General features: G+C 32.2%; 3 protein-coding genes across 3 annotated transcripts; 1 reads left to right on the top strand and 2 right to left on the bottom strand.

Annotated features, from left to right (window-relative positions):
• Positions 1 to 35,226: 35,226 nt before the first annotated feature.
• On the bottom strand, positions 35,227 to 110,829 carry LOC133323724 (D-3-phosphoglycerate dehydrogenase-like). Its single transcript, XM_061532645.1, has 6 exons — positions 110,816 to 110,829; positions 46,858 to 46,946; positions 46,671 to 46,721; positions 41,628 to 41,783; positions 41,497 to 41,500; positions 35,227 to 35,609 (listed from the first exon to the last, which is right to left on the bottom strand). Exons 2-6 carry the CDS (start codon positions 46,939 to 46,941, stop codon positions 35,254 to 35,256), a joined length of 651 nt encoding a protein of 216 aa, XP_061388629.1. The 5' UTR covers positions 46,942 to 46,946; positions 110,816 to 110,829; the 3' UTR covers positions 35,227 to 35,253.
• On the top strand, positions 57,096 to 94,927 carry LOC133323723 (centromere-associated protein E). The gene is made up of 11 exons (XM_061532644.1): positions 57,096 to 57,242; positions 60,400 to 60,522; positions 60,594 to 60,708; positions 60,985 to 61,219; positions 61,283 to 61,611; positions 61,681 to 62,292; positions 62,535 to 62,750; positions 85,953 to 91,830; positions 93,798 to 94,116; positions 94,189 to 94,736; positions 94,805 to 94,927. The coding sequence occupies exons 1-11, from the start codon at positions 57,104 to 57,106 to the stop codon at positions 94,925 to 94,927; spliced, it is 8,637 nt and encodes a 2,878-aa protein (XP_061388628.1). The 5' UTR covers positions 57,096 to 57,103.
• On the bottom strand, positions 104,521 to 184,241 carry LOC133323722 (protein abrupt). Its single transcript, XM_061532643.1, has 6 exons — positions 183,668 to 184,241; positions 182,771 to 183,299; positions 182,358 to 182,627; positions 180,005 to 180,221; positions 105,060 to 105,767; positions 104,521 to 104,987 (listed from the first exon to the last, which is right to left on the bottom strand). Exons 1-6 carry the CDS (start codon positions 184,201 to 184,203, stop codon positions 104,524 to 104,526), a joined length of 2,724 nt encoding a protein of 907 aa, XP_061388627.1. The 5' UTR covers positions 184,204 to 184,241; the 3' UTR covers positions 104,521 to 104,523.
• Between the last annotated feature and the right edge of the window lie 71,259 nt (positions 184,242 to 255,500).

The following is a 255,500-nucleotide window of genomic DNA, read 5'->3' as shown; positions in this document are numbered from 1 at the left end:
AAAATGGGCAGCATCTTTACAAGGGGGTTCTACCGAAAAATAAACCTAGAAGATGAAACAGACCAAAAAGGAATTTTTATCGATAACTATAAGGTATTTTCATAACTTACTTATATAACTTAGCTGGCTTATGACAGAACATTTGTTGCAATATCGGTTTTGTGGCCTTGTGGTGGTCTTGTTTCTAAACTGCTTACTTAGATCATAGTAGCATCTGGTGGTCATCACAATCCTTCTCCGAATCTCAAAACTGATGTCATTCGCTCAACACGGCCTAGCCATCGTAGTCGCTGCAGCTCAATACGACTATGTCGATGTCCGCGAATTAATTGGTTCATTCGACGACGATATTCACCACCGTCGAAGCAAATCAGCTCATAGATCTTCCAGAAGATGTTTCCTTTCAAACACCCCAAGAGCTGCCTCATCTGCTGGCGCAAGTACCCATGCTTCAGATTCATATAACAGCACGGGTAGTATCAGCGTCTTGTAAATTGTGAGTTTGGTCTCACGGGAGGTGGCCTTGTTTCTAAACTGCTTACTTAGATCATAGTAGCATATGTTGGCCAACATTATTCTCCTCCGGATTTCAAAGCTGATGTTCTTAGTTTTGTTTATGGCGGTACCGAGGTATAAAAAATCTTTTACTACCTCGATGCTGTAGTTCCCAAGTTCCACAGTTGGTCCGAGTCTACTGGACGTCTTGCACGTTGATAACATCAGCTTGGTCCTCTTACCGTTTACTGCCAGACCTACTTTGGCAGACACCTTCTCAATTCTTTCTAAGGTGGTTGTTACCGCTGGCAATCTTCGGCCCATTATGTCGATGTCAACTAGTAGCATGTGTTGTTTGGTGTACAGAGTGGCATTTCTTTCAGGTTGTTAGAAAGGTCACACGACAAACTGTCACCCTGTCTGAATCCTCGTTCGGTATTAAAAGGCTCCGCGAGGTCCTTTCCAACTTTAACTGACATTGTGCCATTTTAAGTTATCCTGCATACTATTGCAGTAATGCCTAACGCAAACACATATGAACGGATAAGCCTGTCGAATGTGGCTTTATAGTCGACGAATAGGTGAAATATGTTGATGTGTTTTTCGTGGGGCTTTTCCAGGCGCTGGTAAGCCGCATTAATAAGATCCCATAACATTATTGGACATTGACTTCAGTCGTTGACACAGCACACTGGATAGCACTTTATATGCGATGGGAAGGAGACTTATTCCTCTATAGTTGGCACATATCGTCTTGTCTCCTTTTTTGTGCCCGGGACACAGGATGCAGAGGTTCCAATCATTGGGCATGCCAAATTGTACTAATCAGCTGGTGCATGCTCCTTACCAGCATCTGACCACCATTTTTATAGCCTTCACCACTCTGTGGTACAAGGTATTATGTCTTTGTGCATATGTTTGTAACAGGCAAAAAAAAAACAAGATAGACACATGGTTCCTTTTTAGAATATGCATAGAATCACTTTCTGAGTCGATTTATGCATGTCCGTCCGTCTGTCTGTCGAAGTTAAATTGTAAACCAAGTACAGGTCGCATTTATAACCCTAATTGGATGCAATTTGGCACAAGCCACATATTTGGCTCAAGGACGAACCTTATTGAAATTGGGAAAAATCGGTTCAGATTTAGATATAGCTCCCATATACATTTTCGTCCGATTTAATGTAAACGGTCCCTATATATCTTTCGATTTGCACGAAATTTGTTACAGCGTAATAAATTAAGCCTAGAATGATGTGTGCAAAGTTTCGTGAAAATCGGTTCAGATGTGGATATAGCTCCCATATATATTTTCATCCGATTTAAGGTAAATGGAGTACCAAAGTCCCTATATATCTTTCGATTTGTACAAAATTTGGCACAGCGTAATGAATAGGTCTAGAATAATGTGTGTTAAGTTTCGTGGAAATCGGTTCAATTTTGGATATAATTCCCATATATATTTTCGTCCGATGTAAGGTAAATGGTGTACCAAAGTCTCTATATATACTTCGATTTGCACGAAATTTGGCATAGCGTACTGAATTAAGTCTAGAACGATGTGTGTTAAATTTTGTGAAAATCGGTGAAAATAGCTCCCATATATATGTTCGTCCGATTTTATGTATATGATGCACCAATGTCTCTATATATACTTCGATTTGCACGAAATTTGGCGCCGAGTACTGAATTAAGTCTAGAGAGATGAGTGTTAATTTTCGTGAAAATCGATTCAGATTTAGATATAGCTCCCAAATATAGATTATATTTTTAACAACGCGGCGTAGCGAAATCGTTTTCCATAAATTTTCCCCATGATACGCTGGCGGCTCTAAATCTGCTCGAATGAAATTAAAGTTAGGGTAGGTTGGAGAAAGAGGTAACATAGACATGCAATTATTAGGATACATATGTACAATATACCCAAAGTGGTGAAGGGTATCATATAGTCGGCCCAGTCCGACTTTACTACTTTCCATACTGTTTGAATAGTTCGGCTTGTAACCCATCGGTATTGATATTCTGACCTCATCTTGACTAGGGGATAAACACTCTGTACCGTAATCTATTAATGGTTCTGGAGTATCCTGTCCACCGCTACTATTCGATACCAGAAGTTTTTCAAAATGCTCCTTCCAGATCCTCAGCACGCTCTCCGTATCTCTCACCAGGTTTCCTTCTTCATATTTGCAGGAGGATGTGCCTACACCAAAGCCTTCGGTTTGGTGTTTTACTCGTTGTCAGATTGACATAAAATTTTGCACAACGTACAAAATTTTGGCATAAAATGACGTAATTGCGTTTTGTAGAAGTACAGACATAGCCGATATATTTTTTTCGACCGACTTATGAATTGATCAAAGTCGGTTCACATTTAGATACAGATAGCGTTTTTTAGTTCATCCAATTTCTTGCTAATAATCCTCCAAAATGCGACATCTGTAAGGATGCACCTCTTAATATACCCATAGTGGTGAAGAGTATCGAGTATACGATACTCTTCACCCGTCCGACTTTACAACTTTCCTTACTGGTTCTTGTTATTTCTCCTTTTTCTGAAAATACGTTTCTCCTTTCTCTCCTATTCTCCCGATAATTCCTTCTGGCACTACGTGTTGCTACTGTCTGCAGGGTTGCCCTATACGCTGCGTTTTTCACATCAGTAGCATTACGACACTCCTGATCGTACAATGGGTTTTTTGATGGTGGTTTTTGGTACCCATGTGTTGATTTTGCTGCAGTTTGTAGGGAGTGGGCAATTCTTTGTCATTGTGCTTCCATATTATATTCTATATTATTACAACATAGTAGTGTAGGATAAACAAATATAGAAAACATTAGGTGTGAACAAAATCTGCCCAAGACCTACATTTCTTATGCCCACTTTTAGCTAAAAAAGCACAGTTTCGGCAACACTGGAAGCAAGCAGAGTTTGTAAATATTTGTACCACACACTGACATTGACCTATGAATGCACCTCCACCCAATTGACTGCCTGCATTCTCTTTGTAATTTCATCAACCACATGCCGGGTTTGTTTATATTATCAATAAACGCAATCAATAGGTGGAAATGTGTGTCAGGATATGGAGCCGCACAAAAAGTTTTCGCATTGGAATTTGATCATACCATCAAAAATTCGAAGCAATGTGCAAAACCAAAGTTTAAAGTTTTAAAATTAAAATAATTGCAGTCGATGCCTGAATCTCTCTCTCTCTCCATAATGTGAGCATGTTTATAACAATTTCGATATTCCATTGCAATATTTTTTTTTTCCTTGATTTTTTCAATGCAAATACCAATATTTTAATGGACAAAGAGCTGCAAAGTAAATTTTTAACGAACATAATGAAGTTATATTACGCTGAATATAAAGTAGAAGTTTGCTTCGGAACCAATTGCCAACAACTTTCTTCGAAAAAAGTTATGATTTTTAGTGGAATAAATATTGGTACCCAATAAGAACCCAATGTACCAAATTTCAGAGTACCCTTATATTGAAGCTATGCCTAAACGTGATCCAATATATCCCATCTTCGAACTCGAGCTGCCTGCCGACAAAATACGACTCTATGCAAAATTTTGGCTATCTATCTTAATTCGTTTAGATGCTAAAGTAATTACAACAGACTGACGGACAGACGGACATGCTTATATCGTCATAGAATTTTACGCTGATCAAGAATATATATACTTTATAGGATCGGAAATGATTATTTCGATGTTCTACAAACGGAAAAACGAAATTAATATTGCCTCCATACTATGATGGAAGGTATATATAGTGTAAAAATATATGTGGGCTTCGTAAGAAGAACCAAAGGTCTAGATCATCAAACAGCATTCTATCCATAACCGCAGGCCCCCACAAATTGCACATCCGAGAATAAATTTTAAAAGCACATACATACATAATTCTGTCAAAACAAGTGTTCAATATGAATATTTCAAATTGCAAAACTTATCGGAAATATTGACGACAAGCACAGTTCGTAAATATTGTAAATGAGAACTTCAGATGTACACAGACATGCCCACACAACCACATTGTCCTATTAATGCACCCAATGCACCCAATTGCCTGTCTGCATTCCCTACGTAATTGGATCGGCCACACTCTGCGTTTGTTTTGTTTATATTCTCAATGAATGGCACCAATAACTGGAGATGCGTGTCAGGATATGTAGCCGCACAACATGTTTTCGCATTGGAATTTTCCATACCATTGAAAATATTCAAAGCGAAATGCAACAAAAAATTTGTAAGTCCGGAAAATAGAAAGAAATGTAGTCAATGCCTGAGTTTGTGATGCTATCTATGTTTGAATATGAATGTCCAAATTATTTTTATATCCTTTACCACACTGGTACAGGACATTATGTCTTTGTGCATATGTTTGTAACAGGCAAAAGGAAACGAGATAGACACATGGCTCCTTTTGAGAATATTCATATAGAATAACTTTCTGGGTCGATTTCTGAATATCCGTCCGTCGTCTGTTGATGTTAAATAAAGTACAGGTAGAATTTATAATCCGAATTGGATAGAATTTGGCAAAGGCCACTTATATGTCCCAAGGACGAACCGTATTGAAATTGGAAAAAATCGATTCAGATTCATATTTTTTTCGATTAGCTCCCATATATATATATATATATATATATATATTTCCGATTTAATGTAAATGGTGTACCAATGTCCCTATACATCTTTCGATTTGCCCGATATTTGGAATAGCGTACTAAATTAAGTCTGGAATGATAGTGTTAAGTTTCGTGAAAATCGGTTCAGATTTAATTATAGCTCACATATATATGTTTGTCCGATTTGATGTGAATGGTGTACCAAGGTCCATATATCATTCGATTTGCACGAAATATGTATGTTCGTCCGATTTAATGTAAATGGTGAACCAAAGTCGCTATACATCTTTCGACTTGCACGGAATTTGAATTGAGGGTCATTCATGGAGAGTAGAATAGATGGAAATTCGAACTATAAGTATCCGAAAAGTTCCAAAATGTCGTAAATTTGGTACAATTTCGTAGCTTGTAAATTGATAGAGCTAAAAACTTGGAATTTGGAAAGCGAATTGAGCGGTAGGGTCAATATAAGAAGTTGGTTTTGAAAAGTACTAAATTTGGTACATTTTGAATTTGGAGAAACGTCATCCGTTTCTCCAAATTTGAAATTTACATGGAGTGTAGAATAGATGTAGCAAAGGGCTTCTCCGATATTAGAACTATAAACATCCGAAAAGAACTAAAATATACTTGGAATTTGGAATGCGAATTAAGGTTGAGCGGTAAGTTCGATATAAGAAGGTGGTATTGAAAGCGTGTACTCATGTATACGAAAAATACTAAACAGTACTAAATTTGGTACAGTTTGAATATGGAGAAACGAAAATTTGATTTTTTTTCCGCTTCACTCCTCTTCTAATTAGCCCACTTTTTATTTAGTATGGGAGGTATAGGACCAAATATAATGCGTAGATAACGTCAAAAAATCAAAAAAAAAAAAAAATAAAACGAATTCAGCTTCAACAAGTTGATATTTTGTGTAGTTCCGCTTAGACACTGCCGCATTCTCCTGCCCGCATTCTCCGTGTAATTGGATCAAGCACATGCTGGGTTTGTTTATATACGCAATGAATGTCGCAATAACTGGAAATGTATGTCAGCAAATGCTAACACACGATGTTGCTAACGGCTGCTAACATGCCGGTCAACTTTGACCATTTCTCCGATTTTATCGACATTTTCAACGACCATTTTCAACATCCTGTAACTTACAATTTAACGTAACTACACGTTAATGTCCGTGAAGTTTTGTTAAAATCGCTTCAGATTTCGATATAGCTCCCTTATATATTTTTGACCGATTTTATGTGAATGGAGCATCATACTGCCAATATAATGATACCGGCCGATTTTCGGCATTTTTAATATTTAGCGTAAAGGAAGGTGTTGTGATACAAATCGAAAATATTAGATTGGGGAAAAAGAAATCCATTATTTTTCGGCAGATAGCTGTACTGATATATTTCTCGTAAAGTATCTATCAAGCAATTTAAAATTTATGCTCGTTGAAAGAATGACATTTCGCAGTAGAAAAATTATTTTGCTGTTTTTTGTTTGGTGCATTCGGTTGTGAGTTATAGGGTGTTAAAAATGGAAGTGAACAAAGAGAACATTTGGTACATTTTACAGTTTTTGTTCGACAAAGGGGAAAATGCAAGACAAGCGGCCAAAATTATGAATGGTGTTTATGGTTGCGATACTGTAACAGCCAATTTTGGTTTCATAGATTCTGTTCAGGAATTTTTGATGTTAAAAATGCATCTCGCACTGGTAGGCCGGTCTTCGAAAATATCAAAGTTGATCGGCATGTTAGCAGGAGCTAACATTACCAGAGCTCCGAAATGCTCGCTCGAATTCGAGTAAAGAGTGAAACTCGCTCGAATTCGAGCGGGAGTACTCTTGCGATTAGAAAAAGTAAATAGAGTATACTCTATTTTTCTCTGCCACTCAAATAAGAGCGCAAGTGCTTCGCTCGTTTTCGAGTGGAAGTGAAATACGCTCGAAATCGAGCAGATTACACTCTTGCCGAGTACTCTTTTATTTTTATTTATGTTTTTGTTGTGATACCGTTGTTTTACTTGATGTTGTTTGTGTGCATTGTTAGTTTGTTTTGTGATGTTTGGTTTGCTGTACTGCTGGGAAAGCATGCATCAACAAGCTCGTTCTCTGCGTTCACTTTATGTAAGTCTGAAATAGTGACAGCAAGACGAACCAGCCTCCACATTGAAACCCTCGACAATATTTTGATACTAAAATTAAATAATGAACCACTTATGCATTCATGGGTTTTCTTTCAAACCAGCGCTTTTAATATTTTTGGAGAATACTTTTCCATATTTTTAATGAATACCATTTTAAAAATTTGTATGGAGGTGTTTATGCTTTTAAAAAAATATTGAATTAATTAAATCACACGGTTGAATTCATTTTATAAATTGAAATAAAAAACATATAAAAATCTTATATGGTATAAGATTTTTATTTGTATTTCACATTTTCATTAAACAAAATAATCGATCTCCCCACAGCACACAAAAGATCAACATCAAAAAATGTTTGCTACTACACACACACACACAAATAACCAAACAACCAAATTTATTTGTCCACTCGATTTCACTCTTAGAGTGAACTCATACTCTATTTCGAACATTTTGACTCACACTCTTTTTCTTCATCAAGGAGTACTCGCGAGCACTCCCAAACAAAATAAAAGAGTGGAGAGTATACTCCCTAAAAAACTCGTACTCTTTACTTACTCCCACTAGGGAGTATTTTTCACTCGCGAGTAAAATCGAGCAAATCGGAGCTCTGAACATTACTCTTTACCCCAGAAGTCTGCACAGTGAAACATAAAATATGGGAAACTTCATTGAAAACAATTTCAATACTAATCTTCAATAATCTATAACAAATCTAAGAATTTAATATTAATATTTTGAACAGTAATTTTTTAGTTTTTTTTACTATATGTCTTTAAAAAAATATAGTTTTCTGGGGTTCACTTATTTGTAATATGCCCTATATAAATATCTCACCCATTTTTGTTTACATCGGAAGTTTTATCCACACGTCCCACTGTCACTATAGTAGAGTTCCACGTGGGGTTGGAACTTTAATTTTAAGTATCTGTCAGTATCCAAAGATCGGCCATTCCGAACTCAACGCTTTTTTTCACCTCTTCGATTTTATTATTTCCTGTCAAAAACATTTTTCTCTGTCGTGCACTACTATTTCACTTGCCACTAAAATTACCGTAAACTAATTCACACCAATTATAATAGATCTGATATCCGGGAAATTTTATTTTCGAACTGGTCAAGGAATAAACGAACGATGGGACACAAAACAATCACTTACTTGAAAAACTGTTTCCACAATACATGTACACTTCCACGCTGCAGTTAATTGTAATTGTCAAGGGACAGGCTATTTTTATTCCGCTTCTTTGGGCTCAATTAAATTCTTTTGCTCCAACTAATTGCTCTTTTAAGTAAAAAAATTGAATTGTCTTGGTAACTGTATGAGTCCTGTACGAATACGGAAATTGAAATTAACAGTTATGTTGCGAGAGTATTATACGTTTTTATACCCTTCACCACACTGTGGTATTATGTCTTTTTTCATATGTTTGTAACAGGCAAAAGGAAACGAGATAGACATATGGCTCCTTTTGAGAATATGCATAGAATCACTTTTAAAAAGTACAGGTCGCATTTGTAATCCGATTTGGATGAAATTTGGCACAGTTTACTTATTTGGCCCAAGGACAAACCCTATTGAAATTGGGAAAAATCGGTTCAGATTTAGATATAGCTTCCATATATATTTACGTCCGATTTTAGGTAAATAGTGCACCAAAGTCCCTATATATCCTTCGATTTGCACGAAATTTGGCATAGCGTACTGAACTAAGTCTAGAAAGATGTGTGTAAAATTTCGTGAAAATCGGTTCTGATTTAGATATAGCTCCCATATATAGTTTCGGCCGATTTTAGGTAAATAGTGCACCAAAGTCCCTATATATCCATCGATTTGCACGAAATTTGGCACAGCGTACTGAAATAAGCGTAGAACGATGTGTGTTAAGTTTCGTGAAAATCGGTTCAGTTTTAGATATAGCTCCCATACATATTTTCGTCCGATTTTAGGTAAATAGTACACCAAAGTCCCTATATATATAGATTTCGATATTTTGCTTTAAATTTATTTACATAATTTTGTCCCATTGTAAGAAGCAACTCTATATCTGACCAAAATTTAGTATAGGTTGCAGATTGACATGCTTAATTTCATAGTAATGATTCTTCAAAAATGCGACGTTTGTTAGGATTCCATCTGTTGGATATACCCAAAGTGGTGAAGGATATCATATTGTCGGCCCCGTCCGACTTTACTACTTTCCTTACTGGTTATTCGTAAAATCTGTCCATATTTAGCTGTTGAAGTCGACCAAAAGCATTTCTATGTGGTTTCTGGTCCCTCTAGAGGTCACAAAATATTACATGATGGAAACGCTAAATAATAAGAATATTGAGCGGGTCAAATGTGTGAAAATTTATAAAATTTGCATTGCCGTATAAATGTATTCCAGAATAACAGAATCCGATTGTTAGAGCTATACATAAATATTTTCAGGTCTACATATTCTACTGTTGCATAACGCTAATAGCAATGCAATTTTACACAAAGTTCCTGTGAAGTGGAACATCTATAGTTTTTGGTGGTTATCGGATGATATTTAGAGGATGAAATGAAACGAAAGAATTATCTTTATTTTAGGGATTTTAGTGGCTCCACAGATTTCACATTTTTCAATAAATAGAAGAAAGGAAGTCAATAAGAAAGCATGGCTGTTTTGATAATGATCTATCACCATTTATCTAATTGCAAGGCAAATTAAGGAACCTTCCATTGCATTTATATATCAACCAAACTGGTTTTTCCGTTTGTAAATCATCGAAATAATCGATTTCCGAACCTGTAAAGTATATATAGACTTGATCAGCGTAAAATTATGTCTGTCTGTTGTAATCACTCTAGCATCTAAACGAATTGAGATAGATCTCCAAAATTTTATATAAATTCTGTCTGCAGGCATGCGTCTAACCTCCCACGACCAAAAAACATATATATCTGTACCAATTATAATGGTCTAAAACCATTTGAAGTAAATTATTTAATCCCTGATAATCTCCTACATTTAAATAATTCAATTTATAGTTTTCCATTGATCCTATTAAAATACAACAACAAACGTTATAAACATTTTTCATATTCAAATTAAATATCGTTAGCTAAAATGCAAAAAGGCGTAACTAACAAAAAATTTAAAATTGACTTTTTGAATGAATATTGTAAACTACATGTTTTGACAAAGTTTTACACGTCTGTAACAAAAAACAAAAAGACGTACCTACAAGTGGGTTTATTTGATAAATGCAAAAAGACGTAACTAACAAAAAATTCACGTTTTTACTTAATTGTTATGACTGCCATTAATCTAAATAACTAAATAACTAAATTTGTTAAAAAATTATAGTCTGTTATTCGTCATATCAATATTATGTCTTTGTGCATATGTTTGTAACAGGCAAAAGGAAACGAGATAGACATATGGTTTTTTTGAGAATATGCATAGAATTACTTTTTAAGTCGAACTATGCATGTCCGCCCGTCCGTCCGTCTGTCCATGTTAAATAGAAAACAAGGTACAGGTCGCATTTATGAACTGAATTGGATGAAATTTGGCACACGCCACTTATCTGGCCCAAGGACAAACCCTATTGAAATTGGGAAAAATCGGTTCAGATTTAGATATAGCTCCCATATATATTTTCGTCCGATTTAGTGTAAATGGTGCACCAAAGCCCCTAAATATCTTTCGATTTGCACGATATTTGGTATAGCCTACTGAATAAGGTCTAGGATGATGTGTGCTAAGTTTCGTGAAAATCGGTTCAGATTTAGAGAGAGCTCCCATATATAGTTTCGCCCGATTTTAAGTAAATGGTGTACCAAAGTCGCTATATATCTTTCGATTTGCACGACATTTGGCACAGCGCACTGAATAAAGTATAGAATGATGTGTTTTAAGTTTCGTGAAAATCGGTTCAGATTTAGATATAGCTCCCATATATAGTTTCACCCGATTTTAGGTAAATGGTGTACCAAAGTCCCTATATATCTTTTGATTTGCACAATATTTGGTATAGCGTACTGAATAAAGTCTGGAATGATGTGTGTTATGTTTCGTGAAAATCGGTTCCGATTTATATATAGCTCCCTTATATATTTTCTTCCAATTTAATTTAAATGGTGCCCCAAAGTCCCTATATATTTTTCGATTTGCACGAAATTTGGCACAGCATAGTGAATTGGGTCTAGAATGATGTGTGTTAAGCTTGCTGAAAATCGGTCTAGAATTACATATAGCTCCCATATATATGTTCGTCCGATTTGAAAATCGGTTTAGATATAGCTCCTATATATATATTCGTCCGATTTTAGGTAAATGGTGCACCAGAGTCCCTATAATGGTGTACTAATGTAATGGTGTACTAAAGTTATTTAATGTAAATGGTGTACTAAAGTCCCTATATATATTTCGATTTGTACGAAATTTGGCATAGCGTACTTAATAAGAATTAGAATGATGTGAGTTAATTTTCTTAAATATCGGTTTAGATTTAGATCTCCCATATATATTTTAGCTCCCTTTTTTTCCTCCCATTTAATGTAAATGGTGCACCAATATATATCATTCGATTTGCACGAAATTTGACATAGCGTAATGAATTAGGTTTAGAATGGTGTGTGTTAAGATTCCTGAAAATCGGTCCAGATTTAGATATAGCTCCCATATACATTATCGTCCGATTTAATGTCCAAAGTCCACATATACGAAAGATATATGAACTTAGTATAACCTATAAGTTAGATATAAATGCTGCACCGAATTCCCCAGGTGGGTCCGTTTAGCACAAAATTATGAGATATTATGAGATAACGTGTGGCAAGTTTTGTTGAAATCGGTTCAGATTTAGATTTAAGTAAAATGTGCACCAAAGACCCAAAGTTATATAGTTTATATAACCTAGCATGTGGAAAGTGTTATTGAAATCGGTTAAAATTTGGATAGAGCTACAATACATATTTTCTCCCGATTTTAACTAAATGATGTACCAAAATGTGGCCAAGTTTCGATGAAATCGGCTTAGATTTCTTATAGCTTTTATAAATATTTTCGTCTGATTTGAAGTAAATGGTGCACCAAACTCTTCATGTTTATCAGATATGTATCCAAATAATCAAGGGTGTCCAATTGATATATGCTTTAAATTTATTGACATACTTTTGTCCCATTGTAAGAAGCAAGAAGCTTTTGTTAGTTACGCTTTTTTGCATTTTAGCTGACGATATATTCCAATAAAATAACATAGACTTAAAATTAATTAAAAGTAATTGATAGCACTTTCATTAGTATTGGATATAAATTGCACTCTTTGCTATTACATAGGTTTAAAGTAGCGAAAATGAAATATTGAAAACAACATGATATCATATATTTAACAATTATTCTGGTAAATAAATGTCATTATTATTGATTGAGATATTAATTACTGGATTTTTTGTATACAAAACCCGCTGAAATATTCTAGGAAAAAATTTTATTTTATACCATAAGTGCGAATTGTTGATATTACTTACTTTACTTAGCTGGCTTGTTACAGAACGGTTGTTCCATAATCCGAGCTTAAAAAAGATTTCTTTCCATCTAATTAGTGGCGTTCCCCTTCTACGGGAACCATCAGTAGGCTCGTATTTATATGCCTTTTCAGCTGGGGCATCATCCCCCAACATGGCCTAGCCACCGTAGTCGCTGCAGCTCAATACGACTAACTATCTCGATGTCCGCGTATAAATTGTAGAGCTCTTGGTTCATTGCTAAGACCATAGTAGCATCGGTTGGCCATCACAATCCTTCTCCGAATTTCAAAACTGATGTCATTCGTTTTATTTATGGCGGTACCAAGGTATAAAAAGTCTTTAACAACCTTGAAGCTGTATTTCTCAAGTTCCACAGTTGGTCCGAGTCTACTGAACGTCTTGCGCGTTGATACCATCAGCTTGGTCTTCTCGCCGTTTACTGTCAGACCCACTTTGGCAGACTTCTTTTCAATTTATTCAAAGGTGGCTGTTACCGCTCGCAATGTTCGACCCATTATATCGATGTCATCGGCATAGGCGAGTAACATGTGTTGTTTGGTGTACAGAGTGTCATTTCTGTTCACCTTTGCGTCTCGTATGACCTTTTCCAGTAGGATGTTAAAAAGATCACACGACAAACTGTCACCTTGTCTGAATCCTCGTTCGGATTTGAAGGGCTCCGATAGGTCCTTTCCTACTTTAACTGCTGATCTTGCGCCACTTGAAGTTATCCTGCATAGCCGTATAAATTTTGCAGGAACGCCGAACGCAGACATGGCTTTAAACACCTCTGAACGGATAGGACTGTCGAATTCGGTTTTATAGTCGACAAATAGGTGGTATGTGTCGATGTGTTTTTCGTGGGTCTTTTCCAGGATTTGGCGCAGAGTGAAAATCCGGTCAATAGTGGATTTGCTAGGTCTGAAGCCGCATTGGTATGGTCCAATGATGTCATTGACCATTGGCTTTAATCGTTCACACAGCACACTATATGCGATGGGAAGGAGACTTATTCCTCTATAGTTGGCACATATCGTCTTGTCTCCTTTTTGTGCACGGGACACAGGATGCTGAGGTTCCAATCATTGGGCATGCATTCATCTAGCCAAATTGTACTAATCAGGTGGTGCATGCTCCTGACCAGCATCTGGCCACCATCGGCTCCTGCTGCTTTGTTGTTCTTGAGCCGATTAATTGCTTTTATGACCTCATCTTGGCTAGGTGGTATACACTCTATACCATAATCTCTTATTGGTTCTGGGGTATCTTCTTCAACGCCACTATTTGATAACAGAAGCTTTTCAAAATCCTCCTTCCAGATCCTCAACTCGCTGTCTGTATCTGCCACCAGGTTTCCTTCTTCATCTCTACAGGAGGATGTACCTGCACCAAAGCCTTCGGTTTGGTGTTTTACTCGTTGGTAAAATTTCCGGACTTCATTTTGACTCCTGTACATCTCGATTTGCTCACGCTCACGTTTTCTTGTTCTTTCTTCTTTTTTTCTGAAAACACGTTTCTCCTCTCTCCTTTTCTCCCGATAATTCTCCATCACGTTACGTGTTGCTACTGTCTGCAGGGTTGCCCTATACGCTGCGTTTTTCACATCAGTAGCATTACGATACTCCTGATCCATTGTACGATCATGGTTTTTATACCCTTCACCACACTGTGGTACAGGGTATTATGTCTTTGTGCATATGTTTGTAACAGGCAAAAATAATCGAGATAGACCCATGGTTCCTTTTGAGAATATGCATATAATCACTTTCTGAGTCGATTTATGCATGTCCGTCCGTCCGTCCATGTATTTTTGTTAACAAAGTACAGGTCGCATTTATGATCCGATCTGGATGAAATTTGGCACAGGTCACTTAATTGGCCCAAGGACGAACCCTATTGAAATTGGAGAAAATCGGTCCACGTTTAGGCATAGCTCCCATATAAGGGTACCCCCCAATTTTCGGTATTTTGGGGTTCTTGAGCGCGTTTTTCAACCGAATTTGGTACATTAAATGTCCCCACAAAAAATTATTAATATAGGTCCATTTTTTCGGGTAGCCCTTATATAAAGGTACCCCCAGTTTTCGGTATTTTGGGGTTCTTGGGCTCGTTTTATAACTGAATTCTCTGAAATTTTGTACATTCGGTTCTTATTGTGTACCAAATTATTCCACTAAAAAATATAAATATAGTTCCAGTTTTTCTGGTAGTCCCCATATAACGGTACTCCCAAATTTTTGGTATTTTGGGGGTTCTAATCGTATTTTTCGACCGAATTGACTTTAATTTAGTACATCGAGTTATTATTAGGTAGCAAATATCTCCACTTAAAATAATAAATATAGGTCCACTTTTTCGGGTAGCCCCCATATAAGGGTACCCCCCAATTTTCGGTATTTTGGGGTTCTTGAACGCGTTTTTCAACCAAATTCTTTGTAATTTGGTTTTTTTGTAGTCGTATATGGTAACAAACCTCCCTCCTAAAAATTACTAATATTCGCCTCCTTTTAGGGGTGGTCCCCTTATAACCACCTTTTTATACCCTTCACCGCACTGTGGTACAGGGTATTGTGTCGTTGTACATATGTATGTAACAGGCAAAAATAATCGAGATAGACCCATGGTTCCTTTTGTGAATATGCATAGAATCACTTTCTGAGTCGATATATGCATTTCCGTCCGTCCGTCCATGTATTTTTGTTAACAAAGTACAGATCGCATTTATGATCCGATTTGTATGAAATTTGGCATAGTTTCGTCCGATTTCATGTAAATAGTGCATCAAACTCCCAATAGTGGTCCGACTAAAGCAATATTTTGCACAGAGTACTGAATTAGGTCCCGACTGATGTATGAGAAATTTTGTTGGAATCGGTTCAGATTTATATCTAAATATGCTATATATAGTTTCGTCCGATTTTATGTAAATGGAGCAACATACTGCCAATATTTATCCGATTGAGACAAAATTTTGCACCGCGTACTAAATTAGGTCATTGATGAATGCGAAGTTTTGTTGAAATCGGTTCAGATTTAGATATAGCTCCCATATATAGTTTCGTCCGATTTAAGGTAAATTTTGCACCAAACTCCCAATATTGGTCCGATTGAAGCAAAATTTTGCACAGAGTTCTGAATTAGGTCCCGACTGATGTATGCGAAATGTCTATATCTACAGGATATTGTAGATATTAACATGTCTTGCATGTACCCATAGTGGTGGAGGGTATCATATAGTCGGCCCCGTCCGACTTTTGAACTTTCCTTACTGGTTGGTGTTGCTTTTGCTGCAGTTTGTAGGGAGTCGGCAATTTTTTGCCATTGTGCTTATATAATTTTATGGGGACATGAAGTGCTTTCTTCAATCAGATAAGTAAGTTGAGCGGAGTAGGCCTCAGGTACCTGTTGTGTTTGCAGCTTTTCGACGTCGAGTTTAGTTCGCACCTTTGCTGCTACATTAAGACGGGTGCGTACGTTGACTGTCACAAGGTAATGGTCCCAATAGATATTCGCTCCTCGGATCGATAGGACGTCTAAAACAATGGATGAATGCCTTCCGTTTATCACAACATGATCAATTTGATTTCTCGTTGCTTGATCAGGAGAGATCCAGGTGGCCTTGTGTATATCGAGATGCTTGAATCTGGTGCTGCTAACTACCATATTATTTACTGCCGCGAAGTCAATCAACCTCAAATGAGACTGATGAAGAAGAACTTCGCTTTTATACGGATTATAGCAATTCGCTCATCTACTGGAGTGAATCTGAAGACGAGGCATTTTATTCTCCTGTTAACCATAAATCCGCAGCCAAATTCATGTGTCGTTTCATGGCAGCTATAATACAGGGCGTAATCGTCTGATTTACTTACGCCTGTCCCTTTCCATCGCATTTCTTGTAAGGCAATAATATCGGCTTTGTACTTCTTGATATTAGCTCACTATTTCATCGGGTGATGAGAACAGCTCCCCAGGTGGCACCGCTGGGAGGTCAGTGCCCACAATTGAGATGAAAGAGGGACCAAGATAAGCCTAGACTTCGCCATGTTAAAACCAATCAGAGCTGTTACTTGGTATCTATCATCCTCTACGCCATATTAGTTGGGATTATAACAAAATCCAAAAGGTCTATCTTACCATAACCCTCATATCACACAATAACCACATGGCCGGAAGATATTTGTATAGAACACCAGGACATTTTTTAACCAATAAGGAAAGTAGTAAAGTCGGACAGGACCGACTATATACCACTATACCTTTCACCACTATGGGTATATGAAACAGATCCAGTCTAAAAGACGTCGCATTTTTTGAAGGACCATTAATATGAAATTAAATGAACTAAAATATGTGATCTTTATCTAAATGTGAACCGAATGGTGCACAATTTACATTAAATCGGACAAAAATATATATATGGGAGGTTTATCTAAATCTGAACCGATTTTCACGAAACTTCACATACATCATTCAAGACAATGCCTTACGCTATGCCAAATTTCGTGCAAATCGAAAGAGCCTGACCAAAATATCGACAATTTGGGGGTACCCTTTATATGGGAGCTATGCCTAAACGTAGACCGATATAGCCCATCTTCGAACTTGGCTATTCAGCAAAAAAAGACAACTCTATGCAAAAATGTCTCAATTCTTTTAGATGCTAGAATGATTACAACAGACAAACGGATATGGCTAAATCGGCATTGAATTTTAAGCTGATCAAGAATATATTACATATGCTTTATATGGTCGGAAATCTTTACATCGATGAGTTAGAACCGGAAAAAAACTTTATATACCCTACATACTATGGTGGAGGGTATAAAAAGAGCTTCTTATAAAACTGGAGGGTAGGTAGGAAGGTTTTCGTATTGAAGATTAGTGGTATTCAATATTAGTAGGTATTAATATGGAAGTAGTTCTGGATGATTTTTTTTATTAAAGACCCTTGGGTATTCATACAGCGGGCTCGAAACATTTTTTATTTAAATGGCAAATTTATATTCTAAATAGTAAACAGAAGCATTGAAGCAAGCATAGTGTGTAAATATTTGTATTCCTCTGCAGTTGCTCAAAATCACGTCCACACACTGCGATATTGACCTATATATGTATGAAACGCCACCCAATTGTCTGCTTCCATTCCTTATGTAATTGGATCGACCACATGCTGTGTTTGTTTTCATTCACAATGAATGCCGCCAATAACTGGAAATGCGTGTCAGGATATGCAGTTGCAAGAAAAGCTTTTGCATTAGAATTTCACATACCGCATCCGAAATTCACAGCAATATGCAAGACAAAATTTTAAAGCTCGGGAATGGTGTAGTCCCCACGATGATGATCACTTTGAACAAATTTAAATATTCAAAATAGCATATTTTGTAGAGTATTTTATGTTTATTTAAAATTATAAGAAGAGCCCTAGGTATCAACCAGTAAGGAAAGTAGTAAAGTCGGACTGGGCCGACCCTTCACCACTTTGGGTACATTGTACATATGTATTCTTACAATTGCATATCAATGTGCACCCGAAAGGACATACTCATGCCTTTCTGCAACCTATGCTAATTTCAATTTCATTCGTGCAAATCTAGAGTCGTCTGCGTACCATGGGACAAATTTATGGAAAACGGTACGTCGCACTGTTAAAAATTTAATCTCAATTAGAGACCCGTTCGAAATACATATGGAAGCTATGGCTGCAAATGCACCAATTTCAACAAAACGCAATAACGTCTCAATTTGATACGTCGTGGAAAATTTCGCGTTAATCTGTCAAACATTAGGAGTTTGCTGCACCATTTATATATATATATATATATATATATATATATGGGAGCTATATCGAAATCTGAACCGATTTTCCCGAAACGTAACACACAACATTCAAGACGCAATTCAGTACGTTATGCCAAATTTCGTGCAAATCGAAGGATTTATAGGGACGATGGTACACCATTTACATTAAATCGGACGAAAATACATATGGTATATCTAAATCTGAACCGAATTTTACGAATTTTAACACTCATCGTTTCCTTACTCAATTCAGCACGCTATGTCAAATTTCGTTCAAATCCAAGGATATAAAGATACTTTGGTACACCATTTACATAAAATCGGAAGAAAATATATGTGGGAGCTATATCTAAATCTGAACCGATTTTCATGAAATTTGACATATATCGTTCTATACTTAATTCAGTACGCTATGCCAAATTTCGTGCATCGAAGATATATAGGGACTTTAGTGCACCATTTACACAAAATCGGACCAAAATATAAATGGGAGCTCCCTCTGACTCTGAACCGATTTTTCCCAATTTCAATAGGGTTCGTCCTTGGGCCAAATGATTGAGCTGTGCCAAATTTCATCCCAATCGGATCATAAATGCTACCTGCACTTTGTTTACAATTTAACATGGACGGACACACAGACGGACGGACATGCATAAATCGACTCAGAAAGTGATTCTATGCATATTCTCAAAAGGAACCCTGTGTCTATCTCGTTTATTATGGAAGACTGCGTATTATGTTTATGGTAGACCAGATGTCCTTCTTATAGAAGACCAGAAGCGATTCTCATAAAATATCAATTGGACTTCTTACAAAAGACTGGAAGTGTTTTCGATAGAACACCAAAGGATTTTTTTTAATAAAACTGGAAGGGTTCCTAATAGAAGACAGGGGGGTCCAAAGTACATATGATAGCTATATCTGACTCTGAACCAATTTGAAACTCGTAACTATATGATACGGGTGAAGTAGGGGATGATAGATGCCGAACAACGGTTCTGATTGGCTTTAAGATGGCAAATCCCAGGCTACCCTTTTTCATCTCAATTGTGGACACGGACTTCCCGCGGTGTCACCTGGGATAGCTATTTTCATCGAGTTCAACCATGAGAACTTCAAAAAATTGATTGAGGCGTCAGGTTAGTTGCCCACACTCGGAAAACCCCTCTTACTATGAAAAATCAACGAAAAAGACCGAAAGACCGAAAAAGTAAGGAAAGCAGTAAAGTCGGACGGGGCCGACTATATGATACCCTTCACCACTTTGGGTATATTCTACATATGTATGCTTACAATTGCATGTCAATGTTCCCTCGAAGGAACACACTAATTTTCTTTCTGCAACCTATGGTAAATTTAATTTCATTCAGGCAGATTTAGAGTCGTCTACGTACCATGGGACAAATTTATGGAAAACGATTTATAGCAAAAGTGATACACTCTGTTCGGTACGCCGCACTGTTAAAAATTTAATTTCAATCAGACACCCATTCGAAATACATATGTAAGCTATGGCTGCATCTGCACCAATTTCAAAAAAGTCGTTCAAATCTCAATTTGATACGTTGTGCAAAATTTCGTGTTAATCGGACAAACATTAGGAGTTTGGTGCATCACTTATCTAAACTAGGACGAATACATATGTATATGTGGGAGCTATATCGAAATCTGAACCGATTTCACCGAAACTTACCACACATCATTCTAGACTCAATTCAGTACGCTATCGGAACCAAATTTGCAAATTTTGTGCAAATAGAAAAATATATAAGGACTTTGGTAAACCATTTACCTTAAATCGGACGAAAATATATATGGGAGCTATATCCAAATCTGAACTGATTTTCTGGAAACTTGACTCACATCATTCATTACGCTATTCCAAATTTTTTGTAAATCGAAAGATATATAGGGACCATTTACATTAAATCGGACGAAAATATAAATAGGAGCTCTATCTAAATCTGAACCGATTTTTCCCACTTTCAATATGGTTCGTCCTTGGGCCAAATAAGTAACCTATGCCAAATTTCATTCAATTCGGATTATAAATGCGACCTGTACTTTGCTTACAATTTAACATGGACAGACAGACGGACGGACATGCATAAATCGACTTAGAAAGTGAGTCTATGCATATTCTCAAAAGGAACCATGTGTCTATCTCGTTTACTTTTGCCTCTTCCAAACATATACACAAAGACATAATACCCTGTACCACAGAGTGGTAAAGGGTGTAAAAACCAAACCCCCAATGTTGACGACCCCGGCAAACGTATAAAGGACCATGATCTGCACTTGGAATGTGCGGATTTACAAAAGAAGTACAAACCAATATTATTGCCTTACAGGAAATGCGATGGAAAGGAACAGGCGTGAGAAAATTAGACGATTACACACTGTATTATAGCTGCAACGAAACGAAACATGAATTTGGTTGTTCATTTATGGTTAACAGGAGAATAAAAGGCCTCGTCTTCAGATTCACTCCCGTAGATGAGCGAATTGCTTTAATGCGCATAAAAGCGATGTTCTTCTACATCAGTCTTATTTACGACCATGATCCGACGGAAGACAAAGATGAGCAGACCAATATTATATTTTACGAGCGTCTTGCAACAGCATATGACCGCTGTCCTGGTCATGTCACTAAAATTGTGCTAGGAGATTTTAATGCAAACATCGGAAAGGAAAGTATTTTTGGCCAAACCGTCGGAAAATTCAGCATTCATGAAGATATATCAGACAACTGCATGATGTTGATTGACTTCGCGGCAGAAAAAAACATGGTAGTTAGCAGCTTCAGATTCAAGCATCTCGATATACACATGGCCACCTGGATTTATCCTGATCAAAAAAATCAAGTCGATCATGTTGTGATAGACGGAAGGCATTCATTCTGTGTTTTAGACGTTCAATCGATACGAAAAGCGAATATCGATTAACTTGTGGCAGCCAAGTTTCGCACCCGTCTTAATGTAGCAGAAAAGGTGCTATCTAATGTAACACGGACTACCTACTCCGCTCATCTTACCCGACTCCTTGACGAAAGCACTCCTTATTCTGAATCGTCATATCTCGACTAGCTGAGTAGATCCAGACATGTGTGTCCGTCCGTCCGTCTGTCCATTAAAATTTGTAAACACGATACAGGCCACAGTTATGGACCAATCTTCACGAAATTTTGCATGTAGGATGGGTTCGGCCCACTGGAGACCCCTATTGTTTTTGGTAAAGATCGGTTAATATTTAGGGGATGAAATGGACCAAATACCAAATTTTTGTTGGTTTTTCTGGTCGCTCCAGAGGCCGCAATTATGGCCCAAACACCGCAAATTTGCATGGAGAAGGGGATTATGCCAGAGAATAAGCATGCATGTTTTGATAAAGATCGGTCAATATTTAGCGGGTTAAATAGACCCTGACTTTTGTGTGAAAAATGACAAAATTTGTATTCTCTAGCTTATATATTGATTCCTGAAGGACATAGAGCCGAGAAGTTGATAGTTTATTCAAAATGAGTGGTTGACCTTTAAATTGATGTCAATTTTATTGTCGTAGGTACTCGGATGCGGGATTACACTTAAATATGTGCGGATGCTTACATATTCAGATATTATTTAGTAACCCATTACCCCACTAGAGTGCGGAAATATAGCGCTGATCGCTTTGAATTGTTCCATGAGGTTCTAGTTATGGTCAAGGACAATGCCTATAATTTTCGGTGATGATCAGATAATAATATTGGAATGAAGTGGACCGAAAACTAAATGTCTTTGTGTTTTTTAAGTCGATCTACAGGCCACAATTGAAAGCACATAACCCACGGTAAAGAGAATCTAGTCTGTCTAGAGGGTGCAAATATCTCGAAATATTGCCCAAGTTCTGAATATAGAACCATAGAAAGTTAGATTTTCGTCGAAGTTGTGTAGGGTATCATATGGTCGGCCCAGTCCGACTATACTGCTCCGCTCATTGGTTCTAGACTTAATTCATTTCGTGCAAATCGAAAGATATATAGTGATTTGAACCGATTTTCAGCAAACTTAACACACATCATTCTAGATCATTTACATTAAATCAGACGAAAATATATATGGGAGCTTTATCTAAATTTGAACCGATTTTCAGGAAACTTAGCACACATCATTCTAGACTGAATTCATTACTCCTGCAAATCGAATTTTTCCCAATTTCAATAGGGTTCGTCCTTAGGCCAAATAACTGACCTATGCCAAATTTTATCCAATTCGGATCATACGGGCGACCTGTACCTTATTTACAATTTAACATGGACAGACAGATGGACGGACATGCCTAAATCGACTTAGAAAGTAATTCTATGCATATTCTCTTGGGGTGTTTGAGAGAAAATTTCTCCGAAATATCTATGGGCCGTTCTGCGTTGACAGTGAATATCGGCGTCAAATGAACCATGAGCTGTACCATATATTCTCGGACTTCGACATAGTTAGACATATCGAGCTGCAGCGATTACGTTGGCTAGGCCATGTTGGAGAATGAAAGAGGATGTCGCAGCTAAAAAGACATATAAAAGTGATGGTTCACGCAGAAGGGGAATGCCAAGAATTCGACGAAACGACTAAGTAGAAGACAACATCTCGGAACATGGTCTTTCCAATCGAATGAGATTTGCACAAGACGGTCGCGCCTGGAAATATTTTTAAGCTCGGCTTATGGAACAAATGTTTTGTCACAAGCCAGTTAAGCAAGTACCACGGTGTGGTGAATTTTCTGAACTTTAACATATGTCTATCAAGACTTACTTTGATACCCTATGCAATATTTCATATCAATTGGACAAACCTTTGGGAATTTAAATAAATCGGGCGAAAATGTATATAGGAGCTATATCTATATCTGTTCCGATTTCATAACACACGTTATTCTAGACTCAATTTGATAGATTATCCACCGTTTAGATGAAATCGGATGCAAATTTATATGGGAGCTACCTAAATCTGAACGAAATATATTTGGAAGCTATATCAAAATTTCCAATTGCAATTGTTCGTCATTGGGCCAAATAAGTGAACCGTGCCAAATTTCTTTCAATGCGGATCATACATGCGACCTGTATCTTGTTCACACAAATACATGGGTAGACAGAAAAGGATAAATCGACTCAGAAAGTGATTCTATCCATATTCTCAAATAACTGAGCTGTTCAACTATCTCAAATAATACAGACAGGCGGATGGGCATACAGAAACCTGCTCAGAAGGAAAGTGATTCTATATAAATTCTCTGAGCTTACTTTGGGTCTATCTTGTTTGCTTAAACATATGCACTATAACATAATGTCCTGTGTCGTATGAATACATACAATACATAACACACATACATAATTCTGCGAAGCCAATAATTCAATATGAAAATTTCAACTTTCAAAGCCTATAAGAAACATTAAAGCAAAAGCATAGTGCGCAAATATTTATAAATATCTTCAGTTACTAAATAATATACGAATACGGTTATACATAGTCACGCCAACATACCGACATTGACCTACGAATGCACCGCCACCCAATTGTATTCTTCCATTCCCCATGTAATTGAATCAAACACATGCTGCGTTTGTTTTGTTTATATTCACAGTGACTGCCACCAATAACTGGCGATGCGTGTCAGGATATGTAGCCGCACAACATGTTTTCGCATTGGAATTTCTCATACCACATTGAAAATTCGATGGGAAATGTAAAACAAAATTTGTAAAGTTGGAAAATGGAAATAGTTGCAATCGATGTCTGAGTTTGTTATTTATGTACGACAGTGCATGTTTGCAACATTGTTATGCTTGCATTGAAATTCTTTATGGAAATGCGAATAGCATTTTAATGGACGAGGTCCTGTAGAGTAAATTCGCTTTAAACAGTCAAAATGAATTTACAATACCCGGTATATCAAGTATAAGTCGTTTCAGAACCAATTTGCCAACAATTTTCTACGAATACATTATTGGAATACACCACCCCATGGTACAGTGCACTGCGTCGCGAGTTCAACAGGGGCCAACCTAAAAACCAAGTGACAAAAAATTGAATAGTTTGGACCAAAATTTGGTATATCTCCTATAATCTGCATCCGTCGTTCTTCTTTTGCAGACATAACACATTCGATCCTTAATTTCTAACCATTTCATGAATATGTCATCATTTCTTAAGAAGGAGGTCACTAAAAATCTAAATAATTTTTAGGGAATTTTTTGGGACAATCGTATGTAAATCGACTTCAAACAACTATCAATAGGTCATCAATAGGTCTGTACATCTAGAAAACGCAACTAAGTAATTCTATGCTCAATTTTGTACGTTGTGCAAAATATGATGTCAATCTGACTAACATGAGGAGTCTAATGTCCAATTTTCTTAAAATCGGGCGAAAATATATATGGAAGTTATACCGTAATATGAACCGATTTCAACGAAACTTGTCACAGGTTAGGTAATACAAATTTCAGTACGTTTTGTTCCTATCAGCCATATATTGGATCCTTGGTGCGTTAATTACTTAAAATCAATCTATTATATAACGGAGATATATCTAAATATCAACCAATTTTCACGAAACTTGGCACACATCAGTCTGGACGAAATTCTGTACGTGCAAATCGAAGGATATATAAGGACTTTGGTGCACCATTTATATGAAATCGGACGAAACTATATATGGGAGCTATATCTAAATCTGGATCGATTTTCTCGAAACTTGGCACACATCAGTCTGGACTAAATTCAGTACGCTATGCCAAATTTTGGACTTTGGTGCGCCATTTACATAAAATCGGACGAAACTATATATGGGAGCTATATCTAAATCTGGACCGATTTTCACGAAACTTGGCACACATCAGTCTGGACTAAATTAAGTAGGCTATGCCAAATTTCGTGCAAATCGAAGGATATATAGGGACTTTGGTGCACCATTTACCTGAAATCGAACGAAACTATATATGGGAGCTATATCTAAATCTGGATCGTTTTTTTCGAAACTTGGCAGACATCACTCTAGGCTCAATTCAGTGCGTTATGCCAAAATTCGTGCAAATCGAAGGATATATATGGACTTTGTTGCGCCATTTACATAAAATCGGACGAAAATATATATGGGAACTATATCTAAATCTGAACCTATTTTCTCGAAACTTGGCACACATAATTCTAGACTTTATTCAGTATGCTGTGCCAAATTTCGTGTAAATCGGAACGAATGATATTTAGGGACGTTGGTGCACCATTTACCTTAAATCGGACGAAACTATATATGGGAGCTATATATAAATCTGAACCGATTTTCCCCAATTTCAATAGGGGTCGTCCTTGGGCCAAAAGAAAGAGCTGTGCCAAATTTCATCCAATTCGATTAATAAATGCGGCCTGTACATTGTTTACAATTTGACATGGACAGACGGACGGACAGACGGACATGCGTAAATCGACTTAGAAAGTGATTCTATGTACCACAGTGTGGTGAAGGGTATAAGAACAGTAAGGAAAGTTCAAAAGTCGGACGGGCCGACTATATAATACCCTTCACCACATTGGGTACATACAAGAGATGTTAAATTTGAACCTAATTCAGCACGCTGTGCAAAATGTTTGTGCCAATGGGGCTAAATTTGTGCCAATCGGGCTAAATTTACATAAAAGCGGACGAAACTATATGGGAGCTATATAAAAATCTGAATCGATTCCAACAAAACTTGGCACACATCAATCCTAACATAACTCAGTACTCTGTGTAAAATTTTGTCTCAATCGGACCAATATTGGCAGTATGGTAGTCCATTTACATAAAATCGGACGAAACTATACATAGGAGCTATATCTAAATCTGCACCGATTTCAACAAAACTTCGCGGACTTCGGCCTGTACAAAATTCAGTACGCTGTGCAAAATGTTGTCTCAATCGCACAAATATCGGGAGTTTGATGCACCATTTACATAAAATATGACGAAACTATATATGGCAGCTATATCTAAATCTGAACCGATTTTTTCCAATTTCAATAGGTTTCCTAAGTAAGTGATATGTGCAAAATTTCGTCCAAATCCTATCATAAATGCGACCTGTACTTTGTTCACAAAAATACGTGGACGGACATTCATAAATCGACTCAGAAAGTGATTTTATGCATATTCTAAAAAGTCTATCTCGATTCCTTTTGTTACAAAATATGCGCAAAGACATAACATCATGTACCACAGTGTAGTGAGGGGTATAAAAACAACACACACTCACTAATTCCATGGCTGCTGGTTCTATGTACCGCATTGACTCCCCGATGGACTCCGACCAGAGGCTGCCACCTCAACAAACTCATGTTTGTATGCGTCATTTTTGGAATTTCTGCTCCGAACATTACAGGTGTGTGCCGGGATAGAAAGATACACCGGGCCTTGGCTCGCTAGTGTTTGCCGGAACCGCATCCACCATAGATCCATCACGGTGATACGCAATGAATGTAAAGAATGGGTGCATTTCCGGAGCCAGCAATACTGCTAAAGAAGTTACGCCGTTCCATGCTGCTCTAGCACATCTCCCAGCGCATATCAGGAGTCGTAGTCCGATTCGTCATCCCAACCGTTGTTGTAGGAATACTAACACCCGCAGTCTCCTCAACAACAAAACTCGCAGCACTTAACACCGCATATTGCTCTTCCGCGCATCGTTCTTGCAGTTCAGCTGCAACAAGTTCCGCAAAATTGGGTAGTTTATGAGTCGAAGTAGAATAAGAAGGAGAAAACCTTTGACTACAGCGTTGCGTACCAGAGCAGAAGGCACGTACCAGAAGCGGAGGTGGGGGACTCGCATTCGTATTACACCATTCTGTCCAGTACATACCTATGTCGCTAGAGCTAGGTCTAGTGATCCATGCATTAAATGTATTATGGTAGCAGTTTAGTTGTGGAACGGCCGAGGTAGAGTTTTTATACCGTTGATGAATAGCTGTACACCGCTTTATTTACCGGATATAAGTACGTTTTAGAAGGTAATAACCGCCTGGTACTACGGAATTTCAATCCACACCATGAGTTGTGGTATTCCGTCCTAGGATGCCCCTACAAAGATAATAAGAAATTAACACAGTTCGCCAGACATCACCATTGCGGCACCGGGTCTGATAAATGTCGTAACCTATCAAACCGTAATTTCACTCAGCTCAGACCACCTTCCTATCGTCTCCGTCAAAAGACCACCCGACTTCATAACCTCTGAACGCTGTTCTTTCCTGAACAATGGTAAAGCTGATTTTCCTGGTTTCAAAGAGTTTACCAATCACCTCTTCAGAGCACTGTCCTTTCCTTCAGATTCTCGGATAGCTGAGAGAAATTTCCGTAAAATTATCACTACTACTGCCGCTTACTTCATACCTGTTGGTCGAATATAGGAGTTCAGAATTCAACATCAGCCCTCATCATGTCGTTAACCATTCACATAGTTCCTGAAGCCAAGGACGCCAGCAGGGGTAAGTCGTACAGACCGATTTCACTCCTGTCGTCAGTAGCAAAGGCACTTGAAGCGTTACTCCTCCCCTCATTGAGAAACAGTTTTTCAGTTACCCAACCTCAACATGGATTCCGTAAGATGCACAGCACAACAACGCCATTTCCATACATTTTAGCAGAGGACTTAACCAGAACAGGCCATGCAACTGAACAGTTATGGTGTACTACAGTTATGGTGACCTATCGAAGATCTTCGATACCGTCAACCATGCCAATCTGCTCTAGGACTTAATAATGACAAATTTCCGAGCATGTATGAATCGTTGGATAAACAACTATATGTGTGGACGCCAGTCGTATGTGGAATGCAGAAACAGGAAGTTTAAACTCCGTAGAGTGAAAAAGGGAGTTCCCCAAGGAGGGGTCATATCTCCCGAACTGTTTAACATCTACATTTCTGATATTTCACAACCACTGGATAGCATTGAGATCGTAATGTATGCGGATGATTATACGATTATGGCGTCGGGTCCAATAATTAATGACATTTGTGAGGGGTAAACTTCTACATAGCTCATCTAGTAAATTTCTTCTATCTGAGAAATTTGAAAATATTCGCCACGAAATCAGCAGCCACATTGTTCACCACATGGACGGCTGAAACGAAGCTGTCGCTAAAGATAATGGTCGATAAACCACTGATTCCGAATACTAACTTCCCCAAGGTACTAGGTGTAACGTTCGACAGCCTTTTCATATCACTGAGAAGTACGAAAAAGTCGCTAGCCGGCAGCACTTGGGTCGCTGAAATCTTTATGGCCTCTAATAAAGCAATAGGCCGGTCATATGGCGCCAGTGTGTATTGCGATACACAATGGAAAATTATCCAGACCTGCAGGAATGCTGTCCTGAGAACTGCAACAGGGTATCTTCTCATTACTTCAGTGGGCCATCTTCATGAGGAGACGAAGATCTTACCCGTCCATCTACATAACTATATGTTGTCGATGCAGTACTTACTTAGGTGTTATGGTACGGAACATCCCATAATCTTGTAGACAGATCTCCCCTGTCCAGGCCCTTCAGAAGTGATCTTCATGATCTAGAGAGAGAGAGAGAGAGAGGTTCAAAGATATTAACATGAACCTTGATATGCCTATCAATCAGGTCTGCATGGTATTCACACAGGCGCAGTCGCTTAGGCAGTAGACCAATACCGTGTGAATACCATAATTAGACACACAACCGATTTAAGTCCCAAGATTTTTGAATTTAAAGATAGAGGAACCAGTATGGAGATTTGTCCTAAAATCTCAAAACCCGTGGCCGTTATTGACAACGCATCGTAGGAAGGAATATGTGTATAAAATCTTCAAAATACTGCAATTTATGGGGCAAAGTTATATGAGGCTATTACCAACGTACACAGGATTTATTTTCGGGGTAAGAACCGCTAGTTCAATAAGAAATGTTCAATGCAAAAATACATGAAAATACCAAATTACTGGGAATTCGGTTGAAAAATGCGCTCAAAATACCGAACATTGGGGTTATCGTTATATGGAGGCGACCAAAAAAAGTGGAGCGATATTTTTAAAATTTTTAGTAGAGAGGTTTAGTACCCAATAAGAACTCATTGTACCAAATTTCAGCGAATTTGGCTGAAAACCGAGCTGAAGAACCCTAAAATACCGAATGATGGGGGGGGGGATACTCTTATATGGAGGCTACCGGAAAAATGGGCATATTTGTATTAGAGATTTGCTACAAGAAACCCCATGTAACTAATTTCGGCGAAATCGGTTGAAAAGCGTAAAAAACCCAACAGTTAAGAGTACCCTTATATGGGGGGCTACCGGAAAAAATGGACCTATATTTATAATTTTTGGTGGAGAGATTTGCTACGCAATAAGAACTCAATGTACTAAATCACAGCTAATTCGGTTGAAAAATGTGGTAAAAACCTTCACAAAAACAGAAAACGGTTGAAAAACGCGTTTAAGAACCCCAAAATTCCGAAAGTTAGGGGGTACCGGAAAAATTGAACTATATTTATAATTTTTAGAGGAGGAATTTTGTACGCAATAAAAAAACAATGTACCAAATTTCAGCAAACTCGGTCGAACAATTCAATAATAACCCCCAAAATTCTGAATATATATAATGGGAGGTCCCATTTTATGAGGGCTACCGGAAAAAAATTCACCTATATTTATAATTTGTTGTGGGAATATTTGGTATCCAATAAGAACTAAATGTACCAAATTTCAGCGAATTTGGTTGAAAAACACACTCAAGACCCCAAAATACCGAAAATACCTCCCTTTATATGGGAGGTATGCCTAAACGTGGAACGATATAGCCCATCTTCGAACTTGATCTGCATCCAGACAAAAGACAACTCTATGCAACATTGTGGCGATCTATCACAATTCGTTTGGACATTAGAGTGATTGCAACAGGCAGACGGACCCTGATCAAGAATATATACTTTATAGGGTCGAAAATGGTTAATTCGATGAGTCACAAGCGGAAAAACAAAACCAGTAAGGAAAGTAGTAAAGTCGGACGGGGCCGACTATATGATACCCTTCACCACTTTGGGTATATTCAACAGATGAATTCTAACAGATCTCCGTCAGTAAAAAAGGACCAGTAAAATGAAATTGGATCCATAAACATGTCATTCTGCAACCCATACTAAATTTTTCATATGGTCAGATAAAGAGTTGCTATAGATATAGTATATATATATATATATATAACATACATCATTCTAGACCTAATTCATTACGCTGTGCCAAATTTCGTGCAAATTGAAAGATATATATAGGGTATTTGGTGGACCATTTACATTAAATCGGACGAATATATATATGGGAGGTATATCTAAATCTGAACCGATTTTCAGGAAACTTATCACACATCATTCTCGACCTAATTCATTATGCTATGCCGAATTTCGTGCAAATCGAAAGATATATAGGGACTTTGGTGCACCATTTACCTTAAATCGGACGAAACTATATATGGGAGCTATATCTAAATCTGAACCGATTTTCTCGAAAATTGGCACACATTATTCGGGAACTAATTCAGTACGCTATGCCAAATTTCGTGCAAATCGTAACATATATAGGGACTTTGGTGCCCCATTTACCTAAAATCGGACGAAAATATATATGGGAGCTATATCTAAATCTGGACCGATTTTCAGGAAACTTAACACACATCTTTCTAGACCTAATTCAGTACGCTGTGCAAAATTTCGTGCAAATTGAAAGATGTATAGGGACTTTGGTGCACCAATTACCTTAAATCGGACGAAACTATATATGGGAGCTATATCTAAATCTGAACCGATTTTTCCCAATTTCAATAGGGTTCGTCCCTGGGCCAAATAAGTGAGCTGTGCCAAATTTCATCCAAATTGGATAATAAATGCGACCTGTACTTTGTTTACAATTTAACATGGACAGACGGACAGACGGACGGACGGACATGCATAAATCGACTTAAAAAGTGATTCTATGCATATTCTCAAAAGGAACCATGTGTCTATCTCGTTTCCTATTGCCTGTTACAAACATATGCACACAGACATAATACCCTGTACCACAGAGTGGTGAAGGGTATAATTAATGTATCTTCCATACTATGGTGTTCAAGCCGAATATTCGGTCGGTTTAAGTGATTGTGTATTTGCTTGATATAATGTAGCATACTTTAGGGCTGATTATTAAGTGGGTGAAAATAGTAGAGTTACCATAATGAAGATGGAATTATTCCAAAATCACGAGGTAAAGTGTCTATCAAATTTTGTCACTCTATTTGCAAAATCCCGAAATATTTGTCGGAGTATTAAAATTCTTGATAGAAATAAAATTCAAAGTCGATTTAAATATCTCCGCCTGTCTGTGTGTTGATATAATTGAAATACATTGATTTTTATACCCTTCACCACACTGTGGTACAGGGTATTATGTCTTTGTGCATATGTTTGTAAAAGGCAAAAGGAAACGAGATAGATACATGTTTCCGTTTGTCGGACGGACGTCTGTCCGTCTGTAGATGTTAAATTGTAAACAAAGCACAGGTCGCCTTTATGATCCTATTTGCATGAAATTAGACACAAGTCACTTATTTGGCCCAAGAACGAACCCTATTGAAATTAAAGAAAATCGCTTCAGATTTAGATATAGCTCCCATATATAGTTTTTTCCGATTTTATGTAAATGGTGCACCAAAGTCCTTATATATTTTTCGATTTGCACGAAATTTGCCACAGTGTACTGAATTTACTCTACAATGACGTGTGTCAAGTTTCGAGAAAATCGGGTCAGATTTAGATATAGCTCCCATATATATTTTCGTCCGATTTAAGGTAAACGGGGTACCAAAGGCCCTATATAGCTCTCGATTTGCACGATATTTGACATAGACTACTGAATTAGGTCCAGAATGACGTGTGTTAAGTTTCGTGAAAATCGGCTTCGATTTAGATGTAGCTCCCATATATAGCTTTGTCCGATTTGAGGTAAACGATGCAGATTTAGATATAACTCCCATAAATATTTTCGTCCGATTTCATGTAAATGGTGCACCAAAGTCCCTATATATCTTTCGATTTGCACGAAATTTGGCAATAGGGTGCTGAATTAGGTGCAGAATGATTCGTGAAAATCGGTTCAGATTTACAAATACCTCCTATATATACTTTCGAAAATAGAAAATAAATTATATCGATATATTCGTCCGATTTCATGTAAATGGTGCCCCAAAGTCCCTATATATCTTTCGATTTTTACGAAATTTGGCATAACGTACTGAATTGAGCCTTGAGTGATGTCTGCCAAGTTTTGAGAAAATCGGTTCAGATTTAGATATACCTTCCAAATATAGTTTCGTCCGATTTCATATAAATGGTGCACCAAAGTCCCTATATATCCTTCGATTTGCTTGCAATTTGGCATAACGTACTGAATTGAGCCTAGAATGATATCTGCCAAGTTTCGTGAAAATCGGTCCTGATTTAGATATAGCTCCCATATATAGTTTCGTCCGATTTCATATAAATGGTGCACCAAAGTCCCTTCGATTTGCTTGCAATTTGGCATAAAGTACTGAATTGAGCCTAGAGTGATGTCTGCCAAGTTTCGAGAAAATCGGTCCAGATTTCTATATAGCTCCCATATATAGTTTCGTCCGATTTCATTTAATTGGTGCACCAAAGTCGCTATATAATTTTTGGATTTGCACGAAATTTGGCATAACGTACTGAATTGAGCCTAGAGTGATGTCTGCGTTGTTTCGTGAAAATTAGATTGTTATAGATTGATTTTAAGTAATTGACGCACCAATGAACCAATAGGCTGATAAGAACAAAACGTTCTGAAAGTGACAAGTTTTTTTGAAATCGCTTAATATTTGGATAGAGCTTCCATATATATTTTCGCCCGATTTCAAGTAAATTGGGCATCAAACTCCTCATGTTAGTCAGATTGACATCAAATTTTGCACAACGTACAAAATTGAGCAAGAATTACGTAGTTGCGCTTTCTAGAAGTACAGACATAGCCCAACGGATGACCTATTTATATTTGTTTGAAGTCGATTTACGTACTTTATGGATAGATCTAGGTAGATTCACATTTATATAATTATCACATATTTCATTTCATCCAATTTCATGTTAATAGTCCTGTTTAATATACCCATAGTGGTGAAGGGTATCATATAGTCGGCCCCGTCCGACTTTACTACTTTCCTTACTGGTTTTATATTGTCGCCTATTTCCTGATAACAACTATACATATTTTCAAGAACGTCCGTACTATCCGAAAATTGGCTTCCAAAGCTACCCTTCCAAATATTGATTGTCCGGATCTTGGGGATAAATTTAATTGGAACCTATCCATCTAAATAAAAAAATGAGGTGGTTGGCCGGATCTTGACAAACAGCTTCACCATCGACAGATTCTAATGCAAGATATACAATTGAATGTCTTATACAATCAAAATTATTTCTACATATTGCTTTCTAAACCTGAAGAAATAGAAGTGAGTGACAAAAATTCGCTGCAATTTAAGATTTTCGCCTACGCAACAAATCTCTTTTTTTCAAAAATTTTGTCGGTGGTTAGCCTTGTGCTCAATTCTTGTCAATCCCAAATTCATGGTATAGCCCATGAATAAAATATATGTATATCCTGTTCTAAGTGTTTGAAATGATCCGCGACAGGCCTTTAAATTTGTTTTTGGAATTGATGTTAGTCGGTTAACTTATAGATAAAGATCGCATATTTAAGTCCGTTCAATTTCAAGTCAATGTTCCTTCGAAAAGGCGACGTCGGTTAGGAAATATATGTAGAATATACCCAAAGTGGTGAAGGGTATCATATAGTCGGCCCAGTCCGACTATACTACTTTCCTTACTGGTTTCTTCTAGGAAGTTTATGATTGCAAATGGAATATATCGATATTCGGTATTATGGGAATTTAGGGCACCTTTATCAACCGGCTTTAACGCGTAGACTTCTAAATGTGGATATTTTTTAATAATTTCCAAACCACTATCAAATTTTGATGAGGTTATTTTTTTAAATTATTTATTTTTTTAACATTATACTCCCAACCATTATTAGATCTCAATATGTTGTAATTTTAACACAATGGTTCCATTTTTAAATAAATCAACATTTTCTTCTTTTTTTCGTAAAAAAAAATAGTTTTCAAAAATTATTTTTTTCTCTCCCTTCCATAAAAACACATTTTATTTTAATTGATTTGTTTTTAATAATTTGTATTTTATTGTTTTTCAATTATACAAAATATATATGAATATGTTTGTAAGTTTAATTTCATGAATATCAAAATATGCATATGTATGTACGATGAATGTGTGAATCTATGTAAACAACAAAACTGATAACAAAACAACTGAAATGGAATACAAAATGGGGGAAAAAGAAAATAAATGCAAATTAACTGATGCAATCAATGTCTATTTTGTTTTGCAGGTCATCAATGTCTGTTTACGGACCCCCAACGATGTTCTGGATGATACTGTTGTTACTACTGGAGATAATCATTCGACATCGCCCAGAACACCACTCACCCAGACTGCCCTTTCATCCATCCATCCATTCAAAACAAATAAACAAGTACGTAATGATGATGTCCACGATTACTGATAATTAGCTAATACTTCACGATTGATAACACCCGGATAGCTGGTATAGACTTGTGATTTGCCAGTCAATGCAATAAATTGCTCGGCAACTTCGACAGCCACACGAACCTGAGCCTCAGCTGTACTGGCGCCCAAATGTGGCGTAGCCACTACTTTGGGATGTTGTATCAATTTCTTGGTTACTTCAGATTTAGGTGGTTCTTCGGGGTAAACATCGAAGGCGGCACCGCCACACTGACCCGACTCCAAGGCATCGAGTACAGCTTGTTCATCAACAATACCGCCACGGGCAACATTGACTACTTTGACGCCTTTTTTGCACTTAGCCAAGGATTCGGCAGAGACGAGATCTGTAATGGAAGATAGAGAGAGGAAATGGGAGATAAATTAGAAATGAAATTTACAAAAATATTTAAAAATATATATTTTTCAGAAGACCCATAGGCGTGGATTTTTTAAACGGAGTATTTTTCAGACATGGATTTTTTAATAAAAAATATTTTTTCAGAAGAGAAATATTTTTCAAGGGCCAACTGAGGCGTGGATTTATTAAAGAATATTTTTCAAGGGCCAACTGAGGCGTGGATTTATTAAAGAATATTTTTCAAGGGCCAACTGAGGCGTGGATTTATTAAAGAATATTTTTCAAGGGCCAACTGAGGCGTGGATTTATTAAAGAATATTTTTCAAGGGCCAACTGAGGCGTGGATTTATTAAAGAATATTTTTCAAGGGCCAACTGAGGCGTGGATTTATTAAAGAATATTTTTCAAGGGCCAACTGAGGCGTGGATTTATTAAAGAATATTTTTCAAGGGCCAACTGAGGCGTGGATTTATTAAAGAATATTTTTCAAGGGCCAACTGAGGCGTGGATTTATTAAAGAATATTTTTCAAGGGCCAACTGAGGCGTGGATTTATTAAAGAATATTTTTCAAGGGCCAACTGAGGCGTGGATTTATTAAAGAATATTTTTCAAGGGCCAACTGAGGCGTGGATTTATTAAAGAATATTTTTCAAGGGCCAACTGAGGCGTGGATTTATTAAAGAATATTTTTCAAGGGCCAACTGAGGCGTGGATTTATTAAAGAATATTTTTCAAGGGCCAACTGAGGCGTGGATTTATTAAAGAATATTTTTCAAGGGCCAACTGAGGCGTGGATTTATTAAAGAATATTTTTCAAGGGCCAACTGAGGCGTGGATTTATTAAAGAATATTTTTCAAGGGCCAACTGAGGCGTGGATTTATTAAAGAATATTTTTCAAGGGCCAACTGAGGCGTGGATTTATTAAAGAATATTTTTCAAGGGCCAACTGAGGCGTGGATTTATTAAAGAATATTTTTCAAGGGCCAACTGAGGCGTGGATTTATTAAAGAATATTTTTCAAGGGCCAACTGAGGCGTGGATTTATTAAAGAATATTTTTCAAGGGCCAACTGAGGCGTGGATTTATTAAAGAATATTTTTCAAGGGCCAACTGAGGCGTGGATTTATTAAAGAATATTTTTCAAGGGCCAACTGAGGCGTGGATTTATTAAAGAATATTTTTCAAGGGCCAACTGAGGCGTGGATTTATTAAAGAATATTTTTCAAGGGCCAACTGAGGCGTGGATTTATTAAAGAATATTTTTCAAGGGCCAACTGAGGCGTGGATTTATTAAAGAATATTTTTCAAGGGCCAACTGAGGCGTGGATTTATTAAAGAATATTTTTCAAGGGCCAACTGAGGCGTGGATTTATTAAAGAATATTTTTCAAGGGCCAACTGAGGCGTGGATTTATTAAAGAATATTTTTCAAGGGCCAACTGAGGCGTGGATTTATTAAAGAATATTTTTCAAGGGCCAACTGAGGCGTGGATTTATTAAAGAATATTTTTCAAGGGCCAACTGAGGCGTGGATTTATTAAAGAATATTTTTCAAGGGCCAACTGAGGCGTGGATTTATTAAAGAATATTTTTCAAGGGCCCAAGGGCCAACTGAGGCGTGGATTTATTAAAGAATATTTTTCAAGGGCCAACTTGGATTTATTTAAAAATATTTTTCAAGGGCCAACTGAGGCGTGGATTTATTAAAGAATATTTTTCAAGGGCCAACTGAGGCGTGGATTTATTAAGAAATATTTTTCAACTTATGGTGGTATTAAATTGTTGCAAAAGTGAAATTTTAATTCGAAGAAGATTTATTTTGTGTTTTGCAAAATTTATTCATTTTTTTGACTAGACACACAAACAAATTATGCAAATCAAAGTCTCAGTCTCTGAGCAAAAAGTTTACACATGTCTTATGTTAATTACTCAACTTGGAGCTGAAGCTTTTAGCCAGCTGTCTATTTACTTTTACACTTGCCAGGAGAGTGTTTGAAAACAAAATTTTAATTTTCCTTCCCTCTTTCCTATGGAAAATAGACGTAGGTGAAAACACGTATGTCAAAGGTTAACAACTGCTCGATGCGGGGTCATATTTGAAATGTCAACAAATTAAGAGGAATTTTTTAATAGGTTAGGATGTTTGCTTTTGCTAATGTGATATATCAGTCCACCTTTCGGTACTTGCAAAATTACCACCCATTATTCGGTTTTGAGGACATTATATTCGAATTGGATGTAATTTGATACATTGGGGTTTAAATGGGTAACTAATCTGCTTATGAAGGATTATCAAAGCCATATGTGTGGAGTTTGTAAGAATATTGTTTTGAAGGACTGTTAGCACCAAAAGCGGCACTCATTATTCGAGTGGAGCCAAAAGCGTCGAAGTAAATAGTTTTTTGACGGACAGGCCCATAAACTTGGATCTTAAAGAAAAACCATTAAGGCAAATATTTATTTAAAGGCCTCCTTAAGTCAAAAGCGTCTAATTTTTTTACGAATTCAGAGTCATAATAATAATAAACAGAGAAATAAGCGTGGATTTTCTATGAATATTTTTTTAAAGAACTATCAAAGCCATAAACATGGACTTTTTCAGAAAAATATTTTCAAGAACTTAAAATTGGGTATTATACCCTACACAACTATGTTGTCAGGGTATTATAACTTTGTGCAGCCCCAAAAGTTTGTAAGGCCGCGAAACATTGGTCCTAGACCCACCTTTAAGTATACCGATCGTCATATCTCGACTAGCTGAGTCGATCTAGACATGTGTGTTCGTCCGTCCATCTGTACATTATAATTTGTAAACACGATACAGGCCACCGTTATGGACCAATCTTCACGAAATTTTGCATGTAGGAAGGGTTCTGGCCAATGAAGACCCCTATTGTTTTTGGAAAAGATCGGTTAATATTTAGGGGATGAAATGGATCAAATACTAAATTTTTGTCGGTTTTTCCGATCGCTCCAGAGGCCGCAATAATAGCCCGAACATCGTGAAATTTTGCATGGAAAAGGGGATCGGGCCAAAGAATAAGCATGCCTGTTTTGATAAAGATCGGTCAATGTTTAGCGGGTCAAATGGACCCTGACTTTTGTGTAAAAAATGACAAATTTTGTATTCTATAGCGTATTTATTTACCCCTGAAGGGCATAGACCCGAGAAGTTGATATTATATCCAAGAGGTGTGGTTGACCCTTAAATCAATACCAATTATGTTGTTATATGTGCCCGGATGTGGGAGTTACACCTAAATATTTACAGGTATCTCCGTATTCGTATATTATTTAGTAACCCATTATCACTCTAGAGAGCGGAACTATAGCGCTGATGGCTTTGAAATGTTCCATGAGGTTCCAGTTATGGTCAAGGACAACGCCTATAATTTTCGGTGATGTTCAGATAATAATTTTGGAATGAAGTGGACCGAAAACTTAATTTTTTGTGTGATTTTCGAGTCTATCTATACACAACAAATGAAAGCCGAACATCACACCACAACCCACTGTGAAGGGAATCTGGACAGTAGCTGTATTGAATACTCGTAATATTCGGAAAATATGTCAGTGTGAGGAAGAGGTGCTGTTTACCTCTAATCGGGCTCGGAATAAACATCCGCAGAAAATTTGAGTCGGTTGTTAGTTGTGTAGGGTATCGTATGGTCCCGTACGACTAGAACTAAAGAACTAACAGAGCTTTAAGTTTTGTATGGGTATTATTTTGATCGAATTCGCCGTAATTTAGTACTTTGAGTTCTTATAAATATAGGTAAATTTTTCGGGTAGTCCCCTCCCTCTCCTTTTTCTGTATTTTAGCGCATTCTTTAACAAATAATATTCGCCCGCTAAAAGAGCGCTGTAATTTGGAACCTTCGGTTCTTATTGTGTACCTACGAATTTTTGGTATTTTGATGGTTTTAAGTGCGAATTCGAATTCGCTGTAATTTGGTATTTTTTAGTCGCTTTTGATAATAAATCTCCCTCCTAAAAATTATTTATATTCGCCCCCTTTTAGGGGTAGTCCTCATATAACGCCATTTGCCTAAAATCACTTTCAAAGTTGATTTATGCATGTTCGTCCGTCCGTCTGTTCATTATAAATTAAACACAATGTACAGGTCACATTTATTTATTTGACCCAAGGACGAACCCTATTGAAATTTGGAAAAAATCGGTTCATATTTAGATATATCTCCTATATATATTTTCGTCCGATTTAAAGTAAATGGTGTTCCAAAGTCCCTATATATCTTTCGATTTGCACGAAATTTTGAATGGGGTACTATATTAAGTCTAGAATGATGTGTGTTAAGTTTTGTGAAAATCGGTTCATAATTAGATATAGATCCCATATATATTTTCGTCCGATTTAAGACAAATGGTGCACCAAAGACCCTATATACTCTTCGATTTGCACTAAATTTGCATAGCGTACTGAATTGAGTCTAAATGGTGCACCAAACTTCTAGTGTTTGTCCGATTAAGACGAAATCTTGCACATTGTATCAAATTGAGACGTGAATGGCGTTATTGCGTTTTATTGAAATTGGTGCAGATGTAGCCATAGCTTCCATATGTATTTCGAACGGGTGTCTGATTGAAATTAAATTTTTAACAGTGCGGCATACCGAATAGCTTGTATCAATTTTGCTATAAATCGTTTTCCATAAATTTGTCCCATGGTACACAGACGACTCTAAATCTGTCCGAATGAAATTAAATTTTGCATAGGTTGCAGAAAGGCATGGCATATGTTCCTTCGAGGGAGCATTGACATACAATTGTAAGGATACATATGTGCAATATACCCAAAGTGGTGATGGGTATCATATAGTCGGCCCAGTCCGACTTTACTACTTTCCTTACTGGTTTAGAATAAAGAACTACTGAAGAACTACCGCTGTCATAAGCGTGATTTTTTTAATAACATTTGTAAGAATATTTTTTTCCAAAAAGTGGGCATTTTAAAGAATGAAGAGCTACCAGAATCGTAAGAGTAAATTGTTAGAAGTCAATCGGTCCATAATCTTGGATTTTTTAAAAATATTTTTTTAAGGACTTTAAGAGTTGATTTTTAAATAAAAATTTGTTCATGGACTGTGTGGATTTTCAAATAAAACTTTTCTAAAAAGCTTTCAGAGCCTGGATATTTATCACTTACTTTTGAAGGGGTATCAGAGCCATAAGCGTTAAATTTCAAATAAATAATAATTTTTGAAGAACTCAGAGTCATAATTCAGGATATTTATACGGTACAGAACTATATTGTAAGGGTATTATAGTTTTGTGCCGCGCTGAGAGTTTGAAACACCGCGAAATATTGGTCCTAGACCCACCTTTCAGTATACCGATTGATTAGCTGAGTCAATTGAGCAATGTATGGCGGTTCGTCAGTCCTATTATATTTTGAAAAATAGCGTACAAGCCGCATTTTTGACCAAACGTTACGAATAAAAACCTTTTTTTAATAATGATCGGCTAATACCAAAACTTTATTTTTGTCCGTTTTTCAGATCGTTCTAGAAGTCACAATTATGACCCGAACTACACGAAATTTAACATCGAGAATGGGAACTGCCAATGGATGAGCATGGCTGTTTTTATGATGATCGCTCAATATGGACAAAGACTTTTAACACAACATTTTCGTTCCAAGGAGTAAATATTTACTCCAGAGTTACATAGACCGGATGAATTAATACTAATTAACATTGGGTGTTTTGGGATAGGCCCCAAATAAATGGAACCCCCCTATTATTTGGTACTTTGGGAATATTGAGCAATTTTTTTTTACTTTTTTCTTACAGAATCATAATCAGAGTCCTCGATCATCTTATATTTGATATTTGATATTTCATAAACTTACTGCTCTAATTATGGCCAAAAAAATGGGATCTCTGACCCATAGTGGGTCCGTCCTGCTTTGGTGATTTCCGTCTTTAAGTTTTAATTTTGCAAAAAAAATCATTAAGAAATTAAAAAAAAAATGTATACTTACTTTAAAACAATAACTTTATTTTTGGTTGCCGCTGGCACATCGATATTATCCACACCGGCTCCAGCACGACCAACAACCTTTAAACTTCCCGCCCCAGCTTCTAGAACTTGTTGGGTGATTTTTGTATCCGACCTAACAATAGCAGCATCGTAATTCTGAAAGAAGATCGTCAGGAAATTTGTATATGAATTGGAAACAATAAAAATAAATTACTAAATTCGGCCGGGCGGAAATTTCTGTACCCTATACCATGACATGGGTTAACTACCCCAAAATTTCCGGTTATGATCAGATGATACCTAAAATCGATTGAGAAATATCTACAATTCAGCAGGGCATCTGTATGGTGGCTATATAATTTTATTTATCCTCAACTAAACCGATATGCAAACTTACAGCCACTTCGTTAAAATACCTTAATGGGCGCGGGACTTGTGTATGGAGACTATGTTTACCTACCTCTTTGGTATTGATAATTTTATTCAAAGAAGTTTTTTCCCACGTTTGGAAGTTACATTTAAATTACTACAATGGGGCGGGACCTGTGTATGACGGCTATGTCAAAATTTCGTTTCGAAGTTCCATTAATATATGCACCTAAGATGGTGGAAACCCTTTATATGGCAGTTAGTTTAAAATATGGACCTATATTGATTATATTCATTTAAAACTTTCGGATTGCTAAGATACGGTTAGAAAATATGCCTAGGACTAGCAAAATACAGAAAATGGCACCGTACCGACATGTGGGTGTTATACCAAAACTTAGTCCTATATTGATCATTTTCTAAAAATATATGTTTCTCTCTTTAAGAACCCTTCATGCCAAATTCCAGCCTCCAATCGAAAGGAACCTTCATTCCTAAAAAAAAAATCACGAAAATATTTAAATAGGGATATACCAAAACAAGTATCTTTATAGACAATTTCCTGCAAATATATTTTTCCAACCTCCAAGAACTTTTAATGCAAAATTACAGCCCCCTTCATTTCGTAAATATGGCTACAAATTTAAAAACGTCAAAAAAAGATGTGGGTACTTTAAATAAGCCTATACCAAAACATGACCCACTGTTGAAAATTTTCTGCAAATACATGTTTCACCCTTCAAGAACCCTTAATGTCATATTATAGCGCCTTCGATCTGAAAATGTATCCAATATTTAGTTGATCAGATGGAAAATTTATTATGTTCGGCTTGTCTAGAGCAACTAGATTATCAGCCAAAAGTAAAGTATTCGGTCCGAAATATCATATGATCATCACCGAAAATTATAGGTGTCGTCCTTCACCATAACCGGAACCTCATGCAGCGCAAACATTTCGTTGCGTTATAAGCAACGAAATGTAATTCTATGCATATTCTATGCATATTCTCAAAAGGAATTATGTGTTTATCTCGTTTCCTTTTGCCTGGTACAAACATATGAACACGGACATATGCAATTGACATATGCACAAGGACACAGTTTGGCGATGGGCATAAAAAGGCTAGAAATACAATACAAATACAGTACTCCGATAAAATAGCTAATTATCAATGATTGTGAAAAAAATTTATCACAGAAAATGATTTCGGAGAAATATTCAATGAATAAATCAGTGATTTCTCGAATTATAAGTTGAGTTTATGCAACTATATCAGTAGTGACAGTGCAGCAAGGAGGAATGATGAAGACGTTTAAAGACGTAAATACCCGAGTATTTACCCAAAAAATGGATTTAAACTCATTAACTGTCGAACCACTTGACATAGGGGGCCAACATTTTGCTTACATGTTTTTAATGTCAAAGCAAATATAGAAATCCAAAATGGAGTCCCTGGGTCCAAGTTTTGATATAGCCCCCATATGACCGTATTTCCCGTTTTTAGATATTTTTACATTAGACACATTTTACAACCAAACTGGCTGTAATTTGGCACAGAGTGTTCTCTTAATGTCCATGCAAAAATGTATGTATGTAGGTCCACGTTTACTGGTAGCATCCATACAAAGGTACCCCTATTTTGAGTATATACCAAAAAATTGGGTATAAACTCATTAACTGGCAAACCACTTGACATAGCCGGCCAAAATTTGGCTAAGATGGTTTTTATATCAATACTAATGCGAAATTGGGTCCCTGGGTCCACGTTTTTAAATATAGCCCCCATATAACCGTACCTTCCGATTTTAGGTAATTTTTATCTATTAGCCAATTTTATTGGCTGGAATTTGGCTCAGAGAGTTCTCTATGAGTACCAATTGTTTACGCTTGCCCACATTTTCCGTCCCATATAACGGTCCTGCTTTTGGGTATTTATATATATTTATAAACTCTTTAACAGCCGAACCATTTGACGTGTGTTTTGAAGGTACGGTTATATGGGGGCTATATAAAAACTTGAACCCAGGGACCCCATTTCGCATACCATTACTTGGATTGACAATAAAAACCATCTGAGCCAAATACTCGGGTATTTACCCACGTATTTAAATTATCGTAAAACTATCCATTCTAAATCGATTTGATAACAGAAACCCGGAAATAGGGTGTAAGATGTTGGATTACCGATTCAATAAAGTAAATACCCAAATAAATACCCACAAATGGGTATTTACCCAATTTACCGGGTATTTACTCAATTTACCGGCTATTTACCCACTGCCCATCTCTACGCATCGGAAAAAATACGTTTAAATTAAGTTTTCTCTATGAATTCGTTTACTGGCCGAACTTATATAGGCTTTGATGAAACTATTTTTCGTTTCAAATATATTGTTTGTCTGTTTGTAGAAAGAAAATATTGACATTTGTTGCCTATATTTTTCGGAATTACCACGAATAACAGCAATAATGTTTTCATTTTATTGTTTATAAAGTAAACAAATTAGACAACAGTCAATTGATTTTCGGCAGGATTGTCATATTAAAATGAATAAATTCAGTTTAATTTTGTGCATTAACAACACATAAACATTGGGGTAATGTGCAAATTAATTTGAATTTAGGCTGTTAATATAAATTAAGGCGGATCTGCGCACAAAAGTTATAACGGTTTTAATTTTGAGGTACAGGGTATTATGTCTTTGTACATATGTCTGTAACAGGCAAAAGGAACCGAGATGGACACATGGATCCTTTTGAGAATATGCGCAGACTCATTTTTGAAGTCGATTTATGCATGTCCGTCCATCTGTCCGTCTGTCTGTCCATGTTAAATTGTAAACAAGGTACATGTTGCATTTTTGATTCTAATTGAAATTGGGAAAAATCGGTTTAGATTTAGATATAGCTCTCACATATATTTTCGTCCGATTTAAGGTATATGGTGCACCAAAGTACGTATATATCCTACGATTTGTACGAATTTCGGCATAGCGTACTAAATAAAGTCTAAAACGATGTGTGTTAAATTTCGTGAAAATCGTTTTAGTTTTAGATATAGCTACCATATATATTTTCGATTGATTTTAGGTAAATGGTACACCAAAGTCCCTTCGATTTGCACGAAATTTGCCATAGGGTACTGAATAAGGTCTATAATGATGAGTTGTAAGTTTCGGGAAAATCGGTTCAGATTTCGATTTAGCTCCCATAAATATTTTAGTCCGATTTAATGTAAATGGTGTACCAAAGTCCCTATACACCCTTCGATTTTCACTTTGGATAAGCCTACTGAATAGACCATCGGTTCAATCGTGGATATCGGTTCAAATTTAGATATAGCTCCCATATATATTTTCGTCGGATTTTTGGTAAATGGTGCACCGAAGTCCCTATATATTTTTCGATTTGCACGAAATTTGGCACAGCATAATGAATTAGGCCTAGAATGATGTGTGTTAAGTTTACTTAAAATCGGTCCAAATTTCGATATAGCTCCCATATATATTTTCGTCCGATTTTAGGTAAATGGTGCACCAAAGTCGCTTTATATCCTTCGATTTGCATGAAATTTGGTAAGCGTACTGAATTAAGTCTCGAATAATGTGTGTTAAGTTTCCCAAAAATCGGTTCTTATTTAGATATAGCTCCCATATATATTTTCGTCCGATTTAATGTAAATGGTGTACTAAAGTCCATATCTTTCGATTTGCACGAAATTTGGCACAGCGTACTGAATTAGATCTAGAATGATGTATGTAAATTTTTCTAAAAATCGGCTCAGATTTAGATATGGCTCCCATATTTATTTTCACCCGATTTGTGGTAAATTGTATACCAAATTCCCTATATATCTTTAGATTTGCACGAAATTTGGCACAGCGTACTGAATTAGATCTTGAATGATGTATGTAAATTTTTCTAAAAATCGGCTCAGATTTAGATATGGCTCCCATATATATTTTCACCCGATTTATTGTAAATGGTGTATTAAAGTCCCCATATATCTTTCGATTTGCACGAAATCAGACACAGCGTACTGAATTCGCGAACACATAAAGCTATAATACCCTTAAAAATTTAGTTGAGTAACTGTAATAATAATTTTTTGGTCAATGGGTGGCAAAAAATAGTCCGTATTTAATAGTACCCCATAATTTAACATATTTTGAATATTTCAGATATGTTTTCCAACCGATATGGTTCTAATTTGATGATTAGTATTCACAGTGGCTGGCAAATACTCCTACAAAAATTATAAGTAAAGGTCGAGCCCTTTTTAGCATTTTCGAACCGAAATGACAATATTTGAATATTACAAAGCATTTTGGGACCTGGACTTCTTCACAGAACATTTTCTATAGAAATACATGTTTCTACATAACCCCCTTATAAAGCACACACATTCATTTCGATTTGTTCAAGATCGCAGCCCAATTTTTTAACCAGAGTATCTGATATAGCCCTCATAAAAAAGTCCCGGGATTTTATTACCGATTTTAGGTATTTTTAATTCCCAACCTATAGTAGAGGGTATAAAAAGTTCGACTTGGCCTAATTTAAGTGCGATTTTAACAAAAAAAATATATTAAAAATTTGTGTACATCAAATTTGGTACACCCTAATATACACATATCAAAAAATAATCATCTCAAATTATAACAAATACTTACTTTGACTTCTTTGCACAGTTCATCAACCGGCAATTTCAATTTATAAGCAACCTGGACGAAAAGAACAAAAACAAATAATTAATTCAAAATAAAATTTCAATGAAAACCACAACAATAACAACAAGTAAATATTTTAATAATCATCAAAAAATAAATAAATTGAGACGAATAAAAAAACGAAATTTACATTAATGCCATTCTTTTGCAATAGCTCGACACAGGCACTGTCGACGGCATCGCACACCAACACATTTTTAATATCAACCGGCATTTTTTCTTTCTGTCTTATTTTTTTTTAAATTATTTCAATATATCTTTTGATTATTCTCTTTATTTTTTCGTTCTACTCAGAAGTTCGTGGGCTTTGAGGATTTATTTTTTTATTTTTCTTTTTTTTATTTGAGGACTTGTTGTTCTTGATCTGCACTTGTACAACCAGTCTGGACGGTATGCGAAACTCAACTGATTACAGAATATTGAAAAGAATACTAAACCGGCCGACTTTGTAAGAGACCTGCATTCCATAGCTGACGTTGGGTAGTATCACAGACTGGGGCGGAGGTAAAGGACAGACGTGCAAACAACAAACAACTCGCATTGAAAAATAATAAAAAAAAAACAAAATGAAAACAACAACGATCTCCAGACTGACCACATTGAATGGCTGTTTGTGTCTGGCGGCACAGTGTTTGAGAAAGAGTAGAATAAAAACTGGATAGAATCTTCACGAAATTATTATAAAAAAAGTTTAGGAAAATGTTTTTCTTTTATTAAATCTACACTACCTACCGGCTTGTTATGTACCCCAAAATAATTTCAAAACCCCTTATTATTGCTTCTAAAGCCCCTCAAAAAAATAAGGCATTTAAAAAATAATTTTTAAAAAATATACGCTTGGAGCTCTAATAACTTCTCGGAAATATTTAAAAACCAGTGAGCGGAGCAGTATAGTCGGACGTGGCCGACCATACGATACCCTACACAACTAACACGGAACTCGGATGTTTATTCCGATTCCCTTCACTGTGGATTGTGTTGTGATGTTCGCCTATATTCGACTGGAAAACACACAAAAAAATAAAGTTTTCGGTCCACTTCATCCCAAAATTTTAATCTGATCATTATCGAAAATTATAGGCGTTGTCTTTGACCATAATTGGAACTTCATGGTCAATTTTAAAGGGATCAGCGCTTTATTTCCGCGTTCTAATGTGGTAATGGGTTACTAAATAATATCTGAATACGTAAGCACCTGTAAATATTTAAGTGTAACTCCCACATCCGAGTACGTACGACAATGTAATTGGAGTCATTTTGAAGGTCAAACATTCCGCTTGGATACACTATCAACTTCGCGGGTTTATATGCTTCACGAGTAAATATATACGCCATAGAATACAATTTTTGTAATTTTTCACACAAAAGTCAGGGTCCATTTGACCCGCTAAATAATGACCGATCTTTATCAAAACAGGCCGAACATCTTCTCCATGTAAAATTTCGCGATGTTCGGGCCATAATTGCGGCCACTTTGCCATATTTGGTCCATATCATCCCCTACATGCAAATCCCTTCCTACATGCAAGGTTTCGTGAAGATTGGTCCATAACTGTGGTCTGTGTTTACAAACTATAATGGACAGACGGACTGACGGACGGACGGACACACATGTCTAGATCGACTCAGCTAGTCGAGATAAGACGATCGGTATACTTAATGGTGGGTCTAGGACCAATATTTCGCGGCGTTACAAACTCTTGGGGCTGCACAAAGTTATAATACCCTGACAACATAGTTGTGTAGGGTATAAAAATACATGCTTAGATCTTGATAGTCCCTCGACAATAATTAAAACCCATTAAGGAAAGTAATAAAGTCGGACTGAGAAGACTATATGATACTTCTCAGCACTTTAGGTATATTCTACATAGTCTCCTTTTCGAAAGAACATTGACATGAAAATGAACGGAATATATATAACAACTTTAGTGCGCGATTTCAATTAAATCGGACGAAAATATATATGCGAGCTATATCTAAATCTGAACCGATTTTCTCGAAACTTGACACACGTCATTCTAGACTTAATTCAGTACACTATGCAAAATTTTCCGCAAATCGAAAGATATATAGGGACTTTGGTCCACCATTTGTATCAAATCGGAAATCGTAAACTATATATGGAAGCTATAACTTAATAAACATCGTTCTAGACTTAAAATATTACTCACGTCATTCTGGACCTAATTAAGTATCGAATGCCAAATTTCGTGGAAATCTAAAGATATATAGGGACTTTGGTGCACCATTTACCCTTAAATCGGACGAAAATATATATGGGAGCTATATACAAAGCTAAACCGATTTTCACGAAACTTTGCACACATCATTTTAGGCTTAATTTAGTACGCTGTGCCAAATTTCGTGCCAATAGAAAGATATTTAGGGAATTTGGAGCACCATTTACCTAAAATCGGACCAAAATATATATGGGAGGTATATCAGAATCTAAACCGATTTTCACGAAACTTAACACACATCATTCTAGACCTAATTCATTACGCTGTGCCAAATTTCGTGCAAATCGAAAGATATATTGGGACTTTGGTGCACCATTTACATTTAATACGACGAAAATGCATATGGGAGCTGTATCTAAATCTGAAACGATTTTCAGGAAACTTAACACACATATTTCTAGGCCTAATTCATTGCGCTGTGCCGAATTTCGTGCAAATCGAAGGGTATATAGGGACTTTGGTGCATCATTTACATTTAATAGGACGATAATGCATATGGGAGGTATATCAAAATCTGAACCGATATTCACGAAACTTAATACACATCGTTAAAGACTTAAAATAGTACGCTATGCCAAATTTCGTGCAAATTGAAAGATATATAGGGAGTTTGGTGCACCATTTACCTTAAATCGGACAGGAATATACATGGGAGCTATATCTGAACCGATTTTCACGAAAATTGGCACACATCACTCTGGACCAGTTCAGTACTCTATGTCAAATTTCGTCCAAATCGAAAGATATATAGGGACTTTGGTGAATATACCGGGCGAAAGTATATATGGGAGCTATATCTAAATCTGAACTGATTTTTCCCAATTTCTATAGGGTTTGTCCTTGGGCGAAACGAATGAACTGTGACAAATTTCATCCAATTCGGATCATAAATGCGACCAGTACTTTGTTTACAACTTAACATGGACATGCATAAATCGACTGAAAAAGTGATGCTATGCATATTCTCAAAAGGAACCCTGTGTCTATGTCGTTCCCTTTTGCCTATTTGTATACCCTGGTGAAGGGTGAAGGGACGCTTGGGGATATAATAGTGCATTGAAAATAATATTCAAAAAATTTAACAATGTTAGTCCCGCGAAAAAATCCCCGCTTACGGATCTGATCGTTCCTCGAAAATAAATTTTTAAATATACACCCTTAGGACTCTGATAGTCCCTCGAAAATAATGTTTAATGTTTCGAAAATAATGTTTAAAATATCCAGGCTTAGGGCTCTGATAGTCCCTCAAAAATAATTTTTAAAGAGTTCTAAGCCCTAAGCTTAGAACTCTGATTGTTCCTTGAAAATAATTTTTAAAAAATCCACGCTTAGGGCTCTGATAGTTACTCTAAAAATAAATTCGAAAATACCCACGCTAAATGTTCTGATAGTTCCTCGAACCCTCTTGTAATTTCTCAATGGACCTTCGAAAAATTTTTAATAAATCCACGCTTTAGTCACTCAAAAATATTTTTTTTAAATCCTCGCTTCGGGCCCCCTCAAAAAAATCCTCGCTCTGGATATTTACTCTTAGGTCTCCAAAATAGTTCTTAAATAATCAACGTTTAGGACTCCGATAGTTTCTCGAACATAATTTTCAAAAAATCCAATCTTACAGCTCTGATAGTCCCTTCAAAATAATTTTTAAAAAAATCCACTCTTAGAGTTCTGAAAGTCCTCAAACATATTAAAAAAATCCACTACTAGGTCTCTGATTGCCCCTGAAAAAAAATCAACCTTATGAAGCTGATAGGTCCTCAAAAATAATTTTTAAAAAATCCTCGCTTCGAACTCTGATAATCCCTCAAAAATACATTTTTCATAATTCATTCTTCGATAATCCCTCAAAAATAAAAGTTTAAAAAATCCACACTTCGATGGTCCCTCAAAAATAAATTTTTCAATATCAACGCTTCGATAGTCCCTCAAAAATAATTTTTAAAAATCCACGCTTAGGGTTCTGATATATCCTCGGAAGTAATTTTAAAAATACCCTTGTTTAGGGCTCTGATAGTACTTTAAAAATAATTCTTCAAAAATCCACGCTAAAAACTCTTAAAGCCCTTCAAAAAATCATCATCAAAATTAAAAAATATGGCTCCAGATGACCTCAATTTTTTTTATAAAATCCATTCTTATGAAGCTCATAGGCTCTAAAAAATATTTTCTATAAAACGCACACAATAAAAATCTTTCTAAAAAATATATTTTTTTTTTAATGCATACTCAAGACTCTTTTTGCTCGCAAAAAATACAGGCTTTGTTCCTCAAAAATATTTTTTAAAAAATCGGAGTTATGTTTGTCCTTGAAAAATAATTTTAAAAATCGCCACCTGGGGTTCTGTTCGTCCTGGAAAAATATTTAAAAAAAAAATAGGCTTTGGGCTTAGTTTGTCCCGATGTTTTTAAATCCACGCTTATTGATATGTTGTGCCTTGAATAATATATATTTTTAAAAATTCACATTTGGGACGCTGTTAATCCTTCCAAAAATATATATTTTTAAAATCCCCGCCATCTATTTCCAACCACTGTGCCATGTAAGTAAATAAAATATCAGCATTATTATTTGTTTTCTTCCAAAGGCACAAAAATACTTGTTGCCGTGGACAACAACGTGTAAACGACCATCCATAAATGAGAAATGTCATAAATTAATGTGTTGTTGTTGTGGTGGTGGTCTGACCGATAAGAATTTCTCAAAATGCTGTTCTGTCTCACCTACTATCCAAAATTTTACTCAGACAATTGCACTAGGTTATATGAGAGCTATTATTTTGTTGTTGTATACACTATATTACACCTTTGATAAAACGACTAAGCGGCTTCTTATCGCATCGTGATAGTCTCAGGAGAACAACCAATTTGTATTATATCAGATGATCAACTCAATATAGAGATAATGTGAAAATTTCATTGAAAATTTTGACGGCCCTTATTATTAATCTAATCAACATAATTTGTACGAAAGTTAAACGGTTATAGGCTGTTAACAAATTTTCGATCATAAATTATTAAATTGCTTAACCACGCGTCCAACAGGTGATATGAAATTGTCTTGGTTTCTGAAATCACTTTTATCAGTTTTATTAGATTATTGAAAATAACTTCCAGAATGTAGGTTATTGCCTGTCAAAAAAGGGGATATACAATTTTGTTTTGTATACCCTCATGCATAGAATGGACCGTGTTTAAAAATTTTAAGAAAAGTAGTAAAAAAATATCAGATGAGCTCGAGATTTTTATGTTACCTAAATTTTTAAATATTTTTTTTTTTTTTTAATTAATTTAATTATTTTTTTTTTAAGTTAAATTTTCCGAAATTTAAACAATATTTTGATTTAAAATAAATATATTTCCATGTTTCTTGTCAATTTTGTCCAAGCAGGGCCATCTATATGTGAAATATTTATTTGGAAGTACATTTAAAAATGTAAAGCCGCCTAATGGTTGATGCAGTGTAAAATCGGCCCCAGTTCATTGCTATCATACAGAGGCATCTATAGATTAAACAAATGGATGTGGGATATTTACATTTCATATCAAAGAAATGAACTGGTAGACGTTTTATAGATTCAATAACCAGATGACGATGTTTTCACATCGGTTCTGTTCCAGTTCTCTTTTCATAGTAGAACTAGTAAAAGGGAAAACTGTCAAAATCGCTGTCAGAGCTCAAAAGCATACCAAATGTTCTGGAAGGGAAAACTAGTAAAAATGACAAAATTAAAGGATAATACTTCATAATCAACACAACAGCCAATCAGAAGTAGGCATTCCTGTTTATCATTTTTACTCGGCCAAATTTCTCGAGTAAAAAGTTTACAAAGAGAAAGCCCTTTTGGTTTTGTGCTCTCTTAAATTTGATTCCAGTTTTGTGGGTTCAGGAACGGTTTCCGAGTAAAAACATGTAAAATTAGTAGATTCTTTTGGGTTTTGGAACGGAACTGCTGATATGTTTTCCGAATATTCCCAATATTCAGTACAGCCCTTCTAACCGTGGGTTGTGTTGTAATGTTCGGCTTGTGGCCTATAGATCGAAAAAAGACCACAAATTAAGTTTTCGGTGCACGTAACTTTTTTTGTGATCATCACCTAAAATTATAGGTGTTGTCCTTGACCATAACTGGAGCCTCTGAGAAAATTTTAAAGCGATCAGCGCTATATTTCTGCCCTCTAATATATGAATACGTAAGCACCTATAAATATTTAAGTTTAAATCCGGCTCTATGTCCGTCAGGAGTAAATATATACGCCATAGAATACATTTTTTTTTTTTTTTAAATTTTTACACAAAAGTCAGGGTCCATTTGATCCGCTAAATAATGACCGATCTTTAACAAAACAGACATGCTTATTCTTTGGCCCCATCCTCTTCTCCATGTTAAATTTCTCGATGTTCGGACCATAATTGCGGTCTCTGGAGCGACCAGAAAAAAAATACAAAAATTAAGTATTTGATCCATTTCATCCCCTAAATATTATCCGACCTTTACCAAAAACAATAGGGGTCTTCATTGGCCAGCGCTATATTTCTGCCCTCTAATATATGAATACGTAAGCACCTATAAATATTTAAGTGCAATTAAGTCAGGGTCCATTTGATCCGCTAAATAATGACCGATCTTTATCAAAACAGACATGCTTATTCTTTGGCCCCATCCCCTTCTCCATGTTAAATTTCTCGATGTTCGGACCATAATTGCGGTCTCTGGAGCGCCAAGAAAAAATACAAAAATTAAGTATTTATTTCGTTTTAACATACCTGCACTATACAATTTAAGTATTGTTTGTGAAGGTAAGTCAAAAATACTGTATAATATTATTGAGCACACATCTTCGTACTTCTTTATGGCCACCCTTTGAATCTACCGCACATTGTACATGTTTTTCATCGATTCCGTTAACTTTTGCAAGTCATAATTCTCGAAATGTTGTGCCACTTATCCAATAATGCAGTTTTCAATGCTTTTATATTTTTTGGTTGCTGTAAATCCACATTTTTTCAACTAAACCCACAAATTTTCTATAGGGTTACAGTCGCCAGCCCAAAGGCGTATTCAAAACTATGCCGCAGTTATAAAAAAGCCACAATCACCTATATGTGCCTTCTGCTTACGATCACTATGTTGCAAAAATTACCCAATTATTAATATTGTTTAATTTTTTAAGGCTCTTGAGAAGTATGTGCATTAATTAATAAGGATTTTTAGTGTATAGACCTTTATTGACCACAAGTCCCATCAAAATATATTTATGTCTGTTGATAGCATGCTTATTTATATGCAATTATATAAAGATTTGTCCATGATAAAATGTGTACATAAAAACTTTATAAAAATTAAATTTTTAATTTGTTAAAAAATCTACCAATCGACATGTACACCATTTTATGAAATTTATTTTTCATATTATTTGAAATATACAGATGGGTTACAAATTAGAAAGGATTGTCATTTCTTAAATGAGACTACATTCCATAATTATGCCATAGTTTTTTAATATAGTCTGTCGTATTATTTCGTGACCAACTTTAACACCACACTTTTCTTTGAGCTTCCTCACAAGCGACCTTGGTGAAATTTGAGGGTTTTGCCTCTTCGCTTCAACTCCAATCTTCGTTTTATTTTTTATTTTAACAAAACTTATTACACTTCATTCTAGAGTCAATTCAATAAGCTTTGCCAAATTTCGTCTCAATCCGAAAAAAAACATTGGGAACTATATTTAAATATGAATCGATTGCGACGTTATAAGCTCAATTTAGACAGAAATTTCATCTCAATCGGACGAATACTGGAACTTTGGTCTTTATGGAAGCTATATCTAAATCAATGAGATTGATCCTGGGACCAACATTAAAGAATTTGCTACAATGACACAATTATTCAAGGTAGGATATATTGAAATGAGTAACACAAAAGCAACTCTGCAGGTAGTGGCTTCTTCTGTCAAATATAAAATAAAACCAGTAAGGAAAGTAGAAAAGTCGGACGGGGCCGACTATATAATACCCTTCACCACTTTGGGTATATTCAACAGATGAATCCTAACAGACGCATTTTAAAAGTACCATCAAAATGAAATTGGATCCATAAACATGTCATTCTGCAACCTATACTATTTTTTTCATTTGGTCAGATGTAGAAGCTACATCTAAATCTGAACCGATTTCAACGATTTCAGGAAATTTAACACTCATCATTCTAGACCTAATTCATTACGCTGCGCCAAATTTCGTGCAAACCGAAAGATATTAAGATACTTTGGTATACCATTCATCTTAAATTGGACGAAAATATATATGGGAGCTATATCTAAATCTGAACCGATTTTCACGAAACTTAGCACACATGATTAATTGAATACGATATACTAAATTTCATGCATATCGAAAGATATATAGGGACTTTGGGGGACAATTTACATTAAATCGCACGAAAATATATATGGGAGCTATATCTAAATCTGAACCGATTTTCACCAAACTCAGCACACATCATTCTGCACCTAATACAGAACGCTCTTCCAAATTTCGTGCAAATCGAAAGATATATAGGGACTTTGGGGCACCATTTACATGAAATCGGACGAAACTATATATGGGAGCTAGATCTAAATCTGGACCGATTTTCTCGAAACTTGGCAGACATCACTCTAGGCTTAATTCAATACGTTATGCCAAATTTCGTGCAAATCGAAAGATATATAAAGACATTGTGGCACCATTTACATGAAATCGGACGAAACTGTATATGGGAGCTATATCTAAATCTGGACCGATTTTTACGAAACTTGGCAGACATCATTCTGAACCTAAATGATTAGGCTGTACCAAACTTCGTGCAAATCGAAAGATATATAGGGACCGTTTACATATCTAAATCTGAACCGATTTTTTCCAATTTCAATAGGGTTCGTCCTTGGGCCGAATAAGTGACCTATGCCAAATTTCATCCAATTCGGATCATAAATGCGACCTGTACATTGTTTACAATTTAACATGGACAGACAGACGGACGGACATGCATAAATCGACTTAGAAAGTGATTCTATGCATATTCTCAAAAGGAACCATGTGACTATCTCGTTGCCTTTTGTTTGTTACAAACATATGCACAAAGACATAATACCCTGTACCACAGTGTGGTGAAGGGTATAAATCAGTGGTGGCCATTACAAAATGGAGCATAAGTGTGGGTGAGCGTAACTGAGAAGTCATCATTAAAAACGACTGACGAAAAGAGGAAAAAGAGAATTCGTGTTTAACCATCGACACTCAGTTACGGTAGCGTATATGGCCGAGCATGCCTGGTATAAATACCCCACGGGATGTTTTTTTTCAAGACATTACTGAATACCTAAAATATGTATGAAAGGTTTCAATTTATTCCCAAAATAGTATTTGTTTCATCCATAACAGACTTATTTATTTCAGGCGAAATATATTTAGTATTCAAAAGTCTGCTTTTCCACAGGCAGATTTTTATTTGGCAAATTTTTTGTTTTCTCTTTTGAAATTTTCGCTTTCTTTTCCATTAGCAAAATTTTCTTTGCCAAATTTGCGAATCAAAATACAAAAGAAAGAAAATAAAAGTCAAAAGTGTTTGCATTTTAAAGATTTTTTTAATATTTTATTTATTTTTTATATATTTTATTATATAAATTGCAAAAATTAAAAATTAAATTTCACTTGACCAAATTAAAGCAACAGGTTTGTAAACAAAAGCCGGCTGTGTCATGGTGTTGTCATGGTGCTTTATTATTGGCATCACTTTTACATTGTCATCGATTACACAGTCATTTCGATAACATCGATAACCACATATGTCAAATGTCATTCAGATGCCGCTCATTTTCAAAATAACGTTGATGGTGGCGGAGTTTTTGTTTAGTTTGTCTTGTTTGATCGTGACAGAAGAAGAATTCGCTTATTGAGTGTGTGCGTGAAATATTTACTTCTTTTGTGTTTTTAATGTTTTCTGCGAAAAACATTTGTAAATTTATCAACATTTTCAGTGTTGTCTTGTGAAGAGTGTGCATAATAAATGTGAACGAAACATACGTCAAAGAAGACAGTGTCAAAGGAAAAAAAATTAACCTAAAAAACAACATATTTAAACAAAGCCAGACATGTCTGGAAAAAATTCCATACAAGTGGGCATTAAAGTGCGACCACTGCTAAAAAAGGAAAAGGATCAACAGCCGCTGTGGCGGGTAGTGAATAATTCGATTCAACAAGTGGACTCACAAAGTGATCCATATTATTTTGGTAAGTGAGAAAGAAGAAAAAAAAAACAGGACAAAGGGGAATAAATATAGGGAGGATTCGTTAGGCGGTTGCTGGTTGATCTGTCTGTACATGGAATGAATATTTTATCCCACCTCATGCTTTTGGACTTTCTGTGGTGTCTTTAATACAGTTGTTGTTGCGGTCATGTATTTTAAAAATAACTTCCTGAAGATTTTGATATAAAAAATTCAATTTATTTTGATTTTTTTTCGTGTGTGCAGCATAATATGAACTTTCATGGCACACATAACGGTTCTTGATTCTTAGTCAGACATGTTTGTGCAAGACAACAGCGCCTGCTGCAACAAAAAATGCATTTATCTGCCACTATGACACAGACGCTGCACCAGCAACAACAACATAGCTTCCTAGATGAACTAGGAGTGCTTTTGGTTGTTTTTGTGTGTGTGTGTTTATGTTGACAAAAATAGGAACGACTACAACATCGTCCACTATGTTTTCTCCAAATTTTCAAAATATCTATTTTTAGCAAATTTCTTTTTTGGTGTCTTGTATTTTATTTTAATTAATGGTGATGATTATTATTTGTCTAATCCCACAAATGACCCACACCACCACAGCTGATATGGATTTATTGTTTTTAAGGTCCTCTGCCATGGTATATGTCATTCAGTTTGAAACTCATCGAAATATCCCTTTTGAAACATATAAATTGTATATTTTCTGGATGAAGGTAAAAATCTAATACGATTTACCACCATTGTTCGTCCATTTTTTTGTAATCACGCCAGTCCCGGAATTTTGAGGACTATATCGGAATTAGTTGAAATTTTGGACCAAGTCTAGTTTAGGGCCCCCTCGCGGATTGTTTTAAAATTATTACCACATGTAGTCCTTAGGGCCCTGATTATGACATATTTTTTTCTTGCAGAAATCGGTATTTCCGGAGATATTGGCCTCCCAACATTTCTCATAAATTTTTCAAATCCACTAGGGCAATATGGTTATCATTTTAAAGCATTTGAAGCTCTGATTACATAAATATAATATTAATATCAAATAAGTCCATACTTTTTGAGATTAGGTAAAATGGTATTTTTTCACCAATAGTCGGCACAAGTTTCCAATTGTCGGCATGTCGTATTTTGGGCAATTTTTTCCAGCTCAATCGACATAATTTCGTATTTTGAGTACTCATTTAATAGAAAAATCTTTCGAAAAAAATGATCAATTTTGGTCCAAGTTTTAAGGTAGCCCCTATATAAAGGCAAGTTTGACTTAACTCTAGTTTAGTAAAAACGATCCGATTTTTCTGATTTTTTTCAGAGGTAGGTATTTTTACCTTCATTATCGGAAAATCGATTTTTTTGAATGACGTACCCGGCTACCCGGTTCTACGGATCCGGTTAATATAAAATGTATCATTTTGAAATACCTTTCCATTGAGTGGTGATATGGTGGGTTTATCTCAAACCGTTTTGGAGATACAGTCAAAAACTTGGGTTTATTTCCCGATTTTTTAAGTAAAACTCATTTAATAGAAAATTCTTTCCAAAAAAATGATCAATTTTGGCTGTATCTGTTGTGGATCAAAAGATATGGCCTTAGAACCCTTAGAACAAGGAAATTCTGCCGCGTAACCGGTGTTGTTGTAAATCCTCGGCCAAAGGCCGGCCACCCACAAAACAATTGTATTTAAAAGGATATTCTGTCGCGTAGCCGGTGTAGGTATCTGTCCGTAGGAGGAAGTCTTAAATCCACAGCCGAAGGCCGGCCACACACAAGACTATTCTATTTTGAAGGAGATTCTGTCGCGTAGCCGGTGTAGTTATCTGCCCATTAGAGTAAGTTTTAAATCCCCAGTCGAAGGCCTGCTACACAAAAACTATTCTATTTAAAAACAGTTTCTGTCGCTTAGCCAGTGTAGGTATATGTCCATAGGTGAAAGTCTTAAAATACTGGCCGATTGCTGGCCACAAAAAAAAACATTCTATTTAAAAGGAGATTCTATCATGTAGAACGGATTTTCTTTGTTTTTATAGGGTTCTAACACTCATATCATTTGATCCACAACAGATAATGCCACATATCGCACCATTTTGGAAATGGCCAACTGTAGTCTATCATTTTAGTCCAGATTGGAGACGGACTTCCGGGTCAAATAACCGGGTAATCGGGTACCTCACCCAAGGAAAAAAGAGATTCCCATAATTAGGGTAAAAATACCTACCTCTGGAAAAAATTTCAGAAAAATCTGATCGTTTTCACTAAACAAGAGTTGTTCCAAATATTGTTTTTAGACCCTATTTTACTTTGGACCAAATCCTTTTCAGACAATTTGGAGTCGATTTATAAATGTCCGTCCGGCTGGTGCGCACGATAACTCTCGAAGAGAGTAACTTAAAATTTCTTTCAAACTCAGTTCAAGTTCGAAGATGGGGATATCGGTCCACTCCTGGTACCTTACCCACCAAATGGTCAAAATTGTATACAAATTATTAACCGAATTTTGCGTAATTATACCTTACACAACTATAGTTTTCAGTGCCGTTAAGAGGTTGTATCGTCGCAAAATATTGATTCTAGACCCACCTTTTAGTATACCGATCATCATATTTCGATTAGCTGAGTCGATCTAGCCAAGTGTTTCCGCTTGTCTGTCCATTATAATTTGTAAACACGAAGAAGACCGCTAAACTTTTATGTTTTACTCTTTCCTTGTCACTCTAGAGGCCATAAAAAATTATCACCTGAACATCGCCCAATTTTACACGGAGAAAGCAAGCAGATCTGTGAACATGCACTTCCCTTTTCATGGCAATTAAGAAGGAGACCTGGTCAACTATTTAAATTTACATGATATCTTTGAGAGTAAATTCTATGTAAAATAACACAAAAGAGCGACTCTCTATTTGTTCAAAACATAAACGAGATTCAAAACATAAGGGTCCGGTTCGAAAATGATCTATATCGATACATATTTAGGCATAGCCCCCTCCCGACTTTCGGCATTTTGAATGCTTAGCGTTATTCCAAATACGTCTACCATATGTAAGCCATGTTGTCCCATCTTAAAATATAGGGGCTATAATTGTGCTTCGCAATTTCAAATATATGTCAAATAAAGATCCCGACGTGCACTTGTTTTTTTATTTTTGTTATTTATTTCTTATAGATCACATATTCGATCAAGATGCCACAAATCAACAGATATTCGATAAAATGGCCAAACATATTGTCCATGCGGCAATGAAAGGTTTTAATGGTACCATATTTGCCTATGGCCAAACTTCATCAGGTAAATTTTGTTTATAGAAGCATTTATTTCTGAAATTTAAAAACTAATGTTCAATTTTTATTAAATTACAGGAAAAACCTATACTATGATGGGTGATGATGACAATCCTGGTGTTATGGTTTTGGCTGCCAAGGATATATTCCGTGAACTTGAGCAACTCTCTGTACATAGACAATTTCTTCTCAGGTAATAAGGAGTCAATTTTTACTTTTATACTCTTATTTTATTTGTTTAGGGCGTATCTAATAAATTTTAAAGGAGCGATTGCAAATCGTTTTTAAAAAGCTAATAACAAATGTCCTTCGGAGAATTGATAATAAGATTATATTTGTTTTTTCCCGAGATCTATATTTCGCAAGCCGATGACCATCTACCCATCTGAACTTAATTAAGATTCTCAAATACTTTTAAGGATATATTTACTGATTAATTTATGTGTATTCTTTTGTATTTCTTTTTCAGAGTTGGTTATATCGAAATCTATAATGAGAAAATATTCGATTTACTAAATAAGAAAAATCAGGATTTAAAAATCCATGAAACCGGTAATGGCTTGATCACAGTTAACTGTGAAGAAAGTATTATAACCTCGGAAGAGGACTTGTTATATCATCTGACTCAGGGTAGCAAGGAACGTACTGTTGGCGAGACCAATATGAACGAAAGATCCAGTAGATCTCATGCCATATTTCGTATTGTAAGTTTTTAATTATTTCAATTCAATATAAATATTTATGTTAATAAATATGTTATATTATAGATTATTGAATCACGAAAAGTGGATCGCAGTGAAGATGATGCCGTCATTCAGAGTGTTCTTAATCTTGTCGATTTGGCTGGTTCAGAGCGGGCCGATCAAACGGGTGCTCGTGGTACCCGCCTCAAGGAGGGAGGTCACATCAACAAAAGTCTTTTGTTTTTAAGTAATGTCATTAAACGCTTGTCGGAAAATGAAGATGATAAATTTATTAGCTATCGTGATTCGAAGCTAACGCGTATATTGCAGGATTCATTGGGTGGTAATGCTTTGACAGCAATTATATGTACCATAAAACCAACAGCAATTGAAGAGACTCAATCGACATTGAGGTGAGCAAATTTAATTATTTCGAAATATAAAAGAAAATAAATTTCAAATTTTTATATATTTCCTCAAAGCTTTGCAATGCGTGCCAAAAGTATTAAAAATAAACCTCAAGTTAATGAAACTGTATCAGATGCCACAATGATGAAACGTTTAGAACGTGAAGTTAAATTGTTGCGTATACGTTTGGCCGAAGAACAAAAGAAAAACGAAAGTCAAATTAAAGTACGCCAGTTGGAACAACGGATACGCAATGAAGATTTGAAAATTATCTCGTGTAATTCATTGCATAGAAATCGTGAAAAACGACGTCGTACCTGGTGTCCTTCATCCAATTTAAATACATCGAATATACCATCGGCATTACCGGTACCAACGGCTTTGCCAACACCATCAGCATTACCGGTACCATCATTTCATAATGGTTCGAATAATGGTGGGGCAATGCCTCCATCACGTCTACAACCACCAAAAGCATTTTATTTTACACCATTAATTACGTGTCGACCTACGGAGCCACCTCCCGCCCCAAAACTGTCGACGGAAGAAATGATTACAGAACTGGATGAGGAATTTGCTCCGGCTGAAATGATAAATTTCGATAGGTTATCGCCGTTATTAACGCCCAAAACGAATATGCCACGATCTAGCATGACCCCCAAGGTTACATCAAATTCAAAATTAGCGTAAGTATTGGAAAAAATTAACTAGCCTTACTGTCTTTATTTGCAAAATTTATTGTTTTTTGGCAACTAAAATGTTACGCACACTGCACGCAATTAAAATTCATATTTATTTTTGTTATTCTTTTCAAATCACTACTAATTTAATGTTCATCCAATATTGCTCTTAATCCTAATTTGCTTCTTGTTAAATTACCTAAAAACATACACATCAACCAACCCACACACACACACAAACACATTAGTTTAAAATCAATTGAACAAGATTTGATGGAATTACAAAGCTTTACTAATTTGGAGGATCGATGTGAGGTTCAACATGAAACGGATTTATCATTGAAACAAATGGTCAACTCATTAACGAATCGCATATCATTACTTGAAAGCGAACGAATCGAATATATACAACTGAAAGATGAAATAACAATTACACGAGAACATTTAACCGAATATGAAACGAAGTAAGTAAATGGAACCATAACATCAAATATTTTACATAGTTAGTTGGAATCGTTCGTATTATGCTTTTTGTTGTAAATGTGTTGTGTGTTGTTTTAATTTTTTGTAAATGTTTTTTTTTTTTCCATTACAAAATATTGTTCGCTTCCGATTGCAGTAAGGTTAACCTTCTTCACTGCGTATCGAAATAAATTAATTTTACCAGGTCAATGAATTCTATGCAAAGGAAACTAATGTTTCTTAACAAAGAAAATTAATAATGGGTTCAGTTAATAATTATCACTGACGGACTGAATAAACAGGTACTAAAGAAAAACATCATTAATCATTTATAGAGAAACACACATGGAATATGGAATTCCATTATTATATTGTTTAGCCGGCAGATTTTGTGCATTATGCAATGCTTTATAGTATTCTCCTAACTTCATTTTTCCAAGAAATGTCTTCCAAAATTTTTGAATAATGTAACAATAACGACTTCTTTTTATTCTCAATTTAAACTAATTTTGGGAATTACTACAAAAAACATTAAATTCAAATTCGTTTCGAATATTGACAAAAATATATGTAATCCATTTTGCAGATACCACAAGGTATCCTCACTTGGCTTAGGCCAATTCCCAATGGAAAGTTGAAAGTTCCAAATGGTTTTTTTATGAATTCTTCCCCAATTCTTACGCCAGAATAATTCAGGTATTTTCTGCAAAAATAACGCAAATCATCTCAACGTTAAAGTTAGAATTCTTTGCGAGGGTTGTAGCGATGAAGTTGTATAGGATCGGCAGATCTGACTGTCCACTACGAATATAGAGGTACCATCGTGAAGTAGTTCATTAAAATACCCTTTTTCGAAACTTTGAGGCGTTCTTCGACGAACGAGCCAATGAATTCTGGCACAACGACCCTAGGTGCAATATGTCAAGATCTATCTGGCCGACTCTGTCAACCAAGAGAACTCACTGTTGAACCTGAGCAAATCTGAAATCAGAGTAATGACAGGAGTCATTACTGGTCATTGCAATATCACGCCTTTGCCAGTAAATGGGACTGTGATGTTACTTATTACTGCAGGCTCTGTGGTGAGGAGCAGGATGAGACGGAGACAATTGATCCTACAGACGACGCAGACTAGTGGATGCTCACTTTCCACCGTCACTAAGCTTATTTCAACTATGGAGCCTGCTTTATTCTACAGCATCATTAAAGTGCTTAAGAAAGTGCAACCTTAGCACGTAATATGTTTTCCGTCCAAATTCTATAGCCATCGAAACTATTCCCACCTTCCTCCTAATACTTCTTGTTATTCTCTTATCCTTTGATATAACAACTTCATCCCATTTGAATTTAATACATTTGAAGAGTGCGCCGATAAAGTTGCCTAACGGTGGTTAAACAGACGCAACAATTTGGATATATTTGTCAACTTCGTTAATACCCACACTTGATTGTCTTAAAAACCGCCTGTCTATGGATTTTTGACACAAATTATTCCCAGAACTAAAACTATTCCCAGGAGGTTTAGTAGTGAAAAAGAGTTTCGGTGCATGTTCGGGTAAATTCCTCAAATAACGGTATCATTTCATTTTCGATATTTGGAAGGTTTTTGTGTCGAATTATCCAAGTTATATGGCTGTATTATAGCATTCCATATTCTTGGAGGATGAAAAGCTCCTCGCAAAACTATAGATCCACTATTGGACATAACTACTGTGTAAAGGTATGGGAATTGCCGAACCTACCAACGTATTTTTATACCCTTAGCCATATGGCTAATGAAATATTGGTTTTAGATCTCTTATTTCTTAGGACCAAATCCGATTCAGACAACTTGTAGTCGACTTATGCATGTACGTCCGGCTGGTGCGCACGATAACTATCCAAGGAAGTACACGACTCCTTCTGATACCTCCCATACAAGTGAACGGACAGGCATAAATCGAATCCAAATTGTCTGAAACTGATTTGGCCAATATTATGCGTAAGGAATATTCGATTTCAAACCAAATTTTGCACAACCTATTATATTTACTAAGCCTAGGTCAAGTCCAAAGTTTGGACCCATTGGTCCACGCCTTCCCCACAAAGGGTCACAATCTACACTAATAAAATAGTAAAGTGATTGACTGACTCATTTAACGATTCATCAACGTCCAGACGAAGTGGCGAACCAGTAGAGCTAGAACTCTTAAATTTTAAATGAGGGTCATTGATGGAGTGTAGAATAGATATAGCAAACTATAAGTATTCGAACTATAAGTATGCGAAAATTACTAAAATGTACAAAATTTGGTACAATTTCGTAGCATGTGAATGGATAGAGCTAAAAACTTGAAATTTGGAATCCGAATAAAGATTGAGAGATTTAAGGAAATAGTTTTGAAAGTGTGTACTCATGTGTTCGAAAAGTACTATGTGGAACTTTTTTGATTTAGGATCACTGTGGAGGTGTAGGGTTGGGGTATGTAGGAAGTTTTGGAAATTGTACTAAATTTAGTACGATTTGATTTGTGGGTGCACCGATAAAGTTGGGTGTAGGTTTATGGTAAGAAGGAGGTTTTAGAGATTCGTACTACTAAATTCGATAAAATTTGAATTGTGAGTGAACCGAGAGTTGGAATTCTGAAACTTGGATTTAGGATCAGTGTGGTGGTAGGATTGGGGTATGTAGGATTGGGGTATGTAGAATTTTGAATTGTGGGCATATGCTAGTTTTCAATATTTATAAATCTAATATCAGGCGAATGGAATGTCCGATTTTAATCAAACTTTTCACAACCTAATTCACCAAGGCTAGATCAAGTCCCCAAAAAGGTCAACATTTTAATATTTAAAAATCGGTTTGTCTCTCGGTTTGCAATAACTTAAAATATTCATTTGAGATCCCATAAATTACATCCATTCATTGATCAGAATAAAACTCTATGTCTATCAACATTATTCCAAGTTTCAAGATAGCCCCCATATAACGTTACCCCTCTTACTCGGAATTTTTGAGATTTAGTCACGTATTAATTTTAAAATTTTGGATTCTCATTAAGTTGAAAATATTCCCTCACAAAGTCACGTTTTGGTATCATCTAACGATTTCCCAAATTTTCTATAATTTGAGGATTTTAGACGCGTAACCATATTGACAGTTCTCAGTGATGATGGTGGAGGATATAAAAAGATCGGACCCCTTGAATTAAAAAATGTTTCTCGTTATTTTCTATCATTATTGCCAAAGTCTTTTAGTATGATCCCAATGGATCATAGGTTTCCAAGTGGAGACCACCATTAAATGGGTCTGAACATTTTAAAGGGGGCTAAGTCATAATAAATTACCTTCCAGGGTGTGTTCTTAAAAAAAACGGGAGAGAAAATTTGAACTTTTGCTACGATATTCTAATATAGTGATTATGGGGGATTATAATAACAATTTGTTTAATATTATTTTCCGTAAGATCTGCTTGTGATAGATTGAATTTATCAATTCATCACAATTCTTTATTGACGCACTACGATGTTACCCACCAATCAACTTCCCTTTTAGATTTTTTTCTTTTGTCTTTCCCCGAAAATGTTTTCTCGAATCAATATATATGTCCTATATCTAAACACGTTCTGTCCATTCGTTCATTACAATCACGTGTGGATGATTACTACGAATTCTTGGATTACGACAGTATCTCTCAGGTTGCATTGTTCGAGAAGATACATTCGTTTGATTTTTCAAATATTTTTCGTTCATCTGATGTTGACACTCAGTTGAATACTTTTATGGCAAGTCTGGAATATGTTCACTCGGCATGTCCTCTAAAAAAAGAATTTTAAGCAAAATGATACCGAATGAATATACAGTTCAGAGGTTATTTATCTGACAAAACTGTAGGGCAAGGAATAAAAAAACGGTTATAAAGAATGATAAGAGACAGACACATGCGATATACCTGTCGAATCATCACAATTTTTTATCGACGCACTACGATGTTACCCACCAATCGACTTCCCTGTTAGATTTTTTTCTTTTGTCTTTCCCCGAAAATGTTGTTTCCTCGAATCAATATATACAGTGGTGGTCACAGAATTAAAACATTTACTGTGGTAAAAATTATTTGATCAGCCCTCGATTCGTTTGAAGTATTTTTGGAAATTTTTTAATTCAGAACACTTCGATATACTGCACTTAAGAGATTTTGTGTGAAAATGGAAAATTATTGCATGCAATTTTTCCATAAATAACGGTTTTTATGAAAATACATCGACATTGAAGTGGCCATATAATTAAAACATTGTGTGATTTTTTACTTTACTGCATTTTTTTGAAAATATTTTCAAAAATGCTCTTTAATTTAGTTCAATTATGTAAACTAAGCACTGATAGAATCATTTACAGATAAAAATATCTGAAAAAATCTGTAAAATCTATCAAAATTGCCAAAAATTTGTACAGTACACCTAACATTCAGAAAACACCCTTATTATAGAAAATAAAGGTCCGAATGCACTAGAAATTGCTAGAATTAGTAAAAAACAATAAGTAATTATCGAAATAAATAAATATTTGAAATAAAAACTGAAAAAATGGGAATTAACTTAAAGGAACGATTCAATCTTTATAGCCTTTACTTAAGAGTGTCGGAATATTTTTGCAGTATGTGAGAAAATATCGATTGATATTGGTATTTATTATATCAAATCGATTGTTCGAGTAGTACAGAATATATTTTATCAAAAAATATATCAGTCACAACAGAACGAACAGAGATCAACGCCTATGTTGACGAGTAAAAGCTTCTGCCACACAGCAGCATGTTTGATGGTTAACTCTTGACCCTTAAAATCTATTGAACATGACAATATTTTTCCAAAATAATATTTTTTGAATAGAATAATGTCCATTTAATCTATTTTAGCCTAAAAGAAAGAAAAATTTTACAGTTTGACAAATATTTAAAGTCTTGTGTTGAGCATCAAAAATGCTGCTGTGTGGCAGAAACTTTTACTCGTCAACATAGGCGTTGATCTATGTTCTTTCTGTTGTGACTGATATATTTTTAGATAAAATATATTCTGTACTACTCGAACAATCGATTTGATATAATAAATGCCAATATCAATCGATATTTCCTCACATACTACAAAAATATTCCGGCCTTCTTCAATAAAGGCTATCGAAATTGAATCGTCCCTTTAGGTTAATTCCCAGTTTTTGAGTTTTTATTTCAAAAAATTATTTATTTTGAGAATTATTTATTGTTTTCTACTAATTCTAGCAATTTCTGGTGCATTCGGACCTTTATTTTCTATAAAAAGTTTTATTTTCTGAATGAAAAGTGTACTGTACCAATTTTGGGCAATTTTGATAGATTTTACAGATTTTTTCAAAAATGTTTATCTGTCAATGATTATATCGGTGCTTATTTTACATAATTTAACTAAATTAAAGAGTTGTTTTTAAAAATATTTTCAAATAATGTAGTAAAGTAAAAAATCACACAATGTTTTAATTATATGGCCACTTCAATGTCGATGTGTTTTCATAAAAACCGTTATTTATGGAAAAATTGCATGCAATAATTTTCCATTTTCACACAAAATCTCTTAAGTGCAGTATATCGAAGTGTTCTGAATTAAAAAAATTTCCAAAAATACTTCAAACGAATCGAGGGCTGATCAAATAATTTTTACCACAGTAAATGTTTTAATTCTGTGACCACCACTGTATATGTCCTTCTATATCTAAACACGGATGATGATGGATGATTACTACGAATTCTTGGACAGACACATGCGATATACCTGTCGAAGGATTTAAATTCAAACAGTTCAGATATATGAAAAGCTTAAATATAAGGGTTGACGAATTAAATCAACATTTCATTAATAATCAGTCCGATGCTCCGATGACTGAACCTACATCCCTACATTTTTCGTCAAAGGAATGATAAGAGACAGACACATGCGATATACCTGTCGAAGGATTTAAATTCAAACAGTCCAGATATATGTAAAAGCTTAAATATAGGGGTCGAGAATTAAATCAACATTTCATTAATAATCAGTCCGATGCTCCGATGACTGAGCCTACATCCCTACATTTTTTGTCAATGGATGAGGGAAGATTTGGCTTTCGTATTCTTAATTTACACGAATTAAACATAGCCTTTTGTAATATAAAATCCAACGCACCAGGTATTGATGGTTTTTCAGAACGTAGACCTAATACATTTATCAAAAATTTTCGGGAAAATATTTTTACACACACTTTTTCTGTGCTCTTTTGCATATTAATTCATTTTTAGAATTTTGAAAAATATTTGTTTTTGCAAAATAGTCAGGCTGAATCCCAGTTTCTTGTTTTTATAAAAAACAACTATTTATTAGTGGGGAATGTATGGCATTGCTTGCCGAGGGGTAAGGCAGGGAAGACTATAGTTTCGGATCACGCCACTGATCCTCATCAGTTCCCTTAGTTTTTTGTTGGGATATTCTCCCCAGAAGCTATTGCTTCTATACAAAAAACCTTTCATACCCAAATGTCTCTTGTAACAAAGCGAAGTACTTAGCTGACCAACGACATAAACTGCATGAGAATTTCGCTGGAGCCTCACTTCGAGGTTAACAAGGCATTTGTTGTGTGTTGTCACATCGCGACAAATGCACACAACGACTTTGTTTGAAACATATATATTTGCTTAATTCGTTATACTTGCGCCCAACTGTATAAAAATCTTTACCACACATCTGTGGTGAATTCAGAAACAAAATTCCCACACACCTTTCTTTTGAATCGCACACATGACAGATAACGACAAAAACAGCAGCAGCAGCAAATATATAGATATACGGGTTTTGTCCGCACTTCCCTATTAGTGGCTGTTGTCTCCACTTCCCAACTACACCACACCCCCCACAGTAACAATCATAACAAACCATATTCGAACATATGCACAACGGCGGAAATGGCAAAGAAAAAGAAATGAATATGGGGTAATAAGAGAATCAAGATAAAAACAAAAGTTTTTTTTTCAAAAAACAAACAAAAATGTAAACAAAAAATAAACTGAAGAATGCCACCTTCACAAGAAGTAGGCAGGCAGGCAGCCCCAGCAGAGGCATGATTTTCTTGTTGTCTCTTCTTTAAGGTGAGTGAGAGTTTTGTGAGTTGTTGTTGTTTGCTGGAAGACGATGGGTCACAGCAACAGACACTATGGTTTTAGCAGTATTTTTTCCAGTGGCCAAGACAATAACGAATAGCGAGTTGTCGGGTACGACTGCAGTGTAACAAAAAAATCAACAACACTCTTCAGTATGGCAAAGCACTCACTCTCTGTGTGTGCAGTTGTTGTTGTTATTTTTGATTACCAACAAATGGTTTGCAAGTTCAAATTCTATTCGATTTGTTGTGTTATACCAATCAGTCGGTTGTTTGGTCGGTCGTTCGGCGGTAGTTCACCATTATCGGTTTAATTTAAACAATTTAAAAGCTTTTTACGCGAACGTCTCATACGAATTATTTAATTATTTATTGTGTGTTTCGTAGTACCTATTTTGCAAATATGAAATAGAAATCTATATCGACTGCGTGTGTGTGTATTGTGTTACTACCGTGCTTCAATGATTTTTGATATCTGTAGTGTGTAGCCTACCTCTTCCTTCCGCCCTACCGCCTGCACTCCACTAATACCTTATTTGCGAGTGTGTGTGAAAATTAAATGATACAAGCTATTTAATTTGATACGATGGATAATGAGTGAAGAAATTGATAAAGACGAGGAGGAGGAGGAAATAAAACCCGCAACGAGGAGGGCTGTGTAATAAACAATAACAACATAAGCCGCAACAACGACGAGCGAGCGTAGCCATTTGAATTTGACTTTTTGCACATGGTTGATTTTGATATATTTGTCGTATTCATCGTCCCCAATTGTGATAACTGAAAAAAAACACCTCTCAAAAAACCTTTAATTACGTCAACACATTTGTCGATACGTTCATACATATTTTTTTAACTTTTGGCCAACAACTGTCTTCTTTTGTATTTCAAAAGGCGCCAACTATTAACATACCTCGAAGCAACGGCCAGTTTTTTTTGTGATACAAAAACAATTTGCATGTTTTAAAGGGGAGTAGTTCAGCAACCTAACAAATGAGCGTCGAGCCGTGAGAAGAGACAAAAACAAGGTAATGTCAAACAAAAAGAAAGGTATTTTTTCCAAAAAAGGTTCGGTTGAGACGAACTTTGGATACTCTTCTTATTAAAAAAATAATGTGTGTAAATTAGGAGACCTATTTATTCAATAGCTGTCATACCCTCCACCATAAAGGGAGAGACATACAAAACGATTACAGGAAGGTTCTTTATGTTGGCTTTGTAAAATGTAAATGAAAAAAATATGAAATTTTATAAAAAGCTAATTAAAGAATCTTGCCTAAAATCCGTTGATGTTCTCCCCCTTCATTCTGATTACAATACCTCGAAATATCCTCAAAGGTCCCACATCATGATTGTAATCACTAAACCATCCATAATTCACAATAGAGTTCTGAATATTTAAGACAGTACATTAATATATTTCACACTTTGCACCCATTTTCCCGCACTTCCGAAGTTATGGTGAAATCAACATATAGGGTTCTTAATGGGTAGGAAGCCATTCTCCGTTTTTTTGCATTTCAGACCGGTCGATCTTCAAAAGGTGGTGTCATTGCAATGGGCTCTTAAAAAATCATGGAAATAATTCGTTATTCCATCGAAAAATTATTTTGACTCATTATGCCTATGTCCACCTTGGTGGCAAATAGTCAAAGTTCGGGCCCGAAAAACACAAGAGTTCTTGTTAAGAAGCTGTTCCTTTTAGATTTAACTTTTTCGAAAATTAAATTGGATCAACAGATACTATAAGTGATTTTGCGCTATCGAAAGATGAATAATGATTTTTATAGTCTGAGTGGGATGGTATGGTTCTGGACAATGTTTATTTCCAACAAAATCATTGATTTTTAAAGAGAGGTGTTCATAATTGGTCAATGCGATTTTAAACCGCTTGCGACTACTTTTATTGAGGTCATGTGAAAGACAATGTCGACGCTAAAAGCCTATCGTCGAGTCAGGACATCAATTCGGGCACCTGAAATGAAATTTCATGTTGTCATCATATCTGCGCCCGCTCTCTATATATATGTGCGTCGAATGCTCAAATTAGGATAATTGGACCCGATGAGTAAATTGTGGGCAATTGTTAATTTGCTAGGGAAGAGTCTCGGAGTAAATGACCGAGTGCCTATAATCCCAGGACTGACGAGACGAGAATTGCGCATTCATCAAATATTCAATTCCAAGGTCTTAAGTCACTACCTTCGAAGTGACCTCCCTAACGACCTCTTGTCCAACAGTGTTTACGGTTTGACGTCAGGGTCCCGACTGTATTTGAAGAGACGCCCTCCCCCTTTCTCCTAAAAATAAGAATGTGAATACATGCGATTTTTTTGACTGATGCACTCTCGGAACCCTCAGTCTCGAACTCTACAAGACCAGAACTCAATCACCTCCCACAAATGATAACGACCAACGCTATTCTACCGGACCATTCTTTTGTCTCAAACCCCATTTCTCTTAATAAAGACAACGAAAGCCTGGAGAGGCTTACGGACCTTCTTTTCAACCACATCGAGAATACCAGGTCCTCCGTCTTAATCGGGACAGCATCCCGAATCAACTCAGGGACGACTCACCCTTGACAGACAAGGAGGACACAATTTATACTACTGTGATTAGCACTACAGTGATAACACGATAACTATCCTGGTGACTCCTCCTAAGGTAAGGAGTCACCAGTCCTCTGAGTCCTCTCAGATTATGCGTAGGGACGACGTAAACCCTGGCGAGGAAGGGGATCCAAGTTCCATCTCCACGGCTTGTAGTGAAGTCTAGAGACTCCTTAGACAGCCGTCGAAGTGGATACTGGGACTGATGAACTTAGTAGGTAATTTTCCAGCAGAGGCAGCACAATTTGCAAATGAGAGTCATGGAACTTTTGTCGTATGACCCTAGTGTTGAATAATTGAAATTATAAGTCAATAGATTTATCGGCAAGCATAAGCGAAAAAAGTCGCTAGAACATTTGAAATATTCTAAGATCGGTATAGAAACAAGTAAATTGTGGGCAAAGGTTAATTCACTCCCCAACGAAGAAAAATAATTATCTGACTACTATCGTTTGGTTTGAACAGCTGTCGCTGAGTTGACAATCCTTGGCCGGGCGTTGCCCGGGTCGTTCCGGAGCGTAGATCCTGAGGAGGCAGGTTCTATGAGTTGCGCGAATTAATTAAACCGACAATTTGTAGAGCACCTCTTCAGGGAGAGGAAGTCCCATCGCAATTTACCCTTCAAATTCCGATGCCTGGAAATGGCAAACGACGGTGAATATTACATGTCGATATCACTTTTGTCACCAGTAGCTAACTTTTGAGCATTGCCGCTCCCTAGCACCAGATAATGCAAACCTGTAACTGATCATCATTATGGATTTGGAAACAATAGCTTAGAACGTTATTTCAGTACAAAATACGAGAAAGGGTACTCAACCAGAAATTACTACCCTCCAGTTATATCAAAAACTCTTAAGCATTGCTGCTCCCTAGCATCAGATAACACAACCCTGTAACTGATCAGACGGATGGATTCCGCATTAGGAGCACATAACGTTATTTCAAAATACAAAATACTAGAGATCCCAACCAGAATAGTCCATGTGACAGGAAATGTATGATGATGATCGACTTATAGCATTTGGACTAGTTTCTTTGAGGGTGTCGAAGTCACTACTCTCTTCTTAAGTTTGAAACGTTGGAACGTTTATTATTTGTAAGTACGCCGGTCGTACGTGGAATTCAGAAATAAGTTGTCTGAGACCAGTAAAAAGTATATCGTCCCCAAGTTGGGGTACCAAGAGGAACCAGGATAAGCCTGGGGTTTTGCAATGTTAAAGCCAATCAGAGCCGTTGCTTGGTTCTACGTCACCCATCCCTTAGTTTACTATTGGGAAAAATTATCTGAAACTGTTGTAAAGTTTAAATTGATTGTTGTAGTACAACTACAACAAACCCATTGACAAACTAATTATACCCTCCATTCCATTTGTTGGAGAGCGATATAAAAATACGTTGATACCCTATATCTACTACCTTTTTTTGCTTTCTTTTTTATAAGTCATTGATGTTTCTGCTTCATTAAAACCGTTCAATATAAACTATGCCTGTTTATAAAATATCCGCTTCTCATCGTCACACTACTCTCATCACCATAAAATAATAATAAGCATTGTGCTTTCGTAGCGTAGAGAGTCGACAACGTCGTCGTTGACGAACACGGGTGGCAATAGAAGAAGTATTTTGTGCGGAAAAGAAATATACGGTTCCCATTGTGCAGTGCAGTAGTGCGTTCGTTCGTTATATTGCCGGTTGATTGTTTTTGTTTTTTTTTATTGTTGCTTTTTTGGGGTATGTGTGATTGTTCAAAATATTATAAGTGAATGCTGAAGCTGCTGTGATTTTATGAATATAAAAAAATTTATGTTTATGAATTTTTTCTTTCAACACAAAAGAAATTGTTATTATTTTTCCAATTGTTGTTATGCGTGTAGTCGATGTGGGAATATTTTTTTCAATTTGAAAATATCTATTACAATTAAAACAATATCATCTTTTGCATACTCATCTAACACTACTACTACTCATGTGTAAATTGCTATCTAAACAAGATCGTTAACAAGTGATTGTTTTTCTTCTGTGGAAATATAATTTTTCAATTTGTGTTTTAAATGCTAATGATCATCAATCGCCACATCGGAAACATCCAGCCCACTTTTGTGTATAAAAATTAAATGAAATGTATTGTGTCATTTAGGTCACAAGTTCATGCTGGAGTCAAATAAATGAGGTGTGAATGAAAAATTACAAAAAAAAAAAAAAACATAACAACAAATTTAAAGTGTACGGGGTAGTGTGTCGTCCGTTCTATTTTGAAACAAATGGACTATTTATGAGTGCTTGTTATTTTGTTGTCGTAACAATTATAAGTGGGGGAATTTCTCCAATGTGGGTTTCCTTAAGTGATGCCCGACTGAATGTTTTTCCAATTACAAGAAATAAATCAAGATGGTAAATAAAAAAAAAAAAAAAAAAAATTAGTCAAATTTTTTTGTGGGTTTTCTTTATGTGATGGCTAACTGAAAGTAAAATAAGTTAATAAAAAAGTTAAATATTATAAAACACAATATTAATCGTATCTTATATTTGTTATATTGAATAGTTGAGTATGCCATTGGAGTGCAGATAAACCATTTTTAACACATTAGTTCTTTTTTTGATACTATATGCGGTAGTTGGCAATTAAATGTGTCTATTTTCCTTGCAATGTGATAATAAAAATAACAACAAAACTATGTGCAAAAAATTTAAACAAACAAATATATTGAAAGCTTCAAAAATAAGCAATGAAACAAATTTGATAAGATAGCTGTCTGTATATACCGAGAGACGTCATATGCATGTGTTCGATATCTGTGACATTGGTAGCAATTGCTTTATAAATGGTTTTAAGCTTGAACAAGTAAATATAGAAAACGTTAAACTTTTGATTCCCTTCACAATAGGGAAGGTTAGGTTTAGGTTTCAAGCAATGCGTCGTTATTAAAAATGCTCGTTTGTGGAGGTTTTGTACACTAATCGAGTAAGAAATGTGCTTATAATTCCTAAAATAAAAACCTGTGAGCGGAACAGTATAATCGAACCGACCATATGATACCTTACACGACTACCATTAAACTCTCGTTTCCGCGACAGAGGGTTCTACGATCCGAAACGACCCGAATCTTACTCGGCCAACGTCTGTCACCTCAGCCCGTTGTGTAAAAGCAATGGGGCTGCTACAACAACATTAACCATTAAACTCTAGTTTCTGCAAATCTATATTCCGATCCTTGGAAATATTTCGCGATATTTGCACTCTCTTGACCGATGTTTTGGGACTTTCAGTGGAATTTGACGTAGAATATTTTATTATTTGACATAATATACCTAAAATTCAGTTTCATGTCACTTGGAAATGTCTTTGAAAAAAAAATACAAAAATTGTAGACGCAGGCACGGTTTGGTTTGTTGCTGTATACTAGCAACACCAACAAAGTCGTTGTGTGCATTTGTCGCGATGTGACAACACACACAACAGTGGGAAAGATGTGGTATTGTTTGTAAATGCCTTGTTAACCTCGAAGTGAGGCTCCAGCGAAATTCTCATGCAGTTTATGTCGTTGGTCAGCTAAGTACTTCGCTTCGCAAACAATGCCATACATTCCCCACTAATAAATAGTTGTTTTTTATAAAAACAACAACTGGGATTCAGCCTGACTATTTTGCAAAAACAAAATACAAATGGTATCCCAAATAAACCGCCAACACTACTGAATATGTTGCATAACTATAGACGCACTTTTACAAAATAAAAAAAAAATAAATTTTTTAAAACTTAAATAAAATAAAATAACTTTTATAAATAATGGGTAGGGTCACCCTTATTTTGAATAAGTTCAAAAATTTTATCCATCACACTGTTGATCAAATTTTTTCGCACGTCTTCATCGATTGACCGCCATTCATCGATAATCACTTCTTGGAGGTAAAATACAGTTTGGTATTGGCGGTTTTCTGCATAGACACGATGAGTCAAGATTCCACACGTGTTCTCGATCCGATTCTGATCGGAAATTTTAATATTTTTCTATTTTAACCATACTTGAGTATGGCGACTTTTATGAACTGGTGCGTTGTCCTGCTAAAAAACGAGTCCTTCATTGTTGCTGCTTTCCCACAATGGCAAAAATCTGTCTTTCAAGACTTGAACGTACTATTATATATACAGATTTCTCTTGTACAGTGACTTATGCTGAAAATTTATGGAGAACATTTTTGTGTCTTTACACCATCCTTCTAAAACGACATCTTATGGGAAAATGGGTAAAACTAGTAATAAGTACGATTTTAAACCTTAAATGATTTTTTTTTTTTGAAGATTTGTGACGTTTAGGCTGATTTTTGAGTTTTAGTCTATTCTGAGTCTTTTAGTATACATTATGGCGAACATTTCTGTAGAATATTCTGAGCACCTGTAACCCCGTTTTGAATGAGTTTTCATTAACTTCTGGAAAAGGGGACCGAAAAGACCCCTTCAATGAGTCGGTTGTGAGGGTTAAAGTTGTATACCAAAATATTCCCCTATATTTTATCATTAATAAAATGCTTGTGGGGCGCTCCTCACGGCTCCAGTTTTTAGAATCGAGGCAGCTCTTTGTACTTTGTCTATTCTGCTGGATGTCGACTTATGGCGCAAGCAGTGCCATCTAACAAGAGAACTATAGGAAAGGATGGATCAAGGCTAACGGCCTTGGAGTAAATCCAAATTGGCCCAGCGTGACAGCGTCGATTAGGCTCTTCGCATAAACTCCGAGATTGTTGACGGAAATTTTTCCGTCAAGTTCCATCAGTATATTATTGATTACCAATAGCCATAGCAACGGTGAGAGGAGTACATCTTGTAACTGAGGAGTACCTCTTTGTAACTGTTTTCTTGATTTTCGATTTGAATTTATAATACTGTTTTTTTAGCATTTTATCTATCCAGCAAGTAAGGGTTTCAGGAATGCTAACTTTTTAAGTGAGTGGTTTACAGACTCAAGTATAACTTTATTAAAAGTTCCTTCTATATCTAGAAAGGCGGCCAACGTAAAGTTCGAGTTGTCCATATTCCTCTCAATATAACTTACCACCTCATGCAATGCAGATTCCACAGGCTTGCCTTTTATATATGCGTGCTGCAAATTGCTAAGAGAGGTGGTGTCTACACGACTCCTAATCTCCAGGTCGATAAGTCTTTCGAGAGTCTTGAGGAGAAAGGATGATAGGCTAATGGGTCTGTAGTCCTTTGGTGCAGTGTGGCTTGGTTTACCCGCTTTGGGAATGTAAGTAACCTTTATCTCGTTCCATAGACCCGGAACGCACGAGAGAGTCAAGCACGCCGTATAGATCTCAAGGATCAGATATATACTTGGCGAGGCAAATTGAAGCATCGCCGGTGTGATACCATCTGGTCTTGGTGATTTATATGGTTTGAATGTGTTGACTGTCCAGCGTATCTTATTTCTGCTAACTACCTTGCCAAGGAGATCCAAATCTATAGTCGCAAGAGGTTGAGAGTTATCATATTCAATGTTCACAAGTCCCAGTCTCCGCATCGACAGCCAACTGCCTGAGAAGTCTCGCGACGTCACTACAGGCCATGGAGATGGAGTTCGGATCCTCAACCTCGCCGGGGTTAACACCTCATCTGGGAGGACTCACCTTGCTTCGGAAGAGACACCAGGATAGCTACCGTGTTCGTCACTGTAGTTTCCATGATGTCTTCCTTGTCTGACAAGGATGAGTAGACCTAGAGTTGATGCTCTCCTGACTAAGGCGGAATAAGCCGTTTTCCTCTAATAAATTGAGGGGAATATACGCACAACTAAGCCTGAATAATCCTGTATCAACAATGCTCCGTTATAATACAGTTCATCGCGAACCACATTGGATCCTTATAGTTTATAACAAGCCAGCTTATCGCTGTATAGGTTGTAATCAAGGGTTGTTCTTTATTAACTCCCCCAAGTACTGCCGTCTAGAGACTTGAGAATCTTGTGCATGCTCCAGACCTAATTGCAAATAGATATGACATGAGCGGAATACTACGAAAATGGCGTGTTAAGCTGTCGGCGTTCGAACGTCGTGTTGATGATAAATAAAAATGTTCAGGATTCTCTAGTTCTTTACTCGAAACCTGACGTTTTGCTTCTCCACCAACTGCAGTGCCCTTTCCTACCCCAATGTAGGGTGGTGGGGTATCCCAAACTGACATCACCATCTGATAAACCTCGCAGTTTCCTTGTTTTCACTGTTAGTGCCATTGACACCTTTGTATAGGGTAAACTTCACGATGCCTGTTATCAAAATTGCCAATTTAGTGGTTTTACAAAACTTATTTTCCCAATTCAATATCTGTTGAGCTTGAGTGTGCTTTTGAACTTTTTTTAAGGTAGAGCATTCTAAAGTCGGCTCAGTCGAACTTTATTTGACACTTGCTTACTTCTTTTGTTTACATTTTCAATATCTTTGTCGAACATTTTGTTATTGTTGTTTTAATTGATTTCTAATATTTTATCTTTGATTAATATTCTGCCCTCGTACATTTGTATTTTAAAGCATGACCATATTTGTTGGCCCTATGACTAAAGATAGATGAATATCAACAAAATGTGCATTTTGTGTTGACTTGTCTTCTCTCCCTCCCATCACTTAGAACAAATGCAAACAAAAATATAGACAAAGTTCAATATCTAATTTTAGCAATTTTTTGTGGAGAATATACATTTTTGTGTGTTTTGTTTTTGGTTCTATGTATTCTGTAACATCATTTACAGTGTCTTGGATGGAACTACACGAAGAAAATGCTGCATACACGAATGCCGGCGAAAGAAGAATACCATTTACATGTGTTGGCGGATGGATGATGCGACAGTTCTTTCCCTTTTTCCACCGCTATTTGCATTCAAATTGTGTGCATTTTGTTTGTTGTTGTTGCTGTTTCTTTTCTGGAGACCATGTCACATAAATGTCTTTTTATTTCGCAATTACAACATAAAAAAACTATTTTGTGTGTTTGTGGTTAATATTTACATTAGTGTGGTGCACAAAAAAATTGATGAAAAGGGAATAAGAAAGGGGAGAAGGCGAGAAGGCGAAAGGGCTTGCATTTTGTTATCACGTTCTCGTAAAAGTAGAGTGGGACAAATTGGCAGGAATTTTTTGAGTTAAAATAGTTACAAAGATATCACATCAAGATATTCTAAAGAGGTTTTCAAATAAGGCAACATTTTGAATTACCTGGTATTTCGCTAGCTGTCACTTTTGAAGATTACAAATCGGTCGACCATCAACAATTACGTGTCTTTGCTAATTGGGCCCTTGAAATGGTTAAAAATGATCTAGATTTTCATCGAAAAATCCTCTTGACTGATGAGGCTACGTCAACAAGTATCATTGCAGTATCTGGGCCTCGGATAACCCACATTATTCTGTGGCGCGAACCATATTTTTTTATAATGAGGTTAGGATTGAGGATTGGCACAGGATATTTGTCTTTGTGCATATGTTTGTAACAGACAAAAGGAAACGAGATAGACACATGGTTCCTTTTGAGAATACGCATAGAATCATGTCGATTATGCATGCCTGTCCGTCCGTCTGTCTGTCAATGTGTAATTGTAAACAAAGTGCAGGTCGTTTTTTTGATTCGAATTGGATGAAATTTGGTACAGCTCATTTATTTGGCCCAAGGACGAACCCTATTGAAATTGGGAAAAATCGGTTCAGATTTAGATATAGCTCACATATATATTTTCTTCCGATTTTAGGTAAATGGTGCACCAAAGTGCCTATATATTTTTCGATTTCCACAAAATTTGGCATAGCGTACTGAAGTAAGCCTACAGTGATGTGTGCTAAGTTTCGTGAAAATCGGTTTTGATTTCGATATAGCTCCCATATATATTTTCGTCCAATTTGAGTAAATGGCGCACCAAAGTCCTCCCTATATATGTTTCGATTTGCACGAAATTTGGCACAGCCTACTTAATTAAGTCTAGAATGATGTATGTTAAATTTCGGGAAAATCGGTTCATATTTCCATATAGCTTCCATATATATTTTCGTCCGATTTTATGTAAATGATGCACCAAAGTCCTTATATATCCTTCGATTTGCACGAAATTTGGCATAGCGTACTTAAATAAGTCTAGAATGATGTGTGGTAAGTTTCGAGGAAATCGGTTCAGATTTAGATATAGCTCCCATATATATTTTCGTTCGATTTAATGAAAGTGTTGTACCAAAGTCCCTTTATATATTTTTCGATTTGCACGAAATTTGGCTTGGCGAACTAAATTAAGTCTAGAATGATGTATGTTAAGTTTCGGGAAAATCGGTTCAGATTTCGATATAGCGTGCATCAATTTTGCTATAAATCGTTTTTCATAAATTTGTCCCTTGGTACGCAGACGACTCAAAACTGCTCGAATGAAATTAAATTTTTCGAAGCAACATTGAAGTGCAACTGTAAGGATACATATGTACAATATACCCAAAGTGGTAAAGGGAGGTTATTATATAGTCGGTAGAACTCTACTACTTTCCTTACTGGTTTTATTTTCAAAATTGGAAAACTTGACGAAGCTCAGGGACCGCTACGCCCGTTGACGTAGCCTGGTGGTTTGGTTTTCACCTAAAGGAGAACCTCGAATGTCTACCCAATTCGCGGGCAGAGTTTCGGCCCATGTGGAGATACTTTGCCATCGGGTACCTAACCCATTGATAAAAATAAGTTTTATATGGTGAAGAAATCATGGGAGAAATCATGTGACCTCAGTGGTATGCATAGCGTCATACTTGTCCGTCAAATAAGAATCGTCCCAGAGGTGGTCGGAATACTCTCTTGGTTGAGAGGGAAAACTGATTTTCTCAATTAGATCGAAGAGAAGGTAGGTCTCTCTCTCCAGGTTTACGTTAATATTTTCAAGTGTAGTGGGACAGGGAGGATCAATAGAAAATCTTTAAAATATTTGACAGTGGTTGATGTAATTGAGTGTAGAATTAATTGATTATTGAAGCTCCATTTGTAAGGTTGAGAACTAAGGTAGCCAAGGCAGCCACACCAATCAATTTTGTTGGGTTGTTTAAAAAAAGGGTTAAAATCAAATCGACCATTTTGTAATGTTAGACACTCGGTCATTTTATCCAAGGTCCTCCCCCTCAATACCCGATGACGAACCTTCCCAATGGACTTTATTGAGCTTTCCACAACATTCAGTTTTGTTCAAAGTAGGCGGAACATCAACTCTACCCTAATATACAAAAATTCTTGCACATATATTTTATCCAGCAGATGACAAGTGTGGGCACTAATTAAATTTTGTTCCCCTTCGTTGTTAACATGTCGCTTGTCGCCTGCCTGTCCCTTGGCACCCAATAACCTACTATAAAAATGTGTCTGTCAGACTGATTATTTTTTCAGGCTAATTTTCTTAGCTTATCTTCCACTCTTCTCTCTATGTTTACTCTCCGTTTACATGTCTTTGTTAGTTCTCTGTCTATGTAAATTAGATGTCTTTGTTAATTGTTTTTAAGTTGTTTTATTGTGTAGTTGTTGTTGGTTTTTTATTTCTCGTCATATAAGTGGTGAAAATGAATGAATGCAACAGTTAAAAGTTAAATAGTTTGCATGATTGCTTATCTTTTGATTGCCTGTCTGTTTGGCTCTCAGTCAGCGCATAGGAGGAATACACTGACTATGCAGAGACCATAGGAGGAAGCAGAATCCGAAATAATCACTGCAATTTATCTGATTCATTAGATTACTTTGTAGTTGTTATTGTTTGTTTGTTTATATTTTAATGGTCGCATTTTCTTTTAGTTTTTGTTTTGTTGTTTTATATTTGTATCACTAGAACACCGATGTTTACAGTTGACCGTGGTTACAATGAATTCAAGTAGATTTAGAATTTGATGGCAAAAATACTTTGTAGCCTTAAATCGTTTACGAATGATTAATCAATTTTCGATTATCAGTGGTTAGCAACTATTATATATAAGTTGGTCCACATTTCGGAATAGAGTCCCCATTATAACCTCATTTGGGTATTTTGAAAATGTTGGACAAGTTTTTCTAAGCGATTTGACTGTTTTTATACCCTTCACCATACTGTGATACAGGGTATTATGTCTTTGTGCATATGTTTGTAGCAGTCAAAAGGAAATGAGATAGACACATGGTTCCTTTTGAGAATATACTTTCTGATTCGATTTATGCATGTCCGTCCGTCTCTTGGTGTTAAATTGTAAAAAACGTACAGGTCGCATTTGGATGAAATTTGGTGCAGCTCATTGTTTGGCCCATGGACGAATCCTATTGAAATTGGGGTAAATCGGTTCATATTTAGATATAGCTCCTATATAAATTTTCGTCCGATTTTATGTAAATGGTGTACCAGAGTCTCTATATATCTTTAGATTTGCACGAAATTTTGCACAGTGTATTGAATTAATTCTAGAGTGATGTGTGCTAAGTTTCCTGAAAATCGGATCAGATTTAGATATAGCTCCCATATATATATTTTCGTCCGATTTTATGTAAATGGTGTACCAGAGTCTCTATATATCTTTAGATTTGCACGAAATTTTGCACAGTGTATTGAATTAATTCTAGAGTGATGTGTGCTAAGTTTCCTGAAAATCGGATCAGATTTAGATATAGCTCCCATATATAATTTCGTGCGATTTTATGTAGATAGTGCACCAAAGTCCATATATATTTGCAACAATGTGTGTTAAATTTCGTGAAAATCGGTTCAGATTTACATATAGCTCTCATATATATTTTTGTCCGATTTTATGTAAATGGTGCACCAAAGTCCCTATATATCTTTCGATTTGCATGAAATTTGGCATAGCGTTCTGAATTGAGTGTAGAATGATGTCTGCTAAGCTTCGTTAAAATCGGTTCAGATTTAAATATAGTTCCCATATATATTCCTTCGATTTTATGTAAAGTGTGCACTAAAGACCCAAAGTTTGTACTATTGACACAAATTCTGTTGAAATCAGTTCAGATTTAGATATAACTCCCATTAAAATTCTCCTTGGATTTTAGGTAAATGTTGCACCGGTTGACACGAAACCTATCAAATTGAGACTAGAATGACGTTCTAGATTTTAATACCCTTCACCACACTGTGGTACAGGGTATTATGTCTTTGTGCAAATGTTTGTAACAGGCAAAAATAATCGGGATAGACATATGATTCCTTTTGAGAATATGCATAGAATCACTTTCTGAGTCGATTTATGCATGTCCGTCAGTCTGTCCGTCCGTCCATGTATTTTTGTTAACCTGTACTTTACAGGTCGCATTTATGATACGATTTAGATGAAATTTGGCACAGGTCACTTAATTGGCCCAAGGACGAACCCTATTGAAATTGGGAAAAATCGGTTCAGATTTAGATATAGCTCCCATATATATTTTTGTCTGCTTTAAGGTAAATGGTGCACTAAAGTCCCTATATATCTTTTGATTTGCACGAAATTTGGCATAGCGTACTGAATAAAGTCTTGAATGAGTCTTGAGTCGTGAAAATCGGTTCAGATTTAGATATAGCTCCCATATATATTTTCGTCATATTAAATGTAAATGTTGTACCAAAATCCCATAATATCTTTCGGTTTGCACGAAATTTGGCACAGCGTAATGAATTGCAGAATGACATGTTTATGGATCCAATATCATTTCACAGGTCCTTTAAAAATGCGACGTCTGTTAGGATTCATCTGTTGAATATACCCATAGTGGTGAAGGGTATCATATAGTCGGCTCCGTCCGACTTTACTACTTTCCTTACTGGTTTTAATTGGTAGAATATACCCAAAGTGTCCATACATCTGAAGTCATCGGTGCAGGATCGAGTTAATTGCGGGGCAACGGTTAAGTGAAAAAGGATGATCCAATTTCTGTTTCAGTTAACTCAAATTGGTAGTGGTGCAACTTGAGAGCGACATGGCAAAGATAAGTGTATTGCGTCGTATACAATCTCTCCCGGCCAACAACGTACCGCCACAATTTGCGTTGGGAAAGATGTTGAAGCACAACCCAGACATTGGGGATTTAAAACAGAAGCTGAACTGAAGCAGCACTTCTCAAACTACTGTCATACAGTCTATTGTCTAAAAACACCCCTGTTATTTTCAATGCCTCTTCGTGGTAGAGGAAAATTAAAATGTTTCTTCTATAAAAGCAGCAAGCAGCTTAACCTGCATAATTTCGGGCATGTTAAGAATTGTAGTAGTTCTTATTGGACACAGGGCTATCGTAACCTTCCTTAAAATTATATATCATCAGCACTCCTATGGAAATGAGGTTGCAGAAACTGTTTGGGCCCTCCTATACTGTGCTGGTACAAGGGATATTTGCGGTTTTAGGTCTTCCGCTACTGCTCAACCTTGCTTAAGCTATACAAATCGTTCTGAGTGACCTCGAGCACAAATAAGAATTTCTTCAAATAAAAGGGAATATCAAGTTTATTTGTACGGAAAGAATTCCTACATCGCGTGAAGAGGTAGATCCAGTTACCCCCCTCAACTGAAAATGTCAGGAATCTCTAAGCCATCAGGAATTTCTAGGGGGGTAAAGGAGTAAAGGTGTATCGACTTAGGAGTGTCCGTAAAAGAGCCCCCAGAAAGGCAATAGTTCACCAGTTGTTACATCTACTGCGACTCAGTTTTATACACTACACAACTATATATAGTTTGTAACGCCGCGAAATATTAATCTTAGACCCACCTTTTGTATACCGAACGCCATATCTCCATTATAATTTGTCAACACGATACAGGCCATAGTTATGGACCACGAAATTTTGAATTTAGGGCGAGTTCTGGCCAAAGAAGACCCCTGATCGATCGGTTAATGTTTAAGGGATGAAATGGACCAAAATCTTTATGTTTCTCTATATTTCTAGTTGTAGAGGCAATCATTATTCCAACATTATGAAATTTTACACATAGAAAGGGGTCTTATCATGGAATAAGCATGACTGTTTTAAAAAAGATAGGTCAATATTTAAGGGGTCAAATGGACCCAGACTTTTGAATGAAAAATTACAAAATTTGTATTCTATGGCGTATATATCCTGAAGGACATAGACCTCAGATGTTGATAGTATATCTAAGAGAGGTGATTGGCCTTTAATTTGATACCAAATATTTACTAGGATGTGGGAGTTGTACTTAAATACTTACAGGTGTCTAAGTATTCTGATATTGTTTAGTGGTCGGGGGCGTCCGTCTATACTGCTCTACTCACTGGATGGTTCTTATTTAATTAGAAAATATGTATTTTCATATTCTATTTTGTATTTGTATCTATAAAATCATTTGCAAACATTTGCTTTTTGTATCTTAGACTAACACTTATTTTGCTCTGTTTTTTTTTTTTCATCGAATCAAATTCGATCATGTTTCTAATCATTTTTTCCTTTTTCTCTTTGCCTTTCTTTTATAAAAAAAATATATATTTACAGATGTGATGCCCTTCAAATCCAAATCAGTAAATTAACATCAGCCAATAAGAGTGCCAATGACAAAATAGCCAAATATGAATTGGAATTGGCTGAGCTAAAGAAAACCAATGAAAAATTGGAAATGGAAAATCGTGAAGCTGTAAATATTGAATTTGAGTTTGATCGACACAAGAATAAATCAAAACTACGAGAAAACGAATTACTTGAAGCGCTCAAGGAAAAAGAACGTGAAGTAAATCAGCTGGAGAAGTCACTGAAGACCTTGACCAGTGAAAAATTCACAAATTCCAAAGAGGAACTATTGCAACTGTCGCTAACCGAATCGAATATCGATGAGAATGGTAAAATTTGTGTTAAATGTGAAGATTTGCAACGTCTGTTAGCCGATAACGAAAAAGTTACACAAGAATTTACCAAACTCACTCTAGAATACGAACAGTTGCGCATCAATTATCAGGAAATTGAAAAAGAAAATCAAGAATCAAAATTAAAAATTGAAGAACTTGAAGAGTTACAAAAACGGGAACGTAACGAATGTGAACTATTGCAAAGGGATCTGCAATTGCTGAGAGAGAAATTGCAAGATATACAAAAAGAATACGAGCAGGTGAGCTCGGAAAATTCTGCCAAATCTGAAGAATGTATGGCCTTAAACCATCAAGTCGAATTGGCAAGACAAGAAATGGTGGTGTTGCAGGAGAAATACAATAGCTTGGAATTATCATGGCAAGAACAGCAAAAGACCTTGAAAGATATCGAACAACAATATGCTGAAATTGAAAACAAATATAAAAATTTACAATTGGAATATGAAGAATTGGAGAGGAGTAGTAGTGGTAAGGAACAATCCTCCATCACGGCCTCGGTGACAGATTGTGAACGTTTGCAGAAGGAGAATTTGGAGCTGCAAAGTGAAATTGTGGAATTGAAACACAAGGTACAAGATGTCCAGCAGCAGTTATTGGAGAGGGGAGCACCCGGTGACAAGGAAAGGCAGGAGACGGATGTACAGGAGGAAGTGGTTTCCTCATCGGGCACTGCAAATCTGGTCAAAGAAAACGAGCAACTCAAATCTCAGCTATTGGATTTACAAACACAATTTGATGATTTACAGCGCGAATATGATGATCTATCAAATCAGTTGATGGACAACCTGCAAGAGAGTGATACACTCAAGGAACAAAATCTGAAATTGCAGGAAGAAGTTAAGGCTTTGCAACAAAATTCCTCTGAGGTATCCAAGGCTGAGGCTCAGATTTGTGAATTGAAATCCCAGCTGGAAAAGGTTTTGGGCCATGAACGTAGATCCATGTTGTGTACCCCGTCGCCTGGACGCAACTCCTCCATGCGTAGCTCAGGCGTATGCATCGAAGAAGAATATGGCGAGTTTGAGGGTAGCCCCTGTCCCGAAGATGAGTTACTAAAGAAATTCCAACAACTTTCCGAATCATTGACACAAATTGAATTGGAACAACAAAATGGCCAGAGAAGAATATTCAAGACGCCTAAAACACAAGGAGGAGTGGGTGCACAACTGACGCCAAACTACAAATTATATTTGCGCAATATAAGCGGTGTAAATAGAATTCAAAAGAGTTTCCTGGAAGAAATGGAAAATGTACAGCTGCAGGGTTCATTCAAACAGCATTCATTCCACATTGTGGAATTAAATGAAAAACAAGAAGGAGAACAGGAGAAGAATGAGAAGGAGGAAGAAAATGGGGAGAAGGAGAATGTAAATGGCGGTGAGAATGGCAAGGCAAATAATTGTGATGGTGAAATAGATGGTTGTGAAAATTGCATGGATTTCATAGTTAGACTTAAGGAACAAATATCCCAGTTGCGTTCGTTGAATGAGGAGGAACGTCAAAGCAATAAGGCTCTGTTGGAGAATACCGAACGTACCCTCAGCGAAATGCGCGAACAAATTACCCAGTTGTCTGCTGAACTCTTGGAAAAATCCATATTTGTGGAGAAGTGTGCCTGTAAGACATATCAGCAGCAAATTGAAACACTCGAGAAAGAAAAGGCCGATATGACTGTGGTCTTTGAGGAGCTGCAGGAAAAGGTTAACAATTGTACCTTTGATTCATCGATGCTGATGATGAACTGTACCCTAAATGGAGAGATTGCTAAACCACTAATTCCTCCCCCACCCATCAATGATTTGCGCCGAGAATTGGAGAACTTACAAGCCAAGGAACGAGAAATGGCCGAAACGCTGGACAGCCAAACAAGTATGTTGGAAGATTTAACACAACGTAATTTGGATTTGGAATCCGATATGAAGGCGGCACAAGATCTATTTGACGAGAAGGAGAAACAGTATAAAGAACGCTGTCAACAACTGCAACTGGAAATGATGGAGAAATTGGAAATGTCCGCAAATGAATATCGGGATAATATTAAGAAATACAATGCGGAATGGGAGAATCGGAAGGATGCATATGAGGCTACTATAAAAGAGCAGGAAGAGCAATTGCAAAAATTGCAACAAGAAAATGAAGAGATAAGCCGGCAGGCTCAAGAGCTGCAGGAGCAAATGGAAAAGGTTAAAAATGAATATAATCAATTGCAGAGTGAATATGTGCAATCCAAAGAGGAGGGTCAGGGTGAACAGGCAGAAAACCAAGAGCTCCAACAACTCCGAACGCAATACAATGAATTGCAATCGCAACATGAACAAATTTTATCACAACTCAAGGGGGCGGAGCAGACATGCCATACCGTGCGAGAGGAGTTACAACATCTCACACACAATTTCGAAGAAATACAAGCTCAGCGGTTACAACTGCAAGAGCAGTGTCGCCAACAGGAGCAGGCTTTACGCGAATTCCAAGAGGAACAACAAAACTCCCAGGAAATGGCAAAACTTCAGGAAGAGTACAAACAAATTCAATTACAATTACAACAAGCCTTGGAGGAAATGAAAGAAAAGGAAGACATTTGCGAAAAATCTCAAAAAGAACTCCAAGATGAAAAAGAAAAGCTAATAAAATTGCAAGAAGAAAAAGAGGCCAAGGAAAAAGACTATGAAAATCTGCAAGATCAACGGCAGCAATTGCAAATGGAATACGATAAAGCCTTGGAAACTCTTCAAGCCAATGAGGAGTCCTCCAATACTCTAGGGCAAGAATTGCAGGAAATCAAACAAAACTTTGCCACATTGCAGGCTCAATATTTCGAAATGGAAGAGCAACAAAAAACCTCCGAGGAAATTCGCAAAGATTTAGAGGCTCTCAAAGAAAAAGAAGCCACCCTGCTAAAGGAAAAAGAGGTGCTCGATAAGGAATTACTACAGCTAAGAGAAGATTACAGGGCCCTCAACGAACAACACAACGAAATAGTTAAAGAAAAGATGGAAATCGCCGATGAAAAAGAAGAAATACAACAAAAACTTTCACAATTGCAGGCGGCACTCAGCAGCAATGAGGCACAACAGGAAGTCTTAAAACAAATCTCCGAAGAAAAAGATCAATTGGCTTTGGAGCGGCAACAAATTCTACAAAAGCTTCAACAAGCTGAAATGCAAATTCAAGATCTGTGTAAAGAAGATTCTGCACGCGAAGAGATCATCAAAACATTCCAGGAAAAAATTGCCACATTGGAAGCAGTGCAAAATGAAAAAGAAGATGCCGAAAAGCAAAAAACCGAATTGTCCTGCCAACTTCAATCGCTTAACGAAGAAAAGGAAAATTTGGAAAAAGAACTAGTGGAGCTAAAAGAAACCAAAGAAAGCGGAGAAAAACTCTCTGAAATGCATTTGAATACCTTGAGAGAGGAAAAAATCACATTGGAGGAACAAAAATTCCAACTAGAAGAACAATTAAAGAATCTACAGTCCGTCGCAGAGGAGAAAGCCTCCTTGGAAGAGCGTGTAAGTCAGCTAACGGAGTTAGAAAATAAAAAGGCCACCTTGGAAGAAAACCTTCAAATGTTAATGGAAGAAAAATCTTCAATGGAATCTAATCTATCTGAACTAACTGAAGATAAGCGGTTACTGGCAGAAAAACTTCAAGACCTGTCAGCGTTACAAGAAGAAAAACTTTCCTTGGAGTCACAGCTTAAGGATTTGAAAGAAGAAAAATCCTTAACTGAAGAAAAACTCAAGTCATTGGAAATTATTGTGGAGGAAAAATCTTTGTTGGAAAAGCAAAAGTCTGAGTTAGAAGAAAAGCTGCAAATTTTAGAGTCTGTTATGGAAGAAAAATCTTCATTGGAATCTAAAGTTACAGAACTCTATGAATTGCAAAAACAAAAACTTTTGCTTGAAGAAAATCTGAAAACTCTAGAAACCTCTAGCGAAGCGGAAAAGAAGGCCCTCGAAGAACAAATTCAAGAGATTGAAAAACAATACAAAGAAGAACTCCAAGAAAAGCAAAAGACCATTGATGAGCTTTTGGAAACTAAAAAGGCTCAAGAAGCAGAAAAGCTTGGCCTACAAGAACAACTAAAATCACTCGAAGAACAATTGCAACAACATCAAGCAGAAAAAGAACAACTCCAACAAGACTTACAAGATCTTAATTCCCAAATAACGCAGAAAAATGAAGAACTCAACACCTTCAAAGAGAGAGAAACTGACCACTTAAAGGCCTATGAAGACCTACAAGCACAACTAAATACACTCACAACCACAAGTGCAAGCTTGGAATTGGAGAAGTGTAATTTAGAACAAAATCTCCAAAAATGTAATGACGAATTACAAAAATTGAGAAACGACAGCGGTATTCTCGAAACTCAGTTATCGCAAATAACTGAAGAGAAAAAATCTCTCTCTGAAAAATGTTCTCTACTTTCCGAAGAGATTACAACGCTCAAGAAACAATTACTTTGCCTCAAAGAAAAAGAGAAGGCTGAAGAATTGCTGGAACAAATGATACAAGAAAAAGCGGAGCTAACACAAAATCTACGTTTAACCAATGAAAAATACGAAGCCAAACAACAGGAGTTCCTAAATCTACAACAACAATTTGAAACTAATAATCATCAAATGGAATTGTTGAAAACCTCTCTCATAAACGCCAGTAAAGAAAATGAAACCCTAGAAAGGGAATTACAACAATATCAAGAACTTTCTGCGGAAAAAGCTAAATTAGAAGCCTCATTAATTGATCTCCGAAATGCGAATTCTGAAAAGTTGTGTGCCCTACAGCAAGAAAAAGACACAATGCAAATTACCCTCACCAAATATGAACGTGACATATCCCAATACAAACAACAAGAAAACACATTTACTCAAAAACTTGAAAGACTCTCCCAGGAGCTGCATGAAACACGTTCCAAGGCCAAGTCATATGAAGCTCTCCTGCAAGAACATGAAGAGGTTGAACGTTCTCTTAACCAGATATCACAAAAGAATTCCGAACTTACGAATGAAATTAAAAATTTGAAATCCCTAGCCCAACAGCATGAAGAAACCTCCAACAAACAAACCGAACAAATCCATGAACTTGAAACAAAACTTATGCAAGCTTCACATGTGGAAAAGGAACTTCGTTCTCAACTTAATTCTCTACAACAGCAGTTACAATCTTCACAATCCTCGCTACAGCATGAAACCGTAGAACTTAAAAATTCTTTGGGTGAATTACAATTGAAATATACCTCCCTTCAAACAACCAATGAACAATTACAAATTGTTAACAAACAATTGGAACAACAAGTGTGCGAAGCGAATCTAAAATTGCAAGAAGCTGCAGTGTTGCAAAATCAAATTACCGTCTTGAAAGCAGATTATCTTGAAATGCAACGTAAAATGGAAGCCACCGTTGAGGAAGCTGGTCGCTGTAGTCGCAACTTACGTGATGATCTTCAACATCATAAGGAGTTATTGGAACGTCAATTGGAAAGTTATAACACTCTGAGAACGGAAATGGTAAGTAGAGGAGGATTTGAGAATTTTTATATTTGAATATTTTTGGTACTGTTAGGAAAAGGTTTTTTCTGCGACGATTGTATTGTATCAGAAGATTTACTGGTCTTCCAACAGAATGCCTACTAGCCAGTTGACAAAGATATCTTCTAGTTGTCCCAAGGAAGGGCTTTATAACCTCTGAACGCTTTATTTTTTATGACCATGGGAAGCCAATTGAAAATGCTCAGAGATTTCGCTTCAGATAATTTTCTAATCCCTCAAATGTTCGGGTAGCAGAAAATATTTTTCAAAAATCATTTCTGTGCTTCTGTGACGATACCTTTCTAAAAATATTATTTAAAATTCTTAAAAGTCCTTCTAGAACATATTCTTTAAAAACACACGCCTCGAGGACTTAAGTTCTTTCCAAAAATATTCCTTACGAATCCTCGCCCAGAGGCCGTAAAGTCCTTCTAAAATATTCCTTAAGAATCCTCGCCCAGAGGCCGTAAAGTCCTTCTAAAATATTCCTTAAGAATCCTTGCCCAGAGGCCAAAAAGTCCTTCTGAAAATGTTCATAGAAAATCCTTGCCTAGAGGCCTTAAAGTACTTCTACAAAATATATTTAAAAAATGCACGCCTAGAGGCTTCAAAGTCCTTCTAGAAAATATTCTTTAAAAAACTACGCCTAGAGGCCTGAAATTCCTTCTAGAAAATATTATTTAAAAATTCATGTCTAGAGGCCTAAAAGTTCTTCTAGAAAATATTCTACAAAAACCTACGCCTAGAGGCCTAAAAGTCCTTCTAAAAAATTCTTTAAAATTCCACATCTAGAGGCCTTAAAGTTCTTCTAAAAAATATTCTAGAGGCCTAAAAGTCCACCTAGAAAATATTCTTTAAAAAATCACGTCTAGAGGCCTAAAAGTTTTTCTACAAAATATTCTATAAAAACCCAAGCCCAGATGTCATATTCTTCGATAGCTCCGACTTAATAACCTATAAACGCAGTTCTTTCCATAGCCATGATAAGCCATTAGAAAGAATTCGTACATTTCACTACAGAGAATTGCCTACTTTTTGGGTAGCTGAAATTAATTTTCGGGGTATTAAACAACAGCCGCTCACAATTCGAATACCTAAGTGAGCGCTGATGTCACTTTTAGATTCTCCGAATTGGAGCTCATGCATGATAATCTGGCCCAACGCCACGACTAACATAGATCTGTGGAACTAGGACCAGTACTCAAACAAATATGCAGGATATTCTAACCCAATGCCATAACGAACCAGGAACTCTGATTAACTAGAGGAATTTGAAATGGACTTTCCACGCCTTAGGAACAAATTATTCCTACCATAACCAAGGATCACGAAATCGAGGTTGACCAAGAAACACCTGGCCTCGAACAATTATCATAGAACAAAGACAAAATGTCTTTATGTCGGAAGATATAAAAAAAACGAGAAACTAATCGTTTAATATGGCGATGGTTTGAAGAAACCCTATGGCTCTCAAGGGGAAGAACAGAAAAATGGTATAGGTCCAATACAACGGTATCGCACTATTGAAACAATTCAACCAAATTAGATGTACGTTGGCAATCGGGTTTTTTATAGATAGAAAATCCTTTGTCCAAAAATTTTAATGCCGATCTACTTAATTAATTCAGTAATATGACGATTATTTGTGAAAATCCTAGCTTCGAAGTGGAGTAACAGAAAAATATGTGTAGTTCCAACTGTTTGATTTCTTTGTTTTGTCTTAATTTTTTTTGTAATCAGAACTCTTACTTTGTGGGTAGATGGTCTCGCTGTAAGGTTTTCTATGGTTCTTGTTTTATAGGTCCTCTTAGCAGTACAAGTTATAGACAATTTCTTCACAATGGAGAAAGTTGATCAAACACGGTCGATAAGAGTTCCTTATTTTTCATTAATTTTTAATACTATTGATCCGCCTATTAACTATAAAACATTGGTGCTTTTTACAGACAACAAAAAAACGTGCATTTGAAGAAGAAAAACAGCAGCTAACCACCACCATTGAAACTCTGCAAGCAACAACTGCATCCTTGGAGGGTAAAATACGTGAAATTACCATCAACAATTTGAATATGGATAGACAAAACTTGAATATATCAGGCAATACATCCATGGATTTTGTAAATACTTCGTCAAATTCACCAAGGCCAAGAAAGAGTTTAGATGCATCGGATATTAGTGGAAAACGTAAAAATCGACGTTTGAGCACATTCGATGAACGGCGATGTGGTATTGAACAGGAAAAAGGAACAATGACCGATCCACAGGGTAAGTAGGAGGCTTATTAAATGATTTTTAAAAGTTAAATACAAAATTTAATTATTTTCTGTTTCATTATAGAACCCTGCAAGTGTGAGGAGTTGGATCGTAAACTCAAAGAATGTGAACGTAATTTATTCATTCGCGAAAGTCAAGTCACTGCTTTGAGTATGGAATTGAAAAATCATCCATTAAAGGATGAAAAGGCCGCATTGATGAAACGACTACAAGAGGAACAGGAAAAAATGAAACGCTACAAGCAGAAAATCTATGAACAGACACAAAAGACGGAAAAAGCAATGGCAGCATTGGAAAAGGCCCAGGCTCAGCTTCAACAGCAAGCAGCAGCGGCACAGTCGTCTTCTGCCGAAAAGAAAACAACAGCATCATCAGAAACTGTTGCCACGCCTGTAATTGTAGTGCCCGACACCACAGATGTTGAAACCCAAACCGATGGTGATATCAGCACCTCCTTTAATGCCTTGCAGGGCAAGTATAATGATTTGATAAACATCTGTCGTTATCGCAAGGATCGCATCAAAGAGCTAGAGGAGAGAATATCACAAAAAGAAAATACCGATGGTAATTCAATGAATACCCTGGAAGCGACACAAATGAAAATGTTGAAGGTATGAAATTTTCTCTATAATTGAAATATATACAGCAACTCATTATTTTTTAATCTTTTTAATTTCAGAGTCAATGTGATTCCATGAAAAAGGAATTAAATCTACTTCGAGAAAAATATGAAAATGCAAAAATTGTTCTACATACACGCCGTGAAGAAATCCAGAGACTGCGCTCGCAACTTGGGCAATAATAATAATCAATCGATCTATATATATTTGTATAAGTGGCATTTATTACTGTGTAATTTCAATCCGTTATTGTTTGTGTGTTGGGTCTTCCGTGCTGGTCGGGGATCCGTCCATTGCCGATTATTTAATTTGTATTGAATTATTCTATGTAATTTTGTTAAGGTGTACTTAATTTTAATTGCACTTGGAATATGTTTGTGAATTACTGCAATTTATTAGTCATACAATTATAATTTATTGTTTTGTTTTACTCTTTTTTATGCAAAAAAACAAAAAAAATCTGTCCTCCCCCACAATTCATATTCATTTTGAATGTTGTGTATGATCACTACTTCGCCCAAAACTATTATTTTTTATGTAACATATTTATTCTCTATACATGATTGTTAATTGTATTTACACACTTATTTACGTTCTCTGTAATGAATTCTACGTATTCGATTTAAGTTTATTTATTTCTTCTATACACATTATTTTTAAAATAATAATTTATATATTTTATATGTTTAAAATAATAATAATAAAAAAACAAGCAATTTATGTAAATCTTTTTCAAACAAGTTATGTACATGTTTATTGTTTTATCTTAATATTTTTATATATTGCTTTAGATGATCATTAGGTCTTCTTTCAGAAGGCCATTAGGTATTCTTTTAGAAGACCCATAGATCTTTCTTTCTAATTTTATATGAACATAAGATCTTCCAATAACAGACTAGTTTGTCTTCATATAGAAGACCATTAGGTCTTCATATAAAACCCGATTGCATCTTTATATAGAAAACCAATCGGTCTTCATTTAGACCAATTGATCTTCCTTAAGAAGACTACAAAATGGATTATCGAAATACTATACTGTACTTCACCGCAGTTTCCATGACATTATCCAGAAGAACTTGTTGATCGCGGCGGTGCAGGAAACCAAGTTCAATGAAAGAAAGAAATCCGGGGCAGCATTGCAGCTGCATCCGCCAGATTTTTCCCTGTTGGTCTGATAGCCAGGGTCAGGAAACTCTCGTTGTTGGTAAGCAGATTTTGGAACCGCTGAAAAACCAAACATCCATCATAGATAGAGATGGTATTTACCGGGTAAATACCCAAGGGGTGGGTAAATACCCATTTGCGGGTATTTATTTGGGTATTTACTATATTGACTCGGTAATACAACATCTTACACCCTATTTCCGGGTTTCTGTTATCAAATCGATTTAGAATGGATAGTTTTACAATACCTTAAAGACGTGGGTAAATACCCGAGTTTTTACCCAAAAATTGGGTATAAACTCATTAACTGCCGAACCACTAGACATAGGCGGCTTTGACATTAAAAACATGTATGCAAAATTTTGTATGCTAAATTTTGTATTTACCCAATTTTTTGGTAAATACTCAAAATAGGGGTACCTTTGTATGGGGGCTACCAGTAAACCTGGACCTACATACATAAAATTTTGCATGGACATTTTGTATTCAAAAAGAACACTGTGCCAAATTACAGCCAATTTGGTTGTAAAATGTGTATAATAGACAAAAAATACCTTAAATCGGGAGATATGGTTATATGGGGGCTATATCAAAACTTGGACCCAGGGACCCCATGTTGGATTTCTATATTTGCTTTGACATTAGAAACATGTGTGCAAAATTTTGGGTATTTACCCACGTCTTTAAAGTATCGTAAAACTATCCATTCTAAATCGATTTGATAACAGAAACCCGGAAATAGGGTGTAAGATGTTGTATTACCGAGTCAATATAGTAAATACCCAAATAAATACCCACATATGGGTATTTACCCAATTTACCGGGTATTTACCCTTTGGGTATTTACCCACTGCCCATCTCTAATCATAGACTCAACAATAAACAATCTCAAAACAGATGAAGGTACGAGTCAAGGGAGTTTTTAAAATTTACACGCTAAGATGCGACTGACAGCAAATGCGGTGAAAAAGAGGAAGATAATGGAAAAACAACTCAGTTAATAGATTTCCCAGCTCGCAACTTATCATGTCACCATCCAAGTTAAAGCGAATAAAAGCCAGTGTCGTCGATGTCTTTACAGATGACCATCAGGCGGGGAGCTCTAAATATAGTTGGAAACTTGGCACACTCTTTGTTAGGTGTTTTGGTCTCTGAATATGCCGATCAAATGACTTCAGCCATGGAAAAGACAAATGAGGACAAACATCACGTATTGGCACTGCTGAAAACCAAACATCCATTATAGACTAAAGAATAAACATTATCAAACCCGATGAAGGTACGTGTCAAAGGAGTTTAAAAAATATACGCACTGAGATGCGACTGATAGCAAATACGGTGAAAAAGAGAAAGATAATGGAAAAACAACTCAGTTAATAGCCTTCCTAGTCTCCAACCTTATCATGTTATCATCTAAGTTGAAGCAAACTGAAGAGAGCATCATTGATGCTGCTTACACCCCATCAATTACTGAAGGAGATCCCAACGATCAAGGCACATATGCCACCATTTAGCACTCGACTCACTACCGTCAACAATATTGAAGAAATGCATAGTTGCGTACATACAATGAATGACATTTTCATTTGTCATAAATAAGTTATGCAAACATGATCGGTCGCATTTATGCGAGATAAATTTTTTATTAAATAGATCATAGAAAACTTAAACAATTGGAAGCAATTATCATAACCAATACGATTACGGTGTTAAACAAAACTTTAGACAACACATTTGAAACACATACTTCGGAACTCATCACTTTACACCAGCAGCTAAAATCCATTGATATTGGACGCCTTCACATTATTACTTATTCGGCTCTCTGCGTTGGAATTGGAGTAGCTATTTAAGTCACATGCAGGTTCCGCCAATTTAGTTATTTATTTAGTTAGTTTTATGACAATTAAAATAGTCAGTGCATAATAAAGATTCTTGGTAGATTACTAGAAATTGTAATCCTTTCAAGATTTCGTAATTCATGTGTTGCGTATATCATTTAAAGAGAAACAAAACGAACATTAGGAGAACTTCATAAAAAACACTATCAAGAAATGGAGAAATTTAAAATAAAGGAATTGGAAGAAGTCGCCATAACAACCTGACGGAAAAACTTCGATTATGAGGGATCGAATATAAATTAGCTAAACAAACTTGCAACTGATCGAGTGACTTGATATATATTTCATATGCCCTAATTTTTTCATACTGGAAAAAATATATACCCTCATCCTATGGTTTGGAGAGGTTTGTAAATATTGAAAATTCTGACCGGTTGGTGATCAATGGATCCCATATTCGAGCTTGATTTAGCTTGGTAAATATAATAGGTTGTACAAAGTTTGATTCGAATCGGACAATCCCTTCACATGCTATTAAAAAATATTTGTTTTTGCTAAATTTTGACCACTTTGTGAGGGATATATTAGAAGGAGTGTACTGACATTTCCCATTTTCGAACTTGAACTAAGTTTGGGAGGAATATTACGATATCCAAAGTTTGGTTGAAATCGGTTATACTCCCTTCGAGATTTATTGTGCGCACCAGCCGGCCAGACAGGCAGCCATTTGTAAATCAACTCCAAATTGAAACGAATTTGGCCCATAGAAACATGAGGTATCTTGCACCAATGATGCAGCACCACCGTTTTTATACCCTCCACCATAGTATGGAGGGTATATTAGTTTTGTTTTTCCGTTTGTAACGCATTCATAATCATTTCCGACCCTATAAAGTATATATATTCTTGATCAGCATAAAATTCTAAGACGATTTAAGCATGTCCGTCTGTCTGTTGTAATCACTCTAGCGTCTAAACGAATTGAGATAGAGCCCCAAAATTTGGCCTAGAGTTGTCTTTTGTCTGCAGGCAGGTCAAGTTCGAAGATGGGCTATATCGGTCAACGTTTACGCATAGCTCCCATATAAGGGTTCCCCCCAATTTTCGGTATTTTGAGGTTCTTGAGCGTGTTTTTCAACTGAATTCGCTGAAATTTGGTACTTTGAGTTCCTATTGGGTAGCAAATCTCTCCACTAAAAGTTATAAATATGGGTCCATATTTTCGGATAGCCCCCATATAAGTGTACCCCCTAATTTTGCGGTATTTTGGGGGGTTTGATCGCATTTTTCGACCGAATTCGCTGAAATTCGGTACTTTGAGTTCTTATTGGGTAGCAAATCTCTATACTAAAAATTATAAATATAGGTCAATTTTTTCGGGTGGCCCCCATATAAGGGTACCCCCCAAATGTCGGTATTTTGGGGTTCTTGAGCGCGTTTTTCAACCGATTTCGCTGAAATTTGGTACATTTGGTTCCTATTGGGTGCCAAATATCTCCACCAAAAATTATAAATATAGGTCGAATTTTTCTGGTAGCCCCCATATAAGGGTACCCCCAATTTTCGCTATTTTGAGGTTCTTGAGCACGTTTTTCAACCGAATTTGCTGCTATTTGGTATTTTGTAGTCGTATGTGGTAACAAATCTCCCTACCAAAAATTATTAATATTCGCCCCCTTTTTGGGGTAGTCCCCATATAACCCCCTTTTTTATATTAAAATAGTTATCTGATTTGGTGCAACTGCCGAGGATAGAGAGATAAAAAAATAGAATGTAAGGTTCGGCATTTAGAGCAAGCCCCTGATTCCAGAAGGAGTGGACCGATATTCCCCATCTTCGAATTTGAACTAAGCTTGGAAGAAATAATAAGATGGACAAAGTTCGGATGAAATCTAAATTTTCTGAAACAGATTTGGTCCAAAGAAACATGGGGTCTAGAACCAATATTTCGATGAGGCACATTTTCATCGTGTTGAAGTGTATACACCCTCATTAGCTATAAGGCTGAGGGTATAATTGTCCTTTAAAAATTTCTAAAATTTTTATTATGGTTTACATAATCCGTTTTTAGAAATGTCGGTATAGGTCCACTTTTTGGTATGTTCCCTATATTTTCATTTATAGTACCTGTCAATATAACTATGGTGGAGGGTATCCAAAGTTCGGCCCGGCCGAACTTACCGCTTTTTCACTTGTTTAAGACTCCATTTGCCATCTTAGAGACATTCATGCTATTAAAATGTCCGTTTTTTGAAGTTCATTTTCTTAGAACCATGTTCTGCATCGAATTCCTTTCGGAAAGAGAGAGCCTCTATATCAATAAACGTCTGAATAGCATTCACATTGAAGAAGTTGTCGACGTGTTTAATGAATACAGAGTAAATGCAGTCCACGGAGTTCATTCCCCATCAATCGCAGCTGAATAGCATCAGCTGTCTACATAAACCTTTTCAGGATGGTGCAGTCATTACAATTTATATTGGTTTCGGATTGCTGAAATTGTGCAGAAGGAAATTACATTTATCTCAGTTCATTTATTTGACTCAAGGTTGGGCCCCATTAAAAATGGTAAAACTCAGTTCCATATTAGATATAGCTCCAATATATACTTTCGTCCGATTTTGTACAAATTTTATATTAAAGGCCCCATGTTAGTTCAATTCCCACGAAATTTAATACAGTGTACCGAACTAAGCTTAGAATTAAGTGTAACATGTTCTGCTTAAATTTAGATATACCTTACATATATATTTTCATTTGATTTCCGGTAAACGGAGGACCAATCTTACAAAGTTTGTCCGATTAAGCCTAAATTTTGTCACAACTTACCGTATTGAATCTAGGATGACGTATGTTAAGATCTATTAAAATTTCCAACAAATTTCCAACATTTGTCCGATTGACACCACCATACTTACCATTACCCATGAAATCTCTAACCTCTCGTTCTCCCCTTTCCCTAAAAATTGTACCCACCACTTAAATGAAAATTAAAAAGCCATAATTTTTTTCAGAAAAAATATATTTTAACTAAAATTTTATTTAAAAGTATTTACTTTTTTTACAAAACTTAAAAATTAAAGTGGTTAGAGTAAAATTAAGTATGTATTTATATATGGGAAATAAAAATTAAAAGTCAAAGCAATAAAAAATGAGGTAGAAGAGATTCTAAAAAAATATATTCATAAAAATATGTATTTTTTGCTTGCTGTTGTTCTTAAACATAAAAATAAACTCTTGGAGAGTAAAGTACATAAGGAGGGCAGGATAGGGGGCAAAAGGGCTAAGATAATCAATCATACAACCTAAAATATTATTAATAATAAAAAATTAGAGAACTTTTAAATGTAAAAAAATTATTTTATAAGTAAAGCTTAAAGAAGTGTTGTTTTTCAACTTAAATTAAAAAAAACTTAATTTCAGAATTATATAATAAAAATTAAAATAAGAATAATTATTATTATTAAAAAACAAATTATTTGTTTTGTCATTTTTGTGTGTGTCTTGCTCTTAGTGATATAAAAATAATTAAAAATATATTTTTTTAATTTAAATAAAATTAACAAAATTAAAAAAAATAATTACACAAAAATTAATTAAAAGCATTTTGAGTATATTTGAGGTATATTCCCGAGAATTCTTAAGTTGAAAAATAATTAAGTTTTTAAAATAAATGCATTTTTTTGTTTAATTTATTTACGTTTATTTGTTGTGTCTTTGTATTTTATTGTTGTTTTTGTTAAAATTAAGTACTACAGTTCCAATTTAATTTATTATAGATTTGCATTTTTTGTTTAAGCATGATTGGGTGATGTTGTTAATTTATTTTATTTTTTAGTTATTTTTTATTAAGTGCATTTAATTTCTTATTTTAATTTAATAGCTTAGAATATAATATTATTATAATATTTATGTGTTTTTATTTTTCAAATTGGCAAGATAGTTTATTTTTTTATATCTTATTTAATAATAATTTTTATTTTATAATAAATTATTGCATTTGTTGTTGGGGGTTTTTATATACATGGTTCTTGTGTTATTTATTTCATGTACTGCCATATTTTTTTAATGAGAAGCTGAACATAAAATGTGTTGCCTACTTTTAGGCTCAATATAATTTTTTGTTTTATTCTTCTTAATTTAGAGGTAAAAAATATTCCACTGACTTTTTTGTTTTTAAAAAAATAAAAATGAGGTAGTTTTAAGGTATATATCTTCTTAATATTTTGTTTAATATTTTATGTGTGTGTGTGTTTACTGCGAGTTAAGGAATGTTTTTTTAATTCTATATATTTATTTGTTTTTTCACAATTTCCTGAGTTATTGTTAAGGTCCCTCGTTTGAAGGGGGAGGCTTCAGTTATTTATTTTTTTGTAAGGAAGTATTGTTTGATTGCTTTGAGATTGTTTGATTGAAATGGCACATTTGAATTATGTATGTAGTTGTGTGAATTCCAGAGTTATTTTTTTTTGTACATTATTAAATTAAGTATTTTTTTAATATTTAAATATTAATGTCATGCTTTATATATCCCTGGGAGGTGTTTTATTATATTATTATTTTTTTTCAAGTCAGTGTTTACTTTTGTGGTGGGTTATTCTAATATTCTTAAGTTTGAAATAACAGATCAATAAAAAATAATTTGAAAAAATATTTCAATAATTTTTTTTAAATTCAAACAAAATGGTTAATTTTTTAATTTTCGTTCAAAAAAAGTTTTGAACATTTTTCATTAAAAAATTCAAATCAATCCAAAAATTTACAAAATTTATTTTAACTTTTAATAAGAAAATAAAAAAAAGTTTTTTTTTTCAAAATTAAGGCAAACATGAATAATTTCTTTAAGTGTTGTTTAAAAAAAGAATATTGCAAAAATATTTCAATTTTTAATTTAATCCAAAATAAAATTTACAAAAATATTTTTTTAGTGAAAAAAATTAATTATTTTTTGAAAAGAAAGGCACTTCAAATTAAAACAGGAAGATTTTAGTTAGAAAAAAAATCCAAATTAAAAAATATATAATTATAAAATATTTCAATTAACTATTTAAATAAAATTTTGTTTAAAAAAGAAAGGATATGTTAAAAAAGCATTGTTTTTAAATCAATTAAAAAATTAGTTAAATTTTTTCTTTTTCCAATTTAACCTTAGTTTCTATAAAACATTTAATAAATATATACATTTAATTTTTTATTTTTATATTTATATATAGTAGTTAATATTATTGCTAATTGTTTTTTGTTTGTTCTTGTTGTTGTTGTTTGTTCTAAAAAACTACATAAAAATTTAAATCTAAAAATTGCTTTAGGTATTTTATTTTCTTTCTCTTCATTTTTTTGAAGTTAATTTGTTGTTGTTGTATTTTTTGTAAGTATATGGAAATTAGCTTAATTTTGTGTTTTTTTTTTTTAAATTAATTTCAATTAATTTTTTTGTTTAGAAATGGTAACAAAATTTTGAGAGGGCAATTTTTCGGGCTACATTTTTCAGATTGACAATTTGTAATCAAGGGATTTAAATTGGGTTCATTAATCCGATTTTTTTAGGTTAAAGTTCGGAAAATATTATGTTCTGATAAATAGAATTTCAAAAAATTAAAAAATTTCTTTCGTATTTGGAAAAAAATTAAATTTATAAAAATATATTTAAAAAAATCTTTTTTTTGAAAAACTTTTATTTGTAAAGTAATCAGATTCGTTTTTCAAAAAAAATTCAAAAATATATTGAATTGTTGTAATATTTTTTCAATTTGATTAAGCAATTTAAATATTTTTCCTATTTTTTTTTAATTTTCAAATTAATTTTTTTTATTATATTTAAAAAAAATCTCTTTTCCAAAAGATTCAAAATAATTTCAATATTCTTTCCTATTTTTTCAATATTTTTAGAAACTTTTTTTATATTTTTGGATATTTTTTGTATTTATTTTTTTTAATTTAAATGGTTTAATTTTTTATATAATTAAAAAAAAACAAAACAAAATTTTCCTTTTTTAATATAATTTCAATATTATTTTTTTCCCAAATACAAATAGTTTGCAAATTAAAAAATAAGGAAAAAATATTGAAATTATTTCAAAAAGGTGAATTAAGATTTTTTTTAAACTAAAAAATCAAATTTTGTTTAAATAATTTCAACATTTCTCCTTTATGTTTTAATTTTGAACATAATCAATTTTTTAAATAATTTCAATATTTTTTTGTTATTAAAAAAAATTTCTATATTTTTGAATTATTTTTTTTAAATATTATTTTCGAAAATTTTTTTTTTCCAATTTTTCGGAGTTGTTTTCAGAACCCTTTTTTCAAATTAGCCCATTTCTCAAAATTATTTCAATATTTTCTTTTATTAATTTATTTTTCAAAATTTCTAATTATTTTTTAGATTTAATTATTTTTTTTATATACAAATAACTTTTAACCTTTTAATTTTCTGTAATTTTGTCGTAAATCGTATACGAAACTGTTGGGGTTTTTAAATTGTTTTTTATAAAAATTCTTTCAAAATTAAAAATTCAAAAAAATTGAGGAAAAACTCTGGTATACATTTTTAAGGCTTCTTTGTTGCTCATATTTGTGTGTGTGTGTGTGGATATATCTACTTGAAAAAAATTAAACTAATTTCCTTGGCTTTGTAGAAGAAAACCTCTCTCTTTCTCAAAAGTAAGGGTTCTCTCTCTTACGCTCTCATCTCAAAAAAACAGAGAATAACTCAAAAAATAATTCCTAAAATAGTTTTGTTTTCTCATTTCCTATACACCAACCTAGCGAATTTATGTATTGTGCACTCCCTCATCTTCGGAATAGTTATCCTCATTATCCGAACCCATATTATCATTGTTGTGACTACCCGATTGATTTTGGCCATCTAAACCCAAATCCATGGGCTCGGAGGGATCGCGGCGAATATCATTTTGGCTGGTACTACTGCTGGCAGGTGTATTTTGAGAATTGTGCAGATTTTCATTGCTATTGTGGTGGGGTGACATTATGTCACGACGCATAATGGGTTCAATGGTTAGGCCACCGGCATTGTTGCCGGCCGAAGCTAAGTTGTTGAAAGCATTACCGGCAGCAGCAGCTGCAGCCGCCTGGCCGGCCAATTTACTCAAATCGAATTGAGGTGGCAAGAGGCCGGGTGGTAATTTATCCAAACCATGGCCCATGGCATTTAGTTGGGCCATTTTGGCAGCATGTAAGGCGGCAGCAGCGGCATGTTCCTGGGACATGCCCATACCTATGGGAGAACAAAGAAAAACAATTATTTTCCATTTTCTGAGATTTGAAATTGGGTTTTTCCCGAACTTACCAAATGTATTTTCCGTTATAAATTGCAAATATGTGTCCAAGAGCGATTGTCCCGCTGCTGTACTTGTGGGTATTTGTCCACTTAGATCCTTTTGCTGCTGACCCAAGGCTGCAGCGGCCGCCGCTGCAGCAGCAGCTTCATTACGGATACGTGATATGGTTGTATTGGCATGACCGAAATTACTCAACAACGATTCATGATAACGGCTCAAATCATTATTTCCACCAATGGCATTGGTATTACCTCCATAACCACCACTGGCAGTGGTCAAATCCTCGGGATCATCATCGGAATCTTCGGCTTCATCTTTCATGTTATTCGAGAGGCTAGCATCCAGTTTAGTTTGTCCCGTACCAGCACCACCACCATTTGTGGGTGAGGCACGTGCCCTCAATTCAGCTGGAGAGATTTTCACCCCAGCCTTGGCCAAAAGACGTGATGCCAACTCTGGATCAAAAGCACTGGGCATGGGTAGGACTGGTAGATCTTTTGTGGAAATACCACGATGTTGTCGGGACATGTGAGAATGTAAAGAGTTACGGGATTTGGCCACAGTACCACACAGCACACAACGATAGCCCGGGCAAACTGTGTGTTTATCTTCCAAATGGGTACGCAAGGTATGGGCTGAACGATAGATTTTGCCGCATTTGGGGCAGGGGCGAGGATCGGTGGCACGTACACGCATTTCCAGGGAACGGCGGCTCACTAAAAAATTTCAAAAAAAAAAGAAATATAAATTAGTAACAAAAATCATTTATTTAAAAAATTTTGAGTGGGAAAGAGGTTAGGTTAGGTTTTTGAGTTTGGGTTAGGTTTTTTTTGTTTGAGGGTAAGAAAATAAAAATCACTTTTTGTTTTTTTTTTTGTATTTTTTCAAATATTTTTATTTATTTTTTTGTTCTTGCTTTCTTTATTTTTATTTTTTCATTTATTCTTTACTCTTCTTTGAAAATATATTGTATATATTTGCCTTGTTTATTTTTTTTAGGATTTCTATATTATTTATTCTTCTTCTTCGTTTCTTCTATATTTCGTTTCATGTGTTAGTTAAGTTAGATTTATTTTCTTTGACCTAAAGAGAATTTATAATTATTCGTTTTTTTGCTATTTTATTTTCTTTTTTAAATAATACTCAGTTATTAATTTATAAATTAATTAAATTATTTTTAAATAAATTTTAACTAAAACTAATAGAGTTTTTAAGTTGTTATATTTTTTTAAATAGGAATTATTATTCTCTTACAAACAAAAGATCATAGGTACCTTCCTAAATCGTGGCCTGGGATTTTGTTTTTTATAATTTTTTAGAAACAAAAAATCTTCTTATAAAAATTAGTTTCAAAAAGTTTTTTTCTTTCATTTTTTCGTTATTTTTTTCAAAGACATTTGTTTTTGTTGTTGTTTTTTGATTAATTTAATAGGAACCAGTTTTTACGTATTAAATTTCATTATTTTTTTATTATTCATCATTTATATAAAGTAGTTGTTTTAATGGTTTTGCTTTTAAATAAAAACAAAATATAAGGAAGCAAAATATTGGGTATTTTATAAAAAAAAATCTCACTGGAAATTATAACTAAGAAGTGTAAAAAATAATGTAATATATATAAATATATATTAGTTTCTAAAATAATATATATAATTTTATAAAATAATATTTTTAATGAAAATAATTTTTTAAAAATTTCTTTTAATAATAAATAAATATTATTTTTCCTAATAAAATTTATTCTGATATACAATAATATTTATTTTTCATTTTACTTAATTTTGTTTTTTATTTATATTTATTTAAATATATAATTAAAAAAATATTGTAAAATAGAAAATAATAAAAATAAAATATATAATATATTTTTATTATATGAAAATACTATTTAATTATTTATATATTTTTATATAAATATGAAAAAAATTAAATCTTAATCTAAATAAAATTTATAAAAAAAATTCCATGGAGAAGTAATTTTTTAATATTTAATTTTCTCAACAAAAATTAACGATCTCATAATTAATCATAATAATAATATAAAACCAGTAAGGAAAGTTCAAAAGTCGGACGGGGCCGACTATATGATACCCTTCACCACTTTGGGTACATACAAGAGATGATAATGTGTGTAATATCCGGTCGATAGAACAGACATAGCATCTTTGGATGACCATTGTAATGGAATCGGATGAAATTATATGTGCTACCTACATAGATATTTGAACCAATAAAAACCCATACATAATACCAATAAAAACCCATACATAATAATCTGAAATCTATAAAAAATTGCATGTCAATCGGGAAGACTTAAAATGTTTTCTATGGGAGCTATATTCAAATCTGGACGGATTTCAACAAAAACTCTACAGATGTCAAATTGGACTGAATTCAGTACGCTGTGCTGTCTAGATCGGACCAATATTGGTAGTATGGTGCACGTAAAATCGGATGAAACTATATATGGGAGCTATATCTAAATCTGAACCGAATTCAACAGAACTTGGCATATATCAATCTAGACCAAATTCAATACTCTGTGCTAAATTTTGTCTCAATCGGACAAATATTGACAGTATGGTGATCCATTTACATAAAATCGGACGAAACTATATATGGGAGCTATATCTAAATCTGAACCGATTTCAAAAGAACTTGACACATATCAATCAAGACCAAATTCAATACTCTGTGCTAAATTTTGTCTCAATCGGACCAATATTGACAGTATGGTATACATAAAATCGAACGAAAATATATATGGGAGCTATAACTAAATCTGAACCGATTTCAATAAAACTTCGCATACCTCAATCTGGGCCTACGTCAGAACTCTGTGAAAATTTTTGTTTTAATCGGACCAATATTGGCAGTTTGGTGCACCATTCACATAAAATCGGACGAAACTATATGTGGAAGCTATATAAAAATCTAAACCGAATTCAACGGAACTTAGCACATATCAATCTAGACCAAATTTAATAGCTGTGTCAAATTTCATCCAAATAGGATCATAAATGCCACCTGTATGTATATTCTCAGAAGGAACAGTGCGTCTATCTCGATTCCTTTTGCCTGTTACTAAAAAGACATAATACTCTGTACCACAGTGTGGTGAAGGGTATACATATAATATAAAATATAATATTAAGAAATTATATTAATAAAAATATATTTTTGTATTAAAAAAATTAAAAGAATAAACAAATTTTAATTAGCTTTTTTAGAACAATTTTTATACAAAATTAATTTAAAAATTAATATAAAAAAATAAATATAAATAATAAATAAAAAATAATTAAAGGATATTTTTGTAAAAAAAAGAAATTAAAAAAAAATAAACAAATTTTAATTAGCTTTTTTAGAATAATTTTTTATACAAAATTAATTTAGGAAAGAAACAATATAAAATATTTTTTTGTAAGTTCGTTAATTAAATTTTCCGAAAATATTTTAATATAAATTATAATTTATTTAAGTAATTGTTTTTTTAATAAAAAAAAATATTTTTAAAAATACATTTTATTGAATTCTATTAATTTCCATAACCAAAAAAATATATTAAAAGAATTCACAAAAAATGTTAAATAATTATATATTTTAATAGAAAAAAATTATTAAAACAAAATTATATTACATATAAATTTATTATTCTTAAATTAATTTCCAGTGAGATTCTTTAAATTTATAAATTAAAAAAATAATGATTGCATTTTGCTAAACTTTTCAATTTCTTCCAGTCATGGATGTTTTTTGGAAATTTGAGCTCTTTTTTTATTATTGTTTGTTAGTTTTTTATACTCTTGTTCTTCCCTTTATGTTAAGTTTATTAATTTTTCTCCTCATTTATCGCTTTACTTTAGTATGTGTGTGTGTTTTTAGCATTTTATTTATTATTATTTTTATATATTTTTGTTGCTGGTAATAAATTATTTATTTACTATAATTCAATTTATTTATTAATATTATTGCTAGTTGTTTTTTAACTATACATTTGTTTTATTATTATTAAATATTCGGCTTGTAATTTCAAATTAATTTTTTCTTTTTTTTGTTGTTGTTTTATTTCAGATGTATCAAACAAATATTGTGAAGTTGTGTATTATATATAGTTTTTAATTATTTTAGTTGCTTGTTTTGTTATTGGTTTTCATATTTTTTTGTTTGGCTAAAAATATATTTACGCAGGCACATTCTATGTTTGTTTCAGTATAATTATAATACTTAATTTTTTATTATTAATATATTATTATTTTTTAGTTTTATTTTTTGTATTGTTTGCTATATATATATAATATATCGTTTCTTTTTTGAATAGTTTTGTTTGTTGTATATAGTGTTTGGATTGATTTTGTTTAATTCAAAAAATAAATAAATAAATTACCCTAAATATATATATATATATATATATATATTGTAGTATATATTTTTGGGTAATTTTATTTATTATTTTCCATAACAATATCATTATTTTAGTTGTATTTTTTTATTATATCTACAATCCTTTGTTTTATATTTTTTGGTATTTTTTTTATATATAATTACTATTATTATTTCTGTTTGTTTATATATATATATATATGTAATACTGTTATAATTTCTATGCGTTCTTTGTATAACTTATTTTCTATATATAGGAATTGTAACTTATTTTCATTGTTTACTAAATTACAAAATTATTTTTAGTTTTTTTTTATTTTTAGTTGTGTTGTTGTTTAATAATACATAATGTATATATATTTATATATATATAGGAACGTAGTATAATTTTTGTGTATATGTGGTTATGTATGTAAGTGTGTCTCTGTGTGTGTGTATTTTTGTTTATATAATTCAATTATAGTTTTTATTATTTTGCATATATTTTTTTAGAATTATTTATTTATGTATACAATAATAATAATAGTATTTCTTTTGCCTATTTAATAGGCATGTTTTTTAAATATTTTTTTTTTGGAAATTTTATTTTTTTGAAATATGTTAAATATTATATAATTAGTTTTTGGAAATATATTGTAAAAAAAACTTGAAGTTTTTTTTCTAAATTGCGAATCAGAATGATTTTGGAATCATAGGAACTTATCTTTTTATTTATCTTTGGTGGTAATTGCTGAAATAACATTTTTTTGTTTTTGGAACAATTCTGAATAATATTTCAATTGGAATTTTAGAACTCAGTACTTCTTTTCTTTGGTAATAATTGCTGAAATAACCAATTTTGAAATTGTTTTGGAAAAATAGGTATTAAGTTTTAATTGAATTTCTATTCTCGTTCTAATTAATATATATTTTTTATTTTTAATACCATATTTCAGATTTCTTATCTTTGGTAGTTGCTGAAATAACCCTATTCATTTTTTTCTTTTTTTGAAAAAATATGATTTTTTTTCATTCGAATCTTAGAAGAATGTCGAAATGTTGTTTTTTCTTTTTTGAAAAAAAATATGAATTTTTTTAACTAGAATTTTAGAAGAGTGTAAATATCGAAATGCTTGTTTTTCTTTTTAATTAATTAATTTAATTTTTAATACCAGATTTAAGAATCCTAGGAACTTTTATTTAAAAATAATTATTTTTAATTAGAAAAAAATCCGATTTGTTTTCTTTTTTCTTTTATAGCTATGTGCCTAAATATTAGTCTTATCTATTATTTTAGTCGAATGGTATATATACTATGAAACCTATAATTATTTTTTTTATTTTATAAAATTAAGTCTAAAACTAAAGGAATTTCATGGGTGATTCTATAAATCTTAGGAACATTTTTTCTGTTTTTTAATTAAAAGAAAATTTTGAAACGCTTATTTTATAGCCTCAAGATATGCTATGCTTTAGAAAAACTGTCTAAATTTAGGCATTCATTCATGTTTAGGCATTCAGTCGTGTTGTTTAATTCGTGAATTTGCTTTGAAGAAAATTTTTTTGAAGCAGAGATGCTTTTTTCTCTAATTTGACGATTTTTTCAGGGGCTCCTAAAAGTAGACCTTAACAAATTTATTGCCAATTTTTTTCAGTATGATCTTGACTTATTTCTCTGTTTGAATTTTCAATTTATTAATTTTTTGTTTTTAATTCACTATGCCATTAGCTGCAATTGTCAAAATTTTGTGATGTACTCCTAAAAGTAGGCACTACTTTTTGTTGGAATTTTTAAAATGTATTTTTTATAATAATGAGATCTTGGCTTATTTCACGGTTTGAATTTTCAATTTATTTTTTCTGAAATCATTATGCCATTAGTGGCAAAATTTTGTGATGCACTCCTAAAAGTAGGCACCAATTTTCATTTTTGGAATTTTTAAATCGTATTTTTTAATACTATTTTTTTTTTGTTATAATTAATTTTTGGTTTTTTTAAGCCTTTCTGGGGAATTTGGCCAAATTTAGGCAACATTTTGTTATGAACTCCTAAAAGTAGACACCAGATTATTTTTAAATAAGATTTTGTTTAAAAAATGTTATATCAAATGTTTTGTTATTTCAGCAATTTCAATTGTTAAATTTTTTTCCAAAATCTGAAATTATTTTTTGTTTTGAAAATATTTTCTGGATTTTTTTTTTCTTGGTCGTGATTTAGTAGTTTTTTTTCCATAGAGGGGAAACTATTTCTAGTTTTCTTCATTTTTTTTTCTAATTTATCAGTTTTAGAAAGCATTAACATTTTCTAAAAAAATAAAGTCAGTCAATATTCTAATCATTAGCGTATACATTGGTTGTTGTACTCATAGCTCTATAAACAATATAGGAATAAGTCGTCTTCATCATACGCCAAGTATCAAGTTCTCAATTTAGTTTTTAGTTGTTGTTGTAACATTTAAGGAAGCATTTGTTTTTATATTTGTTGTAGTTGGAATATACCATGTTTGGTTGTTGTTGTTATTAAATTTTTTCGAATGGCTCTCAAAAGCCTTTAGTAGAGTTTAGCCCCTGTTCTTTGAAACTAATCACCCTCACAATTTCATTTAAAATCTGGCCCTCCTGCAAAGGGTCCACCCGATGAACGCATTGCTTTCATTTTCGCCCACTGTAGAGTGTGTTTGATACGCATATGATTACGCACCGAATTGGGATGGGCAAAACGTCGACCACACTCAATGACCGGACATACGGGGCTATCGCGGGGATAATGACGATCTAAATGCTGACGGAAGACACGTTGTTCGAGTGGTGTTTCACACAGAGGGCAAGGTAACATGTAGTTGCTGTTGTTGGCTGCAGCAGCGGCAGCGTTGGCCGAGGCCGCAGTGGCGGTGGCCGCAGCTGCGGCTGCTGCTGCCACAGCAGCAGGATTTTGAAAGAGATCGGGGAAATCTCGTGAACGACTAAAGGCTATGGTACGGGCCATTAGCAGATTGGCTGTCAGCTGTTGCTGATGATGTGCTGACACCGCGGATTGTTGTAATTCATCGAGATATTGTTGCTGCTGCTGTTGTTGTTGTTGCTGGTGATTGTGTTGTTGCTGGTGATCATTTTGATGTTGCTGCTGTTGTTGTTGTTGCTGCTGGTGTAATTGTTGCAATTGATGTTCCTGTTGATCACTAAGCCTTTGCTGTTGTTGATGGTGTTGTTGTTTCTTCAGCAAGGCCTGATACAGGGTCGATTCACTATTTTGCCTTGAGGTTTTCATGGTCAACGAAATGGCCGATGATATCGACGAGGCACCATCATCATCCATAAAATTCTCATCATCACTGTCATGCCATGAACGCATTGAACGGGCAGGTGAAGAATTCGCCGAACGTGTTTTAATATTCGCCGCCAATTTCAGATTGTTGGCATGCGCGGAATTCACTTCGTTGCATGTGGCTGTTGTTGTGGCTTCCGCCGTTTCGCCGCCGGAATATTCACGTAATTTTTGTTCTAAGGCCAAAGGTAAAGGGTTCTCCTCGCTATGCAGCTGCTCATTTTGAGCCTCACCGGATTTGGGCCGCCCACTGCCTCCTTCTTCTTCGCCGTCCTCATCATCGTCTTCTTTGAGTTCTTCTTTAATTTGTGTACTATTTAGAAATTTGCCCAAGTTCTGTTGTACATCTGAGGCTGCTTTTGCGAAACGTTGTTGTTGTTATTAGGTGGGAAGGAGAGGGATGATCAGGGTGAAATTATTTTTTTATTTGAGGTTTCAAATAGAAGAACAAAAAAAGACGAAAGAGAAAAATAGATAATTTTTCCAAAAAAATAAACCCAAAAAATGAAATTGGAAATGAAACCAAAAATGGGAAAGAAAAATAAAAAAATGAAAGAGGAAAATGCAAGCGATGGCCCCTAGGCCACAATATTTTTAAGTTAACTTTTTTTTATTAATATTGGTTTCAAGCATTAATGACCATGATCTTCTCTTTTTGTTTGGGATGATGGTAATCCACAAAAAATGGTTTAAAGCAACTGAGGAAAAGAAAAGATAACTTTTTGAAAAAAATGTGGGGATAAAGGGAATTTTCATTTTTGGGAATTTTTTTGAGGGGTTTCTTTCCAATTGATTTGAGAGCGTGGATAGCAGCGCAACAGCAACAACAGAAGAACTGAATTTTTAAAATTTTTTCCGGGATTTTTTTTCGATACAATATAAAATTTTGAAAATATGTATTTGAAATTTTGATACATATATATTTAAAGCCAATTTATATAATTTTTATAATTATTAATTTTATTTAAATAGGAATGGGGTGTAAGTGAAATGTGGGTGTGTGTGTGTGTGCATTGTTTGTATATATATGTGTGAATGGGTTAGAAGTGTGGCTGTGTGTGGAAGTGTAAGGGTGTGAAGATGTAGGTGTTTTACAAGAATTTTGTTTTTGGAATAGGGTTTTAGAATACAATCATTCAGTTCTAATATTGCTGGAGGACGATATATATTTATAAGGATCAGGAACAATTTCGTTTATGTTTTGTTTGCCAATTATTTCACTAATTTTACAAAAATAATAATTTGAACTTAAAAACAAAATTTACAAAATGATTTTTGTTTACAATATAATTTTGATGTTTACCAATTTTTTTAAACTGATTTTTATTTTTATTTTTGGGGTACAGGGGAGTTTACAGAACATAAAAAGATCAGGGTCAAATAAAAAATAAATAATTGAAAATACATATTTTGTGTGCTATATATTTATATTTACAAAACTTAAAAATTATAACAACAACAAACAAAAAACATTCATTCACATTATTTACAGTATTTGAAAAAATAAATAAATGGTGATTAAATACATCAAAAATGCACTATAAACTAAAATTGTTTTTTATTAAATATTATAAAGAAATTAAAACTTAAAAATAATATTTAAAAAAAACTACATTAAGTATTGAGGAGGAAACCAAGTAAAAAATCTTCTTGAAATCTTAAGGATTTTTTTCAACTTAAATATTTTTTAGTAATATAATTTTTATCATATTTAAATACCCCAAAACTTCAAAATGAAGCGATCATCATAAGGAAGAAAATATTGAAAATCCTTTAGAGAATATTTTTCTAGACAAAATCAATCACCTATCCCCGACCCTTTTGCCAGGAAACCCCTCTACAATTGTATTTGAGATTTTTTAATAAAAATAAAAAATATAATTTTATCGAGGGAATTATTCAGGGTTAAGGTTACGAGATAGGTGGTTAATTACTTTAGCAAAATTATTCACTATAGGGTTCTCTACAAGATCTTCTCAAACACCCAAGCTTTATATAGAATTTTTCTATACGAAAATTTCATTTTATTTAAATAAAAAATTTAAATGATGGCAATATCCCATTGGAAAAGTGAAATACATTTCAGATCCATGTTTTGTATATAAAAAATTAAAAAATGCGATTCATGCCCAAAAAGGAAATAAAGCTCGAACCTAAACAAGTAATTTTCCTAAAGAACACAATTACCCCTCTTGGCCCCTTATCAACGAAAACAGGACTATTGCTTATTGAGTCCCTTTTTGGAAAAAATCAAATAAAATTAATATATATGTATTAATTGTCATTTTTCTAGGTAAAGGGTATGCGGGGGGAGGTTGAGTTCTTTGGGGAAAATGTTTGTTAGAGTGTTCTCAATAAAATATCCTTTAACAAAAAGCTTCTATAAGCTCTTTTCATACTTCAAATATGAGCTTCAAAGTTAATAACTTAGTAAATGTCACTACAAACTTCAGACAGAAATTTTGAGCATTTACTCCCTTTAGACCGATTTTTTACATATAACCCCTCAAGATAGATGTTCACTGTCTGAGAAGGAATTAAAGAGAATACCTTGAAGATTATTTTTTCTGAAGTAACCATCCCTCCGCCTCGACTTCTTCTCTTAGAAAATTAGCCATCTATTTTTTGTGCATATATATATTTTTTTCTAAAAAAATCGAAATTTTTTTTTGTAAAGCAACTTTTAGGAGTACTAGGTCATGGGATCTTCTCAAGTCATTTGGTGAAAATACTTTCCACAAGGTCCTTAATAAAATACCCTTTGACATAAATTCTGGAAACTGAATATTTGGTGTTGTAATTTGCTTTTAATGTTAATAACCTAGGCAAATTTGTAACAATTTAGCTTAAGAAATTGTATATGGTTTCGCAGTTGTATTGCATTTTTGGCCCATAAAACATTAAAAAATGCGATTCATGTCTGAGCATGAAATGAAGGGGAGGTCTTAAGCTTTAATTTCTATTAAGCATTCAAGTTTCCTACTCGACGCCATACCACAGAAAATTATAAAATTATGTTCAGTGTCTGTTTTTTTTAATTTTTAATAATGGCGCATTTTTTTCATAGCTCATTTCTCGGGACAAAGAGTAGAGTAGGGTATTTGCAGTAGCCAGCGAAAATCATGCCTAAAGGGTCCTCTATAATTTCTTCTTTAGGATATTTGTTCAACATTGAACTTTTATATCGAAAAAATGCACTTTAAGAGGCCAAATTGCCTAAACCTAAAACAATTTTTTAAAATTTTCGTAAAAATGCCGATTTTTTTCTGAGCTCATTTATCAGGTCTAGAAGTGAAGAAGGGTATTTAAGGTGGTTGGGGAAAATGTTGTTCACAAGGTCCTTTATAATTGTGTCTTTGATATGGAAACTTTCCATTAAGTATTTCTTGTGGAAATTTATTATCCAACTATTACTACTATTATTACCTATAAGTGTTACATCGAAAGAACACTTTTATCATGCATTTCCATTTTTCATGAATTTAATTACAGAAAAAATTAATGGCTCTTTACAATAATTATCACACTCTATGGATAATTGAATTGATATAACCAAAATAAACGCCACGTGATAATTGGCCTTGTTAATGGAAATAAATGAGTGCCCAATCTGACCTCTATAAAGAACGGCCAACAGAATAAAAAATCGTAGCTGTTTTATTTAACTAGTGTCAACAATAATTACAATACTCGTAAGAAGAAGATTTCCCTTTTTTACATAATATAATATATGATTGAAATTAATTTCATTTGGTTAGTATCGTCCATTTTGTCCAATCGTTGTCCTTCCATTATATACCCGCTCGTATATGTCACATATTAACAGTTTTAAAATATTAAAAGCGATAAAACGTTCAAATTAAATATAATTAAATGCATGTCAATAATTACATTTTAGCCATTACGAAGTAAATAAACATTAAACGCATCATTGTAGTTGTGTTATTGTAAACGAAGTACTTGTCGCATTTATGATCCGGAGGAAATAGAATTTGGCACAGCTTCTGAGCTTTGCCCAACGACGAATCCTATTGAATTGGTTAAAATCGGTTCACTCCCTACAAACTGCAGCAAAAGCAACACTTGAGTACCAAAAACCACCACCAAGAAACCCATTGTACGATCAGGAGTGTCGTAATGATACTGATGTGAAAAACGCAGCGTATAGGGCAACCCTGCAGACAGTAGTGACATGTAACGTGATGGAGAATTATCGGGAGAAAAGGAGAGAGGAGAAACGTGTTTTCAGAAAAAAGAACAAGAAAAACGTGAGCGTGAGCAAATCGAGATGTACAGAAGTCAGAATGAAGTCCGGAAATTTTACCAACGAGTAAATCACCAAACCGAAGGCTTTGGTGCAGGCACATCCTCCTGTAGAGATGAAGAAGGAAACCTGGTGATAGATACAGACAGCGTGTTCCGGATCTGGAAGGAGCATTTTGAAAAGCTTCTGGTATCAAATAGTGGTGGTGAAGAAGATACCCCAGAACAAATAAGAGATGATGGTATAGAATGTATACTACCTAGCCAAGATGAGATCATAAAGAATAATGCAGCAGGAGCCGATGGGTTACCAGCCGAACTATTCAAGACTGGTGGCCAGATGCTGGTCAGGAGCATGTACCAGCTGATTAGTACAATTTGGCTTAAGGGAACCCCACCCATTCTCGATTTTAATTTTTCAAGATTTTCAATGGGCTGGTAAATCAATACCAATGCTTGTTAAGGTTTGTAACTTTGCAAATATATATTTGAAGATTTAAAAGAGAAGAAAAATAATTTACAAAAAATGTTTGTTATTGTTTTGTTGTTGTTTTTTGTAATTAAAAAAAGTCCCTTTTTTATGGCGGGCATGATAACTCCTCACTGGAACATCGGAATCCGAAAATTCCAACGGTGTTAGAAAGTGTACATGTCTGGCTCTCGTATGAACTAAGATTATTGACTTCGCTGTAAAATTTAAAAAATGACGGACCTTTGAAAAAATATTTTTGGAAAATTAAAGTGCTAACCTCTAGGCGAATTTTGTAAAGTTATTCAAGGATTTAGGAAATGTAACTCCCGTATTTTTCTGTTTTAAGTCTCGTATAAATCCCTTTCATGTCTGAGATATTCAGAGAATTATTTTTCTTGAAGTACTCCAATATCCCTCATATCCCCTACACCTACAGATTTCTTTTTGTGATAATATTTTTAATTTATATTTTATGGGCGTTTTTTACTGCTCTTTTTTAAGGGATAAGGAGTTGTCTAGGACCTTTGAGTCCTGTGACAAAAATATTTGCCAAAAGCTCCTCTAAAATTTGTTCTCGAGAGAGAAATCTGAGGAATCTGCATTTTATGTGAACAAGAAAGTTAATTTCCTTTAAGAGCGAATGAGAGAGAGAAAATATTTTTTTCTTCTTTCCCTTTCTTTCAAAGATTTTTTATTAAATTTTTCATAAAAATGTTCTTTGTTTTGTTTTTTGTTTGATGTATATACAAAGAATTGCATGCTGCTTTTTTTAAGCGTATTTATTGCAAATATGTGGGTGTGAGTGTAAACATATTAGAATATCCTTTGTCACTTTTGGAATAAAAAACACTGATGCATAAAATTGTGCATATATGCGTATAACCATGACAACAGAATGCTTAAAATGGGATATTCCCTATATTTGTATATGTGTGTGTGGGTGTGTGTAGAGAAATGATTGACCACACCGATACCAATCCATATTGTAATTTTCGAGAAGACGTAGAAAAAACTATGCAACAATTCAATTGGTTGGTTGGTGCTTTTGTTCTTTGTCTCGGAAACGCAAAGGATAAAAACGAATTTGAACGATGACAACACCACCAACGACAACCATGTGAAATCCAACAACCATATATGCTATGCTGGCAAACAGCTTCCAAATGATTTGTTTTCGTTCGGATAACAAAAAAGAAAGGAAATTTACCATAAAACAAGTGTCCTATAACAGGATATTAACACTCGCAAAATAATATGCAAAAATAAAAAGACCCCGAACGAACGATCGACAGAGGTAGAGGTCCTTGGGGGCAAAGCCTCAGTGAACCAAAAAGGAAAGGCATGCTTGAGTGAATGGTTGTGGATAATGGAACAAAAACCCCACCTCCGTTTAAGAAGTGGAGTATGGTATGCGTATAATCTTGTGTGTGAGACAGTGTGTGTGTGTGTGACACTTGAAAAAGGATATGGGGAATGTATGTATGTGTGTGTGTTTAAATTCATTTTAAGTGCAAATATGTGTAAAAAACTATAAAAGTGTAAATGTGCATAATTAATTAAATATAAAATGCATTCAATCGAATAATACATATATACACTCACACACACACACACACACATTTTTTTTGTTCAATAAAATATAAAAATAAAAAGTGTATACTTTAAAAATTCTTAATACTTAATAGACTCCAAAGACAGGCAATATATAAAAATGTGTTTTTTTCTACCCTCCTCCCTAATACCCCCTCGAAGCTGTCAGGAAAAACCAGAGTTGCTCTACAAAGCATGGGCGTAGCTTACAGGACAAAAATGGGTGTCCACATTTTTTATATTAAGAGATACTTCCAATAAAAATTCGAATTTATGGAAGAGGTTAAAATCATTTTTTTTATTGTGGGTACTTCAGCCCCGCTCCTGTCCTCTCTTATAGAAGAAGAAAAATTGTAAAACAAACAAGAGACCAAGAATAAGATATATGCTTAACCCTTTATACATTATGACAGGTAAGCAGAAAAAATAGAAAGGATTTTTGCAAGGATGGCAAAATATATTTGTCTCCTAACACACAATTTACATAGGTATATAAAAAGACACACACACATATATATTTATATATACACATATATAAGAAAAATAAATCTTGTTCAAATGGCATGATGTAAACAAGAAGAAGAAGAAGACTAAGATGCAGCAGTAGGCAAAGTCCAGCCGACTCATCAAATATTTATAAAAATTGCATTTATATGCGTCCATCAATCAAAGCCAAAGGACATAGATTGTTGCAGAACAACAACAACAATTGTAGTTTGTGTGCCATGATTTTTTTTTATTTTTTGTTATATAAATATATTTTTTTATTTTTCTATTATTATTACATTTTTTTCTTCAATTTAAAATGCATTCAATTTTTTTGAACTAAGACAGAATAGAACAAAAAAAATATCCTCATATATCTATGTTAATTGAAGTGTAAAAATTAAATTAGTTTTTCTAGTTGTTGTTGTTATTTTGAACATTCTCTATTGACTGGTATGGAGACAAAAAAAATCGAATGGGAGTTAAAAACAAATTCTCCTTGGGAATGTTATGCGTTTCATGTGTCAGTCAGTTGGTGTAAAAATTTAGTACAGTTGTTGCCAGGCACTTGTTTGTCAAAATCATAATGAATATTGCACGAACAACAACAACAGCAATAAATATTGAGAAACAAAAAATAAAATATTTATTTTATATTGATTAGATTACAAAAAATGGGTAAATAAATCATTGTTGGCAAAAAAAAAAACCTACTGCCAAAGTAATTTAATTAAAATTCAGTTTTTTTCCTAGAAGATTTCAATTTAGGTATTGAAGTTCGGAGAATGAAATGTAGAGGGCATCTTGGTAATCAAATTTGTGGAAGTAAACATTTTTCCTCAGCGCCCCCTTGCCCTAGAAAATCATTTAACAATATTTTATAATAATTTGTAAAAAATTACACAGTGTAACTTTTGATTTGAATTTGGAAACGGCATTTTGCGGCATAATGTTATGGGCGGGAGGATTGTGCCCTTTGGCAAATATGTCTGCAATGAAGTCCTCTATTTTCCTGCTTTAACATCATAACTCTAAATATAATACTAGTATTACAAAATCGCCATTTATGAAGTAACTTATTTGATTAAGCATGATATTTTTGAATGGGCTATATTTGAGTAAACTCCTTCAGTTCCACATTTTCAATAGCAAACTTCTACAAATTGTTTTAATATGTGAGAATGAAATATAGAGGGCGTGCCCAGGAACATATTTCTAAAGTTAATCATTATTCTCCAACGCCACCTTGCCACCGAAAATCAGTATCTCACATTTGATTTCAATTTGTTCATATTGCATTTTGTCACTGTGGCAATTTTGGAAGATGAGTTTAAAGGGTAAGAGGAAGAGCGGGATGATGGATATGGTCGGGGAAAATATTTATTATAGAATCCTCTATAAGTCAACCTTTAACATTAAATGTCTATAACATAATGTTACCTTTCAAAAATTGCATTTAAAGAAAATACTCATTTCAATTTATTGCAAATTTTTGTGTGGAAATTTAGTTAAGTAACTTACTTTCGGTCCACTTATTCACCATAAGACGTTATTAAAACTCCTTGATATCAGTGAACAAAATAAAATAGACTTCTTGAGAAGTATTTTTGTTGAAGTAACCAACTAACCCGCAAACCTATTTAACCACGAAAATCAAACATCAATTGTTTGCATATATTTTTATAATGGGAATATTATAATGTTGACAATTTTGTAGGCAGATTTTCTGGGGAAAGGAGGGGAATGACATTTTTGTTTACTATGGCTGAAATATTTGTTATTGTATCCTCTGTAATATATCCTTTAACAACAAACTTCTAAAATCAAGTATTATATAAGAAAAACGCATCAGAGTGAAGTTACTCAAATTATTTAGTTGATATTTTTCTGAGGCATTTTTTTGTAAGTAACATTTGTTCGATCATTTTTTCCAATAGAAGACTTGAATGAATATTGTTGATGTCTGAGAGAGAAATAAAGAGAACCCTTTGGTGAGTATTTTTGTTAAAGTACTCAACTCTCTACCATGTCACTTTACCCCAGAAAATCATACATGAATTTTGTGCTAATCTTTTAATAATGAGTATTTTGTAATTATCCTAATTTTGTGGGTAGTTTTTCTAGGGTAAGGAGGAGAGTGTGGTTATCGATTACTGCGAAGGAAGTATTTGTTATTGTGTCCTCTATAAGGTAGTCTTTAATATGAAGCTTCTATTTTATCATCTTCAGTTAGAAGTCATCAAAAGAATAAGTGACGCATAATTTCAGGGGTACGTTATAAAAAAGTTTGGGATATGTAACCCGGTTAATATAAAGTTTTGATATATAATATCTTTCGGAATATCTTTAGTGTTCGAGTATGAATTGAAGAGAAGCCCTTTGTGATTATTTCCCCCCCAGAAAACTATTGTCTCCCATTCCTCCTTGTCAATGAAAAATTGATATATATTAAAGGACATTTTTTATTTGTTTATTTTATTACAAAGGTTATTTTCTAATAATCCTTGGATTTGAAAATCCCCATCAAATTTTTATCTTAATTAAAATCCTGTGACATAAAAATTAAAATCAGAACATAAAAATAAAATCCAAATTTATAACTTTCATTTGGATAAATGAAGAAAAATATATGGAAAATAAAAGTTGACCAATAGTTTTTCCCATTCATCTATCAAGAAAGTGACCCATAATTTTTTTTTTGATTTTTCCAAAAACTAGTTTCCAATTAAGATGCACCAAACGATTGTCAAAAATTAAGAGATTTTGGGAAAAAAAACTGATTTTGACCATTATTTTATGGCCCAATTTTACGATCACTTACAAATGTAAATGAAGGCAAACCATTGGACTTTTAAGCGAATCCAATTAGATTTTTGGCGTTTTATTTCTTCATTTGTTTAGTTGGCAAAATTTTTTTATGTGTGGCAATTAAAAGTGGACATACATAAAGTCACTGATTGATAACTCATCTAAGTGAGTGAGTGACCAAATTTGACCAATTTAATTTGATGAAATCTTTGTGTATCATCATTGATTATCAACAATTTAAATATTGCGTAGAATTAATTGGCATTTGGTATTGTGTGTTGGTGGAGGATCATAAAAATCGTGAGGATATTTTGTTGTTTGATTTTCAGGCATACTGTCTGCCAAAAGTCAACAGAGTTTTTATGACTTTTTTCCCAGTCGTTACATTTCAAGTATAATCAGTTACTTTAGACAAAATCATAACAACTATTTGGGGGTGGGGGGTATTGGTGGTGGTTGGTAATAAAAATTAATAAAAACACTTTATAAAAAGTCAGACAGCCAGTCAGTCTGTAACCAAGCTAACAAACTGCAAAAACCACAAAGTTATGAGATTTTATGACAATTTTCCCCATTCGTGGTGGTGGGGAAAAAATAAAAACTATTAAAATGAATTTGTAATTTTTTTTTGTTCTTTAACACTTGGAAAATTTCAATGGATTTGATATCTGAAAGTATGTATGTTTGAGTATATGCCTGTATGTAATAAAGGAAATAACTACATCATATCTTTGCAATAATATATGCTATTTTTATGACTTCTTTTAAGTAGATGTTCTCAAAATTTTTATAGACTTTTTAAAACTAATGAAAGTTTGTTGTGAAGTAATAACATATATATATATATATATATATATGTAACATAATAAAATTTAAAAATGTTGCAAAAGACAATACCAAAAATTTGCAGCGTGAAATTCAACTAAGTGACATACTTCAGATACACTTTTTCACTATAAAACTTTAATATATCAATATGAAATCTGAGCATGAAATTAAGAGGACACTATAGGGAGAATTTCTCTTGAAGTACCCATTTACCTACCATGTATATTTACCGCTGAAAATCAAGCATAAATTATTTGCGGAAATTTTACAAAGCGCTTTTTTGTAATCTTGATCATTTTGTGCTTAGTTTTCTGAGGTAAGGAGGAGAGGTGGAACCATAGTTTATGTGGCCGAAATATTTGTTATTATATCCTCTATAATATTTCCATTAACATCAAACTTCTATATATAAATTCTATATTAGAAAATCGCATTAGAGTGAAGTTACCAAGGTACATTTCCTTGCAAGTTTTCCTGGGTATTTAAGGAAAGTATCTTATGGCGATGTAGTTTTTTCATAAGAAGATCATTATAAGTATTGTTAATGTCTGAGGGAGAAGTAAAGAGTGCTCTCTAAGGAGTATTTTTGCTAAAGTACTCAACTCTCTCCCATGTTCCTTTACCCACGATAATCATACATAAATTATTTAAAATATTTTTTATGAAGAAAAAAACTTTTAAAAACGATTTTTGATTAATTAAATTATTTTTTTATAGTTAACACTTTTAATTTTACTTTTATTTTGAAATAAATTAAAAAATTAACTAATTTTATGAACACTTTTCCTTAATTGTACCTAATATTGCGCCTTAAGGTATGCTTTATGTATTAGTAATAAATTACATTTCTTTAATTTATCTAAATGCCCATAAAAGAATATTAGGTGTGTTTGTTTTGCCATTACAACAATGATAAATAAAATATAAAATTTTATTACCTAACGGGGTTTTTTTCTGAAATGGAATTCGATTTGCTTCCTGGGAGTGTTACAAATTCTTAGCATAAAGTAATTTGTTTATTATAAAAAAGAAAACTATTCAGACACATATCATTTGGCCATAAAAAATGAATGAAATCAAAGATATTCACATTACAAGGTAATCCATTCGATTCATTGATACTTGGCTAAGAATATTCCATCAAATCGACATAAAAATCGCGTGCATTTTATGCATAAAAATCGTATTGTATTGATATCATACTCGTATGTAAGTATGTATGTGTGTGTTTTGTAAGTGGAAAATTATAGAGCTTTCATTTCGATATCAATTTATTATTATGACTAGTGTCAGGTATATATATATATATATATATATATTCAAATGTTTGAATTTATATACGTTTTTAAATTATTGAAATGTTAAACGCAATTTAACTTCCTTGGGTTTTTTTCCTATAGCGTATACGTGTGTAGGATCAATTTAGGTGTTGTAGTTCAGAGAATGAAATATAGAGGGCATCTTTATCATTAATATTCATTAAGTTAACATACCTCCTCAGCGCCACCTTTCCCTGGAAAATCATTAATCGATATTTCCTCAAAACTCTACAAAAATTGCACATTGCATTGCATTTTTATTTTGGAAACTTATTTTCTGGGGCATGGAGTAGGATGTTACGGTTGAGTACTTTGGCAAAAATGTTACCCAAGAAGTCCTCTATAAGTTCTCCTTTAACATTGCAGCTCTAAATATAATAATAATATTACAAAATCACATTTATGTAAAGTAATCCATTTGATTTTGTATAGAATTTTTGTTATAATATATATACTTTAGTAACCTCCTTCGGGCCAACTTTTTCAATAGAAGACTTATTCGAATTCCATCGATATGTGAGAATGAAATATAGAGGGCGTCTCTATAAACAAATTTTCGGAAGTAATTATCATTCTACAGTGACATCTAGCTATAAAAATTGGGAGCTCAACATTTAAGAATTTCTAAAAACTTTAATTTTATAACAATGAAATTTTTGGGTGATGATTATCTCGGGTAAGGAGAAGTGCGGGGTGATAGGTTTATTTGGCAAAAATATTTGTTATAGGATCCTTTATATTTTCACCTTTAACATTATGCCTCTATATATTATACTAATATTAAAAATTTGCATAGAAATAAAGTGAACTGATTTAATGTTGTGTAATTTTTGTGGAGATTGAGTTAAGTAACTTACTTCCGTTGCACTTTTTCACTATAAGACTTCAAAAAATCCCGTTCGTATCTGAGAATGAAATAAAGTAGACTGCATTAGAAGTATTTTTGTTGAAGTACTCAACTACCCCTAGCGTCCTTACCTCTGAAAATCAAGCATCAATTTCTTGCGTGCTTTTTGATAAAGTGCATATTATAATTTTGACAATTTTGAGTGCAGTTTTTCTGGGGTAAGGAGGAGAGTGAGCCTATTGCTTAATGAGACGGAAATATTTGTTATTGTGTTCTCTATAATATATCCTTTAACAACAACCTTCTACAAATAATTACTATATTAGAAAACCCCTTCAGAGTAAAGTTACTCAAATTATTTGGTTGACATTTTTCTAAGGCATTTTTTGAAAGTAACTTCTGTTCGATAATTTTTTTTAATTGAAAACTTTTAAAATCCTGGTTGGTGTTGGAGAGAAAAATTAAGAGAATTTTTTAAGGAGTATTTTTGCCAAAGTATTCAAGTGTCCTCCATGTCACTGTATCCCTAAAAATTATACATCAATTTTGTGTTAACATTTTTATAATGCGAATTTTGTAATTATGCAAATGTTGTGGGTAGTTTTTTGGGAGGAAGTAGGGGAGTAAGGCAAGGGGTTTCACTGGATAAAATATTTGTTATTGTGTCCTCTACAAAGTATCCTTTAACATAAAGCTTCTATATACTCATATAACATTAGAAATGGTCAATATAATAAGTAATGAGTAATTTCAAGAGCTTTTATTTTCAAGGTGTAGAAAACCTATCTGTATATCTTATATGTTCAGGCATTAAATAAAGAGGAGAGTGTTGTGATTATTGCCGTGCCCCTAAAAGTATGCTTCACATATTTGTATTTATTGTTTTAAATGACTCAATACCATCCCTTGAAAAATAAATATATATTTTTTTCAAATCAATGGTATTAGTTCGATTTTTTGTGTCTGTGTCCATCTAATTAATGCTAATAAATTATTTATTTTTTATGGCCTTTCAAAGGCTTGACCCTCATTCTTCGAAAAAAAAATGAACAATAACCCGTTTGCTAATAACAAATATTATTGAAAATAATGCAACACCTACTGAGTAGGAAAATAAATGGAATTTGATACTGACAAAAGGCTCACACCCACTTTTCAGTTCATTGTTAGATATTGCACCTCGATTTTTATTACCATAAAAGAAGGAGATTAAGAAATTCATTTTTTGGTGTAATAGAGGGTGAACCCTCCTCTCCAGCTCTGTGGTGTTATGAAATTTTTCAATAAAGGCGTAAAAAAATATTCAAAAGAAGAAACCAGATTGCATGTTTCACAACTGTTTACAGTTTCGTTTTTGGCAGCTATTGTTTTTTGTTGAAGGAGTAAAACATTTAGGCCTAAAGGATATCGATGGCATATTCAAACACACACAAAGGATAACAATAATAATAATGATAATCAAAAAAAAAAAAAAAAAAAATAGTAGTCATAATAAGGTGTATATAGATACGATAGGTGATTATTTCTTGCCTGTCTAACAGCCATTGTTTTTGTTGTTGCCGCTGCTTATTTTTCGAAAGGTGTTCGCGTATTAGCATACACCCCTTTTCGTTTTGCAAAAGGTGGCAAGTGGCAAACGCCACTAACATTTAGCTGATAATAACAATAATACAAGAACATTTTTACCTAATTTTTTTGTTTGTAACGGTCGTTATGGTCCTTTTCACATAAATCATATATTGCTGAGAGAGTGTGTGTGTGTGAAAATTGGAACATTAGTCTCATAACTAACTGACCCTTTTCCATGAGGTTGTTTTTTTTTCATTCGTCAAATATACGTGTTTGAAAATACTTAGCCAAAAGGAAAAACGAAGAAAACTGCAGACCATCTAATATAATATCATCAGGATAACAAAAAATTGAAGTATGGCAGAAATTTCAGAATTATTTGTTATTGTTGGTAATTCTTGGTAAGGAAACCACCCTGGGTGAGTGTGTGCTATCGTGTCAAATTTGTTTTAGTGTTCGATTACGATTTACTACTATTGAATGGGTGGGGGAGTACCACAAAGGGGGTTGAATTGTATAGACTTGGAAAAAGGGTTGTTATGCCACGAATAATAATGTTCTGCTGCACTGTTGTTTAAGTAATAGATATATTATAATTTATTGAGAATATATTGGGTATTTTGAGGTGTGTTTCTTCTTCTTCTTCGCTGATTAATTGAAAATTAAGGATATCTAGGTGGGTTCTTCTTCGCAGGAAGAGGGAGAGGATTTTTATGTGAGATTACCATGAAATTTGGTTATAAAAAAAATTAGTTAGGATTATATCATGTCATTTTTTGAGAAGAATTTGAAGAAATTGAATCATAAAAATTCTTAACATTTAAACGAATAATGATAATATAAAAAAATAATGATAAAAACTATGGCATACTTTTGGGGGTTCAAAGGGAAATTAACAAATATCATGGAAAGGGTTGAAAAAATTAATTATGAAATTAATTCATTATAAACATAAATTTTAAAAAATAGTTAGAATCATATCATAGAATTTTTTGAGAAGGATTTGATGAAATTTAATCATAAAAATTTTTAAGATTGAAAAGAAAAATGACAAAATAAAAAATAATGATAAATAATATGGCATATGTTTGAAAAATTGAATTCATCCCATATTGCATACCCCAAGGGGTCAAAAAGAAAAATTCCAAATATTTTGAAAAGACTTGAAAATAAATTAATTTTGAAATTAATGCATTATAAACATACATTTTATAAATGAAATAAAAATCTTAAAAAACTGTAGCATATATTTAGGATGGTCATATAATAATTGGTTTAATTTAGGATTATTTTTAAGTTATACGGTTAGATTGGAAATTTAAAGACAGAAACTTCGATTAAGTCGTCTGATATTATTTTAGAAAAATGTGTTGAAATTTAAGAATAGTGAAATATGTGGCATATTTTTAGGAGTTGGCTAAGAAAAATAGAATACATCCCATATTGCATACACCAAGGGGCATAAAGTATAGGTATATTTTTATTATTTCCGAAATAAGTAATAGTCGCTGCTAACATAATTTATTTGTCTTAAGAAAAATTAAAAAAAAAATTATTGGAATTAAAAATTATCAAAAAACATTTGCCTACTTTTAGGACTCTTTATAAAAAATTGATGATTTCTTATAAGTTCTTTGAGGTTCTTCATAAAAATAATAGTAGATTTATGTTTAAAGAAAAAACTTCAGTAATGTTTATAACGAAATTAATGTAGTATACTTTTAGGGAATTTTTGAATTTTATTGATTTTTTTTTGTTTTTTTTAAATTAATACTTAAAATAGAATAATTAAAGTAATACTAATAGAATTGTATTTAAAACATTATGGGAATTAGTAAATCTCAAACAAATGAAGTATCCATTTAGGGAATTTCTATGGCATACATTTAGGGGCATATTATATTTTTTTATTTATTTTGAAATTAATTCTCAAAGCTTTCCACATTTGATAGCCTTTAAAAAAAAATTGGAATTAATATTTCTGGAAAAAAAGGTTTAATTTTGTGGACTCATGTTGCATACTTTCAGGGGGAAATTAGGTTTTTTTAAAATTTTTTCAAATTAAAAATCAAATGTTGAAATTTGTAATTAAAAAAATGGAGTGTACATTTAAAGACTTTTCGAAAGCATGAGAAGAATATGTTGAAAACAAATATATCACAATTTTATTCCGGTTATATAGAAAATATATTGACGTTGATTTTTTTCAAAATTTTTTTAGTTAAATTTGTTAAGATACCGATTATTTAAAAATTCGAAAAATGTTAGTATATTCGTTATGTTTTTTTCCTTGGAACCGATATTTAAAAAAATGTATTTTCATATTCTATACTTAATAATTTCAATATCATAAAAATCTAAAAATATGTAGAATCACATTTTATTTTTCTATGTGTAAAACTAAAGTTTTGCAGAAATCTTTAAAAAATAAAATATTTAATTTTTATGTTTACTATGAGAAATTAAATTGGAATAAATAAGATATAATTTTTAAAGCATACTTTTAGGGAATTTAAATGTATATCAAATAAAATAATACAATTGAAAATATTTAATTCTATTCGGAACTTTGGCGATATTAACATATGTTATATAACATTATTTCTTCTATATGGTGCATACTTTTAGGTGTTATTAAGATTTTTTATTTTTATCAGAAAATCGATTTCATTTCTTATTAAAAAAATATTATTATCAAAAAATATTAATTCTGTTGGAACCTTTGGCAATATTAAAATTAATGTTGGATAATTTATTTTCGATCTGGTGCATATTTTTAGGATTTGGTAAGAATATTATTTTTAATGCATACTGTTAGGAGTTGTGGAAAATGTTATTATTGTGAGTAGGGGAAATAAATCTCGAAACGATGAAATTTAAATTACTTTTGTATTGTGTGTGCGTATTTGTATTAAGGGTGCAATATTTTCCACGTCCAACAACAACAAAAATAACAAGATAAACTCACGTTTGCAAAAAATGACTAAAACTTTTGGGATTGTTTTTTTAGAATTTTAAAAAAAAAATTGTCACTCTCAGTGATCATTGTAGTGGTGGAAACAGTTGGAGATTTTTTTTGTTCCTTTTTTCCAATCCATAACTTTGTGACATATGCACGTTTGTTTGCTTATTTATCTCTGCTGGCGGGTAAATATGTTTGTAATATATGTTTGAAAGTGTGTGTGAGAATAATCTTAAAAACATTAAACAGGCCGGATAACTGACCCCAAACGAACGAAAGAAAATAACTTTTTTCGTTTTTTAGATTTCCTTTCCACAAAAAAGGGAAAGCAAAAAAAACATGTGCAACTGAAAAAACAGCCAACTCGCCCGTCAGTCAGTAAGAGACACTATTTTCACATGTTTGTTAACCACCACCACCGTTTCGAATAGAACACATTTTGCCAGTAAGCAAAAAAGACAGGAGCAGAACTAAGAAAACGAGAAAACTTTTTGATATTTTCTTTGCATTTGCTTCTTCTGTTTCGGTATGTCAAAGTTAAGAAGGCAGGCATAGAATGACTTTTTTTGGTTACAATTTCTTTTTTTGCTGTTGTTGTTATTGCTATGAAAAACTTTTTTCCAATAAACGTTTTTTTGGTGAATATATGACTAGGGAAATATATATTCTAGGCTAACATCTTTACAGCAAAAAAAAAAAAAAAAATCTTTAATGTGTGCGATTTTTTTTTTGCGAACTTCCGAACGTTTTAAAAAAATCGAAAGCAAATGTTTAACATTAAGTTACATATATACATATGTATATGTGAATGTATTGAGAACCATGTGCCACCATTATTATTTGTACTTTCGTTATTTTATTTTTTTTGGTTACGATTTAGGTGATGTATATCAAACTTAAAAGCAAAAAAAAAGAGCTCGAATAACTCCCCACTTGGACAGGACATTAGCCAGGCGACAGCCAATGACATTTGCCACCTTTTATTTTGCCAAGACACCAGCTGGCCGAAAGCAGAATATTTTTCTTTTTTTTCATTTGAGTAGGCGTCTTTCTGTTATGGAACTTAATATTTGACGCCAGTTTATATATAAAGAAACAGACGCATTAGAAATGAAGACGGAACAAAAAAGGAGAGTGAAAAAAAAGAAAAACCAAAACTGCACAACTGTTTGGCCTAAGGATATGTGTGTGATGATGATACTGGTTATGGCGGTGGAGTAGCTGTGGAAGATGCTGCCTGCTACTACGTGCACTCGCCTAACATGTGTTAAAGATGTGAGGTTAAAAGTGCACCGTCTTTCTTTTTTTTTGCGAAATATTTTTTAAAACGTTTTTGAGCTGCCATTAGATAAGCATATAAGAAGTTTTTCTTTCTTTGGCTGAACGCTCTTCATTTTTATTATCATTTGCAAAAATATAAAATATATATTTCTTGGCTCGTTTAGTTGTTTGTCTAAAGTTTTTCGAGGTTTTTCTTACTCTGACTTCTTGAGATGATATCTCATGTGTTTCTTTATTATTTTGTTGTTGTTTTTCGGATTTTCCTTTTTTCTACTCATATGTCGTGGGTGTATGTTGCTTAGTTTGATTTTTTATTCCGGTGTCCTTTTTGTTGTTGTTGCTACTTTCTTTAAATTGGAAAAGTTCCGCAAAAAAGCACGACATTTGTAATATATTGTCTTCGATTTGAAAAAAAGGCCATCCTGGCCCTTTTAAGGCTTTCAATTCATAAAAGGTTTTTTTTTTTTGGTTTATAGATGTCGTGATTTTGAATATAATTACAGAAGTTTGTTGTTTTTTGGAGGAGGAGGAGGAAATACAAAAAACAAAAAAAATTGGTTATAGATGAATGGATATTGAAGTGCATGTGACTTTTGGTTACAATGGAGGCATTTTGGGCTGGGCATTAAATATTTTTGAAAACAACTTTTAAAAATCCTTTTAATATACTTGAGAAAGTTTGAAGTTTTAAGTGTTTTTTATGAAAAAAAAACAACACATATGGTTGCCTAAAAGTATACCATAATCAATAAAATAAAATGAAGAATAATAAAAAATAGAGAAAGACAACTAATGGTCATATTCCACATTTAATTTATAAATATTGAGGAAGTTTCTCCAAATGTCATCAATTTTCCTCAATATTTATTAATTTGAAGGGAAACACAATTTTACAGCCTTTAATAGGCAACTCATTTTGATATTTTTCTTAAAATCCTCCACTAAATTTTAATTTCGTAAAGCTGTCCAATATTTTTATAATTGGAGGTAAAGCTGAAGTTCAGCCTAAAATCAGGCAATACTTTTTGATAATAAAATATAAGTCTTTTTACTAACTTCTGTCCTCTAGTTTTTTAAAAAAAAATGAATCACAAAATTTGAATTTGGAAACATTTGAGATAAGTTTCTTAAAATCCTCCAGTTTAGAAATAACTTCGCTTAAAATGAGGTAATGATGGAATTCAGCCTAAAATCAGGCAATATATTTTGATAATAAAATATATACTTTTTTACAAACTTCTGTCCTCTAGCCTCTAAAAATACACCACAAAATTTGAATTTGGAAAGGAAAGATTCTCAATAATTTAGTTCAAAAATTTTGAATTTTGATTCCTAAAAAAATTTATTTGCCAAAAAGTGGTCATTATTTTTCCAATAGCCTATATTGAATTTAAATTATTTTCCCATTTTTTTTCTGGAAAAAATTTAAAAAATTTAAACTAAAATTTATTTGCCTAAAAGTAGGCATTACTTTTCAAGTATGCCATGGAAAGGCAATATTTTCTGATTGAATATGTTTATTATAATTAAATTATTTTCCCGTTTTTTCTGCCTTCTGGTTTCTAAAATACAACCGAAAAATTTGAATTTGGAAAATTTCTACAATGACAAATATATTTGCCTGAATGTAGGCACTATTTTTCAAATATCCCAAAAGAGGGCAATATTATTTGATTGAATATATTTTTTTTAATTTAAAATATTCCCCATTTTTCTGTTCAAAATTCTAATTTCTTAATGTTTTTTAGTCAAAAGGAAGCATTTGCTTAAAATTGATCTTTTTATATATATTTACGCCTAAAAGTAGGCAACATTTTTGATACGTTTTTCCTAGAAAAAAATTGTATTTTTTTTTTGAAATACAATTTTATTTCTTAATTATCGAAGAACAATACACACGGAAATTAATTAGCCCAAAACTGGGCATTCTGGGCAATGTTCGCCTAAAAGTAGGCAACACATTTTTAAAATTTTTTTCAGTAAAATATTGTTATTTATTTATTTCAAATATTATTTGTTTTATTTGCTTTTCTTAATATGCACGAAAAAATATGTATTTTGTGAAAATTGAAAATATGGAAATTACTAAGCCTAAAATTAGGTAATAGTTTCTAGCGAATACTGTAAATAAATAATAACTCAACTACTGGTTTATTAATTCCGATTTTGTTATATATATATATATATATATATTTATTAAATATATATGAAACTGTAAAATGAACTTCATATATCTCCCTGCACCAATCGTATAACGAAAGAGAGTTAGAAAGAGTTAGCGAAGATTTATATAAATCCCTCCTTCTAATTAACAATGATATCCTGCTGCCTGTGACCCATAACACTAATTAATAGCGAACCGAACCAAACTTTCAAATACTGCAACACATTTTCAAAACATTTTTAATGAAAATAATGCCGAGGGGCATTACTATAATGCAGTAATGAACCCAGAAGAAGAAAAAAACACATCCTTACAAATATACTCTCTTCTTTATATACCAAGAAAACAAATGAAGATGCCATAGACCCACTTAAGACTTGCTCATATATGGACCTCACTTAAGATGAGTTATAAACTTCATTTCGTATAAAAGTATATATGAATGTGTTTGTAATGATGTTTATCTATATATACACATCAAGTATATATTTCCTTTATTTGAAACTAAAGTATCCGGTATGATATGTATCTTTCACCCCAGCCCACCTTTTGGCAGGACCAGCCAATGTCTTATTTTTTCTTTTATAAACTCTATTTGAAGTTGGCAGTTTTATTGTTTGTTAAAGAAACAAACTAACACACATATACACAATATTAACAACCTTATAAAACAATTGAAATAAACTAACAAAACAACAGGAGAGAGAGAATACGAAAAGAGTGAAAATAAATCTTGAGAGAGAGAGCACATAAATGAGAGCAGAAAAATCCATACATCATCATCAGCATTGCAATGAAATAGTTTTTTGGTGGGGAGGTCTGGCGATGACTTACAATAAAATCTAAAGTTAAAAACGTATAAAATTTATTTGTTTGTCCCAAGCACACACACACACTAGTACACATCCCTAAACACATATCCTGAAAAAACTTGGAGAGAAAAAATTCAAAAACTTATAAGAAAAATTGTAGCCTGGAAGATGTTACGATTTCCCATGGTTAACAGGGTTTCAACTGTCTTCTAGGCGATGCTGTTTTTTCTTACACACACACACACATCTACACTCAAAAACATGATATGAACCCAAAGACCATTAACAACAACAATAGCAACTAACATCAAAGTAATGGAATTGTAGTTAACATGAAACCAGTGTTTGGGCCATGAAACAACTACCATGGTCCACAATGATGATGATGATCATCACAATAATGATGATGTTGTTGGACTCCATGACGAAGATATATGTTTGTTTGTTGTTGTCAGTCTGACTGTCTGTCTGTATGGGTGTTGCTATGATGTTGTAGAAAAATATCAGCAGTAATGCGAAGTAACGGTTAAGGACATTCTTGCATAACTCATAGGAAAACTTACAATATCATTAAATTTATATATACACACACATACAGATGCCATATAGACATTTGTAGAAATTCACACACATACACACACGCAGAGAGAGTATGTCCATATATCATATAAACATAATATTTTGCAAGGACGTAGTAAACACGCAAACACACACATACAATAGAAATAATTCTGCAAGTGTAGTTGAAAGGACGAATGTATGGTTAAGAAAATGCTGCTGCTTCTTCTTCTACTTGGTGTTTTGTTTTCTTTGAGTGTGGTGCCATGTCTTGGCCTTTCCTCTATTTTTTGGTAAAAATAAAATAATAACAAGAAGGCAAAATTGAGAGAGAAAGAGAAAAAGGATAACTTTTTGCAATTGATGTATTATTATAAATACTGGGCATGATATGTGGGTGAGTGCTTGGATGGCTAAGGAAGTTATGGTTTTGTAAGAATCACAGGGGAACAAAAAAAAAAAAAAAGAATTTTTTGGGAATTTAAAAAAAAACTTTATTAAAAAAAACTGAAAGGCAACCTAAAAAAAATAATTTTTTGGGAATTAAAAAAAAACTTTACTAGAAAAACTGAAAGGCAACCTAAAAGTAGGCAACATTTTTTATAACTTTTTTACAATTTTTGTGATCATAAAGCCAACCTAAAAGTAGGCAACAATATTTTTTATTTAATTTTTTTTTTAATTTTTGTGATTATAAATTAAGATCCTGTGGTTTGCCATCTAAATAGGCCAAAATAAATATTTTTTACAATTCAAAAATCCAGTACTCCTAAAGGTATGCAGTGATTTTTTTCATTAAAAGGTTTGACTATTTTCAGTAGGTAATTGAAGAAGTTGTGAAATATTGTATTCAAGTAGGGAAATTTTGCCTTTATTTTGTCTGGTATAATTTTTTTCTTTGTTATCAATGGAAATCACTGTCCAAAATATTCTAAAATACAACAACTATGATATATGTATATACATATATTCAATGGAAATACATATAATAAATTATATAAATATCCATGTGTTTGTTTTTTTTTTCTGTTTGGAAAAAGACCCTCAAATGCACACGTACACCCATACATACATACAGACAAACAAATATTTTCCAATTGCCCAATAGAAATAAAAACGCAGAGGAGAGATAGAAATCCAAAGGCTAGTTGTAGCAATTGTTCACATGTACATATATATGTATCGATGTGTGTGTGTATGTTCACTTTGGGTAAATGTAAGTGATAGCTTTTAATGTTAACCGGCAAACAGAAATAAAGAAAGAAAAAGTTTTTAAAATCCCACATACACACAAACACGCAAAACACACTCATACACACACATACATCCTCAATACCCAGATGCCTGCAAAGAGCATCTTTAGGAAAACCAAAAGTTAAACACCCAAATTGTTACAATTTCCAAGGCACACACACAAACATACATATATACATGACTATGGATGGCATCGAAACTAGACAGACAACTAACCCGCCAGCTAGCCGGCCAGTCAGCCGCTTGGAACGTCATGACACTAGTCATTGAAGTAAAAGAAAAAACATTGCACCAAAGGAACGGCACATGAAATATTTTCTTAAAAGTTTTCACACAACCAAGCAACACGCACGAACACACACACATCCAACTTCTTGTGCAAAAGGCATTGGTGGTAAACATCTTTTTTCCCTCCTTAAACTTACAATGTATGTATGTACGTACATAGATATATTCCCAAAGCATCCAAATATATTTCAAAACACACTCGCATATATAAATATATTTTTGAAAATACAATATCCTTTCGAAGAAGAAGAAGAAACAGAAAAGGAAGGCCCAAGGAAGAACATTTTTTTGAAGAACACACATCCTTACACATGACAATGATGATGATATGATACAACAACTTGTCCGCCTACTTTTACTTCAAACCTTTAGTTTAAGACAATTGGAAAAACGTACAGACACACACACATACGTACACATATACCCCAACAATACAAACCGACCTACAGAAATGTTGATATCCCAACTCTTTGTCTAATGCCCTTCATGACAAAAACAATAACAACAACAGTCGTTGTCCTCATCGTCCATCCTTACACCCAAGAAATAAGGAACATAACTCATCTATCAATTCTCACTTTTCAAACTGTTACAGCAACAACAACACACATAATAATGCAAAAAAAGTACACTTTGTATGTGTGTGTGTGCAGACTACCACAGAATTGCCAGCTATGGCATCTTAGCGCCAAAAACCCTCAAGAGCTCACAAGACAAAACACAGACAGACACACACACACCATTAGAAATTTATACTCACAAACTTGAAGAATTCTCTTTTTTTGTGAACTTTTCCTAGCAAAACGATTTTAGACATGTGGACTGGCATACATACAAACACATATCTTCAAGAAGGAGAAGAAGAAGAGCACAACGTGTGTTTCTGACTGGCATATCGAAAAGTTTTTCCTTTTTTTGTTTTGTTTTTGCAAATGAAAAACCAACCCACCCACTCACTCACTTCATTCGAAAAACCTTCTTCAGTGTCAATTGTAATGGTCATTATGTCTGCCACTTCCGTGTCTTTGTGTATGGATGGCTGGCTGGCCTCACACACACACATTCCCAACCAAGATGTTGTCTGCCAGCCAGCCACCCAACCAATTCGACTCAGTTAAATATTGCCATTACCATCATCATAACCATTACCATCACCATTTTCATTATCATCATGATTATCATTACCATCATGATCATTATTATTATTGTTATTATTCTTGTTGTTGTTGTCAACTGTGATTTGAACACGAGTTCGTAGTAGTAGTGGTGTAATAGTAATCGTAGTAGTAGTTGTAATAGTAGTTGATGAGGAAAACATCTTGAAATTGTCCAACAAAGGGGGCAATAGGTTTGGGAGTGATTAGAGAGAGTTGCCAGATGAGAGAATAATTGATAAAAAATGTTCATTGGGGATGGATTTATTATCCAGAAGGGTTTAAAATTTGGATAAAATTATTATCGAAAGTGAAAAAAAATGATTATCCAGAAATTTCGATAAAATTATTATTTACAAAAGTGGATAAAATAATTTTCCAACAATTTGATTAAAAATATTACTAAAAAACATTGGGATAAAATTGTTATCCAAAAAGTTTGGATAAAATCATTATCCAAAATTTTTGATGAAATTATTATCCAAAAATTTACATAAAATAATTATCTCCAAGAGATGATAAAAATTATCCAAAAATTTGAATAAAATTGCTATCCAAAAAATTTGAATAGAATTATTATCCAAAAATGTTAATAAAATAATTATCCAAAAATTCGGATAAATAATTATCCAAAAATTGGAATAAAATATTTATCCAAACTTTTGGATACCACGAAAGTGGATTAAATAATTATCCACACATGTGGATAAAATTATTATCCAAAAATGTGGATAAAATGATTATCCACAAAAGTGGATAACATTATTATCCACAAAAGTGGGTAAAATTATTATCCACTAAAGTGGATAAAACTTTTATCCAAATAGTTTGGATAAATTTTTTATCCAAATCTTTGGATAAAATTATTATCCACCAAAGTGGATCAAATTATTATCCATACCTTTGGATAAAATTATTCTTTGTATAAAATTTTTATCCAAAACTTTGGAAACAAATATTATTCGAAAATTTGGATAAAAATATTATCCGAAACTTTGGATAAAATTATTATCCAAATCTTTGGATAAAATTATTATCCGAATCTTTGGATGAAATTATTATCCGAATTGTTGGATAAAATGTTTATCCCAAAATTTAGATAAAATTACTATCCACAAATGTGGATAAAATTATTATCCAAAAATTTGGATAAAATTATTATCCAAAAATTTGGATAAAAAAATTATCCAGAAATTAGGATAAAATTGTGATTCAGAATAATTTTACAATATTTATCCATATGTTAATATATAAAAAATCCGGCAATGATATTTTTTTATCCAATGCGGACTTTTTTTGTAATTATTGTTTTTTTAAAATTTCCAAAATCTGACAATACCATTGGCATGGCTTGCTTTTGCAAAAGAGATCCTAAAACTATGCTTTATTTTTGGGTGGGTTATTATTATCGAGTTGGATTCTTATTTCAACGATTTCAAAAAATTTAAATTTAATTTTTAATTTTTTATTATTTGTCTTTTTGATAAATCCCACAATAAATAGTAAAAAAATAAAACAATAAAAAATAATTTTTAATAATGCTGTGGGATATTTTTATTAATTTTAATTTTTTTGAATGAATATTTTTTAGTTTTTTGTTATTTTTTATTTTTATTTTTTTAATTTGTTATTACTATTTCAAAAATATTTAATATTATTTATTTTTTTTGAATGGTATGAATTTTTAATTTTTTTATCCATTTATAATATCTTCAAAATCATTTGAAATAATTTTTTTATCCATTACGGATATTTTTTTTCAATTTTTTTTTATTTTTTTTATATTTTTTTATATTTCCCCCTCCCAATCCCATTTAAAAAATTCCTCCAATCTGGCATCTCCCCCTAACATCACATGGCCTTGCAAGTTGCAAAACAGAAAACAACAACTACAAAACCGGCATCCTAACACTATGCTTTACTTTTGTCTGTATGGTCTAGGAAATTCCTTCCTAACTATTGCCAACATCAGTCATGTCTTCTAACGAACTCATACACAAAAAAGAAAATTGTCTTATGGCATATCTTTTTAAAGAAGAAAGAGTAACTCTCACAAGAAATAATGTAAGAGAATGGAGAATAAGATGAGGATGTGTGAGTGTGTTATGTGAGCGACTCCTAAGAACTTGTGATATATGGCTTTGTTGAAAACCAATAAAACAACAAGAAGAACAGCAACGACAAAAAGATAGAACATTTGGACAAGACGACAACACATTTACACCCCATAAAAAACAAAACTGGGAGACCTGCACACATGTGTTAAGACACCAAAACACATACATATGTGCACATTCATACACATTTATATAAAAATAATTTGTGTTGAGTAGGCCCAGACTAAAGAATAGGGAAGAGGAAGAGAGGGGAATTTGTAATAAAAACTTTTTTACAATACTTGGGTCAGTTTGAAGATGAATGATGAGAGAGAGAGAGAGAGAGCACGGAGAAGAGATCGACTAGTAATTTTAGAAGGGAAGTAAAAGACTTAGGCCCTGTAAAGGTCTTATGGATCGCTTGAAATTTTGTCTCTTTTTTAATATTTTTCTTTAAGAATGAAGGTCTTATGGACGGATTGAAATTTTGCTTCTTTTTTAATATTTTTTTTAAGAATGAAATAATTTTTTTATTATTTTAAATTTTACTCAATACTTGGGTCAGTTTGAAAATATATGAAGAGAGAGAGAGAGAGAGAGCAAAGAGAAGAGATCGACTAATAATTTTTAGGAAGAAAATAAAAGACTTCAGGCCCAGTAGATGTCTTATGGACGGATTGAAATTTTGAATTTTTTTTAAATATTTTTTTAAGAATGAAGGTATTAAGGACGGATTGAATTTTTGCTTTTTTAATATTTTTTTAAATAAAATACACTTTTTTATTATTTTCAATTTTACCCTTTCTCTGACTAGATCGAATGAAGAGAGTGAGAGAGAAGATATCAGTATTTTTTTTTTTTTTTTTTTTTTTTGAGAAAATAAAGGTCTTAGAGCCTAATTTAGATACATTGTTCCGAAATTATTTTTATATTTTCTTTCAAATTTTTTTAATAAAAAAATAATAAGAGTTTATATTTGATTTTTTTTTTAATTTTTCATACTTTTCTTATTTTGTTTGTAATTCGCTTCTGAGATTTTATTTTTTTTTTTTTTTATAAAAAAATATTTTTATAATATTTTTTTAATAATTAAAATAATTTTCATTTTAAAATTTCTTGTTATTGTTTTAATTTTTTCTCTCTCTCTCTCTCTCTCTCTCTCTCTTTGTCTCGCTCATTTTGTGTCTAGTTCTCTCTGAATTTTTTTTTGTTGGAATAAAAATTCCGAATAAAATGTTGTTCTTGTTCTTCCTTTCTTGATGATAGTTTTGTGGAAACATTATCATCATCCTCACCCACTCACCAGACATTGTATTTTGTTTTATTAACATTTAAATATCTTTCTCTCTGTGTGTGTGCGATATGGTATTTTTGCTATAATACATCATTGACAAACATGTTGGCAGACGCACACACACACTCACACAACTATCCTTTCTAAACATCTAACTGAAAATACAATACAAGTTATAAAACAACCAGCCATGGCAATAGAACATTGGCAGCATATTATTTTATGTATGGGCCATAATGTTTTTAACAAATCTCTCAATTTACCATATGACCTCTTTCATACCAGCCACCCACTCACCCACCAGCCCGCTATGGTCGTCCCGGTAATAGGAGCCAACAAAAACAAAACAACTATCATCATAATATCCAGCCATCGAAGTCAGTCGTCATTCACATTTGTGTGGATGGCGGAGGGAGGAAGCCTCTCCTCTACAATTGCAAAAGGACAAAAGCACTCACACACACACACACACATAAGGTATATTTGTGTGTGTGTGTGTGCTGTTTGCCACATAGTATAATATTGTATTGTATAAGTAAATGATAATGGTGATAGTAATGCTTATGCTTATGATGTGTTTGATTGTGTGTTATTGGGCTCAAACCGACAAACACACACACACACATACACTCACATAACTCATATGGAAAGTGGAAGCCAGAGAGTGTGAAAAAGGGGGAAATAAATATATGAATTTATGCACGAATTGTTGCTGTTTGTTGTTGTTGCTGTGTTGTGTGTATGGTGTTATGGGTTTATGCCACATCGCCTCTTTACGAGACGAACAAACGAACGAAGGACCAAACGATTGGGCAGCCGCTGCCTTGTGACATGGTGGAAAAAAGGGACAAAAATGTTTAGAATTTTTTCTGCGTTGCTGTTGTTGTTGTTGTTTGAATTTGACTGTTAGTATGGAAGTTGTTATTATTGCTATATGTGGGTTTTAGTTTCATTTGTATTTTAATGTTTTTTTTGGTTGTTGCTGCCGTTGATGCTGGTTTAGATGCCATCAATTGTTGTTGTTGTTGCTGTTTTTGTTGTAGTTGCTGTTATTGTTTTAGTTGTTTAGCCTGTCTATTTTAACTCGAAAGGGTTGAAAGCACAAATCGAGTTAGTTTGTTTGACCGTATGATGCGAGAGAGGGAGAAATGGGTTAGGAGGGGGTTGCATTTGGAAATCCCCACAGGAAAAATTTATTTAGTTTGGGTTTGTTATATATATTTTTATATACATATATATCTATTTTACTAACGCAATCAACTCAAAAATGAGAACACCACATGAATTAGAAAACCAAGTGGCCAATATTGATTGCAAAGAGGCATGCTACAAATGTATACATTTGGACATATTGAACAAATGGGAAGGGGAAGCGAATAATTTCGGGAAGACAGCGGACATTTTTTGGAATGAAATATTATATAAAAAATTAGGACCTATGGAAAAATTAAAAGAAAATATCCCAAAGATCCGATTACTAGGATCAGAAAATTGAGAAAAAATTGCCGTTAGACAAAATAGTTCCGCCGGGCTTAAAAAATCCTTCTTCTATCGTGGTGACAAATAAATGCGAATAAAAAATTTCGAAACTTCAAGGGAATATTTATTCTAAAAACTAAATAGAAAATATTCGTAATAGAAAATATTCAAACTAGTTACTCCTGGCTTAAAATATCCTTCTATCGTGATAACAAATCAATGCGAATAAAAAAAATTTCGAAACTTCAGGGGAATATTTATTCTAAAAACTAAATAAAAAATATTCAGAATCAGACCAGCTTTTATAAAAAATCGTACCACTTGAAAAAAGCATCCAAATTAATTATTTTATAAACAAAATAGTAAACTATATTCCATAAATTCTTAAATGATTTTCACATTTGCAGAATCGCCCTTCAAAAATCTTTTAATATCGATCTCCCCATTGGAAAGCTTACGTGGAACCATGAAAAATATTTCTTACTCCATTATTGCAGTAGTTCACTTGTGCGTATGACTTATGTCGTTACTCATACTCCACATGAGTAGGTGTCAATTGAAAATTGTACGATTTTTATAAAATCAGATTAAATTAAATTTTAATTAAATTTTTATAAATAATATGTAAAACTATATTCCAGATTCACCCTCAAAAATCTTTAAATATCGATCTCTCCATTAGAAAGCTTACATGAACCAATATATACGATTTTTATTCCATTTTCTACAGTAGTTAAAATCCTTAGATTGTTATCAAATATTGATTTAATTTTTGAGAATTACGAAAAACAACTTCTGTAAAAAATGGTCTATTGAAAATATTTTATTCACCCTCAAAACTGTTTAAATATAGATTTCTCGATTAAATATGGTTTATTACCCCATTCCCAAAGTAGTTCAGTGGTGCGTATGACTTATGACGTTACTTAAACGCCTACGTATTTAATGAAATATCGATTTTAAATTTAGTGAAATATCGTTTTAAATTTTAAAATTAAAACAACAAATTGAAGAAAAATTATCAATTGAAAATTTTAGACTTGAAATACTCAGGAACTATGAATTAAATGTTCCTGACAACCAGACAATAGAAAATCTGCAGAAAACTTATATAGTTCGGATGAAAATATTTACAAAAGTAGAGAATTCTTCAAATGCTAAAGAAAATATTTAAAATCATATTTTCAAAGAATTTTTTACGCCATTCCTAAATTCTCCACTATTGCGTATGACTAATGGCGTAACGTATACTCCCTAGAAGTTGAACATTTTTCTCATTTAAAAAAATATTTTTCTGAATTTTTAACATTTTGTTTAAGGCTTCTCATACAGAAAGGAATTCTTAATTTGGCAGAAAATCCCGGTTATAAATATTTGATTTGAAATCCTCCGGAAAATAAGAAACTAAAGAAAATATTTTTGTACAAAGTTATTATAAAAAAAAGCGAAGCGAAGATGTTGATCACGAAATTGTCAGCCCAAAATTTCCTTGGGAATCAAAATTCTGACCGTAAAAATAAATTATTTCTGGTATTTACTTTAAATAAAAGAAACAAATCAAATTTTGCGTATGACTACTGACATCAATCATACGCTTAGGGGTTCATATATAAAAATTGTAGCTAAGGTCGTTTGTGATAATTTTTTTATTAATATAATTTCTTTTTGCAGTAAAGTTTGATTTTTTCAATTTACTATTTATAGTTCATAATGGCGTATGACTAATGACGTTGCTGATACGCTCTATATTAAGGATTGGGTTCAATGTTGCGTATAACTAACGACGTTAATCATACGACTCCTTTCTTGAAATCTACATAGTTTTTCTTCTATTTTTCGTCCATAATTTATAAATTTTATTTAGAACAATAATTTATTTAATTTTCTATACATATTTTTGAGTGGAACATTTGTTGTTCTAAACTAAACAAAAAAGAGAAAAAAATATATATTTTAGTTTGGCGTAAATTTAACTATGGCTGCTGATGATGATATACAAACTATTTATACATATGCATGTATGTGTGTATGTATGTTACGTACGTATAAAACATGTATGACATATTGAATGTTCGTTTCACACATTCATGGCATACGAAAAAACATAATGAAATGCAATAAAACGGCCAGAACTAGACGATGTCCTGTCTAAATATGTGTGTTGGTGTTTGTGTGTGTGCGTAAGTGTGGGTTTGCATCTTTGTGTACTTATTGTTTAGTTGTATATTTGTTTATATATGTGTGTATGTATAAGTGTGGCTAAACTATATATATTAGAATTGCGTAATTCATTAGTATGGCGGTATGTGGTGGCGGGATGCTGCTGCTGCTGCCGCTGTTGGAATGATGAATGATGTGTGTGTGTGTATTGTGGTTACATTGTTTTTGTTGTTGTTGTGCTTTTACATCGAGTCATGTTATGCCATATCAAAAGCAACAACACCAAGTGAAACGTGAAAAAAAAACTTGTTGTGGAAGGGGTCGGCCAGGGGTCCAACCAAAGTATACGTATACGTCTCACATGTCCCGCCAAATTTGAAATGGCATAAAGGGGATGCTTTGTATCATTTATACAGGATGTTTAAGTTTGATTATAATGTGAACATATACAACAGTTTGTACTTGGTTAGAATCCGGTTTATTTTTTTTTTGCCGGTCGGTTTGTTGTTGTTGGTGTCCTTCCTTGCAATTTCTAAACGCACATTGATAGTTAGCCGAACAAGTTGGTGGGGGACAAGGGTTCACAATGAGACAGAGGGTACCCGTGTAAGTGTGTGTGAGCCCGTGTGTGTTTCACATAAAGGTTGGGGAGGTCACTATTGAATGTCCTAAATCAAGCGATAGCTGGATGGCTGGCTAACTGTTTGGTTGGTTCGTTGGGATGGATGACAAAGCCTCTGTATTGAAGGATTATGGCTTCTAGTTTGCTATTCAAATGAGTGTCTATTTTACATATGTGTGAGTGTATGTGTGTTATTGAGTAAATAGACAATATAGAAATTAAACTATAAAATTATCTATAAATTTGTTTTTGAAAAAGCTAGATGTGGCATTATATACACACTTAGATACACACACATGCACTCCATCAAAGGGAATACATATAAATATATGTAATTTTTAAACACACACACACACTGCCACCATTTGTAATATATATGTAAATGTATAAGTTTTTGTATTAGTTTGAAGCATCATCATCGTAATCATCATCATCATCCGTATTATTATTAGAATAGAAAAATAAATTAATTTCATTTTGAAAAACACAAAAGGATTAGAAATGATTACATACGGCCAGTATGGGTTTTGTGTGTGTGTGTGTGTGCATTGGCATTTTTAGATAATTAGAAAAATGTTTTGTGCGGCCATACAGAAACAAAAAACAAGTTTTATATTATCGCTGTTGTTGTAGTTGTTTTGTTAATTTTGATTAAATTATTGAAAATAACCATCATGTCTGTCTGACCACATTAGGGAGAGAGATATGGTTTGGAAAACATGGTCGTGTGATTAAATTAGAAGGGTTGGGTGTTTCAATAGAAATATTAGTATTAGTTTTTGTAATTTAAATTTAAAAAGGAAATTAATTGGAAAGTTGTGTAATTTTTCACATTCTTTGCAAGAAAGAAAATTTTAAAAAATTTTTTCTTGGAAAATTCAACATTTTTTTTTTTGACGTATAATATTTAGTGTTTTGTGCCAAAAACTTAGGAAATTATTTGCAAGACAAACTATTTTCATACTAAAAAGGATAGCAACGATTTTTTGATATTTCATACATTTTATACAATGCTGTGACATTTTTGACACATAGAAAATTTCGCTTTTACTACTCATGTGGAGATATATACCTTTAAAGCGATCTCAGATTCCTTATAAGGTACTTTAGGGCATAAAAATCGTGATATTTCAACGTTTACGACATTTTTGACATGTTTGTGACATTTTCGACATGTGTTATTTTTAAAAAATTGCATATATACCTACATATGCAATATTTAAAAATCTTATCTTCATTATGAGACACTTTGTGACATAAAAACCTTGATTTTTTTACGTTTTCGACATTTTAGTGACATTTTCGACATGAACAATTTTTAAAAATTTTTCGCTAGAATCCATTACTGTCAGATGGGTTGTATTATTGAAATTTCTTAAATTTTGGAAAAATTTTTGACATTTTATACAAATTTTTGACATTTATGACAATCGAATTTTTTTGGTTGTAAACTTAAAAAATACTGTAAAATGGAATAAAATAGTGATTTTAGTGAATTTTTGAAGTATTTTACATTTTATACAAATTTTTGACATTTATGACAATCGAATTTTTTTGGCTATGTAATATAGTTTTAAAAATTAATTTTCGACATTTTTATACATTTTATACAGGTTTTTGACAATTTCAACAATCGCAATTTGTTTGATTCACAAATTTCCAACGTGAATTATTTTGGCAATGTTTTTTATGTTTTCTACAAATTGTTTACATTTTATACAAACATTGACGTTATTTTTTTGGTTTTAAACCAATGCAATAAAATCGAGTTTTTGAGATTTTTGTAGTATTTTACATTTTCTACAAGTTTTTGACATTTTCGACAATGGTATTATTTTTGGCTGTAAACTTAAAAAATGCTATAAAATGACACAAAATCGAGTTTTAGGGATTTTTGTAGTATTTTACATTTTCTACAATTTTTTTACATTTTCTACAAGTTTTTGACATTTTCGACAATGGTAACTTTTTTGGACTTCAATTTTTTTGTAAACTTCAATAATGCTCTAAAATGTCTTAAAATCGGGATTTTTAGATTTTTTTTACATATTTTACATTTTATACAAATTGACTTTTACACCATTTTGACAGTTGTAAAAAATGTAGAATACCTGTTTTTGCTCATGTATTGGTTACTGAGGTGTCTCATTTATATCTTACAGAACGAAAAACTATTTTTCAAACTTTTCTACAGTTTCGATTATTTTCCCTAGAAGTCCATGATTTTCCCGAAATTTCGTCCTTTGCCCCCAGGATAAAGTTTGTACCTATTTTTTCTTTTTCTTTGAAGTATACATATATTGTCCTGAAAGTTCTTGCACTAATTAATCTTAACAATTAGCATCCTTTTTTCCATTCGGCTGCTACTTAGGCAGCGAACAAAGAAAAGGAAATAGAAGTACAGGACACATACACGCACATAACTCATCCAAGGATCATGTAAACAAGAATATCCGGTGGAATACATTTATCCTTGTAGTTTTGTTTTTAAGCAAAACGTGCTACTCCATGACGATGGCTGACAGACTAACCGAAAAATAAATAATAAACTAACACATACACAATTATTTTGCTTTGTGGGGCGCGACAGGAAACAGGCGAGGTGTGGCTGGGATAAGGAAATGAGAGACGTGAGTATATATTACACATGGACTTTGCCGTATTAGGAAAGGGATAAGAAAGAGTTGAAATCAAAGCTTTGCTGGCAAACTTTCTTTGCATAGAGTTTCTGCTCCCCTGAGGGGAAGGGGTGGGGGAGAGAGGGGTTGGGGGTAATGTAATGGACTAAAATTCTAAATTTTTGAAATGTAGGATGGGGTATATCCCTTTTGAAGATGTTTGATATAATTGTCCTTTCATGCGTTCAAGCGGCACGTTTTTACTTATCCCGTATGTGGACATGTGTGTGTGGCGGGGTGGGTGACGGCTTGCTTACAATTTCAAGCATGTAAAATACAATTGATGGAAAGTCAGAGTGTTTGCAGGACACAATGTCCTGTGGATGGGGCACATGATGAAGGTTATATGCAAAAAGGTCCTTTTTCTCCGTTTATGTTAAGTAAGTGAACGGACAAACACACATACACACACATAGGCACGCTTAATACCCTTGCCCATACACTTACACACAACTGTATGTTTGGTCGTCTGTGTAACAATGGTTAAGTTTTTCGGTTAACATTACTATTTCGGTGTCTATGTGTAAGTACATTTGCGCCCTTTTTCATATATCTGTATGTATGTGTGTATATGGGTACACACATACATATTTATTACTTTATAAGCATAAAACTACAATCCATCTTCTTTCAGTTTCTGGATGGGATGCTTTTTCGCATAGTTTACGAGCAAACGATTATATTTAAACATGTAACAGAGACAAGGACACACCAGCACACAAACACACACACACACCCTCTAGCATACGTACATTACCTACACTTTCATAACATTCAATATCCTCTGGCAGGACATAGACAAGACCTGGGCCCCTCAAGCACAGCACAAACCGAGCGAAGATAAAGTGAAGCAGGCAAGCAAAAAGAAACTTTGCAAAGATATCCTTTACATTGTCTAGCCTGGGCATCATCATCTTCAGCTTCTGTGTGGGGCAGTGGGGGAGAGGATGCCTGCTTTTGGGAGCAAAAGTATTCTCACTTACTCTCCCTCTCTTTCGAAGGAAAACATTTGATATTTCTTTATTTTTTGGATGAAATACAATATATTATGAATGTGTAAGTTACAAAACACCGACACATACACACACATAGAGATGTAAATATGTGTATGTGTGAGAGTTCGAGATGACTAAGTAAGTGTAGAAGTAGTGTATGAATGCATAGCTGTTACTGTGTATGAGTTGTAGTTAAAATAAAGTGAAGTTTTGTTGTGCGGTTTCAAGAAAAACCGGCTGTATTTTAAATGCCAAGACAAAGACGAGAGCCCTGAGATGAGAGCCTGAGGTTGAGACGAGAGCCTCAGACTGAGGCTAAGATAATTGTGAGACGTATTGTTGATATTGAAGTTTTTGGCCTTAGCAGCATGCTTACTCAAATGTAAAACGATGTTTCGTCCGAAAAACGTCTTTTGGGATCTAAGATGTCCTAGCCTGCAAATACTACTGGGTTGGCTGTATGAGTGTGTGTGTGTGTGCGATGAAGGACTTTTGTTTGGTTCTAATGTGGGTCGCAACAACAACACAGTTGTTCTTACTTTTCCCATTTCGTAGTGTAATTGTATGAATTTTAAAATACATACACACAAACATATAGTTTTGAAAAACTATATTATTTGTCTGTATGTGTGCTTCACACAAATGCTATGGTCGTCTAGTCATAATCAGTTTGGAAAGGAGTTTTAGAAGCAGCTAAGAAAATTGTACTTAAAATGGGTGGGCTGGGGAGTTGGAGGGGTAATGCCAACCATGTTTGGTCGTGGATAGTTTTTGTGGATATCGTCATGAGGTTTTTACTGCAAGACTTATAGTGAATTGTTATATTAACCCATTGAGGGAGGAAAGGAATTTAAAAGTTATATATTAAAATAAATAATAAAAATAAAAATTATAAAAATAAAATTAAAAATAAAAGGAAACGATAGGAAAGAAACGGATACGGTAATCATGGGTTTTCTTTTGAGGACATTCATATAATCACCTCTTGAGTCGATTTTGCGTGTCCGTATGTCCATCACCTCGGTTTGACTCTCAATGTGAAATTGTAAATAGAGTGTGGGTCGCATTTATGACCGGAATGAGATGAAATTCGGCACAACTCATTTATTTGTTTTTTAAGGATGAACGCCATTGAAATTGGAGAAAATCGGTTAAGATTCAGATATAGCTCCCATATATATATTTTCACCCGATTTCACAAAAATTGTGCACCAAACTCTACACATTTATGCGATTGACACAAAAATTGGCCCAGTGTACCAAATTGTGTAGAGAATGACTTGTGTAAAGTTTGATTGAAATCGGTTCAAATTTCGATATAGCTCCCATATATATTTCCTTCCGATTTTATATAAATTGTGCATCAAAATCTCAAAGTTAGTTCGATTGACACGTACCGAATTGAGTTTAGAATAAAGTATTTTAATTTTTATTAAAATCGGTTCAGATTTGGATATAGCTCCCATATATATGTTCCACCGATTTTCCAATATTTGTTCGATTGATACGAAATTTTGCACAGCGTACTAAATTGAGCCTAGCAAAAAGTGCATTAAGTTTTGTTGAATTCGGTTCAGATTTCGATATAGCTCCCATATATATTTTCTTCCGATTTTTTATAAATCGAGCATCAAAGACCCAATGTTGGTTCGATTGCCACGAAATTTGGCACAGCGTACTAAAATGAGTCTAGAATGAGGTGTGTTAAGTTTCATAGAAATCGGTTCAGATTTGAATATAGCTCCCATATATATGTTCGTCCGATTTTATGGAAATTATGCACCAAATCCTCAATATTTGTTCGATTGACAGGAAATTTGGCACAGCGTATTAAATTGACCCTAGCAAGAAGTGCATTAAGTTTTGTTGAATTCGGTTCAGATTTCGATATAGCTCCCATATATATTTCCTTCCGATTTTTTTTAAATCGAGCATCAAAGACCCAATGTTGGTTCAATTGCCACGAAATTTGGCACAGCGTATTAAAAGGAGTCTAGAATGAGGTGTGTTAAGTTTCATAGAAATCGGTTCAGATTTGAATATAGCTCCCATATAAATTTTCGTCCGATTTCTTATAAATGGTGCACCGAACTCACAAACTTGGACGGATCGAGACGAAATTTGGAACAGCGTACCGAATTAAGTCTAGAATGAGGTGTATTAAATTTGGTTGAAATCGTTCAGATTTAGATATAGCTCGCATATAGATTTTCGTCCGATTTCTTGTAAATGGCGCCCAATATTTTCTTTACTGTGTTTTTTTTTATTTTTTATATTAAAAAAATTAAAAAAAAATCAAAATGAGCATTATTCACAAATTTTCCTTTAGACCTTTAAAATTTTTCATCCTCAATTTCAAGTCTAAAATTCCCTCCCCCCTCTCCCCGCCACCATCAATCAACTATTCCAACTGTGATTTCTTTCCCTGTATTAGTTAGTGACAAAAAAATCACCCTAACGAATTTCCCAAAATTAATTTTTTTACCATGTGCCAAATTTCACAATCAAACAAAACCGAAAAAAACTCATATGTGAACCCTCTTAGGGTGGACCAACAAGGGGTTAAATTGCTAGAAAACAAAAAAATAAAATCAGCACGGCAAAAAAAAAATCCCGGATATGTGCAAATTCAAAGCGTGACATATTGTCCATTGATCTAACAATAAATTATATTATGTGTCAAGCGGTGTTAGGCAAAGAAAAAAAGCAGCAACAACAACAACAATAGCGAAAAAAAATCAAAGACAAGGTTTTCACATTATTCACACTTGGTGGTGGTTGGTTAGTTGGTAGAGTATGTGTGTGTGTCGGTGTGTCCCCTTAAAGGATTAACAATCAATCCCTGTATTAGTTAAGGCAGGCGGCGGACAAACAACAACAACAACTGATGCCTAAGTGTACACATCTGTGTGTATGTGACATTTGTGAAAAACTACATTACGTGTGTGTGTGTGTTTATTAACAAATATCCCACAGTACGGGTGGTCGGACGGTCTGTATTTTCTGCTCTGTTGTAATAGTTTTTCATAGTTTTTAGTTACATTAGTTAGTTAGTTGGAGAGCGAGAGCCTTCGCAAAACTCGCAACGTGATATTAAACAGAGCCAATGTACTGTGATTTGAATTCGGGGCGAGAAGGGTTGGGGGTGGATGGAAAGGATTTTTTGTTGTTATTTTTCGTGTGGCAGTTTGACTGTTGCCAAAAATACTGATAGTTTTCGATGTTGTTGTTGTTTATTTATTTGGTTAAAAATGTAGTTTGGAGGGAGGCATGCAACACTCATACACACATACAAATATTTGAATTTACAATCACACATATATTTGTATAAAATATATATGTATAAAAATATATATATATACTGATTTAACCAAATTCAACTGCAGCCAAAGGAGATAGCGCGAGCGGTAGCAAGTGAGAGTGACAGCATTGCGGTTGTGGTATTTTTGGGAGTATTATTGTTGTTGCTATTATTGTTGTGTTGTCAATGTTGTTGCTGTTGTTGAGGAAGAAGGGGTTTTTGCACAGAAAACGAATTTTATAACATTTCACATTGCATATTGTTGTTGTTTTTGTTGTTGTTGCTATTATTGTTTTTGCTATTTAACTATTTTTCCTCATTGGTTATAGTTGTGACTGCCTGGTATAATGAATGTTAACAAAATGTGTTTTGTGTGTATGTGTGTGTTTGTAACAGACCATAACAAGAATTTGTTTTTGTTGTTTTTGCTGTTGTTTTTAGAAAAGCCAGCCAGCCATCCAAACAGCCATCATACCACAAGCATATTTTGCAAATTTGGCCAATGTGTTGTTGGATATTTGCACAATGTGCCAAAAACTTTGAATTGTATTGAAATTGTATTTTATTATTATGAAATAGTTTTGTAATGAACAAAAAAAGGAAGAACTACAAGAAGGCAAATGGCTAAACAAAAATAGATTTGAAATGGGAAATTTTTGCAAAGATATTATGGGAGATATTTTGAGATATTTTTAAGCAAAGGCAAAATTTGGTTCGAATGATATGAAAATTGGTACAACTTTGTTATGTGGTCCAAGGATGAAACATATTAAATTTTTTGAAAATCGGTTCAGATTTCGATATAGCTCCCATATATATTTTCGTCGGATTTTATATAAAGGCTGCATCGAAGTTGCAATGTTTGTCCGATTACCATGAAATTTTGCATAGCGTAATAAATTGAGTTAAGAATAATGTGTGGCAAGTTTGGTTGAAATCGGTTCAGATTTCGATATAGGTCCCATATATATTTTCTTCGGATTTTATGTAAATGGTGCACCAAATGCACGAAGTTTGGTCGATTGAAATGAAATTTTGCACAGCGTATTGAATTGAGTCTAGAATAATGTGTGCTAAGTTTGGTTGAAATCGGTTCCAATTTAGATATATCTCTCATATATAGTTTCAGACGATTTCAACTAAATGATGCTCCAAAGAGCCAAAGTTTGACCGATTGCGATGAAATGTTGCATGTAGTATTGAATTGAGTCTAGAATAATGTGTGGTAAGTTTGGTTGAAATCGGTTCAGATTTCGATATAGCTCCCATATATATTTTAGTCCGATTTTACGTTTTTTCGTTTTACGTTGTTCGATTGACACGGAATTTTGCGTAGGCTATTAAATTGAGTCTAGAATGATGAGTATTAAATTTGATTAAAATCGGTTCAGATTTTTTTATATAGCTCCCTTATATATTTCTAGCCGATTTCGAATAAATGGCGCACCAATGACCCTAAGTTTGTTCGATTTACACGAAATTTTGCATGGAGTAATACATTTAGTCAAGAATGATGTGTATTAAATTTTATTGAAATCCGTTCAGATTTAGATATAGCTCCCATATATAATTTCGGCCGATTTACATAAATGAAATAGATCTAGAGTGGTGTGTTAATTTTCATAAAAATCCATATTTAAATATAGTTTTTTTCGATTTACACGAAATTTTGCACAGCATACTTAATTGGGTCTAGAATGAAGTGTATTAAATTTTATCGAAATCGGTTCAGTTTTACATATAGCTCTTATAAGTATTTTCGTCCGATTTTATGTAAATTGGGCACAAAATAACCAAATTCCGGCCTATCACGATGAAATTTATCATTGATGCTATAATTCATTAAAATCGGATCAGTTGAATCTTTAATCTTTAGCTCCCATATATAGATTTTCGTCCGCTTTCATTTGCCAAGGTTTGTCCGTTTTCGTGGAAATTTTGTATTTTAATAAATAATAATTTTTAATATATTTTTTATTTTTAAAACATTTTTTTAATTTTTTTTAAGTTTCAACCCCTCGTGGAATGCCTCATATCCGAATGAATTGTCATTGCAATGCTTTGTTTGTTTGGTTTTAGAAAAAATTCTTCTCTTATTGCCTTTGACCATAACTATGATGATGATAATAGTGTTTTTGTCTCTCCCACACGCTCTCTCAACCTCTCTAAATGATAATGCTCTCTCTCTCTCTCTTTCTCTGAAATGCCTGAATATTAGTCATGTTAAAAAGGAAATTTGTGTGTGTGTGCATGTTGGGGCATTGATGAGCATCCTTGTCCATATTTTGAAATTTTTGACCATTTTTTGCATTATTATTTAAAATAGTTTTTGTTATAAAATAATGATGTTGTTGCAATCAATGATGATAATGATAATTATTATTATGAAATGCCACAGCTATAGCTGCCGTTCTTTTTTTTTCAAAAAACCAATTTTTGTTGATTGCAATAAAACACCGTTAGAGTTTAATAGGTTAGAATATACTTTGAAATATATAAATTATGAGAGGGAAGGGGGTGGGGGAGCTATTGGCATTTTAGCAATCCAATAGTGATGATGATAATGATGACGATGATGCTGATAATTTGTGTGAGTGTGCATGTGTGAGTTAGTGTTCATAACGAACACAACACATACTAAAATATTTAGTTACGCTATAAGCCCTCATGATAAAGCCATTACACATTGGGCCATTTTTCCACTGAAATCAAACACACACATAAATACTTACATATACACTAATATTGTGTAAACGTAGCTTGTGTATGACCGACCGACTGAGGCCATTTAACCGGAAAGGGTTAGATGAAGGATATCTAAAATTTCACATTAACAACATTTGTTTATGTTCAACAAAACAAAACAGCAAAAAAAAAAAGTGACAGAGAGAGAGACACACACCACGGCGAATGAGTTATGTCCTCCATCAGTGATGGAGAGAAAGAGAGATGTTATGCTGTTAAGCAAATAAGATGAATAAAAACCCCCTAACCACAGTCATACATACATCCATACACCATGTTACAAATAGTTAGACTGTGGGTGAGTTATTTGTTGGCTAACAAACTAGAAACTATGTGCGGTTATTTTTCTATTTTAAACACTCAAACATACACACACACCCTATTGTATATGGATGTGTGGCCATAGCCAGTATTTGTGTGGGTTTTTAAAAATGTGATGATGTCCTTTAAAAAGTGGGGGGGGGGGGTAATGTTATAAAGACCATATTATTTGTATTGCCTGCTTATTTTTATAGAAACAAATTTTTAAAAATGAGAGAGAAAAAGGGTGGTCAGGTCGTCGTGGTAACATTGGGTGAGGGGAGAGGGTGTAAAAAATAATACTTATTTTAAAATGTTTTCTAATACTGGCATTGATGCTGCCGGACTTTGTATGACAGAGAACATTGAGGATAACTAACTAAACTAGACACCAACACCTAACATTGATTTTTGTTTGCAGGTTATTTCTATGAATTTGTTGTATGATAATTTTCTTTGTATTTGTAAATTTTTTTGGGGGTTTTGTATTGATGTATTTGTGAGCATAGAGTTAAAGAATAATAATCAAAATTTGTTGATGAAAATAAAATAAATCAATATACATACATATAACTATGGAGCTGGCTCATTGGCAAAATTGCTTTTCATTTGGAAAACTCCATATGATAGAGAATTTTTAAGTGTAAATTTAACACTCACACATTCTTATTATGTTTTTTTGGGATAACAAATTTATTTAGTTGATGTATGTATGTGGTGAGAGGTATCACTTCTTTAGCTCTTGTGTGTGTATATAATTGATTATTAGAGTGCAATAAATTTAACAAAAAACTTAGAAATTCTATTTTAATTGATAGATAAAAAAATTTTAGTTAGAGGCTATTTCGAAATAAATTGAAAAAACTCTTGAAAAATTTTGTTATACAAAAAAGAAAATATTAAAAAAATACGATTGACACTTGAATAAATTGTTATGCAAATTATGTTCGAAACTTAATTATTTGCAGTTGTTGAAATGTGTAAAATTGATAGATTAAATATTAAATATAATATATTTTATATTAAAAAAAATTAATAAAAATATTAAAAATTATTTTTATATATTAAAAAAAATCAAAAAATATATAAAAAAAATTTTATATTAAAATGTGGTTATTTTTTATTTTAAAATTAAAAATATTGATCGTAAAAAATAAAAAAAGACCTCAAGCTCGAAAAAATATATTGTTTTATTATATAAAAATTTTTATATTTTTTAAATTTGAAAAAAAATTAAAATTGATAGATTAGATATTAAAATATAATATATTTAATATTTTTATTAAAATAAATAATAATAAAAATATTAAAAATTTATTTTTAAATATTGGAAAAAGAAACAAAAAATAATTTATATCAAAATAATTTTTTTTATTTTTAAATTAAAAATCAAAAATTTTTTATATATTTGTTTTAAAAATTTAAATTAAAATTATCTAAAAAAAAATATTTTGAAAATTGTAGAACATACGCAATTTGTTTTCAAAAACATCTATTTTTTTAGAAAAAAATATTTTTTAAATTGTTATTTTAATTAAAAAAAAAATAATAAAAAATTTTTAAATTTTATGCATTTTGTATTTTTTTAAGGACCTTTAAAACATCAGTAATTTGAATTTCACATAAATTTTAGAAACAGCGATTATTCCCAAACAAATTTTCAATCGTAATATTATTTTTCAGTTATGCTAATTACCCAAAAATGGCTTCTTTTAATCTCCATTCTCTATCTAACTTCCTTTGACTGGCAGCAGCATTGCTATTCGGTCAATACACTCACCCCCCAAAATGCGCATACATTGTAAAAACAAATGTAATTTCTAATGGCCGAGCAATTGTAGCCGCAACTATTAACAATTTTTGTCAATATCCCCCCAAGAGCATTATTATTTTTTGGTTCGGCAAAATTCATTCAATTATCAATAATAATTTCGTTTTATGCAAAAGCATTGTGCCTCTCTCTCTCCCTCACACACACAATCAACCAAACAGGCTAAGCAAGCAAACTAACTTTGCAACACCAACAACAACAGCAACAACATATTGGTATTAGAACTAACACCAATACAGTCAAATGCAAATGTTGTGTGTACATTTATCATTTTGTTCGTGCAAAGCTATTTCATCTATGTGTGTGTGCGTGTGCGTGTGACCAAAAACAGCATTCATTTATAAAGAGACCTTTTTTGTTTGGTACAATGAAAAATTGGTTCTTTACGCGTTTTCCACAAATTTGTTATTTGTTGTTGTGCATTGCTGAGGAAATATTTGCAATAAATTCAGTTTATTTTATAGGTATGTACGAATAGCGTCAAAGTCCGTCCATCCGTTCGTCTCTGGGTGTTTGTCAGGATGACGCTTATTTTTTTTTTTGCACTCTTTCTAAACAACAAATGTACATATTTAACATACATATATTGATGTGAATACATCGCCGTGTGTATGTACATACATCTAAATTTACGCATAACATAAAGCGTGGTGGGAGAGGGCGAGGAAGGGGTGCTGCTTGAAGAGTGATTATATAATGTATTCCTAAACAATGCCATTTTTATACAATAAATTGTATGGCATCGATGAATGTGTTCATTGGCAAAAGGACCATCATGACATGACCCATCATCATCATCAGCAGCATAATGCAATACACATACACTCACACTTCTACACACCCCCATTCCCTTTTTTTACCTCTAACATTTATACAAAATATTGGCAGGACATACATCATCAATAGACAGACATGTAGATACTTTAGTTGAAGCCAAAGTTTTTTTTATTATTATTTGTCTTCTTCGTTCCGGGATCCCTCGGATGATGATGGTGATACGCACAACATATCACCGTCACCAACGCCACCACCATTATACCAAACTACGCCAAAAAGGGGACAACAACAACAATAATATCTATCGTCAGCGACACCCCTTTTAACCTTAATGTCATTGTTCGAATGTGTGAACAGTTCGATAGACAGATATATGTGGCATTATTCTCATATATGCCTGAGTATGTGTGTGTATGGCCTCTCTGTATGAAAAATGGTTATGCGTGGCGGTGGTGTAGGTGTAGGTGGCGGCATTTGGATAGTGTACAAAACACTAGATAGCTGTCATTGCCTAAATTATATGTGCAAAATGTGCGTGAATAAGTATTGAACTGTACATCTAATAAATAAATGAAGGGCTAACAACATACAAACACACACACACAAACAAACATAAGTACACATACATACACACACTCTTGGGTATTTTGGTGAAAAAAGATTGGGCTTAAAGGGAACATTTGAATTTTTCTTACAAGGGAAAACTGACAGTGGGAAAAATTAAAAAAATACATGGCAAACAAGAAGAATTAATAAAAAAATTAAAAATAAGAACTGTGGAATAATCCAGAAAAAAAATTTGTTATATAAAAAAAATTATTTAAAAAAAAATGTTTATTATATAAAAAATATTTTTTATTTATATAAAAATATATATATATATTTTTTTTTTATATAAAAAATATATATATTTTTATTTATATAAAAAATATTTTTTGCATTTTTTAATAATTTTTTTTTATATAAAAAAATATTATTTTTATTTAAATTAAAAAATATTTTTTATTATTTATTTTTTAATAAATATAAAAAAATATATATAAATAAAAATAAAATATTTTTTTTTTATTTTTAAGACATTACGTATCTTTGCTAAAGAAAAAATTTGTTATTTATATAAAAATATATAGATTTTAGAATCACGTAAACATTTTTTAAATTCTCTTTGAAAATTTACATCACCTATAGTTTTGAAAATTATTATAATTCCAAATTACATTTTTTATTTCTCATTGATAGGTTATCATTCAAAATCTATTTCAATACTGCGTGTGTTCAATGAAATACGGTATTGAGACCATATTGAAGGTGAGTATATTTGTGTGTGTGTGTGTGTTGGTGTAAAGGTGCGTTACATTTCCGCCCAATTATCAATTTTGCACCATTTCGGATCATATAACAACTGAGTCGCGTTTAATTATTATATCAATTATATATGTGTGTGTGTGTATAACAAATCATGTAACCAAATCATGTAGCAGCGATGCAGTGAAAGGGGGAGGGGATGTAAAATTACCTTAAAAAATATTTTTTCTGTTTTGAAAAATTTATAATTTTCAAACACCAAACCTCCCCTCTTTTTATTACTAATTTCGATAGTCATGAAATATCATTTCAAAATATAATAAGTATTACATGTCTATTTGTACATTATTGCTTTTTGTTGCACCATTTGGATAGCTAGATACGACGTTTTGTCAGTATTTTGTAACGCTTGTAATGGTGTTGTTGTTCTTGCTTTTGTTTGTTTGGTATTCATTGAATGGTGGGTGTCCACTAATATATCAATATATTGAAATTTGGTGTTGTTGTTGCTATTATTATTATTATTGTATGCAAAAATAAGGTGTGCCATTTCGTAAAATATTTGATTATTTATTGCGTTTCGGGTGCCTGAGTGTGTGTGAGTGTTTGCTATTGATTTCCTCCAATAGATAATTGAGGAAAAAAATAATAATTGGATACTAGGCGGATACACGCATGTACGGTGTTTTTTTTTTTGTTTTTAGATATCACCAATGGGCGGGGTAGTATTATAAAATGCCATGCAATAAATTCTGTTTGCACTTTTAAGTTTATATAGAAAACCCACACACACATATACTAATACATATGGATGGAAACCAGATCGAATGCGTAGTAGTTGTTTGTTATTAATTAACTAATTATGTTTTAATTGCTTATTGGCAGTATGAGAGAGAGAGAGAAAGGGCGCGGGGGAGGACGGAAATCTAAGAGCAGGTTATAATAGAAGTAGGTGGTGTTATTAGAAAATTACGTAATGTTTACAGGATATTGCAGAAATTTTCATTTGGAAAACATCGAAAAAAGATATTAAATTAAAAAAAATTTAAAAATTTTCATATGAAAAATAGTGAAAAAAATTAAAAAAAAAATTTAAAAAATAATTTTAAAAATTATAAAAAAATTAAGAAAAAAATGAATTTAATTTAATAAAAAAATCTTTTATAAAAAATTAATTTTAAATATTTTTAATTTTTTTTTATATTTTTTATTTATAATAATTTAAAAAATTAAAAAAAAAATGTTTAAAATCATTTTTTAAAAAAGATTATTTTTTTGTAGATTTTTAAAATTTATTATTTCCAAACATATTTCCAAACATATATTTAATTTTTTTTTTAAATGTTTCCTTACTTTTATTATAAAACTATCTAATAAATTATTTCTTAATTTAATTAATTTAATTTAATAAAAAAAATAATCTTTTGTAAAAAATTAATTTTAAATATTTTTTTTTTAATTTTTTGTTTATAATAATTTAATTTAAAATTAAAAAAAATGTTTAAAATCATTTTATAAAAAATATTATTTTTTTGTTATAGTAAAATTAATTTTTTGTTGATTTTTAAAATTTATTATTTCTAAAAAATTTAATTTCATTTTTTTATATGTTTCATTATTTTTAATATAAAACTTTCTAATAAATAATTAATTAATTAATATGTTTTTTTCCATATTTTGTTAATAAATAATAAATTAAAAAAATAATTTAAAAACATTTTTAACAAAGATTTTTTTAATAATGTAAAATTAATTTTTTTTGTAGATTTTTAATTTATGTTAATGTTAATTAACAATTGTGTTGCATACTTTTAACAATTTTTTATAAAAAAATAGTTAACTTTTTAAAAAAATGTTATAACGTAAAATTAATTTTTTTGTAGATTTTTAAAATTTATTTTCTATAAAAATATTAGTTAACTTAAAAAAAAATGTTAATAATTTTTCATAAAAAAATTACTCATTTATTTATTTTCTCTAGACATATATTTTTAATGTTCATAAATAAGTTTTTAATGTCTTTCTTTTGAAAAAGATGATGAACAAATTTTCATTTGGAAAAAAATTAAAAAAATAAATAAAAAATTTTATAAAAAACTTATTAAAATTTTCAAAAAAAATATATAATTTTAATCTAATAAAAAATAATCTATTGCAAACAATTAATTTTAAATAGTTTTTTTTTAATTTTTTATTATAAACAATAATAAAAATCTACATAAAGAATTTTTAAAAAAATATATTTAAATTATTTTTTTAAGATTATTTTGTTATTAAAGCAAAATAATTTCTTATGTAGATTTTTAAAAATTTGTTTTTATTTTTTAAATTAACTTTTTATAAAAAAAAATATTTATATTTTTTATTTTTTTTTATTATTTTTCATACAAAAATTTCAAACAATTAATTTTAAATAGTTTTTTTTTAATTTTTTATTATAAACAATAATAAAAATCTACATAAAGAATTTAAAAAAATACATTTAAATTATTTTTTTTAAAGATTATTTTTTTATTAAAGCAAAATAATCTTTTTTTGTAGAGTTTTAAAATTTTGTTTTTATTTTTTAAATTAACTTTTTTTTAAAAAAATTATATATATTTTTTTAATTTTTTTTTATTATTTTTCATATAAAAATGTCTAATAAATAATTTACTATTTTATTTCTTATCTCTAAAAATATATTTAATTTTCTTAATATGTCCAAATGACTTCCTTTTGAAAACAGTAGATTATAGTTTCTTTTTCTAATTCTCAATCTTAAAAATTCCCTTTTTTACCAAATTTTCATTATTTTTATTAAAAATAAAAAAGAAACAAAACCTAATCCAAATTTCCAATGTATTTATTTAACTATTCTCTGTTTAGTATTTTTTTTTAACTAAAAAACATAAGTCTTTCCCTCTAACTCTCTCTCTCACACACACACTCTTTTAATCACTTTGTTGTAATTGCAAAAAAGGTTTCAAACTTTTTCTATTTCAAATGGAACAGATGTACAATAATAACAACAACAAAAGCAACAGAAAAATGATTTATATATAAAACATATATAAAAAATATATAGAAAATACATTAATATTAAACAAAGAACAATTTCTATGTGTGTATTTATGTGTGCGAGGGTGTGTGTCCACACCATATACAATTTATATAACTAAATACAAATGTCCATTTAAATATTTTTTCATATACATATAAATGGATTTTTTTATAGAAGAGGTAATGGGTTAAATTGTGTTTAGTGGGAAGGGGGGAGATGAAGCATGGAAGGGGTTAAGTAAGTCCTTTTTTTGAGAAATCTAACTGGACGTGTGCTTATACAAATACATTAGAAAGAAAAGTTAAGTTGAATTGTATAACCAACCGGCCTACCAAGCAAACACTTGTGTCCAGAAGGCACTCGGACACACATACATACAAACACACACTCACCCGCAAAGACAGCTGGCGTAAATGTATGTGTATGGACCCAAAAAGTACTTAAGGTGGAAATATAGCAAAAATCCTTAGCAGAACAACAACAGCAACAAACTTTTTCTTTGCATTGTTCGGAAACTACAAGCACATTACCACACACACATACATTCTAATGGAAAAAAGGACCTCTTATTGAACGACAAACAAACAAACAGCATTGAAAAAAAGGGATAAAAATTTTGAAATTATTCACAAGTGTTTGTTAGTATGTGTTTATGTGCAGATGTGTGGGTATTGAACGAATGTCCCTTTTGCCGACTCAACACAAAAAGTTTGTGGCAAAAAGAGGTGGAGGAGAGGGGGTGGGGGGTTTCTGAGGGCAAGAAAATAAAATATAATTTGAATTGTTCATTCATCGTATAGGATTTCATTTTGAAATCCATTTCAAATTGTATAAATTTTATATTTTTGTCATTGTGTAGTAGTAGTAGACGTAATTGTAATAGTAGTGGTTCGGAGGATGTGTGTGTATGTGTATATATTTTTAAAAATATATTATAAAAGTCAAAGTGGAAATGGTATTGAAGGAAAAACTATACACACAGAGGCAATGGAAGTAAAGAAAGTTTTCAGGTCCAGACCAACAAGAACAACAACAAATGACATGCATAAGACACAAAACCAGTTTTTAGTTTTAAGAAAAACGTCCTGGTTTTTCAACAAATACAATTGTGGGAAAGAAAGTATGGGTGGGTGAGTGTATGTGTGTGTGTCCATGTTTCTAGTGGGTGTTTTGTAAGACAGAATATTTTTTTCGTAAAATGGTTTTGTTATTTCAATGGTCGACTGTCTGTATAGGTAAGTTGGCCATAGATATGTAATTGTGTATGGGTGTGAATGTGTGTTTGTTGCGGGCATAAATGTATTTGAAGATGGTTTGGCATAGATTTACATAAATCCATATGCAATGTACATTTATTTATATATGTATATCGAAGGCAGCAACAGCAGCCGAAGCTCTAGAAACCCATCAGTTTTACTTATGGTCGTTTTCTATCTTTTCTTTTTTTTTGTATTTGCAAGACGAAGACGAAAACGATAGATATTGTCATGTATGCATGTGTTTGTATACCTTTTTGAGTACGTGATTAAATATATGTATTTTTTTTATTTTATAAATTCCAGAATAAAATAAAACCAAAAAATAAACTGGGAATTTGAAATGGACTTTAGTTTCCAATACATATGTAAATTTTTACAAACAAAAATTGCCCCCATGTTTATTTTATTTGAAAATGGAAATATGGAAAAATATTTTGAGTTTAGAAAATATTTGCCAAGATGACAAAAAATTTGGAATTTATAAAAAAATATAATGGAAAGGCTTAAGGAGCACCAATATCGAATGGAAAAAATATATTAAAATTTATCATACAGTTTTTAAATTCAATTAAGAAAAATATTTAAAAAAATATCTGTTCAGAAAAAATATTTTAGTTTTAAAATAAAAAAACTATTTTTCAATAAAAAAACCTTATTAAAAAAATATATGTTCAGATAAAAGATATGAAGGCTTGATGAGTACTAATATCATATTACAAAAAAATTGTTTTAAAATGGAAAAAATATTTTTCTGAAAATTTTGTCAAAAATATCGGTTTATAATATAAATAAAATTATAAAATTTATATTTTGAGTCGTATGATTTATGACGTCTATCATACGTCCCAAGGTCCAATTATACAAAGTGTTGAACTATTTTGTATATTATTATACGGCCCACATTTGACATTTGATGGGGATTATTTTTATATATGTGTCCTATTTATTTTTATATATGAGTCCTATTAATTTCATTAAAAATCTACAATTTGTGGAGCCACAAAAAATATTTGTTCTTTATATTTGACCATTACAATGGCGTATGAGTTGTGTCGTACATGATACGCCCTATGGAACAACGATATTTATTTATAAAATGGTCAAATGCGTTTTTGACTTCCATTAATAAGACCATAGACTTGGCATGATGTGCCATTTGATGTGAAGTTCATTTTGTATTTAAAAATATATATATATATATATATAAACATATATATAAATTAAATTAAAAAAAAATATTTTTTTTTTCTAAAAACTGTGCGGAAAATTTATCAGCCCGTTTAATTTTCAGAAAGGCTTATGAATGCTACGTTATCTCTCAATTAAGACCATTAATTGATGTTAATATTTTGATTTTAATGGTATTGATATTGGGGCGTATAAGTTATGTCACACACTATACGCCCTGCGGTACACCAAGAATGATTAATGAGATATTCAGATGACAAAAAATGAGTTTTTATTTCCATAGAACCAAGAGAGAGAGAGAGAATGACTGACATTGATCTGAAAATTAAGAAACGAAATAGATTTCATTCAATTTATCATGAAAATTCATAGGAAATCGAACGAAAAAAATTTACTTTCGGAAAACGGAGTTTTTGCCCACAAAGGGCTACTGTCATTTCATTCAGATAATTGAAATTGGCCTAAGTTTTTGAGGGAATTAAGAAAATACTTAAAGTCGTATGAGTTGTGTCGTATATCATACGCCCCGATAAGGTCGTTCGATTAATGCGATATTCAGATGATAAAAAATGATTTAGTATTTTCTTAGAATCGAGAGAGAAGGAGTGACGGTGATCTGCAAATGAATATACGAAATAGATAGATTTCACACCATTCATCATGAAACATGTTTTATATTTCGCAATGCAGGGTTTCTAGCCTACCAAAAGCTTCTGTCATTTCATCCAGATAATTTCAATTGGCCTTGGTGTTTGAGGGTATTCAGAAAATATTTTAAAGTCGTATGAGTTGTGTCGTGCATCATACCGCCACCATATCATAAATAAATAAATGCAGATTATGCTTGGTCTAAACAAAGTCGTGTAATAATTTGTAGCTGATTTCTTTTAACTAAAACTTAGCAATTCATTTAGGTCCCGGAAAGTAGACATTGTGGGCTATTAGTTGCTGCCTTCTTCAAATTAATTATTTAATTTGTATAATTATTGTATTGGCTTCAAAAAATACACTGAGGTCGTATGAGTTGTGTCGTGCCTCATTCGCCCTGTGGTGCTTTAATTTTTTGAAGATAAGTCAATGAAGAGTAATATGATTTTGAGTTACCTACAGCGGTTGAAAAATATGTGTTATTGAACCAGACGTATTAAAAATGAATATATTTTAATCTGATTGTCATTATATATGCCTCGAAATATTTTTTTAATCAAGTTTTATATGAAAAAATTCAAGATTTAGTTTGATTTAGTTTATTTTAAATGATTTGAAGAGCAGTTATTCTGGTCAACAGAGGGCTCCCTTTTTCCTCAAAATAATTCTTTATTTCGATTTTAAGAAAATAATTGATTGGGCCGTATGAGTTCTGACCCTAATCATACGCCACATGGTATTGCTAAATGTCTTTGTGAGTTAAAGAAAATTAATTTGTAAGACCGTATGAGTTGTGTCGTTACTCATACGCCCCAAATTTATTACAAAATGACTTTGTAGGATGGAATAAATAATATAAATGATTTTGAATTTTTCCAAGTTCATACAAAACACTTATGGGAAATTTGCGTGGCAATTTCTCGAATAAAAAAATTTTGCTTCTTCAAATATGCATATAAACGATTTCTAGGAGGTATTCTGTAGATGGTATTCTATAATTTTTAGAAGTTTTTCTGTCCAAAGAAGACGTTTGGAAAATCTTTTGCAAGTTTTTCACGAAATAAAATTTAACATTTTGTTAGATGATTATTCTGCTACATAACACGATTTGAATAGCAGTTATTCTGGTCATCTTAGGGTTTCCTTTTTCCTCAAAATAATTTCTTATTTCGATGTTAAGAAAATATTTGATTAGGTCGTATGAGTTCTGACGCTACTCATACGCCACTGCACTGCCAAATGGCTTTGTAGGTTAAAGACAATTTATTTGTTAGGCCGTATGTGTCGTTACTCATACGCCCCAAATTCAATACGAAATGACTTTGATTTTTTGTTTTTGAGAACTTTTTCTGTCAATAGAAAAATGTTTCAAAAATGTTCTGCCAGAAGGTGACCTTTGGAAGCTGTGTTTTTTATTTTTTTTTCTGGAAAATTAGTATTTTAAAATTGGTAATTTTTAGCCTTTCTTGAAGATTGCTTGAGTGGAGTTTAAGGACCACCTGCTCCATTATATGACCTCTCTCTTCTTCAACTAAAAATTATCTATGTAAATATATTTCAAAGAAAAATAGATTTAATTCCTTTTCCCTTTCACACGTACACAAATATTGCTCTTATTAACATAGAATATCTTCTGGGCTTCGAATCATGTTTTTTTTCTTTTGCAGAGAAAAGAATCGAAATTTGCACATTTATATAATATATATATGAAAAGAAAATTCTATATATGTGATGTGATGGAAAGGGGGGCGAAGAGTACATGCATGCCTGTGTCTATGCCCGGGCATAACTATTTCATTTTTTGCTGTTGTTGTTGTTGTTCTTGTTGGTTTGTGCTTATCACTTGTATGAACTCTGGTCGCCCTCCTTTTTTCATGCCTGTCCATTTCTGTGCCTTTTTAAATATCCTGGAAAACTATGAGGAGGATATGTGTGTGCGAGTGGAGGCGTTTTTTTTTCTTGGTGCAGGATAAGAAGAACTATACATACATCTTAAAATGTAATACTTCATCCTTTCCACTTTTTTTCCTTTTTATTTTGCATTGATATCCTTTAAGTATATGCGTACATGTCATGTATTGTTGTTGTTGCTGCTGTTGTTGTTCGTGTTTGGTGATGATGAAGGAGGTGATGGAGAATTGTAAAAACAAACCTTTTTATTTCTTCCGTTACTTGACCCTGTCGTCTTACACACACTCGCACTCACAGGCTTTCTTCGTCTTCTTCTTCTTCCTCCATTGATGGCTAACACCCTTGAAAATTAAATGATAAAAGGGAGGAGGTGGGTGGGTGGATGGATGCCCATGGAAGATTGCTGGCATGTGTTTTGTTTTGGGTGGCAGTGTGTGTGTGTGGCTGGCATTTGTAATATCCCTTTTAATGGATGAGTTATTGCCCAACAACATTCGTAAGTAATGTAAGTAGGTGCGTAGTGTTAAAATTTATTTTATTTCTTAGTTTTTTTGCTATCCTTTTTTTCTGTGCTGTCTCTCTTCCACTACCACTTGTCATTGAGGGGGACCGGAGGAAGAAATCGCCTTCTTCGTCATCAATTGTATTTGTCTGGGTGTGCGTGTGTGTGCATGTTTGCATTTCATTTGCTCAATACTTGATAAAAAAGAAGTGTTTTGTATATTTGAAATATGCGTAGTTTTTCTTTTTTTCTTGTATAAATGATATATTTAGCACACAAAGACACACACATACATATATTGATTTACACATATGTGTATTTTATATATTGATAAAAAACTACCGATTTCCTGTGTGGTGGGAGTTTGTAAGATTTAAATTGAAGATTTAAAAAAATGACATAAGAAGAAAAAAAACTGGGCGTTGGTTATTGTTAAATTAGAATTTTATATTCACTTCATTTATATACAAAATGCATGGATTAGACCCATTTTGTTATATTATTTTTTTCATTTCTGTTTTTATAGTTTGGCCAATCACAAAAAAGGGTTGCAAAAATACCAGATTCGACCACCAACAAACATATCACCATATCATAATGTGGGGAATTTTTAATGAAATGCTTTGAATTTGTTTAGGGTTTGGTGTAGGCAAATCTCTAAGGAGTTTTTGTAAATATTTGAGTAATGCCATTGGGGGGTAATACATTTGGGTTTTTTTGCGGCCTAAGGATTAGTAATACAAATTGCAATGATATTTGAATTTTCTAATTCAATAGACACAAATTTTAACAATTGCAGGCTTAAAATCAAATCAAGGAGGAATTGGAAAGGAAATCCAAAAAGGTATTTGTATTGCTTCTTTAGAAAGATTTGGGGAAGATTGAAATTTTATAAATATTTGAAAATAATTTAATTTTTTTATTTTAAAATATAAGATTTAATAATTTTAAAATCATTTTTATTTTAAATCATTTCGATTTTTAATTTAACATTTTTTTGCTCAGATGAAAGTTTTGTGCATCATTTTAAAAATGTGTTTATAATCATTTTATGGTTTTGATCATTTTAAATCATTCCGAGGTCGTATAAGTAATGCCGTACATAATACGTCATATTGCACAAATCACATTTTTTGCTCACATGAGAAGGCGAATGTGTTATGTCGTGCCTCATACGCCTTATAATAATGTGTTCATAATCAGCTGGATCAATGGTTTTGAATTCCTTTTGATATGACAATACGTAGGCACATGACTTGTGATATGCATCATACGCCCCATGGCATAAAAATACTATTTTTTGCGGTAATCACATAAAACAATTTGACTTTGAATAGCTTTGGATGTATGGAGGTGTGGCATAGAACCCGAATCAGATACTTCAATACAATTTTAGGTCAATTGCGTTTGAAGTTTTAACAATTACGGGCTTAATAATCACGAAACTCCCAACGATATATCTTTAGAAAATCAAAGCAGAAAATTGGGTATTCAGTATCCAGGAACTCTAGCACTCTAATGGCTACCTCTATTTTTCTGAGGTAAATTTTTTGTCTTCAATGTTTTTTTGTTTTTTAAAATTTCATAAAATCAAATCAGGAAATTGGGTACTGTGTCGTAATCAGGAATTCGCCTCCAATGGCTATTACAAAAATAATTTTTGTCTTCAATGTTGTTTTGTTCTTTAGAATTTCATAAAATCATTTTTGGATGACTATGGGCTACTTTTTTCCATAATAGTCCTTGTTTTTGGGGGAATTGATGAAAACCATTTTAAGGGCATATGAGTTGTGTCGTGTAACATACGATCCATGGCACAATTTCACCAAGTAATCACGCAATATTTTTTTAAGAAAATAATATGAAATCTGAAAATTTTATATTCCAGTGCGGGAATTCTGAATGACAATCTTTATTTTTCACAGATCTGTTCTTTAATTTTAATTTTTTGCGAGGTTTTAGAAAATTAGTTTCAGGTCGTATAAGTGCTGTCGTGCATCATACGCCTCATGGTATTATAAGAATAATCAGTGAATAACATTGTATACTCGCAATGCACCTCTCTATTTTATTCTTTTGTGGGTTTAGGAAATTAAGGTAAGGTCGTATGAGTTGTGTCGTGCATCATACGGCCTCTGACATAATACAAATAATTGTTTATCTATTTATTATTTCCCATCTGGAATATGGAATTTGTAGTAACAAATTTAAACACAATTTTATTTAGTGTCCCGTAGGGCGTATAAGTATTATTATTTCTTATACCGCAAATGCGTATGATTAATAACAATTTGAAATCCAAATTGTAAAATAAATTTCCCTAAATAATGATGGCCATGCCTTCTTTGTTGTGATATTCAAATAAATTAACCCTGTTTTTTATGTTCTAAAACAAATAAATGATTATTTTTTTTTGGTCAATGGGGTTTCTTAATCAAATCCCGCAATGTGTTACTCCCTTAAATTGCCTTTTATGTTGTGATTTCACATAGGGAGGGTCTATATGAACTCTTTCATTTTTTTGTAGCTCTTCAAAACCGGCCCTCCCTTTTAGGAATTTTGTCATGTTTTGAATAGTGTTGTTGTTGGTCTGAAAAAAAGTTATTTATCTTTGTCTATGTTTGATTTTCGCCTCCTCATTTTTATTGCGGGTGATTGCAAATCAGAAAGGGGAAAGCAATATTAACAGTTAAGTGTTTTCTTGCTGTGCGTAACCGAAAAGTTTTAGTTTTTCTCGCCACGCTGTCAGTGGCCATTTACATAGCTTGGTAAACGATTTTTTCTATTCCAAAATCGTTTAAGACCATGCGTTCGGGCACACACCCATATGATTTCACAATAACATACAAATGATATAAGAAATTGTTTTTTTCTACCTCTTCTTCTTCTTAATGTTCTAAGGAATTAGTAACCACAGAAGGAAAAAACCGAAATGAAGGCGAATCAAATAAGAAGTGAAGGAAGAAAGCATTGAGAAAAAACCTAATGTATGTTTCTTGGGCAAATAAATCTATATAAGAGATAAGTATTACTAGTTGGTGGTGTGCGTAAATGCCTGTCTTGGTGCGTGTCAAAGGATAATGTATATTCATCAAAATGTGAGTGTGTGTTTGTGGAAAACGATCGACCATAGATATTAATGGCTAATAGTTTGTAGAGGAGCCAAAGCCTAAGGAATGCGTGAGCTCACAATTTCCTTTTTATTTTCTTCACATGTGCGATTTTGTTGTTGTCCATTGAAGCAAAAAGTGCGTGTTTTAGCAATTACTTGTGCGTTCAAATTACAATTGGATAGATAAAATGCAATTGAACTTAAATCAGGAAAGGAAAATAATTGAGACAATGGAGAATACAAATTGGAAATTAGAAAAGAGCGTTGGATTGGAGAAATCGAATTTAATTTAAAATGATATTTCTTTATGTGGTATCTGGGGCGCATGATTGATATTTATTTCAAGGAACACCGAGGCGTATGATTTTTATTAATTTGTGGGGAAATACTAGGCGTATGATTGCTATAGGTAATTTATAAGAATGAGAAGTAATTTTAGAATATAAATTAAAAGAAAATAATTGGGAGCAAGAAATCTTACTAAGAATAATATTTTCTTTGTTGCAATTGGTGCGTATGACATGTTTTTAATTTGTGGGAAACACCTTAGCCTACCAATTATATTAAAATTTTGGGGAACATCTATGCGTATGATTGCTCTGCGTCATTCACATGCAATAGAATGTAAATTAAAAAATAATTAAAACAGTGGAGAATAAAATTTGCAAATAAATTTTGAGCACGAAAATATAATTTTAAATATTTTTGTCGCTATGGAATATGGGGCGAATGATTTATTTTAATTTTGAGGCGCACATAGGCGTATGATTTTTATTAATTTGTGGGGAACCCCTAAGCGTATGAATGTTATACGTAATTTATACGCATGAAACATAATTGCAGAACAAAAAATTTTTAAAAGTACCATTTTAAAATTATTTTTAATTGATACTAGACGTACGATTTTTATCATTTTTTTGGGCCCAATCATGGAGAAAATTGAGACTAATGCATTTTTAATAAAACTTGCCACAGTATTTTTTGTTTAAGTATTTTTTTTTTCAACCACTGAAATTGAAATTAACAGTAGAAAAATATGATTGGGACGAGGAAGAATAAAAAAAAATGCCCAAATATTGGGAGCAGGAAATCGAATTTTAAGTAATATTTTCTTTTGGGGTATTGGGAACGTATGATTGATAATAATATGAAAGGAGTACCTAGGCGTATGAATTATATTAATTTGTAGGGGAACGCCTAGGCGTATGATAGCTAAACGTTAATCATGAGTATGGAATGGAATAAAAAATTAAAATAAATATATTTTTATATTATTTTTAATTAACACAAGACCTATGACCTATGAATATTTCAGATTTTTGCCCAAACATTGAGAGCAAGAAATCTAATTTTAAATAAGATTTTCATTTGGGTATTTGGAGCGTAATATGTAGGGAACACATAGGCGTATGAATCATATTAATTTGTGTAGGGAACACCTAGGCGTATGATTGCCAAATGTTAATCATGCACAGGGGATGGAATAAAAAATAAAATAAATAAATTTTTTAAATTATTTTTAATTTATACAAGACCTATGATTTATAGGCCACTTTTTGGGGCTCATTGAAAATATTTCAGAACTTTTTTTTCCATAAAAATTTGACATATGGGTTTTACTGAAAAAGTGTTTTTTCTCAGCCCACTGTGCTAGAAAATATTGCTTAGCACTTATCAATAAGAATGGGTGCGTTTACGCCAACTATTTCCAATTAAGTAGTGTTTGTATGTAGTTTTCCCTGTATTTCTGTATTACAAAAAAACCGTAGCATACATTTTGGCGCACTACAATCCATATATGTAACAATAAATGTGCCATTAACATTCCATTAAATATAAAACGTTTAACAAAAGTTTCTCGATTTTTTTTTTTTGTTCATTATTATTTAGTTAGTTTTATTCTGCCACCCCACGCTCCACCATAATTATTGTGTGTTATGTTTTGCGTTTTCTTGCTCTGTTTACTCAGTGTTTATCCATAAGACATATGTGTGTATGTACGTGTGTTAGCCTAAGTAAATCATGTCAGTACTTCCTTGGACTGGAAGTTTTTTTTTGTTTTTTTTTTCTACCCACAATCATCATGTAATTGTTTTATGTGCATGTGTGTGTCTGTATGCCTGTCAGTCAGTTCGTTCACTACTTTTTTCGCCACTCTGTGTGTGTGTCTTTTAATATATTAAATACAAACACGACACGCACTTACAATTTCATGTTGTTATTTGCGATTATTTTTATTGCTTTCGGTTTGTGTTATTTTCTTCTTCAAATGTTCACTACCAAGCCTTCATCTCTTTCCCCCTTCTCGTCAAGTGATGGCATGGCAGTAGATCTTGATATTACCTATAGGTTTTATCCATAGTTTTGTAGTGTATGTTTTTTTTTTGATATAATGCGCGCGAATCTAATGTTTCCGCCTGTTTCCAGCTTCCTTCGCGATATATATATTCATTCGAAGATTAAGTTTGAAAATGGTGTGAGTGGAATTACAACAAAAGAAATAAGAAGTAAAACGAAGGAATAAACCTTAGAAAAAGTAGTGTACGCAATTTTGTAATTAAACATTACACTTATCAGAAAGGGAAAGGGGGCAGGGAAAAGTATGGTGGCTGGTGGTGTAAGGGAAATTCTCAATAAAATGTTTAATTGAAGGGCTTGTCAAACCTACATGAAGTATATTTTATTAAATAAATAGAAAGAAAGTTATTATCCAGGAAAATAAATTAATGATTTTATTGAACCCTAAAAGTAGGCTTTTATTTTAACATTATCGGAAAGTACGCTTTATTATTTGAAAACGGCAAAAATTTATTTATCGATAATTGAGAGATTAAATTGCTTCAAATAGGCCATTTCATTGAACATCCTTGCAGTATGCTTTTAACATTTATCAAATTTAAAATAAATGAATTAAATGTTTTCTTGAATAATTTTTAGGGGTCCTATGCTTATGCTTTTAAAATTTCTCATATTTCAAAACACCATTTTTTGTGAAAACTTAAATCTATTTAATTTGAAAAATTATTTATAACAATTTTATTTCAGCTTGAATACATTTAGGAACAAATTGTCTAATATTTTCAATAATATGCATCCTAAAAGTATACTTCATTTTTGTTATCGATAATTCAAATTAACAATAACTTGTGCCTAAAAGTAGGCACCAATATATTTTTTGTATGGCATAGCTATAAAGTCTAAGTGACAATCGAAGTCAATGATTTTAAAATTATTTATAAAAATGAGAATGGTATAAATGCCACTAATAAATAAATTTATCAGCCTAAAAGTAGGCACCATTATAATTTCTAGGTTTATCGCTTTCTTTCTGAGACGATTTAGGCATGTCCATCTGTCCGTCCATGTATTTTTGTTAACAAAGTACGGACGGACGTCTGCCTGTCCGTCTGTAGTTGTTAAATTGTAAACAAAGTATAGGTCGCATTTATGATTCGATTTGGATGAAATTTGGCACAAGTCACTTATTTGACCCAAGGACGAACCCTATTGGAATTGAAGACAATCGGGTCAGATTTAGATATAGCTCCCATACATATTTTCGTCCGATTTGAGGAAAATTTTTTTTATCTAATTTGCAGGGTACTGAATTAGGTTGAGAACGATGTGTGCTAAGTTTGGTGAAAATCGGTTCAGATTTAGATATAGCTTTCATATATATTTTCGTCCGATTTAAGGTAAATGGTGTACCAAAGTCCCTATTTACCTTTCGATTTGCACGCAATTTGGCGTAGGATACTGAATTAACAATAACTTGTGCCTAAAAGTAGGCACCAATATATTTTTTGTATGGCATAGCTATAAAGTCTAAGTGACAATCGATACAATGCTCAATGATTTTAAAATTATTTATAAAAATGAGAATGGTATAAATGCCACTAATAAATAAATTTATCAGCCTAAAAGTAGGCACCATTATAATTTCTAGGTTTATCGCTAGGTCAAATATATTATTAATCATGAAATGTGAATTCATTGCTTTAATTGAAGTAAAGAGTATCGAAAAATGTGTTAATATTAAAAAAATGATTTAGGGTACCCTAAAAGTATGCTACAAAATTCCAGATTTTTTTTTAACATTTCTGTTAACATTAACACAATTTTCAAAAGAAATATACTCCAATAAAAACCAGTTTTTTTTAATTAAAAATATAATTTATAACAAGATCTCATAAAAATTCCTAAAAGTAGGCACCAGAATATGTATTATTTTTTTTATATGGCCTAGTTATACAAATTATTTCTTTTGAATATTATTACTTAATATTTGAAGCCAATTGTTTTGTAGATTTGATGGAAATTGTGCAAATATATGAATTAAAAAAAAATACTCCAATAAAAACCTGTTTTTTTAATTAAAAATATAATTTATAACAAGGTCACATAAAAATGCCTAAAAGTAGGCACCAGAATAAGTATTGTTTTTTTATATGGCCTAGTTATACAAATTATATATCCGCATCCTAAAAGTATGCATCAAAAATTCAAATATTTATATTTTTGTGTTAAAAATTAATTTCTTTATTATAAATTTAATTTAAACCCCATAATTATGGAGACTGCATGTCATCTTGTGCAAAAAGAGTTGTAATCATCTGCTCAGCCTAAAAGTATGCACCATTATCTATATTATTTTGTAGTTAATTAAGTCGCAACTAGATAACCCTAATGTGAATAAAAATATTATTTTTTTCTTTTTAACATTGCGTGTTATTATTGTATTGAAAACGTATAAGACGAATATGAGAAAAAATATACGACATAATAACAAAGAAACATTGTTAGTTCCAAGGAAAACACGAACCCTTGGGCAACACATTTCTGGGAAAAATGTAATATGTTCATTATTATTATTAGCAATGGGAGAAATACATTTTTTTTTTTGCAGAATGGAAATGGGAAAGATGAAATCATTAGTATATAGAAAAATATGGGGTTTAATTTAATTATAGATATATGTCTTAAAAATATTAAAAAAATAATTCATAGAGGAAAACACCACAAAAAATTTGTTAAGCCCTGTCTGGGGTTTATATGATTCTGCATTAAGCCTAAGATGGTATAATGCCATATTGCTACAATAAAAGCAAACTATTTGACAGTTGTCATATGTTATCTTCTTTGTTGCTCTATTTCTCTTTTCTTTACATATGCCAAAAAACTAAACTTAAAATTTTTGTATTCCAAGGCATGTGGGTGGACTGTTGTCGCCTATGGGAAATAAAAACCAATAAAGTCATGCAAAAGGTCGGCCTCCATTTCTAATAAAAAAACATCGTAACATGTGAAACGAAAATTGAAAAGTTTCCGAATTTTTCTTCTTCTTCCTTAAAGAAAAAAATCTATTTGTAATAATGAAAACACTGGTGGTCAGTTCATGTTTTCTTTTTTTTATGAAGAAAAGAAAAAAATTACGAAAAACATACACAAGTCCAATATATCAGGGTATTCTGACATGTTTAAGGAGTGTTAATGTATGTCTGTATGTGTGTGTGTGTATGACTGACTGGGCCGCCTTTGTCGTCCACTATGTCTATTGTTAAATAAACTTTACAATTTTAAATGTTGTCTTTATTTAGAAGAAGAAAATGAAGAATCTGTAAAATAAACTTGAGATTCCACCCTCTTCGTGTTGGCTCACAAAAAAAAAAAAAAATATACGAAACTTGACCGGCAGGTCTTTGTTGTGGTTGTCTTCTTCAAATAACAAAAAAAACTAAAACATTTCTAAGACAATCTAACATTTTGGACTTGCGACATATATATAGGGGTTGTCACAATGTAATGACAAATTTAGTAATAAGGTTGGATTTTTTGTTGGTAGGCCAAGTTTTTTTGGCAAAGCCCATATTCTTGTACTTAAGAAAACTGGTATTTATCTTAGTCAACCTCAAACACACACTCACACACACACTTCCACATTCAGAGTTTATATGGAGGTAAGTAGATATAGGAAAAATCAAGTTTTATTTGTTTTTGGTCGTAATAAACCCCCACACTACCCCTTAGATCACGGTATTGTTGCTCAAAATCGTTCATGACAATTTTTCTTATTTATTTACTGTCAATCTGTGTGTATGTTTTTTTGTCTTCTTCTCTTTCTCATTTTGGTGTGTGTCATTGTTGTGGTTTTGCAACCTTTAGTTTTGTAAATGTTTGTATTGTTTGCATTTTTTTATATATCAGGGTCCATCCTTGCTAACGTGTGAGAGTACCATCATGTGTTTGCTTGCCCCCCTCCGCCCTTTTGCAGAATTTATTTTAATTTTTCAAAAAAAAGTCCTCTTCATGACTTATGCTGCCCTTTTTCTCTCAATTTCGTCTTTGACTTTATCTTCGTATTGGTTTTTGTTTTCTTTTGTTTTTTTGTTCATTTCAATCTTAAGATATGTCCAAGGAAAACATATTAAAATTCAAAAGAAAATATTAGTTTCTTGCACAGTCTTTTTTCAGAATGAGTAGTTGTTGTTGTTTGTTTTATTTTGTCATGTGAAATAACAATTGGAAATTGTCGGCCCGAAAATGGCAAACAACAACATATGTGCGCAAATGTGTATTATTAAGGATTTAACAATGCAATGTTTTAGAGGAGGGGGTGTGTAATTTTGGCAAAGGTGGAAGGGAGCGGTAAGGCAAGAAATAATAAAATGTTAATTCTGTGGCCATTCAATGAAGGCAGTACAACTTTATAAACAAAATTTTCAATTTTTTTTTCGAATTTTTGCATTAGAAGATTTTTTGACTCACGATTTTTTGTCATACCCTTCACCACACTGTGAAGTCTTGAATGACGTGCACTAAGTTTCGAGAAAATCGGTTCCGATTTAGATATAGCTCCCATATATATTTTCGACCGATTTAGGGTAAATGGGGCACCAAAGTCGCTATATATCATCCGATTTGCACGAAATTTTGCACAGGATAGTGAAATAGGTCCAGCATGTTGTTTGCTAAGTTTCGTGAAAATCGATTCAAATTTAGATATAGCTCCCATATATAGTTTCGTCCGATTTTATGTAAATGGTGCACCAAAGTCCCTATACATCCTTCGATTTGCACAAAATTTGAATTAGGTCGAGAAGCTGACGTCTGTTTGGATACATTTGTAGAATATACCCAAAGTGGTGAAGGGTATCATATAGTCGGCCCAGTCCGACTTTACTACTTCCCTTATTGGTTTAAATTTTTTTATTTTTTTTAGGTTCTGAATTTTTTTCCAAAAAAAACCTTTTGCTTAAATTTACCTATGATTTTTTTCATCTAAATTGAATAACCTGTCATATGTTAATATATAAAATTTTCTATTGCATAATTTTAGGGGCGCATAATATTTTACTATTTTCTTCCCAATAATCCCAAATGAAGAAAAAAAATCCCCCTGTACAACTGTTGTTTGAATTACAAATGATGCCATTGTTTTTTGTCCAGTTTCATTTTTTTCGTTTCTAATGACCATAAAGGATGTGTAGATGTGTGCCACATACACACATGCTAATGGCCGTTAACAGGACATAAGCATAGATATTGAATGTTTATAGATGATTATAAGAACATATATGCATATATAGCTGCAAGGAATAATGGAATAACAAAAGTACACACATATGTACATACGTACGTATATATGTGTGTTTGAATGTAATAAAAAACAGCATGTCATCATTTGGAATCAACCCCAAGCGAAAAAAAATAAACGATTGAAGGAAGGAAGGAAAAAAAACAACCAACCACCTTAAACACGCATCACAGCTGGACAAAGGAACTTAAACGAATGCCAAACTTCTCGTTTTCTTTCGATTCGTTTTTTGTTTCGGCTATTGTCATAAGATGTTATTACTCATAAAACGTATGGTCACTTTAAATAGATTGTGTATTGAATATTAACAGCCAAATAATCAAAAAAACAAAAACCGAAATCGTCTAAATATCCTTTTGTGTAAGGGAGAGGATGGTAGGAGAGGGGGAAAATCATTCAGAACATAAGGATATAATTTAATGATAAATATATGACCATTTAGAGAATAATAATAATATTCCGAGTGTCATCACTTGGAAATTGCTTTTCAAATACACACAGCAAATGTCTTCAATGACAATGGTGATGGTGAGATGATGGCAAGATGATGATTATTTGGTGTTGTTGGTGTTATGAAAATTACCAAAAAAATATGTGTGTATGTATGTTGGTGTTCAATATATACGGTAATAAACATAAATGTAATTTCTTTCTAGCTTGTTTTCAAGTAGTTTTCAATGACACATGAATGTCCTGGAAATTGGGATATTTTTTATTTCTTATTAGATTATTTTTTTGTTGTGGAGTTCGAATTGGAATTGTTGATTTGACTCACGTCCCAGCAATATTTGCTTGGTGTTAATGGTATAGTTAAAAATAATTTTTATTAGCTGGGGGGTAAAAATTACTTTTCTCGAAGATTTTTTCACTTGGTTTCACATCCTCAAGGGATTTTCTTTTATAATAAAGAAAAAAATAACAATAAAAATTAACACAAATATTTTCATTTCAATAATAAAAAAAAACTTAAAAAATAGGCAGGCAAGACATTTAGCTGATATAACTAGAAACTAAAAAAATCTAATTATTTTTATATAATGGCAAACATTTTATTTTCCTTAATTTAAAATTTTATTTTTTTAACACACACTTTGTTTGTTATGGCCAATTTTTTTTATCAATTTATCTTTTTTACCAATTTGCCATTATTATTATTTTGTTTGAATATTTATATTTTTAAATGTGTTTCTTTGGTTACTACATGCTTAGATATTTCATTCATCATCATTATTATGTATGTATTGCATTAAATGATTCGTATAATTTATTTTGCAAAAAAAGTTAAAAAATTTCCAATTGGTTGATAACTGATTTTTTGGTGATATTTTTTCCAGTTGATTTTTTTTTGTAAATTATTGAATTTAAAATTCTTTTTAGGTTATGTATGAATACGTTCAGTTTTTTTGTATAGTTTTTGAGAGAGAATTTTGTCAACATAACAACAAGAGGCAAATATATTCAATATAATATATAATAAATAGAGAGATATATATGTAAATATATGTATGTAAATAGTTAGAAAAAAACATATATGTATATGTAAAAAAATGTATATAAGAATTATGAATTTTAATTTTTTTTCATGTTACGTTTTTTTTTTGTCAATCAATCAATACAAAATGCTTGATAGATACATTTATGTATTTATTTTTTTTTATAAATTCATTAGAGAGAGTGATAGTATTTAAAAAATGAATAAACGAAAATAAAAACAAAGAAATAGCTTGGGGCTAATTTGTATATATGAAAAATTGCAAACTTTTCGACTTACCGAAATCACCACCCATGCCTGAGGGTCCTGGCAATAGGCCCGGTATACCTTGCAAACCCAAAAATGCATTGGGGAAGGAATGTGAACGTTGATTGTCCATGGAATCCATTGTACCTTCGTTTTGTCCATCGCCACGATCTGAGGGTTCAGTATCGGAACTATTCGAATCATCGCATGCACTTTGACCGTGTAGAGAGCCCATATCATTGTGTTGTTTCTGGAGAGGAATGGGAAACATGATTAAGTGTGTTTTTTTAATTTTTAAATACATTTTTGTATAGAAAAATATTATTAAAACATTAATGAATTTTTTATAAAAAATTAAAAAAAAAAAAAACTTATAAAAAAATAAAAAAAAATTATAAAAAATTAATAAAAATTTTATAAAAAATTAAAAACTATTTTATAAAAAATTAATAAAAATTTTATAAAAAATTAATAAAATTTTTATAAAAAATTAATAAAAATTTTTAAAAAAAATTTTTTTAAATTGTTATAAAAATTAATAAAAATTTTTTATAAAAAATTAATAAAAATGTTATAAAAATTAAAAAAATATATAAAAAAATTAATAAAATAAAATAAAAAAATTAATAAATATTTTTAAAAAAAAAATTAATAAAATTTTTATAAAAAATTAATAAAATTTTTTGTAAAAAAATAATAAAATTTTTATAAGAAATTAATACAATTTTTATATAAAATTAATAAAAAGTTTTATATAAAATCAATAAAATTTTTATAAAAAATTAATACAATTTTTATAAAAAAATAATAACATTTTTTATAAAAACTTAATAAAATTTTATAAAAAATTTAATAAAATTTTTATAAATAATAAAATTTTTTTATAAAAAATTAATAAAATTTTTATAAAAAAATTAATAAAATTTTTATAAAAAAATTAATAAAATTTTTATAAAAAAATTAATAAAATTTTTATAAAAAAATTAATAAAATTTTTATAAAAAAATTAATAAAAATTTTATAAAAAAAATAATAAAATTTTTATAAAAAAAAAATAATAAAAATTTTATAAAAAAATAATAAAATCGAAAACATGATAATGTGTGTTTTGATTTTTAAATAAATTTTTGTATAGAAAAATATTATTCCAAAATTAATAAAATTTGTATAAAAAATCAATAAACTTTTTATATAAAAATTAATAAAATTTTTATAAAAAATTAATAAAATTGTTATAAAAAATTAATAAAATTGTTATAAAAAATTAATAAAATTGTTTTAAAAAATTAATAAATTTTTAAAAAAATAATAAAATTTTTATAAAAAATTAATAAATGTTTTATAAAAAATAATAAAATTTTTATAAAAAATTAATAAAATTTTTATAAAAGTTTACACCAAAAATAATATATATATTTTTAAAAATAATGATATAACAAATTAATATAATATCAATAAAAATTAATAAATATTTTATAAAAAATATTAACTTTAATTTTTTTTAATTTAATTAAATTAATTAAATTTAATTTAAATTAAAAAATATTAATTTTTTTATAAAAAAAAATTAATAACATTTTTGTAAAAAAATTAATAAACTTTTATAAAAAAAAATAACAAATTTTTTAAAAAAAATATAAATATTTTTCTACTTTAATAGAATTTTTATAAAAATAACAAAGCCTTTGTAAAAATTTAATAAAAAAAATTAATACAGTCTTAATAAAATTTTTCTTAATAAATTTTTAAGATTTTTATAAATTTTTTATAAAAACATTTCTATAAAAAAATTAGTAAAATAAAAATTTTAATGAAATTCTTATTATAAAATTTTTATTAAAAAAAAAAACATATTTTTTATTAAAATTAAAACTATAACTATTTTTTTTTAAATTTATAAGATTTTTATTAATTTTTTATAAAAACATTTCTATAAAAATTAAATAAAATAAAAATTTTAATTAAATTTTTACAATAAAATTTCTATAAAAAATATTTTTATTAAAAAAATTATTTTTATTTTTTTTTTAAAACTATAATTATTTAAATAAAAAATGTATAAAAATATTAACATTTTCCTTAAAAAAATTAATAATATTTTTATATTTTTTCGTATTAAAAACCAATGATTTTTTTATTATTTTTTTAAATATTAATTATTTTTTATTAAACAAATATTTTTTTAATTAATATATTCATCAATTTTTATTAAAATGTTAATTATTTTTTATTAAAATTTTAATAATTTTTATAAGAAATATTTTTTTAGCTTCTTAGTAAATAGACATAATGATTTTTATTTTAAATAGTTAAGTTTCATTAAAAAAAATTTTTTTCTACCAAAAATTAAATTTAAATTAAAAACACATTATCCTGAAATACTTACCTGTAAACCATTTGAATTTTCCAACGCCTGGCCCAATAACGATTCACGCATTTCACGATCACGATCTCTTGAAGTTTCACGGCTACGATCGCGATTACGTGTCAAAGGATGTTGACCAGCAACGGGGAAGTCACGATCAATTAACAAACGTTCAGGGCTGATGCCATGTTGGGCACGAAACAAATCGGCAGATTTAATGCGTTTTTGGGGTGGAGGGGTCAAGTGGTTGTTGCGATTGCTGTCCGAATCTGAATGATCCCAGTTGTTGGCCTGAGAGAAAAATACAAAAAAGAGAAAACAAATTTTGGATATTAGTAAAACCCCACAGAGCAGATCAGGACAATTCCTTTAAAATTTGTAATTGGTTTTGGCCTTGTCTACTTTACTTTATTGTTGTTATTTGATTTTCTTACGGGAGACGCTGAGGAAGCTTTCAATTCCTGTATGGCAGGTGTTTTTCCATTGTTGCTACTACTATTGTTGTTGTTGTTGCTGCTGTTGCTATTATTATTATTGTTGTTGTTATGACTGTTGTTATTGTTGCTTGTGTTGTTGCCATTGGCATTACTGCTAGTGTTATTTGTTGATGTTGTATTGTTATTGTTGTTGTTTAATAGATTATTGAGTGGTGTATTTGTCGACGCAAGGGCGGGTGTCGTAAACGGCGAACTACCAGCATTTTGACTCAACGCCTGACTGGCAGCTGTTAGAAAATTTAACTTATTTGCCGCACTACCCGTTAGATTACTGCTCAACGCATTACTAAGCGATTTTGCCATGGGACTTAGGGTTGTTGCCGCTGCCGAATTGGCAAAAGGATTTGCCGTATTCAAGCCGGCATTGTTGACATCCGCCAAGCCGCGAATCTGTAGCAGATGAGCGGTTTTCAAGAACTCGGGTAAATGTTCGTGGCCGACATTTACTTCACCGTTGTAAATAAAGCTGGAAAGGGGGAGCAGAGAAAAAAATTTGAATTAAAAATATAAATAAATTTGAAAAAAAAAATTAATTTAAAAACATAAAGGAAACAATTTTTATATTTAAAAAATGGGATTTGAAAAATGGAATTAAATTTGATTTAAAAAAAAATTAAAATTTGAAAAAAAATTTAATGATTGAATGTAAAGAAATGAAAATGGGATTCAGCCTGACTATTTTGCAAAAACAAAATAAAAATGGTATCCCAAATAAACCGCCAACACTACTGAAATTAAATTAAGTTTTTTTTAATTTCCAAAAAAATTGAAAATTTTAAAAAATTAAAAAATATAAAATTTAGAAAAAATTGAAAAATGTAAAAAATCTCCTACCTCAATAAATTCTCCACATCATCGGCCGGCACATCCCGCAATATAATTATGGGATGTTCACAGGGATTGGCTTTCAGCAGTTTGCGGAAATATGGACTGCAGGCACTCAAGACCACCTTGTGGGCGGTGAATGAGCGTTCATCACATGCCAGAGTGACATCGACAAAGTCTTCTTCATCCCGGAGATGACGGAATGAGCTCAACATCGATGTTTGGTAGTCATTCCATTTTAAAGCATATTGTTGTTGTTGTTGCTGATGCATTTGTTGTGTTGCACTTAATAGGGAAGCGGTTTGTTGTTGCAATTGTTGGGTTGCCACGGCGGCGGCAGCTGCTGCAGCAGCCAATTGTTGTTGCTGCTGCTGTTGTTGTTGTTGCTGCTGATGCAGTTGTTGATCCATTACCGAGGATGGTGATGGCGATGTGGCCAATGTGGTGTTTGCTGTTGATGCTGTTGTGGCCGGCGGTAATGGTTCCATTTTAACAACGCCTGCGTTATTATTTTCTGCTGTTTGTAGCTGTGTTGATTCAGTCATTTGCGTAATTTTGTTAGAATGGAGTTGTTGTAGTGTTATGGTTGCTGTTGTTTTTTGTTTTACTTAGATTTTTATTTTTTTCTTTGCTCAAGGCTAAGGGCCTATTTATTGCTTGCTTTTAAGTTGTTCTCTTTTTTGCAAATGTAGAAATTTCCAAATTATTTGTATTTGTTGTTGTAAAAGGGTTTTCTTTTTCAAATATATTTTTGTTGTAATTTTGTTTTATTATTTTCTTTATAGTATTTTTGTTTATTTATGGCTCTTTTTCTCTAAAAAGTCAATAGTTTTTGTTCTTCTTTCCTTTTTTAAGCTAGGCCATATGCAAACTTTGCCATTAAATTTTGTTGTTGTTTTTATTTTTCTCTTTTTGTTGTTTAGTTAATAAATGATTTTTTTTTTATTTTAAATAAACATCCATATTTAGTTCATTTTTTGTTGTCCATAAGATTTGTAGATAATTAGTTTTTTGTTGTAGTTTGAGGATTTAAGGTTATTTTTTGGGAGGACTTTTTGTAGTTTTGTTTGTGTTTTCCTTCAAAGATTAGGTTTCAATAAGTGGACGGAATTCTGTAAAGAAAATTTAAAAGAAAAGAAAAAAAATTAGTAAATTTGTTTGCTTTGATTTAAAATTAGAAATGATAGGAAAATATATAATAATATACTAGATATAGGTTGGGCGCCAACACAATGTAGTCTTGTAAATTTTTTAATATTAATTTAATATAGATATAATTTAATTTTTTTAAGCATTTAAGATGTTTTGAAATTTTTTACGTTGGGCGCCACACACCACACTTCTAAATGTAAACTTCACAATTTCTTTTACAGAAAATCTTCCAAAATAACGTATAATACATAAATTTCATTTTTTGTTAATATAATTTAGGAATAGTACCAGTTCTATTAAACACAACACTTCTAAATGTAAACTTAAAAATTTTTATACGTTGGGCGCCACTTTTAAATTTTTTTCCAGTTTCTTTAACATGTAGCCAATATAATTTATTTTCACTAAAATTAGCTGTTTATTATATACTTTTCGATTTTTGTTAATAAATTTTACGTTGGGCGCCACTTATGAAAATTGTGAAAAATTCGATTTTTCTCTAAAAAATATGGGAAATATATTTTTTTATTAAATTCACACCCCGCAACCTTTTCAATTCTCCACATAACACAATTCTAAATTTACCCTTAACAATTTTTTCACGTTGGGCGCCAATGTAATTTTTTTCAAATAATTTTTTAAGGAGACTAAATTTAATGTGTCAATAATATGTAGCCAACATAACTTATCATTAGCTATTTATTCTATAGTTTTTGATTTTTTTTAATAAATTTTACGTTGGGCGCCACTTATAAAAATGGTGAAAAATTCGATTTTTCTTAAAGAAATATGGAAAATATTTGGTTTTATAAATTCACATCCCACAACTTTTTCAATTCTCCACATAACACAATTCTAAATTTACAACTTTGCAAATTTTTCACATTGGGCGCCAATGTTAATTTTTTCAAATTATTTTTTAAGGAGACTAAATTTAATTTACCAATAACATGTAGCCAAAATAACTTATCATCTCCTATTTATTCTATAGTTTTAGATTTTTCCAAAAATGTTTACGTTGGGCGCCACTTAAAAAAATTCAATTTATGAATTAATCCATTGCTCAAATGATGAATTAAAAAATTATTTTTAAAGGAATTTTTTTTTGGAAACTAAATTTAATTTACCAATAATATGTAGCCAATATAAATTATCATTAGCTATTTATTCAAAAGTTTTAGACATTTATAATATTTTTTACGTTGGGCGCCACTTAAAAACAATTAATTAATTCATTACTCAATTGATGAATTAAAAAATATATATTCAACTCTAACTTCTCAGCTATTAAAATGAAGTTTTTTTTTTAAATTGACATTTTTAAAAAAATGTCAAATTTTTTCACAAACTATTTAGAAATGATATTTTCCCGCATAAAATAAATAAATAAAAAACTTCCCAATATTTTTTAACTTTCTCATTTTACTCCACCTCCTGCCTCTTGTTTACGTTGGGCGCCAATTACATATTTATTTATTTTTTCCCATTAGTTTCTTTTTCTAATGCGTCTTAATATTACGATTTTTTGTCATGACCTAATTTTCATTATACATTTTATTATATTTTAGGTAATTATTTCAAAATGTTAATTTCTTGGCCTATCAATTTACCTAAGCGGCCTAAGGCAATTCCAAACAATAATTGGAGAAAAAAAACCCTACATTCGAATCATATCTTTAAAATGCTTTTAAATCCAATAGAGAGGGACAGACAGGCTGAGAGTGTAGATAAAACGAAATTAAACTAAATCAAGTTTTGTTTAATTCGATTTAAATTAAAATGCATCAAAAGACAATTAATCACATCGAACGACGACACCATAATAATAAAAACCACAATAACAACAACAACACAAGATATGCTCAAAAAATTTCGGCGTCTGCCATATGTGATGGCCATACTCTTGGTCGAAGCTGTAGATGTAATCTATGGTAGTTGTAGGCGCCAATTGCGGGTACTCTTTTTTAATGATTTAATGTTTCTTTTTGTGGATTTTTATTGACATGCCATGACACGAAGTGTAGTAAAAGGGTTTCCCCCCAATAAAAGGCACCCAAAAACAACAATAAATACTAAAAGAAGTAATTACATCATTTTAGAAATAAAAGGAGAACAAAACATCAGGAATGCGTGTTCTTTGATAACCTGCCCACCTTTTTCGTGTGTGTGTGATTTTTGTAGGCTAACCTAGGAATTTCACCCTTTCCAAGACGAGACACGACAAGTGTTACCAAGATGAATGACTTTATAAATATTTTGATACTTCTGATCTCAATCTCTCTCTTTTTCTTCTTCTCTGGGGAGAAGATTAGTGGGGGAAATCCATTGAAAATGAAATCTAATCCAGGTACATAGATCATGTGTAGATTGTAATCGCTACACATGATCATCATCATTGGGCTGTCGGAATGTGTGTACGTCTGTTTATCTGTCGGACACACCAGCAGTATATTTGATAAATTATCAAACATCAATAATGACAGTAAAGTAGGTAATATCTCATCATAAGATGAGATGAGAAAGTCAAAAGCAAGCAGAGAGAAGAAAAAACAGTTAGCCATGATCAGTGGATGAAAAATACACATAGATTATTACACGGTGGTAATGATGGTAATAAAGAAGTACACACACACAATTGATAAGGAAAGTGTCCGTGTGGTATGTACTACTAATACTTAACACTAGTTAGGTACTTTTTGCAAAAAAATAAATAAATAAAAATAAAAAAAATATGAAAAGAATAACAACAATTTTTGTCAAACAAAAAATTGCTGGATTTGCACTTTACAAATTGATCCCACCTTCACGTTGGGCGCCAATGTCAAAGTATTAAATTTAATATGTAAATGACACCCTATCCATTTTTTTAATAAATAAATGTTTAGCCCTCTTAACTATTTTGCCATTATTATTATGTGTTTATTATATAAATATTTTTTTTTATAAAAAATTAGTACGTTGGGCGCCACTTGATCTAATATTTATAAAAAAATCATAGGTAATGAAGAAATAAAAAAAATTAAGCATCTCAACTCCTTTGCCATTTTTATTAGGTGTTGTCCTCTTTATATATATTTTTTTATAAAAAAATGAATACGTTGGGCGCCACTTGAATCAATATTTATATAAAATCATAGATAATGATGAAATATTTACCCCTTTTTAGTAATTTTGATATTTGAATTTAGTTCCTATTATATGTTGCAATTTTTACGTTGGGCGCCACTTTTTTTAAATGTTGCATTCATTTCAAAAATGCGACTAGGGATAAATTTATTACCAAACACGTAATATTTAGCTGATTATATTTCCTCAAAATTGTTTAGATATATAAGGAAATTTACAAGGGGAAACGGGCTCTACCTTACATTGGGCGCCACTTATAATTTATTACATTTTATGAGCAAGGTCATCTTATTTATTTATAAAAAATCTGCAACTATTTTTAGCTCTTCTGACATTTTAATTGGGTGTTGTTTCGGATTTTTTAAATAAATTAAATTAATATCTTGGGCGCCACTTGAAACAAATTAAAAAATCGGAACTACTGATAAAATATTTAAAGATTTTAATTTTCCTATAATTTAAATTATTTTTTAATTTTTATTTTATTTTATTTTTACGTTGGGCGCCGCTAATTTTTTAATCCTTTTTTTTTTAAAATAAATTATGGGAAGAAAATTTATTTAAAAAAAAATTATATTTAGCATGTTAAAATTTTATTTAGATTCCCGAAAACTTTCTTTACATCCATTACATTTCCACTACTTTATGTTGGGCGCCAATGTCAATATATTCCATTTTATTACAAAAAAGAAAACATATTTATAAAACAACATTATTCTGCAGTTCTATTAACTTCCCACTGATTTTATTTAGGTATTTTTTAAACAGGGAAATACGTTGGGCGCCATTTGAAAAAATATTTTTAAAGAACATTTAAACCAATAATGAAATATGTTTACTATTTCAAGTGTTTATCAAATAAAAAGTTTGTTATCTTCTTTATTTTTACGTTGGGCGCCACTTATTTTCGTAATGTTCGAGATTTTTCCGCAATAAATATTGGAAGATATTTTATCAAAAAAATGCAATATAGAGGTTGTTAAAATTTTATTTTTTGTTCCTTAAAATTGTATAGCAATATATAATTATTTCCACCAATTTTACGTTGGGCGCCACTTTTTTAATTTTCGATTTTTTTCCAAAATAAATATATGGAGAAATTGTATTCTAAAAATAAACGTAATAATCACATATTTATGATTTAATTTAGATTCCGTAAAATTTTCTAGTCATACAAAATGTTACGTTGGGCGCCAATGTCCACATATTGAAGTTTATACCAAAAAGGAGGTTTTATTTAGAATCTGTAACTCCCTGCACTCTCTTTGCTTCGTTGCTATTTCAATTAGATTTCAATAAAAATATTGAAAATGTTGGGCGCCACTTGCAATATATTAAAATATGATCTAAATTCAAAATGAAATTTGTAGCCTTTTTACCTATCTATTTACCTATTATAATGTATTTTTACCAATTTTTACGTTGGGCGCCACTTACCTTTTTACTGTTAGATTTTCATCTAAAAAAATATACTAAAAAACGAATTTTCTGCTTTTAAATATTTTATTTGAAATACTTCCTTTTAGGCTTTATGCAAATCCTACAGATGACTTCTGTATGTGTGTTGCATACTTTTAGGTGCAAATAGAATCCCGTAAAAAAATCACATTAAAGTGTGATGCATACTTTTAGGTGTTGAGTGACACAATAAACCAAATTTTCCATAAAATTAATATTTTTTTTTTGGAAAATTTTAATGTAAAAATTAAATTATTTTTGATTACACAAATTTGTTCATGCTCTCTTAAGTTTTAATTGATTTTGTTTGTCATTCTGTGTGAGTGTGTGTGAGAGTGACTTTTAAATGAATCAATTTTCTCTATGACATCTTTTAATTCACAAAAAAAAAAACATTTCAATTGACATTTTATAATAACACAAAACCTGCACAACATTTGTCTGCTAGTCGGCCAGGCAGTAAGTCATCATCAGCCATTATAAAAGAATGAATGAAAGAATAAATGTGAGGCCTGCGAACGACCTGCTAGAAGACATTTACATAAATCATTAATACAATTAGCTGTTGGACTAATTACTTCAAATTATTCAATTTATTATTGTAGGTTTTGTGCGAAATCTATTCGAAGCAGCAATTGAAATGGGATAGGGGGTGGGTGGGAGAGAGAGAAATAAATTTCAGATATATCGACAATTTTTCGGCATATAGTTTGGTGTCGACAGGCTTCAAATAAATATTTAAAATTTTGTATTTAATGCAATGAAGGATTTCTCCCCCCTTTCTTCCCCGCCTCACCAATAATTTTCAAATTACAAATTTTTATCTATTTTCAATGTATTATTTTTAACTTCATTACCGAAAACTATACACCCGTTATTTGTGTGAAATTATTTTGAAAATTTGATTGGATTTTTTTGTTTTTGTTTTGTAGTTGTTATTATATAATATGTACACATATTGTTACCATTTTCGTGATTTTGTTATCTATGTGGTTTGGCAAAATGCAATGCACTTGTTACAATGATGCAACGAATGACTGGACATATGTACCTTTGTTGGTCATTCTATAAAATCTAATTAATTATTTCATTAAAATACGGCTTTATTGACATTTTAATTTAAAATAGTTTTTGCAAAAAAAAAAAACTAAAAATAGAGTTTCAAAATAAATTTAAAATTTCAATTTTGATACTTAAAATAGGATTTGAATACATTTCAATTTAAACATGTTTCCAAATTGTTGATAATATAGAAAAGTCATTACATAAATGGGGTATACTTTTAGGGGTTATGTACAAAAAACCAGATGTTTTGAATCCAAATATTCTGAAAATATTTTAATATTTCGAAAAAAAATCCCCTTTAATAGCAGTTTTAGAGTATTCCACTCCTTCACAATGCATACTTTTAGGAGTTTATTTATAAACTATTTATCAATTATAATTTTATGGACATTTTACTTAAAAAATTATTCTAAAAAAATTCTACATCAAAGTAAATTAAAATTTGATATTTCAAATGAAAAAAAAAATACCGCAAGGCAAGGCAGCTAATTCCAAAACACTCATATGTATATAGGATGTTTTGGTATAGCAATGAACAATGAGGTTGTCACATATTATTTTTTCTAAAAATTATTGGTATTATTTCCTTTTCCACCGGCTTGAAGTATTTTGATTCTTATGCAGTGCATACTTTTAGGAGTTTATAATTTCAAGTGTATTTATATAGGATGTTTTGGTATATAGGATGTTTTGGTATAGGATTCATTTTATAGAGAAGCAATGAGGTTGCCACATATTATTTTGTCTAAAAATTATTGGTATTATTTCCTTTTCCACCGGCTTGAAGTATTTTGATTCTTATGCAGTGCATACTTTTAGGAGTTTATAATTTCAAGTGTGTTTTTTTATTATTTTTTATATAATCTCAAGCCTAAATAATTACCTCAATTTCATAATTATCATATCAATAATAATTTGTTTAACTACACACAAAAACATTTTTGCCTTCCCGTCAGCCATCTGGCCTAAATGATAAATGGATTTTTCGGAGCCTATGCTGACCTTGGCTAATACAGAAGTTTATAATTTTTTGGAAAATAATTACAAGTATCTACTGGTTATGATTAAAAACGATTAACAATTATTTATGCCCAAGCAAAAAACCGATCGGAAATTTTTGTGTGTGATTTGTTGTTGTTGTTGCCCCCCAAACTTTGAACTTGGGCTTCCGTAGATCATTATTATTAATATTTTATTTTGAAATGGTTTGGGATTTTTTTTTATGTTTATCACCTTCAACATCAGGGAAACAACGCTGGTGGCTGCAGTGGTGGCAACACCATAGATGGAGATAACAATTCGATTACTGTAATGCCGATGATGCTGCTGCTGTTCACACAGCAAGATCCGCATACAAATGTTACCTTTGTTAAATTGATGTATGTACAGATTATGGAGAGCGTAAGTGAGAGATCATTAATTATATTTGGTCTTCACTTGATGTGATTGAGGTGAATAGTTGAAGTTTGAATTTCCATAGTCAAAGAAGCACTTGATTTTATGTTTTTTTTTGAGCTACCAGAAAAAATATTTTTTTAATAAATGTAAATCAATTAAATACATCATGAATTGGTGTGGCTATTACTGCCAAATGTTTGTTATAATGCTGAACATCAAATAAATATATTACACAAATTGAAAAGCTACAAATCATGACTTAAATTGTTCAAAACAATGATAAGTCATAATTTTTTGGCAGCCGAGGAGTGGCTAATTGGGAAAGGAACTAGGAAATATTTTTTAATAAAAAGGTAGACAGATTTTTTTTTATTTTTAAAGTGGGAAAATGCTTAATTAAATTAAGAAGGAGTTTTAAAATTGAATCTATAGAGAATTTTACTGCACTATAGTCCTAAGGATCTTCTAAAAGACCTTTCAATGTGTTCCTAATGCTTAAAATTGAATCTATAGAGAATTTTACTGCACTAAAGTTCTAAGGATCTTCTAAAAGATCTTTCAATGTGTTCCTAATGCTTCCAAAAATTTAATTTTTTACTGCTTCCGAAAAAATTATATGTAAGTTCCTCAGTATACAGATTTTAATATAAAAATTTAAACATATTCTCCACTTAACTCCTAGAAGTATGCACAAGGTTTTAAAACTGTAATTATAACCATCGAAAAATTAAAAAAATCTTCTATAGGGAGAGATAATAAATTAAGACTATTGTGTTCAATATGAATATTATAATTATTTCGTTCTCATTAACTTTCGACCCCTAAAAGTATGCAACAAACATTCGATCGTAAGAAAACAGCTGGTTTTCCATTACTACACCCTAACTGGAAATGTTTCAATAAAATTCTTATTGAAATTTATAAATTTTGATCTTTACTCCCTAAAAGTATACACCACACATCCCAGCGACAATATCAGCTGATTTCTATCGCCCACAATTGAAGTGTATTCCAAAAATTGTTTAATCGACTAAATTGAAAAGTATTCTATGAACTTCCTAAAGACCTTACAAAACAGCATTTACACCCAGTATTGGGGTGTCAATTATGCATGGTATTCATACCCCTAGATGTATGCATCAGATATTGCTAAATTTAATTAATTTTGTTGAAACATAGTCAAATTTGTTATTCGGATTTTTTAAATAATGTTTCGCTATTGATTGTTAAGCTTTTGCCTTAAATGTAATGTTCAATTCTTAAAAGTATACACCGAACATTCGACCTGAAGAAAACAGCTGATTTCACATTACTATAACCACCATTCAAGTGTTGCCAAAAAGAAAAAATACCCAATTGGCCAAAATGAACAGTCTTTTAGGAAATTATTACACATTTTAAAAACCTCCAAAATTTCTCTAGATCTAGTAAAATAAACAATAATAAAAATTTGTGGATATGTCATTTTACTCCCTGAAGTATGCATCAGATATTGTCCATTTTAATTGTGGCTACTATTGAAATACCTAAAAATTTATGTGATTTTTTGCAGCATTTTTTTAAATATTTTAATTGGTTTGGCTCTTTATATTTTAATTTTTTTTTTCTGAATAAAAATTTCAGCTCCTAAAAGGATGCACCAAACTTTCCACTAAAGAAAAAAAACTTTCCACTAAAGAGACTACATTCACAATTGAAATTTTGCAAAAAAAAAAAAAATCTCATTAAATTTTATAAACATTCGAAACTCCATCACCACAACCAAACCATGAAGTGTTACAATAAAATTCTTATTAATTTTTATAAATTTTTGTTCTTTACCCCCTAAAAGTATGCACCACACATGCCAACTAACAACATCAGCTGATTTCCTTCTCTCGCAGCACAATTGAAGTGTTGCGAAAAAGAAATTGCTCAATCGGCAAAAAAATTTATTTATTGTAATACATCTTCCTATATGGAATATATATTTGAGGGTTTATATCAGCATGTTATCATGTCTATCATATTTATGACAAAATGTCAGCATCAGCGTATAGAATATATTTTTTTCTGTAAATTGATATTTTACTTATGTTTATGAGGTGATACAATAACAGCAAGTCACCCTTTTTTCTGGCGGCGCTAGGAGCTTACAAGGATGATTGTCGGTTAAGAGTGTTATTTTTTGGAGGGGGATTGGTGTGTGAGAAGGAAGAGAAATATTTTTTATGATACAAATTTGTTTGACTTTGACTTTGTCTTGTGACAACAATAAAAACAACAATACCAACAAAATACAAACTCAATGATTGTAGTGATATGTGTACACATCAAGTACTCCCGTCTTTTTTTCATGTTTGGGGTTCACAAATTTTTTGGGGAGACTCTTCATAGTCATATTTTTCCACATACTCAAACTTACACACACACTCACTTAACAGACTAAGAGAAGGGAGAAGAATGAGTAGCAGCCATAGGAGGCAAATGCTTGTAAATGTGTTTATAAACAACATTGGTTGACAAGTTACTTTTTTCCTACTTCCTTTTTCCCCCCTTTTCAGCTCTTCCCTTTTTTCTGTTGCCACTTTCCCCTCCATATCATTACATCTGTTGTTTATATAGTTTGTTTGGTTGGTTGCCTGTTTTGTTTATGTCTTAATATCTGGGGTTTAGCGACATATAATAAAAATAAATACGCGTTGAAATAATCGTAAAATAAATGTGTGGTAAATGTTTATGTTAAACTTGAAACAATTTGCAAGATTGTTATGGAGCAAAAAATAAAAAAAAAAAAACAAAAAGAGACAAATCTCCTTCCACAGAAGACTATTAAAAAAAATAAAAACATTGAACCGGAAAGTACTGAAGTATTTTAAGAAATACTAAGAAGTGGGCCTTGTGTTATTAATATGTTATTGAAATGACTCAGCAGCCGAAGCGACTCACATGTTTCGCAAAAAAATACTTGTTGGATTACTTAAATAAATATTGTTATACATTTTTTTGCTTTGTTATTAGATCATATATTATCAATTGAGATTTTTTGTTTTGCTTTGCTTAAATCTTTAAGCATCATCTTAATGCTGTGATTATCTTTCAGCGGACTCCCCTCGAAACAAGAAAACAAATGTGTGTCAACTCATGTGAGTGACTGTTACTTCCGGAATTGCTTATTTTCGGGTTTTTTTGGCGTTTCAGATTTATGACAAGTATTTATTTTGCCGTTTCATTTAGTATTTGTTGACAGCATGTGGTATTTAAAATTGTGCGAAAGGGGAATGGGTATTTTTGAGAATTATAATTTTTGAAATGCAAAAAATCAATTTTGATATTGAAAACAATTAAAAACCAGTAAGGAAAGTAGTAAAGTCGGACTGGGCCGACAATATGATATCCTTCACCACTTTGGGTATATTTTACATAGGTACCGAACCGATTTCAGGGAAACTTGCCAGAGACTAATTTATATAACATCAGTACGATGTGTCAATCGGCCTAGCTATGGATCTTTTCACGAAGCCTAGCAACATCATTCTAGACTTAATTCAGTATCCTATACCTAAATTCGTGCAAATCGAAAGATATATAGGGTCTTTGGTGCACCAATTACCCTCAATCGGATTAAAATATATATGGAAGCTATATCTAAATCTGAACCGATTTTCACGAAACTTGGCAGACATCATTCTCGATTTTATTCATAACTCTGTGCCAAATTTCGTGCACATCAAAAGATTTCCAGGGCCTTTAGTGGACTATTTACCTAAAATCGGGCGAAGCTATATATGGGAGCTATATCTAAATCTGAACCGATTTTCGCGAAACTTAGCACACATCATTCTAGACTTAATTCAGTACGCTGTGCCAAAATTCGTGCAAATCAAAAGATTTCCAGGGACTTTAGTGGACTATTTACCAAAAATCGGGCGAAGCTATATATGGGAGCTATATCTAAATCTGAACCGATTTTCACGAAGCTTTGCACATATCATTATAGACTTAATTTAGTACGTTGTGCTAAATTTCGTGCAAATCGAAAGATAAATAGGGACTTTGGTGCACCGTTTACCTTAAATCGGGCGAAACTATACATGGGAGCTATATCTAAATCTGAACCGATTTTCTTGAAACATGGCACACATTCTGGACCTAATTTAGTACACTGTGCCAAATTTCATTCAAATCGAATGATATATAGGGACATTGGTGCACCGTTTACCTTAAATCGGGCGAAACTATATATGGGAGCTATATCTAAATCTGAACCGATTTTCTCGAAACTTGGCACACATCATTCTGGACCTATTTCAGTACTCTGTGCCAAATTTCATGCAAATCGAAAGATATAGAGGGACTTTGGTGCCCCATTTACCTTAAAACGGACGAAAATATATATGGGAGCTATATCTAAATCTGAACCGATTTTTCCCAATTTCAATTTCAAGGGCCTTGGGCCAAATAAGTGACTTGTGCCAAATTTCATCTAAATCGAATTATAAATGCGACCTGTACTTTGTTTACAATTTAACATCTACAGACGGACGGACGGACATGCATAAATCGACTCAGAAAGTGATTCTATGCATATTCTCAAAAGGAACCATGTGTCTATCTCGTTTCCTTTTGCCTGTTACAAATATATGTAGAAAGACATAATACCCTGTACCACAGTGTGGTGAAGGGTATAATTAAAATTATGTAAAAAAATATATTGAAAAATATATATAAAAATGTTAAAATATCAAAATACATTAAGAAAAATGTTAAAAATAGTGAGATCAGATATTTCCAAAAAATATATATTCCAAGGGTCTTCTAAATGCCCTTTCAATTGTTATTAAGAGAATGATCCACGGCTTAAAAGTATGCACCAAACATTCGAACTAAAGAAAACAGGTGATTTCACATCACTACAACCACCATTTAAGTGTTGCAATAATATTTTTATAAATGTTGTTGTATACCCGTAAAATTATACACCACACATTAAAAATAAAATAACAGCTGATTCACTTCTCAGCCTGCACAATTGAAGTGTTGCAAAAGAAATACCCAATTTTTTTTTTAATTTACTTAAAAAATAGCTAATAAAGTACCTTTTATAAACTGAAGACCACTTTATAGACAAAATGCTTAAACAAATAATTTGTATAAAAAAATAATATATGTATATTGTTATTATGAAAAATATTTTTAATTTTTTTTTTGGTATATTATTTTAAAAAAATTACATTATTTTATTCTTAATAAAAAGTTATTTTAGAAAAAATATTTTTTTATTGAAAAATACTATTTTTTCTGTTGGAAATTAATTTCCTATATTTCAAAAAAAAAAAAACAACAAAAAAAAACACCTACAATAACTAACAAAAACAACACAACAATTTATAAAAAAAAGCATGGAATATCCAACTGGAATCATCTGACCGTTATTAACCTTTATTTCTAACATCATTTTTGATAAAACTAATCTCAAAACAAACAATGTTAACAATAAACCTCAATTTGATATTCATTGGTGAATAACGATTTAATGCTAATGACAACAAAAGAAATGGAATTAAAAGATTTCAGAAAAATGTAAATTTTTCGCATTAAGAAATAATAAAAATTTTCTAAAAAAATTCCTATGTGTATATGTTTTGCGAAATTTATTATGATTGGATAAAGATTGGTATTTATATTATTTTAGAAAAAGGGGCGTAAATTCTTAGTCAACTTAATTTAGGTTGGTCAAATTAGTTAAAATAGATTTCGATTTGATGATGATGGTGATGGTAAAGATAATCAAAGATACAACACTTTTATAGATAGAATAAAAAAAATAAAATATATAAATAAAACAATAAAAAATTCTAAAGAGATTGTTACCTGTAATGAGTACCAATCGTATAGATTGGATTCAAAATTTCCATTTTACAATACAATGTAAATGTGTATAATAATAAATAAAATATAATCGAACCAAGAACCTATAATAACGACACCTCCAACAATAATGACTGGCAACGGACTAGAAACCAAAAAAACACAACACAACAACAAAAAACCTACATTAAAAACAAATACCATATACAATAATAACAGCAAAAACAACACTGACACAACTCTTGTATTAACCAATGAAAACTATACGCACATTAAATACCAACACGAACAACAACTACAGCACACACCAGCAAGAGCGAGTAGTTGGCCAATAACAGAGAGATTAAAAATGGAAAAACAACAACAACAACGACGACGACGAATAATGACAACGAAATACCAAATAAAAAAATAATACTATTTCTACTAAAATAAAATTATATATTGTGTATTAAATGTGTGTACTTCAGGCTGACACACACACACCATACAACAACAATCATACAATATATTGTTGTTGTTTTTTGTTGTCTTTTAATATAATTTTTTGTTCATTTAATATTTGATTTGAATTGCAAGAGCCATACATATGTACCACACAGAGAGTCGGAAAGAGAAAGAACTTGCCTAGTGTGAAAAAGAGAACATGAGCAAAGTGAGAGCGAAAGAGAAAGATTGTGTGCGTGTACTAAGTGCGTTGAGAAGAAAAAACCAAAACAAAATAAACAACAATATCATAGATGAGGCAAATGAGATCTTTGCAGTTAGACAAAAAAAAAATCATAACAACAACGAAATACCAATAACAACATTGTTTATATGTAGGTGTGTGCGTGCGTGTGCTTGATGGAGATGGTATTACTACGTGGTTTTTTAATGAGTAAATGTAGCATTTGTTTTTGGTATAAAATGTAGTAAAAAAATTGCTGTAAATAATGTAGGCGGAGTGTAATTGAAAGCATGTCAAAGGCAAATGTGGAGAGATCACCTGTAGTTTGTTGGGAGTATTTTGTAAAGGACAAATAAGTGATGTTAAGAGATCTTAAGAGACGACTCTAAATGGGACTTATTTAAAAAACGCATTGGAAAAATTATAAAAAATATATAAAATTGTTCTAAATTTAATACACACATTTAAAATTGATTTAACCCATTTTTGGAAGCATTCTGTTAATAAATATTTTTTTTTATTTTTTAAAAAAATATTAAAATATATTTTTTTTTTATTAAAAAAAAAAATATTAAATATCAATTTAATATTTTAATTATTTATTTTGTTTTAATATAAAAATATTTTTTTTTATTTAAAAAAATATTTATATTAACAAAAAGGAATTTTTATATTTGAAAAAAAATAAGTAAAATATAAATTAGTTTTTTTTTAAATTGTTTTTAATAGACGACTTTGAAGGGGACTTATTTAAAAATATTTCGGATGAAAATATATAAAAATATGTAAAATCGATCTTAACTTAATATACATATTTAATTGATTTGATTTAAGCAATTTTTGGAAGTTTTTTTTTTGATTTAAGCAATTTTTGGAAACATTTTTTTATTTAAAAAAATATCAAAAATCATATTTTTTTAAAAGAAAAAATCAAATATAAATTAATTTTTTTATTTATTTATTTTGTTTTAATATGCAAATATTTTGTTTTATTTCAAAAAAATATTTATGTTAACAAAAGTGATTTTTATATTAAAAAATAAAATATAAATTAAATCATTTTTTTAAATTGTTTTTATTTTTTACAGTATATGTAGTTAAACAACATTTTTAGGATTTTTTAAATGTTATAAAAATTTAAATCCACTACTTAGCAAATAATGCTGTAAATTACAATTTTATATATTTTTCCAATTTTTTTTATTATAAATTTGGTAAAAAAAAAAAAATTAAAAATTAAAATAAAAATAAAAATTAAAATCGAGTCAATTAAAAAAATTTCTACCTGACAAATTTTTATCAATTCAAAATACCTAAGTCTCTATTTTACCATCCCTGCTAATACAATACTTTGATAGTTTCAAACCAAGTATTGTTTCTTTGTAAAATACCCACAAGGTAAATACAAAATTTAATATAATACAAATACATTTATACATATATATATATATATATGTATTTGTAGTTGAAGAAATTTTTAACTGACCATTGAAATGTTGTTTCGTTTTTTTAGTCGAGTTTGGTTTTTATTACAATACAAAGACATTTGCCATTGTTGGTGTTGTTGTTGGGATTGTATTTGAAATACAATATCGAGTATTGAAAAAAGTGATTTTTACAACAACAACAATGACACATCTAACAAAAAACTAAAAAAGCCCCCCAAGAAATGACGTCAATCTCGGTGTAAAATTAACTAAGATTTGTATCTTTGTATGGTTATGGAGCAACAAAAAAATTGGGAGAAGGTGTTAGGGGAAGGGGTGAGGAGCGAGAGTTAAGTCAATAATCGTAAAATAAAAATTAAAACCAACGCATTTTTTGTACATACACAAATACATACTACGGGTATTTATAATAGTTTTCTATTGGCTTGGGATTTTTGACACGAGGAAACGTAACACAATTAATTTTTGGAAATTTCAAAATTTTGGTTATGTGTTTATAATCTATCTGGTAATCAAGGCTAATATAATTTTTTTTATTGATTTATATAATTTTGGGTATATGTAGTTTATTTTTTAATTATTTTTACACACATTGAATTTTCGATTCGATTTCAAAATTTTGTTATTTTTTATATGTAATTAAGGCTTATACATTTGTGTATGTATTTTAGAGTTATAATTTTATATTGATTTTTATAATTATGGGGATTTTTCTGAATTATTTATATAAGAAAAGGGGGATTTTTCAAAAAAAATATTAATAATGATTTAAAGAAATACAAATACACCCTTTCAAATTTTGTAAAATTTTGATTTTTTCTGAATTATATTTACAGGAAAAGGTAGCTGAATTTTTCGAAAAAAAAAAATCATGAGTAATGATTAAAATATATATATATATAGATATAGATATAAAAATACACAAAATACAATCCCGTAAATAAATTAATTTCAGATTGAAATTTTTTTGTATATTCTAATAATTCGGTATGATTTCAAAAAAGAATAAAGCAAATAAAAAATAATTAATTAAACCAAATATTTATCATTATTAAAAAATTGAAAAAATTTCCACGAGGCGTGTTGCATCAAAAAATATTATTTCCGAAAATGTGAAATTTCGATTTTCGATCGAAAAACCAAGAGTTCTGGTATCTAAAAAATTATTATTTTTTTCTAATTCAAATAAAATAATAATCCAGCTTTCACCATTCTCCAATACCTAAAACTATAAAAATAATGTGTTTACTGTACCTCTTCCAACTTGTTGTTGCCTTCTTTATTTTAGTTTGTTTTTTTCTTGGTCTTTTATTTAAATACATATTAATTGCGTCTGTCTCAGTTTCTTTCTATCACCAAAAAAAAAAGTTCCAAATTATTTTTGTAAAGTGTTTTTTTTTCGTCTTCTTATTTCATTTTTTTTTTTAATTTCTACCTATGAATTTATCTTTGGATGGCGATGATGTTGATGATGGTGTCGTTGTCCCCCATCTGCTTTATTATAGCAATGTGTGTGGGTATTAGATTTTATTATACTTATTTCTAGTTCCATTCCATACCACACTGTTGTTGTTGTTCTTGTTGGTTGGCTGGATTTTCAAATCTATTGTAGTTCGAAGACAACAACAACGAAATTTAGTGTATTTGTAGCTAATTTAATTTATGGCCGATTTATGTAAATTTTCTCCTCAAGAGAAAAAAACTGAAATAAAGTTTCTTCATTTGTTTTTGGAGTAAAGTTTAGGAAAAAAGGGAACATCGTCGTACACAACAACAACAAAAATCGATGACAATAAAAAAGTCATGTAGTCTTTCTTTTTAGTTGAGATTTTAGATTTTTTTATTTGAAATTTTCAATAATCACTAATACCAATACCACCAACCAGCATCATTTGGTACCAAAATGACAAAACCCAACAGCAACAACAACAACAAAGCCGAAAATAATATGGAATGGTTAGCGGCAGTAACAACAAAATGTATTTTTTTTAATAACTTTGCTTTGGCCCAAGCCAGCCAGCCAGGTTCATTGACATGTGAGTTTAAATAATATTAAGACAAATATCTTAGCAGCTAACCATGTATGTATGTATGTATGAGTGTGTGTGTAACTAATATTGCTAGTATATGGAAATGGGAGACATATAAAACCGTAAGGCAAAATATTTTTTTTCTATTTTGGTTATTGTTATTTGATAGAAATTAAATAGTATATATTTATGTCTTAAAAAATTTGGTGGTTTGAAAATCAATTCGTTTTACCAGATCTATGTATGTGTGCGTGTGTGTGCTCCGTACTCTTCCTTTACTAAAACTGATGACAGTATGGCCACATAAGCCATTAATGTTAGCCATTGACAACATGTGGGGGCAAAAAAGAACCAGTTTTAAGTTAATACAAATTTATGAACTTAAGTTTTTTAGTTGTGTACTAAAAAAAATATATTACCAGAGATTGTTAGATTTTTTTGTACTAAAAAAATAAAAGAACAAAATGAAACTTGTGTCTAGTTCGTTATTCGACATATGAGTCTATTATTAAGTCTATTATTGCCTATTAGTAAAAAAAAATAACAAGAGGAAATAATAATAATTATAGGTATTTTTGGGGCTTTGAATAAGAAAAGATATTTTCATATATTTTATGTGTTCCGCATAATTACGCATTTTTCATTAAAATATTTTCTTGTTGTTTTATTTTTGGGAATTTTCTAGAACCATATTCAAAACATAATAAGTCTGTGGGAAATATATTTAATTAATTTTTGTGTTAATTATGAAAAAAATATTATAAAAAATTATTTAAAAATTTTGGTAATTTTCAGATAGAAATAAAAAAAAATCAAAATTAATTTTAAATATAATACATTTGATGGGAAAGCGGTATTTTTAATAGAAATTACTCAATTTTATAATTCAATTATCATTGGTAAGCCAAAAATAATCCATTTGGGGTTTAAATATGGAATTGTTCATCTAAGGTTTATCATCAAAAAGACCGATAGTTTTTTCACAAACAAAAGGTGTTAACAACTCCTACAAACATACCCAGCCAGGTGTAAAGAGAACATCTTAAAAGTAAGTTGAAATAAATAGTGTTTAATTTCAAACCCAAATTTCAATTAACATTTGAAAAAAGCAAGGGTGTTTAATTTCAAAACTCAATTTCAATTAACAGTCTCAATTTTATTTATTTACTTATTTTTTGTGTGTTTTATGTAAAATCAAAAAAAGTGGGAGTAATTTAAAATATAGGCTTTTCGAATTTTATGGGTCTCAAAACACTCTTCATTAAATTTTATCTTCCCGAAATATCTCTCAACAATTTTAACTAGGTAATTTGTAAATGAGAAATAAAAAAGAAATAGAAATCCAACAAAAAAAAAAACATGTTGGGTCATGATACATTACCAACCAAAACTTTTTTAAAACTAACATACAAAGTACTTGTATGTAGATGGGTTTACGAAGATAGCACATGGAAAAATTGGGTCTTCTCTTGTTTTGTTTATATTTAGAAACAACAAAAATACAATTAAAAACTATCAGTTACAAAAAATCACAAACACTGCAAAATATTTTCATACAAGTAAAACAAAAACAACAATTGTAACAACAAAAAATGTCAATATTGAGTTAAAATAGAGAAAAATGATTTCAAAATATGTTCATTGTTTTATAGGGGAAATAGTTTGAAGTTGGTTGTTGGTACCCGAGGGAAAATTGTTTATCAAGGTATTAGCTTTCAATCTCCCTCAGGTGGAATATCGAAATTTTTAGGTCTTGGAACTCAAAACGGCAAAATGTTGATTACACACATACGTTTATACTCCTTTTGAAATTGTTCTCCATATTGTGACAGTCTTTTGATATAAAAAACCTTAAAATTCCGTCTCAATATCAAAGAACAATTTAAAGAGAATTACTTGAGCTTTATTTTCGCAGAAGTGACTAAACTCATTATTTCTCTCCATCTAGCTAAAAATGTGCTCACAAAAAATATATTGGGGAAAAATTAAAAAAAAAAATTCAAGGCATACACATTGTTAAGGGAGTTTAAAAGATAAGGACACGCGGGAGGTTTTTGGTTTCTGAGCGAAAATTGTTTATTAAGGCATTAGCTTTCAATCTCCCTCAGGTGGAAAAGCGAAATTTTGAGGTCTTTGAACTCAAAACCCGGAAAATATTGAGTATAGTACGCAGAATTACTATTTGAACACTCTCTTTGATATCCGGGTTTATTGTGACAGCTTTTTCTGATATAAAAATGTAATATTCCGGCTCATTGTCAGAGAACGATTAAAAGAAGATCATTAGAGCTACAATTTCTCAAAAGTAATCAAAACAATTCTTCTCCTCCTTTCATCGGAAATTTGATTACAAAAAATATATTGTAATATAAATTAAAAACAACAAATGCTTTAAGATATAAACATTGTTGAGAGGTTTTAATGGTAAGGGGTGGAGGGTGATATTGGTTTTTGAGTGAAAATTGTTTATCAAGGCATTAGCTTTTAATCTGGTGGAAAATCGAAATTTTGAGATCTTTGAGCTGAAAATGACAAAATATTGAGTACCTATGCAGATATGCTACTTAATCGTTCTTTTTGATTGTGACAGCCTTTTGCTATATAAAATATTAAAATTTCGCCTCAATGTGAAAGAGAAACATGTAAGATGTATTTTTCACAAGCAACTGAATATATTCTTCCTCTTCTTTCCTCTGAAAATTTGAAAGAAAAAAATTTTCCCACAAAAATTCCCAAAAAAATTGTCACAGCAATTGAACCTTTTAAATAATTTGCAATGAAGCATAAAGACCCAAAAAATGTTACCTATACCCATCTTCACCCCCACAAAATTGTTAGATTTTGCTGGACATACCACAGCTAATTTTTTTTACCGCTTCAATGGAAATTTAAAATTATTTTTTTAACCCCCTCTGCTTCCTTACCAATCTTGATCACATATTTCAATTTTTTTAATAGAATTTAATTCACATGAAATTATTCATTCAATGAATACATAATTATGTCATCATCGATTCAATAAAGCGATGCAATATGCTCCTTTCGATGACATGGCCATCATAGCATAACCTTCATGCATGAGCTAAGGGCTGGGTGGTTTATTATGGGAACAACCAACCTTATTCTATTGGTCAAGATAACCTTTTCGAAAATAAATGAAAAAACGGACAAAAAAATAAAACCAAAACCAAAAAGGTGAACAAATGTACTTACGGGTCAATGGGTGAAAAAAAACGAAAAACGAAGGGGCAAACCCACTGGGCCAGTAATGCCATCTAATTGGCGTGTAAATAATTTTCACATACTCGAGTATACGAAAATACTCTACTATTTTTGGTATTGACCATTGCAAGATGATAATATGATGGACAAATATTAGCATCATAATATTAGAAGAGTGGAGAGGGGATAGTGGTGGGGGGACCATTGAAAGAAATTTTTATTTTTGGTATCACATGATGGTATCCAATCCTTGTCAACATACTCCAAGGTTCATTTCGAACGAGAACATATGCTGGTTTGGTTGATGCTAGGACCTTTATATACAAAAAAATCATTGCAGGGGTATTGTAAGACACACACACAAGTACTCTTCCATTGTTTTATGTCCACCAAGAAGAAAAAACATGTGGTTTTTTATGAGTTTATTTATACTCATGTAATGTTGGTGTTCTTGTTGTTGTAGTTTTTGTTGTTGCTATTTTTCTTTCGAGTGTTTATGGTCGATTAGTTCATCATATTTGGCCACACCATGAATGAAATGCTACTGAATAAAAAAGAAGTGGCTACACAACCCCCAAAAATCCAAATGGAGTGGTTACGATGAGGAAGACGGAGGCGTTCGAACAGCCGTTCGGCTACCAGGCCATCTCATTGAAATGATGATATGTTGTGTTTGTTGTTGTTGTACCTTTGAGTATAAGTGGCTGATGGCATTGTTTTCGGTGGGAGATGTATTTTCCAGTTTTTAAAGGTAGCTGCTCATTAGTACCCTTCTTAGTGGGTATTTGGATTTTTGTTGTTGTTTGTGTAATTTTTTTCTAAATGTATTCTAATGATGTTATTATTGTTTGTTGTTGTTATTTTTTATAAAGTGCGCAATATTCAATTAAATACTTCATTAGATTGAAGGAAAAATTATGATTGAAAATATTATTGATATGGTGGAAATTATTATTTTGAAATTTATTGGAAATTGAAAATTATTTCAATAAAGAAAATGAACTGAAAATAGAAATCTGAAAATATTCAAGAGGAACACCTCAGCTACAATTTTTGTAGAAGTAACCAAATCAATTCCACACATTTTTTCAGTCGAAAATTGTAAAAATGCAAAACATGCTACACTACACTACCATACCCTGCATCACAGTTTCTTTAGGCTTGTGACAACTTTTTGTTATATAAATCATCGAAATATCCGTTGAAGGTCTGAGAGAGGGTTTAAAAGGAATATTTCAGCTATATTTTCGTAGAAGTAACCAAAGCGATTCCGCAACGTCTTACAGCCAAAAATCACGAAAATGCATAAAAGTGCAAAGCTACATGAATATGACTTGTAACACAAATCATTCAGGCTTGTGACAACTTTTTGTTATATAAATCATCGAAATATCCGTTGAAGGCCTGAGAGAGGGTTTAAAAAGAACATCTCAGCTATATTTTCGTAGATGTAACCAAAGCGATTCCGCAACGTCTTACAGCCGAAAATTGTGAAAATGCCGAAAATTGCACAGCTACATGAATATGACTTGTAACACAGATCATTGAGGCTTGTGACAACTTTTTGCTGTATAAATCATCGTAATCTCCGTTGACGGTCTGAGAGAAAGTTTAAGAGAAACATCTCAGCTATATTTTTGTTGAAGTAACCAATCCAATTCCGCAACTTCTTACAGCCGAAAATTGTAAAAATGCAAAAAGAATTGCAAAGCTACATGAATATGACTTGTAGCACAGATCATTGAGGCTTGTGACAACTTTTTGTTGTATAAATCATCGGAATATCCGTTGAAGGTCTTAGAGAGGTTTCAAGAGGCTATATTTTTGTAGAAGTTACCAAACCGATTCCGCAACTTCTTACAGCCGAAAATTGCCACACAAAATAATAAACAGCCAAATTCAATAAGAAATTAATGTTTTAAATCACTAGATATTATGTGGGGTGTTTAAAGGGTTAAGGAGTTGAGTTAGAAGTTTGCATAGTTTGAGAAAATTATTCGCCAATGCGTCCACAATAAAACTCTCCCAGACATGAATGAAATATAGCATCGACTTCTAATGAAACAAATTGAAATATCGCAATTACCATAATATTTGGTTCACCCCAAAAGTCACTAGCAATGCTGGTTCTTTAGCAAATACCTGCCGACTGTTAAAGAAAATTAAGTCGGATCTCTTTTATGACTGAGAGAAAGTTATAGAGAACATTCTGGGCTAAAAATTTGCAGAAGTAACCAAATCCGTATCTTAACACCCCACACCTAAAAATCCGAGTAATTTCTAAAAAAATATTTATTTTATGAGCAAATAAAGAATGTTTGAAAAATAATGTTTTAGCAATATTTTGGGGTCTACAGCTGCAAAATCGTGATTCTAAGTTTGGAAAAAAGTTATTTGAGGGCATTTCTTTATATCTCTCTCAGATTCCAAGTCCGAATATTAAATAATTCTATTAAAAAATATGGCATTTTTAAGTCCACCATTTTGGAATAATCTTCTGGTGTATGGGAATTTTAATGCAGACAAATATTTTTTTCTAAAAAACAAAAATACATTGACGACTATTTACAAACGACTAATAAAACAATTGGCCATATGTACCTTACATACACACACACAAATGTACATACAGATGCTTTATTATTGATTATTATTAGTGTATTATTGAATATTGATCAAGTAGTTGGAATTGCTAATTGATGTTTGTTGAATTGAATTTCATTACGTTTCCCCAATTTGTTTTTCTTGTTGTTGTTGTTGTTGTTGTTGCTGGCATTTTCACATACCCACACAGATGTACATCATCATCATACTTATTATCAGGCGATTTTCTTAATTTTTTCCTACAAACAACCAATGAATGACGGCTATAGATGACGATGATGATCACCGTGGAGCGCAAGCTCGCTAAAACGTTGCTAATAAAAATTAAAACCGGAAAAATTAATAAATGTTCAATTGTCTATTAAGGCAACCAACAGCAGCAGCAACCAACATCAACCACAATAAACAAGTAGCATAATAATTTATTATGCAAAGAAAAATGATGACAATCAAGATGTTGACTGCAATATCTAATGAAGTAACTGAGCGAGAAAAAATTCGTTCGTTTTGGCATAGTTGAGAGGAAATTTTTAATTGAAGGATAAGTAATATAATGTGACAGCGTATATGACTGACTGACTTGTGGGTGGGCATTCCAAAGATGCCACAGATAGATATGTTCATGGGGGTAATTAAACAGAAAACTAAAATGTAGCACACTTGAAGGCAATAATTAGCTATAGTTTTTTTCTTCGGTCTTCGTTCTTTATTTTTACTAAATAAGATTCAAATGAAAAAAATTCAAACAACAATTACCACTCATTGCGCTTCTTATGAATATGTCATAATTTATTTCCCCATGCTTAATGATGAGCATGCTGTCTGTCGTTTGGCCCCTCTTCAATGTAGTACTCCAACCGAACACCCTTAAGGCTAGCCTCGTATGGCTCTGTATTTATTGCTACTCAAACAAATAATAATTTTTTTGTGTGTCTTTTGTTTTATTTTGACCCCATATCGTGATTTTCCCATTAAAATCTCGGGGTTTCAGTTTTTTGGATGAAACCATTGGTTTTATTGGTGTTGTTGTTGTTGCTATTGTAATTGTTTCAATGCCCTTGATGTGCAGAAGAGTGCTAGTTTTCTAGCGTCTAAATTTGTTCACAACAGTTTTTTCCCCTTAATAAAATTTATAGTTATGACTATTTTCTATGTTCATAAAAACAAACAGAATGACACACACACAGAATGTGAAAAAAAGTTTCAGGCCTTAGTCTCCTCCAAAGAGCAACAATCAATGTGAAGCATAATGGTTATTGTTGTTACGCATTTTGCTTGCCTTACGTAGTTGACCATTATTGTTGGCAGAAAAAATATATAGGAGAGACAATTTTACACAGGTCTGCAAAATAACAATGAATATATTATCAATAAAAAAGGTCAAAGGTGAACCTTTTAAAGATGTAATAAAAAACGGGGTCAAAGGTTTTGTTGCCAATAGAAAGAATAGAAAAGGGTTTTTTTGGGACCACATTTTCATATATAAAACTGTGCTATAGCTCCGCAACTCCCGAGAGGGATTTCCAGAGAATCACCTTAGCTATATTTTTCTCAAAGTAACCAATGTCATACCTCATCTCCTTAGCCCGGAAAATTAACTGCAAAAATAATAATGTATTTATGTGAAAATATAAAATATTCTTCAAAAGGAGTACACATTATTGGGAGATTTTCTTTAAGAGGGGCCAGAGATAGAATATTGAGTATGTCGGAGAAAATGTTCACAATTATGTCTACTATATCTCTTTCTTAGTCATGAAGAACCTATATTTAAGTTTTATCAGCCGAAAATGAAAATCATTGTATGCAATGAAGGAATTGCTCAAACAGAAACTTTTTGCACAAGTTGCCGTTTTGTGATGGATATTTTATCTATAAAACTTAACAATACTACTTCAATACGTGGGTGAAACTTCAAGAGGATCACCTCAGCTATATTTCTTCAGAAGCAAGCAAACCCATTACACCTCTCTTTATCGGGATAAATTTAACAACAAAATAATTTTCTTATGAATGCCCTGATTGAAAACCTTATTAAAAAGCTGTATTATTGTCACAACTGTTTTTTATATAAATGTAGTTAATATTACATAACTCTCCGAGAAGAATTTGGAGAGAATCATCTGAGCTACATTTCTCCATAATTAGGATGTTCTCTTTAAATCTCCTATTAACATAAAATCCAAATATTCAAGTTTTATAGCTCAAAAATGCATAACAAAGCCTGCTTAGAAAGGTGGTATAGTTGTGATCATTTTTTCTTATAAAAATCTTTATAATATAACTTGGCACTCTGAGAGAGAGTTAGAGAGAATGATCTGATATATATTTCTCTAGAAGTAACCAATCCGATTGCTCATCTCTCTAATGCTAAAAATTGCGCGATGAATAATAAATTATCAAAATACGTACATTCCCAATTATTACAAGTAGTTCATATTAAAGGATTGTTTTCAGCGGCAAGGAGGTGAGGTAGGCGGTTGAGTTATTAGAGAAAAATATTCTCTATAATATTCTCTTCTAGTGTCTCTCAGTCATAAAATGTGTATCTTTCAGATTTATACCTCAAAAATGCCGAATATGTATCCCATACGTAGTTATGATTGATCCAGAGACAATTTCAAATGGCTACTTTCTCGTGACGCCGATTTGACCTCTGAATCTTTTCAATACAACTTTAATATATGAGAGAGATTTAAAGAGAATCATCTGAGCTATATTTCTTTCAAAGTAACTGGGCACATTTCTCAACTCAATATCAGCGAAAATTGATCGATAAAATTAAAAATGCAGAATTTAAAAATGTTAAATCTTATTTAAAGATGGAAATATTAACGGGTTATTTCCAGTACTAAGGAGGTGAGGTGGGAGGTTGTCTACTCAGACAAAAATATTTCTAAGGATGTTCTCTTTGTGTCTCTCTCAGTGACAAAGGATGTATTTGTAAGTGTTATGCTTTAAAAATAACCTATCGTGGTAATACATTGCTTTAAACCACTTAATAAAGGTTGCTTGCTTTCCACAGCTTTATGATCCATAAAACTTTACAATAGAGCTTAAAGCTCTGAGAGAAATTTGAAGAAAATGATCTAAGCTATATTTTTTCAGAAGTAGCCATTTTAAAATATGAAGTCCTTACAACCGAAAAAAAATCGTTAATTATGAATTTTAATATGTAAAATAGTATCCGCATTTGTTGGGGGCTTGGTTTTGGGGACAAGGAGAGAAGAGAGGGGAATGGGCCCTCAGAGAAAATTGTTAGTCATGATGTTTTCTTTAAATCCCTCTCACTTCGAAAGTCAATATTCGGATGTCTTATAACCCAAAAAATGTGTATTAGTTTAAAGTTCAATATTTTGAGTTGTACCAAAGAAGCCTTACCTTGCAACAGACACCAAATCTGCAGCCCAGTGTAACAATGTTTTTTTTTTACTGTTGCTGATGGCTTGTTGCTGCTGTCCCTGCTACTACTACTACTATTGTCAATGACTGGCTATTTGTTGCTGCCCTTACTCTTTCTCTCTGGCCTGAATTTTTTTATTGTCTCTGTTTCATTTTTTTGGTATTTTGGTAGCGCCACCATTCATCTGGCCGGTTGGTGGGCCAGCTGAATGGCATGCTGACTGGATGGGAAACGGCAATAGATTTAAATTGTGATTTCTTGGTCCCCGAAAACAATAACAACAACCATACACACAACATACACGAACAATATATATGCGAAGAATTGAATTGAAACTCAAGTACACGCATGCTGCAAACAATTGAATTAAAGTTCTTTATAAACGAATTTTATACGAAAATTTTTTTGTTGATAATAATAATTTTTTGTTGGTGTATTTCTACCCCTTTGATATTTGTGCGGCGGCTCAGTTTTTTTCCGTGTGTGTCCCGGCGCATTTTGTGTCTTGTTTAAGTGGGGTCCACACAGAAAACAGTAGCAATTTTTTTTATTATTGAATATTGCTGTTGTTGTTGCTGGTATTTTTGCAAAGTTAATCAAATGTCTGCATACATGTCCTCACAACATATAGCAAATTATATTGGAGGCCGGTTGCTCGACACATGTGCTCTTCTGCTCCAGATATTTATTTTTTGGGGGTTAATTTTTTGCATACATTCGTGTCTTTGTTGTTGTTGTTTATTTAATGGTTAATTGATTTTTTTCGCTACAATATTTAATTGTCTTGTATTGTGTAGTGATGGTTAAATTTGTTGTTTTTGTTGTTTGAAGTATTTCTACTTGATTAAAGACCATTAAAAAGTTCAAAGAAGAAATTGTTATCTCAGTAAATATGAGAATATATGATGGGGCAAGCAATTAGTGCTGGCAGCAATATAAACTATTCATCATGAATGGGGGATATTACGAAGCGAAATAATGGGAATCGTTTGTAATAACGAATTTGATAGAAAAGGAAATATTCAAAATCGAAGAATTTCGTTTATGGAGATTTGTTTAAAATTTCTTTAAAAAATGTCACAAAAAATGTTGCTTCCTTGGGCCATATTTTTTGCATATAAAAGATGACAATAGGTCCTTTAAGTCACAGAGAAATTTGAAGACAATCATATAAGCTACATTTTTGCAAAAGTAACTAAAACAATTCTGAATCATTCTATGTAAGAAATTTGCTTCACGAAATTAAGTGTGAAGAATTTAAAATAAATACTTATTTTAAAAAAGTGTACTATATTAATGTGGCTATTTCGGGGGTAGGGAGTTGCTAAGGGGTATTGACTCCTTTAAGAAAGATGTTGCGCAGGACATCCCCTTTTTGCTTTCCTTTGATATGAAATGCGTATTTTTATGTTTTATGTCTTTAATATAGCAATTAATTATCATAGTTGTATGTAGCTTTATGTGCAATTCAAGAGTTACTTACTCATAAACGATTTTTGTTATATAAAACTATGCAATACACCCTAAATGTCAAAGGAAGATTTGACGTAGATCACCTAAGCTATATTTCTTCAGAAGTAACCGAACCAATTCGGAAGCTTCTTAGAGGCGAATATTGTATGACAAAATAAAAATTTGCAAATTTTATAAATACCCCATATTAAAAGAGGTGCTCAATATAGTGTAGATGTTTTGAGGGGTAAAGAGACGAGGGGGAGAGTTGATTAATAAGAGAGAATTATTTGTCGGAAGATTCTCTTGTTACCTCTCTCAGCCATGAAACGTTTATTTTTAAGTTTAATAGCTCAAATACAGCAAACACATATCATACCCCATATTAAAAGAGGGGCCCAAACATAGTGTGCAAGTTTTCCTGGTAAGGAGGCGAGAGCTAGGGTGAATTACTAAGAATGAATTATTTGTCGGAAAATTGTCTTCTTACCTTCCTCAGCCATGAAACCTTTGTTTTAAGTGTTATAGCTCAAATACAGCAAACACCTATCATGCCCTTAGCTTTAAGTTACTCCCAAGGGCATTTTAAATACAAATTCGTTGTAAAGGCTTTTTCTCATATAAAACATTGCAAAATACCCAAATACTCAAAGGAAGATTTAAAGAATATTATCTAAGCTATATTTCTTCAAAAGTAACCGAACCTGTGCGGAATCTCCTTATAGTTAAAAATGGCATGACAATTCAAAATCGGTGTATTAGATATAAATATGAAATAATAAAAATTGGTGCTTAATTTTATGTGGCAATTTCAGGGGTAAGGAAGGGAGAGGGAAAGTTGATTACTTTGAGAGAAATTTTTGTCAGGGTATACTCTTCACATGTCGCTTTAACATAAAATGTTATTATTTACGTTTTATAGTTCAAATATTACAAATATGTATCATATGCGTAATTAATAGTTGCTCCAAAATGCATTTCAAATATTATTCTCACATAAAACATAACAATACCATTTTATTGTCCGAGAGAGATTTAAAGAAGAGAATATAAGCCATATTTCTTCCAATGTAACCGAACCTATTCCGCCTCTCCTTTTTGCGGAAAATTGCTTGACAAAACTACGGTAGTTGAATTTAATAAAAATTAAGAATAAAATATTTTAAAAGGGTGTATACAATTGTGAGGGATTGTCAGGGGGTAGGGAGGTGCGGAGGAAGTTTGTACTCGGAGGGAAAAATGTTTCTAAGGATATTGCCTTTAAGTCTTTCTCAGCAATGAAAGGTGTATATTTAGTTCTGACTGTATAAAAAGTGCGTACAAATATCTAACCATTGCTATGATTTTATTACAAAAATTATTTCAAAGCTAACATGATTGCATCGCCGTTTTAATACATAAAACATCGCAATACACCTTGAATGACCGAGAGAGATTTGTAGAAGACAATTTAATCTATATTTCTTCCAAAGTAACCAAACCAATTCGGAATTTTCTTATAGCTGAAAAGTGCTTGACAAAATAGATGAATGGGTGAAGGTAATAGTGATATTTGAAAAGGGTGTTAAGATTAAAGCATGATTTTCCGATGTAAGGAGTAGCAGGACTATATTCATTAATGGGAGAAAAATATAGCTTAGGACCTCTGCTTCATATCTCCCTTTGTCACAAGTTGTGTAGTGTTATGTTTTACAGTGCTAATACTTCAAATATTTATTTGAGGCCTACATAAAATAAACAAATAACCCCATTTTTTCTAATGACTCCTATAACGTTTTTTTTGTCGCATTGCTGACATCCCACACAATTAAAGTTTAGATTTTATCTGCTATACTCTTCCTCTCTTCCATCCTTCAGTTGCAAATTTTCGTATAAAAACTCCCACATTCCTAAAACTATGTCTTATGGGCGTTTAAACTGCATTTCAACAAATACAAAAAAATAAATAATTATTATATGTATATCTGTATATGTGTGAGTGAAAATTATTATTTTAATTAGCAGAAGAAGAAAAAAACAAAATGTACTTACTTGCCAAGACAATTTGTTGTTGTTGTTGTTTGTAAATATGAATGATGTGGATGTTGTTGTCAATAACTGCTTTAGTTTCTGGGGCGTTCGTGGAAAATAAATACCCCAAACTTTTCTTAGACAAAAGCCAAAAACATTAACATAAATCTGTAAATACACGAAAGACAAGAGATAATGAAGAAAGAAAGAAAGTTAGTTGGCATTGTTTTTTACACATATATTTTTTCATTATTATTTTTTGCAGTAGTAGTTTTTTTCTTGTGTGTGTTAAGATTAATTATTTTTGATAAATATAAATAATTGTAAATTAAAAAAAAAAAACAAACTAAAAAATAAAATAATTTGTGGTGAAAACCCCAAAAATGTCTTAAGGGTACCCAAAAGGGAGAGAGATTATGTTCATGTATTTGGATTGGCCAGCTAGATAATCACGAGCTTAATTAAAATATTTGTATAGATAGATTTTTTTCAAATAATATATATTGTATTAAATTTTTTATTTAAAAAAATAGAGAGACAAATGTGTGTGCAGAGAAAGAAGTTTTTTGTGTTAGTTAGCTGGTGGTCGATATGCTGCTGCTGCCACCGCCGCTGCCTGCTGTGGGGGTATTTCTAGCTTGACTCGCTAACATCATAATTTCTTAATAATAAACCAGAAGCAAATGAACTTTCTCAAAAGAGGTCAATGAATTTTGTTAAAACAATATTTTGTTCGGTGTTGTGTATTTTTTGTTGTTGTTTGATATTTCGAAGTTGTGTGGTGGTTTGATTTTAAAACATGAATTGTATAGATTTTTTTCAAATAAAAAAATTAAATATTAATACATTTGTATAATGATTTTTATGTTTAGATTCATAATGATAACACCCTTATAGACTTCCAAAGACAGTACGATAATATTTTAAATAAATTAAATGGGTCTGAAATGTCGAGACATTTGGCTGGAAATATTTAGGTCTAATGGCCATCGCTGAGAATATTTTTATTCTGGATTTGAACTTTGGCTTCCTGTGTGCAGGATGGTAAAATTTTTAGTCTACCAATGAACTGAAAATAATTTAAAAATGTGTGCAGGATGGTCAAATTTTTAGTCTACCAATGAGCTGAAAATAATTTAAAAATGTTTGAATAAAGTGATTTATTTGAATTGTTTTGAAAGAATGACGCCTGAAACTATGCAACACACATATTCAACTGCGTAGAAACCATATGATTGGGTTCAAAATGCTACATAGATATTCAAATATACCCAGGAAAATACCTTCTCATTTAAAATATATATTTTTGAAAAGTTTTAAAAAGAAAATATAATAAAAAGAAATAATAGCGCCTAAAAGCATGCACCACACATGTTATACTTTCTAAAAAACATATTGTTGCGTCCAAAATGTTGCAAAGATAGTCAAATAAACCAAGGGAAATTACTTTTCGTTTAAAAAATATTTTTTTGAAATATTTAAAAGTGAAAAGATATTAAAAAGAAAGAATAACGCCTAAAAGTATGCAACACACATATTAAACTGCCTACAAACCATATGATTGGGTTCAAAATGTTGCAAAGATTGTCAAATAAAATAAGAAAAATTCATTTTCATTTAAAATATATTTTTGAAAAATGTTACAAAAATGTTATATATCTAAAAACCTCCTCCTTATCGTTGATTGAAAAAGTCAGAATTTTCCAGTCCTTAAATTATTGCATTAAACATTTTTATCGGGGTTTGAGCTATTGACTTGTTTAAATAGTGCAATTAATGAACTGATAATTATTCTGATATTATTCTTGAAAACTATGCACAGTTTAAAAGAGTTTTGCAACAATGCGCCTAAAAGTATGCCTTGAAATCATATGATTGACTTCAAAAGGCTATGAAAGTAGTAAAAAAATTAAAAAAAAACATTCAATAATGCTAGAAATTAAAAATTTGAAGTTGAATTAATTTAAATTTTTAAAAATTATATAAATTATTTATTTGAAATTTGCCTGAAAAAATTGAATTTTTAATTTAAAATTTTTAAAAATTATATAACTTATTTACTTAATGAAGTTTAGCAATGAAAAAATATAATTAATTTTGTTGATAAACATTTTTATAAATAGAGAACTATTTTTTTATTTAATAATATTTAATATTAATTTATGATATTGGATCTTATCACATATTGAAAAACTTCCAAATTTAGTAAATATTATTGTGACCTAATAACCATTGGGTTTGAACCCTTGATATTCTGTGTGTAATAGAAGACCACCAATGAATTCCACCACATATTAAAAATTGTATTTTCTTGGAAACTGGGCTTTGTTTGAAGCGTTTTGTTATAATGATGCCTAAAAGTATGCAGCACACCTCATACACTGATTAGAAGTCATATGATTGGGTTCCAAAAGCTATGAAATTAGTAAAATAACGTAAACATAAATAAAAACTATTTCATTTATAAACATTTATTGTTTAAAAAATTTGTAAAAAATATTTTTAACATTTAAAAATTTTTCCAATAAAAATTATTTTTTATTCCAAAATAAATACTTTTTAAGAAAAATCCGAAATTTTCAGCCTTACTATTCAAATAAAAGGTATTTTTTCAGATAGCAAAAAAAAAATATTTTTTTATTTCATTTTGCAGAAAACAATAACCCCCCACTTAAAAATAAAATATTTGACGAAACTAACAGCAAACGGTGGTCAATAACTATCACCAAGACATATGTGATGATAAATAAGAAGACAAAAGACTAGTAGATTTTTTAGCCTTTTAAACCTCATACACGAGCAGACAAAACACGAACCAGCAAAAAAAAATAGTAATAATAATAGATACTATTTTAGCCAACAAAATGTTTTCGAAAAAACAACAACAACAAACAAGCAAACAACCATGGTAACATAGCACATGTATCAATTATGTTAACTAAACGTTGTTGTAGTTTAAAGAAAACCAACAACAAAACAAAGCGGCTTTATAAAATAAGAAGAAAAAAAATTAACTGAATATGAAATGAGGAGAAATACAATTTTTAGTTAACTCCATATTTTTTTGTGAAGTTTCTCATCAATTTGTTTTTTTAGAATAAATTAATTACGTTTGACAGTTAGTTTATGTCTCTGAACAAAAAAGGCACTGACGCGCACACACGCATACATGGAAGGCTTTAATTACCAATTGAGGTACCAAAAACAAAAAAAAAAAAAAATAATAAACTAAGAGATTTAAAATTCGAATGTAAGACGCGACAGATTAATGGGGACAATAACTTGACCATCTCCAAAAAATCCCAATATTGATAATGGCTTATATTGCCTACATACATCCATACATACGTATGTATGTACATAGCCATAATAATATGTAAATTGCTGGCCTAAACAAGTTTTTGTATTAGTGGAAAAATACGCATAAACAATTTGGTTATATTGTTTCTTTTTTTTATAATTTTTTTTTTTCGGTTTTGTTTCTTAAATAATTATGTTGCGTGTATTTGTTTCCTACAAGCTAGAGGCAATATTATTCAGTATATAAGATGAATTAATTATTAACTAACTAAAAAAATAGTAATAATAAAATGGTATGTGTTAGAAATGAAACAATTTTTGGAATTCAGAGAGATACAAAGAAGAAGTGACACCTAAAAAGACTTCTTCTTAATAATAATGTAGTAAAAATGTTATTGAAGGGCAGGAAAATATCAAATAATGCATTATGAGATTATGGCGCCTAAAAGTATACATCACACCTTTAATGTGAACCTAAAAATCGTCATATGATTTTTTCAATAATGAATCTTTTAAACACTCCTACACAGAATAATTGTACGTCATTTCTAATTGTATTGGCAATAATAATCCGCGTTCAAATATTCCCAAAAGAGATCATGACGAAATATTTAATTAATAATAGAAGATCTTCATTCTTTTTCTGACTGAAATTCTCAGAATTTACGCCAGCATTATTGAGGCCTAATAAACATTGCAGAAAATATTTTTTTGCAGGGTTTAAGTCCTTGTTTTTTTTTTGTGGGCAAAATAGGAATTCTTATCACGATATCCCAATAATGAACTGCTACTTATAAATTGATATTCCTGTAAATATTTGGTTATTTAAAGCATATTAAAATAATGACGCCCAAAAGTATGCACCACACATGCTATATGACCATGAAACCATATGATTAGGTTCAAAAAGTGAGATAATCGTAAAATGAAATATACAAATGTTAATAAAAATCAATGATATTATTAAAAATGGTATTGAACATCAAAATATAATTAACAAAAATTGTATATTGGAGAGTTAGATGAATAATCTCGCCTTAGGACACATCACACGAATGAATCATTTATTTTTATTGATTTATATTCAGATTTTATATTATTTTCCAGGTTATAAGGTTATCAACTTGTCCGGGAGGATAAATTATTTGGAAAACGCAAAAATTTACTCCGAAGAGATGAATCGATATTTCCTAAAATAAAATTGTGAATATTTTGAAAGTGAAACACTAAAAAAAGTGATGTGAATGTGTTGGGATATGCCTACGTGTTTGAAATTCTCTAGTTTTGAATCTAATCATTTTTGGAAAACTGACTGTAATAAATAATATTGAGCCTTCACAGATTAAAAATGTATGTTTATATAAGAAAAAATACTAATAATTTTTAAAATTTGTAAGATGTTTTAAACTCCATCAAAGATTTTTTAAGAAATTGCCCCAAAACCATGGAAATATTGAATTCAAATTGGAAAATATATAAAGTGCTAACATAGAATCAATATAAAATATCCAAATAATTTGTAGAAAATATTCTAGGCGATATTAAGAAAACCCATACCAAAAACATGAAGTGAATATTTTGAAATATGATCATAAAATTTTTAAAAATATTTTTTAGGGCAATAATAAGTGTAATAAGGGCAGTTATACAACGGATGATTTTTTGGAAATACTATTCCGGTTTGTGTTGTTGATTCTATTAAGTATTAATTAAAAGTCAATTTTTATAGTCAATATTTTTTAATGATATTTTTGTAATCAATATTAGAAATGGAATTTTAATTTTTGTAATTAATATTAGAGAGAGAGGATCTTGTATTCGAAATCAATGTAAAATTGGTTGTATGACAGAGAAAACTTTTAAATAAACTTAGAAGTATATCGTCGAGGTAATTACATCTAATACTTCAGTGTCATGTTATTTTATACTTTGTGTAATTTTCATTTACACAAAAATTTATTTTTTGGTCCAAAAAATGTGCCTACGATTATTGAGAATGTTTTAAGAGAAAATATTCAAAATTGGAACCACTTTTTTTAATACAGACAAAACGAAGTAATCAAAAGCAATGCAATTTATTACATCATTGCGAAGGCGATACAACCATTTGTTATTACAGCTCGTGTAATTCGCATTAACTTTGAATATTAAGGTGAATATTTGAAATCAAAGGGGAACTTAAGGGTAGTGGTAACACTACGACTTTCCTCCTTTAACAGTTCATATTTTTTATTAATTTTTAATATAATTCCTTTAATTCTCATTAATACAGAATATTTCATGAAAACCACAATAAAGACAATGTAATCCTGTACTTCATTGTCCATACAATATTGTGAGTTGTAAACAAAGCGGTATTAATTCTCATTCACATAGAAATTGTGTTCGGTATTGGCGAAGAGGAGAGAATATACGGCTAGGGAGAAGTTTCCATGTTCCATATCAGGGCAATGTAATATTATTTTAGTTGAAAATATCGTTTTTTAATTCCAATTATTTTTCCATAACTATTAAAGTAAACTTGATATTGTCACTAATCGCAACTGGGTAATTAATTGGTCACTGATAATTATTTTGTTAACAATCTTATTTTAAAAAAGTAAATAACAAATATTTTATAAAAACCTGATTTAAAGTGGCACAAAATTTTTTTATATTATTTTATATACTTATTATTTTTATTTTAATAAAAAATATTTTTAAATCACTCATATTAACATGATAAATTTTTTAATCCCAAAATTTTCAATCTTAATTGTTTGTATTTATTTAATTAATTTAAAAATGATTATTTTGAAATTTATTTAATTTAATTTTTAATAAAATCAAAATATTTAATAAAAAACTTTTCTCAGTAAAAATTAGTTAAAAAATTATTGTTTATAGGCACTAAAATTGTTTTTTTTAATTTATTTTTTAATTTAATTTTTTTATTTTTTTATTTAACAAAAAGAAAATATTATTTTTTAATTTAATTGTCACTTTTTATTTGAACGCAATAAATCACGAAATATTTATTATTGTTTTAATATTTATTAAATACAAATATATTGTATTTAATTTCAATTATATTTTTAAATTAATTCAAAATAATTAAATTTCAATTTTAATCAAATTTTTGAATTAAAAAATTTCTTTTTATTCCAATAATCAGTTTAATAATCCCAAAATGTTGTTGTAGAGTTGTAATTGGCGCGCACAATTTTAAATTTGTATTCCAATTGTAAGTACTTTTGCACAATTAAAAATAATTATGAATATTTTTTTTATTATTAAAATTTATTTAAAAAAATATTTATTACATTTTATTAAAAATATTTTTGACACAGTTTTTTTCTTTGTATTTGTTGTTTTCTTTTATTATGTTTCAATTTTGTTATTGTTGTTTTTCCCGATATTTTCGTACAAAAGATTTTCTTTCGTAAAAATCACACACACACACGCGAATTATTTTTTGTTTTGGTTCACCCGGCGGCACAAGGCAAGAGAGAGGAGACGTAACAATCGATTTACTATTTACTGCTTGTTGCAGCAGCAAAAGACGAATTAGAACTAAACGGTCACATCAGGGGAAGCGGCACACACAGCAAGTGTTGTGGCGGCCCGCCTGTAGACGACGGCAGGTAGCAGCTGATGTCGATAGAGCGCAGTAGCAGAGGCCCAGCGGCAGAGCTAACTTCTTTTAGGGGTATGTATGGATTGGGATGGAATGAATGGCTGGTTGTATGAATGTCTGAATGTACGTACGACATACGTACGTACATTGTCCATATGTTTGTGTGAGTGCGTGTATGTTGTTTTTTGTCTGATGTATTGGGATGAGTATGGACGAATGGATGGATGGGTTGTTTGGCTAGATGTGTAGTACGTAAGTATGATGATTATTATTTGGTGGATGGGTTTTTTGGTATTGTAATGCATATTACTTACATAGTATTTATTTGAATCAGTTACAACCGGCAGAGGGGAAGCGTTTAAGATGTTGAGCGTGTTACACTAGTTTCCTAATGGTCATACTAAGCCAAGTGTTGTCAATTTGGCGATTTGTTCATAAAAACCAAACACACACACACACACAAAATGTTCGAGAGGATTTTAGGATAATAATTTTTTACAGTGTATTAGACAAATTGGAGTGATTTTTTTTTAAATTTTAAAAATTATCAGCTTAAGTTTTTTTGGAATGATTTTTAAAGTCTATCCGAGAATTTTTTTTAAATATAGATTTTTAGGATTATCAGATAAGTTACCGCTATTTTAAACGATTTTCTAATGTTTTTAAGAATAGATTCGGAAAAATATTTTACTCTGTATCGAAGGTTGTTTGAAAGAGGCGTTTTAAATATTCTTAGAAAAGAAAATGTCAAATTTATAATATGTTTGAATCAGTAACAATCAGAGTATTTACGATACATTTATTTTTTTTTTATTTTTTTTTTTGCAAATTTACATATAATAACATTTATAAAAAAACATTAAAAAAACAATAAAAATAAAATAAAAAATATAATTATTACTTGGTTTCCCGAAAAATTATTTTTTTAATCCATCCGGGGTATTTTCTTTAATAAATCGATTTAAATACAGTTTTTGAGAAACAATAAATTGAGTATCATATTTTAAATATTTGTAGATAAATAGTCTGTATATTTTTTGAGTAGCTAGTTATTATGATTTCTTTAAGCGTGGATTTTTAAAATATTAGTTTGTTTTTATACCCTTCACCACACTGTGGTACATGGTATTATGTCTTTGTGCTTATGTTTGTAACAGGCAAAAGGAAATGAGATAGAACCATGGTTCCTTTTGAGAATATGCATAGAATCACTTTCTGAGTCGATTTATGCATTTCCGTCTGTCCGTCCGTCCGTCTGTCCATGTTAAATTGTAAACAAAGTACAGGTCGCAGTTATTATCCGAATTAGATGAAATTTGGCACAGCTCATCTATTTGGCCCAAGGACCAAATTTAGATATAGCTCCCATATATATTTTCGTCAGATTTAAGGTAAATGGTGCACCAAAGTACCTATATATTTTTCGATTTGTACCAAATTTGGCATATCGTACTAAATTAAGTCTAGAGAGATGTGTGTAAAATTTCGTGAAAACCGGTTCAGATTTAGATATAGCTCCCATATATAGCCCCTATATATTATTCGCTTTGTACGAAATTCGACACAGCGTACTGAATTATGTCAAGAACGATGTGTGCTAAGTTTCAAGAAAATCGGTCCAGATTTAGATATAGCTCCCATCAGGGACGTACGCAGGGGGGCGGCCCGGGGGGCCGGCCCCCCCCCCCCCCCCCCGAAATGAATTTATTCACAGTAAATTTATGTTTGCAACAGCGATTTTTTTCATTTTGTACATTCGGTCCAGATTCAGATATAGCTGCCGTATATATATTCGTCCGATTTTATGTAAATGTTGCACCAATGTCCCTATATATCATTCGATTTGCCTGAAGTTTGGCATAGCGTACTGCATTAAGTCTGAAATGATGAGTGGTAAGTTTCGGTAAAATCTGTTCAGATTTAGATGTAGCTCCCATATATAGTTTCGTTCGATTTTATGTAAGTGGTCCAAAGTCCCTGTATATCCTTGGATTTGCACGAAATTTGGCATAGCGTACTGAATGAAGTCTAGAGTGATTTGTGTTAAGTTTCGAGAAAGTCGGATCAGATTTAGATATAGCTCCCATATATATTTTCGTCCGATTTTATGTAAATGGTGCACCAAAGTCCCTATATATCCTTCGATTTGAACGAAATGTGGCATAGAGTTATGAATTGAGTCTAGAATCATTCTAGAATTGAGTCTGGAATGATGTTTCGGGAAAATCGGTTCAGATTTCGATATGGGTCCAACATATGGATATGTATTCCTCCGATTTTACATAAATGGTGCACCAAACTCCTAATGTTTGTTCGATTAACACGAAATTTTGCACAATGTATCAAATTGAGACTGGAATATCGTTATTGCGTATCGTTGAAATTGAACAGATGCAGATGCAGCCATAGCATCCATATGTATTTCGAACGGGTGTCTGATTGAAATTAAATTTTTAACAGTGCGGCGTACTGAATAGCGTGTATCAATTTTGCTATAAATCGTTTTCCATAAATTTGTTTTTTTTTGTTTTTTTAATCTTTTTCATAGAAGCGTGAATATATTTGATGTTAGGATCAGGTATGATCCTAACATCACATTTCAGGATTCCAGCTCTATAGGTTCACCCAAAATTCAAATTGTACCAAATTCAGTACCATTGCCTTTTCACTGTAAGCCAGCGATTGATGATTCTGGATGTGTAAATCGTGTCCTTCCACTTTGATGTCCACCATTTATTTAATATTAGCATAATCCACAACTAGGATTTAGTCATGATCGGTTGCCCCTCCTGGGTCGAAGATGGACTTTATAAGTACCAAAACTCAATATAATAACATTTTCCGGTTTTGATCTTTTTTTAAAATGTGTATACTGTGAGAAATTTATTATTTTGCCATCAGCAGTACGTACATAACTAAGGAGGAAATAAAAATCCTCCTTAGTTATAAAAGACTATCTTGCTTATTATACCATGATTCTAACAGTAATGTTAATTTCCAATTTCAGGATTCCTGGCCTATCGGTTTACCCAAATCAAAATTGTACCAAATATAGTACCATTTAGTACTTTTTGTATACAAACGTACAAATTACATTACTAACTACATATTTCAATACTACACCCCGACGTTAATGTATATTTTACGATTCCAGCTCCATCCATTCCTTCAAATCGAAATTGAACCAAACTTTTTACTGTTTAGTACTTTAGTATACAAGAGTACATACTTTCAAAACCACCTCCTTGTATCGACCCTACTTCTCAACCTTGATTAGCAATCCAAATTTCAAGTTTTTAGCTCTATCCATGCTACACATGCATCGAAATTGTACCAAATTTAGTACATTTTAATACTTTTCGGATACTCTAGTTGGAATTTCCAAAAACCTGTTCGTTTATCTATCCTATCCGTTAGTGACCTTCATTTCAAGTTTAAGAGCTCTTTCTGGTTCGCCAATAATACAAATGGTACCATATTTAGTACTTGTCGTGCCAGCGGGATATATCGGTACATAGTGTGTTTTTCAACCGAATTCGCTGAGTTTTGGTACATTGGGTTCATATTGGATATTAAATTTCTCGACCCAAAAAATGATAAATATAGGCCCACTTCTTCTGGAAGCCCCCATATAATGATACCCTCCAATGTTCAGTAATTTGTGGGGTTTGATCGTATTTTTTGACTAAATTGGCTGTAATTTAATAGTTTTAATTGTTATTTATTTTTAAGTTTTATTTTATTTTGTAACAAATCTCCAATTTTCCTTGTAGCCCCCACAAAAAGGTATCCTCCATTTTTTTCATATTTTGGGGTTCCTAGGTATTTGGTATTTTGTAGTCCCAAAAATGATTAATATTGGCCACTTTTAGGGGTAGTCCCCATATAATACCCTTCTATACCCTTCATCACTTTGTGGTACAGGGTATTATGTCATTGTTCATATGTTTGTAACAGGCAAAAGGAATCTTTTGAGAATATGCATAGCATCAGTTTTTGAGTCGATTTATGCATGTCCGTCTGTCCATGTTAAATTGTAAACAAAGTACAGGTCGCATTATTATCCGAATTGCATGAAATTTGACAAAGCTCATTTATTTGACCCAAGGACGAACCCTATTGAAATTGGGAAAAATAGGTTCAGATTTACATATAGCTCCTATATATATATATTCCTCCGATTTAATGTAAATGATGTGCCAATATCCCTATACCTTCTTCGATTTACACGAAATTTGGTACAGCATACTGAATTAGGTCTAGAATGATGTGTGCTAAGTTTCCTGAAAATCGGTCCAGATTTTCCCTATATATATTTTCGTCCGATTTAATGTAAATGATGTACCAAAGTCCCTATATATCCTTCAATTTGCACAAAATCTGGCATAGCGTACTGAATTGAGTCCAGAATGATGTGATGTGTTCAGGAAAATCGGTTCAGATATAGATATAGCTCCCATATATATTTTCGTCCGATTTTATGTAAATGGTGTACCAAAGTCCCTATATATCTTTCGATTTGCACAAAAGTTGGCAAAGCGTACTGAATTAAGTGCAGAATGATGTGTGTTAAGTTTCGTGAAATTTGATTCAGATTAAGATATGGCTCCCATATATATTTTCCTCCGATTTAATTTTAATGGATCACCAAAGTCCCTATATATCTCTCGATATGCACGAAATTTGGCATAGCGTACTGTGTGTTAAATTTCCTGAAAATCGGTTCAGATTTCATATATAGTTTCGTCCGGTTTTATGTAAATTGTAGTTTTTAGAGGATTTTATACATATGTTCCACCCTACCATGCGTCGTCAATACCGGTCCATGTTATGGGGATTTGTGATTTTAGGAAAATCTCCATTACGAAATGCTGGGATATGGTTTACAAAAATCGCTTGGTACAATTGCTGATATATTTATACTTTTTGATATATTCCCTATATATTCATTTCAAATGACTTTCGGTATACCTATGGTGGAGAGTATCCAAAGTTCGGCTAGGCCGAATTTAACCCCTTTTTATTTTTTTTTAATTTGCGATTATTGTAAATTACAAGTTGACAACACTGTCCAAGGTTTGCTCTGGTTTGATTTCCCAATATTATGTGTTTGTTATTATTAGTGTGTGTTTTTTTTTTTGGGAAAAATTGTCCTCCAATCCGTTTAAGTGGTGGTGGCAAAATATTACAATTGTTCAATTTGGGCATGGATAGGCAAACAATACATTGAATATTGTTTGATGGCAGCACAACACACAACCAACCAAACAAGTCGGAACACATCTTAAGAGTAGTGTTTGAATTTTGGAATTTGTTTTTGGTGCATTCAAACCAAATGGAGACGAAGAATTCAAAACAGTAGGCGTTTCAAAAATTGCGTAGACAATTTGAAGAAAATCCGTCGGTCGGTCGTTCATAAAGTCATAAATCTTTTTTATTAGTATCGGTTACGACAGCCGCTGTGCAGTGAAGGTTTCCTTTAAGACGACGAAAATTCATTTTGTTGTTGTTGTTGCTGTTTCTCTCTCGTTACCTTTTTAACTAAGGTCAGAGGGAAGAAAACAACTTGTAGGCGGCTTGTATTATTTTGTGTTACATTATTGTCTAAGATTTTTAGTTACACTTAATTTTGGAGAAAAAAAGAATTATTGTAATAAAGAAAAATTCCTCTGTGTTGGAAAAAATACGAGTTTTCTCACGTTTTGCACTGGGTCAACAATGTAGAGCATCAGGGAAATTTATGACAATTGTTTTAATTTGTTGTTGTTGATTTTTTGGCTATTAAAAAAATACCTCAAGGCTTTAATCATTGGGTTGGTTATGTGATAAAATTCCTCTCCATGTCCAGTTCAACGGTGTGAAGACTCGGACACGTCATAAAATCATAATTTTATGTTTGTGAATGAAAAATAATAAAAAGAAAAAATGTAACTCATCACCAACAAGGTGACATACAACAGTGACACTTGCTGTGTTAGGCCACAAAACAAATTGCCATAATTTTTATGACATTTCCTGCAACAACAACTGTTAATAGCTGCACTAACTACCTTCTAACCAACCATCATAAAATAATCCTTTCGACTAAAAATCAACTTGCAATTATGCACAAGTCCTTTGAAAGGGATTTTCCCATTAAAACGAAAAATTCTTTCAATGCACTTACGCACACACACACACACACACACTGAAACAAACACACATCCATACGTTCATATTTGCATCTTTATGGTGTCGATACTTGAATGAATTGACATGTATGCCTCTCATCAAGTATTGCACACTGGAATGCAACAACAAACAGACAGACAGAAAGACGAAAAATAAATGAGCACCGTTTAGAGGAGGAAATAGGGCCATTTTTCCTTCTAACAATTACATAGTTTTGACATACGCATGCCATGTCATAATTATAATATTTTTGTTACGTTTTTGTTGTTGTTCCTTTCTTTCCTTCTTTTCACAAACTGTCAATCATTAGATGATGATGACGAGTGTCTAAATAAATGAATGACTGCCTGACTGACTGAATGTAGTTTGTCTGTTTGTCGGTGGCGCATGTTTTCTTTTTTTTCCTTTCAAAATACCCCCGATAATTATCCAATCAACACATATTTTCCTGCTATTTTTCACTGAAAACTGCCACGGATGGCGTTACACGACGAAGACGTAAAACAACAAACATGTTGAGTAGTATATTTCGATTATTTTGTTTTGTTTTTTTTTCTTCATATTTTTCATTAAAAATAGACTGGAATAAATAATGCAAGGTAGCTAGCTATAGGTAGGCTATAGTACCCGTGTAAGTTAAATGCTTACGAATGCCATTGCCCCACACACGTAATTATTATTGGATTGAAATTAATACTGCCAATTTCATGTCATGTCTTTAAAATGTCATAAATATTATTATTCATTCCAAAACAAATGAAGAAACAACAACAAATAGTCACAGAAATTGCGTTGTAACCGACCTAAAGAAGATACCAAGAAAACAGGATTTTTTAAAAATATATTTGTAGGATTTTTAAATGATAAATTGTTAACGATTTAAAAAATATTTTGAAAGAATCTATTTTTCAAAATTTAAAACAAATGTAGTATCAAGACGTAGATGTTTCTGAAACATTTTTTTGGAGGACCTTCTATAGCTTGGATATTTATATCCTTCACCACACTATGGAACAGGGTATTATGACTGCATGATGAGATAGGCCTATAGATCCTTTTGAGAAAATATGCATAGAATAACTTTCTGAATCGATATATTCATGATATTCCGTCTGATGGTATAAAATTCTAAACAAAGTACAGGTCGCATTTAAAATTCCGATATAGTTGAGATTTGGTATAGCTCATTTAATTGGTTCGGATTTAAATATAGCTCCCAGATAGAATAACTTCGGGTAATGTGGACTATGCGTCTAAGGTGGACCACCCCCCATATCTAAGAAAATGCTTGAAATATGTCAATGCCGCCTTGATAAATTTTTTAATAATTAGTGAAAACAAACATCAAACTTGGTTTTTAATAATTAATTGCAATGTTGAAAATTTAGTAGTAGAAAATGTAGCTCTGATTGCAAAAGTTTGATTTGAACATTTTGTAGCACAATAGACGAACACTTTGTTTTTAACGAATATAAAGAAGTTATGTGGTTTTCTTATTTTCTTTACCAAAAATGTACGTTTAGCTGTAATTAAAATCGGTGATTTTTAATTTTTATTCATTTTTTAAGCCGATAATTATTTTTAAATAAAAATATTCAAAGTCGGGTAATGTGGACCACTATAAAAAAGTGGGACCTTTTCATGAGGACGAGTTCGAAACATGGGCGCATTCAATATGCGAGGAGGTATTCCATCCTCTAAAAACTCGATATGCGAAATTACAGGTGCTTCGGTTGGATAATGAAGCAAGATCCTTCAAAATACCAAATGGGGCGGTACCCTTAAATGGGGGCTATTCCAAAACTTGAACATATATATTTTTGCATTCATTGTTAACCAAGAGTGAAATAAATTAAGATTTATCACAACCAATCCACAACCTACCTTTAACTTACTAATCCTCATTACCCACACATAGTGGTCCACATTACCCGCCAAGTTATTTTATTCGTAGTTTAGAGTTTTTTGAAATATAATTCAATAACATTTGTATAGACATATATATATATATATATATATGAGCTGGAATATATTTAGCTAACAAATCTACTATGTTGTGAAAACAATTTGTTTTTATTTTTTACCATTGTTACGCCCACAATATCAACAAGTAAAAGTTCCGCCGGGCCGAACTTTGGATAACCTCCACCATAGATATATTGACAGGTACTTGGAATGAAAATATAGAGAACATACCAAAAAGTAGACCTATACCGACATGTCTAAAAACGGATTATGTGAACCATAATGTAAACCATAATACAAATTTCAGAAATTTATTTTCGAAGATGTGGAATATCGGTCCACTCCTTCTGAAACCTCCACATAGGGGCTAAGTCTAAATGCGGCTATAGTTCATTAACGAACCTTACGTTCTAATTTTTAATCTCGCTATCCTCCACAGATGAAATGATTACAACAGAGTCTTAGAACCAAACTCAAAACGCGGAACAAATCCGATAACTATTTTAATATAAAAAAGAGGGTTATATGGGGACTACCCCAAAAAGGGGGCGAATATTAATAATTTTTTGTAGAGAGATTTGTTACCATATATGACTACAAAATACCTAATTGCAGCAAATTCGGTTGAAAAACGCGCTCAAGATCCCCAAAATACCGAAAATTGGGGGTACCCTTATATGGGGGCTATCCGAAAAAAATGACCTATATTCATAATTTTTAGTGGAGAGATTTGGTACCTATTAAGAACTCCAAATACTAAAATACATTAATTCGGCGGGAAAATACGATCAAAACCCCAAAAATACAGAAAACTAGGAGGTACCGTTATATTGGGGCTACCAGAAAAGGTGGACCTATATTTATAATTTTTTGTGCATACATTTAGTATCCGCGCTCAAGAACCCCAAAATACCGAAAATACCTGCCTGCAGACAAAAGACGACCCTATGCAAAATATTGGCAATCTATCTCAATTCGTTTAGCCGCTAGAGTGATTACAACAGACAGACGGACATAGCTATATCGTCATAGAATTTTGCGCTGATCAAGAATATATATACTTTATAGGGTCGGACATGATAATTTCGACGAAAAAAAAAAATTATTATACCCTTCATACTATGGTGGAGGGTATAAAAAAAGAAAATGGTGGTCCACATTACCCATCAGTACTTTAAACTCCCAAGGTGGATTAGATTAACACCAAATTTGAAATACCGTACCAAATTGAATCTAGCCGAGTTTTAAATTTCGTTGAAATCGATTCAGATTTTCCCATATATATTCTCCACCGATAATTTTTTTCTAGGAAAGCGCTGATTTTTATATATTTTTTCACGAACAACAAAAACAGTGGATTTTAACCCACTGATTTTTTAAAAATATTTCTTGAAGGGGCTGAGTGCACTTTGCGTAGTTTTGAGTGCATGAGTGCATTTTTTAAAAGGACCTGCTACTCGTACATTTTTTAAATATAATTTTTGAAGTGTCAGATACTACGTGAATTTTTAAGAATATATTTTAAAGAATGACAGACCTACTATGGTCTACAAAAAAGCTTCTTAGAAACAGAGTCAACTCCTGCCAGACTCTCTACAAGACGCTGATACTACCCGTGCTGTTATATAGTTCGGAAGCATGGGTACTTACGTAAGCAGATGATACAGCTCTTGGAGTGTTTGAGAGAAAATTTTTCAGAAAGATATATGGACCGATCTGCGTTGACGGTGAATATCGCCGTCGAATGAACCATGAGTCGTACCAGCTATTCTCGGACATCGGCATTGTTAGACATATCGAGATGCAGCGACTACGTTAGTTGTGAGAATGGCATATAAAAGCGAACCAACTGATGGTTCATGCCGAAGGGGAAGGTCACGAATTAGATAGAAAGATCAAGTGGAAGACAACATTGCCGCACAGGGTCTTTCAAATTGGAAAAATTGAGCAAAAGACCGACGCGACTGGAAATATTTTTTAAGCTCGGCTTATGGAGCAAAAGTTCTGTCACAAGCCAGCTAAGTATGTAAGTAAGGTTTATGAAATAAATACTAGATATAATGGTTTCGAGGACGCTGATTACGATTCTGCAAGAAAAAACTAAAACGGTGGTCAATATTTCATATCTTTGCAGTATTTAAAATCAATATAGTATAAAAACGTATTTTTATGTATTATGGTCTTAAAAAAATTGCACTCCTTAAATAAATTGTAATTATAGCCAATTTTATTGAAAAGATTCTCAAAATCCCCAAACTACCAAATAATATGGGGTCCGTTTATGGGGTATACAGTTATATGGACCAAAATCAATAATTTTTGGTAAGAATATGTCCTATGCAATGCAAACCCATAATACCAAATTACAGCCAATTTGGTTGAAGGTGAGATTAATATCTTCCAATTTTATCCTCAGCATGCTATGTTAGTAGAAGTCAAATATAATTGTTTTATTAAATTTCTAAAGGCAATTTACAATGATTATTTTTATATTATCGACAATAACTCGTATGTTTATGAATGGTCGCAAAATTCTGGACAGAGAACATATCAAGGCTTCGATTATGACTATATCCATTAAAATGTCCTATGGCATTACTTGACATTAGGTTCTGAACACACACACAAATATATAAATATAATTTTTCACACCTATGGCTCACAAAGTCCATCAAAAATATGTAAAAATATGGGCATACATAGAGGATTGGATTTTTAAATAATTTTGAATATATTTCTGATCCATAGATCTGAAAATTTTGAATTTTTTTTGGAATATCCTCATCGCAGTTCCTAACAATTAGGCCTGGGTTTAGAAGCGGGAATTTTAAATGACTTACTGAACTCGGTCTTCAAGCGTGAATTTTTAAAATATATTTTAAGGCTTCCAAACAAGGTGTTTAATGAATGTTTTTAGGTTTCAATGCATCGATTTTTAGAGAAAGTTTTTAGGCTTTTTTTGTTATTTGAATTTTGCCTTGTAAGGGCTGTGATCATTTGAAAGTAATTTTAAGTGATTATTTATACTCTTTCGAGTCGAGCTTGATGATCTATGTTTTGCAATGAAAAGGAAAGCCAGGAGAAGAACCTACGTATTCACCATTATGCGACGTGTTTCACATTGCTTAAATACTTAAAGTATATTTTCAGAGAAAACTCTAAGCGTTAAATTTTAAGGAATATTTTTAGACTGACTTGTGGGTTCTATGTATCGACTTGTAAAATACTCAGCCTTGGTTTTTAAATAATTTTTTTTTTAATATTATTGGGCTACAAGCATGGTTAATTGAATTCCAAATATTCTGAAACTAATTTCTTTCTAAAATATATTATTTCGATATAACTCCGCTCAAGGCTAAGAGTACAAATGTTTTCCATAATGTTTGTGAAAAAACTTCAAAATTATTTAAAACAAAAATAATTACGATTTTATGAAATTTCACACCGACATTAATTGACCTTCAGTTGAATAACTAACCCATTACTGCTTACAAGCACACGGTAAACCTCGGCAAATACAAAACTCTATACGAAAAACGAACCAAAAATGTTTACAAAAAATTCCAAAAAGGTGCTAATTTTTATTTTAAAAGCCGCTCAGAAAACAAAGCGTTACGTTACGCGTTGGGGGTTATTGGATAAACCTGTTATTGGAAAATCAACCTGCATTAACTGATATTCAGGAAATTTGGTAATAGCGGCAATTGAACAAAAATAAAAACAACAAATTTTATTTTATTGCAGAGAAATTCCAAAAAATCTCAAGCAATTGTTGTTATAGTCTAGAGGAGAGCATGGATTTTCACTGAAATTGTTCATTAGACCCTTTTTTCTCTCTCCATTGCATTTCTTCCCCCCACCCTACTGACAAAAATAAAAGCAAACAAAAAGTAAAGGTAATCAATACCGAAGATTGCTTAGAATTTTGAAAAAAAAGAGTACTGTAACCAGTACCATGGTTAAATGCTACGCAATATTGGATAACAACAAACACCAAATGCCGATCCATACCGTACCGCACCGCACCGTACCGTACCAAAGTGAAAAGCGATAAAACTGTCGATTTTCATAAAATTTATTGCCAATTGAACGAAATTTTTGTGTGTAAAGCGCATATGATCTTCTTTTTCTTCATATTCTACTCTTGTAGTTGTTGTTGTTTTTCTACTTTTTCAAATAAAAGAAAATTCTATCTGCCACGGTGGAGACACGTAGGATGGGAAAATCTCACTCGTATGAAAGTGACAAAAGTCAAAGTAATATTCATTGTTAAGAATACGGACAGAAATTACCTGCTGTTCCGATAGTCGTCTGTCCTCTGCCCAGGGTGGGAGATCACCGCCAGTTGTTACATTGACCGTTCTGCCCATTACAGAGAGACAAAGATGAGATGAGGGAGAAAAAAAATTTACCTGTAAGTAAATGTGTGTCCGTCTGTCCATTCGTTCGTTCGATCGTTCATACAAGTGACTATCTTTGTGTGTCCTCCTTAGTTGGGCATCTTCTTTGTTCATAGCTAGGCTTAACATATGAACTAAAATATGTTTTGTCAATGTGGCCGCCCTCAATGATGATCACCTCACCCAAGATGCGCTGTAGGTGCAAGTGACTATCTGGTTAGTGTCTGAGTGTGTGTGTGTGTGTCTGTGTGCGTGTACCTTTTAGTGATCAATAAATTATCCCTTTTAAATTAAGCCTGTACTAGAACTAAAAATGCTATTGACACTATTGATCCCAAAAAAAAGAAACCTTTGAATATTTTCTTTTGTTGTTGTTGTTGCTTTTGTTGTTTTGTAATCTTAATATAATCTATTTACGTTTTTTCTTGTACTAATAAATATCAACACTTGCCGTTTAGTCTTTACGTGTCTGGGATTTATTCTTAGCTGTTGTGCAGTTTTTGTTTAAGCCTCCTCCTCCTTCTTTCTCTTTCATTGTGTCTTATCTTCTTCTGAGAGTTCAATTGCATTTTAGACTATGAAATAATGGTTATTCCATAGAATCATTGGATCATTGGCCTTTCAGTGATCCTTGTTGTATTATCTATCGACTCTAGACTCATTGTCTTGCCGTGTAAGTGCAGTTGATAGTGTCTTTTTGTGCTGGCTGGCTTTGTTAATATGGCTTAAGTGCATGACTTTTAATAGATTAGGCCAAAAGTGTTTTTACTTTAAGCCATGTTAAAGGATTTGGAAATATTGTAATTCATTCAAAAGAAGTGTGTTTAAAACTCATTAAGAAGATTTTGGCACAGACCTTGACTTAAGGATGAACGAATTTGGGATGGGATTTTTTTTTGTTTGGTGGAATTTGACAAAAACATTTCTAAGTAAAAATTATGAAGAAAACGCCACCTTCAATTGTTTCATAATTTTCAGCATAAACTGGTAGGTGTGGTATACCCCATTCTTATGATGAATTCTTTAGAGAAATACAGATTAATAATATAGTCAATCAACTTCGAAAAACAATGATGCATAAAAAATGGAATAGAAGTCGTTAAGTTCGACAGGGTCGATCTTTACAAATTACAGAAAAGTCTGCCAGAAAATACTAATAGGGCCTTCATAATAACTATAATGGGATGGCATCTACATATTTGATATGTCAAAATTAGACTATTGCCTGCTATCCTCTTAGAATCCGAAATTCCCTATTTCAGGCACATAGCATAGCTAAGACCTTCGAAATATCCAATATCGGTACAAACCCTGACTTGTGGACTCTTCCAAATTATGGAAGTATATTGAAAATGTTTTTCTTATAGAACAAAATTACAGGAACATACTTTGGAAAATGTGGAACATCGAAGTAACGGCATGTCTTTAATCCCTACGCAGGTACATCAAAATAAGTAACGCGGGGTATATGTCGCTATATATTGGACTTTTTTGGCGAACAGGTATTTCATCCTTCATGAGCCAAAACTACCAAATTACAGCCACTTCCATTCGAAAATACGAGTAGTAATGAGATTTCAAAGTTCGATTTGATTTCGGAAGATGTCTACAACAATTAGAATATTTGTAAACCTACCCAGTGGGTAAAGTGGGAACGCAAGCAGTACATTATTTAAAATTCTTTAACAATTTACGTTAGTAAAGACATCATTGAATATACTTTATATAATATATCCAAAAAGGTAAAGAGAGGGTAATTTTAATAGACAAAAAAAAAAAAAATTGTTTCACTTTTTTCTTGATTTGATGTCGGATTCATAAATCAGTCACATTATGATTCGGATTTTCAAAAAGTGTAAGTAATGAAATTATAATAAAATATTATTATTTCAATATTATTATTGCAACAATTTTTTTAATTTTTTTTTATTATAATATATGGAAATATTTTTATTGCTTGTGACCAAAAATTCGTTTTATTTCTTATAAAATTTTTATTATAATAAAATGTATGAATAAGAAGTGAAAAGGCGTTAAGTTCGGCCGGACGGAACTTTGGATACTCTCCACCATAGATATACTGACAGGTACTTGAAATAAAAATATAGGGAACATACCAAAAAGTGGACCTATATCGGCATTTCTACAAACCTATTATGTACCTTAGCTTTACCTTCAAAAAATTGTTTATTAAAACCTCGAAGTTGCTGATCCTATGATTGTGGATGTGTTGAAAAAATATATGAAAATTGTGGCGTCTTAGAAAAAATCCAGGCTTATTGGTTTTCTCAACAAAAACAATTTAAATGCCAACCAGTTTTACCGAAAACATGTAAGTATTATTTTAAAGTCTAAATGTTGGTCCTTTGAAAGTTATTGAATATGAATGTGGTAAAATCAAGAATGGGGTGTCCCCTTAATTAGCTATTTAAAAAATCCACGGAATATGATTTAAAAACTATTCAATATATTTTTAAAAATGTAGGATATCCTATTAAAATTAAATTTAACAAGTGCTTTAAGCTTTAAGTTCGGCTGAACTTTGGATACCCTCCACCATAGGTATACTAAAAGGTACTTGAAATGAAAGTATAGGGAAAATACCAAAAAATGGACCTATACCGACATTTCTACAAACCGATTATGTAAACCATAATAAAAATTTCAAAAATTTTTAATGGATAATTATACCCTTAGCCTTATGGCTAATGAGGGTGTATACACGTTGACACGGGGAAAATGTGCCTCATCGAAATATTGGGTTTAGACCCCATGTTCCTTTGAACCAAATTAGTTTAAGAAAATTTTGATTTCATCCAAACTTTTCCCATCTTATTATTTCTTCCAAACTTAGTTCAAGTTCGTAGATAGGAAATATCGGTCCACTGCTGCTGGTACCTCCCACACAGGGGCTAGCTCTAAATGCGGGTTATAGTTCAAGTATAGTTCATTATCGAACCTTATGTTATAGTTTTTATCTCGATATCCTCCCCAGGTGAAAAGATTATAACAGAGTCTTAGCCCCAAACCCAAAACACGATACAAATTAGATAACTATTTTAATATAAAACCAGTAAGGAAAATAGTAAAGTCGGACAGGGCCGACTATATGATATCCTTCAGGACTATGGGTATATTAAACAGGACTATTCACATGCAATTGGATGAACTAAAATATGTGATATTTATTTAAATGTGGATCGACTTAGATCAATCCATAAACATGTCATTCGTTTGTTACAATGGGACAAACGTATTTAAATCGACTTCAAACAAATATCACTAGGTCATCCCTTGGGCTTGGTACGTACTTCTAGAACTACGTAACTACGTTATTCTATGCTCAATTTGGATGTTGTGCAAACTCTCATGTCAATGACAAATATGAGGAGTTTGATGCACAATATATATATATATATATATATATTTGAACCGACTTTCACGAAACTGGGCACACATCACATTTCAGACTCAATTAAGTACGCTATGCCAAATTTCGTGCATATCGAATGATATATAGGGACTTTGGTGCACCATTTACATAAACTCGGACGAAAATATATATGGGAGCTATATCTAAATCTGAACCGATTTTCACGAAACTTAACACACAGCACTCTAGACTTAATTCCGTACGCTGTGCAAAATTCGTGCAAATCGAAAGATACTTAAGGACAATGGTACACCATTTACATAAAATCGGACGAAACTATATATGGGAGCTATATCTAAATCTGAACCGATTTTCACGAAACTTGGCAGATGGTATAGTAATGTCTGTATGTCTGTTAGAATCGCGTTATCTTTCGATGAATTTAGATAGTTAAAAATTATTGTTGTTTCTAAATCTGAACCGATTTCAACAAAACTTAATACACGTCATTCTTGAATCAAAATTTCGCGTAAATAGAACAAACATAAGGTCTTTGGTGCACCATTTACATAAAATCGAACAACAGCATATATGGAAGCTATATCTAAATCTGAAGTGATTTCAACAAAACTTAACACATGTTATTCTAGAGTCAATTTGCTAGGCTAAGGCAAATTGGGTTTCAAATGGACAGGCCTTGGGAGTTCGGTGCATCATTTTCTCAAAATATAATTCAAATAAACCCAACGATAGTCCTTCAAGAACATATGTTTATAAAATCCACGCCTACAGCCAGTAATCCTTAAAATATTTAAAAATCTAAGGCCATTATTCCCTATTTTTTGTTTTATTTTTTTTTTAATGTTCGTAAAATAAAACAAGTAAAGCCGATGTTATGTTCGGCCTGGCTGAACTTTTCATACCCTCCACCATGAGGATGACAATCCAAATACCTAAAATTATTGGGGCGCCTAGGAGAAATCTCATGTTATAAACAATATTGATATTTTTGGTAGTGAGATTTGACAGCCAATTATAATACAAAAACGTATCCACTTATCGATTGAAAAACGTATCCAAAATCCCTAGAATATCGAATATTAGGGGTTTCGTTATATGAGGCCTACACCAAAACGTGAACCGATATATCGAATTTGCAATACCAACCATCCTAGGAGTAACATCTGTGCAAAATTTCAGAGCTCTATCTTAAATATTGCGATATCTACCGTGATTTCAACAGACAGACGGACATGCGTAAATCGACATAGAATTTTATTCTGATTGTGGGGTCTACAGTGAATATTTCGAGGTGTTGCAAACGGAATGACAAATTTAATATACACTCCACCTTTTGGTGGAGGGTATGAAAACGACTAATTTTCAAAAAAATAACCATAGCCCCTAAAGATTACATTCCATTATACATACATTCCATTATTAATAATTGTTCAAATCTATGATAGAGGTTCTACCTCTAGATATCGAGCCTGCCCTACTTTCATATAATGAGAACGGACTTAAGGACTAATGATTTTCTAATTTTTATTTGTTGTTTCATTACCTCAAAGGATAATTTAGGTATTTGGAAAGCATTGTCCTAAATCATTTTCATGAAAAATCGTGATTACTTATTTTATAGATTCTTAGTAATGGTGATCTCTAGTCCTTATAACCTTCTCTATTATTTTCTACAGCCGATCATAAAACCAAATGACCTTTTAATAAAAAAAAATATTACCCACACAAACACATATGTATATGAGAATAATACATTGGGTTCGATGTTAAATGTCATGTATTATTCAGGTTTCTTTTATTATTTCATTATTAGGGTTAGTTAAACTGTTGTTACTCAGATGTTTGCATGACAACTGGCGGTAACAATTATAACAATAACAACAGCAGAGGCAACATCAACAACAAAACAACTGAAATAACGACAGAAAAAAAATTAGAAAGACAGAGCGAGAGACTTGGCGAAAAAATATACCCTAAACTTAAATGGGAATATAGTGGTGACCAGAAGGCAAAAGCGACAAATGATGAAAATTGTTATTTACATATAACAAAACGAAAAAAGAAACAAATTGTCTTGAGTCTCTTAGCTAACTGGCATTTAATAATTGTCCAACAATAACGAACAAGCTGTCTTGTTGTTGTTGTAGCCCAGCGGTAGTAACAACAATTAACATAAACATAATTTTTACGGTAATAAACATCTAATGAAAATTAACCAACTTAACTAACCACCCCCGCCGTTACTCAGTTCTCAGTTTGCATGACCATTCCTCCCTCTGGCCCTCTGCTCTCAGGAGGGGTTAAGCGTACACAACAATAATACCCTAATTGTTTGACCAAAGGAGAATAATTTTGAGTGTGTCTGTGTGCGTTTGTGTTCACATGTCATGAGAATTTTTATTTTATTTTTATTTCTTTTGGCTAAGCGTTGACTTGTAAGCTGCTTTTACCTTTTATCGCCTTTTGTCACCTTAGCATAAACTGTCGCTCACTACTGGCACTTGCCCAGCCGTGTCGTGTCGTAGTTGACGAAATGTTGGGTCAACGCTTATAATAATTATAATTTTTTTTTTGGGAGTTGTTTGTTCGGTCCTTTGTTATTAATACAGAAATTAACATATTAGTACATGATAACTATTATTTTTTATGATTGCTAGTGGGGTGGTGGTCGATGGTTGTTTGGAGGTGTTTGGTTGTAATGAAAGGGATAATGAAAGGATCAATGTTGTTTGTGAAAATATAAAATTTTGTTGTGGTATAATTTACATTACATTGTATTTGATATATTAAAGGAATTATGTACAGTATGTTCATGGTGAATGGAGTCATTTTTTCTGCGAACATGCTGAAACTGGAATCATGTCTCTTAGTTCCAAACACCTCTTAATAGAGATGTAACAAAATCAAAACCGATTCTCAAAATTTTTAATCGATAAACAATAAATTTTTAAACATTTCAATTGTCGCAAAAATTTATTTTATAATCCACGAAAATTTTCCCCAACAAAAATATTTAAGAAAATCCTAAAAATTAATTAAAAATATCCTAGAGTTATACCTGAATTGATTTTTAGTCAATAAACTATAATTTTTCAAAAATCCTTGCAGTCAGAAAATCCCGAGGAATAGTCGAAAAAATGTATTTATTTCACACTTGATCCAGGGCTTGGTATTGATAATAGGTTTTGCAAAATATTGAATTTATGTATATTGAAAAATATGATTTTTTTGTGGGAGAGGTACCAGAAAGAGTGGACCAATTAATCCCATATTAGGATATGATCTAGGCTAGGAAAAGATAATAGGTTGTGCAATGTTTGACTCAGATATTACTAATTCGCCTAATGTTTATAAATATTGGAAATTTTCACCATTCCTGGGGGTGATACCAGAAGGAGTGAATTAATGGGTCATTTAGTTCGAAACGGATATTTTAAAATTAATTATAAGCAAAAATTTTACAATTTTTTGGGAGGTTCCAGAAAGAGAGGACCGATATTCACTTGAACTATGTTTGGATGAATAATTACGATGTGCAAAGTTTGGATGAATCGGTGAAATGGATATGGTCCAAAGAAAAAACCAATATTTCGATGAGGAAAAGTGTGTATACCCTCATTAGCCATAAGGATTGGGGTATAAACATATATTTTTTAATTCCATTTCTATAGTCACTAAAATAGTTTTTTTAATTCACGTCTTTAAAAAATATCTTGCTTTCAGCCCGCCCGAACTTTTTATACCCATGTAGGAGAAAACTAATGTTATGATAGGACATTGAATGTACCGAAAAAGACGTGGGAAAAAGACGACTACCTAATTGGAGGGCTAATTTTTAGTACAAGGATATGACATGCAATGAGAAAAATTACAGTCAATCTGATGACCGAATATTGGGGGTACCGTAGTGTTGGGGCTCCCAAAAACTTGGGTCAATATTAATAATTTTTTGTACGGAGATGTGCTATATAAACTCAAAATACTAAATTCAGAATTCAAAATACTAAATTTCGATTGAAAGACGTATACTCCCCGAATATTGGGGGTACCGTTATAAGAGGTCTACCCTGAAACTATTCAATATCAATAATTTTTGAATTACAGCCAATTCGATTAAAACACGTGTCGAAAATCACCTAAATACCGAATTTTGGGGAGTACCGTTATATTGGGGTTACCCGGAAGCTTGGGTCAACATTAAAAAATTTTTGTACGGAGATGTGCTTGCAATGAGAACCATATAACGAGAATTCTAAATACTAAATTGCAGCCAACTAGGTTGAAAAAACGTGTCCAGAATCCCCAAGCTACCACATATTGGGAGGTACCGTGGCTTTAATCGTTTTAATTTCACGCCTATAGTCCTTAAAAAATATTTTTCTTAATAATAAAGACTTATATTAGGTTAGGGAAAAAGAAATCGTCTAAAATGTCGATAAAATCGGAGAAATGATCGAAGTTGACCGGCATGTTAGCAGTCGTAACATCGCCCAGGAGCTAAAAATCGACAATAAAACTGTTTTAAACCATCTACACAAAGCTGGATTCAAAAAGAAGCTCGATGTTTGGGCGCGACACCAATTAACAGAAAAAATAGGATGGATCGAATTTCCATCTGAGAAGCCTTGGCCAAACGCTATGAGATAGACCCATTTCATAAAAGGATGGTGACTGGAGATGAGAAATGGATCACATACGATAACCTTGTGCGAAAACGATCGTGGTCAAAGAGCGGTGAAGCACCTCAAACGTAGGCCAAACCAGGACTAACGGCCAGGAAGGTTCTGTTAAGCATTTGGTGGGACTGGAAGGGGATTATTTATTATGAGTAACTTCAAATTGGAAAAACTGCGCAAAAGACCGACCTGACTGGAAATCTTTTTTAAGCTCGGCTTATGGAACGAAAGTTCTGTCACAACAACTGGACCGTTTGAAGATAGGAATTGACCAGAAACAGACAGAAGTGGCCAAGAAGAGAGGTGCGTGTTCCACCACGACAACTCTAGGCCACACGCATCTTCAGTGTCTCGCCAAAAACTTCGGGAGCTTGTTTGGGAAGTTTTAATACGGTCCAAGTATAATCTTTCTCTTGAATTGCAAAATTTTTTTAATGATAAAAAATTGGTATCTAGGGAGGATTGTGAAAATCGACTACTAGCGTTTTTTTTTTTTTGCAAATAGAGAGCAGGACTTCTATGAGAGAGACATTATGAAGTTACTTTAAAATGGCAACAAATCATACAACAAAACGGTGCATATTTGGCCCAAATCGGACATTCCAAAGCATGGCGAATAAAGTCCTATAGTTCATATAAAATAATGGATTTCTTTTTCCCCAACCTAATATTTTTTCAATCCAAAATAGTCTTTAAAAATATTTTTTTAAATCCACGACTATAGATCTCAAAAAATATATTTTTAAATTCACAACTACAGTCCTTACCAATATTGATCCACTTTTTAGGGTGTAATGGTACCTCCTAAATTTCCGTATTTTCAGGAGTATTTGACACTCTTTTCGATATATTATGCGCCATCTACCAATCCATAATATAAGTCGGAATAGATGAAGCCCCAATATAAATAAATATATGTTATTTTTAAGTTATAAGCCTCATTTTCCTTTCGGAGTGATTATAATTTGGATGGTAAAAACAGGAAAACCCCGATATGGTTCCTTGTTTTGTCATAGCCCGCATTCAGAGATTTCCGTCCCATTTTCATTCATTTGGATATCATTTGACATTGCAGACTCTAAGTTCTACTTTGATCTATTTTACCACTATTTGCGCTCATATTTTCCTTTCTCTCTCTCTTTTTTTTTTGACAAAAACAAATGCGGAAAAAACACCACCACTCATTGTTCGGCAGTGTTTTGTTTTGGTATCGTCCTCCATCTCACATTACATTTAGTGGTTGTTAGTTTTGGAACTGTTTGATTTCTGTTTCTGTTGCTAACAACCTCTCGCCACTCACTCAATTGTGACTATTTTTGCATTACATTGTTTCTTTTTTAGACACTGTTAGTGGCCTCTGCATTGCATTTTAAAATTCGCATATGTATTTTCCAAATTATTCCGATATAAATGCCAAATACAATATATCAATCAAATGTTGATACGAACGTTCAATGGCGAAGACAAGAAAATGTAATTTAAATAAAAAGAGAAGAGAGGAGATTTAACGAAGAAGAAAAAATACAAAATAGAAAGAATAAAATGGCATATTGTTGCTGTGCCTTAGAAAACCCATCAAACACGATCCAAAGTTATTTTTTTCTCTCCCTCTCTCTCACTTACAAGAAACTAGTTTTTAAAGTTTTATGAATTGCATTCATAAAATGCAGAAATCCCGACATTGACAACACTATCTGAACACTATTCATATAATATACGAATTTTTTTTCTGTGTAATGAAGATACTTCGCTCCAGAACGTTTTCAGAATAGGTTCAGTAGACTTATGGATGAACATTTACAATATTGAACTTCAATCTATATTGTAAAAATCAAACCAATATCAGTTAAATTATCACCACACGGTCCATAATCTTTTCGTGAAATTGGGCATATCTAAATCGTAAAGTGATTACCGTATTTCCTACGAAAAATAAAAATTAATTGAGGCTGGGATGTTGGAAAAGTCGTAAGGTTTTAAATCACAAAATCTCTATGGCATGCAAGAGATCTTACGGATTTCTGCTGATGTCTGCCTCCATTATATCAGATATGGTTACCTGAACTGGTCAGCAATATATAGTCCTAATCAGCATAGGCAGATTTCCCTACAAATTTGTATATTATGACGTAAATATTCACTTCGGAAAAAAAGATTTGGAAAATTTGCCAGGGTTAGAAAGTGGAGCTGTTGACCTATAATCGGTGAAGGTGGTGCAAATATCGCGAACGAAAGAGTTTCTAATGTCGACAGGTTAGTGATATATTTTTCGCACATTTAATCACCCAAACCACTGTCTCCAATTTCCTTCATTCATAACTATTAACCTCGGAATTATTATTTCATTTACATATGTTGTTATTATTGCTCTTGTTGTTGTTCTTGTTTTTTATTTCAATGCAATGAACCCTTTAATTATCCTTTGTTTTTGTGTGGTGGGATACAAGTGCGAATGTGAATTTTCTTTTGCGCTCGTGTGTAGCAGTACCCGACACAGGTTAATTACTCCACTGCTGCCGCTGCTTCTTCTGCTGACGACCTAAAAATGTAGGCGTGTCACAGTAGTTTTATGAATTCTTAATGAAATTAATCGTAATCATAGTTCAAGTGGACTAATAAAGTCGCGGAGGTCGCGGGGGAGGGAATCGCCGTCAGTGGCATGCAAATTTTCATTGTCGTTGGTGTTATTATTATTTTGTTGTAGTTATTGTTGTATAATTCTGTTTTGACTTCATTGTAATATGTAGTTGATTTTTGTTGTTGCTGCTGTTGTTGTTATAATTATTACCGCTGGGTCATTAACTAAATAAGTAACCGTTAAGGTATTACACTGTTGACTTGACCTTTTCCGAACATTTTCGAAAAATGAAATGGGGGGTGGTGTCCCAAACTAAAAATGATTGAAGTAATTTTCGTGCATACATACATATGCAAAATTTTGACGAATTAATAGCTGCAAAGTTATGGAAAATGTTTCATTATTTTCTTCATTGAAGTCCAAGCAGTGGGTGGAGTGGTACCTCGATTCTTCGGCAAATGTGTAATTACCTACATTGAAGTTTTATTCTTGAAATTATATTTTTCAAAAAGGTGGTAATTTTGGGTAATAAAATTGAGTTCTATATGTGTAAGCGAGTGTGTGTGTGGCGGCATAATAATTTGTAATCACCTGAGTGGATTAATAGTTAATTACAAAGGACTTAGAAGGAAAATGTAAAATAGAAAAAATTATGACAATAATAAATAATATGCAGATATCTAAATACAAAAATATCAAAACTAATTTGAAACTTACCAAAATGTGAAATTTTGTTACAGTTAGTATCTGAAATTAGAAAAAATATAAAAAAAAAACTTTAGTACCATATTCCAAAAAGAAAGAATGATTTCAAATAATTTTGAACAAGTAAAAAATATTCGTTTAAAAATCCACGCCTTGTGTTGGTCCTTGAAAAAAATATTCTTTTAAAAATCCGCGCCTTGTGTTGGACCTTGAAAAAATATTCTTTTAAACCAGTAAAGAAAGAAGTAAAGTCGGTCGTGGCCGACTATATGATACCCTTCACCACTTTGGGTATGTTCAACAGATTTATCCTAACAGACGTCGCATTTTTGAAGGACCATTAACGTATACTAATTTTTTTACGTGCTTAAATATAGAGTTGCTTCTAACAATGGGACAAAATTATGAAAATCAATTTAAAGCAAATAAAAATCGGACACCCGTTTATTATTTGGATAAATATCTGATAAACATGAGGAGTTTGGTGCACCATTTACATAAAATCGGACGAAAATATATATAAATATATATATATATCGAAATCTAAACCAATTTCATCGAAACCAAGTTCAGGTTATATTAACTTCTGTATGTTGTGCAAAATGTTGTGTCAATTGGCCTAACGTTCGGTCTTTTGTGTACCATTTAACTAAAATCGGACGAAACTAAGCACAAAGACATAATACCCTGTACAACAGTGTGGTGAAGGATATAAAAATGTAAACTGGCCCTTGAAAAATAATTAAAGAAAAATCCACGTCTTTTCTGCCCTAGAAAAATATTCTTTTAAAAATCCACGCCTTGTGTTGGACCTTGAAAACATATTCTTTTAAAAATCCACGCCTTGTGTTGGACCTTGAAAAAATATTCTTTTAAAAATCCACGCCTTGTGTTGGACCTTGAAAAAATATTCTTTTAAAAATCCACGCCTTGTGTTGGACCTTGAAAAAATATTCTTTTAAAAATCCACGCCTTGTGTTGGACCTTGAAAAAATATTCTTTTAAAAATCCACGCCTTGTGTTGGACCTTGAAAAAATATTCTTTTAAAAATCCACGCCTTGTGTTGGACCTTGAAAAAATATTCTTTTAAAAATCCACGCCTTGTGTTGGACCTTGAAAAAATATTCTTTTAAAAATCCACGCCTTGTGTTGGACCTTGAAAAAATATTCTTTTAAAAATCCACGCCTTGTGTTGGACCTTGAAAAAATATTCTTTTAAAAATCCACGCCTTGTGTTGGACCTTGAAAAAATATTCTTTTAAAAATCCACGCCTTGTGTTGGACCTTGAAAAAATATTCTTTTAAAAATCCACGCCTTGTGTTGGACCTTGAAAAAAAAATTCTTTTAAAAATCCACGCCTTGTGTTGGACCTTGAAAAAATATTCTTTTAAAAATCCACGCCTTGTGTTGGACCTTGAAAAAATATTCTTTTAAAAATCCACGCCTTGTGTTGGACCTTGAAAAAAAAATTCTTTAAAAAATCCACGCCTTGTGTTGGACCTTGAAAAAATATTCTTTTAAAAATCCACGCCTTGTGTTGGACCTTGAAAAAAAATTCTTTTAAAAATCCACGCCTTGTGTTGGACCTTGAAAAAAAATTCTTTTAAAAATCCACGCCTTGTGTTGGACCTTGAAAAAATATTCTTTTAAAAATCCACGCCTTGTGTTGGACCTTGAAAAAATATTCTTTTAAAAATCCACGCCTTGTGTTGGACCTTGAAAAAATATTCTTTTAAAAATCCACGCCTTGTGTTGGACCTTGAAAAAATATTCTTTTAAAAATCCACGCCTTGTGTTGGACCTTGAAAAAATATTCTTTTAAAAATCCACGCCTTGTGTTGGACCTTGAAAAAATATTCTTTTAAAAATCCACGCCTTGTGTTGGACCTTGAAAAAATATTCTTTTAAAAATCCACGCCTTGTGTTGGACCTTGAAAAAATATTCTTTTAAAAATCCACGCCTTGTGTTGGACCTTGAAAAAATATTCTTTTAAAAATCCACGCCTTGTGTTGGACCTTGAAAAAATATTCTTTTAAAAATCCACGCCTTGTGTTGGACCTTGAAAAAATATTCTTTTAAAAATCCACGCCTTGTGTTGGACCTTGAAAAAATATTCTTTTAAAAATCCACGCCTTGTGTTGGACCTTGAAAAAATATTCTTTTAAAAATCCACGCCTTGTGTTGGACCTTGAAAAAATATTCTTTTAAAAATCCACGCCTTGTGTTGGACCTTGAAAAAATATTCTTTTAAAAATCCACGCCTTGTGTTGGACCTTGAAAAAATATTCTTTTAAAAATCCACGCCTTGTGTTGGACCTTGAAAAAATATTCTTTTAAAAATCCACGCCTTGTGTTGGACCTTGAAAAAATATTCTTTTAAAAATCCACGCCTTGTGTTGGACCTTGAAAAAATATTCTTTTAAAAATCCACGCCTTGTGTTGGACCTTGAAAAAATATTCTTTTAAAAATCCACGCCTTGTGTTGGACCTTGAAAAAATATTCTTTTAAAAATCCACGCCTTGTGTTGGACCTTGAAAAAATATTCTTTTAAAAATCCACGCCTTGTGTTGGACCTTGAAAAAATATTCTTTTAAAAATCCACGCCTTGTGTTGGACCTTGAAAAAATATTCTTTTAAAAATCCACGCCTTGTGTTGGACCTTGAAAAAATATTCTTTTAAAAATCCACGCCTTGTGTTGGACCTTGAAAAAATATTCTTTTAAAAATCCACGCCTTGTGTTGGACCTTGAAAAAATATTCTTTTAAAAATCCACGCCTTGTGTTGGACCTTGAAAAAATATTCTTTTAAAAATCCACGCCTTGTGTTGGACCTTGAAAAAATATTCTTTTAAAAATCCACGCCTTGTGTTGGACCTTGAAAAAATATTCTTTTAAAAATCCACGCCTTGTGTTGGACCTTGAAAAAATATTCTTTTAAAAATCCACGCCTTGTGTTGGACCTTGAAAAAATATTCTTTTAAAAATCCACGCCTTGTGTTGGACCTTGAAAAAATATTCTTTTAAAAATCCACGCCTTGTGTTGGACCTTGAAAAAATATTCTTTTAAAAATCCACGCCTTGTGTTGGACCTTGAAAAAATATTCTTTTAAAATCCACGCCTTGTGTTGGACCTTGAAAAAATATTCTTTTAAAAATCCACGCCTTGTGTTGGACCTTGAAAAAATATTCTTTTAAAAATCCACGCCTTGTGTTGGACCTTGAAAAAATATTCTTTTAAAAATCCACGCCTTGTGTTGGACCTTGAAAAAATATTCTTTCAAAAATCCATGCCTTGTTTGGGTCCTTGAAAAAATATTCTTTTAAAAATCCACGCCTTGTTTGGGTCCTTGAAAAAATATTCTTTTAAAAATCCATGCCTTGTTTGGGTCCTTGAAAAAATATTCTTTTAAAAATCCACGCCTTGTTTGGATCCTTGAAAAAATATTCTTTTAAAAATCCATGCCTTGTTTGGGTCCTTGAAAAAATATTCTTTTAAAAATCCACGCCTTGTTTGGGTCCTTAAACAAATATTCTTTTCAAAATCCATGCCTTGTTTGGGTCCTTGAAAAAATATTCTTTTAAAAATCCACGCCTTGTTTGGGTCCTTGAAAAAATATTCTTTTGAAAATCCACGACTTGTTGGGGTCCTTGAAAAAATATTCTTTTAAAAATCCACGCTGTGGATCCTAAAGATGAAATGTTGTAAGTATTTCTATGAATTGAGTTATCTTGTGGAATATAAATTAATATTATTTCCATTGTAAAAATTCCAAAATATTTGTATAAATTACATTGATTGTAATTTTTATGGCATTTTTATGTCCGAGTAATTTTGTTCCGCAGAATTGGAATAAAAAATCATTAACTTTAAAAGCAAAAATAAATCTGTTGCAATCCAAGCTGATATGAGGGGAGAAAGGATATTCGATGAAAAAATACCCCGTCGTTGTACTGTAATGAAAACAAAACGATGGATTAATACCGAGGGAAGATTGGAGGTGGTGAGGTTGGTAACTGATGATGTCGGTGGCTTAACACCAGTACCACAGAATTAACACGCAGAATTGTTAAGAACGCAACAAAGAACAAACCTGTATGAACAAAAATTCTTCTTTTTTTGGTGACAAATAAAAGAAACGCGATGAATTGTTGTGTAGAGCCAACGATGGATGCACTCAAGTGACACCAAAAAGGAAGACAAAAAACCAACGTAAATGAACGACAAACAAATGAAGTTCGCACAGACCCCAAAGAGTTGGTTGGTTTATTGGTCGCATTGACTGGTTGTGGGTAATCAAAGGCCATTAACCATTAACTTGAACAGTGTTTACATACATATATATGTATCGGGACATGCAAAGGAAGACGAAGATGATGCCAGGGCATCTGAAACATACCGAGATCGGTGTTTCAATACTCATGTGAAATGTGTGTAATAATAATCAAGAAGAATAAGAAAAATTACAATAAAATAAAATTAAGTTTCGTTTACACATTTAAGTAAAGCTTAACCAGGCATACACCTTCCCTGCTACTTTGTTGAAGCTCAAGGGGAAAAAGGTGTGTCACTTCAATGAACTTACTCACGTACATACGTTCGACAACTATACAGTGTCAATGATACATTTTCTTTTCCTTAACTGCATGTGAAAACGAAGTGTAAAGAATTCAAACGAAACAAAAATAAACAATAAAAGGAACCTGAACGTACTTACGTACGTACGTACATTTGTACGTAGCTGCCAAAAGGACTTATAAATAAAAAAATTAACCATAACATCAGCAGAAGTAGCAGCAGCAAATAATCAGCACAATAACCAACTGGCATTACTGCCAAACAATGAAGGGACATACACATCATATATAGTAACTTCACATACTCACATACCCTCCATACACAAGTCCAGAGGTAGGAAGGGGTGGCAATGAAGCGCAAAAAAAAACTCAGCCAAAACGTAAGCGACGTCGTCATCGTCATCATACGCTTGTTTATTTGTTATAAAAGGTGATTTTATGGTTGTGGCGATATTCTTAAGTCATGTCAGTTGTTTGGTTGTTGTTTTGTTGTTGTTATTGTAATTAATGGCCAACAATTACACAGTGAATCAACTGCGACAATATGACATTAACTACGACAACAACAACGACAGTAACGACAATAACGAAGTGAACATGAAATGAAATAAGAACAAATAAATGATTTTAACTTAACGTAAGAGAAAGAAGAAATAAAAACAAAATGTTAAAAAATCAATAAAATAAAAATCAATAAATCAATAAAAAAATTTAAAAAAAAAGAAAATTTTTTTTTTAAGGACCACAATAGGCGTGGATTTTTAAAAGAATATTTTTTCAAGGACCACAATAGGCGTGGATTTTTAGAAGAATATTTTTTCAAGGACCACAATAGGCGTGGATTTTTAAAAGAATATTTTTTCAAGGACCACAATAGGCGTGGATTTTTAAAAGAATATTTTTTCAAGGACCACAATAGGCGTGGATTTTTAAAAGAATATTTTTTCAAGGACCACAATAGGCGTGGATTTTTAAAAGAATATTTTTTCAAGGACCACAATAGGCGTGGATTTTTAAAAGAATATTTTTTCAAGGACCACAATAGGCGTGGATTTTTAAAAGAATATTTTTTCAAGGACCACAATAGGCGTGGATTTTTAAAAGAATATTTTTTCAAGGACCACAATAGGCGTGGATTTTTAAAAGAATATTTTTTCAAGGACCACAATAGGCGTGGATTTTTAAAAGAATATTTTTTCAAGGACCACAATAGGCGTGGATTTTTAAAAGAATATTTTTTCAAGGACCACAATAGGCGTGGATTTTTAAAAGAATATTTTTTCAAGGACCACAATAGGCGTGGATTTTTAAAAGAATATTTTTTCAAGGACCACAATAGGCGTGGATTTTTAAAAGAATATTTTTTCAAGGACCACAATAGGCGTGGATTTTTAAAAGAATATTTTTTCAAGGACCACAATAGGCGTGGATTTTTAAAAGAATATTTTTTCAAGGACCACAATAGGCGTGGATTTTTAAAAGAATATTTTTTCAAGGACCACAATAGGCGTGGATTTTTAAAAGAATATTTTTTCAAGGACCACAATAGGCGTGGATTTTTAAAAGAATATTTTTTCAAGGACCACAATAGGCGTGGATTTTTAAAAGAATATTTTTTCAAGGACCACAATAGGCGTGGATTTTTAAAAGAATATTTTTTCAAGGACCACAATAGGCGTGGATTTTTAAAAGAATATTTTTTCAAGGACCACAATAGGCGTGGATTTTTAAAAGAATATTTTTTCAAGGACCACAATAGGCGTGGATTTTTAAAAGAATATTTTTTCAAGGACCACAATAGGCGTGGATTTTTAAAAGAATATTTTTTCAAGGACCACAATAGGCGTGGATTTTTAAAGCCCTTATTCTCAACAACTTATACTACAATAGGCGTGGATTTTTAAAGCCCTTATTCTCAACAACTTATACCACAATAGGCGTGGATTTTTAAAAGCCCTTATTTTTTCAAGGACCACAATAGGCGTGGATTTTTAAAAGAATATTTTTTCAAGGACCACAATAGGCGTGGATTTTTAAAAGAATATTTTTTCAAGGACCACAATAGGCGTGGATTTTTAAAAGAATATTTTTTCAAGGACCACAATAGGCGTGGATTTTTAAAAGAATATTTTTTCAAGGACCACAATAGGCGTGGATTTTTAAAAGAATATTTTTTCAAGGACCACAATAGGCGTGGATTTTTAAAAGAATATTTTTTCAAGGACCACAATAGGCGTGGATTTTTAAAAGAATATTTTTTCAAGGACCACAATAGGCGTGGATTTTTAAAAGAATATTTTTTCAAGGACCACAATAGGCGTGGATTTTTAAAAGAATATTTTTTCAAGGTCCAACACAAGGCGTGGATTTTTAAAAGAATATTTTTTCAAGGACCACAATAGGCGTGGATTTTTAAAAGAATATTTTTTCAAGGACCACAATAGGCGTGGATTTTTAAAAGAATATTTTTTCAAGGACCACAATAGGCGTGGATTTTTAAAAGAATATTTTTTCAAGGACCACAATAGGCGTGGATTTTTAAAAGAATATTTTTTCAAGGACCACAATAGGCGTGGATTTTTAAAAGAATATTTTTTCAAGGACCACAATAGGCGTGGATTTTTAAAAGAATATTTTTTCAAGGACCACAATAGGCGTGGATTTTTTAAAGAATATTTTTTCAAGGACCACAATAGGCGTGGATTTTTAAAAGAATATTTTTTCAAGGACCACAATAGGCGTGGATTTTTAAAAGAATATTTTTTCAAGGACCACAATAGGCGTGGATTTTTAAAAGAATATTTTTTCAAGGACCACAATAGGCGTGGATTTTTAAAAGAATATTTTTTCAAGGACCACAATAGGCGTGGATTTTTAAAAGAATATTTTTTCAAGGACCACAATAGGCGTGGATTTTTAAAGAATATTTTTTCAAGGACCACAACAATAGGCGTGGATTTTTAAAGAATATTTTTTCAAGGACCACAATAGGCGTGGATTTTTAAAGGAGAATATTTTTTCAAGGACCACAATAGGCGTGGATTTTTAAAAGAATATTTTTTCAAGGACCACAATAGGCGTGGATTTTTAAAAGAATATTTTTTCAAGGACCACAATAGGCGTGGATTTTTAAAAGAATATTTTTTCAAGGACCACAATAGGCGTGGATTTTTAAAAGAATATTTTTTCAAGGACCACAATAGGCGTGGATTTTTAAAAGAATATTTTTTCAAGGACCACAATAGGCGTGGATTTTTAAAAGAATATTTTTTCAAGGACCACAATAGGCGTGGATTTTTAAAAGAATATTTTTTCAAGGACCACAATAGGCGTGGATTTTTAAAAGAATATTTTTTCAAGGACCACAATAGGCGTGGATTTTTAAAAGAATATTTTTTCAAGGACCACAATAGGCGTGGATTTTTAAAAGAATATTTTTTCAAGGACCACAATAGGCGTGGATTTTTAAAAGAATATTTTTTCAAGGACCACAATAGGCGTGGATTTTTAAAAGAATATTTTTTCAAGGACCACAATAGGCGTGGATTTTTAAAAGAATATTTTTTCAAGGACCACAATAGGCGTGGATTTTTAAAAGAATATTTTTTCAAGGACCACAATAGGCGTGGATTTTTAAAAGAATATTTTTTCAAGGACCACAATAGGCGTGGATTTTTAAAAGAATATTTTTTCAAGGACCACAATAGGCATGGATTTTTAAAAGAATATTTTTTCAAGGACCACAATAGGCGTGGATTTTTAAAAGAATATTTTTTCAAGGACCACAATAGGCGTGGATTTTTAAAAGAATATTTTTTCAAGGACCACAATAGGCGTGGATTTTTAAAAGAATATTTTTTCAAGGACCACAATAGGCGTGGAGGCGTGGATTTTTAAAGAATATTTTTTCAAGGACCACAATAGGCGTTGATTTTTAAAAGAATATTTTTTCAAGGACCACAATAGGCGTGGATTTTTAAAAGAATATTTTTTCAAGGACCACAATAGGCGTGGATTTTTAAAAGAATATTTTTTCAAGGACCACAATAGGCGTGGATTTTTAAAAGAATACCACAATTTTTTTAAAGAATATTTTTTCAAGGACCACAATAGGCGTGGATTTTTAAAAGAATATTTTTTCAAGGACCACAATAGGCGTGGATTTTTAAAAGAATATTTTTTCAAGGACCACAATAGGCGTGGATTTTTAAAAGAATATTTTTTCAAGGACCACAATAGGCGTGGATTTTTAAAAGAATATTTTTTCAAGGACCACAATAGGCGTGGATTTTTAAAAGAATATTTTTTCAAGGACCACAATAGGCGTGGATTTTTAAAAGAATATTTTTTCAAGGACCACAATAGGCGTGGATTTTTAAAAGAATATTTTTTCAAGGACCACAATAGGCGTGGATTTTTAAAGCCCTTATTCTCAACAACTTATACCACAATAGGCGTGGATTTTTAAAGCCCTTATTCTCAACAACTTATACCACAATAGGCGTGGATTTTTAAAAGAATATTTTTTCAAGGACCACAATAGGCGTGGATTTTTAAAAGAATATTTTTTCAAGGACCACAATAGGCGTGGATTTTTAAAAGAATATTTTTTCAAGGACCACAATAGGCGTGGATTTTTAAAAATATTTTTTCAAGGACCACAATAGGCGTGGATTTTTAACAAATGGATTTTTAAAGAGAATATTTTTTCAAGGACCACAATAGGCGTGGATTTTTAAAAGAATATTTTTTCAAGGACCACAATAGGCGTGGATTTTTAAAAGAATATTTTTTCAAGGACCACAATAGGCGTGGATTTTTAAAAGAATATTTTTTCAAGGACCACAATAGGCGTGGATTTTTAAAAGAATATTTTTTCAAGGACCACAATAGGCGTGGATTTTTAAAAGAATATTTTTTCAAGGACCACAATAGGCGTGGATTTTTAAAAGAATATTTTTTCAAGGACCACAATAGGCGTGGATTTTTAAAAGAATATTTTTTCAAGGACCACAATAGGCGTGGATTTTTAAAAGAATATTTTTTCAAGGACCACAATAGGCGTGGATTTTTAAAAGAATATTTTTTCAAGGACCACAATAGGCGTGGATTTTTAAAAGAATATTTTTTCAAGGACCACAATAGGCGTGGATTTTTAAAAGAATATTTTTTCAAGGACCACAATAGGCGTGGATTTTTAAAAGAATATTTTTTCAAGGACCACAATAGGCGTGGATTTTTAAAAGAATATTTTTTCAAGGACCACAATAGGCGTGGATTTTTAAAAGAATATTTTTTCAAGGACCACAATAGGCGTGGATTTTTAAAAGAATATTTTTTCAAGGACCACAATAGGCGTGGATTTTTAAAAGAATATTTTTTCAAGGACCACAATAGGCGTGGATTTTTAAAAGAATATTTTTTCAAGGACCACAATAGGCGTGGATTTTTAAAAGAATATTTTTTCAAGGACCACAATAGGCGTGGATTTTTAAAAGAATATTTTTTCAAGGACCACAATAGGCGTGGATTTTTAAAAGAATATTTTTTCAAGGACCACAATAGGCGTG

Source organism: Musca vetustissima, unplaced genomic scaffold (assembly GCF_032173495.1).
Source record: "Musca vetustissima isolate MV318-11 ecotype Yass unplaced genomic scaffold, APGP_CSIRO_Mvet_v1 utg7334, whole genome shotgun sequence".
NCBI classification, from domain to species: domain Eukaryota; kingdom Metazoa; phylum Arthropoda; class Insecta; order Diptera; family Muscidae; genus Musca; species Musca vetustissima.
This window is presented reverse-complemented; position numbering and strand designations above follow the sequence as displayed.

What these genes read in the sequence shown, in the direction of transcription:
- LOC133323722 (XM_061532643.1), bottom strand. Translation starts at nt 184,203, where the DNA reads ATGACTGAATCAACACAGCTACAAACAGCAGAAAATAATAACGCAGGC. An exon ending in GATGTGGAGAATTTATTGAG is followed by an intron (nt 183,300 to 183,667) that starts GTAGGAGATTTT and finishes CCCCCTTTCCAG; the next exon opens with CTTTATTTACAACGGTGAAG. An exon ending in AGGCATGGGTGGTGATTTCG is followed by an intron (nt 105,768 to 180,004) that starts GTAAGTCGAAAA and finishes GAAATTTTTTAG; the next exon opens with TGAGCCGCCGTTCCCTGGAA.
- LOC133323724 (XM_061532645.1), bottom strand. Translation starts at nt 46,941, where the DNA reads ATGCCGGTTGATATTAAAAATGTGTTGGTGTGCGATGCCGTCGACAGT. An exon ending in TGCAAAAGAATGGCATTAAT is followed by an intron (nt 46,722 to 46,857) that starts GTAAATTTCGTT and finishes CTTTTCGTCCAG; the next exon opens with GTTGCTTATAAATTGAAATT. An exon ending in AACTGTGCAAAGAAGTCAAA is followed by an intron (nt 41,784 to 46,670) that starts GTAAGTATTTGT and finishes ATCTTCTTTCAG; the next exon opens with AATTACGATGCTGCTATTGT.
- LOC133323723 (XM_061532644.1), top strand. Translation starts at nt 57,104, where the DNA reads ATGTCTGGAAAAAATTCCATACAAGTGGGCATTAAAGTGCGACCACTG. An exon ending in GAGACTCAATCGACATTGAG is followed by an intron (nt 61,612 to 61,680) that starts GTGAGCAAATTT and finishes ATTTCCTCAAAG; the next exon opens with CTTTGCAATGCGTGCCAAAA. An exon ending in ACACTCTGAGAACGGAAATG is followed by an intron (nt 91,831 to 93,797) that starts GTAAGTAGAGGA and finishes TGCTTTTTACAG; the next exon opens with ACAACAAAAAAACGTGCATT.